The 212756-nt window shown below is 41.7% G+C and overlaps 15 protein-coding genes across 31 annotated transcripts; 10 read left to right on the top strand and 5 right to left on the bottom strand.

Annotated features, from left to right (window-relative positions):
- Positions 1 to 1515: 1515 nt before the first annotated feature.
- Positions 1516 to 12610, top strand: LOC114876576 (cyclin-dependent kinase 5 activator 1). The gene is made up of 4 exons (XM_029188224.2): positions 1516 to 4181; positions 4823 to 5065; positions 12092 to 12388; positions 12521 to 12610. Exons 1-4 carry the CDS (start codon positions 3735 to 3737, stop codon positions 12527 to 12529), a joined length of 996 nt encoding a protein of 331 aa, XP_029044057.1. The 5' UTR covers positions 1516 to 3734; the 3' UTR covers positions 12530 to 12610.
- LOC114876600 (titin-like) lies at positions 12569 to 20546 on the top strand (the record flags this gene model as incomplete). The annotated part of the gene is made up of 1 exon (XM_046288164.1): positions 12569 to 20546. A coding segment is annotated over one exon (2334 nt), but the record flags the coding sequence as incomplete, so codon positions are not given.
- Positions 20547 to 24079: 3533 nt separating this feature from the next.
- Positions 24080 to 25094, top strand: LOC114876589 (protein transport protein SFT2). Its single transcript, XM_029188260.2, has 3 exons — positions 24080 to 24473; positions 24566 to 24717; positions 24784 to 25094. The coding sequence occupies exons 1-3, from the start codon at positions 24282 to 24284 to the stop codon at positions 25052 to 25054; spliced, it is 615 nt and encodes a 204-aa protein (XP_029044093.1). The 5' UTR covers positions 24080 to 24281; the 3' UTR covers positions 25055 to 25094.
- A 322-nt stretch (positions 25095 to 25416) lies between these two features.
- On the bottom strand, positions 25417 to 27963 carry LOC114876588. 2 transcript variants are annotated; one of them, XM_029188258.2, is made up of 6 exons: positions 27162 to 27963; positions 26868 to 27099; positions 26732 to 26782; positions 26525 to 26659; positions 26241 to 26457; positions 25417 to 26172 (listed from the first exon to the last, which is right to left on the bottom strand). In XM_029188258.2, exons 2-6 carry the CDS (start codon positions 26993 to 26995, stop codon positions 25627 to 25629), a joined length of 1077 nt encoding a protein of 358 aa, XP_029044091.2. In that variant the 5' UTR covers positions 26996 to 27099; positions 27162 to 27963; the 3' UTR covers positions 25417 to 25626. The 2 variants fall into 2 exon arrangements, with proteins under 2 accessions (XP_029044091.2, XP_029044092.2); XM_029188259.2 differs by having other exon boundaries at positions 26868 to 27963.
- Positions 27964 to 37499: 9536 nt separating this feature from the next.
- LOC114880191 lies at positions 37500 to 50128 on the top strand. The gene is made up of 6 exons (XM_029195922.2): positions 37500 to 37970; positions 39147 to 39192; positions 40240 to 40470; positions 40769 to 43511; positions 43621 to 43852; positions 43945 to 50128. Exons 1-6 carry the CDS (start codon positions 37914 to 37916, stop codon positions 43951 to 43953), a joined length of 3318 nt encoding a protein of 1105 aa, XP_029051755.1. The 5' UTR covers positions 37500 to 37913; the 3' UTR covers positions 43954 to 50128.
- Positions 50129 to 50347: 219 nt separating this feature from the next.
- On the bottom strand, positions 50348 to 60670 carry LOC114880190 (serine/threonine-protein phosphatase 4 regulatory subunit 4-like). 8 transcript variants are annotated; one of them, XM_046288186.1, is made up of 16 exons: positions 60507 to 60670; positions 58751 to 59001; positions 58565 to 58638; positions 58133 to 58239; positions 57738 to 57967; positions 57492 to 57614; positions 57320 to 57426; positions 57044 to 57232; positions 56810 to 56968; positions 56550 to 56732; positions 56035 to 56481; positions 55846 to 55966; positions 55736 to 55778; positions 55642 to 55658; positions 55510 to 55555; positions 50348 to 55259 (listed from the first exon to the last, which is right to left on the bottom strand). In XM_046288186.1, exons 2-16 carry the CDS (start codon positions 58923 to 58925, stop codon positions 54062 to 54064), a joined length of 3219 nt encoding a protein of 1072 aa, XP_046144142.1. In that variant the 5' UTR covers positions 58926 to 59001; positions 60507 to 60670; the 3' UTR covers positions 50348 to 54061. The 8 variants fall into 8 exon arrangements, with proteins under 8 accessions (XP_046144142.1, XP_029051748.2, XP_029051751.2 ...); XM_029195915.2 differs by lacking the exon at positions 60507 to 60670 and adding an exon at positions 59600 to 60088; XM_029195918.2 differs by lacking the exon at positions 60507 to 60670 and adding an exon at positions 59600 to 60086 and having other exon boundaries at positions 50348 to 54872.
- A 100-nt stretch (positions 60671 to 60770) lies between these two features.
- On the bottom strand, positions 60771 to 181049 carry LOC114880189 (rho GTPase-activating protein 20-like). 3 transcript variants are annotated; one of them, XM_029195912.2, is made up of 12 exons: positions 180080 to 181049; positions 154836 to 155025; positions 154238 to 154422; positions 147024 to 147069; positions 146221 to 146393; positions 67292 to 67480; positions 65421 to 65576; positions 65116 to 65333; positions 64786 to 64912; positions 63691 to 64352; positions 63318 to 63616; positions 60771 to 63208 (listed from the first exon to the last, which is right to left on the bottom strand). In XM_029195912.2, the coding sequence occupies exons 1-12, from the start codon at positions 180269 to 180271 to the stop codon at positions 62037 to 62039; spliced, it is 3609 nt and encodes a 1202-aa protein (XP_029051745.2). In that variant the 5' UTR covers positions 180272 to 181049; the 3' UTR covers positions 60771 to 62036. The 3 variants fall into 3 exon arrangements, with proteins under 3 accessions (XP_029051745.2, XP_029051746.2, XP_029051747.1); XM_029195913.2 differs by having other exon boundaries at positions 60771 to 63205; XM_029195914.2 differs by lacking the exons at positions 146221 to 146393; positions 147024 to 147069; positions 154238 to 154422; positions 154836 to 155025; positions 180080 to 181049 and adding an exon at positions 123805 to 125178.
- Positions 171499 to 175045, top strand: LOC114880192 (tubulin monoglutamylase TTLL4-like). The gene is made up of 4 exons (XM_029195923.2): positions 171499 to 172644; positions 172739 to 173145; positions 173557 to 173947; positions 174351 to 175045. Exons 1-4 carry the CDS (start codon positions 172075 to 172077, stop codon positions 174801 to 174803), a joined length of 1821 nt encoding a protein of 606 aa, XP_029051756.2. The 5' UTR covers positions 171499 to 172074; the 3' UTR covers positions 174804 to 175045.
- Positions 181050 to 181798: 749 nt separating the features above from the next.
- On the top strand, positions 181799 to 185569 carry LOC114880193. The gene is given in 6 exon segments (XM_046288188.1): positions 181799 to 182721; positions 182779 to 184032; positions 184314 to 184477; positions 184615 to 184747; positions 184821 to 184999; positions 185126 to 185569. Coding segments are annotated over 6 exon segments (2046 nt in total). The 5' UTR covers positions 181799 to 182477; the 3' UTR covers positions 185198 to 185569.
- A 2290-nt stretch (positions 185570 to 187859) lies between these two features.
- LOC114880183 lies at positions 187860 to 189394 on the top strand. Its single transcript, XM_029195898.2, has 3 exons — positions 187860 to 188257; positions 188506 to 188658; positions 188720 to 189394. The coding sequence occupies exons 1-3, from the start codon at positions 188217 to 188219 to the stop codon at positions 189090 to 189092; spliced, it is 567 nt and encodes a 188-aa protein (XP_029051731.1). The 5' UTR covers positions 187860 to 188216; the 3' UTR covers positions 189093 to 189394.
- A 91-nt stretch (positions 189395 to 189485) lies between these two features.
- On the bottom strand, positions 189486 to 190618 carry LOC114880185 (neuferricin). Of its 2 annotated transcripts, none has more exons than XM_046288097.1 (4): positions 190393 to 190618; positions 190097 to 190237; positions 189833 to 190019; positions 189486 to 189768 (listed from the first exon to the last, which is right to left on the bottom strand). In XM_046288097.1, exons 1-4 carry the CDS (start codon positions 190616 to 190618, stop codon positions 189579 to 189581), a joined length of 744 nt encoding a protein of 247 aa, XP_046144053.1. In that variant the 3' UTR covers positions 189486 to 189578. The 2 variants fall into 2 exon arrangements, with proteins under 2 accessions (XP_046144053.1, XP_029051735.1); XM_029195902.2 differs by having other exon boundaries at positions 189487 to 189768; positions 190303 to 190618.
- A 287-nt stretch (positions 190619 to 190905) lies between these two features.
- On the top strand, positions 190906 to 194897 carry LOC114880184 (gametogenetin-binding protein 2-like). Of its 2 annotated transcripts, none has more exons than XM_029195900.2 (12): positions 190906 to 190986; positions 191355 to 191458; positions 191989 to 192179; positions 192258 to 192401; positions 192472 to 192684; positions 192744 to 192947; positions 193025 to 193193; positions 193266 to 193430; positions 193508 to 193597; positions 193667 to 193933; positions 194014 to 194412; positions 194485 to 194897. In XM_029195900.2, exons 1-12 carry the CDS (start codon positions 190968 to 190970, stop codon positions 194659 to 194661), a joined length of 2142 nt encoding a protein of 713 aa, XP_029051733.1. In that variant the 5' UTR covers positions 190906 to 190967; the 3' UTR covers positions 194662 to 194897. The 2 variants fall into 2 exon arrangements, with proteins under 2 accessions (XP_029051733.1, XP_029051734.1); XM_029195901.2 differs by lacking the exon at positions 190906 to 190986 and adding an exon at positions 190993 to 191131.
- A 463-nt stretch (positions 194898 to 195360) lies between these two features.
- Positions 195361 to 197676, bottom strand: LOC114880187 (3-oxoacyl-[acyl-carrier-protein] synthase, mitochondrial). Its single transcript, XM_029195909.2, has 3 exons — positions 196972 to 197676; positions 196504 to 196884; positions 195361 to 196434 (listed from the first exon to the last, which is right to left on the bottom strand). The coding sequence occupies exons 1-3, from the start codon at positions 197168 to 197170 to the stop codon at positions 195692 to 195694; spliced, it is 1323 nt and encodes a 440-aa protein (XP_029051742.2). The 5' UTR covers positions 197171 to 197676; the 3' UTR covers positions 195361 to 195691.
- A 52-nt stretch (positions 197677 to 197728) lies between these two features.
- LOC114880188 (mediator of RNA polymerase II transcription subunit 18) lies at positions 197729 to 198770 on the top strand. Its single transcript, XM_029195911.1, has 2 exons — positions 197729 to 198088; positions 198172 to 198770. Exons 1-2 carry the CDS (start codon positions 197778 to 197780, stop codon positions 198617 to 198619), a joined length of 759 nt encoding a protein of 252 aa, XP_029051744.1. The 5' UTR covers positions 197729 to 197777; the 3' UTR covers positions 198620 to 198770.
- Positions 198771 to 199193: 423 nt separating this feature from the next.
- Positions 199194 to 204615, top strand: LOC114880186 (RNA-binding protein 1). 5 transcript variants are annotated; one of them, XM_029195903.2, is made up of 7 exons: positions 199194 to 199338; positions 199988 to 200203; positions 200290 to 200382; positions 200956 to 201003; positions 201140 to 201187; positions 203692 to 203778; positions 203954 to 204615. In XM_029195903.2, exons 2-7 carry the CDS (start codon positions 199995 to 199997, stop codon positions 203955 to 203957), a joined length of 489 nt encoding a protein of 162 aa, XP_029051736.1. In that variant the 5' UTR covers positions 199194 to 199338; positions 199988 to 199994; the 3' UTR covers positions 203958 to 204615. The 5 variants fall into 5 exon arrangements, with proteins under 5 accessions (XP_029051736.1, XP_046144054.1, XP_029051738.1 ...); XM_046288098.1 differs by lacking the exon at positions 203954 to 204615 and having other exon boundaries at positions 203692 to 203785; XM_029195905.2 differs by lacking the exons at positions 203692 to 203778; positions 203954 to 204615 and adding an exon at positions 202344 to 202723.
- Positions 204616 to 212756: the final 8141 nt, after the last annotated feature.

Below are 212756 nucleotides of genomic sequence, written 5' to 3'. Positions count from 1 at the left end.
CATCCAAATATGGATTACGTAGCTTTGGAAGTGATGTAACATCGAAATTTTTCACCGATAGTGTGAATCAATTGTACTCGTGCAAGATTAACGAGAGCATCGAGACAACCCGTTTTAGCCTTCAGAAACGCGTACATCTTTAACGCATCGACCGGGTCATTCAGCTCGGTGTAGCTTCGAAATTTCTCCGTTCTCGGTGGCTTCAACGACGAACCTTGTAACAGTTTCCCCCGTCTGTGGTTGGCAATTCAGATTCTCGGCGAAAGTGGAACTCGAGAAACCCGGGATAGGTTTGTCGTTGATGGTAGAAAGACCGAAATTCGAGCAACGGTAATCGTGAAGGGTGGCAGATGACTGAAAGCCGTTACCGATGCACCGGCCGTGAATAATTGCGCGAGGATTGCTTTCCAACTAAAACCGAAATAACTTTCATCGCCTAAGGAGCTGTTAAACGAGAGGAAAGATCAATACGCGTTAGCGAACTTCGTCCATAGATTCGACGTTTAACAAAAGGATTGGTCAAACCAGAGAGTTTGTAATTCTATTTTTAGAGTACTTCTTTATTTTTCAATATCCTTAAACGAGGATGTCACTCGATTAGATTTTTCGATCACGTCGAGTACCGCGTTCGTTTTACCTGGATGTTAAGTGGAACGTTAATTAGCGCGTCGTTGATCGATGAAACTGCCCTAATAGGGTTTTCTTTCTCGCTTTTTTTTTCCGTACTCTTTTATCTTCTCGGGTTAATCAGGAGTTTTCTGCGTGGTGCTAATAATTATACCTCGCAGATATTTTCAACCTTGTTTTCCCTGTAACCCGTCAAAACAATGGAATTAGATGCAATTAGCCCAGCATTGACGAAAAAAAAAACAGAATTCGAAATACGTTTTTGAGAAGGAAAAGTAATATTTATTCCACTAATTCACACCAAAAGTGTATTCATACGCAAAGTGTAATAATATCATGATCCTCTATGAAATTCTACGAACGACGATGTTCCTCGATTTCTATATTCAGCGAGTACAAGGAACATTCGCAGAACCTAACCAACATGAACGGTTGTTCCACGAATTATACGTTTTACCCAGAACTCTTCATACAATGTAAACAGAAATTTGTGTAACAACACAAAAGAGGCATTAACGGTTAATGAAGGGCGTAATTGGGTTGCACGCAGCCATCAATTAGAGCCTAATTAATTTTAAATTTCTACGTCTGACTTATGCTCCACTTAGCCACTGCTAGGTACTCAAAAATTGATCTACGCTTCTCGGAACAATGGCGCGTTATTATAATATAACGCAATTTTGACTATGACGGGAGATCCAAGTATCATTGTGTCACCTTTGGGGTCGTTACTGCGAGTCAGTGGAACGTTCCCGTGGGACATCCTACACACAGTTTCACTTGCTTCTACGCTTCATTTATCTCCACGTAATTCTTCAACATATTTATTTAATGGTATCTCGAGTTCCATGAAAAAGATGCTGTGTCGTTTCGTGTGCCTCCCTTTTTTTTCATCTCGTTATTAATAGAATTATGTCTTAAGGTTTCATTTAACGTATGGTATAAATTGAGGTCTCGAAATTCAATAATAAATAGGAACTTTATTTTTTGATCATTTTTACATTGAACGGTACAATTCATATCATTACGTGGTATCTTTGATCCGAGACGCAGATCCGTATACTCTGTAAGCTGGGTCGTCAAAGATGAGAAGATACAAGGAAAGCCGCAAAGCTGAGGCATAAAGTTGTTCGACCGGTTGAAAACCGCATAGCGGGAAGCAACCCCTCCACACGGGGCTGTTCTCCAACAAAGTAGAATCTCGACCTACGTTCAGGTCTCGCGGTCGCTTCCGGCCAAACATTCGCGCAAGGATTGCAGTGAGAGGCGAAGAGAGGGTGGCTCTGTTCCTGTAAATTCGACGAGGAAACGTCCACGACGGTAACGAAAGAAAAGTTTTGGGGCGTATGCGGTCGGTGTTGTGACTTAACCCGTCTTCGTTTCACCTTCGAGTCTTGTTTCTTCACCCTTCTAGCAGCACCGAGACTGTTCTCTCTCTCTCTCTCTCCCTCTCCCTCTCTCTTTCTCTTGATTTCCACCCCCGTAGAATCGACGTTGCGCGTTTATCGAACGACTGCGCGCGCACGGATAAGCGGAGATGGGGCGTGCTACGTGTTGGTTGGTCGCAGAGAAAGCGGCGGTGGACGAACGAACAAGAGGAGCGAAGAACGACGACGAGGACGAGGACGGCGACGGCGACGTCGGCGAAGACGGCAGCCAACAGACACGAAACGAAGCTCGCCGCGCCACTGTTTCTTCAAGCTCTGCCAACACGCTAAGCGTTGTCAACAATTGACAGCTCGAGTGTCGCGAGCGTGCTGAGTCAAAGTTCGAACGGTTCCTCAGAAAAATCGTGTTACATTTCGCGGAGGGATCAAAGCAGAAGGGTGTTTTGCTACGAGGCAAGGTAAACAAAGAGAAGTTTCGATGCGAAGAGGGTCACTCAGAGTGAACGTTATCGTGGATTGTTTGTTGTTAGCTGGTATCCGGAAGAAGATAATATTCGTTGAAGAAAATACAGCGAAGTGATTTCGGAGTGCAGCGAGAGAGTGCGTCGAGTGGTGCAGCAGGAAGAGATTTGGAGGGATCGTGAAGATTTGTGACTGGGGACAGGGGTGGTCTTTCGTCCATTCGAAAGTAGGGAGGAAAGATAGACGGATAATCCGGGGAGGTAAATTGGTGTGTAGCTTCTGTATTTTCCGTTCGCTTGGTTCAGTCTATCTCCGTGAGGCGGAGAGGGTGGCGAGGCATCGATCGCTCGCCATTTTGCACCGCCGACCGACATCTTCTCCACGCATCGACGACATTTTCTTCCCTCGTGACGGCTACCTCGAGGAGGGAAGTTGTCGCGAGCGGATGAACGAACGATTCCACGGGGAAAAGGGTGTGCGCCGATTATATTGTATTATTTCGTGAACCTGTTCCCTTGGTTTATCGATCCCAGCTACATACCATATTACGTTCGAGACTTTCTCGAGATTTAAGAAGGTGCGCGTTCTAATTGTAGGGTGTAGTTGACGAATCCGAAGAAGCAGAAGAAGAAGAAGAAGAACAGAGAATAATAAAATTCGGGGGAGGAGGCAGATAAAGGAGAGGGAGAGGGTCGCTCTGGTGGAAAGGTAGAAGTCAGCAGGCTGGGAGCTCGGCTGAGCGAGGTCGTGGGTCCCGTCGTGGAGGAGGCCATCGAGCCAGGGGATGCGACCCCGCTGACGGGACCCTCGAGGGAGTCCTCGGTTCCTCGAGCACCCCCGCCACCCCCACATCGTGTTACCACTTTGAGATCGCCGAGACCTCCGCCCACTACGTCTCAGGAACCACAAGAATCGGGTCATCAGACCCACGAATCAAACCCTAGCGATCCGAATCCGGGTCATCAGGCCCAGAATCCTAACCACCAGCCTTCGAACCCAGGTCACGAATCGAATCCAGGTCAACCGACCCAGAACCCAGGCCATCATCAAAATCCCGGTCAACAGGCTTCGAAAACAGGCCAGCAAAGTCAGAACCCGGGTCATCAGACCCAAAATCCTGGCCATCCGACTCAGAACCCGAGTCGGCCGGCACAGAATCCCACCCACCAATCGACCCAAACGCAACAACCCTCGTTGCAGCAACAACAATCTCAACAACAACAACAACAACAACAACAGGAAACTCGTCCCAGCAGCATGGGTACCGTGTTGTCCTTTAGCCCCCGCGACAGGCGGGGCTCCGTATATCCTCCAACCGGTCATCAGCATCCGGCTGATTTCACGCTGAATAATTTCAATTACGAACAGCTGAACAATGCGAAAAATCGTGAAAATAAGAGCGGCGTCGCCACGGTGGCGCCGGCCCCGCCAACGAATCATCCGCCTACGAACAATAACGCGTTGCAAAACAACAACATTAACTTGAACAACAACGACAACGCGAGGATCATCTCGGAGAAGAACGCGCTCGAGAAGAACCTGAAGAAACACTCGTTGTTCATAAACGCGCTCTCGTGGAAACGATTCAGCACGTCGAACAACAACAAGAAGAAGCTCGACAATAAGAACAAGAATATTGCTTTCCGGCAACCGCTCGATAACATACCCATCGTCGATAAGAATAAAAACATACAGACGCCTCAGGTATGCTATGATCGTTAATTATTAAATTTTTAACTTTGAAATGTAAATTGAACGACAGTTCATTATTGTCGTCCAGTATTTAGCTACTGGGTTGTTATGCGACGATGCTCGTTTATTTGTAAACTCGCATCGTGCGCGCAGGCAGGGACTAGTCGTCAACAGCGAGTCGTCGAGAGACGTTAGATAGAGTAATTGTAAAAGTATAATGAAGGTAACCATAGCTAAATGAACGCAGTTATAATAAAATCACTGTAGGGTTTATAATTGATTACGTGGCGATCGCGACAAAGGTGGCCCATTTTCGTTCGAGCAAAGCAGCCACGAACCATTGGTTCGGAAGACTCGTGCAAAGAACGCGGAAGGTGCTTTGACCCTAGATACGATCGAAAGCATATCGATCGTTCTTTACTTTTCTTTGTTGCGTTTTACGAACACGCGCGTACTTTCTTTCCCCTCGGCGTAAAAAATTCTTGGGAAGGAAACTCGGTCGATCGGGGGTGCGTTTTACCCTCCGGTTATAAGTAATTCAATGCAGCATACGAATTCTTTCGCCACGTAACAATGTTTTATTATTTAAGTACATAGTAATTTTTTTTTTTTCATCGTTGGATAAATATTGATTTGAAATGATATTGAAACAGACAAAGCCTCCAGCGTCGAACAATAATCACACCACGCACAACCCGACGTGCGAGAAGCTAGTGCAGAAACCTTTACCCCCTAAGCCAAGGAAAACTGTGATCCAAGCCTCGACCTCGGAATTGCTCAAGTGCCTCGGCGTCTTCCTTCACAGGAAATGCACCCGTTTAAGAGACTTCCAGGCTGGCGACGCTGTCATGTGGCTGAAGACCGTCGACAGGAGTCTGCTGCTTCAGGGCTGGCAGGTGAGTGCTTTGCAATTAATCCTTTCCTTTCGTTCCTTTCAAATTTCTTCTCTATTCTTTTTACACGTCTATGAAATATCAAACAAACGATTCATCTCATCCTTCTTTCTTGACCCGTGTAACCATCAAAGGGTTTCATACAATTTCAATATCATCACTCTTATCGCGGCTCGAAGAAGCAATTACGGTTTGAATTTCCGAGCGAGAGTTGTTCGATAACATGCCGACCAATTAACGATAACGCGCTAATTAATATTTATCCCAGCCACTGTTGGTATCTGATCGAAACCTATTGCCAGGGTATTGCGATATTGAGTTAATTAAAGCGGATTCATCGTCGACGATCGAATTACCTAGATATTATCTCGCCGATAAAGGTGTGAACGCGATGGTTCGGGAAAACGAAAGCTTCGCCAATTGAAAACAAACCTCGCGTTCGCTTGGAAGATATTTGATTTCGTGCTTCGAGTCATCGGCGTTATCTCCGTTTCTCAGTCGTTGCACATCGGTCGAAGGGTAAGGCGAGAGAGAGCAAGCACTTAGTCGAAACGAGATCCGCACGCGTCGGGATAGCTAAAGCACCCTCGACTCCTTTCCTATTTCGCGCTCCCGGATGCATACATATGTGCACGGTGCACTCGCGGTGACCCACGGGAATACGTGGCTCGTAATGAGAAGCACCAGGGGCGCGTTACTCGCAATATGTCACGGAGCGGATTAAACGAAACGCTTCTTTCTTGCGGAACGAACGGCTGCAAAATTGCTCTTACGTGCTTCTCGATATTGCCAAAAATAAAAGTTATTCAGACGTCTTGTTTCATGGCCAGACTGCGATGCAGTCAATGTATCGACTTCTATTCGAGTGCTTCGATATTACGTATAAAATATATAGGTCAATATTTATTTATATCATTTCCTTTCATCTACACAATATATTGGTCCAGTTTGATCGTTTCAATAGGGAACACGTTGCGTGGGAAGAGACATGTGTCTTTCGAGCACGTTACGAAGTTGCTTCTCGTGTCAGTCGGACGTAACGTTATCGCTTGTTGCTCGAGACACCATGAATAGAAAGGAAACGGGGTTTCAATGTATTGTTAGCAATGTTCGATGAATGAGGAAGAAATTGAAAGGGAATAATACTCGGCGAGGTGTACGTAGTTTCGTCCAAAATTTTATTCATTTTTTAAATTGTTATCGACTTAGCCTTGCCTATCGTTCTTAAACATCGTCAGGGTACACTTTCAATATGTCAGAGGGAAAATAAAATTACCTTCCATAAGGTTAATCTATTTACCCAATTAGAATATTGGCAAGAAGGAAAAAAGAAAAATATCGTAGGACTCGCTTTTTCTTCGCAACCACGAAGGTCATTATCGATCATCCGGGTCGCGAGTTGTCGCGCAGTGTGCCAGTTTTCATGGAAAATCGACCAATCCATCCATGAAAACGATGTTTATTCTGGATGGCAAGTGGTCTCTCTGCCGACGTGGATGACGTTCTCGTCACGAATGAAGTACTAAAACTCCAAACGACTCTGTTGATCGATAACTTTGACGCATACGGGGTCCACGCCCGATAAAACTACCTCTGGAATAAAATTCACAAAGGGTGTTCCTTATCTGTCCATTCAGCAAATCGTTTACTAACGAGCCTATCTAGAGCTTTCGATCAGATTATTATCATTCCCACGCTCGAGTGATTTTTATTTTAATTCCTTTATCGTCGGTGATCGGACGTCATCGATAAGGAGGACACGAAACGTCATACGATGTACGTCAACGATTCCCACACGTGTTTCGCCCTTTTTATGTCTCTCTATCTCCGATTACCACTGCAGAGAATGTTCATAAATCATAAAACGAGTTGGTAATTTACAATTTCTCCCGATCGATCGAAACAATGGGCCAGAAGAAATCGATGAACGTTTGAAGGACTCTGGTGGATGTGCGTGACTAGATGTTGCGCTTAGAAAACTTCACCGATTTAGATAACAGTCCCTGTGCGTTTTTCTACGAGTACGAGATTACGTCTCTTTTGTTTCGTTTACGAAGATTAATTGAAAAATTAAATTGTTCTATTCTCAAGTTTTTACTAACCCTTCAGTGACTGTAGGTCAATTATGATTCATACCTTTTGTGCACCTTTCAGCTTTATATTTCAGTTTAAAAGAAAATAAAAATGTTACCCAGTTAGAGAGTTAAAGAATGTAAGTAACAAAGCAAATTAGACCTTCACGCTTTGAATTCAGTAGCAAAACCCGTAATTAACGCGCCTCTCTTAGTGTTTCAAGGAATATGAATAACCTTATGCATATACCAAAGGGTCATATAAAATTCCTAAAGTTCTGCAGGTCACAAAGAGTCTCAAAAAGTCACAGGTTGATAGTATCTATTGCAGGGTAGCTAGCAAACGTAACGCCAGGGTAGGTTCACTCTAACGCAGAGTCCCTAATAAGGGGTAGTAGTCGGTGCGTTGGCGTGCGTGTGTTTATTCGTCTCGACGAGGGTACGATGTAGGTAAATATACACAGTACCACGGCTTTCGTTGTCAAAAGGGTCTCTTTAGCGATCATCGCCGTAGCTACCCTGTTTTCCAACCCCAAATCCTACTAGACCCTTACGCGAACGTTAACCACCCCTCTCTCCCTCGTACGAGCTTTCGAAACCGATTCGATTTTCTTCTTCGTATAAATAGAATCATCTTTTCTTGTAAGAAATCTAGTTACCTACTTTCTTCCATGGATTCTTCAAGAGAAATCTTTTTATAGACAGGCTCCTCGTATTCCCTACTTCATCCCCCATGCGGCACTAATTCGCGTACAACGCGCTCGCACGTATTTTTTTCACCAGAAATTGGAACGCGAGGTTAATTATAAAGAAGGATACGAATCGATAGGGTGTATCAGGGGGTGGAAGAAGGAAAATGTGTGCAGCAATGTGCAACATCGGTGAAACCGCGTTAGAGGAGGGGCGGGAGATTGAGGGTCACGTGCGTGCAATGGCAACGTCGCAGAACCACCCCTGTTGGCAGAGCACCCCTTTGCTGTAGAAATATGCGGGAGCTTCCGACAGGGACGTTCACCCTTCGGTTTTAATTGCAAAGGGGAGACTACCTCTTCTCGTACCCTCAAACCTCCTTGCGACTCGAAAGACGATCATTCAGCGAGAGGGATTACACTTTAAAAAAATTGCTGCTTCCCTCCACCATTTTGTCGCAGGAGATTTATTGAAATTGCGATGGGTGGTGTTAAGAGATTTTTATTTTCTCTAAAAAATTACAGTTCTTTTTGAAACGAGATACATGCTTATTTTTCAAATCTTAATTAATTTTATTGTGTAGATTTCTTAGTGGGGGTTGAAGCTTACCCTTTCGTGCAAGCTTATGCGTCGAATTATCGAAAGCCCCGATAGCGTTACGTAAAAGTTAATTTTATCGATTTCTCGTCATAGAACAGAATCTCTTCGACATTTGTTAGTTGCATGTAACAAATGTTTAGTTACAAAGAATCACCCTTAGCTCGATTCGTCGTTGCGCTGTTCTTTTTCTCGCTCTTTCCTGGAACTTTCATATCAGGTTACACAGAAAATCACGCTTCGCGGTTTTCATAGAATAGGGATGAACCGCAGATCGATCGCACACGTGCTCAAATCTAATCAGTCAAGGGTGACACACACCGTTCGCCCTAGAAACACACTAGACTCCTGTCTAGGGTGTCGGCGGATTTCCTTCGTTCGATTGAACGCAAATCGGATTTCTGGGAAAATAGGAGGAAATGTAGGGAAACAGGATCCACTGCACTATGCATTTCTGAATTACCCTGAATTAACCTAGATCAGGTCTTTAAATTTCCACACTTTCCATTCGACGAATCTTTTTATTTATTTATCAATCCGTATCTTATTATGCAAGAAGAAATCCCCTCGCGAATCTAAATACATAAATAGATTATCATCGTTCACCTCGTCAACAAGTGACCAGTAGAACATTCTCTATTAGGTAACCAACTTGGATTTCCATTTCGAGTTGTGTAATCTTCTTTCTCGCGAAACATTGCCAACTTTCTGTCCAACAATGTTCTCTGAAATTCTTAAGAAAGTTTGCGCCATTAGAAGAGAGCGATAAGACTCTTATCTCGATCGAACAGTGTCTAATATCTGGAAGATCCACTCTTCTAGTTATCTCTTCAAGATGAACTCGCGGTTCGAAAGGGAGTATCATGCTTGTCAGGAGCAACACGTTGATCGTTTAACTTGGAACGTTAATCCAGTTCGTCTAGACGGTAAACAGAAGAAGCTTGAACGTCATTGCGGCGAATCCCGTTAAAGGGAAACCATATCAGTTGGAATTGTTTTCCGCGTCCGCAACGAAACTCGCGGATAGCTGTTCCTCGGAATAAACGAGCACGTGTAGAACATTCTATATTATTTTTGTTGACACGAAGCCAAATAAAACGATTCTGAATAACGAAGGATAGCGACAGATTAAGGTATGCAGTTTTATCGATCACGTGAACGATTATCCGATGGATTATCGGTGAATCTGCAACGCGGGCACATTAGGAAATGGATCAGACGAACATTATGAAACATGGATAAAAATTAGGTAAAGAACTTCGAACAAATCTTCGTTTTTGTAATTCTTTTTATTGATATCTGATTATTGTACATGGACACGGTTGACTAGCATTTACGGAAGTGACGAAAATGTCCTTTAGGGAATCGTATTAAAAGCAATATCCGATTAAACGCGAGGGAGAAGCTTCTTCGGTGCGGTTGAACATCAAAGAGACAATTTTGTCCGGATCGATGTGGTCCAGTGTTGATCGAAGCTAAAAGCGTCTGCTTCTGCGCTTCCTGTTAGTCAATTAACCCTTTCTAGGATCGTGTTCTCTATTATAGAACGATTACCTGGAACTTGAATTCTCCTTTTTAATTACATCATGTTATTTGTCTACTTATTGTATAATAACACGTAGGCGTTCCATTCGATTACTTATTCGTTGAAGCGACATTAATCTAAATTTCTCGTCAATTCTTTTTGCTGAAAATCGTTTCACAATAAGATTCCAGATCGGAATGAGTTACAGGACTACGCGGAGTCTCGAGAATTTAATTAGAAAGACTGAATCCTCGATAAGCCGATGAAAAACGCGGTTACAGAGCTCCGTAGGGGTGCAGGCCGCTCACCTCTGGCGAATATCGACCGAACGAATATATACGGCTGGTCGTTCCGTCGGTTTTCCGCCCTCGAAGGCTTGACCAGCCGTGTTTCCAACGGACCACAAGTATGCTCTGTGAGCTGGCCAAGACACGTGGAAACTCCATGGACGTATCGGCACATGCCTGAATGGGAACTTTAGTTTAAAAATAAATACGCCTCCTTTGTAGTTACAAAGTTCTGCCTCGCCCTCCTGTTACAGCGTCGATACAGCTCACGCAATTGATACGGGAAAGCTATTATCTGTGCTGGAAAACAGAAATAGACGAGCTAATAATATACACGCAAACAGGCTTTGTTTCCCGTGAAAACCTCTTTTTGGAAGTTCAGCTTTTGACGGGTGTCCCCTTTTATCAGTCAGCTATTTCGATTCTCTCGTACGGTGGGTATCAAACTCGATCGATGTGCCGCTTAGAAATTGATTTAATTTCTTAATTTTAATATACACAGCCGTAGGTGCGCGCGAGTAGACAGAGAGGGTCGAGTTATTGGTGCGTGTGGGTGCAATAACGGTGAGGCCCCGGGATGACCCGACAGAATCGATGCTCCCGATACGAGAGATTTTCTCGGCTGCCAGGAATTTTGCGAGCGATGGCTGTTGCACCTCTGCCGCGTACGTCCTCCCTCGTTAACGCGTTTAACACGCCCGTTACGCGGCGCAAAGCGTTGATGCGCTTCGATGCGTTTCGTCCCCGATGCAGCCGGAACGTCCAGGAATATCTAGGGACGTCGACACCTCCTAGTTCTCGGTGTTGATAAAAAAGTAGCGATGCTTTTATATATACGTATCAACGGATGGATCAATCGGGTGGAAGCTCGCGTTAGAGGCGTGTAATGCATTCTCGAATCGTAACAGGTGAATCTTTGAGAGGATGGAAGTAAAATTGGGCGTGTCCCAGGGGCTCCTGTAAATTAGAATAACATTTTCTTTGAATAACGCGAAGCTGTTCGAATACTTACGAACGATAATGTACGTACGTTCGAGATAAGTGCATTAGATGCATCTACAGGATCGGTAACACCTCTGTATGCACGTTAAAGCGGAGACGAGCCGTTTCGTGGTCTCTCAACGAGCCAATGCACTTTACCTTTGCCCTCTCGGGCTAAATCGACCCATGCGCCTCGTGTTCTAATTCGCTAATGACTCAGAGGACTCGGTTTCTGGAGCAAGGAGACGAAACGCGACATTCGATAAAGGGCAGAAGTAGCACGCGAGAGACGGCTCCTTCCATCTTTGCTAATATTACATAAACGGTTACTTAAAATAGCTATTCCGTGTCTGATTTAACATTAGGACTGCAACGCGTTTCGAAAAGACAAATTTACGAAAGTGAATTCGAGGTCGGTTGAGAGGTGCAAATATCGTGTCTCCAGGGTCTGCGAGGAAAGGAAGACCTGTCGCAATCGAAGTATCGACCGCGGTTGCCGTCGACTACGACAATGCCGATTGTAATTTCGCAAGCCTGGCACGTAACGCGACACCGTGCGTGAATCATCCCTTTTTGTTCGCCCGCTAAGTATGCAACATACACTTTGCGTCATCTGAATGCACCGACCAGGAAAAAGAATAATACACGTGTTCCCCCGACGTTGAAACGTATCGAATGTCTGTCTACTTCTTTTTACTCACAAGTATTCGATTGTAGTTCAGCTCTTTTGTGACCTTGTTTGGACGCTTGCCATTTTTTAACTTCGAAATTGAAGCGAAGGCTAAACGCGACCTTTCCAAATATTCCCATTTGAAATTCTACCACAGAGGGGTTGGAAAAATAATTCTAAGCTATTCTTTGAATGTTTGCTCAACAGGACGTCGCGTTCATCAATCCTGCCAATGTTGTGTTCGTTTATATGCTGGTGAGAGAGCTGGTGGACGGCGACGAAGCGTCCGAGAGGGAACTTCAAGCCACGGTGTTAACGTGCCTGTACCTGAGCTACAGCTACATGGGCAACGAGATCAGCTACCCGTTGAAGCCGTTCCTGGTGGAGGACAGCAAAGACAAGTTCTGGGACCGATGCCTGTTGATCGTCAATCGATTGAGCTCCGAGATGTTGCGAATCAACAGCGAGCCAGGATTCTTTACGGAGATCTTCACCGAACTGAAGGTAGGTGCACGATGATGTCGTTAGAACTGGTTCGCTGTAGTTTGCTGAAAAGTCCATTGATCGCTGGAAGTGATGGGAGAGAGTAAACGTTGTTGGCAGCTTGTAGACACTTTACCGCTATACCTCTTGCAGAAAACGTAAAGCGTATAAAATTCATCGAGTCAACTAAAAACAATCCAAAATGACAGGCGTGCGGCGCTGGGGATCGAGGTAGCCTGCCTGGTAGCGGCCTCGAGCGGAGTCTCGTCGTCTCCGGAGTCGCGGTACCCACCAAGGCGGCTTGACGGAGCTACACACACCTGCTGGTGCGCATCGCCAGGCACGGCTGCGACGTCACGACGCTCTGACGACGGCCATCGCGACGACGAGGGGCTGCCCTCGCAGCTTGACCCCACCGCATCGACCTCCACCTCGACGTTGCATCGACAACCTCATCAGCATCAGCATCAGCATCAACATCAGCATCAGCATCACCATCATCATCGCCATCGACATAGCCGCGACGATGGAGAGCCGAGCGGACTCTGCCCGTCCTGTGGTCAAAGACGCCGCGAAGAGATCTACTACACCATCGAGGATTTGGATGCGATCGAGGCAGCGCCTCTCGAGTCCCAACGAACGCCCACGTCGCAGAGGACCTGTAGCTGCGACACCGTCGACACTATCAGCGGCGAAAGGGAACGCGGTGATCTTCGCAAGTACCGCAGCACCGACTCTAGGTGGGTCGACAGCAGTTTCCTCTCTCCCGAGGACGCGATCTGGGACCTGAGGAGGCGTACCAGCGAGGGAACGGAGTTTCGATGGGCTCTACACACGTCCAGCACCGATTTGGACCTGGTGAAGAAGACGAAATGCAGCTGCCACAGTCTAACCCCGGAGGAGAAGAAGCCGCAGGACGTGCAACGAGGGGACCTGAGGAAACACCACAGCGCCGAAACGGACAAGTGGTCGATCAAGCCGGACTACCTGCAGACACCGATGCACGATTTGAGGAAACACAGCAGCGACGACACCAGGATGGCCAGAGAAGCCAGGTGGCTTCAGGTTCCGGAAGTGTTGCCCAACCCGAAGCCAAGATGCACGTGTCCGAAATCAAAAGTGTTGGCCCCTTCGCCACCGGCCGAACCGCCAGAACCGTCGCCGCCACCACCACCACCAACGCCACCACCAGTGGAACAGGTAGTAGAAAAACCTCCTGCGATACTGGAGCCGGAGAGGAAGCTTTACTACTCCGCGTCGTTGGCCGTCGAACGACCGGAAGAACCGACCATCGCACCTGTTCCAGAGAAACCGGAACTGAAGAAGCACGCCAGCGAGGACACAAGGCTAGTGAGAACCGAGAGAGTCCGGGAGAGACCGAAGCTGGAACGATCTCACGCTAGAGTCGACAGTCAGATGTCGAAGAAATGGGGCGCCAAGGAGAAGGTGATCAGCCCCGAGGAAGGGAAGAAACCTCGGCCAAAGTGGGCGATGAAACCGCACTTCTCTTTGCCCGTCGAGAAGAAGGATTCGAAATGGAGGAGCCAAGACTCGACGGAGAGTTTCAAGAGCAAAAGCTTGAAGGAACGACCCAAGTACAGCATCCGGAGGAGCATGTCACCGGAACCGGATCCACGTCAGATAACGAAACTGGAGAACAGAATCGTCCGACGATTGATATCTCCGGAGATCACCATCATGGACGCGAAATGGGCTCCCTACGAGGACGCTTCTCCTTTGCCTACGATCGGGATCAAGAAACGTGAGCCAAAGCACATCAGCGAGATCAAGTGGTCCCCGTACGCGGAGGAATCGCCAACGGACGGTGGTGGTGTCGGTGGTAGTTTCGCGGTTGAGGAACCGGAAGAGTCGAAATCTTGGTCGCCGTTTCATCACGTGACGCCTACTCATCATCCACCTCCAGAGGCGACACCCTGCCGAAGCGACGACGAAGATTTTCGATGGAGGATTCTCAACCAGGTGTCAGCGTTCCCGATCTATCAAGGCGGCTGGAAGGACGAGTCACCCGAGAGGACACCGCCTAGAAAGCTACAATCTCCGGTGGATCTGTCTCCGCCGATTTGGTCTCCTCAGGTTCCAGCTACTCCCGTGAAGAGGCAGAGATCCCAGCAGCAGTACTCTCCGCCTCCGCCGGTACAACGGAAGAGCATCGTTAAGGGTCGCGGCTTGTCGAAGAAGAAGGCTCTGAGAGCCAGGTCGGAGAGTCATCAGGCGGGCGGGGATGATAGATTGATGCCGCCTACGGTGTTGGTTCGTGCTGCGAGCGAGGAGCCGAAGAGCCGTCAAAGGCCGCAGTTGATGAGATCGAAGGCTTTGTTAGAGGTCCCTGTGCCGATGGGTATTACGAAGAGGTCGTTAAGCGAGGAAGTGCCCCGTGCGCGAGGCCGTGAACGGCCACGTGCTCCTAATAGAGCTCGCAGCGAGGAGGCACCCAAGTATGAAGACCCATGGTTCGCTAACGACAGCCTGCCAGTTGAGAGGACCGAGTTGCGGGAATACGTGACGACGGTTTAAGTGGGGAAACTGGAACAGAAGTTTGACGGTACTCGAAATCGAGCCAAGGTATTTTAGAATTCATTTGCGCCGCACCCTCGCCAGTAGAGGGTTCTAGTTAGCTCGCTTAGCTGTTTTCTACGGACATACGAACCGATCAGGTGTGTACATTAAACAGATTTCCTGCAACTGCGATCATTATTTTTCGTCTCTGAGCCGCATTCGCCTTTTTTAAATTGCACCATCGACGCGCGATGAGATGGTGGTCGTTCAGAATCGTAGAGAAACCGTGATTCATGAGAGCGAACCAAGGTAGACGGCTAGAGGTTCGAGTCGCGACGATCATACACTTCGTTGGCCTACGAAACGAAGATTACAAAATCGAAGGAGCAACTATAATTAGTCGAGGAGTCAACGATTCTTTCTATAAAAGAAAATAAGAAACGATAAAATCGAGGGGCTAGGGGTCAAGGACTGATTAATATCGAGTTCGCGTGGCGTAGCTGAAGGGTTTCGAACGATAACGACAACCCCTTCAGCTTATTAAAACGAACAATTTTCAGCTCGAAACTGAACTTTTCATCGGCAACACTGAGCACCGAAAAGTACAGCTCGACGCGGTTGTCCAGTCTGTGACGACCAAATGACAGTTCACGTAGGGTGTTTAAGCGATAACGATAGCGAATAACGTAATTAACACAGTCGAGCGTAATCTTCGATTTAAAAAGAAAAAAAAATATGAAACCGCATTAATAATACGAGCTTAGGTGTTTAAGCATAGCTGATACAAATATCGAATAAATCGTGCGGTTTTCGTGTTGCTGAAATCAAAGTTATCGTATCGAAAACGGAAAGGAAAATGAAACCAAAAACGAACAACTCGATTCGAGTACACCATGGTGTAATACTTCTAAAAAATAAAAAAAAATGGGACGTTGGAAATAAACCAAAGTTCGTTCGGTGAGTCGTCGGTGCTCGACGAGGACACCTTTGTTACATATTCCTTTCTTTTGCTATATATAATACAATAAAAAATGGATCCCTCGTGATCCGTAGATCGTTAGCGAATCTCGTGCATACGCATAATTAAGTTCTAATGTGAAAAAAAAAGAAAACAAAAAACAAAAGGGGGTCGCTAATATGGCGGCTGAGGTAAACGACATTTAGCAGCCCTCGTGTGCCGGCGCGTGCAATATTAATTAGGATTATACATTTACCAGTTCATTGAATATCCAGTTAAGGATGGGGTACTAAGTATTAAGCGAAACAACGCGATCATCTTGTAAAGTTTAACCTTATCGACGGCTGCACTTTACTTTACCCCAACTGTTCGCCATTTTAGTTGCCATTACGCCTGCGATTCGATACGTTTTTTGCAGAAAACGCGATCCCTCCAGGATTTTCGAGTACTGTATACATACACGCATATATATATATTATTATAAATATATGCTCTCTATACACGCGTCTGCCGGTCTCTTGCCGGCTTCTTCAGCCACGATCGTTTTAGATTTTTGATATTCGATTGCAAGGTGATTCGGATGTGTTTCTCTGGAGACGGAGGAAGCCTCGATTGAAAGTGTATTTTGTATTTCGATTTGAATTCCGATCATCCACCGACAAACCAGTGCTTCGAACAATACAACTTAGGCTTCTCTTTGTTAACACGTTTAATTTTTAGGGTCATCACAAATTCTTTATAATTATTTGACAATTAACCAACCGTATCATTAATAAATATACTTGTTCATTTCTATTGGGATGGTTAATGCGTTTAATTGGAAAAGTAAAATGATCGTGTTTGATTAATTACAATTACGTTACGTCTGACACGAATCTTGGGTTAAAGGAGTTAATTAGGAAAAGCCTAAGTGATTTACCCTCGCGAGACGCGTGTTATTCATGCGTTGCAAATACATTCGAGCATCGTCTTACACAGTCAGATTTTGTACATATTTTTAATAATGTGTGATAGCTGTAATTGTACACCACGGTGGCAGACTAATGAAAGGAAACAAAAAGAAACGAGGATGATGAAGTTTTCTAAATATTCGGGTCTTCCTCCCGTTCAGTTCAGGTCCGGTCGTTCTTAATATTCTTTATTTCTTCGTTCAGCCGTTCGTTTCCCTCGCGGTTTCTCGATGTCGTCTCGTGTTAAGAAAGAACCCCTTGCGAATACACTTCCGGTGCCGAAGAGGCCGTATCATTGTCGCGGGTTATCGAAACAAACGAAATGAAAAAAAAAAAAAACCATTCCCGTGACTGACACGCGTTACAATCGGCCGTTCGAATAAAAATCGAAGCTTTCAGCTCGAGAACGGAAGCTGAGGCATTCCGAAACTTCCGTTTACCTCGGGATCGAACGACTCTTTCTGTTCGTGCGGCTCGATATGCTGTCGTCACAAAAGAAAAAGAAAAAGTTACAAAAAAAAGAGAAAAATTAAAAGAGAGAAACTCACAGAGATAGAAATTATTTTCTAAAGAAAATGCGTGAAACAGGAGAGAAAGGGAACGAATGAGAGTGAGATTTAGAGCGAAAGGATGATAGAATTATTTAAGAAAAGGGGGTGAAATATCGACGACGAGCTTGCGCAAGAGTCGTGCGAGGTGCGAAAGAAGATCAACCAAAAAAAAAAAGATGAAAGTGAGCAAAAAAAAAAATACCAAAAAAAGAAAAATTCCTTGCTTTCTCCGGCGAGATCTCGTGCTAGCGAATTTTTTCTATAAAACTGCGTGTGTTTTAAACGAGGACGAACAAACCAAAATGAGATGCAACAAGCATAAAAGAGAGATTACCAAGAAACAAAGAGAAAAAAAAAAATGAAAAAAATATGTATCTAACTGCGCGCCTGATTTCACCCGTATTGCATAGCGTACGAGAAATTCTCACTTAGGTATTTGTAAGTACCATTAAGAAAGAAAGCTGTATGTGAGAGAGAAAGAGGGGATGAGGGGAGGGGGAGAGCCAGCCTGCAAATATTAAACGCCATTAGTTGCCATTCAATCGTGAATATATTTAATTAGTTGGCGATTATTCGTGGCTAGCGATCTGTCTTTCTTTCTACGTTTGATCTCGAGAAAACTAAGCGCACGCCACTTTACTTCTTCGTTCCCAGTTTAGGATTATTCTAGCAGTAAATCGTTAGCGAATAGAGCTGCTTCGAAGGCTCCATATTTTACTAATTATATACACAACAGAAACACACGCAATCGTTCTAGTCACGTATGTGTACACGCATGATATCGAGCCCTCCCAGCGTACACTTTCATCATTTTATCTGTTCGTCAATCGCTTTATTATTATCAACGACGTCTAATAATTAAGCAGGCTGATTGTTAGTCGATTATTCTAGGTAATAGATGAATCACCCTTACGAGAACAAGGCTGTCATTGCATTTATCGCTCTCTAGTTGCACACGCTGTATTAGTACTGATATTTAGAGATCCTCCCGATCGGTATTTCTCGAGATCAGACGTTCAATAACGCGTTTACGAATCGCGATGCATATAACATTGTTAAAATAGTGATTTTCGCATTGTTTTAATCGAATGGCGTTAACGTGTTCAAATTTCAGGACGATGAAACAAACGGAGATGAAGAAAAGCCACGCCACTGTTATAATTAAAACGTACTAATAAATAAAAGCGCTGCATAGCGATTCGTTTATTCTCGAAGTAAAGATAGTACATATAATAGGTTCTTTCCTTCGTAGTGCATACAATAATTAATTCTGGCGTACTCATTGCGTACTGTACGATATTAATAAATAGAGTAACGTATTTAATTGAGCGATCAACATCCGGTGAACGACGGTCTTAACGGATGCCGTGCGCAGGGGAGTCTTTAAGCGTGCGTTATTCAAAGTGATTTGGAAAAAGAAAAATATATAAACATTATTTCGGCAGGGATGAAGAAGAAAGAACTCGGCCACGTTAAGATGCTGTACGGTGTAAAACAAAAAACATTGTATTTGTGCTGCCATTAGCGTTAAACGAATGAACGGAAGATGAAAAGCAAGAAAAATGGGAAAACAAATTAAGAGGAAGCCAAAGTATTATAGTTAATGAAAACACCCGGGTAATAACACGTACACACACATACAATTAATTACGCTCTGTATACACACGCGTGGGAATGAAACAAATGGACACGCGTACATACACGTTTACATATATAAATATACATACATATGTTGTACGATACATACAGGTTACACATACCCGATGATGTAATTAATAAGTACTTTAATCCCGAGAAAACAATTCGTTTCACGGTACGAGAATGATTTTTAGGAGCCTTCGTGTTGAATAATTAGCAGTCTCATTCCATGTATCGTATAATCGAGAGATCGAGTGACCGTGATCAGTACGTACATATAATAGCGATTAAAATCATTAAATGAAATAAAAGAACAAAAAAAAAAAGAAACCATATGCGAAATGAAAAATGAACCTGTTCAAAATAAGGGTTCGTAGTGTGTACTGTATTCGAATGTGATGAATATTTGTTATAATTACGTCCCTGATTATTGTTACGTTGTGCTTTTTATTATTGCTGATCTATTATTACTATTACTATTGTCTATGTTTTATTACGATTCCTACGGAGAAGTATTATTACCATTCGAGAGTATTATAAGCATTATTATTGAATATTTGTTCATTACCATTGCTATTTATTATTATTACGCGAAAAAGAGATCGACCACCGATTTTATTTCTAGTACAATTTCTCTAGTCCCAATTTAGAGTACTGTCGATACTCAGTCTCCCCCGTCCCCGATGTATTTGATTTTTTGTCAAATAAATCCGAAAGAAAGGATGCCACGCGTTGCAGGACACGTAGTTCTTGCTGTAATAGAGTGATGCATTACCTGTGCAACAAATGCAGTATACAACCCATAAATATGAGGTCAATGTTGATTTGTTTAAATAAATGTAAGTTTGAAAATCCACAATCATTGTTTAATCCCGTTCCTCTTCCTTACTGGTTCTCGAGTCGCCAAAAACCATTATCAGAGATATTTCCTTTTGCAAAATGGAACTTATTTACAAAATTTAGTTTGAATCAGAACATGATTAACTGCAAATTTAAATCGCCCACAAAAAGAAGTGTCAAGTTCGATCATTTTGTATTCTATTTGAAAACGGCGGAAATTAATCGACAATTTATCGACCAGTTTTCAAACCAGTTGCGCCAACTATTCAAAACACAATGGAAGTCACCAACACTAGTTACCGACTGCAGGCGTGAAACACCATCAGTCTTATAGCGACCGCCGAGCGGTGCAGATCTACCTGCTCATATACCCATATTTTATTTTCTGCGTTATTCCTTACATCCTTGCATTATTTACATCCCAGCATTCCTTACGTCACTGCATCCTTTACATCCCTGCCTTTTTTATATCAGTGCATCCTTTACATTTCTACCACCCTTACACCCCTGCATTCCTTACATCCTTGCATTATATACATCCCAGCATTCCTTTACGTCACTGCATCCTTTACATCTCTGCCTTTTTTATATTAGTGAATCCTTTACATTTCCATCGCCCTTACACCCCTGCATTCCTTACATCCTTGCATTATTTACATCCCAGCATTCCTTACGTCACTGCATCCTTACTTCTCTACATCCCTTACATCACTTCATGCCTTACATCCCTGCAATCGTTTTATCCCTACATTCTTTTCATCTCTTCATCCCTTACATCCCTGCATGCCCTACATTTCTACATCCCTTACATCACTTCATCCCTTACATCCCTACAATCGTTTTATCCATAGATTCTTTTCATCCCTACATTCTTCTCATCCTTACATTCTTTTCATCTCTTCATCCCTTACATCCCTGCATCCTCTACATCTCTACCTCCCTTACATCACAGCAATCGTTTTATCCCTACATTCTTTTCATCCCTACATTCTTTTCATCCCTACATTCTTGTCATCCCTACATTCTTGACATCCCTACATTCTTTTCATCTCTTCATCCCTTACATCCCTACATTCCTTCATCCCTTACATCACTGCATCCTTTACATCCCTGCTTTCCTGACATCTTTGCACCCTTACATACCCACAACCCTTAAACTCCTTATCCCTTATATCTTTCATATCCGTAAGCTCTTGTTAAGTAAAAAGAGTCCAAATTTAGTTCCTTTTTTTGCCGCCAGATGGCGCTGACTCGGGGTCGAAATTTTAGTTCACATTTTTGCCGCTAGAGGGCCAAAATTGGAGCATAATTTAGTTCCTTTTTCTGAAACCAGATGGCGCTGATCAGAGGTCGAAATTTTAGTTCACATTTTTGCCGCTAGAGGGCCAAAATTTTTGCAAAATTTAGTTCCTTTTTCTGAAACCAGATGGCGCTGATCAGAGGTCGAAATTTTAGTTCACATTTTTGCCGCTAGAGGGCCAAAATTGGAGCATAATTTAGTTCCTTTTTCTGAAACCAGATGGCGCTGATCAGAGGTCGAAATTTTAGTTCACATTTTTGCCGCTAGAGGGCCAAAATTTTTGCAAAATTTAGTTCCTTTTTCTGAAACCAGATGGCGCTGATCAGAGGTCGAAATTTTAGTTCGCATTTTTGCCGCTAGAGGGCCAAAATTTTTGCAAAATTTAGTTCCTTTTTCTGAAACCAGATGGCGCTGATCAGAGGTCGAAATTCTAGTTCACATTTTTGCCGCTAGAGGGCCAAAAATTGAAAATTCAAACATTCAAAATGTAAAAATTCAATAATTACTTACCTTTACTTACCTTTACTTACCTTTATTTGAACCAGTTTTTATAATATATTTATTATATTTATAATGTATTTATTATAAGGGTTGCAGGAATGTAAGGGATGCTGGGATGTAAGGGATACATGGATGTAAGGGATGCAGGGATGTAAGTGATGAAGGGATGAAAAGAATGTAGGGGTAAAACGAATGCAGGTATGTAAGGGATGAAGTGATGTAAGAGCTACAGAGATGTAGGGGATGTAGAGATGTAAGGAATGAAGGGATGTAAGGAATTAAGAGATGTAGAGATGTGGGGAATGAAGGGATGTGGAGATGTAGAGGATGTAGAGATGTGAGGATGCTGGGATGTAAGGGATAAGGAGATTAAAAGAATGTAGGTATGAAAAGAATGTAGGGATGCAAAAAATGTAGGGATGAAAAAAATGTAGAGATGAAAAGATTGCAGGAATGTAAGGGATGCAGGGATGTAGATAATACAGGGATGTAAGAAGTGCAAAGATGTAAAGGAATCTGGGGTGTAAGGGTTGCAGAGATGTAAAGGAATCAGGGATGTAAAAGATGCACACAGGAGTAATAAAATTAACACATTCTTCCTTCTGATGAGTTTATTTAGTAAGCTAAGAAGAAAAATACAGCAAATTAAATGAACGTAGAAAATAAAATCAGGGTATACATACAGTGCCGCAACGAGGGTTTGAATCGCCTGTATCAAGTATTTAACTTGCGCCTCGGCGTAACCCAATAACAAGTTAAATTTTACTAAATGCAATATATTAAATACTATTATCCTCATCAAACTGAGTTGCCTGTATATACAATAATGTATTTGTCAAAGTATTCGTATAAATAAATAATCTATAACCTAAATAAGAACAAACTTTTATTCATATTCTGCGACGTCAAAATAAAAGAAATACAAAACATAGGTATATGTTAAAATAATATAATAAAAACAAAACAGTTCAGCATATTTTATAAAGTAATTTTATTATATCGTAAAAAATACAGGGACTCCGCTGCGCCAATGACGCCCTCCGTATACCGACCTGATATCATTGTGGGGTGACAGGGACCCCGAAGCATCGCTGGGCTGTCTGCATACCGACATATCATCTTGGGGTATCTGGGACCCCGAAGCACCGCTGAACCTGTCTGCATACCGAGATGATATCATCTTGGGGTGTTAGGGACCCCGAAGCATCGGTGAATCTGTCTGAATACCGAAGTATCATCTTGGGGTGCCAAGGACCCCGAAGGACCTGCACCTAGCGAAATATAAGAACGAAAAACGAACAAATCGTGAAACTCCCTTGTTCGGAATACTGATGGGTACGAGCGCATCTAACGAAATATAAGACCTAGATAATCAAATAAATCGCGAATTAGTGAATGCAGGATAGCGATGGATAAGACCTACAAACCAAACAAATGGCGAAATAGTAATTGCAAGATTATACCTACCATTTATTTTTATATTTTACAATTGTTTATTAATAAAATTATTGTTATATCTATTTAAGTTGTTTATTTCTTTACCTTTTTACGTGGGTTGCTTATTTTTAAGCAAATGGTTAGAAAATACAAACGTAGAAGATGTTATAATATCATACTTTATTCTTTAATCAATAAAATATACAAATTAAAAGATTCTTACCACGCGTCGGTTTGGATCGCGTGATTGTCCTTGAAATGCCAATAAATAATTAATTACAGATGAAATGCTTACAAAATATATACATATTAGAAAATAGCTACTGCACTACACTTTATTCTTTAACCATCAGAGACTGGAAAACTTGGAAAATCGATAATAGAAGAAATCAGTCACTAACACATTAAATATAATACAAAGCCAACGAATATAAAAAATTTTTTTATTGATGTCAACTTTAAGGGTTTCAGGGTATTTTTAAATAGATTTTACATTATAATTTAGTTTTACATATGGGTTTCTTTAAGGTTGCAAAGAGCATCACCCGTGCTTCGGGGTCCCTAACACCCCCAGCCATCGGCCATTGCGCCATCTATACAAAAGCGGCGCAAACTATTCGTTAACTTACCGACTGCCGAAGGATCGATTACCGACTGTCGGAAGTTCAGTCGATAAGTCGGTAATTTGTTGAGTAGTTTCCGCCGCTTTTGTATAGATGGCGTAGTGGCCGACATTTAAAAATACTTCATTCAAGGCGGTCTTCTCAAAATATAAATTTGTCAAATAATTATTCTAATAATTTTTCGGTCTTGTTATTAATAAAAACAACACTCAACCACGAAAATGTCAACTGCTAACTGCACTCGACCTTGGTCGCGAATAAACTGACTCGGCTGCGCGTTAAAGCATTAATGGCATTCTGTACATACCGAACTGATTCTATCATGGGGTGTCTGGGACCCCTGCGCCGGTGGCAGTGTTATCTGCATACCGAATTTATTTTATCCTTGGGTATTAGAGACCCCAAAATTATGATCCTTCAAGAACTAAGGCATGTCCGTTTTCTTGTATTTGTAGTTACTGCTGTGCATAATGTTTTGCGTGCGAATATAACGTCAGATGCATCTGACTTTAGAAAGTTTAATTAAATAAGAATAATTGTCTATATGGATTTTTGTTTGCTATTATTCGTGTAAGCATAAAATATGCGGACGTGTCAAAATGGCTGATCTTAACAAAGAATTGAATGAGTATCTTCTTAGTAGTAAAAATGAGAAACAGTTTAAAATTACTGTACCTTCGGTAGCGATACCAACAGCGAACATTGGAAAATGGTTCGGAAGAAGTGGAAATGAAGATAAAGAAGATGCAGGATGGATACAAGGAGCACAAAAAGAATGTTGTCCGACTATGGTAGGTAGTTTGTAACATAACCGATATGTTTTAAAGAAATTAAAGCTTCTAAAATAACACACTTAAATGATTTTTATCTTTTTTTTTAACAGACAAGAATTCAGAGGCTAATAGCATTTGTTGTATGTTTTTCCTTGGGTATACTTTGTTTCTGTCTATCTGCAGTTTATATTCCAGTTTTACTACTTAAAGCAAGAAAGTTTGCACTCCTGTATACATTAGGAAGTGCTTTCTTTTTGGCTAGGTAAGTTTTTGTGTATGAAAGTAATTTTTATAAATAAAACATTAAATATTAAACATGTTCTTATAGCTTTTGCTTCCTCCTGGGTCCGTTAAGTTACCTAAAATCATTATTCACTGCTGAAAGAAGATGTTTTAGTATGTCATATTTAGTGACACTGATAGGAACACTTTATTTTGCTCTACATTTACAGTCTACCCCATTAACAGTACTTTGTGCTGTTTTACAATTAATAGCCATGTTGTCATTCTTGGTAAGTCATATACCTGGTGGAACTAAAGGTCTAATGTTCTTTACAAGAATGTTCAAATCTTCAGTTAATTCTACGTTGCCTGTATGATATAAATATTTAGTCATCAAATACATATATATGAAATCAATACTGTATATTTAATTTTTATATTTTATAAGATTTCCATGGATTAAATATACAGATATATAATAATAAATGACACATGGTACTTATATGGATTTCTTACCAATATGTAAAAAGACTGACTTTTCTACTAAATAATCAAACTTTTTGCAATGTATATAACAATTTTTATTTTAAAACAGTTTTTAAAAAGTAAGAGGTCCAAAGTACTCTAAATGAAGTTATGTCATAGGTACAATCTTTGTATATATTGTATTTATATTTGTAAAAAAATACATATTTATTATTTCTATACATTGTATTACACATTTAGTATTTACTGTAACTGTATAATAAAAAGTTTTCCTCATATTTATTAACTATACGAAATAAGCCAATAATTATCAGCATCTCAACTATTTTTAAAAAAGAATATCAGACTCGAGTATCGATGTGTCGAGTAGATTTCGTTTTATCATTAATTAAATATTATAATACATAACTTTAACAATAATTACAATATTATAACAGATCGAAACCGTACCTATCGATAATCGCTAACTTTTTTTCTTTTGTTTCGATACTTTCGTAGCTTTTACACGATTGGGATTACCTTGTATCCGTTTCACTTTCAATGGAAAATAGGTAACATTTTCGCCGTCATTAACTTTCGTCTGCTGTTTTCGTTGTTTCCAATTTTTGTCTTTGCGGATATTTATATATCTTGAATGTTTCTTAACATGTGTATACTCATCATCATTACCACTCACTGCAATGAAATCATTTGAATCTATTGCTTTTGTAACAGATTCACTTGTAGGAGTTTCTATTGCAGTAGGTGGAACAAACGCTCTTTCATTACGCGAAGATCTATACATATATACATCGGTAGATAATGTAAATTTATTTGATTCTGACGGTTCAAGCTGTGACTCAGGTTCGGTACTCATGTCGTCTGTTTCATACGACTCTGATTCTTCAGAACAGCTTAGTTGTTCAAATAATTTAAATGTCTTTTTTGGTAAAGATACATCCTTAAAAATATCATGTATCATCTGATGCAATGGATAAAAATAATGATCTTGTGATTCCTTCACAATATTCTGAAATTAAAATCAAAAGATCGATGTAAAATTAACATGACATTATTTAAGTATCTAAATTATTATACCTTTGGTGCACATGCAGCAGATGCAAATCCTATGGTATTCAATGTAATAGTTTTCAACTCAGGTAATAGCAAGAGTGGTATTTTATTATTTTGTGCCATCTGAATAATATGCCTTATTAAAAGTGGTGGTTCTATACTTGCATCCATTAGGACACAACAAATATCATTTTTCTCTAAAGCCCTTGTAATTGCATTAATACCCAAAACAACAGAATTTCTAAAAATACAAATAATATGAATGCTTGTAAATTAAAATAACATGTATCAGTTACCAAGATAGTTACCCTATCTTTGGGTCTGGGACATTTTCCACTTTTGAAATTGCCTCCTTTTTTGCTTGTGCACGTTCTTCTTTTTTCATGTGCCTTAGTTGTGACCATGGGATTGAATGAGAAGGGCGTTTAATTACCGGCATTAATCTATAAGAGTCAATATAAAAATGTATTACATACTAGTAATGTTTACCATCCAATGCCTTCTCTAAAACTTACTTCTTTAGAAGGTCTTCCAAGACTTTACATTTATCTGCACTTACGATCGGCCTAAAATATATAATGTATTAGAAAATATAACCATTGATTAAACTACATAAACACAATAACGTGTGAAAAATAATATGTACTGTACCAGTAACTATCCTGTGGTTGAGCTAAGACATTTCGCAGTCCTTTATTTGGCGCTTTTTTCGCTGACAGAGAATGTTTTTGCTGCTGTTTTGTCAATACCGGCGTACTCATGATTAAATTATACTTCATTCGTTAGTAGAGGTTACGTTTTCCATGAGACAGATGAATGGCCGAACTTTGAATTTCGTGTCGGTAAAACAGGCCGAACACGCCTCAATTATCGCATGCTATACCTAAATGACACGTGTATGTTACGATAGCTATATGTATAAGTACATAATTAAACAATACTGACCATGCATTCATTATTATTAATTTTCTTTCCGTAAAATTGTAGTTGCAATGTGATACACTTCAGAATCTGAAAGGCATAGTTCCTGAAAAATATATAACAGAGATTAAAGAGAAAAGAAAAAGCATAAATTTCGTAGCCAATTCGCTCGTATTATTTGCTGCATAATTAATAAATGTACCATAGAAATAATGATACAGTTGTTAATTAGTCATCAAATAATAACGATTACCCAGGTCTCACCACGAGCAAGTTGCTGCGGTTGGAGACCCGCCCTACCTCATCCCATCCACCCACCATTTATGCAAATTTTTACTTTCATTCAATAATGAATTCCTCTCGAAAATTGTTAGAAGAAAAATATTTGTTAGTCAACGTAGCGAATTTCTATCAAATGAAAAGCAGAAATTATGTGTTCTGTGGACAAGGGCGAGATCTGGCGCCTGACCAGAGTCATGGATAAAGTCATGGCCTTTCCAATGTACAACGTCGCTGCTTGAAATATCTTCGCTAGGGTTGATTTCTTTCTACCATTGCGTATCAAACAACTTCGTTCTTTCTAAATTCCATATTTTGTGATTTTCTTTTTATTTTATTTTTAACCGACTTGGAAAAGAAGGAGGTAATTAGTCATTTGTAATTAGTCAAAAATCATACAAGTTCCTTTTTCAGGAACTATAAAATTACTATAGTTATACGTTCTATATGGTAATATTGCAATCCCGAAAATACTTTTCTGAATTTAAACTATTATTTCCCAATTAAAAAATATATAAATCTTTTTATCGTAGCTCTTAGCTTGATATCACTTTCTAAAAGTTATCTTTAGAAAACGATATCAATTACCAGGTCACACCACATGGAGGTGGCTACGTTAGTGACCCACCCTAAAATCATAAGAACGTGAAACCATTCAAAACATACAACATAAAATAAAAATTTAAACAATACAATCTTGAAATAGAAAATAAAATTAACATCCTAATATCAGAAAAAATTCAGAAAATAATAATAATTTAACAATAAAATGCTGTAACGGAAAACATAATTATTAGGATTAGATATACAATAACGTGAAACCATTCAATATAAGACAACATAAAATAAAAATTTAAACAATACAATCTTGAAATAGAAAATAAAATTAACATCCTAATATCAGAAACAATTGAGAAAATAATAATAATTTAACAATAAAATGCTGTAACGGAAAACATAATTATTAGGATTAGATATACAATAACGTGAAACCATTCAATATAAGACAACATAAAATAAAAATTTAAACAATACAATTTTGAAATAGAAAATAAAATTAACATCCTAATATCAGAAACAATTGAGAAAATAATAATAATTTAACAATAAAATGCTGTAACGGAAAACATAATTATTAGGATTAGATATATAATAACGTGAAACCATTCAATATAAGACAACATAAAATAAAAATTTAAACAATACAATCCTGAAATAGAAAATAGAATTAACATCCTAATATCAGAAACAATTGAGAAAATAATAATAATTTAACAATAAAATGCTGTAACGGAAAACATAATTATTAGGATTAGATATACAATAACGTGAAACCATTCAATATAAGACAACATAAAATAAAAATTTAAACAATACAATTTTGAAATAGAAAATAAAATTAACATCCTAATATCAGAAACAAATGAGAAAATAATAATAATTTAACAATAAAATGCTGTAATAGAAAACATAATTATTGGGATTAGAATTTAAATAAAAATTTCAATAATAAAATGGTGAAACAGAAAATATAATTAACATTATAATTTCGATTACAATTGAAATAGTAAAATCCGAGACCAGAATACATAACTACCATTGCAATCTCAGAAATATACAATAAAATGAGAATTTAAGCAGATGTAAAATGAAAATACAAGATATAATTTATGTGCAAAATCAAGAAGAAAAGAATAATGTATATCAATAAAGTAATAAAGAAAAAGGAAATACGGGGAAATAAAAACGCGAGTTGACCATTCAACGAGCTGGCTGTTGAACTCGTAAAATTTCGAATTTAATATATTCTCGACGATATGTGCAAAAGGATCATACAAAAAAAAAACTAAAAAATGAAAAAACAAATTAGCGAGCATAGTGACAGAATGACTGTCCATCCGAAGATGGAGAGCCATTAGTAGTTCCCCTCTTCTGGGCAAATTTTGCCGGGGCTCTTCAGCATATAGCCTCTTCTTTCTTCGGCAATAGCCTCACAAAAATCACTCGCGAAAATTTTACGTTTGCTCAGACATTTGTAAAAACGTAACACGTAAACGAGCAACGATCCCTAGAATCGCTACTCGCATACCTGCACAATTTTTGCAAATGTCCAAGCACAAACACTTTTTAATTTCACTTCACTTCACTGCACTTTCACTTTAATACTTCATTTTTGTAATCGGGTCTAGTACCACGACTACGACTTACAAACTAATAAGGCTTGGCCTTGAAAAAATCAAGAGAGAATGCTAAATTAATTAATTGATAAATTAATTAAATTGCATTTTCATCTTTTCTCTTGATTTTTGGTTTCCCAACCCCAGATACAAGCTTCTCACGTATTAGAGGAGAATACGAAGAGAAACATGAAAGCTTGCTCTGGCCCTGCCTACTTATAAACTAAACTCAATCACACCAGAAGTAAACTACCTGCCTGCCTATCGCTATATTTAAAAAAGGGCAAAAATCATTCTCACAAAAATTCACTCCACGGTTCTCATACAACCACCCGGGTGCAAAAATGCCTACACCTAGGGAGAACGTCCCGGGACGCCTCCGACACCCGAGTTCAATTCAACTTTCACACTCTAATAAAATCATACCTTTTTGCTGAAATCGACTGACAAATAATAGTGAACATTATGCTAAAGTAATACATTTCATTATCGTATTCTATTGAATTATCTAATGTAAAAATTTTTCAATTTATTCTTGATAAGTATTTTGTAATGTTATAGTAAGTTAAGATTGTTAATAAACGATACAAATCCCACATCCTAACCACACACACACATGTGGAACTTGTATCGTGGTTCACTATTGGTTCACTACTTTTGTCAGTCGCCAAAATGTATTACACTTAAAACTAAACCTTGTCCACCGCCCTCCACCCACGCGAGTACATCTAAGTACCCGAATGAGCTTTGGGCATAAAAATGAACAAGGCCAAGGTATTTGCACCTACCAGTTTTCTTCATGTGTGCTGAAATGCCTAAGCTAAAACGTATGATTAGTAAAAACTAAAGATGATATTCTAACTTTATTAAAAGTAAGAATATTGGCGAAATTTCACGGCTCCGATTTAATATATGGGCTGGACCCCCCAGGGGGGTGGAGTATATAGTCGGATAGCTTGGAGGATGACCGCGAAAGAAAGACAGAGTGATTGGGGGTAAAAAGATATGCGTAACGCGGTGTGAGGTAAGTCGAAGACGAGAGCGAATGGAGAAGATAGCGATGAAATAAACGTTTTTACTAGACTATTTTAATAAAAGTGACTCGACTTTGCAAATTTAAAGCTTGAAGAGCAAATACAGAAAAGTAAAATTGAGCAACTATGACGTAAAACATGGTGCACTGCTAATATCAGCTGGCAACGGAGGTTCTTAGGCCCCCTGAACTTGCGCTCGACGCTACATACCACCCACCCCGCCTGGACGTCGTAACGCCAGGACAGTATGCACCCCTTCGCTAAGAGCGCTACCCGCCCGTCCAACACGTTGCATCCAACGGTGTCAGATTGACGGACGCCCCTAGTATAGACAAAAGGACTACAGTTTAGAATATGGTAACATATTTTCATATGTTCCGTATTCTAAAGCTGCGCCTGCAAAGGCCTAGTAATGCATGGGTTTGTCTCCCATGAGATGGTGTTTCACGGTCTTATGCCGCGGAATCCTTGTAACTAATTTGATTAAATAAATAAAATATTGGATTGAGTTTAAAAACCAAAAGGATTCCCACCGAATACTAGTCAGTGCATTGTCATATTTACTCTCGCGTTGGAAATTTTTCGCAACACTAATTAAAATAGAAAATCCTGATCTAAAAACATGACTAGTACATAAACATCGAACGGGCTAATATTTCACTATACCGGGGTATGCGGGTGGATAAATGATTATGTGATAGAGTTCGTGAAGCTGAAGTGTGAATGATGAGTGTTCAGGATCGAGAACCGTGAACGTGACAGAATGAAATTGAAGTATGAACGAAGAGCTTTCTACAATGCTTGAAGAGCAAATACTGAAAAGCAAAATAGAGCAAGTATGACGCTAACATGGTGCACTTCTAATATAGGGCTGGCAACGGAGGTTCTTAGGCCCCCTGAACTTGCGTTCGACGCTACCACCACCCACCCCGCCTAGGATAGGATGCACCCCTTCGCTAAGAGCGCTACCCGCCCGTCCAACACGTTGCATCCAACGTGTCAGATTGACGGACGCCCATAGTATAGACAAAAGGCTGCAGTTTACAATATGTAACATATGGTCGTGCGCCACATTCTAAAGCTGCGCCTGAAAAGGCCTAGTAATGCATGGTTTTATCTCCCATGAGATGGTTTCACGGTCTTATGCCGCGGAATCCTTGTAACTACTTTGATTAATTAAATAAAACATTGAGTTCAAAAACCAAAAGGATTCCCCCACCCTATACTCGTAAGTGCATCGTCATATTTACTCTCGCGTTATTTTTCGCAACACTAATTAAAATAGAAAATACTGATCTAGCAACATGACTAAAGGGGAGCTTTAAATTATGCTTGAAGAGCAAATATTGAAAAGCAAAATTAAGCAAATATGACTCCACATGCGTCCACTGCTAATATCAGCTGGCAACGAAGGTTCTTAGGCCCCCTAGTTCATACGCCAGACGCTACATACCACCCATCCCGCCTGTTTAAGGCACCTGGCCGCAATGGCACTTGGCCATTAAGGCAGGATGCACCCCTTCGCTAATAGCGCTACCCACCCATCGAACACGTTGCATCCAACGTGTCCGAGTGGTGGACGCTAATAGTATAGGCAAAAGGACTTTAAGACAGCTTAGCGTATGGAGTGCGACATACTTAAATGTCCCGTACTCTATGGCTGTGCCTGCAAAGGCCTAGTAATGCATGGTTTTATCTCCCATGAGGTGGTGTTCACGGTCTTATGCCGCGGAATCCTTGTAACTAATTTTATCACATAAAAACCAAAAGGATTCCCACCGAATACTAGTCAGTGTATAGTCATATTTACTTTCGCGTTGGAAATTTTTCGCAACACTAATTAAAATAGAAAATCCTAATCTAGAAACATGTATGGTACATTAATATCTAACGGGGTAATATTTTACTACACAAAGGTATGCAGGTGGATAAATGATTATGAGACAGAGTTCGTGAGGTCGAGAACCGTGAACGTGACAGAATGAATTTCAAGTTCGAAAAGGGAACTTTATACAATGCTTGAAGAGCAAATACTGAAAAGCAAAATTGAGCAACTATGACACTAACATGGTGCACTGCTAATATCAGCTGGCAACGGAGGTTCTTAGGCCCCCTGAACTTGCGTTCGACGCTACATACCACCCACCCCGCCTGGACGTCGTAACGCCAGGACAGGATGCACCCCTTCGCTAAGAGCGCTACCCGCCCGTCCAACACGTTGCATCCAACGGTGTCAGATTGACGGACGCCCATAGTATAGACAAAAGGACTACAGTTTAAAATATGGTAACATATTTTCATATGTTCCGTATTCTAAAGCTGCGCCTGCAAAGGCCTAGTAATGCATGGGTTTATCTCCCATGAGATGGTGTTTCACGGTCTTAAGCCGCGGAATCCTTGTAACTAATTTGATTAAATAAATAAAATATTGGATTGAGTTTAAAAACCAAAAGGATTCCCACCGAATACTAGTCAGTGCATTGTCACATTTACTCTCGCGTTGGAAATTTTTCGCAACACTAATTAAAATAGAAAATCTAACGGGCTAATATTTCACTATACTGGGGTATGCGGGTGGATAAATGATTATGTGATAGAGTTCGTGAGGTTGAAGTGTGAATGATGAGTGTTTATGGTCGAGAACCGTGAACGTGACAGAATGAATTTCAAGTACGAAAGAAGAGCTAATACTGAAAAGCAAAATAGAGCAACTATGACGCAAAAATGGTGCACTTCTAATATCAGCTGGCAACGGAGGTTCTTAGGCCCCCTGAACTTGCGCTCGACGCTACATACCACCCACCCCGCCTAGAACAGGGTGCACCCCTTCGCTAAGAGCGCTACCCGCCCGTCCAACACGTTGCATCCAACGGTGTCAGATTGACGGACGCCCATAGTATAGACAAAAGGCTGCAGTTTATCAAATGGAAGATTTGGTACTCCGCCACATTCTAAATCTGCGCCTTGAAAGGCCTAGTAATGCATGGTTTTATCTCCCATGAGATGGTGTTCACGGTCTTATGCCGCGGAATCCTTGTAACTAATTTGATTAATTAAATAAAACATTGAGTTTAAAAACAAAAAGGATTCCCACCGAATACTAGTAAGTGCATCGTCATTGTTACTCTCGCGTTATTTTTCGCAACACTAATTAAAATAGAAAATTCTGATCTAGCAACATGACTAAAGGGGAGCTTTAAATTATGCTTGAAGAGCAAATATTGAAAAGCAAAATTGAGCAAATATGACTCAAACATGCGTCCACTGCTAATATCAGCTGGCAACGGAGGTTCTTAGGCCCCCTGAACTTGCGCTCGACGCTACATACCACCCACCCCGCCTGGACGTCGTAACGCCAGGACAGGATGCACCCCTTCGCTAAGAGCGCTACCCGCCCGTCCAACACGTTGCATCCAACGGTGTCAGATTGACGGACGCCCATAGTATAGACAAAAGGACTACAGTTTAGAATATGGTAACATATTTTCATATGTTCCGTATTCTAAAGCTGCGCCTGCAAAGGCCTAGTAATGCATGGGTTTGTCTCCCATGAGATGGTGTTTCACGGTCTTATGCCGCGGAATCCTTATAACTAATTTGATTAAATAAATAAAATATTGGATTGAGTTTAAAAACCAAAAGGATTCCCACCGAATACTAGTCAGTGTATAGTCATATTTGCTCTCGCGTTGGAAATTTTTCACAACACTAATTAAAATAGAAAATCCTGATCTAGAAACATGTCTGGTACATTAATATCTAACGGGGTAATATTTCACTACACAAAGGTATGCAGGTGGATAAATGATTATGTGATAGAGTTCGTGATGCTGAAGTGCGAATGATGAGTGGTTAGGGTCGAGAACCGTGAATGTGACAGAATGAATTTTAAGTTCGAAAGGGAAACTTTATACAATGCTTGAAGAGCAAATACTAAAAAGCAAAATTGGGCAACTATGACGTAAAACATGGTGCACTGCTAATATCAGCTGGCAACGGAGGTTCTTAGGCCCCCTGAACTTGCGCTCGACGCTACATACCACCCACCCCGCCTGGACGTCGTAACGCCAGGACAGAATGCACCCCTTCGCTAAGAGCGCTACCCGCCCGTCCAACACGTTGCATCCAACGGTGTCAGATTGACGGACGCCCATAGTATAGACAAAAGGACTGCAGTTTAGAATATGGTAACATATTTTCATATGTTCCGTATTCTAAAGCTGCGCCTGCAAAGGCCTAGTAATGCATGGGTTTATCTCCCATGAGATGGTGTTTCACGGTCTTATGCCGCGGAATCCTTGTAACTAATTTTATTAAATAAATAATACATTGGATTGAATTTAAAAACCAAAAGGATTCCCACCGAATATTAGTCAGTGCATTGTCATAGTTACCCCCGCGCTGTAAATTTTTCGCAACACTAATAAATCTGAAAATTCCACCCCTCAGTGAGGGCCAGCCCATATACTAACCTGATGCGAATTTCACGAATAAAATCGGAAAAACGTTTCAATTTCAAGAGCGATTTCCTTATCAAAGTAAGTAGTTGGAGTAATTAAAAGTATTCATGCTTATTACTTTGATATTGAAATCTGCTCATCGCGAAATAAATTCTTGTACATATAAAAAATAAAGTGTATTGTGAAATCGGAGGGTCATCCGACTTCTCTACATTTTTAAACTCGAAATCTATATGTATACGTAAATATGTACAAGAAACCCCTATCCTGAGCTAAGGCATAAAATACACAAAAAAACAATTTGCACGATTATCATTGTATAAAATGATACAGTGATATTCGTGGGTCACTATGCTCGCTGAAAAAATAAAAATTACAACCAATTCCCGTGTTGCTACGGACCATTCGTCCTACAACATGATGGGAACCGGAGGAACTTTAAAGCATGCGACTCACCGATCGTTGACTTGCACCACTGCACCCCCACTGGCAAAGCACTCATCTGAAAGCATAAAAATCACGATTCTTGAACGATATATATTTTCTCTCAATTTGTTGTAGTTAATATGCTAATACATAGGATAATTCAAAAATATGCATACAAAACTATATAGGAATAACTACACCATAAAACACGGTAAAACACATGCAAATACATCCCAAAATACATGAAGATCAAAACCATAGAACACCATAAAATATTTGCAAAATTATAGCAAAACACATAGGGTACCACTCCATAAAACCTAATAATAAATCCGTAAATATATGCCAAAACACGTAGGAAACCACACCATAAAACACAATAAAGCACATGCAGGTACATGGGGTACCACACCATAAAACACAATAAAGCACATGCAGGTACATGGGGTACCACACCACACGACACACTAATACACTTGTATAAAAATGTCAGAACACATGGGTGACCACACCATAAAACGCACTAATATATCCGTATAAATATTCCAAAACACATGGGAAACACTATAGGAAACACCATAGGCACACTTGTGGTAATACACTGATAAATCCATGCATGAATATCCATAGTGTCAACCCGTACCAGTATATGTTTGACAGCTCGATCCGTATCCTTCGGCGGTCGCGATAAAACTGATTAGATTTGACCTCCCTCTAGGTCGCGTATGTACCGGCGCGCAGCGCGCGGCGCGCGCAATCAGGCAGACGTCACGCTTCACCGGTTTCTATTTCTAATTAATATTTGTTAATATTTGTTAATATTTATTTAATTATTATTTTATATTTTACATGGGATTGTTTATTAATAAAATTATTGTTATATTTATTTAAATTGTTTATTTCTTTACATTTTCGCGTGGGTATATTGCAAAAATTTTGTTTAATTATTCTATTAAAAATTATTTAATTATTATTTTTAATTTTACAATTGTTTATTAATCAAATTATTGTTATATTTATTTAAATTGTTTATTTCTTTACATTTTCGCGTGGGTATATTGCAAAAATTTTGTTTAATTATTCTATTAAAAATGATTTAATTATTATTTTATATTGTACAATTGTTTATTAATCAAATTATTGTTATATCTATTTAAATTGTTTATTTCTTTACATTTCCGCGTGGCTATATTGCAAAATTTTGTTTAATTATTCTATTAAAAATTATTTAATTATTATTTTTAATTTTACAATTGGTTATTAATCAAACGAACGAACTGCGCCCTACAGAATGAACGAGAAACTAAATATCTGGTCTGTTTTACCTTGTTGACGTCTTTCGCGAGTGAACAATCAACGAAATCGTAGTTTTCAAATTAGTTCTACCTGGAGATTTGTACACCATCCCCTGGGTGCTCGTTTTATTCTATCCGACCCAAAGAATATCAGTCTGGTCCCTATTTGGACAAACTATTGGCAGAAATGTTTATATTACGAATAAATCAATGCAGGTGAGTCCGATCCACCATTTTCTTGACCGTTGACAGACAGCAATTTCAATATTTTATAAGTTTTTGACGATTTGGATAATATAAGGACCAGACAAATATTCTTTAGAGCCTCCTGAACACGTCCCTCAAATTTTTTTACATTCTGTTTAGAAATGTGGACGTAATTTGAAAACTCGCGTCTAGGGATTTTTCTAGGAACTGTCGGTAAAGTTTTCGACGCTCGCATCACCTTAAGGCGGTAGACACGGGTAATGCAGCGAGGTGACATTACCGGCAAAAATGGGCCTATCTAGGAATAATTTATGAATTGGATAATATAAGGATAATATAAGGACCAGACTACCATTCTTTAGGGCCTCCCCTAAACCCGCGTCTCAAATTTGTTTACATTCTGTTTAGAAAACTCGTTTTTAGAGATTTTTCTATGGGAGTAGCAACACGAGCGCCACTACTGTGTCGACGTCTTGCGGGAATTTCGTCGTTGTAAACCGTACCATTGATTCCAGTGGCGCTTAGAAAGGAAGTTTGTGAAAGTAAAAAAGTGGTAGGTACTACGCCACTGGACCAAAGTGCAGGGGAATGGATAATGTGCAGAATACGCTTTCGAAAGGGAGCAGGACCGCAGCAGTGCACGCAGCAAGCCAAGATTGTCAAGATGGATGCTTGGTGTCGACGGTGCGGAGTATGGATTTTACCGCGTGATTCGTAAGCAGTTAGGCTGCCGTTTTTCTTCAGTGAGTGAAAGATTGTGCATCGGGAAGTATCGGCATTCACGGTGTCCTAAGGTGTTCTTATGGTGTCTCGGTATGCAGCGTTAAGTAAACGGAGTGCTTTTATATAGTGATGAGAAAAACACCTAAAACCAGTGCAGTAGCAGTGGCCTTCTACAATGGTGGATAACAATTGTATTATCGAGGGAAACGTCAAATTTCGCGACGGCAAAAAAGTAAGTTCATTTCCCCGTTTAACATTCTGTTAACTCCTTATCGTTTCTCCATTTACAATCGAAACGATCAATTAATTCGGCCGAGATAATTGCCGGACTCGTTATCTGTCAAAATTAATGCGGCCTAATTTTTCGCGTTAATTACTGTAACGCTAAAATATTACACAACGCTACGAAGCTCGTTCGGTTCTTTTTTTCCCGAATAAATCGTTAGGGTGAACTGTAAATCAATCCCAACTCGTGTACGCGAAGTAATTATCTTAGAGTCACTTAAGCACGATGCAGTTACGATAAAAAAAAAGAAAAATTATATAATGTGCGGAACTTGCGCTAACGCGCTCCTCTAATACTTGTGCATTCTATATAGGGTGTACGTACACAGGTAGTTATTCAATTAGTAAGGGATTGAAAATTTTATTCCACCACATGCATAATAAATTTTAACGCGCATAAAAAGTTATGCATTATTAAAAAAAAATTTAAATGTACTGTACCCGAGTTTAATTTTATTAACATCAGCACTCCAAATTTTTAACATTTTAAAATTGCTATATTAAAGTTTAAAAAATTTCCACTTCAATTAAACCTTTCGCTATTTGCTTCAATTCGAAATATTTATTAATAGTGTGCCTCATTAAGGATGGTCAATAAAGTTTGAATGCTTCACTGTATATGTATAAATAGTGATACAAATATTTACTTTGCTGAATCTATTGAAACTTGGATACAATGCTAAAGTTTCCATTTGTGTAGAAGTCAAATTAAGGTGTCTTGACATGAGTTCAATACTCATTACAACTATTAAATGGCTTGTTGAAAGGCCAAGAAAGTATTTAATGCGAATGAAATGAAGAGTCATAAAGCCATGAAAAAACAAGCTCATTTTCTTTTATTTACATTGGGGTACCGAAAGAAGTCATTCAGATCGAAAAGGGTAGGAAAGTCTTTTATTTTTATTTTTATCACAGGGGAGCAGAGGGTCTAAATGGGTTCAAACAAATGTGTAATACATATGTACATATGTAAAGTATATGTAAACATATGAATATGTACATTGAATTGAAAAAGTAATAGCACACTTTAAGTTTCTCCGATTATTTTTACACGAATATTTTTTTAAATCTACTATAAATGGTAATTAATGAAGTTTTAAAAGAAAATTTATTTATTTTACAGTGGAAATCACGATGGTGTGTAATGAGAAAATTGTCACCAGTTGCAGGTAAACCTGTTTTTTAAATATTTCTTAACGATTCACATTTAATGCATTTATTGTGCATCTGTTTTTATGGTTAACAATAATATTATGCATGCAATGAATCACTTTGTACACTGCCTGACTAACAAATATTACATGTGACATGAACAATAGATAAGAGACAGGAAATATTGCTCATTTTGCATATCTCTGTTGCTGGTGTTATTTTATAGATATGAAACTATTGTTCTGTTTACGTAATATCTCTGCACTCGTTAATTTATTGAGCAGAGGGTGCGTCAGAAGGGTGCGATCACCTCCATCGTCCCCCAAGAGTTACGAAATCCCAAATAAATTGATTTACATCGTAAAATAATATTGCTATTGTTACTACCTTAGTTTTAATAAATTTTACATAAATTATTTAACCCTCCAATGGTATCGGATGGGTCAGTCGCGACCCGTGCGTATACTGTTTCACCATGAACGAAACAGATGTTGCAAATTGGCCGGAAAAATTCTATACCCTGCCATAATTTCTAATCCTATCTCTTGAAAGAATTTCCTAACTTGTTATCAGCATAAAGAATTCCTCCCTCTGGTGCTGTTTAGGGTGGCAGCTGGCACATCTGTTACAGATTGACTAGCTGAAGAAACAAAAAACAAAAGAGAGAAAAAAAAATTTCCAAGAAGAGCTTTGCTTCTAGCAATAACCATTAATACCTGGCCCTTGTAACTCGAGGATATTTTAAAACTTCGGGACCCCTGTAGCTCATAAATTTTCCTTAGGGAGAATTAGTTAAGAGTACATAGAAGGGTCTAAATGGATTTTAGCGCGTTTCTACGTCTGCATGTAAATCGTATTAATAGAATATACGTAGAATACATCAGTCGTTTGTTGATACATTTTTCAGACGTTTCGCGTTGCAAAAGATGTATTATTCCTCTTATTTATGTAAATTCGATACGACTCTATCGCTGACGATCGGACGGGAACAATGGCCGTTTAACAGCTCGTGTTACTCCATTCATTCCGGGGGTTAGTTTACAAAGCATGCGATTCATTTACAGATTGCCTTCATTTGCAACTGTACGGAGATAGCAAGGATCGATATAAGCAAGGTCAAACGAAAGCTTCGTTAAGCTTGCAACATTTTCTCGGCGTAGAGAGTGGTTTCACTCTCGATAAGGAATCCAATACCATTGCCATAATATGCCAGGATGTGACGGTCGTTCTGGCCTTCGACACCAGAGAACGATTGATACAATGGCAAGTGAAGATTTCGAACAACTTGGGCGAAGGTACATACGTTAGTTAAAAAAGAGAAATTATCAGTCACCCCTTGTGGGGCTAACTGGGTACCTATTGAAATTGTAACCCCTCCTATTAGCGCGACGTACGTTTCGTTGCAACGTAGGCTTCTCTTGGTTAAGGGCGAGCTTAGGGATAGAAACCTCCCTCTATTAGCATTCTCTCTCTTCACAAGTTCAACGCTGAAATTGTTAAAAAATACGTAGAAATTGAAATGGGTATTCGGTTGCCTGCGCAAGGGTCGAAGGTAGCTTAACACATAGTTGACCAAGTAACACATTCGCGCAGATCAACAGTTCCTGATACTAATCTCCACGGTCCCATCGAAAGCAAAGCTCACGAATGGCCCGGCCCATTTACACATTCAAGACCGTCGTTTCTGCATCACGGTCGGAGTGCCTCCCCGATTAGTCGGTATTTGGGAGATAGCTCATCTTCGGCGTTACGGAGTCGTGGAGGGAAGATTCTGTTTCGAGGGTGGCTCGAGATGCGGTCGGGGGGAAGGGCTGCACGTGTTGATAACGGATCAAGGAGAAGATATCGTGAAGATGCTGCAGTTAGCCGCGGAAGGAAAGCTGACGAAAAAACGACCGCTTTGCAAGGAGCAAATAGTACAGGACAGCCCTCGACGTCAGTTCTCCCGCTCGGAAACGAGAGCCAGCGATTTCTTCCCCTCGACTGTTTACTCGTCCACGTACGAGGAACAGTGTGACAGCTGCAAGAACGAGAGCTCGCCCTATTGGTCGTCCGCGGAGAGCAGCCAACAAACTGAGCTTGACAGGGATTACAGTAGCCGTGACACCGTCTCCGTTTCGGAATTGCCTGACCAGCCAGGGGAGTGGCGCAGCTGTTCGCTCACTCGTCAAGGAACATCCGCTCTCGAGCGATGCGCTAGCTGTATCAGTAAACTGGGCACCGTCTCGAAATCCTCCACTCTAGTCACAGCGATGGGTGCGAGCAGCGTCAGCAGTCCGGCTGGTACGATTAACAATTTGGGCTGCCATTTGCAGCCACGCACCCTGGATCGGCTCTCCTTGTCCTCGTACAGTAGCAGCAGTCACGACAGCGATTATTCGAGCTCCCAACAAGCCGAGTGTCATTGTTCGCAGACGAAGAGTTCGCAAGCGAACGCGCAACGCGCCACACCGAGTCCGAACGCGCTGCCACCGAGACCACCGAAACCGTCCCAAAGCACTGCCACCAAGAAGGTTAAGAAACCCCCGATGCCACTGCCAAACGAGCAGATCTGCGTGCACTCGCGTAGCAAGCAGCAGCTCGTCCCTCGTAACGCGACCAGCGTAGTTGGTCCTTACGAGAATTACGACGTGCCTAAGTCGATCTTGGGCCATCACATGTTGTTGGAACAAAATCCTCAACCGGATCAGTATTACGACACGCCAAGGAAAATCAAAGAATGCCTAGCACTGCCAAAAACGTATCCTAATTACGATACCCCTCAAGCGCCACAAGCGGTCGTGTTGCAACAGTGCGGCTGCCCGGCCAAGCTCGCCGTTCAATCCCCCAGGTCTTCTGGTTGTCCCTGTCAGAACGTGATGAGTTGGGCTGGCTTCGTACTACCGTATTGTAGACGAGGAGCGGGTATAGAACCGACCGGGGTAGCCGTGCACCCTGTGAAACTGTCTGGAGAAGGAAAGATGCCTGTGGTGAACGCGAGCGGAGAGATCGCGATCTACGCGACCGCGAAACGTGCTAACAAGTCAGGGTCTACGGAAGAGAAGAGCAAAGACAACTGCGAATGTCCGTCAGATAATAAATCAAACAATTACGAGAACGTCGAGCCGGTTATCGACACTCAGCCCGAGTCTAAACAAGCTAATTACGCGAATATTGATTTCACCCAGTCTCTTGAACACTACGAGAACAGCAAAGACCTTCTGGCTAAGAGCGGCATATCGCAGGAAGAAATAGAGAAATTTTCCGATCAGATCAAGGACGAAACGCCAGAAGTACCCGCTGAAGATTCCTCCAAGATATGTCAAAAATGTGGTCACCTCAAAGACAGAGAGAACGACTACTTAGTCATGGATCCCGAGAAGCAAACGCCAAAGAAACCGTTCCCCGGTTACTTACCCATGCAACCGGCCCACAATGCTTGCTCCAAAGAGATCTTGTCCAGAATCTGCAGCGGTATCAAGAGTTCGAGCAATCCTGCGTTATCAGGCTCGGCGATAACCGAGGCTGGCAAGAAGCGATCCGATTCGGAGTTTCGTGTACCTGGTTCAGCTATGTTGGCTAGCCCGTATCTTAGACGTCGTTACCTGGACGGAAACAGCGGAACAGAGCCCAGTGGGAACATTAGTATGTTGTTGAGAAAACGATCTTACTCTGCAGAGTCTGCTCACTACTTGGACGACGAGAATCACACCTTTCCATCCACCCTCACCATTCACAAGTGTTCCAGCGAGGCAGACAAGGCTTCTCTGGTCAGAGGAGAGGCGCATACTTCCTGCGTTAATTCAGAGATCAAAATTAATCAGGATAACGGGCAAATGTCAATTGTCTCACCTCAGCCGTCGTTCATCAAGATCAGACGTTCTTCTTCGGTTCCGTCAAAGACCGGTCACAATAGAGATTCCTCGAGTAGCAACGATTCTGGTGTCTCTACTGGATCCCTCAGTCACAGAACAGCGGAGTTCGTGGAGTTTGAGTTGTCATTGGTACCTTCGACGTCTACGAGAAAACAGAACGTGTTGTCTGTCTACCGGAAGAGTCCACCGCCTACGTGTTATCACAGCAGTTTACCAAGGAAATCAAAGTCGAGCGATCCGCTCCGGGAATTGTCTTTTCAGTTTCAGAAGATTAAAATACCCACCAAGTCCTCGTCGGCGGAAGCCGATATACCGACGTGTTTGCCGAAGGGTGCGAAGGGGTATAATAGTCCAGGGGAAGTGTCCAGTGCTCCCTACATTGACTCGCGAAGCACGAGCAGCGGTACATCCGACATGTCTGATTATATCGAGACGTTGTCGTTGTCGTCCCACTCGTCATCCGACACGCCGGACAGTCTGAGGTAAGATATTCAGGAGAATATGCAGATTCTTTTGTACTTAATACCGCAGAAATCTTACCGAGTATCAACTCTTTTGTTCTTTTTTTTTTTTTTGTTCCTTTCTTTTCAGACTGGGCGGAAGAGCAGTAGCAACAACGCTGCGCCCTCGCAGCGGAAAAGAGTATTACAAGATCGACAGAAGTATTCTTGTGGAACAAGGAAGAACGTTGACGACACCATCGGCCAATTACGCGAACATTACACCGGTACTTGAGAAAAGCGAGTCCCCTTCGCCTGGATACATGAGCAGTTCTCCCTTTGAACAACCACAGCCCACTCGTGAACACTTTCTGTTTCCCGATGTAAGAGATCAGAGCCTGACGCAAACTCGCAATCGTTATTACACTCGTGATATCGTGATTTTTAATTTGTATATTTTTTTTTCTTTTTGCAGGAAGCTTGAGCGTAGCAACATTGTTTGGGAAGAGAGGGGAAAACTTGAAGTTCCTAGGAATTCCAAACAAAATCTGTAAGAGTATTCATGGTAGAAATGATAATTGGGGCATCGTGACTGTTTACACTATACGCGGGTATCTAGTACACCATTCGCCCTGTGAGTATGTTTTGTCAAAAGCAGTGCTTAAGAAGAAGAACGATCATCCTTCGTTGGTCCAAGAAACAGAGTAAGATACGGATACTTTACGACTGTTATGCGTTCCCAATTTTCTTTACGTCTTTTAACGATTCCATATGTCTTCTAAACATTCGAAGCCGCACAATCAAAGGAACCTAAACCGGGTTAGATTCTAGGTTCTAGCGTATAGTTGAAATGAAGTCAATAACTGAACACTTCCTACAACGACTCAAACAATTTCTAAAATATGCTCAATAAGAAACTGTAATAGTTTGTATAGTAAGAATCCTGCCCTAGGATAAATTGAAGAGGCGGTGTGCATCCATATATGTATACTTTTTATGAGTATATCGTTTTTTCGATATGTTTTATTTTGTATGAGTATATACTTCTATATAGAGTATTGTACAGCGGTTTAAACCGAGGAATGCAATTAACGGCTCTGTGTTTTTTAATACCGGTTCACGTAACACCATCGATTTGCATTCTAACATACAACCAAAAAAGAGGAAAAAAGAAAGAAAAGAAAATGCAATGAAAGTAGTCAGTTGCATTTAGCGTTCACAGGGTTTTTCAAACTTTTACTAGTTATTTTTTAATGGCTAAGATAACAATAATATAGCCGTCGATGGTCTTCATTTTTAACAAGATTTATACGATGGATATTGTAGTCTCTCTGGGCAATCAAAGATGGCACTATGTATAGATTATAAAGGAAATATCTTTAAAGAAAAAAGAAAAAAAAAGAAAACTAAGGTCCTAAGAATACGTGAACGGATACAAAGGTCGAATTATTTTTATTGTATTTTTACCGCCTTATCCGCGGTACATCATTATCCTAATATGGCTTCGATTCGTCTATGATTTCCTATTTAGATTTCTATGTAGATCACGCAACGAATTAGTTGTTAGTCGTGAATTGCAATATTAATTTCCCTCTTTTGTATCGTAGGAATATGTACTTAAAATATTTTTTATTCATACTTAAGATAATCTATATCGTTTCGTGCGCGAAGAGCCTATATAATATGTCTATATGGAATTCTTTACCAAAAAAAAGTGAAAGAAGATGAAGCAAAAGAGAGAGAGAGAGAGAGAGAGAGAGAGAGAGAAAGAAATGAAAGATGAATATTTATTTTTACTTCGATGGTGCAGGATCTTTTTGATAATAAAACTATTTATAATGTAGAGGATTAAGCAAGGAGCTAAGAGAAGAATCGAAGAGGAGAATCTACTTACAATTAGATTAGTTAGACCTATTTTATGTCTGCACAGCTTCAGACTTTCTTTGATCACAATTTTAAACGATAATGAAAAGAATGCATATGCAAGTATCTTGATCTCTGCGTTTATTTCTCTTCTTGCTCTGCTAATCTCTTGCACCGAGGATTAATCGACGCGTGTGATCGATGGATATTAATGCAGTGATACTGAACGCAATAATATAGCAATGCTAGGAGTTATATATGCTGATAAATAGAGAGAGAGAAAAAAAGAAATGAAGAATAAGAAAGAAGAGAATATGAAATATCGAATGTTTTCGCATTGAGATATTATTAAAGCAGATTAATTCTGTTTCATGTATAACATGTTAATGCTCCACGGAGCGGATAATCAAATCAGTATTCAGAATCAAAAAGATCAACGGTGAACAGAAGCGTTTTACCGTGCCGTATTAGAGGTTCATTGAACAATGTAAAGTTAACCGGAAATCACCATTCAAACGACAATATATCTCTGTATTTTGCATCCACACAAACCCTCCCTTTAGCGAACACGCGAAAATGGAATTGTTTTTACGTCGAACAGGAACAGAATTGTAATATAAAATCTACGTCCGTCGTGTGTTAAAAAGGAAACCCGGTGTGTTCTTGTCTTTTTAACAATTACATCGTATGTAGCAACGCCACGCTTATATCTTTTTTTAACACGCTACGTTTTTTGAGAAAGAAAGAAGGAAGAAAGAAAAAGGCAAATCGGTGGAGGAGTCACAGTTGTACTCTTCTTTCTACACAGGTGGATAACTTGTATAAAAAGAAACAAAATAAGATAACATATATTATATATGCCGCAGTTGACTCTATAACGAATTGTAAAAGTATTAAAGTAGTATTATCACAAGACTGAACAAGATGATAATAGTTGCTGTGTGGTTTAAATCGTAGGAGATATCTAAAGAGCTAGAGATTTAATAATATAATTTTCTCGTGCGCCAGCTCTCTTTGAGCGTTCTTTCTAATTGTAACCCATTTCGAACTTTTTTAATGGAAGAAAAAAAAGATGGAAGAGATCTCTCTCTTTTATTTTCTACTCTGCATTCCGTGCGTGAAACGTGTATCGTGTCTTCTATAATATCGTATATATGGCGATTAACCCATCTTTGGATTACAGGGGTCGTAACGGAGCCCTCTAAAATTAACAAGACGGTACTTAAACTAAATAATCCTCCGAAAATTTGGAACTCCAAAGAGGGGTTAAAAAAGGGAAGCAAGCGAGAGCCTACCAAGTCACTGTCCAAACTTTATCGAATTTCTTATCCCATATAAAAATGAAAATAAAAAAACTCGTATTCTCCATACTGATGATTTATAGAACACGACACGAAGGTACTTAATATTGAGAGATCAGGTATCGTATGTAGTAGAATTAAAAATGAAGAAAACGATCGACCTTATATTTCTCTTCTATGGATCGTTGAGTCCCAGAGAGTTATTATTAGATTGTACTATTGTCGAATGAAAAAAAAAAAAGTATACTCTTTAATCTAAAGCCGATATCGTACCCCATACATTCAATGAAAAAATATTGTATACATTTAAGAATGATAACGGATATCGATTCCGTTATATTGCACCGATGATTCCCAATCGCGATAACAATTTTTAAAAAATGAAAGAAATGTTAACAGAGGATCATCGAGATTCCGAGTCCGTTTCCGTAAGATTGGGAATCGAGTTCTATAAACACATGCTAGTCAAAGTTAAGTACTACCGTAGTGATAATATATTTTTACTGTAAAAGGGACTATCGCGTACAGGTCGAAAACTGGACGCACGATATTCCAGACGAAGTAGTCGAACACTGTCGTCCTTAGTGAAAATGTCCTACCCGAAGCTACGTTGATAACACATTATCTGTACACGTATTACAAAAGATTATGTAGAATTACTGAAATTTAATCTAAAAAAATAAGGATAAGACCTCGTGTTTAAAAATGTTAGGGCAATTGAGCTAAGGGTGGTAGAGGGGATCGCAAGCGAAGTTGTTTCTTTTAAGGATTCAAGTTCGGTAACACACGAGGATGCAAGGGAATGAAGTTGGAAGCCTTGGAATCTCGTTTTTGTAGGAGTTTTGTAGGATTTCAGGAGTGTCATGGATCGTGCAAGGAAATCTTGAACCCCTTTAGGTAGTAACAGGTGACTGTATCAAATTTACCCGATCCTTTAAACGTGGGGAAGGAAAGTTGGATACTTATTCGGAACGCGTGTTAATGCGAGAAGAAAAAGTTGTGTAGGTTTCTAGCAAAGTTAATCCGTTGGTTCGTAATACTTGAGAAAGTGAGGAAATGGTAATGGAAGTTCTTGAATTCCATTTCCATAAAATTAACCCTTTCGTTACTTATAAAAGAAAAAAAGAAAGAACGCTTTTCGTGTGTTACGATGCAACAAAACTCCAATATAATCCATCGGAATCGCAATCCCTCCACGTATACGACGAGCTTGCGAGAACAAAATGGAATTGCTAAAAATCGTCAGGATAACGTGCGACAGTTTTCGAGCCTCGAACAACCATATCTAAGAATTTACTAACGATATACATAAATATATATATAAATATAAATATATTGACTACGAATAGAGGATAAAGTTTCCAAGGGTATTATATACACGCTCTGTTTATAATTTCTGTACATATAGTCGGTGTGTGGCATTAGCGTATTCGAGATCATTTTTATTTTGTGATCCAAGAGAATCTGCCGATAAATGAGATGGATAAAGACGACTTTTACTTGTACATAATGAAACTAAAGAGAAAACAAAAGAAGGAACGGATAACGAGAACAGAGAGTAGTGTGATGAGATGCGCTCGAATCGTCTTCTGAAAGGATACATTCTCATGGTTTCGATTGATTTCACTTTTTACCACCCTACCACGATTGTTCGACAAGCGTGTTTGTAATTGCACGTTCGACGGAGTGATAATTGATCCGCGGAGAGTGTTTAATGACGGGAGAGCGAGCCGTATTGTCGTCAGGGATTATTTATGCGATACGAGCAAACTGAAACGCTTTACCGCACACACACACACACACACGAGAGAGAGTAAAAGTTATAGTGGTACAAGTTGTTTAATTCATATTTTAAAAAATATTGATAGTTATAAATTTCATGGCCTACCCTAGAAACTCTAGAAACACCGAACCTCCTACGATTATTTTTAAATAATCTTTTAAAAATTTTACTTGCACCACTATAGTTTTCACCCCCTTTAATACATGAACTCTGTAGCATATGAATCTCATAGTAAAGGAGAAAGAGACTGGCGAAATTTCCCCTCGATTTGCGAATTCTCTATGTATCTCTACACTTTGCATTCGAAGAGAGGAGGCTATCGTTTGCACCACAAGCAATGAAATTCATTTTTCGTGCTGTCGATGCTACCGGTTGAACGAACGTTCACGATTGCACGCGATCGTAGAAATTACGGGTAAGAATGAAAGGGATCGTTGTATCCTCTCGCGCCTTTTAGTACTTAACGCGAAATCGAAATGGATCCTATGCGAACGTTCTTTCTAAAGTGCTATGGAATTATCTGGCGAACGTTTTAGCTCGAACCGGTAATAGCATGTCCATTCGATCGTTATAGCTTGTACTTGAGTCTTCGTAGAGATCGAGGATCGGAAGCGAAGACTCACGTTTTATTTAACTTAAATAAATCAATAGCGATTGGCTTGGAAAAGTCTGAAAGACAGATTGGTAGCATCGAAGCACGAAATCTCGTGTATATAACATTTCCAGTAGACAGTCTGTTGATCATATAAATAATGATCGTGTGAATATGAAGGAACATGTACTTGTACAATCGCGAGCAACGATGACTTCCCTCAATCAATAGAAGTCATCGTTATTCGCGGTTGTACGCGAATCATTCCAGATGAGTTTGGTCCGCGTAAACGTTTCGCATGTGATGTACAACCGTGCCATCTTTATTCATCTGTTACTTCATTCATTAACCCCCCTGATTAAATGGCACGCGTCAAGGTTGATAGGCGTGTACTTAAAGTGAGAATTCCATTAGCTGATAATTAACACATACGAAGACGAGGTCGGAAATCCGTTTACTTTGACAATCCGTTCTCAAATAGGAAAAAATCGTCCTTTAACGCGTTGACTGCTAGAGAGGTCAAAATAATAATAAAAACGTAACAAAATTCAGAATACCATGAAAATTACATTGTTCAGTCAACGTGTTAACAATTGAATTCCCTCCCTTTTAACCCTATGCCTTATCAAATCGAATTTCACTCGAACAAAATAAGTAAATGAATTTTCATTTACAAAATTGATCATTTTCAATGACAAACTACGTAAGACATTCCGTTCGTTTTTGATAGAAAAAAAAAAATCGTAAGGCAAGGGGTTAACGATATAAAAGAAAAATTATATAGACTGGAAAGACAGTATTTTAGATGGTCGGATGAAAGAAAATGATCAAAAAGAATGTATACATTAAATGATAAGCTTACGTGCTGGGTCACAATTTCACGTAAAAGCGCGCATTTCATCGAGAAGTATTCTGATCGATTACTATTTGAAAAAGTTTTTCATTTGACTTTTTAATAATCAAGGTAAGCGGGTGAGTGTGAATGAGCGAGGGTGATCAAACAAAAAATCATTATTACGTATTTCGTAAGTAAATTATAAATTGAACTCATACACAGTTTGTAGCGACTCGAGTCACTGGTTTATTAAGAAAGTAGAAGAAATAAAAAGATTAAAAGTAATCATTCGTCTACTTTTTATTTACCGAAATCATTCCATTTCTTCTATCCTTCCATTGATCCTCCATTAAATAAGAAGAAAGAAGTATATCATCTTTGTTCAGAGGAAACTTCGTATTGCGTAACAAAAAAGGTTCGATTTATTGTTCATAACTTATGTTAAAATAGATGTATAATAATAATAATAATCATAATAATAATATCGACAGAGCCAATAAAATCTAAGATCGTGATGTTTCTTTATTCTCTTCACATTTAACTAGATCGTTTGTTCATTTTACAGATATACCTCAGAAAAATACACTTCTCTCTCATCTTTTCTCTCTCTTTCTCTTTGTTTTATAACATTCCTTATTCCATATGGGAACGGTTAAGAGTAATAAAAATATCGTTCGACGAATTTAATCGTTCATCACGTGCAACACGAACGTGTATCTCTCTTATTTGTTCTTGTGTTTAAATATGTATCTCTTTTGTTTGTTTGTTCATCACAGATTACTCCTCCTCGAAAAAATACAGGCCACAGATTTCTAACATACTAATATATGGATTCTCTCTTATTCGTTTTCATTTATGGCCAACGTATTTAAAATAATTGATCGACGAGCAACGATCGAGGATAAAGGAAAAATCTATCATTCTTTTTTTTTATTATTTAGTACGTAATATACGTATTTATATAATTAGATAAATATAACAGTGTCAGCGATAAAACTGCCCGTCCCTTCTTCTTCGTGTACGAAGAAACGAGTAATGTTCAACAATTATGTGACAGATCCGTAACGCGTCTACGTCGATTCTTTGCAACACGTTTACTTTCTGGCACAGAAGTGAATAATTTACACACACACGGTAAGATCCTGTACAAAAATAAGGAGCAGCATTTAAGCGGTTATTGTTCTTGGCGAGATATATCCCAGAAACTTTACTTTCCTCGTGTTTTTTTCCTAATCCTCGCTAAACGCGCGTGCTCGTTCTTCGTTTTCGGAAATTTTTCTTTGTTCTTTCTTTCCATTTTTATTTTCGTTTGCTTTTTCTCGGACCGCGCATCGAACTCGTTTTACGGACGTTCCTAGTTTGCATATTTAATAATTTGTTCAATCTCGTTAAATCATGTATACTTAACATACGTATGTATATAACTATGTAATATGTATATGTATAATATATTCTAAGATTTCCTATAAAAAAGAAGTTTCGTCGCCTGGTGAACGAACAACCGTACGATTTCGCGAAACCTCGTCTTCTTTCTCTAAGTTCAACTTATAAGAATTATTTTTTATTATTAAACATATTACGCTAAAAACTTGGTTTTAAGATAAAGACAGTTTTTGAGATAGAGAAAGTAAACCTAAAATTAAAAAGAAAAGGGATGCTTGTAGATTCTCTTATTGTCTATTATCGTTTACTTTTTCTAACTCGATTTAGTTCACATTCTTTCAAAAAATGTGCCAGTCTATAATATCAGATTCGCGAAATCGAACGATTGATGTTACCCTAAAGTTTCCTATAAAAATAATACAACAAGCTTCGCTATATTACGTGTATAAGTCGTTAGCCGTACGATCTTATATGTTATAACAAAATAATTAATATCGTATAACGCGGCAACAATCGATCGGTAAAAGTTGCGTTCCATCTAAAAGTTCTCTAAGCGTAAAAGTGTGTGTTCTATTCTTGGTGTTCAGCACGAGAAAAAAAAAGTAATAATAATTCTGTTTCTCCTTTTGAAAAACTGGATTGACTAGCGATCTTTCAAAACCTTCTATTAAAAAGAAACGAGAATCGTGTACGAGCTGTCTTGCTCGTAAAGATGACCAGAGAAAGTGGAAGATAAAAGATGAAAAAAGATTGAAAACGAAACGACTACTCGATTCTTAAACAATACAGAATGACATAAAAATAAGTGGTCAAAGTTTGACAATTTATTATTAATGTCACCCTGTGTTATTAATACTTTGACGGCCAATATTAAATATTGAAGACTTGAAAAATGGAAATTTTGCGATACACGGAAATTATTATACGAGAGATTCCATTTTAGATATGAGATGAAACGTAAAATTAGAAGAGTTGTAATATGTAAAGACCGTCAAAGTGTTAAGACTACTATATCACATATCGTGAAAATATCTTGATAAGTGTATATGTATTTTTGGGGGCGTTCAAAGAGCTTTCTCGTGTCTTTTCTTTCTTTTCCAAGCGTTGAAATCTCCCAGGCGCGTACGTTCAATGGCACTTGCACTGTGTAAAGCTTACGCAATGTATATGTACATGATACAAGTACATAATGCCTTTAAAGGATTTGTACGTTGTTCGTATATATCGTTAGAATTCATCTTTGGCTTTGAAGCGTCTTGTATATCCTTCTTTCTTTCCCTTCACCCTAAAATACATCTATTTAGAAGCTCAATGAAAATATTCTGCGAAGATATTATACATTTCCTCTCTCTTTACATATATATTTTTTTTCTGACAACGTTAAGACGATCAATTTTGCAGCTTTCTCATCGATACTAGCTGTACAAACGTTCGCTAAATTGTCTTTTTTTTTTTGGTCAGTCCTTATGTACAATGTTTAATACGTATTAATTTTCTTTTTTCTCTCTAAGACTGTATGATATTTTCGTAGATATTTTTGAATTTAAGACACAACAGTGTTCCAGGGATAAGAGTTGATCGTTCAACGTTTCGTTAGAGGAAGTGTGTCGGGGAATCGAGTATCCCTAAAGTTGCGCTCCAAAAATTACTTCGCTTCTCGCGTAAATTCACTGGTTCTTAATTTTTTTTTTTTTTTCATTGAATAAAAAGTAATCGGTTAACGTCGATGCTCGTAAATCGATCGAAAATCACGATAGCTAGTGTATTAATAATGGCTAACGTTTCTTTAATCAGAAACAGTTTAATTAAAATGCTTAGTACCGCTAGGCTGGTTTTTCGTATACTACGCCTACGTTTAAAAAGTTATTTAAAAAACATGTTTCCTAGCTAAAGACTGAAGTTGTTAAATAAAAGAAAAAATTAGAGGAGGGAATAAACAGTTCGGCTGACAAAGCGGAATACAGAAATTGTAAAATAAAGAAGAAAACGAACGCCTTTTGCAGATGATTTACAACTACTTGGGACTAGACCTAAAATTGGCTATTAAGATGAATTTAACCCTATCATTTGTTATCTCCTGTGTTTCTCCTAAATATAATCATCTATTAGAATATATTCGATCGGTGAGTGAACTTTGATAAATAGTAGACCAATTACGTATTAGTTATGCAGCTATAAAATAAAGTGCAAAATATAGTCTTATTCTTTTTACCCTTACGGAATTCAATACGTCTAATAAAAACAGTCTTCCAACTTTAAACGTTAAAATTGCGGTGCATCTTCAATCGAACAGCAAATTTATCCGAAGATACGTTTTATCTTCAACGTGGGACTAATTACAGGATATCGTTGAAAGAAATGCGATCAAACTAAATTTCGTGGAACGTCCTCCACTTATAATGTTTGAAGTGTTCTCAGTCTCATTCGTTATTACCGATCCCTGTCTTCCTCCTAGAATACCCTAACACGCGTATATCTTTTTTTGCCAATTGTATACGATTAAGAAAATACGCTATAAAAAGCGAAAAGCGTCTAAAATGCCTGGCTGCCTTTCATCGAGGAAAATGTTAAGAAATTTGCGATTAATCGCAGGCACGTTTGAAAATCTCTACGAATCTTCAATTAAAATATTGCCCGAACGATTTCGAAACGAGACTGTTAACAAAGGAAACGAGTAAAACTGTCCCACGAAAGATATATTCTATCCCTGACTGTGACGTAATATGCTTGGAACAGATTAAATGTCATATCGGAACCAGGACATGCAAGAGATTGATCGATGTTTTCAACTTCGTCGAATCGAGACGCATTAAATGCATTCACCGCAACCGTATTTTAATAGAGTTGGTACTCTTGGAATTTTCGGCACAGTTTATCGATCTCCTCGTACCTTAATTGCGAGCTTACAGGGCTGGAAGCCCTAGTGGCAGGCGCGGTTCTACTACGTCGTACAAAACTTCTTAATGGTATCTTACTGTGTCCCTGATTATGATTCACATCTAACGTCGAGTACCGTCTTAGCGCACGGCGTAGACGTTCTGTGGACGCGTAATCGGTCACCTCCATGCTATGCTGCTCTTTCAGATTAGGCTTGGTCTCTTTCGAGTCCAGTAGCTTTAAACTAAAGTTCGCGGAGTGACGTTTAGTCCTGTCTAGCATGCACTTCGATTGCACGACTTTAGGCTTCTCCTTGTCTAGTATCAACGAGTTCCTTCGTTTCATCTTATCATCTATAGGTCTCTCATGATTAACGCCAAAACCAAACCTCGACCTCATCATTGGCCCAAGATACGCTGGGTTCTTCTTGTCTAATTGTTGAGCAGATTGCTTTACCATACTCAAGCCATCCTCGCAATCAATGGAAGTCCTAACATTGTTTGCCTGATCGGCACCGTTCGTTTTTCGCTTGATACAATCCTCGTATTCTACGGATGAATTTCTCTTCGGCTTGCCTTTGTCGAAGCTCATACCGGTCGTTCGTCCACCGGCACGATTCACGTTGAAGGAGGTCCTCCTTTTGCCAAACACGGAGTCTTGAAGATGAGGTATCTTAGATACACTCTGAGAGAATTGCGCTGGTATTCTGATACCAGCATCCACGAGGAACTCGTCGTCCGACAGCATAACAGGTATCTCGGGCATCGAGCTACAAGGCCAACAAGGGTTATAATGAGCTGGAAAGGTTCTCAGAGTGGCAGTGTCCTTGCTGGCTATGTTAGTAGGAAACTCGCGTGCATAATTTCGGGTTAGTAGGAAATTTTGCTGCGACCTCCGCCTGTTCTCTCTCATGATCGCCAAGAAGACAGATTTTGCATAATCGGACGAGGGACAAGAATGGAAAGCGTAGTCTTCCGCGTAGTCGCATTCGCACGTTTCCGGCCAGAGTATAAACGGCAATGCTAATTTCGATCGGCTTTGCTGCGCCTTTTGCGTAACATAATCACTGCACGATCCATTGTCAAAGTTAGTATCGGTTGTGCTAATGTTTGAGTTGGTATGCCCTATTCTTTCCCAAGGGTGTGCTAGTTGAATTCTGTTAGACGTAAAGCGTGCAGAACTTGATATTAGACTTCTATAAATGTTATTAGTACGCTAAGAAGAGTTAGACTTTAGTTCTTAATCAAGTCACAAAATCATCTACATATGCATGCTTTAACAAGCTGTACACTTGTTTCTGATTGTAATTAGTAGATATCGTTAAATTAGATGTTAGTATTATGTTTAAAGATAACGTTACTTTCATTTGCAAATACAGTGAATGAAGAAATATATAGTTCTCATACCTCCCTTTCCCTGAATCGGCCGATTGACGAGGAGACGCTACGCGATCTGGAATGCATACAATTCATTTTACGTATTATTTTAATACACTAATTCTGCATAATAATGGGATAAGAAACGTTGTACAAATTCACCTTGCGATGACTGTGATCTGAAATAACAAAACATACTGAATGAGTTACAGGTATGAGATGTAAAAATTCTAACCTCAACAGAGACGTAACTTACATTGATCTCCCTGGAGTATCATTAGTTGTCCGACGCCAACTACCTATAAGTATATTTAAAAATTACCATCTCGGATATTCGCTCACTTTTAAAAGCCTCTTATAACCTACCTCTCTTCGTTGTAGCTCCCCTTGGTGGTGGAGATTTTCCAGATGTCATACCGGATAATCTTTTCTCTTCTTCTAACTTCCTAGCATCTTCAGCATCTTGCTTCGATAGTGTACTAGCTAGCTAAAATGTAATATTTTCTTTTAAAAAGAAGTTCACGTTATAGCTGACCCGTATTTGAAACTGCTTACATGTTGAGTATCGAATTTAATTTCTATTTCTTCCAATTTTTGTAAAGTTTCGGCTAACGTAGTAAGCACGTCTCTATCCTTTTCACTGTTCCTTAAATGTCTTATAGTCGTCTCTAATGCGGTTAACAATTTCTTATCGGTCGGCATCCGTAGCTGACTCTTTAATTGAGGCAACAAAGAAACTACTTTCAATCTTATATTAGGTACAGAATCTTCTGCCAAGTTCAATAAAACAGTATAAAAGTGTTCCTTGAAATATACAGAAGAGAAAATTTCCATGGCCTCTACCATCATGCGAACGAACATCATTCTCACGTAACAATCGGGGTTATTAGCCACTTGGCTGTATAGTTTAATTCGAAGTTCTACCTTTTGCATAGATTTCGTATTGTAACGTAAAAGAAAAAGGAACAGAGTTCCTGCAGCGAGACGTACGGGTATTGGCCTCTGAAAATGAATAACGATAAAATGATTGTTATGACTTGTCTGACACATCGCGTACAAGTATAACTTACGGCATGTAATATTCTAAAAAAAGCCATTGGCACGAAATATGAATAGATAAAATCACTTGAAAAGTATTTAGGTAGTATTTCAAGTTGTGAATACATTAATACTGCTAATCTCCAATTGTGTGTGGCCGCTATTCCCGATTCACACTTTAATAATGCTCTACCTATTTCCATAACAGTGTTTCCCTGCATTTGATAAGTAACATAATGTAGAAAAGAGAGATTAATTATACATAACATGAAAGAAACGGAAAGATACTAACCGCCCTGTCTATCCCGATAACTTGACACTCGGCTAAACAATCAAGCGTTACTCCTAGATTAGGAACTAAACCTTGCAAAACTTCTTCAGAATTATCTTTTAACAATTTTATTACGTCTAATGTTATTTCTCCGCAACGTGAACCCAATACCTTAGCCACCTGTTTTTTTTTTGTAAATAAAGAAATATATCGTACTGTAAAAATTATAATGTAAGGAAAAATAGAAATTCTTACTTCGTGAACTCCACATGCTACAGTTCTTCTAACCAAGTAATAGTGATCACTTGCTAATGCGGTAAACGTATGAAGCAACGCGTTCGTGTCATCTGAAGAATTTGATACAAACATAAACATTGCAGGTAAATTAAAAGCACAACACCTTCTGCATTCCACATATTTCTCATCTTCAGCAGGATTACTATTCTGAAACAGTGCAATTCATACTCCGTATTTATTTTAGAACTCCGTATATGTTAACTCGATGACCCTCCCACATTTGTATGTACTTACAAATGGAAGATTTGGTTTAGATTCTTTTTTACTCGTCAGAATACCCATTTGCGCAAGCTGTTGAAAGTACTTTAAAAACCATGTTTTCTCCATAGATGATAGGCACTCTAAAATATAAATCGCATATTATATTGCGATCACGAATATATTTCAAATTATTAAAAGGTCTTACTTTCCACGCCGAGTACGATTTTTCCATACTCCTGAGCAATAACACATATCACGTTATCGTCTGACCGCATCGAATTTTCGCATAATTTTTTAATAAGCGGTACTATGATAGTTTTGATCGAATCTGTAAATGATTAATGTAAAGAATATATTCTGATTTGAAAATGAACATAGATTACGAACTAAAACACATGTCACTACGAGAAAATTCAGAACGATTTAGTGCACAACTAATCATCAAGCATACCTTCCTGAAGATGAGGTAGCAAATGCGCTATTATCTGTACAGAGGCGCATCTTACATTGATTTCTTCGTCATTTGCTAATTCTACGAGAGATGGTAGCAAAGCAGGTTTTACAGACTCAGCACCAAGGCCTTCGGCAACAAAACGTAGCTGCAAGCAGATACTAGCTCGTACTTCACTATTTACATCCTGACAGAGGGAGTGTACCATTGGTAGAACTTCCTTCTGTATCCTGACAACAATTTTAATACGTATACTTATTTAACGACTTTACGGCAATAAAATGATCTTTTTTTGGCATATTTTGCACGCTATCAAGTTATTTAATGTCTCAGAAACTGGTACCCCCCGGTAAGGGAAATTGTTAAAAAATTTTGATAAGATGAAACATACTCACAGAGCAGAATCAAATCTTGTACAAATCTTTCCTAATATTGTGCTGCATTTTATCCTGGAGTGGACAGGTTGTGACAATTGTCCTTTGCTTATAGTCAATGGAAGAATCTGTATGATTTTATTTCTATTATCATCCGGTTGATACAACCATCATAGTAGACTTATATAAAAATAATGTAATAATTTTGTTAAGTAATTATATCATCAAAGCTATGTCAAATACATAGCATTCCTTTTGGAACAAGTAGTTTTTCAATAGAGTACTTGATGCTTAGTCTAGCGCAGAGTAACAAATACAAGTCAACTTTATTACCGATCTACTATAATTTAAGTATTATAAAATTACAGATACGCTACGCATGATGATGCTCTTTTTGTCCTTCTATATGATTATGTTTTCTGAATATCAATTTCTAAGATCATGTATACAAACCTGCTTTCTTATGATTTCTACCGGCAGTAACTCTATCACATCCAGTAAGGTCTCCAGCCATGCATGACAGATAACTTTAAATGTATATATACATGTTTAATTATGTAGAATAACACCAAATGCATGAAAATGTAGATACAGGCTTAGCTAGCAGTTCTAATGTACAACTTGATAAAGTTACTTTACCTGGATCACGCTTTTCAAGCGAATTTAATATACTTTGGAGGAATGTACGACTGAAGACATTGTAGCTGACAAGTCTCTGCTCTAATATTGTTTTAAATGTAGATGAAGCTGCTATGTGGAATTCTGTGGATGCGGTAGACAATGACTGCTGTACTTTTGGTATCACACGAGTCATACATGATTCTGTGTCTGTGGCCAAGAGGTTTGGTAATGTTTGTATAAAATTAAGTTTTTGAATTTCATCGCCTTTCCTGAAATAATTACAAACATAAGTGTAACAATTACATTAATAAAAATAATGTATTATGAAAATGAAAACGTTGTTCAATTTTCTAAAGACAATTTCGTCACTCTCGCGTTATTTTCTTCAAATGTATGCATCCTCCAAGGACAAGATCTTTATGTAACATGTCCTTTTGGAGCATGTGACAATGTTTTCACTGATACAGTGTTTATGCACGAAAGTTACCTGTATTACTATGATATTAGTGCCTCGTTAATTCGCTATTAACAGGTAATATTGCAATTTTGTCTAAAGAAAAGATACAGAAGAATTCCATTTTCGGAGTAACCTACACCATGGAATCGTACCATTCCTAATCACGATCTTAGCTAACTACTCATCGGTTACTCGTACGTAGAATGGCATTTCTTACGAGTGTCTGTCTTTAAAAGGACTATAATTAGCGACTCTTAGACGACAGGACAGTACACCTCTTGAACGACGCTGTTATTTTTGGAAACCATGCACGAGTTCGTACGAAAATGAAACGACCGGGAAGAGCGGAGCCACGATTCAGGCCCCAAAATTTCTAACTTAAAAACTGTCTCATTCGACTATGTACTTACTGAGGGGATGCGCTGTTGAACAGTGCTTCTTCTTGCAACATTTTCAAGGCGCATCTTATTCAATAATAATACGATAAAACGGCAAACACACGGATCGATCCCTTACGCGAATGACGATACACGCGTACGCACTCTCATGACGCACTTAAACGCAAGAAAAACAACACGACGGAACGTTGATGACAACTAAACTGGGCTCTGACTCCAAGGTATCGATTATATCTGACTTAGCGTACGAGGTGTCGAGTATACCCGAACTGAACCGAAATAATCCGAATGCGACCTACGTGCGATGCTGATGAAAACACGTAATGCTGTTCAGCGCGTAATACAATAGAATGATGCGTTGATCGGTAGTCGATGTTGTGTAATCAACGAATCGATGCAGTCATTTTACGATTCCCCTTCGATGATGCACATCGCATTAAGGAGCGTCGTTTACACATTTCTAAAAAAGAATACTCTTCGTGCTTTATTATGTACATTTACAGCTAACTCGATCGCGATCGAAGCACATTAACGCGCGAGAAGGTTGTAACTATTCTCCCTGGCGAATGCATTGTTTAGAATTGTAGAAAATTAATTGATCACGTTATACAGCCTTGATACGATAATCACGCGAGATTACGTAGTTTCATTCAAGGTTCGATACGGTGCTTTATCGAGGCACTATTGCGCGAAATTACTATGATCCTGGAGTCCCAAGGATACACGCCGATCTTATGGAAGCGGAATTTGACTTTTCGCTTCCAGCGTTTACTTACGTCAAAAGATGAAGCGCTCTGTCTATCGGTCTTTTTTCCAAATTAGGATCTAGACTATGCTTTTTTAATTGCTCTTCGTCCTAAGAAGGCAGTTTTAACTTATGAATCGATCGATTAATAATTATAGATGCACCATTACGTACTCTTATATCCGCTATGGGTTTATCTAACTGAAGGCTTGCAAACTCCTCGTAATCCATAAACATTTTGCTCGCATTTTATGACAATCGTGCACGTATATAACCCCATGTATTTGAAATAATTTATCAGGAACAGGAAAAGCTTATTCAGGTTATGGTTCGAATGGAAATGAAAACACGATCGTATGCGATTCGGTTTTTCAAGAATGGTCATTGGTCTGGTTCGGCGGGAAAACGGGCGTTGAGATAGTCGCAATCACGCACCTGTATAAAATACGAAATATATTTACTTTCATAGCATGTCGTATAATTTAGATAAGTATACATACCTTACGGGCATTGCATAGTATATCATATACGTTTAGCAATATAAAAGATTACAGTTTACAGTAATATATACAAAGAACGAAAAGTTTTGAATGCAGTTAAAACACTCTAACAACTTCTGCGTGTACCTTATTCAATTAAGATAATCGCGCGCTTGCATTCGACGAAGAAGCATTTTGCGATTTATGTCTCCTAACTTAATTCAACTTAACGAAAGAGAGAGAGAGAGAGAGAGAGAGAGAGAAAGAATTAATTGTCATGTTCATTTGGCGGTGAACCAATTTCCTGATAGAAATTAAGAAATACAAATATACAAATAACGAAGAAGGGAACCTGATAAAACGCGATGAGGGCAGTTGACGTTGTTTTGTTACTCGAAACGATTCTTCAAACGTAGAACGATCTTGAAATTCCGAGACATTTCGATAGAGAGATGTGCGCTTGGCTACGTGAACGTATTTAAAGATGACGCGAGAGACGACGAATGGAAACGAATATCTCCCTTTCCTCGGTGTGGCTGCAATAAAATTTGCATTTTATTATCGGTTATTCGTTCCGCGGATATTGAATGCTAAACTCTTCCTCTATGCCGCAATATTTTTACTCGAATACCCACGGAGACCTTTTGTTTCTTTTATATCCTTTCAGTTTGACGCGCAGTTTACACACATTGCATTGTATCATTATATATTTTTTTTTTTACAAATATTCTTCTTCGCGTAGAAAGAAAACGATTACGAATAATATCATTTCGACGTAAGTCTTGTCCGCTATAGCCTATATACTTATTGATAAGATTTCTATATGAACGTCTAATTAGAAAAAGAAAATGAAGAGAAACCTAAGAGTTAAGGCTCGTGGAAGCACCCTGAATCACTATGTAACAGTCGAATTTATCCCTAAAGAGAATCGCCAACAATGAATAGCGCTTTCTTTTATATAAATTTCCCTCCTTGGATTTGTTGGATTATAACATTCCTCGTTGACGACGTACCTAATTAGATAATTCTACATGTCGCTATTATATTGTTTCCGATCGTACGTGCGTTCCCAGTTTTGGACTAGTTTCAGTCGTATAACGAGACCACGCGTGTACACGAGCCAACGCGTACACCGCGATCTCGAAGCTGCGACTTTTCGGTTCTTTGATTTTGTCGAAGGTGCGCGTACACGCGGAAGCGCGCACGCGTTTCTTGGCACCCTGTTTTAAACGTAACTCTCGTCATCAACGACGGATCTTCCGTATCCTAGATGTCTCGTGGTAACCGAAGCACGAGGTTGAGGAGGTGGACGATAAGGAGGTGGCGGTGGCAGAGACCTTGACCTTCCAGCTACTTTGTGCCTGTCTTCTAGATTCATATGCACCGGTGGCAAATGCCTCAGTCGTGGTGGCAGCGGTGGCGGTGTATCCGGCCATGTTCTCTCCTCGTCCTCGTCCTCGTCACCGTACAAATCGATCGCCTCCGCTTGCTTGAACGAGTACAGATCGTTTCTCTCTCTCGTACTGTATATCTCGTTCGTTCTATCCCTATTACCATAGATACTACTTTCAGATTCGTATCTCTCTGTACGCGTCGACTCTTTGTTCACGTATATCTCGCTCTTCACTTTCTTGAACTCGTACAGATCGCTTCCCGAATGGTAGCTACCGTTCTGCGAGACAGGAGATTCCCGATTAACATACATTTCCGACTTGACCTTTTTGAACTCGTTGAAACGTTCTTTCTTGAATTCGTAGCGATCACTGGACAACGACGAGTCTCCCGCCAGATCCTGTTCCGAATTATGAATCGAGACCCGTTCCGTACAAATATCCTGTTGCGTTGCTCTCTCGTACTCCGACCTGAGATCCCGCGTTATGTCCAACTGCGAATTCCTGTAAATATCCTTACAATTTTCCACGTTCTCCTTCATCGAGTCCTGCCTGAGATACTCTCTACCGTATATATCCTTCTCGTCGAACCTCTCCTTGCGATGATCGTGTTCGTCGAGCTTCGTTCGGGGTGTCCTCTTCAGCTGAGCTCTCAGCCAGTCTTGTCTCTGAAAATTTGGATTTGGGTAACCAATACCGTTTTTCTCCTCCCTGAAACCGTGCTCGATGCTGCTCGTATGATGATTGGCTGTGTAACCGTTTATTCTTTCCTCCCACCCACCGTAAACGCGGATGTACGACTTGCTGGTCGACTTGTCCTCTTTCACGAGGGACTTGTCGAAACTGGACGACGAGGCATTCACGGCAGAATCCTCGGAACCCACCGGAGATTCTGGAATGAACAACTGACAGTCCGACAGGGTTAGACCGGAGTCTCTTGAAAGAGACATGTGGTCTTTACGAGGTGGTTCCGTCAGGTCCAGGCTGTCCAAGGAAAGCCCACCTGCTGCAACGAGAGAAATTCTTCAGTAAATTATAAAGGGACGGTCTGATATGAACAAGACGTTCATCTTTAAGATTGAATCGCAACGAACGAAGAGGAACAAGATACTCACAGTGAAGGCTATCGGTACTCTCTTCGGCTCCGCTGTCGCTGCGCTCTTCCCCGAGCAATTGAGTAACACCCTCGCCAAAGAGAACCTCGCAGTGACGAATTAGCATCTCTGTTAACGTAGGGATCGCTCTGCTCTGATTGACCGAAGGATTTGGCGACCAAAGTAAGCTGGGCCCACAACAGACCCCGAGATTGCTGGCGCACATGAGATTGTGCTTCGACCTGCGTGCCACGTGATGCAGCACGCATATCAGATGCGACAGAAGAGTGTAATTCGCTTTGGGTAGTCTGTCTAAAATACTGAAACACACCATTGATCGTTAAAATACCCGACAAGGTATTCAAGCTGATGAGTCAACCGCAGCTAAGCTTACTTTTTAATGGTTTGAACGGGATTCGGCGTGTCCAAACTCTCCATCCACAGTGGAAACAGATGAGAAGTGAGGAGAGGATCCGGTAAAGACCTCAAGAAGTCCTTCAGCAAAGCTGCCACCGCGATGATGGGCGCATCCTCCAAACAACTGGGATCACCGGTGGACTCGATCTGATCTCTCAACTCCCTAACGATTCTCACGTTCGCGGATTTTCTAAAGATTCCCTGCGTGAACGGTCCTTTGGCGAACAGTTGTTGCAACATCACCAGCACTGGTTTGGGCAGTCCATTCTCGTCCAGTCTGGACAAGTTGACCCCAAACAAACTTGGGTTCAACGACAAGGATCTCCTCAATAGTCCAGTGATTTTGGACTTGTTCTTCTTCACAGGCGACTTCGGTACAGGCCTGAGGATGAAGTGACAGGTGTCATGGCCACTCTTATTACAATGTTCCAAATCGAAACCCTCCTCCGCGGATAGCGTATGCCGTAAATTGGACAATTTCACGGCGAAAGGTCTTTCGTGACCGATCAAAGGATACGGTGCTTCGTCCGCGGACGTCCTCGCCCACAATTGAAACGGTCCTTGTAGATCCAACAATCGCGTAGCTAGATTCACGCAGGCTGCCGCCGTCATCTCGGATCCCACCATTATGGTCTTGCACTGCAAACACAGGGAAACTATGTAGCTTACATCGGAGAACGGGCACGAGACGCTTCGGAGAGAATACGGGTTTGGTCACCGGTTAACGAAAAGACAGTCGGCTGTCGTTTAACCGGCCACGTCTAAACGGTCTGGGTATTTAAGTGCAACGAGAGCTGCTGTGGTCGATAATGACTACGCCGAGCGAGGGAACTGGCGTCGATAAAGAGCCAAAGATAGAGGAGGCTCCTTTTAGTGAGGAGAACGATCCATTCAACCGCGTACGTTGACGTCAATGATGTATATATATAAAAGGGGCATCTTTGAAAAAGGAATGCCTGTTCAGGAAGGTCAACCGATCGAACTCTCTGTGCGAAGAATGGACCGTGAAGGCGTGACCGCGTGTATCTCTCTGGTGCACGGCGACGAGGCGACGGAGAGGAGGCGCACTTACGTATTCCGTGTTCGTGTCACTGTCGTGATACACGACTTGAATGTTCGTGTCCGGCGGCTCCTTCATACTCTCCTCTCGTACCAGCTCGGTCAGACGACCCCACCAGAGATCCCTAGCTGCAGCAGTCCTGGAAAGAAAAAGAACCGAACGATTTGACGCCTAATCGTAGACGCAATTTCATAGACTAATTTATTGGGACACTAAAGAGAAACCTGCCAGCTTTGAAATGACAAGAATTCATGGTCATTACGTGACGTCGTAGGACGTTGAGAAAGATAAAGGGTGTAATAATAAAGTTTGACGAGACTAGACAAGAGGAGGAGGGCTTACATGAAAGTGGCGACGACGTTCGTCGTCGGCCAGCCGAGGACGAAACTGGTCTCCTGAGATTTACTCGTTTCGGCCACGTCTTCTATGTGTCCAGCTGTTAGCCAGAGCTCGCTCATTCTTACGGACTGCTTCAGCTTGAAATTACCGCCGCTTCGAGCCTTTGCTATGAGCAACAAGTCGGAGAACAGGAAGAGGTGTCTGTCCTGCGACTGCACACCCTGTAAACCGAGAAACGACATCGGCTATTTGGTTATTGAGATTCGATAAGGAAGAAATGGGTGTTCTAGAGACGAAGAATCACTTACCGTGGTGAATTGTACCGGAGTTTCCAAGAGGAAGGTTCTCGGTGGAGATTTTGGAGCCGGAGAATTGCTAGACACGTTCAACGACTTTTGCGACAGCACTCTCGTCAGCCTCCCTGGATTTCCACCGTTCCTTTTACGAATCAGACTCTTCATCTTCTGCAACGCGCGCGATAATCGCGTTATTTTAATTGAATAGAAAAAAGAAAGGTGCGAAACATCAAGTAAGGATTCTATATTGGAAATCGAGCGTGGAACATCGTCGCTATCGGGTATCCTTGAGATGAGATTAGCATTAAATTATCGTACGGTTGGCTCGAGCTACGCTTCTATCCAGTTAACGCGCTCAAGGGTCAACAAAGTAACGACCAATTTTGATGCTCGGATCTAGGACATAAATTATTATCATCCTCGCAGCAGGCGGCTAATAACCGGACGGCAACGTGCCAAGCCGCATTAACTTTCGGATGACTTAACAGCATTATTTCACCGACTCAATCCGCCGACAGTGAGGCATCGTCTCGCATAAAACCCGTTCGAAATTTTCACGAGCAACTACTGGTAGCTGGGTAACTCGTTAATGAAACCTGTACTTGAATCTATCGAAACGAAACTGGTAGCTGGTTGCTACTAGCAGCGATAATCGAGCAAAACTTTTAAAATCAATGCAGCGATTACACGTGGGAGCCTTGCCCATTCGCATCGAGTCACGTTACCTTTGACGAATAACGCTACCAAATATGTCAAACCGGCCCAAGACACGCACGATACACGAAATTACAAACGACAGGGCAGATCGATTAACATACTTCTCTTTGACACGACCGACTAGGACTTCGAACCTCTTCTCTATCTCGTAATCCTTTTTCTTTTCTTACGAAACCTCAACTGATGGTCCCCGATGTTCTCTCCCAGCAAGATCTCAACGTAACTCTCAACGTTGTTTCGAACCGTACAGACTCTCACGTTTAAGAAACACCGCGGCGCGTTTCTTTGCGTTATCGTATGTTAATGAACGCTGTAGAAATCAAGGTAACGCGCCGCTGGCTCGCGATGATTCTTCGCGATTCGAGGAAACGTTCCATCATCGTTCGCGGGAACACGCTCGACTGCTGCGTGCATAATGCGACGAGGAGAGTGCATTGAGAAACGCGAGCACGCACTCCTACCTGCGCGCGACAAACAATCTTACCGATGTCTAAGAAACTGCTCTTGACAATACTCTTTACGCCCGGTATGCTAATCGATGCTACGATACACGTGGGAAGAGAAAACTGTCGTCGACGACTGGATTTTCATCATTTCTATCGATGATTCTAGGGAAATTTTGGAACACTCTCAGTACACTTTGGACACTTTAGTCCATGGTTCTAGGTAAATTTAGAAATTACACAGCCGCCCGCGAAAGTGTTAAATACAGTTTTGAATCATGTCGGTTTGGCAGCGCGCAGTCATCGTTAATAAAAGCACAATTCGTGTGTTTTCTTTCGTTGGTAACTAAAAATAGTCAACTTTACACACCATTGTTCAAGCTCTTATTTCACCCCAGAAACTCAATGAACTATATATGTAATTTGATTTCCGGATCAAAAAATGCAACACATCCCGTTTAATGCTAATAACGCTGTATTTTCGACGATGTTCCACGTAAACATAGTATATATTGTCATGGTAGAATGTCCCATGAATTGCGTGGGAAACCATCGTGTTTCCACGGGTGGAAAGAAGAAAAAAATGCTTTAGACTCTCGTGAGAATCATTCAAACTCATCGTGGAAAGTTAAGTTACAGCGGAAGTAGCATGCGTTTATGGAGATTTTTCTACGGAAATGCGCGTAACGACGAGAAATCGTGCTAGGGAAATATGAAAAGTACCGTGGTGAGGACATCTCGTTCGTGTAGCCGAAGGTTATCGCCAGGAAAGAGCTCCTGGATTCGATGAAGGTCACCCTCGAGTTGACCGCGTTGGAGAACGGCGCCACTTCCGACGCTTCCGTTTCCGTTCTCCACCAGGTTTCGTGCCTCTTGACCCAGGTACCTCTCGTATTCGGCCAGCCTCTGGACCTGAAACAAATTTCAAAATACTTTCGTTAGATCAAAGAAGGATTTACATTGACGATAGTTTATTGCTTAAAGAAAAATTGCAGGTACGAGGCTTTAAATCCGATTTCGTTTCACCACGACCACGCCTTTCAACGAATCGATGACTTTTTACGCAACCACGATAATGCAGAACTCGCGTTTATGAAAGTAGGAAAAAGGAAGCAATTGAGAAACTACGAATGTTTCCCTCGCAATCGACGCGTGAAAATTGATATTGCATCGTCGACCGGTAATAAGATCGGAACTCGAGTTCCTTTTCAACCCTGAACGATCCAAATAATTATTATTCGCGATACATCCAAGCGAGTTATGTAAATTCGTGACTAGTCATCGATCAACTATCCTCTCGTGGTCATGGTTGATTCATTGCTCAAACGTCGCTCCGTTTTATTATTTTACACTGTACAATTATTTTCCACTTCAATCCGGTTGTCATAAGTTTCAACTAGAAAAATACTCGTTCCAAGGAAATAAATATTATAATCATCTATTGTGGTCCCGGTTTTGGCACGAGTCTCCGATACACCTCGAACAATTATAAATCCGGTCAAGTTTCGTTTCGAACAACGTGAGACATCGACGGAAATATCCCGGTGAGTTGCACTTTTTTTCCCCGGATGTGTTGTTCCTTTTCTTCGCCAAGGGTACAACAGGCGGCGACGTTTTCACATTGCTCCGTTTATTGTTCGCTCCCACGTGCGACCAGAAATTTTCAATTAAAATGCGACCGTGCTTTCACGTTGTACCACTCGCTGGTATCGAGCCACCCACGCAGAAATCGGCTGCTTTCGTGACGAAAGCGTGACACTTCTTCTCTTATAAGCCGCTGATCGAATCGAACCAATCGGATTTCGATATCGATCACCGAGGTTACCTAAATCCTTGCGGGACTTAAGATGAGCCGAAATTTGTCTCCGTTGTAGATCATCCGATGATCGATCGTTAATGATGGAGCAATCTTTACGATTATCATAATCAAGCGTGTGTACAAATTGCAAGAAAAAGCTTCGACAAAACCGATCGTATACCTACAGTCGACGAATCCGACGCGTATCCTTCGTCCACTAACACGTCCACGTATTTAATGAACATTTCGTCGTAAGATGCACACGCGGTTCGACGTTCGCTTAACACCTCTCGGTGAAGAGCAAAAGCGTGACGACGACCGGTTGCTAGACTCGAAGCTGGCAGACTGAGCGCGATTTCGCGCGAGTAACTAGCCGCGATACATCTTTAGCGCACAATGAATCACACAGGTCCACCGGAAGTTACCACTCCACCCTGAGAGCAGAGGAGGCTGGCTCGTGTGTCACCGTTCCTTCTCACCTGCTTGCCTTTTACGAAACCATGACGTAGATATCGTTTTTTTCATCTCTGATCTTAACGAATCAAAGCATTAACCGTTCGATTAGAATTGCTCTCGAGAAAGTTTTTTATTTTATGGGAGATGATCTTTCCTTTACGCTTTCACTCGAGTCAATGATCTCGTGAACAGTGGAAACATCGATCTTTGGAAGTTTTTTCACTCTTGAGAGAGTCGATGACTGTGTGTTTTAGAATCGAAAGGTTTTGGATTTTCAGAGAAGGGGATAAGACACTCTTGGATGTCTCCAGGGGGTAAATTTTATAATTTAAAACGAAATTCTACGTGCAGAAATGAAAATTATCGTCTGTTCACGAGGCAAACAAACGATCGGCGACATCGGTTCCTTTCGTCGCGAGTTCTGCCGTTTCACTGGCGCCGATTTCGCGATAATTGCCCCGTTCGAACGTTCGTTACTCGCTGGTTTTCTCTTTCACGGCATAATTTTCACAGTTTGACGCCGGCTCGTCGAGCAATCGGCATTCTTCGCGGCCACGTTCGATAAATACCTTCTCCATCGACGTTGGCTCGTTTTCTTTCGTTCCGTTTCCCATCGTCATTGTTCGAACGACACGTATACTTTTACGCGGCATTCTTATCCCGGCACCGTTTCTGGGGCCCCTTTTCGCACACTTTCACCGCACCGTCATGTCGATTATATTGCTAGGAACAGTGCTCGAAAACATGGAACGCCGCCGCCTTCTTTCCTTGCCTTTATATACGCTCGATCGTTTCTCGATAATCGTTATCGAGTCACGAACACCATAGGACCGCGTTTCACAAACCGAGCTATTTTCTCGACGATGAAAACGGTACAGGAAAAATCTGGCTACTTTCTGTTCACGACATTCGTTATCTTGTTGAATTAGATTGCGCGGGAAACATTCTGTAGGGCTGTTATTCGAACGAAATACATTGCAATGGATTTTTCTCTCTATGGGATAAGGTCATTTCGATTCGCAACTGCAACTTTGTTAGAGTGGAATTTGAAGACTTCAAAGTTGATGAAATAAATACGGTCTCGATGAATGAAAATATCTCGAACGCACGACGCGACGCATTCCAGTTCCCAGACATTTTTCTCACAGCTTATTAGAGACCTGTGTCGCTTTAAAAGCCAAGCTAATTGAATTTTTCATCGACTTGCAGATAACGAATAAGATAACCCCTTCGAACATCGTGGAAACCACTTAATCTGTACACTCGTCGTTCGAGTGAAAGATAGGAATTTCTTCTTTTTATTGACATCATTATAGTTTAACTGCCGCAGATACAACACGAATTAACACTTTTTTTATTCTACTCTGGTTGAAAAATGAAACGAAATGACAGCAATCTTGTTCCATTAAAAAAGATCGTAAATTACAGCGTACAGAAGTGTTGCATACCTGATCCTCTAATTATCAAATTACCAACTAGAAACATACCTAGAAACGTTAATTTGTCCAACTCCGAAACTCTCGACACGATCAATCATTCAACCTAAAGTTAATCATCGTCTCTACCGTGTATTCAACCCTCCCCGACCTATAAACAAAATGAAAGAACAGAGTACATAATATATACGAAGGAGAATTCGAAGAAATCGTATCATCTTCCTCTTTTTAAAAAGAAGAAAAAAAATGATGCTCGAAAACCCTCGACGCCTCAGTTTCGTACCCCTTCCGCCCTTCTGCCTGCCACGACACAAAGAGTTCCGAATGCTCGAATCACGGCTCGACATCAGCGAAATAAATACTTGGAGACGGTCGTTCGAGTGGGTCGCTCTTAAGCTCAAAGGGATTTCTCTTAAATCCCCGGGACGAGAGGGGTGTGATCGGGTAACCGAAGAGATTCCTTTTTTCAGGGTGGCTTTTCAAAACGAAGGGTAGATCCGAGACACGCATACGGGTCTGCTCGTTGTCGATGCGGCTCGTTGAGTCGCTGCTCCTTCTCGCATATTAAGGAGACTTCACAAAGCAGCGAGGATAGCTCCTCGACAAACGACAGAAAGAGAGAGCGAGAGAGAGAGAAAGAACCACTTGATTCGTTCCAGACCAAGGGATTTCGCCCGATAATCCTGGATACTTGGGGCTGAATTGTCGTTAATTAGCATAGCCTGCATCGTCACCCTTTCGTTTTCCACTCGAGAGGATTGCCGAGCCAGCTCGTAAATCGAGCTTTATGGCTCCGGGCGTAGAAATCTTATTCTACTGTTATTTGCACAATCAACGAGTATGTTTTTACTTTTACTCGATGTATAGTTAAGAATCTGAACGACGAAAACTATCATCTTTTGTAAGAAAGTTGACCCTCCGGTGGCAATCTACCGATCGATGTAATTATTATTAACCCTTTAACGACGGGCGCGGCTGGTGGGACACAGTACGCTTTGTTGCTTTAACCAAGGGTGTGGCTGATTGACACATCGCGTTAGGAAGACACACAGTAGCGTGTTAATCCTCGAACAAAACGGGCGGGTCGCTCGTGACCCGAACTTGCGCAACTTTCCAAATGGAAAACTTTCATACTTATATTCTAAACGACACGCGTTCCATTTTGAATGCTCTCCGGTTCACTCTCTCTTTCGTAGGTATCACGAATCCTCGTCGATGATTCAGCTGGATTCGCGAAACACGATTCTTCCTGGCGCGAAAGGGCCCCTAATAAGAGCTGGTTCGCTCGCGAGTCGAGGAAAAAGCACGAAAGAGGGCTGGTTAATTTGTCGGCCAGCCGTAAGATAATTTGCCGGTCGAGGCGATCAATCATTTAATTAGTCGGCGGGAACGTGCTAGCGGCTTGAAATTGTTCGAACGCGGTGAATGGAAGAGAAAGGTCGCGGAGATTCGCGCGTGTTCGCCAACCTTTTTGCTCGACTCCCCCATTCTCCTCTCTCCTATACGACGTACTCGCATCCAGCACTGGCTGGAATATCCATGGATATGGTGTATACACCATGGGGAACGTGTATCTGGAAGCGTAGCTAAACGTATCTACCGTTAGGCTCTCGCTCGAAGCATCGACCTCGGGACTCGGTGCTTGTTCGAGTTATTTCTTGATGGACACCGTTTACTGTTCACGCCTCTGCGCTGCCCGGTAAATATGTCTCGATCCAGCTGACCCTTGATCTCTGACCTCTCGACGAGCTCTGATTAACACCGATACCGCGATAAGAATTGCGAACGCGGATGCAACGTTGTCTCTGGCGAGATGTTCGGAGTGAGAGGTACCATTTAGAATGGATGGCGATTAAAATTCAAAGACGATCATAACGAAAGGATCATCAAGTTCGTTTACCGATAGAAATGGATTCGATCGATTTTCCTCGAGGATCGTTCCGTTTATTTTCACGTTCGACCGTGACGTTACGTATATATCTTATGTCGGTTGCAACGAGATTGCCGAGGAATTATCATCCACGGTGGATACACGAGAGTAGCGTTTCGTAATCCCATCGGTAGTCGACGTTATATCCTCGCGTTTCTTGCAACGTGCCTCGCTACTCTCAAGAAAGGCGAGCTTATGCACGCCTATACATCGTACGTAATGCACGTTGCATTCCTCGACATTCGTACGCGCGTTATGCATTCCGCCTGGATTTGACCTCGATGCCGTGTTATTAATGCCCATTACGTTATATAAACGAACCGCCACGATCAACGGGCGAGCGAGAAGCGAAACGAAACGTCCAGGTTGAAGAGTAAAGAGTATCTCGCTGGATGGTTTCGCGAATAAAGAGGAGGAACTTGGTAGAAACTCTTGGCGCGTTGCGAGCGAGCGAGCGAAAAGGATTGCTTCTTTATTAATCGACTTCGCGGCTCGTGTACGTATGCCGGCTTAAGAACGCGTAGATTTGTTTCTGTTGATATCGATTCGTTTGAATGTAAATCTACGAGCGCGTTGCGCGACGCCGCGTAAATCAACCGCCACAGGAAGCGGATTTTGTAACTCTTCGAGACAGGTGTTCTTCGTTGCGTCAGACCGTAGCAATTTGTCCCGCGAGTATACGAGTAACGTACTCTTGTGATATCGAGACGACGATGAAAAAGAAGAAAAGAAAAAGCGTACGAGCTGTCCGTCGTGCCCTCGGGGCCCTGTCCGTGTTTCCATTCCATCGCGCCGCGCCGCCACGTTGCCCGCCATTGCTGCAATCGGAATAAAAATTATGCCGTACAAATGGCCGCTGGTATTGTCCTTCCTCGCGTCGATTTATCTTCTTCTCGTAACAAAAGGGGAACAAATATGCTGGGAATATTGAAATGTTCGCGGTTCTTTTTCTTGTACTAGTTCTATAATTCCACATATAATAGGAATCTATAGAAATCTAATCAGAGTTACCTCTATTCGTGAATTAAAATGCAAGTAGAATGTAGTTCACTAGATCTTTCTACAATTTCACTCGGATAACGAGTCGACTCTTTCCCAATTAGCTGCTGCCTAATAACCTTTACACCTACTAACGATTCATTAGCTAATTGAGAAAAAAAAAGAAGATACTCTTTTTACCTTTTCTCCGAAAAATGTCATCAAACACGAGGTTAGAGAATGGAGGAGGATCGTTGATTAAGGTAAACACCCTGGAGGGTCCTACTTCGATTTCTTCGAAAGAAAGTTGGCCGGAAGAGAAGGCGGTGAACCTGTTCCTCCGGTCACAGCGACGATCCATTGAAAGCAGCCAGCTAACGGACGAGGAACACGAGGATACACAGACCGACTACTACCCGAGGAGGAGGATTACGAAACGTTGGCTATCCGCGAGCGACGACGATAATTCCTCGTCGCGTCTACCCACATTCGCCTTTCGCCGTTCCGCTCGTGACGCGGCAAAAGAAGAATTCACCATAGAGGAGAAGGCAGAAGTTCAAACGAGCGAGGACGGAGGAGAACCGCTAACAAACAGTGCATCCACCGAACGAACGTCTCATCGAGCTCGTTACCGGGTCAAATTAGCCAGTTGAATTGCCGTTAACGTTGCACGGCGTCGTAGGAGGGCCCCTTTCTATTCAGATTAGCCACCGGCTACGCGTCTTCTTTATTGCTGAATTTCAATTTGCTTTCGTTTAATGCCTACGTTTCTTCGCTAATAATATCGTTCGGTGCTAGCAAAATTCATCAGCGTAGGCGGTGAAGAGGAATCTCGACAAAAACCCGTGGTTGGTCTTCGTCCAACAGAAACAATGACCAAGAATTATCGAGCGATAAAGCTGTCGAGCTTTCGGCAAGCTCCCGGCAATTCGATATTTTACACGGATTAATATTACGAGTAAACGCTGAAAAACACAGCCTCGAGGTTCGAATGGAATGAAGCGATTTTGCTAATGCTGTAAGGTAGCAGCGAGAAAATTCGAAGCAGTCGTTCGATGTTCATTCATTAAGTGCACGCGATCGCAAGCCACGAGATACAGTTGGTGGCGTGTAAAATAGTAATAGCCGATGGTAGTGCCAAGCCTTGGCTTAGATTCCAGCTTTGTCGCGTACGTTAACTCGCGTCCAATGGCGTAAGGTGGTATCGAGCCGAGAATTTTGCCCGTGTACCGTGTACGGTACTTTCTCCTCGCAGCGGGATCGTGACACGTAATTGCATACTTTCGTTGTCGGCTTATGATGAAAGTTTCAGCCAGAAATCACGAGCTTTGCCTTCTCTCCGCCAAACTTTTTTTTATTCCTTTCGAAAACTATCGTCGGTATAGTTAATTGAAAAAGAAAGGAACCGAGGGAGTAATTTCATTAAGCAGCATGGCTGTTTAAGGGAACCAGGAAACTCGTTCGATGAAATTTATAGGATAGGAGATAGAAAATCCTCAGAGATACCGCGATTCTACGCCTCTGCGTTTACACGTACACACCTTTACTATTTAGCGGCACTCCGTAATAACCACTGGCAAAGGTATTCGAGCCACGACCAAGGAATCTCATTCCGTTCACCTCGATGACGGAATTCCGATAGTATAGGTACACCGGATTGAACCTCTACCGCAACTTTGCCGAGGAATTGATCGTTGCTATTCAACAATCATGTACGAATTTCTGCCTTTCGGCACGTGGTTTGTCCGAAAATTAACTTTGATTATATCTAAGTCAAAGTTTGCCAAAAGGATCTCCTCTAATCCTTATCCCATTTAAATGAATCATCGAGTAAAGGATTATCAATTTTGCAAATGAAATTCTGATCAAAGATAAGCGCACAAATTTGCTGCATTCCCTGAAACTTTCTAATTTCGTACATACTCTAAGTACTCTAATACACCGTGAAGGGTTTAGCGTTAATTTTACGAGGGAAACTTTGACCAAAGATAAGAGTACGTACAATATTACTATGGTCTGTTCCGTTCATGTTGCTTGTCGTTCGATCGATATTGACTCTCTTTCAATAGCCGAGACCAAGTTAAAGAGAAAGCACGCGACTCTCGTGTTCCGACAATGTTATCGTAGTTAACGTACGAGCCGAGTTAGCCCGTTAACCTACAAGCTATCTCTGTTCTATCATAGACCCTGTCGAACTGAAACGGCACGCGTTCGTCCCGTCCGGCGTCCGTGTACTTACAACCTTCGTTGTTCTGGGTCGAAAAATTCAGCTACAGGTAACACACCTACATATGTCGGTACGTGCGTTGAAAGGATGCATACGCGTTCGCCAGGTCTCTATACTAGCTCGCATGTAACGTCAGGTAAACGACTTCCAGCTTGTGGTTAACGGTATACGTTGTGCCTAATACGAGTCTCGTGTCTAGCGGGGATTAAGGTTGGATCTTTCATCGATCGTTCAAATTTCCACGTTCGAGGCGTTTCTTTGTACCAAAGCAAGAAATACCATCGGGTATTTTTATTTTTCTCGAAATGGAAAAAGAACGAAGAAAGGGTGAGTCGAGTTTGATCCCCCCCAAAAAAGAGTAATCCAGCTTAACGAGAGGTAAGGAAGGGAATCGAAAAGTCGTGTCCGTTTACGAAAGAGACTTCGGTGCGGATGAAAGGAAGGAATTTAGTGAATGGGAGTGTCACGACTCGTTTTTCCACTACAATGCCACCGAGAAACGTCTTGCACGAGCCGATCGATCCGTGCACCCGCAGTAGGCACAGGTATTTCTCGAGATCATCGCCGACACACGATCGCGATATCCCAAGGTGATCGAAGAGAGGATCTAGCCGAGATCCTGACCAAACCATGATACTCAGCTCCGTTACGAGTTTCGAAATCCATCGAGTTCGCGTTCTCTCTGGACCACTATCGAGCTTTGACGTCATTTCCAAAGAAACTCTCGTCGTTCCACCCACGGGAACTCTCACGATCATTTTTCAATTCCGCTTTTCACTCCATACCAATTTTCGTCTAACGTATTCGATGACCTGAGGTAATTAAGTTAAAGAAAGTTCGAGGATACCAACATTCTAATCATTATCAGCTGGTAATTTGTTCCGCGTGAAAGCGAAGGAAAATTGTATTTCGTGGAAAGTTTTTCGAAGAAGAGTTCTTGACCGGCCGATCACGATATTCGTAAATAACTCCGGATCGTTCGATGCAAACAAGCTTGTTTACTCATCTGCATTGATTCATCCTTTCCTCGAAGATTCGTCGCGTTATCGCCCGCAAAAATGTCTCGCTCGACAGTCGAATAAATTCTCGAAACGCATTCGACGGGAGGCAATAAAAATCACGTTTTAATCGGCGCGGATCCACTCGCGATCGCTGACATTTTTCACGCTCCTTACGAGACAACCGCGCGGTGTCTTCGCTTTCCATCGATGAAAAATCGCGCAATTAGCGCGGCGACCTATCGAGAAGGTGGAAAGAATCGAGCGGCGGAGGATGTCGAAAAAAGAAACGGGACGAACGGAATGAGAGTTTGGGCCAAAGTAAAGTCAGAAGTTTCACGGTGAAGATCCGCGATAGCGAACCGAACGACGATCAGGGACGCAGAGGGAGAGCTGGGTGTCCTTGAAACATGGTAGTTAACCACCACCAACCACGAGAGGACCATTACCATCGGCGTGGATCCTCGTCGAAGGGAACCACCGACGAGGCTTCAAGTGCGTGGACGCGCGACCACCGGGGTAAACTCTCAGTGCAACAGCTATTTGCCTTTCCTCTGCCTTCCCTTTTCTTTTTTCAAGCTGACCTATGTTAATCTGTCTCTGAAGTGGAAATTTCAATTCTACTCGCGATCTATCGTAACGCTGACTAGAACGACGGGCAAGAAAAGAAGAACGATGCTCGTACCGGTAAATCATGGACGCGTAACGTCGCGTGCACCCTAATCGCTAAGGTACAGTTAACGTTGACTCAGCGAAACGTGAATTTTCAAGGTGACACCGTGAAAACGGTGACGGTAGCAGGAATCGTGACACGATTTCCTCGCGGTAACGATCCTCGCGAAATTCCATCCTCTCACGAATTAGACGTTTTCTCCCCGTGGTTGCGGTTATATCTATTTCCCATCGACTAATTTCCACGTAAACCGCAAATCGAACAGTCGTTTCGTTTATCAAGCCCGCACCTGTTCGTGACGAACGAGCAATCGTTCTTGGTGAACCAGCAGCAGGAAGCTATAGGAACGGTAGCAACGATGGATGAAGAAGATGAAGAAGAGGAAGAGCAGTTGGAATAAGAGAAAAGAGAATGGATAGAAACGGACCAGCTTAGAGGCAGAATTTCTCTCTGTGTGTGCATTTCCTGGTAAGGGTCTTGGCGGTCTTCAAAGAGCAGAGTAGTCAGAGGCATTGCACGTTTCTTGAAATAGGAAGAGAGGAAACTAGCCACGCAGGAATTTCCGCGTCGTCCCCGTCGTTTCTGCTCTTTCGTTCCGCCAGATTTCTCGAGTGACGAATATTGTAGAGGGAATAATTAACGGACCGTTCCGTTATTCGACATTAGCTCCGCTGGTAATTAACCGAATATGTATCTAAATTACGCCTATAAACTTCGATCGCGTCCCTTACTTTTGACGAACGCAAACTTCACCCAAAGAGGCCATTCAAATTCAAAAGGATGATCCGCTATTACGCTCAATTTTGCACCTGTGCATCGAGTCGAGGTGGCAAAGGTGGTCGATATTTTCGTTAAAATACGACCTTGCTACCTGGCCCGGCAAAGAATTAGCATAAAGCGTTTGCTGCCGTGTTCGAGGGTCCCGAAAAAAGAGCGACGACGAAACCAAGCGGGGGACCTTTAAATTTCGGTCCAATTTCGTCGGCCCCCTCGAAAGTGGCGAGGAGGATCTGGTCCTGAATAGCAACACCGAGCCGATTCTTCTCTGTCGCCCTGGACTGGTTGCACGCGCGAATAATTTGCACGAAGGTGAACCAGAATTAAATCGTACGTTACACTGTAATTATACATTGTATCGTTGCTACCTGACGCAAGGGGGGCGAGTCTCGATTTACGATCTCGAAAATGGGAATAAAAAAGAATAACGGGAGAATAGGGTGTACATACCTGGGGGCTATTTTTACGAGGACGATTCTATCGTTCGAGACTTTGGCCTGCTTCTTCCTTCGAACAACGTCACGATGTTTTGTCGTTATTCCAAGACCACTCGGTGTTCTAGATAGACGAGTGTTGTTGAAATTGGTTGGAATTAGAAGAACGGGGTCGCAGGTACAGATTCAGAGTAGAACTGTCACGAGACTTTGAACGAATTTCAACGAGAATCTCATCGGTGTTAATCTCGTGGGGTCTAGCGTTTTGATATTAAAATTTTTTCATAAATTCGAGATTCGATCGCGAAGACGATGATCGTAGGTCGTCGACGCTTTGATAAGCGTACCGACGAATATTCGGTGAACCCTGGTCATGGATTCTAGCATTTAGGAGACGTTTACGACGCGTCGTATGCGCGTACGGCTAAGCGACTAACAAGCGCGCGTAAACGCGCGCGAGTACCAAGTGACTGGCGCCTTTTAACGAGCATACTTTTGATATCCTTAAGAGGGCTCCTATAAAGCGTCACGAAGGGTCGTGACAACGACCTTGCCGACGTCCGGCCATCCAGAATGGCCCTTAGTCATCGTAGGAATGTCGCCTAACGCATGCACTTCCTCTATCTGTCACGAAACGACGCGTTCCTCTGTAGGCATCGAACGAGTATCGAGTATGTATATTCTTAATGGATCTTCTCGATTGGACCGTGGACCATCGAGTAACGGAGCTACGATTTCCATTACTCGATGTTTCGAACTTAAATTCAACAGAATTTGAATATTTTAAAAACGTCGGTAGTTCTAGCGTTAATAAATTTTGCCTTTCATCGGTGATAATTTATAAATATGATAACGCTTATCTATACCATCTGCGAGTGATAGTTAAGGTGGTAAGATAGAAGTAGTCGGTACGCCAGGTGGACGACACGGGTTGGCATTCCCGGAAAGCACGCGAGAAGACAGTCGGCAGACCGTACGCGTACGAGCGGATTGCAGTCAGCATACGGTCAATGCACCAGCCCAGTTTTCAAAATAACTTCAAACGCACTCCCATCGGTCTGTCTCGCTCTCTCGATCCGTTCTCCCCTTTCCCCTCTTATCGTTTCACAGAATCGAGAATATATCCTCGGACATTCGCAGACTGTCTCTTGACCAGGCGCCAAATCGCCCGCTTTATATTTGCCCGCCGACACGGGAATATGCATAAGGCGATTCTATAATCGTGCGACGTCTCTCCGAAGTGTGAATCACTTATAAATAAACCAGCGAGAGTGGCACGTAACTGGAAGAAATTCTCGCTAATGTCTTTTTATCCACCCCTTTCGCCATTCGCGTTAATTTGGGAAAATTATAGAAAATTACGCGAGCGATTCTTATTTTATACAAAGTAATTTTTATCTAAATCTATCACTTTGATTACCTTGCGAAAATTTCTCGAATGGACTCTGCGGCCACCGTTCAGAATTTTCCAATGAACTCTGAAAAATTTTGCAGTTTCTCCAAAACACATCACAAGCTTTCCTTTTCAGCGTCACATTGATCGAACGATCCTTAAACTATCACTGTAACACGAGTGCAAATTCTACCGTGTGTGCTTGCGACAATAAACGACGATACGAATCGAGTCACGTTTCATTGACCATCAAGACCACCGACTTGGAGCGACCAATACGAATCGTGCTCCAAGAATCGACTGACAGTCAGGGTTGCAGGCCTACCGATTATCGGCAGCGACACTCTGGTGGTCGGTGAAGAAAGTAAAGCCACCCCTAAGTCGTTTGACCGTTTACACTTGGATTTCCTTTCGCCTTCTCGCCTTATCTCGCTGACGTGGAAATCCTTCGGAAGCCGGCCTTTATCTGACCAACCGATTGCCAGAACGTTTGTTCTCACTTCGCGGTAATGAATGGAACGAGCCAATATTATCGATCGTTGAAGAATGTAAGCAACGGATCGATCGATCGCCTCCCTGTTTGATTCATGCTTCGAGCAAGAAATTTTATCTCACGATAGATTCCTTTATTTTTTAGGATATATTGTAAAATATGATTTTTCATAGCTTCTTAGACACGAATGATTAACCGATCGTTACTTAGAATTTTACGCCATAGACGGCGGACTTTATGGATCACGGATTTTACGAGTGTAACAGGACTGTGTTGTAAATGCAACACGTGGGCACCGGAATATTGACTTTTCGAATTGTTCTTCGAACCGTTTTCAAAATCTCAATAAAAGGTAACAAATAATAGAGGGTATGCAAAGTTTCCTTGACAAATGTTCCAAATTCATTTTCTCCTAAGTAAAGTATCGAACGAAAAAATGTCACTCTACCTTTTCGATTCACTGTTCTTCAAGGAATTACCCTATGCAGATCTTATCCAGTGCAGATCACTTTTTCTACCACAGTTTGTACAAAAGGCTTCTTAATTATATTAACTCGCGAAGGTAACTGCCGTTCGTTCCAGATGTCTAGAACCGTTCGGACGGCTATTGGTTAGTGTTATTATACCTTTGTCGTGGTAAAATCGCGCGGAACAATGCCACGTCCCCGGAACAATGAAAGCATTCGAAAATTACTGGCTGAATTTTCCGCGTTCCTCGACGGCCAGTTTACGATCGTCGCGCCCTGCAATCCTTTCTTGCGTGCGTGCAGGTCAATACACGGTTAGCCAACGAAGGCAAGGAATACAGGGGAACCTCGGTCAGGTAAACCTTGCTAATCCTCTTTGAATGGTGTGGAAGCTAGATGATGAATTCAGCACGGTGTCTTCATAGAATATCGCTTCGTTTAACTTTTGTACGAATCGACTGTGCGACTGTCTGGCACCGAATACAACGGGTCACTGTACGTATTTTCGGGACGCTTCTTCTTTCACAGCCGATAGATAATCGCGGTCGACCACGTGTTTCGTAGTTTCGAAAGCCAGATTCGCCAAGCTCCGATGAAATGTGACGCGAATGTAGTACGTGGGAGTATAAATAAATGAAGAGACAAAACAGCTGTAGTTCAAGATCTAAACGAGAAACGCGACAGTTTTAGAACAACCGGTTGACATATTTGCCATTAATCAAAAACAGTTGCACAATCGATATTTTTGCGAACTTTCGCTCGGAATATCGGATATTATATCAGAGAAAAATTGAAAAAGATTCCGCGAAACTACCAGGGAATCGTCTTGAAACAGTGTCGCGAGGATATGTTTAGCACGCTTTAAAAAATATTCCCCGGCTCGATGGGAAAGTAAAAAGAAAATAAATATGGCTGAAAGAAACGTTACAAGAAGACATTTTTCACGAGCGAAGAAGCAGTTTGAAACGAGAAAAGACCGCTCGTATCTCGCGAGGGTACGACGATAATTTCGCCACCTGTCGACGCCCCTCTTCTTCGCCTGCTTCTCCTATCATTTTTCCCCGAGACCGGGGGTGCGTTTTTTTCATTTCGAAACCGGATACTCGGAATATTCAACGTGTTGCACGGGGAGGAAGGAGGAGTTAGTCGGTACGGCGCCAAAATAGAAACGCATCGGGTTGAACGCTACAAGTGGGACGTCGTACCCCGAACCCTGTGACGACGAGAAGAAGAAGAAGAAGAAGAAGAAGAAGAAGACGAGGAGGAACCGACGAAGAAACGCGTCGAAATAACCGGACGACTGGAAGAAGTCCAACAAGAAGGAGAGTGTCGTTGCACGAGCGGCCAAAGAACGAGACAGTGCACGTCATTCACGAGACTCGAACGCTCTCTTCCTCCTTATCAAACTTCTTCGCGTCCAAAATGCCCGATTAATGACCCCTTTCATCGAACGTTTCCGAGAAAAATATTCAAACTTGAGAGAAATATGGTAAAAAAAAAAACATAAGGTCTTGTTCAGTGGAAAAGAAGAGTGAGATAGAAAAGGGTTCTTCTTTCCAGCCAATCAAACTATCACGGCAAATCTTTATTCGAGCCAACTGGATCGTTTAAGCCTTGCTTTGAAAACCAAGTAGCCTGGCTTGGTGCACAGAGCAAGCAAAACTGACCTCTGAGAAATTGAAACAACTATCGTGGGAAAGTTTCCCTCTGTTGAGGTATTTTCAAGTCTTGCCGACTTTCCATGAAGAAAAACATGAATGAACCCAAAAAGCCTGTTTCATTTGAAAAAGCACAGCTTGGAAACGCGACGGTCTGCTGGAAAATGAAACGCGGCTCTGTATCGGCACGACGCGGCGAGGCAGTCTGTGCTGGGTCGTTATCGGTAGCCGAGGAAGCCGAGATACAGTCCGCGGGGCCGAGGGTACCAGAGGAATTCCAAAAAACGTCTCGATAAACGCGTAATGGAACGGCCGCGTTTAGGAGTTGAAAGTCCATGTGGAATTTCAATCGCGTTACGACACGGCCTTCCTCGAATATTTCCAGGCCAAATCGTCTTTCCTCTTTAGCATCGCGCAGAGGGTTTCTTCAGGAAGGGAATCGTAGGGGAAATATGAAAATCTACGTGAAACTTAAGAATCAGCCACGCGTCAAATTGCAATTTCATTGAAATTCCAATTGAGAAGATCGAGAAGATCGACTCACCAGCTCCAGCTCCAGCTTTCGCACGTCGTAGTATCCCTTGTAGTATTTGAACCACATCACTTTTCTTCATTGATCCTATCGAACATCATAATTTTACTGCTCGAAGAAAAAAGAAAAAGTGCTATATGCGGATTCACTGAAAAGTTGTCAGTCGATAATCGTCACGCGATACACAGCGCACAGTATCGGTCGTGTTTTCGTCACTGAACGGCAAGAAAGTAAGGAGCGTATCAGCGCGAACCGCGAATATGTTGTCCGCGTTACATCGACTGGTGGAATGAAAGAATGTTCTGTTAAAGGGGCGTTTGTTCGCAGCCTCGTTGGTATCGGTGCAACACGCGTTAGATAAATAAACGGAACGAAGTGAAACGAACCGGGATCGGATCGGATCGAATCGGTGGAGAAAGAGAGGAAAGAACGGCGTGATACGATGCACTCGAGGACCTTTGAGAAACTGTTCGTCTCTCGGCATAGCCAACGGGCCAAGTATAGACGAGCACTGTCGGTGTACTCGCGCACGCTCTTCTTTCTCCTCATGTGCGTGCATACGTGTGTGCACCATGCAGCTTTTCGCGGAGTGTATGCACGGAACCACTAAAATTAATTAGCCGTTTCATCAGCGGGACTCCCTCTTTTCGATCTCCTTTCTTTCTTTCTTTCTTTCTCCAGTCATGGAAACCTTCTTTGTTGATAGGGCACACAAAGAGTCGTTGAGTATTGCGAGTGATTAAGGAGCTATAATTATACGCGAGGCACGAGGGAAACGCGATTGAACGTGCATTGAATTTATACAAATCTAATTTTTATCCGAACCGATAGCGTGGAAGATCGTTTGTGAATGAATCGAGAAGTCGGTGCAAGATTCGAATTGTGCGTTGAGGGAGGTTTTTCACGGGCGCATAGCGAAAGAAAGAAAGAAAGGGCCAGGTTGTTAGGCTCGTTAGCTTATCCTTCACGACCTAGATCGCGAAGTACAATCAGGTGTCGGTCGGTCAACCGAGATCGTTCGTTAATCGATTTCTAACGAGTGACGAACGAGTTTCTAATCGGAGCGAACTGTGTCGAGGCGAACTGGATTCCATTGAATTTCCGCGGACTTATGAATATTTTTATGTTTTCCCGAATCCCTGATTAATGAATTCACGTTGATTGAAACAGAAGAAGAATTTCGATTCGGACGTAGACGAATCGACAGCTCCCGAAAAGAATATTATTAATCGAGACGATCGAGCGACATTGATCAATCACGATGCAATTAGCAAAGTTTATACGAATCTCGATGCGAACGGTCAATTATCCGGATAATTGCGAGCTGACGAATGATTGCTATGCCGAAACTCGTGATGCTGCGCTTTCCGATGCTCCGTTTCAGTTGCCATCGATTTATCTTGGAATCGCAGCCGGTTATTCGCGGGCCAATTATCCCGTTCGTCTGATCAACAGTTTTGACCAGCACACGCTCCCTCGAAACTCATTTTTTAAATTGCAAACATCTGGATAGAACCTTCTAACGAGTGTATGAAAAAAAATTAATAAAAAGATCTAATTCCTAGTAATCATCTTCTAAGATTGGATCATTAAAGATCATTATATCATTGAAATCTCAACTGGGAGAAAATTCATGGAACCAATTGTTTTCTTGCTACACGGTTTATCGGATAGACTTGGAAACTCCTCGAAACTCGTCGCACGACTGTTGTAAAATATGCGCTCATAAATTCGAGCAAAGAGGAGGAACGGAAAAGGGTTGCCTCTTATTCGTGGATCGTTAAGCTCAAAGATCGTAATTACGCAAACACAATTTCTATACATAGTATGTATATAAGTGTGTACAAAGAGAGGAACCGGTGTTGTATCGTCGTCCCGTTGCTGGCGACTTCTGATTTATGAGCGGCACGGCCTCACGCGGTTTTCAAGATTGTATCTATTTTTAATGCTTCGAATTACATTTTTCCCCCGGTGGCCGGTGATTGGCTGGCTTGCCGGTGCATCCAACTTGCCGAGCGTAATCTCGCGTTTCAACGAGCTTCGCGATGCCAGGCGTCGGAATTAATTTCAATCGATCGTATCTCCACCGTGCCAATAACGTATCGCGAAATTTATGAGGACCGGTCTCTCCCTTTCTCTCTTTTTCTACCTCGTTACTAGTCGTTGAATGACTTGAAAAGCCTTTGCTGAATGAGCCTGAACACTCTCGCGAATTTATCGCCGACCGAAGGGTAAGTACTCGACATGTTTCTCAACGAAAGCGTGTGCAACAATGATAAGATACCAATTCGGTCTTGTCGAATTTCAACTTAATCGACTAGAAAGGTAGTGGACAATGATTAGTGCTAATGAAAACGCGTGGGAATTGTACGCGACAGAAATAGGTCTTGGTCGAATTTCAATTAAAATCAATGCCATCTAGGAAAAATCAATCATCCTCCTTTCTGACCGATATATCGTCGCAGTAAAATTTATGAACCGCACGGCCATTAATCAATACTATCTGGTCGCGTTTGTAAAAATCGTAGATTCATTTCTGCTGAAAGGAGGCGAACGCCCGCCTATAATTGCATACGCAAGGGACAGGATGAAGAGGGTGAGACTGCAGGACACAATTTCGATTTCCATACGAGTAGAACGACGTTCGCAAAGATAGCGGAGAGACGATCATCTCGCACGTCCGAGAGGATTCCTGATTTATGAGCCAACATTTCAAAACTTTATCTCCTCGTGCACCCTGTTTGCTTGTCGCCTACGATTGCTCGACCAATAATTATTCGTCGATTGTCGAATCGAATTCTTTTCTATCGTCCTGGTCAAAGAGACATCCGAATATTCTGTTCAACCCTTTCGTTACGAACGACCGGATACGTCACCGAAGATCTTCCGTTAATTATAAAAGATGCATTTATCCGCCTACCAATCAAGACATCGAATTAGCATCGAATCAAAGTGTAACAGAGTGTGAAGTACGTATTGAAATAAATGATTGATCAAGTTTTTAAGCATATTGATTCGCGATTATCACGTACGTCGACCATGCGAAAGTGTTTAACCGAGCATGGAACAGAGGAATCAAAGACTACCCCGTTGTTCGGCGGATTATTTTTCTCCCCGTTCGTTTCACGCTCCAAATTTAATCCTTTCGTGGCTATTGGCGCAGCTATTATGGAACCCGTTCTCTCTATCTCTTTGCATCAGCATTTTCAACTCTTTTCTTGTCGATTCATTAAGCAAGGCCACATCTCGCATGACGTAGCACCCGATGCATCTCGAACGATGAATTCCGATTTTGCCGTCGAACGATTCGAGCGTTGCGGCCTTTCTTATTCCCTCGATAGGAGCATCTACTCCTTCTTTTAAAGCTTTCCAGACACGTTTTACTCACCGATGCCAGCTCGACCGTGCCACGTCCGCGGAACTTTGCACTCACTTACCTGCAACAACAAAGAAAACAATAGTTAGTTATACGCAAAGGGTAGAGACGCGCGCGAACCACGCTGCCATTGAAACGGAATTGCATTGCGTTGCAGATTCCAATGCAATCACTCGCTAACAAAACGACGTCTGTCCTGTCATTTTCAAGCTTTTGGAGCAAACTTTCTGTGCCTTCGTTCATTATTTACCCATCCACGTTCGTCGTTCACAGATACTGTCAGCAAAACAAACGTTCTCTTATTCTTGCAGACCAATGAAAACAACTGATTATTCATTATTGTCGATAGATTAGAACCGTGGGTGGTCAACTTGAGGAAATTCCAAATTTTCATTCTAAAGTACGGGTAATTAAAATAAAAATAATCACCTTGATCGTTCCAAAGGTGATGCACATTTTGGATGGTGCTGTTCTCTTTTGGTAAGTGCACAACGTGCATCAACGCGTTGCAATAAAAAACCACTATGCAGATGTAAACAAAGTAGGAAAGAAAAAAAGTGGGCTAAACGAGGAAAGTGCAGTTGGAAGATTTATCAGCCACTTATCGCGTGGTGAGCTCGGATCACACTGACTTTTCGACGCATCGGTTACGCGACATCTGCTTCTGAGGCTCGATGTGGGTAGGGATACATTCTCGTCTTCCGATTGGACGATTCGAAACGGAGGTCGTGTCAGCCCTTTGCTCGGTGCTCAACTTTAACCCCGAAAAACACGGCTATTTTGGTGATCGAACCGAGAACACCATGGACCATCGACGTGAGCGGCAGTGAACCACTTTCTGGAAATAGACACGCGGAAGACATCCTCTGTGTACGATTTATCGTTGATTTTGCCTTAGGGCCGATTCGAAGGGATATTTTCAGGCAACCCAGCAATTTATCGATAAACGTTACCCGAAGGGTGTTTCAAGGAAATGAATCGTGACCTTTCTTCTCGATTGATATAAATAGAAATGTTGGTCAAACTCGTCAACCGAACCGACTTAGGGGACCTCCGAGGTTTCATCTTTGACTATGTGAAACAAATGTTCGAGCAAATAAGAGAAATGGCCTAACATGTGTCAGCTAGGAAAAGCAGGTTCCTCGGGGTGTTCTCATCTTTTATCACTTATCAATTACCTCACACGAAATAATTATGCACACTCGCTTCCACGATCGTGTGTGTTAACGTAAGAAATTAATTAAGAAGTAATTAGCGATGAATCAATTTGGCGATTTAGTCATGCGCATGCAAATGAATTCACAGCAACGCGAACGATTCCATAGAACATCCGATGCGTTGCGAATGCATACACGCGTTATTCGAAGCGGAAAAACTAACTTGAATTGCAAATTCGGAAGCTTCGAGGATGAGTAACTCGAAAAATTCGTAGAACCGAGGAGAAGAAAATGAGAATCCCTGGGGGGATGACCGTAACGTGCCACCACCTGCCAGAAACGAGGCGCGTCAGGAAAAGTCGACGATTTTCCCACCGTTTTCCATCGTCCACACGTGCAGGATTATTTGTACAGTTGCCATTCGGTAGGACTGTTCGCTACGTGGCGCCGTTACTGTGACCTCTCGAACGCAAATTAATTAACACCTACTGTCTGAACCTCCTCTGTATTCTATCTATCAACAATTCTATACGGTTCATTGTTCCACATATTTGTAAATATTTCCTCGACCAATAAACTACAAAATAAAATTTCCTCTCCTCTCTATGGCACCCTCTGGACTCGCCTAATTTCCCTCACAAACTCCACGGGACTTTTTACGAGAATTTTTATAGTTTCTTCCCGCGACACTAGCGTGTTTGTCCCCTTGGCAAGCGGAACGATAAAAAAAGGCACTCGAAAAATTTGTGCGCTCCGAGTCGCGCTTAAAAGCTTCTCCGCTTCGACCAGAGGGACTCGTAAACGCGAGTGAAACCCTCGTGAACTGGAATTGCCTCTGTAATGTTACACGTCCAGAGACAGCCGCAATTATCAAACTGGTGGGTGACAAGCATTCGAATGAAAAAAAATTGATCAAGAGGATATTCGTTGTCGAGCTGAATCTACACGAGTCTTGACGTGACCAAAGAATCTCATCGTTTATCATGTGGACGTTGAAATCGAATCACCGTCACGGTCACTTTTATCCCCCCGGAATGGAGGATCGTAGAAAAAGCAATCAGCTCGAAAGGAGTAACGGTGCATGGAAGAAGAGAAGGAACCATTTCACGGTCCGGTTGGGAACGGCTGGACGCGTCTACGTTCTGTGAAAGCACGCGGTTAATCTGCTTACGATAAAGCTTTCCCAGAGGTTCGATAGATAGGCGGCTGGAAGCAACGTTATCCAACGACAAGTTTTCCAACGGCAAAGAAAAACGAACGCCGCTCTTCCTCTCTATAGCTCGTGTCTACGTGATTCTCCTCACGAACGGTTGGAACGTTCGATAAGCATCTTCCTGTTCTTCCACCGGGAGAGACAGTCAGAAGGTTGCCTTTGGACCTCGAAACACGAGACATCCAGACGACTAAAGTCGAGCGTATTCGATCTCGAGGTCTCCCAGTGGTTCTGTTCGGTGATGGACGACTGTTGACAACACCTTTAATCCCGATTCTAAACGCGTCCAAAGAATCGTAGAGGAATCGAGGGAATTCCAGGCTGGAATTAAATCAGACCCCTGGAAATCCGACCAATTCTGACCGTATGATGGATTACGTGATTTATGGATAGACGTAATATAGGGGTTGAAGAAGCTACCCCTTTTGAATTTATTTACGATCACCGTGGAGGAAGAAAAATGGAAATCCCAATGAAAGTGAAATAAATCTAGTTTTGTGCCACAAGTGTGAAGGGTTAATTTTCTTGTAGATGCGATACCCATCTACACCCACATTTTAAATAATATAGAACGAAAAGATGCATGTACCATAATTCAATTCAATTCAATTCTTGTTATCCCTTTATCAACAGATAAGACTTACACGAGCATGTAATAGAAAGAACAGCTGTGCAGCTGATTCTAGAAGAGGCCTGATTTAAATCCTCTTCGTTGATCTGACGGCTGGAAAGAGGTCAAAAGGTAAACGTCCTGGACCTGTTACCTCGCTCAGATTGGGATACGATGACGTTGGGATATTAGAGAAAAGAGACGTATTATATGTACGACTGGCGATAAGAAGGCGATCAGTCATTCTTTTTATACTCGGTTACGCTTTAACGCTTTTGTCAAACATCTAAAAGTCTACCCGATAGAAGATTCTAAATATCATAAAAATACCAACCCTCTAGATTTATCAGAACTAATACGGAGAACTACCCAAGTTCCCCTTGTAAGATGACCAACATCTAAGCTTTCATAGTGTTAAACGAGTAAGTACCTTCCACTCTAATAGACAAAGCACGAAGCGCAGGCTCGTGCCATTTACACAGGTATAACAGTGTAACGAGAAGAGACGATGTTTGTCTCGAGCTACACGATTTCAAGGAACTTTGCTGGAAGAAAAACGAGCCGTTGCATAATGCCTCGTCTCGTGATAGATAAGCTGCACGGGGCTTGGGTTAATTCGTGGATTCATCATAGACGAACCGAGAGGAAGAGCGGCTCGGTTCACAGGCGTCCAGGATCGTCCTCGAAAACGCCAACGGCGTTCATTGCTCATACACGAAACGCTGGACTTAATTATTTTCTGGCTTCCCACAACTGTGAATTAACATGTCGCTAGGAAACGAAGAGTTATCGCGTACCGTGACGCGTCTGAAAATATAATATATATATATATCCTGTCGTTTATTCGTCGGGTTACAAGGTTCCTTCGTAGGAGGTCAATCGTGACCCATTGAAATTCATAAAGCAAAGTTGAATTAAATTCAAGTCCTAAGATTAAACTCCGGCAGTAGCTGGATCCTCTTCCTAATCCATCATAAAACGTGACAAACACGAGGAACACCCAGTAAACGCGACCATTAATCCTCCCTTCGGTTAATTACGTAAAACGCCAAGGAAAGCTACGCGGTTCGATCGTTTTCCCTGAAGATTACCCATTATTATCGAGAAAAAGGAAGGAGAAAGGTTGTAAAATTACACGCGGACAGATTTTTCAATGCCGCGACTCCCTGGTTGGTCTGCTTACGAAGAGGGTCCAGGTAAATGATCGAGAAAGACATCTGAGAGTCTCCCCCTTCTGTCTTCCTCGTTTCCCTTGTACCTTTCATTGCTCTTAATTATTATCTTACCGATCCCTGAACGGTTTACCGAACGATGCACCTAGCATTTAAATGCACATTAGCCATTCGCGTGTTTCGTATTAACACGAGGTCGTTTGTCTGTTTTCGTACGAGTCCCAGATTGATTCACGAGAGCCCCGATGCATGGAATATTCCTTGATGATGATGATGTATCGTTCGCGAAATAACGTTCGCGAATTAACCTACGTGGCAATGTTAATTCGCGTTTACAAAAGGTGCCTCGTTACGGACGTTTCATCTCGGGACTACAGTCGCTGATAAAAGTAGTCGAACGATCGTAAAGCCTGCACCAGACGTACCCTCGATTAGTGCACCATCCTGAAAGCCTCGTTTCAAGCACTTTTACGACCTTCCCTCGCTATTTGAGACAACACACGTGTGCACCGGTTCCTGGTCGGCGCTTTTGATTTTCCTAAACGAAACGCTCCTTTCGTCTAGAAAAATCTAGCTCGGTACACGTATGTCGACGATAAGAAAGTTTGCCTCTATCCAAAGACAAAGTGCGTGTGTACGTTGACGAGTACCATGAAACGGTGTAGAAATTACATTGTCCAAAATACGAACTGTTCGAATATTATCATTACAAATATTGTTTCAGTTATGCCTGAACGACATCACCTCGCGAGATTTCCAAGTATCGGTATAAATTTTCGTGTTAAATGTTAAACATATTTCGTGGTCACGCTGGTTTTACATTTCAATAAGGAAAATCTGAAAATTCAACAACGCGCTTCGAAAGCGTATGGAGGAAACCTTGAGAATGACTTATTGTGCAACGTTACATAAACGCGGACAGTAAGCAGCGAATTAATCGTTGGCGAACAAGCGAGGCGTTAAGGAATCGAACGAGTTCCCGAAGGAAATAACCGCAGTGAGAAAGAAGAGGAAGGAAAGAAATAAGCCGTGGAGCGTAAATCAGCGTTGATTTAAGAGCAACGCGGTGAGTCGTAAACAGAAACGACTAGCTCGAGGGAGGAGAGCGTGGTACAGTAGGCCTTATTCAGATGCCGAGTGCACCCACACGTGTCGAACCTTCACAAAACGAGTCTTTATGTTCCCCCATGACACGGGACCCGGCCGTGTCAGAGGTTCGAGACTTGGTAACAGTTCAAGAGCGAGTGATATGCGGTTCGTTGCTTTTTTTTTTTTATTCGCCGATCGAAAAAAAATACGGACAGTGGGTTCCCTTCATCTCGCTGACCGTTCTCTCCGTCGTTCGAGACTTTTCAGCAAAGAAATTTAATAAAGCAAATAAATTATGTCTGTCCGAGTTTCTCAGGAAACTCGGTCGAATCTGTAATTACGTTTACGAACGCCTGTCACGTTTCATTCGTCGAGGAAAGGCTGTTTAACCGTAACTCGTCACGTTCTGGCAATTATACTGATCGTGAAATCGCGTGCCACTCGCCATGTGTATCATCCCCTGTTCTTCTACCCGTTTATGACGAGCGATACGTCTGGTAGCTTGTAACACGTAGCCGAGTTGTCGATAGACGTCTGTCTATCAGTCTGTACGAGAAGGGATGCGCTCGTTTTTATGAGCGCAACGAGGAAGCACGTTCGCCGTGGCGGAAAGATTGCAACGGGAGGATGAAAAAAGAAAAAAGGGGTGAGAGATACTCGGCCAAGCACACGGATCCTGCGAACCGTGCACGCTCGATCGCTCGTGCGGATCTCGCGGCAATTGAAACACGCTTCTTCCTTCCAAGAAGAAACTTTAATTTTAATTTCGTTCTCTAAATTTTACACGATTCTCCTACCCAGACTTGGATAACCGAGAGCAATTATTTAATAGATGATTTAAAGCGAGCTTTGTTCGTTTGAAATTCTTTCCTCGAGGGATATGTGGCTTTACAATATACGAGACGCAGATGCGGCCAATTTATTAGTTCATTACCATAATTACCGTTAAACGCGATACACGAGCGACTTCGCGCGATCCAAAGAAGCTCATTTTCCATCGGGACGATTAAAATCACCAACGAGAGCCTGTCCGTCTGGCTAATCCGGTCTCTTAAACGGTTTCGCACTTGATAGAAACGGGAGCGATCTCGATGTTCTCTTTAATTAATCGCCGATAGAAGCTTGAGTAATATCCATGTTTAAGATGAACTCCATTTGGCGGCGATTCTCCGTTGCCTCTCGATTCCCCCATCTTTAAATCATCCCGATTATTCTGGATTCTTTCTTCGTCGTCCAAACACGGTTTCCTCGCTTCGCGATTTGTAATTGCAATTAGCAAACTTGCCCCCTCGTTTTCTGCCAAGAAAAATGTTTCATTTCTTGAAATCGTAAAGTAAGATTGGAACCCCCAAGAGTGTTGTAAGCATTAATCTTTCACTTATTGTCGGCACTTATAAGCGTCCAGTTAAAAGGAGTTTATTGATAGGATTACGAGGGTTGCAGCACCTAAGAGGGATGTCCTGGGTCTATTAACGGACAAGTCGTTAACGATACCTGGAATTTAAGTCAGAGGATATATTGTGAGGATTGGAAAGAAAGTAGGTGTAGTTATTGGAAATGTTTCTATGGTAGCGAAAAATACCGTCACGGGATTTAGATATAGTGGTTATAAATTAACGCCTAATTATCCTCGTCAGTTGGTCGTTATGAATAGTCAATCTTTTAAGTGTCCTCTACATTTTTAATTTACTCATCGTCAGCATCCTGAATAGGTATCGCGTATTGGCGTCGGCGTCAACGTCCACTGAAAAGTCCGTTTTTCTACGTTCGTTCGTAGCTATGGTGCCCGCTACATCGACCACGACTTCTTCGCCAGTTTACCATTCTTCCTTTCTGCCGACCTCTTCCGCCTCTTCTTCGTCCTTAACCGCCCGCTAGTTTTTCTTCCTTCCCTCTCATGGTAGCCTACCAGCTGGCCGACACTCTCTTCTTCTTCTTTCTCTACCGTTCTCGCGGCTCTGCGGTTCATTTTTTGAATTCTTCCGGGCAAATAATAACCGCAAAAAGCGGCACCGGGGCTTTGTACCTCGGACTATAGCCTCCTCCGCGGGATAATTTGTTTTGAAAACACACCGATGCCCGGAACACCTTTCGATCCTCTTCTTCGGATTTACAATTTTTCAACATTATCAGATAATTTCGATAAAAATAGTCGAGTGAAAATTCCACGGTGGTCTTTTCGTCGACTCGACGTAATCTTTCTGGTTCATCTTCTTATCCGCGGCTGTTTCTTCATCGTCGGCTAGATAAGCTCCGAAATTCGAAGAGCTCTACGGTTTATCTGTGCAACGTAACGGCACCTGCGGTCAGAAATGCAGTGGGTGGGCCGAGATAAGGTGGCGGAAAACAAAGGCAGTCAGTTGGTGTAACGTTGCCGAAATGGAAAAACGGCGTGGGTCGTGGTAACCCGAGAAGCGGCATGTGTACCGAGAAACGGGATTATCGGTTGTCTTGTCACTGGACACTCGACCTCCGCCACCTTTCCATTGTTCCTTCTGAGAAAGTGGCCGTTACGTTCGCGGACCAACAACTGTCCACTTGTCGAACCTCCGAGATACATATTTTTCAGCTCCTCTAACAGAATGTCCAGCTGCGAGTTTAGAGCATTTATCGTTCGTCGAAATCTGATGATATTTCGACGCTTTGATTACGAAAAACCTTTTGACAATAATAAAAAGAAGAAACGTGGAAACGAATGTAGCAGGGAAGATCGGGGTCGATAATAATAATTAAGTTCCTGGCTTTTTGCATCTCGTACAAAGTCAAGAATAAGGAAAGAGAAATTCTTAACATGTCACGGTTACGCGTTTGTCTTCTTTTTTTTTTCTCTTCACCTACATATCCGATGATCGTGGTTCGCGTATTCACGCTTCGAGCAGCGTTCGATGATCGAGCAGAGAAAATCAGCGTGGTTCCGGTGCAACGACTCGTGCTGGCGTTTCGCACTTTTGCAGCCGCTCGATACACATGGACGAGCGTGCGAGCGGGTAAACGATTGCGGCCAAGCAGCAAGAAAAACAGAGACAAAACGATACCTCTCCGGAGGTGCAATCATAAAACCTCTTCTTCTACATTCCTGACCGAGTACTCTATTCGCGTGGCCTGTTGAAAAATCTTGAAAATCACCCGGCTTTCTTTTATCCCTCTTTAGTTTTCTGAATTACAACAACAGAGATTTCCTTGCTGCTATTGATACGTTTTTTTTTCTATTACAAATAGAAGAAAAGTTTTCGTACCGGAGTTTACGATCCATGTCTGTTTGCTAGAATATTTTTCGAGTATCGAACAATCGACTTGATAGTTATTGAGGTATCGTAAGGTCATAAACGACCCTATCCCTTGACCTGTATCGTCGGTGCATACCTGAGATTTGCAACACTTGCAAAGAATAGACCTACAATAAAATCGACTATTGGGTATTAATTGGGTATTGATAGGCACGAGCCTATCGAATATGTATGTAAGAAATAAAAATCATGATGCGAACGAAAAGTGATCGGAAACACGCTCGGTGGTTGAATATCGAGCAGAACAGTCGGTGGTCTATTTCTGCTTGAATATTATACGAGCCTTTTCTCGAGTTTAAAGCCAAGGTACCTAAGCCACGGTGTGTTCACATTGTGAAGCTGCAGTTGTATCAATTCCTTTAAGCGCACCTATATGTATAATGTGGATGCGTTTTACGAGGGAATTCGAGATCACCACGACTTGGCTGCAGCGTTTTCTGCCTGAGTGACTTGATGCTTGTAATATGCAGAAGCCCGTAGGGATTTTTCCCCATTCATTCGAGACGGCTCATCCGAGCAAGGATTTATTTTATTTCTATTTAATGCCGCTCGTTGTATCGCGGTGTAATCATCGTATGTTTGCGAATGAACGCTCGAAAGTGGCCAATAAACGGTACGATACAAATTCTCGTCGAAAGCATCCTTGCTGACTGAAATGTTTCCGACGAGAAAGGAACAACAGAAAATTACAATGAAAATTGATACGAAATCCTATTCTATAAATGAATTGGTAACAAGTCACTAAATTACCTTTATCGTAGGAGCTTTATCATTCTCGGGTATCGAGAACAGGTGTTTAACAGGTGTAACCAGGTAGCTGTGAAAGAAAACACGATACCGATCGTTCTTCGTATCTACGGGGGATCTTGGCGCGAGAAGTGACCTGGCGAAGAAAATATTTGGCCAAAGAAAAATTGAGAGACTCAAAGTCCATTAGTCCAACTACCGTGCATCGCTGACTTTCCGGACACTGTACATCGAACTTGATCCCATCCCTACCTATAAGGATGACGTACGGAAGCGATGATGTCGTGTGTGTGTGCGTGTACGCAAGTTTACGCGTGTACGTTCACCAGCGAGGGGTACTGACCGCACATTCCAAGAGGGAGGTGACCGCCTCGATCTTCTCATCTGCAAGAACCTATACCAAGTCCCGGCTTGCACGCGGTCCGAGAAAAACGCTAGAAACGGTTGACGAGGTGAAAAAGGGGAAAATTTTTCCGCTAACGCTTCGCAAACGATCGCATAGCTCAATTACCGATGAGATTAATAACGCTGCGAAACGAGCAGAGTCGCTCGTAAAAGGGGTGTAGAATCGTTGAAATTATACCGAGCTACCATGGTGTAGAATTTTTTTTTTTACCCCCCACCCTTAGTTCGTTCGTGTTAACTAACAATAAGAATGTTCCACGTACGATTTCTTTTCAATCTGTGCCAATAAAAGTTTACACGCAAATGCATATTTATCCTGCGAAGTGTTAAAACGATGAGAAAATGATAGGACACGAGAAGTAGGGTGTTGGAGAGGCTTCAGGAGGATCAACGACTCTTGCATGGCTTTTTCATTCATCAATGGCGGATACGCAACTGTCGTGCATACGAGAATCGGCTTCGGTGAGAAACAAGGGCGACTCGATCACGCGTTCATGGCGGTATCATTAGACCGGGATCAACGAAGCATCGTTTAGTCGTTTTTCACGGGCAGCCCCGATCGTATAATCAAGTTTTTGCGCGAGCTCTTGATCGCTTCCCGATACGACAGGACAAACCTAACCCTTTGACTGAGAAAGACGTATATACACGCTCTAAGCTATACATTAATGCATACGAAAGGCGTACAGTAAATTCTGCTCGTTACAACGCGTTTACTTAATCAGTTTTATGAAACTGATTAAGTTATCGTGTTCGGATAATTTCTACTTATGATCCTAATAAATCGTGTCATTTCCATCTATCTGATCTTTTCCTTTTTTTTTAAAAAAAGGAAGATTAGAACGAGAGAAAGAAAGTTAAGAGTTGTCAGTTCACCCGGTGGTTCCCTTGTGCATTCAGAATGAAGATAATAAAAATGAATAAAAAGAAAACAGAGGTGGGTAGAAGGTGTTACGAGCGAAGAATTTCAACGAAGCCGTCCTCGATTTACCTTACGACCATCATCCGTTAGCGAATCAGTGAAAGTCATCTGTACCCTTGACCAGGCTCGATTCAGCCTCGTGTAATCGTATAGCTAAACTAGACCGTGCGAGTGACCCACGATGAAATTAGCGACGAAAGCGAGGCGAAACTTTCCTCGCGATTCGCTTTTTAGCATGTCCTACACGCAAACGAGAATCGCGTTACAAGGCAAACATTTGCACGGGGTCTTTTTCGCGTATTTACTCGAAAGGCAGCGCAAATAACGCTCGAAATCGAGAACGTGGACATAAAAAATCACCGGTAGCACCTCTCTACAGACGAGTTTTGCTTTCCTGTCGCAATTCACTCGTGTGGTTCCGCTGGCCGAATGCATTGTTCGAAAGCGACCGGCTTTTCCTGCTTCCTCTCGTTTCTTTTCTATCTATTTGTTCGGTGAAGAATCAAGGATACGCTTTTCTGTGACTTTCAATCGTTTATAGAACGACGTATACGTCCAAGAATCTTTGGAACATCCGCTTCGTAAGCCAACTTAAAGAGCCTCGATCTTGGTACCATTCGAGCTATTGTTCGGTACACGCAAAGAGGATGATGCGGGTTAGTGTGTCTCGAAGAGGCGAAGAATCTGCCTCGACGTACTAAAGCAATTCCATCGGTTTCCTGTCGCTGCTCGACACGAACTGACCGCATTGTATGCTCGTGAAAAAAAGAAGAAAAAATGAAACGAGCGTTATTGCGGTGAAAAGAACACCTCGAATTAATCGCCGCAAACTGCCATTACACGCTGGATTTGTATATTCTTCCGACCTTCTTTCTTGAAAAAAAGGAACACGCACGTACATCCTTATCCCATCGCGGTTCTCTTGCCATCCGACAGACCAGTTTCTGCTCGAAAGACGTGATTTTTATCCGACTCCCGTTCGCCTTTTATTCCTGCCTCTTTCTGGAAGGCAAGGTGTGGTTTATGTCGGTCGACCGGGGAAAGATAATCGCGGTGGTTGGTCCCGAGGAACGTTCGGGGTTATTTCTCGACGATCAACGATAATAATTGGTAACGGTACGCGGTGGTTGGGATGAAGAAAAATGAGGGTCCGTGCTTTCCAAGAATAGCATGGAAATTCGACTCCTTTTCCTCTCGAGTGGATATCTTTTAAAACATACGTGTCCCATAAACCCTAAGTCAAAAAATATTTTTGCTTCCACAAGTTATGCAACGACTTTCCCAAACTTTCCCCCTTGTTCGCGCGAGACGATTCAATTAACCTGTGGTACGGACTCATATTCGAGGAGCTGGTGGAAAAAACACGAATTCTCGTAGCCGTTACACCTGTAGCTTGTACACTTTCGGGGAACAAGAACAGCCTGCGGATTCGTGGCACCTGCGAGAACGTACCTTTCACGAGCAGACAGCAGAAGAGAAGACCCGAAGAGCTGACTTCGGGAGCCTGTAATAAACTTTCTCTCCCCGAGAAGAGTCTCTTGTCCCTCCTCTCTCTTTCGCTGCCATTGTTGCTCGTCGTCGAAATAAACGACAACGACGAAGACGAGGACGAATACGAGGCTGCGTAACGAGGCATCTCTTCCTGGTGCAGCTTTAACGAAGGCACGCGTAAACGCGAGGAATGCAACAGCCAAGGCATCACGCTACGTACCGCGCGTTAGTCGTTCGTTAAAATTAACACGCGTTTACGTCCAGACACCGTTCTCCCCACGATATAATAAACCTCCAGACTGTTTTACTGCCCTCTCCGTTAATCCTTCCGCCAATGGTCACGATTTCTCACCCCTCCTTCAAGATTTCGAACATGATATCCTCGACTTTATTACCCAGGAACAAGAAACGCGTGGAAATATCTCAGATATAATAGTAATTAATGGAATGTGAATAAAAAGAAAATGGTAATTTTATAGCGTATAAAATAAAGGTCCCTAAGTATCCGAGTGTTCTACAATTCATTCCCATTTCAACTCCCATCTCGCGAAACTAACGAGAGAACAAAGCGAAAAGAGAAGCTTATTTCATTTCCAACAATGGCCAGGTAAAGTATCCAGGTTCCTGGTTTCGAGAAAAGGTTCGATTTGGAAGGACCGTTACCGTAACCTGGATCAAGGGCTACCTCGAAGGTCCGTTTCTTCGATCTCTTCTCTGTCACGCTGGGGGCCTGCTATAATTTAGATGGTCTATCAAAATTATGGGCGTAGAGTATAAAAAGGCTGTTGTTTCGGCCCTGCTTAGAATCGTGGCTCCGGATACTTCTAGTTGTATCCCTAGGCATCTCTAGCGCGGTTAATAGGTAGCACGCTAAATTACGGCCTCGATGTGATTTACGGTTCGTAAAGGATAGAATTGATCGGTAAACAGTTGCCGTGGAAATTTTCGATCGAGCCGCAAGTTCAAGGAACCCGCTCGTTTCATTTACGTTGAACAGTTATGGTTGATTGTTTCCTGTGGATGATCGATGCGCCTGTGCCTCCGTGTTCAACGATCGATGTTCGATCCCCGACACGAGCTACGATTATTGTTCGTGTTTCTTGCGATGTTACCTGCCGCAAGTGTTTCTTCGATGAAATCAACCGCTTGTCTTGTAAGAAAATTGATAATATGTTGGGAAGTTATTTCGTACACGGTCTTTGAATAACGAAAATTCAATAAAATCGAAGACACCCTTCGATCGTTGGCTTCCAATTCGGTGTCTCGGTTTCTTTTTTTCACGGTGCACACACTTTGGTCGAACGCGGTGCCGAGATGCCAGAATGCTTTCTCGACGACCGGCGAGCGTCGTTAGTCGTTCTCGAATGGTCTCGGTAATTACCCGGCGGATCCGTTCTCTATCCCAACAGCCTGGAGCAGGAGCTTTTGTGGTCGGTACTCTAGCAACGACGCAGTGTTCCACCTTACAATCGTCCCATTAGCGGACGATTCCAGCAATGTGGACGACGAACCGCGACGAACGACCTTCCGAAGGTCCAGCTTGCTTTCCTGTGTACCCCGGTTAAGGTAACACCACCGCTCCGAGACCCCAAGGTGTGCCCCCATGTTTTTGTGAAACCGTCATCTGGTGCCTTCTTCAAATGCGCTTAGTTGCAGGTAATTTTTTTATTAAGTAATTAAACTTTGAGAAATTTCATAGCAACTCTTCGTCATCGAAGGGTTCTTCGAGTTCGTTTACCAGGAACATCGCGGAGTATCAGTCCCAGTCGATTAGCTTCGGTCAGGATCGAACAATGGTTCGAGGAAGAGGAAGCTCGCGTTACGGGTTTCACGGTAGCCATTGTCAGGGTATTCTTCAATCTTTGCATCACCGAGCATCGTGTATAGAAATGACCTGACCACGATACAGGTCTAATGATCGCGAAAAAGATGCCCGAGACAATTCCCAGGGCGCGAAAGTCTCTCTCCGGTTTCAATGGGGTACAGTTACCGACTATGACCCATTTGTGGACACGCTGATGGATGCCACCTTGGAGACTCATTACCAGAACTAATCAAGGAGAATCTTGATAATCCACGGACGTTATTCTTTTCTTTCGAGACAGTCGGAAATAGTAAACCCGATCAGATTAATGTTTCTTTAGAAGACAATCTTGCTCTACTCCTGTAATTAAATAACATTCTGACTCTATCGGTTTTGCCATCGCGACTCCGAAATACTAAATAAGCAGTAGAAAAGAAGATAAATTCGCGTGTACTTGGAAGATACTCGCGACACCGGAAAAGGAAGACGCATCCCGTGAAACCTATTCCTATTCAAACCTACCCGAACTTTTCTTTCATTTTTCTTCCTATTCCCTGCATGAATGTAATCTTAAACTAGCTAACCAAATACAGAAGCTGGTTAAACTTCGGCAAGATCTCTGCTCGCGAATGGCGAGGAAGCGTCGAATTGGCCAGCTGTTCGATAACTTCTTCGAGGAAACATTTAATGAGAACGTTTAATCTAGCGGGACGAAATAACGGAACACGCGTGGAGATTCTACGAAAAATCTTATCGACGCAATTTCGACGGAATCCTGGATTCAGGAGTGCTGGAACGAAGTAAGACACGTGTAAACGCGAGTATACACAGGTATGCAGGAAGAAGAAGAAGAAGAAGAAGAAGAGGTAGAATACGATAGAGAAAGAGGTGATGGCGGAGGAGGAGGTTCGGTAGGCAGTGACCTTGACCCAGGCAATCAGGTATCCTCGAAGTCGAGCCAACTGCTGGCACACATTCGCGTGCATCTATACTGTTGTTTGTTCACCGACCTTCTACGTTGACCCGACCTTCGACCCTACGAGTCACAATAGCGAAGAGATCACGAGAGGCTGAGTAGGCCACGACAGCCGGTGAACGCGAATCGAGGCCGTTAGAAGGATAATTGAAGCTCGATTCGCTAGAGAGGAAGGTCAGCTTCGTGACTATCTGAATGAAACTCGACTACCGATTTCTGAATCGACTTTCACGACATTCACATTCAAGTTTCGCCTATTAAAAAGCTTAGTATAATGCGTTCACGATTGTCAATGGATTCAGACGTGTACTAGAGCAATCATAAAAAGCGCGGTTCGTATAATTGATGTTAAATCAAAGCTAGTGAAAAAGGAAGCGATGCGTATCTCGTACAGGCAATGACGGAAAGACCCTTTTCACTGTTAGATTTCTATTAAGAGATTACGTTACCAGCATAATCCTCGAGCCCAACCCTTTTCCCGAACATCTATGTTCATTTCAGAGATATTCTAATGCAGTTAGACAACTGTGATCCAGGATAATACACATAAGGGTATTATGCACTGGAACTAGGTCACTTATAGATTATGTTGGTTCATTGTCCAGTAAGTGTACTTACAATCTGTGGATCGGGTAATGACAAATTTGCTTACCTGGAACAGAAAAGAAAAGAGAAAAATTAGTTGAAAAATCTTGAGGAATTGATGGATTAAAAATGAAATATCTTCATCTTCGTCAAAAATGAAATATGAAAGATTTTTCAAGTTTACGATGCCAGTCACCGGTGAGCCCGTAAGGTAATCAAAGTGTTAAAGGGATTTCTTTGCCGGTCGATGTTTGATTTGGCCTGGGTAGCGGAGCGAAAACAGGCGCAGATGTTTTCCCAGGCAGCAGTTCGCCGGCGAAAAGTAAATCCGCGTGTTTGCTCACGTGAGAAAGCTGGATGGTACTAATCGTCGATAATATTCAACGAGCGTGTACGATGAACAGGGGAGCAACGGAAGAGGTGGAAGGAACACAAGGGGGCGCGGTGGTAGAAAAAGAGCACGGCGAATCGGAGCTGGGGGATGAAAAAGGGAAGCGTATTTCGTGCACGCACCTGAGAATACACGTCTTATGTGCAGGAACGGTCGCAACGCTCGCTTCGACGAGAGATATTCGAGCAGTTCGGTCTCTTCCTGGCCGAAGCGATCGCGTGCCACGAAGCTTCGTCAGCATCGAAAAATGCAGACGGGAGCCGAATCGAGCAAAAAGACGAGACGAAGGACGGGAAGAGAAGGAGAGGAGAAAACGGGAGGAGGAATATTGTTCGGCTACCGGTGCACCAAGCCAGGAAGAAGAAAAGGGAAAAAATCTATGGAAGGCTCGGTGAAGGCAATCGAGCGAAAAGGGACTTCAAGGTGCCGCGAATCTCGCGTAACGGGCTCGGAAGGGTCGAAAATTCGGCTTCCAAAAGCGGAACGCGGTAACCTTTGTCTATCGATCCATGGGAATAAAAATCATAGAAAAATCCTTTCTTCGACGTCGAAGGTTCGGAATCGTCGTAAACCTTTTCGAAGCTGACACACGGCACGATTTTCCTCTCGGTGTTCGCGTTTCAAACGACGCGGAACGAGCTGCGCCCGTATAAAACCCTAGACGTGTAGGAAGTTAAAAGCGAAGAAGCTTCGAAAGTACGGTCAATATTTATGCCGCTCAATTACGGTGCATTTTAATAAACTCGATCGTTTACGAGCAGAAACACAGCATCGTCGTATACTAAAAGCAGAAGGCGAAGCCGAAGAAGAGGCAGAGCAGAAAGTGGAAGCGTAGAACACAGAAGCAGAAGAAGAAGAAGGAGTCGTTTCATGCGAAATGGCGATTCCGCTCAGCCGGAATCGCCCTTAATTTGCGCATCGGTACAGGAGAGAAACGGACGAAAGGAATAAGAGATGTATTCGCGTTGGTACCGTAGACAAATGCACCTGCATTCCGTCCTACTGCATCCCGTCCAATTATCCACCGTGCTCAGGCAACCGGCCAGATAAACCTCGTGAAAGAGAGGAACGGACGAGAACGATCACGCGTTAAGCCTACTCCACACCTACGTACAAATGTTTACGAAACAAACATCCGTCCTCGTGCAAAACAAAAGCAAAATAAATCTATATCGTCGCTCTAATTAGAGATCTCTGATAATAATAGAAAATCAATATTTCACGCCATCCAAAGTGTAGGAGGGAAAGATTAAGAGGTGTACCGAGCTTTAGAGAAAGGAGAAAGAGAAAAGCGAGTTACCTGATATTTTCAAGAAACGGAATCATTTTCCTCGATCATGCAATATTTATATCCAACAGCGCGGTTAATGCAGGCCGGGAAGAAAACACGGGTTAAAGGAGCGTGGAAAACGAAAGGAAAGAAAGAAAGAAAGGTGATCTCTAATCGTTAAGAGTTGCGAACGCAGTGGGTATTCAATCGAAACCAGTTCGCCAACTACGAACCAGCGACATTAGCGACATGAGTTATTACAGCAACGAACTAGAGGAGAAGATGGAAAAATCATCGAGTGAATGGTCACAGGATTAACCGTGCTTTTTATGCGTTAATGCCTCGATTTTTCTCTTCGAACATCGATCGATTCGATTCGATTCGAGCTGATTCTTAAGCGTCACGCGATTCCCGCAGCGAGTTACTCGTCCAACTGAGACACGCTCTCCTTCTTCCAAGTACGTACGAGTTTCTATTGAGTTATTATACTTAAATTTTCCTTCGAGATTCACGTTATCTAACAGGGATACTTTTTCCTTCATTTTCTACCTTTTAGCGTCCAGATAAGTTAGCGTGTCTGCAATAAAGGGACCGACTAATCCGTTCGTTCTAAGCTTGATCGGCTAAGTAGCAAAAAGTACTTGACGCTGCTTCGACGCGATAAGTGAAACGATCGGGATATCGGTTCGATTCGATATCAACACGTAGCTTAGTGGGTCTATCTTGACATCCGGGGACGCGATTCAACTTGATCTGTTCCTGTTCTGGAAGCTCGTTGAACGGGGAACGAACTCTGCTGGCTGGCGTGGTGATGAACGGAGGGGACCAGTTGGCTGTTTCTCGAAGCCTGCGGGACCAGTTCGCTCGAGACGAGGGTAGTGATGGGCTAGTAATCGCTTCGAATCTACAGCTTGCCTCAAAGGAAGATGTACGTAATGAAAAAGTGCAAACTCTTCAGCATTTTCGACTATGAAATTACTTTCTTTGTCGAAACTAGTCTGGTTTGATTTCAATTATGTCCCGATCGAAATAAAGAAAGTGTTGAATTTTTCGTTCCAATCGACCGCGCTACCACATGCCACGTTCCGATGAATCATTCCGATATGTTCGTCGAGCCTCCGTCATGGTGCACCATCGGACCACCAGGCTCGATCATCCTGCATTTCACCGTGGCTTTGTTCGCGATCTTGTTCGTGTCATCGATGCGGTTGCACGTGGTCGTATCGATAACGTTCTGTAGATTGCTATTAGATCTTGACAAGGTTTGATTGTTTTCAATATCTGATAGCGCGAGGATCGTCCGTCTTCGTTGAACCGAATGCAGGAAGCGAAACATTCGTTCAAATTGATTTTTAATCCTCTTGCTCGATTTATTTTCAAACGAGAGGCGAATGAGTTTGCATGATCGCTCTGTGATTTCCTTGATATTCAATCGGAAAATATGATACACGTTATTTGAGGAATCCTGTACATCCGCCCGCAGCATTCCATGGCTCGAAGCGTAATCTGCGTCCACGCCCGGATCAACGATGCACGGAATCCCATGCTTTCGCGGTTAATTGCGAAGGAAGTGTATATCAATCGGATACCGTTCGCTAGCTCGCGTAATTCTCTGCAGCACGAGGATGATCGCGGCGATCGTCTAGCGAAAATCGAGATCCACGCGGCTTTGGAATCCCGCGGCGTTTCGCAAAGACCAGTGGTATCGGGAACAGGTTCGTCTTCCTTTCCGTTCCTCTTTTCTGCGCCAGCTCGCCGGGCGAAGGAGGCGCGTGTGTCCATCGAGCGTGCATTCAGCTTGTACATACATGCACCCATAGCATGGCCTTCGCGGCGAATAATTATCTAAAAGATTTTTCAATTCCCGTGTACGCTTCGTCGTTTCGCGACTACCGTCTTTTACTACTTGGCTGACCATACGCGTTCGACGCTCCTTGATGCGAATTTTCAACTTGTAAAATATTCTACACGACCGGCAAGGTGTTAAGTGTAACGATAACGAATGAAATGAAATCGTCAAGGAAGTTTTCTTCGTGTTTATAGGCGAACTTGTACGCGGTACGGCAACGTGAACGGCGTACTTTTCGCGTCGAAGCGTGAACGTATATACATAGGTGGTGCTGAGACGCAGGTAGAGCGAGTCATTCAGAGAACCGGCAGCCAGGCAAACAGGCAAACAGGCAGACCAGGGCAACGAAGAAAAAGGTCTTATCCTGAATGGCAGGAGGACGGATATAGCGCGAGAACTGGAAATAGGCGCAGGCTAACAGAGAAAGACACGTACCTTCCCGTCCAGGTTAAAACGAGCAAGCAGGATTAATCCTTTTGCAATTCGAATTTGTTTTCGAATTCACTTTTTACTTTTTTAATTGATCAGCTGAGCAATTAAAAACTGATTGGCTGATCAACGATCCGGAACATGGACATGAATACTGTATATAAAGAGTGTATATCCTGACGCGTATCGGCATCAGTGAATCTTTAGATCGTTGATAAAGTTAGTTGGCTGCACCTCTTGTTAAACGTTATAAATGCTTTCCTTTTGGATATAAATTGCACTTGAAAGTTTTAGAACTTTCATTTCTCCCGTATCGCTATGATACACATATGTATGTATGGGTCCTCGTTCGCGACTAGAATCGCGGAGTAACGCAAAATCCACGAACGAAAAGACGGAATAAAAGGTACGGAATCTCGACGAGGGTTTTTCGTATTTCGTTCCACTCTTCTTTTCGTTTGCTTTTCTGGACTACCGCGCTGGTTCGAGCGCACGAGTCACTTCGCGTCGCGCACCTGCACAGCTGTCCGACGCGACAGCTGGACAAGATGGAATCACGTAGAATATAACGGTGCAACGGTCTCGAGCAACGAAGAAAAGAAGAAGGAAAACGATGGGGAAGAGAAGACGAGTAACGTACGGACCGATGCTGGAAGAAACGGAAGGATCGTTCACCATTATCCGCGCTAACTGCATCCAACCATCTCTATACTCGATGACATAATGTGTACCCGGTGAAAGTTTATTCTTCCTTTTATCGGGATATCGTTTAATTTCTACGGTATTGCGGCGAATCGGTAACACGTGTACCCACGAAACGAATTAATAAATTATCTTTCTACGATTGCGGTTCTTGGCTTTATCGAGATTATTGGCTTTTCAATCTTGATCGCTGATTAAACTTATTAACGCGTCGACTGTCATGTTCGATGGTTAACAATTTGATAGCGGATATGTAACGTTTCACGCCACAGCGTTCTTTACTTCATTTCTATTTAATCGTGACGCGTACTAATTCCAGTTTGAAAACTGGTCATTTTACGGCTCGCATTATAGTCGCTCGCGGACATAATTCTTCGAGTAATCTCAATTTCGTTATTAGAGGAAATATAAAATAACAAGAATCATTGATTCCATAAAATATACAGCCGTCAAAGTGTAAACACAGGGGGGGTGTTGGGACTTTCAAGCTTTACAAGATGTCCGACAAGGCTGATTTAATCTTCGCGAACGACTGGACGGCCCGGCGTAATGAGAAACAGGCGCGAGCAGCAAGTTGCTCGATCGTTAGACTCGTAGAGTACGTTTCCGCTGCGAAACCAATCGATTCGATGTACGCTCGGAGAAACGAGCGACTGTAAACGCGAATTCAACACGCTATCCTTCATATCCAGGCACATTTGCAATTTCCTCGATAAAGATTGCTTCCGTAGGTAGAGTGTTTCGATCAAAATGTTCGACGGCCGCGCGCCAAATGGACGATAAACAAGAACGAAATCGCAACCGACCGGCCAACTATACTGGCGAATCAAAGTAACGAGATACGAACGAAGAGAAAACGCAAGGACGTCTGATTGCGAATTAACGTTAAATCAGAAATCATGCCGGCGAGGTAGGGAGGAAATAAAAATGACGACCATGCCGAATCGCGAATTAAAGTTGGAATAAAAATCAAAGCAACGAGATATGGATGTATAGAAATAGAAATCAAAGAATACCGATGAATTACGCATCGAAATGGAAGCGATCGAGAATACGAACGATCGGATTACGAATCGACGTTAATTTAATAATTAAGAATGAAAGGCACGCAGCAAAGAAACCTCGCAGACGGTGAATTGCATCGAGAAACACGCGACACGGCAATTTGTAACCAGGTTACGAGACGCTGCTAGTTTGTCCCACCAGCTAGTACGTATCCACCTCTTCTCTGTCTGATTCGTTTGCGTTAACCGTATGTAATTGTTTCTGCTGGTCGTGTACGTGAGCGTACCAAGGTACAACAGGTAGCAGCGTGTAACACATCACGCATAAACGAGAACAACGTGTGTCACGCACACGCACCAACGCTTCGTCGAATAGAATGAAAAACAGACAGGGAGGGAGAGAGAGAGAGAGAGAATGGCGAAGGTGCAACAGGTGTACTAACAGGTCGGTTTCTAGCGTGGGGTGTGCGAACTCGAACGGAGGGGTGGAACGCGTGTGAGCGGAAGGGTCGTGCATCCGGAAAATCTCTCGCATGGAAATTATTCAGTATTTTTTAAGGGTCAACCCAAAGGGGACCGATGACTAACGACGTTACGGATATCCTGAAAGGGATGCGTAAAGGGAGGGTTCAATAACGTAACTGAGGATCTTTCTATACCGGGTTCAAAATAACCTCCTGCAATATGTACAGAGTCAGAGTGAAAACGTGAATGTACACGTTGCAATGATTAGCAAACAGGGAAGGAAGGATGAATAGTATCGAAACGTGTGAAAGTGTTAAAATAACATAGTAGCACTGGTTAAATTCTGAATTTAGCAAGCGTAGCATTTACCTCTGACTATGATTGTAGTTCAGAGCTGGCACAAATCTAGCGTAAGGCTAATTTTAGCGAAGCGTACCGTGCGTTTCGCTGCTATCAAAGACTATTTCTTCTCTCTGTAAATATATCGAAACGTGAGCGTGAAAATAAACCTGTGAAACAGGTACGATGTTTCAGATCTGGAAGCTCTCTCTGACGCAAATCCCAGCTGGATAGAGTTATCGAAATAACGCTTTGGATGGATGTTACCTAAAGATACTTTCACTCGATCGTCGCGGTTACATTTCAATTAAATCTCCTCGATGGGACGAGTAAACGTAAACGTTAACGAACGAAGAGGAAACTCGTGTCGGACACGTGTTGACGAGTGGCGAGAGGCTGTCGTTTGCGTTGCGTGGAAGAAATGACACGCAAACCGTACGCTCTCGACGCCACGACCGATATAATACGAATCTGCGGTACGTAACTGCATTATGTAAATAGCACGCCGCGAAATACGTTTTACACGGACGTGGGTGTATCAAGATTTCCATGGGGATCTCGTGTTACCATGCCACAACAGCGACCACGGTAATTCGACGTTTTTTCCTTGCATTATTACGTCCGTAATGCGAGCCCTTTAGGTACCGTCCGATGGCCCTTTACCCTCAACTATGGATGTCCTTCCGAGAATTAATGCGAATCATTTTTTTCAACATTTCCCACCCTCTCGTGTTTCTTGAAAAATAGTTTGAATTCTCGGTGGTGCTTTTAAGAAATGTGGGTCGATCGAAGAGCAGTGGTTCAGAGCGATGACTTTTTATTTTGGGAAGTTGGCCCGAACAGGTCAAGGGTAAACAGAAAACTGTTGGTGGTTCTGTTTTAAGAATAGTAGGAAAACTTTGGATGGTAAAAGGAAAGAATCGTAGACAAGAGGCTTTTTCTCTTTCACATTCAGTTTCGTTATCATTCTCTCTGAACGAGGTCCACGTAACGGATGTTCGCATCATCATCGCATCATCGGTTAAAAAGAAATGGAAGAAAAAGCTGGTACATGTTCGAGCAGCTTTTCAAAGGCTCAGCTGAATCGACGAGAGAGAGGCAGGTTGAATGACAGAATGCGTTTTCTAGTGCGGAAGCGAAGTTCGAAATAGGCCTCTACCGTTGCCCAGGAACCGCGTGCAATCATAAAGCCGAGCGGTTGCATCGAGCGAGTGCAAGAGGAGCCCGCGTAACGAGCCCCGCGCAAAAGCCCGTCCTGCCATAATCGGCACAGGCGAGTTATACGGCCTGGTTGCCTGTATCTGGAGCGGAAACAGAAGAAAAACGAAATGGGTGCTCCTGCTGGGAATCGCGCGCGTATAATCGCATCAACTGGACCGGGATACATTTTTGATGAACCTCTTTTATATTTCTTCGGATATTTGTCCGGTAAATGAAGAATTTCAATCGGTAACTAATAAGTATCCGCAATTGTTGCCTGATTTCCATTTAAAAATGCGAAACGAACAATTACTTTACCTCGGCTCGTTTACTTTATTCGAGATGATTGATGACAGTGGTTACGGGATGACCTAATATTTGGCAAAGTTGACGGGTAACGCGTTAAAGGAATATCCAGGTGTACATAAGAGTTGTCACGCGAAAGACGAACGAGGAAACGAGCTGGACGTTTACCGGTAACGCAGCCTCCGCTCCGCGAGAAGAAATATTTCGATGCTCGCGTCACGGAGTACCGTTACCGTAGGGTTGCCAGTTGCCAGCGATCGGTGATTTTTCGTGAATTTCTGCAGGCCCTCCTCCGGCGAGTCGAGTCGCAAATTTCGCGCCCAGGTCACGACGTCGAGCAGGCATGCTCGACGTTCTCGCGTTCCGTACGACCGAAAGAACGAGTCTGGCCACGTACCGCTTCTCTTCTCGTTAATTAGTCCTCGCTTGCCCTCGCGAACCTTACCAACGTGAGCGGACGTTCAATTATTTCGTCATTGCGTTGATTGGCTGACCCGTGTCTCTACTCGAGTGTAACTCGACTTTGCTCACCTCGACACAACGTACGAATAATTTCAGGGTGAAAAGTGTGAATTTAGAAAACGACTCTGTAAAAGAAGAAAATCTATGTCGAACCCTGACCAAGTAGAAGTCGGAGAATACGAGCTATGCACGTCTGCCTCGTGGCTGGTACATTCCACTGAATAAATGCGGCTACCACTCTCGGCTATTTCTCTCTACCTACTTGAAATTTATTCCTTTTTCAGCCAGCACTTGGTCGTTTCGTTTCACCTGTTTCGCGGAAAAGAAATTCGTGGAAACGTCGGTGGAATATCGATAGATATATTTCTGCTGGTTGGAATGGAAAGAACAGAAGAAAAAGAAGAAGAAGAAGAAGAAGAAGAAGGAGAAGAAGAAGAAGAAGAAGAAGAAAGGTAAAAAGAATCGACTCGTATCGAAATCGATTCGTCTCCCTCTCTTCGTCAATGGAGAACAGGTTAAGATCCGCGAGAGTGTGGTTCGTTTTTCTTTTTCTGCATTCGCGGGCAGAGTTCGTGAGGCTTGCTCGTAAGGCAAGGGAAGTTTCTAAAGGCCTCGATCAACGTCCTTCCCTTCTCGCGATCTCGCGTGGAAATCGATAAATGTCGACGTGCGTACCTCGGTCACGTATCTAACCGGAGTATCGTAGCAGGACTCTTTTGGACTTAAGAAATCGACTCGATCTCTCTACGGTTGTTGCTCGAGATGAGACTCGCTTCGACTTGCTACCCCTCTTTTTTTCTTTTTCCCTTCTCTTCTTCTCTCTTTATCTCGGTTAGTTCACGTCAAGATTTCTCATAACGGGCTGGCGAGACGATATACGCTGAAGATGACAGGATATATCGCGACAGGAGAAACGCGTGGCCGGAGATGAACGCGATTCCCGGCGTGGTCTGAAGCTAATTAACACGAGCGGACACGAACGACTCTCTTTTCTACTAGAACGAATTGCTCGCAGGAAGAAACTAGGCGTCACGATTTATTCGTTCGAGAGCCGGAGGAAGATCGATGGCTTCGGGACACGTTTCAGCATCGACTTTCTAACGATGCTATTAGAAACGTAGAAAGACTTTAGCTAACTTCTACTGCGTTTCTTTCTTTTTATCCTAAGATATCTCTACGCTCGCTGATTATTATTCAGATGATCAAGTATTTTTAAAGAAACGCATTAGTACAGAAGAGGTCGCGGGAGTTGGCTGATTGCGAGCCCCGAGTGTGGAAGTTTTCCCACAGTTCCGGTGCAACACACAATGCCAAAGGACGTGCTCGCATCCTGTTGGATGCCTCCTTCCGGTTCGTTCTCGCTTTAGTTTCCTTCTCTATCTCCTTTGCCTCGCTTTTGTTCCAGCCTTTCCTACGCGTCGGCTACGAAACTGTTGCGCTCCTCCTCTCCTCGACCGTTCTGCTCCGTAAATTTCATGGAATCGCGCTTTGTCCAGAAAGAGACATCGAGAGTGAAGTACGAAAGGGAAAGTACTATACCAAAGGGAAAGTGTAACTTTATAGAAATAAAATATCCTTCATTTTGCGAAGTGAATGGGACGAAAAATTTAAAGATCTAGATAAATTAGTTTCAAAAAGAATTCGAACAATTCTTTTGCACGTCTTTACGGTACACACGAGAGACAGAATATGCGAGTTCGAGAAGAAAGAGGCAATTACCTGTGCCTAGACAAAAAGCGTGTCCCTTATTGTCATACGGGTTTCGTCGCCAAGTTTCTTTTTTTAGTCGTAAAATGAAACAACCGAGACACAACAGGTAGGTAATGGACGAGCAGGCATTGCTCGCGAGAATGCAAAGTAGCTGTTTTTGATCTCTCATCCTACCTAACTCCTCCCCTTGCCACGTAATTTCTACTCTTTTCAGTCCCATCCTAACAATTAGCCGTCGTCGACCTCGTGTCTTTTTCTTTCCTTTCAAAGTCGTTGCTGCGCTTTGTAATGATTTCACGTTGCAGTCAGCGCAGTCTTTCAATACGAATTAACTATAATACCCGAGCTTCAAGTTTATCCCACGAAAGTCAATTAAAACATTCATTTCCAACTCTATTTCGAGTATCTTCTCCTCGGTGTATCAGTCACGCGTTACGTCACCGTCACCAACCAATTATTCGTAATATGTCCACGTCGTCGAAAAGCGATGGTGGTCCGAGAAGGAAGAATGTCAGGTGAATCATCCAAGTAACAAGCGGTAGGTAGGTCTTAATGGTAGAATAAGTGAGGCAAGCGTAACGGTGGCGCTTAACTCTTTTATCCCTTAGTCACCGATAACGCTCGGTCGCCTAAGAAAGAAAGTACTCACAGAGGACCCCGTGAAATCGATACCGGAGTAGATTCACAAGGTATACCACACGCGGTACGACACAATGGACCCTCATTTTTTAACGTCCGTCAGAAGACGGCTCGTCAGCCGTCTAGCGACAGCAGCTGCGGGCTTTCCACGTCCCTCTTCTCTCCATAGAAATCGGGAAACGACCCTTACGAAATAAAAACGACTCTCGAGAGCTCTGCCATAACAGAGATTTCTCTCTTTCATGGGAATACAGGGGAGACGAGATTCGCATACACATTTCAATGGTTCGATCATCCGTTTTCACCGACCGTGAACGCGATCAAAGGGTTTCTTAACTAATCGTAACGTGTTCCACCGAATGGCATTGAAAGTCAATCGGTCGTTAATTGTTTCTCGATCGAGTACTTTGTGATATCAAAATAACAATTTGATGACACAATGGGCGTTAAAAATTTTGTTAATGTAACTTTTTAGCGCTCACAAAGTTTCATTCAGGGATACCTGGCGTTTTCTCGCGAGTTAATTGAGTCGTATTCGTGAAAAGATTCGCAGGTGCACGCTGGTAATATTAAAGAAAAGAAAGGAAAAAAAAGAGAAGGTGCGGCAAAATTGCGCAAACTTGTTCGCCAGTGCCGTGAAATTCTCGTCCAAGGACAAGGCGGTTCCGAGCATGGAATCGAGCCGCTCTTTCAGCGGAATGAAGCAAGGCTCGAGGAGGAAACGAGGTCGATATCTAAACGCGATCGGAACTAATGTGAAAATCGATTTGACCCAGAAAATCCATGTATCGCGAACGATCGATCAGGGCTGTGGAAACACAGGGCAGGTGAAACGTTTCCAACAGGTGTCAAGTATAAATATCTATACTCGACGGGGACTTCCATTTAAGGTAATAACACAATAATGCTGATATATTGTACTATTGATTTATGCTTTGACAATGCATGTATAAATGCATCTTGAAATTCATCGTGAATTCGAAGCGAAGGAAAAAGGAGGTGTCATTGGAGAAAGCAACCCTCTAAGTAGCCGTGAGTACCGAGGGTACTTAAATATGTACTCGTCCTCTGGCAGCAGCCAAGCCTCTTTCTCGGAACGTCCCAACTCGCGACCACGTGTTCCATACTCCCCCTGGCTCGACTTGATTTTCCATTGTGATGCAAATTCGGCATGGATTCGTACGCACACGAGGATTCCTTCCAAGCGACAACAACCACCTTCCCCCAGTTAAGCTAATAACACGTTCCGCTCGTCCTTCTACCTTATATTTATTCGACCGATTTTTTCTTAATCGCCTTGGAAACTTGTACATTTTTAATACCCTTAACCCTTTATACGCTGCGAACCCGTTCACGCGTCTAAAAATTGAAATAACTCAAATACTATATACTTATGAATGCAATTACTAATTTAAATAATATTTGCTATTTAGCTGCCTAGCGTTTAATAATATATCAGCAATTGCATCGATCGAAGAGTTTCTACTCTCACCAAACATTTTTCCCTTCAGGGGAGTTCATTGACCCATTTGGTCAGAGTTCACTGAATTCTCGATCCTCTGCTCGGATCGTGTTAGTCCTTCCTTTTTTTTTGCATCTTCTCAAGGGACGTACGTGCGCAAGCTGGCTTAATATTTGAATAACGCGCGTAGGTTTGACCCGGTCGAATCAACGGCATATCGGCCCGGCCATAATCAGACGACATTGTGCACCGTAGATTATGGGGTAGAGAGAAAGAGAGAGAAGGAAGGAGAGCTGACTCGAAGCAGCCAGCTACGCGAATGCATAAGTAATGGAGTTACGAGACACGACTCTTCCCTCCTCTTCTTTTCGCCGCGAATGCACTTTATTGGCCGGCATTCGCGATATTCACACCTGTCGACTAAATCTTTGGCCAAGCAGGGAAACCGAGACGAACGAGCGACGATAGAAAGCGCCCCGTAATTAGGCGCAGGACAAATAGAGACCCCTTGATGATTGGTCGATTCGCCAGCATAGAAATTTCAATTAGAAAGGGGAAAGTACAGTTTCTTCGAATATAAGTTTTGACGACACAAAACACGATTCTATGATTCTTTGCAATTGCTGAAAATGATAAATCTAGATATTCTCAAGCACCTTTTGATTAATGAACATTATTTCTAACGAAGTCGTAGCTGTTGAAAGTTTCCTAAATAAATCAGTCATTTCACTTGCAACAAGCTAACATACATATGTATACGATAGAATTCGCGTGGAACCGTGATAAACTGGTAGGTACATAACGGTGCGCGACTGTGGAGCGTTTAAATCATTCCTCTCATATTCTAGTCTCACCGAGAGAACCGCTCCGGTGCGTGCGTTTATCTCGCACGTATCAGCCAAACGAACAACAATTCCACGTTAAAAGAGAAAGAAACACGGAGCAGACCGTTCACAAAAGCGCATATTTCATTCGAATCAGTTTCAGGGCAAACAGAGAAAGCTCTCCTATGTCTTGATCGTAAATAGAATCATAGAAAATAACGAGCAGCAATTTCTAAAATTTTTAGACATTTCTAAAAAATTTTTTTCTAAATTACTAATTCTAAACGGTAAGTAGTCGGAGACTGAACGAGCGTTATCGTAACATCGTACGCGTGCCGATTCTCCAATCGAATAAACGTTTGGCGAAAGTGTGCGAAGGTAATGTATGTATATGTGTGTGTACACGCGTGTGGAAGAAGAGTGTTGCAGGAACGAGTGGTATAGCAGCACGTTGCAAACCCACCCGCTGGCACGGAGGTACCGATCGATGATCCATCGATCGCGCGAACGATCCACCGCGGGTAGTCCCGTGGCAATATCACCGCGAGATTTATCTCTGGACATGGTCTCTCGGTCAGCATCCATGTAGACGAGCGCGTTGTCGGTGTTAGCTTGTACGTACACGACACCAGGTGTAGGTGAATAGAAGGGAGATATCGTACGAACCGTGTCCCTTTGTGGCACACCTATTCCAACATCGAAATTGTAACGCGGAGAGAGTTAAGCTCGCCAAATGCTTGGGTCAGATTTCGCTGACCAGGTAAAAGTATCACGAGCTACCGGCGAATAAGGATTCAGATCGCGTCTTTCTTTGGAATTCTTAAAATTCGGCAACGCTCGCGACAGCGAATCGAGGATCCTCTCGAAATTGTCAAACTAGGACTACGCTACGTGTGTAACATTTTATTCGATACTTTCAGCCTTATCGCGTACCTCAACAAATTCTACAAAAACGGAACTTGAAATACAATTAGCAATAAACCTGATTCCTCGTTTCAGTGTCACTAGTTAAAAACTAGCGGGCGGTTGAAAAGCATTCGGCACGACACGCGAGAGCGAGGCAATTTAACGCCAGATCTAGCACGAGTAAAAGAGCATCTACAATCGCAAGAGCGTGCACGAGAGTTTTAATTAAAGTCGTAGAATTAAACGTGCGTGTCTTCTTTGCTCTCTCCGGAGCCGTCCTACGTACCTATCAAATAGGCACTTCAGCATCAAGATCGAGCCTTAAAATTACAATAGACTCCGCGCGCGCGATTCATCGTGCCTGATAAAGGCCGAGTTGCTCGTAGACCGACAGATTATCAGCGAGCTCATCGAGATTCCAGGCCTCCCTAATGATCGAGGATCATCTCTGGCTGGCCGAGCGAGGGAAAATTGAAGACGCGTGTAAGCGTCGCGCGTCGCGCTCGAACGCGTCTTCCTCGTAGGTGTTTGCAAACAATGGCAGCGAATCGTCTACGACCGATTTCGACATGCGACTGGAACGATGCGATCAGGGTGCGCCGTCGCAAATGGGCCTATGCTTAACAAAACGACTCAAAAAGAAGAATGGAGAAACATCAACCCTCGAGAAAATAAATTGAAAAGGTGGCAATGTTTCGATGGAGGTGCCAATTGCCAAATTCAACCCCCTCGGAAGCGCGTTAAATGAAACGAAGAAGAGGCTAGTGTTCCAGGAAATATGAATGGCGCGGATAGGCATTCTCGTTACACCTTTCTCTACCAATTCTGTTCTCTCAGGTTTCCCTCTTTCCATCTTCCTTGCACTCGGTGTTGGTGCAAATATGTATCGCGCACAGTCAAGCTGGTATGGTCTGAACGCGTACCTGCCCACGCAACAGAGGACGGAGGCACCGGCGTCTAGATATATGACGCGACAATGAATCAGAACCGGAACCTTCGGCATTCCCGAGGGCCGTATTCTGCGTGGAACAAGGTCCTGTCTACACGGGTGAACGCCTTCGAAAGCGCGCCATCGCATCGCCTCGCTGTCACTGGTCCCGTCGATTATTATTATACCTTTCATTAATTCTCGCGAAAATTTTTTAATTCCCTATTTCACCATTTCAAAGATTTTTGTACTTTTTCAATAATAAAAATGTTGAAACGGTAATAAAAGCTTCGTGTTTTACTATGTTCATAATTGCACCTGATAAAGAATATAATATAAATTAGATCAAGACACGGTGTTGCCTGCAGCCATGCATATTCACAAGCCCGATATCTGAACCAGTCGATCGGATGAAACTCAACGAAGTCTTCATTTTACGTTTCCGGTGTCAACGTACGCGCGCGAGAAAGAGCGGCGAACCCGAGACAGAAAACAAGATACGACGCTCGTATCTCGTCAATTAGCGTAATTCGAATTAAGCATGTCCCACGGTGCGATCGAGAATCGAGTATCGAGATCGTTCGGTATCGAAGGGTTGGAAGGAGGGCAGGCAAGACGGTCGACTAGATCGGTGCTAATACGCTCTCGGGCAACCGTACGAGATCGAGATATCGATCGGTTTTATCGAGTTCGAGAAGCGGACCCGACTCGTTGGCGAGTGTGCACCCGGGGCAGAAATCGATGGCATTCATTGCGTAACGAGCCTCTTACTGCAAATCAAACTAATAGCCAATAAAGTACGCCGTCTAAAATCGTGTTCGCGTTCGGCCAAGCCGCACCTGGATTCATCCTGCCGGACTCTATTTAATCCGCTTCCTATATCGCCCTTCGAGATACCATCATCGTATCCCTGGAAAATTTACATTTACCCTGATTGCGTTTATTAACACATTTGTCTTGCGAGATCGTGCACTTGTCAATGCATGCATTCCAATTAAACTCGATATTTTTCAAAGTTCGATGCGATGGTAATGAATATTTATTTGATACAAGAATCGAATTGAAAGTGATTTAGAAATGGTAGTCGAGATGCATCTTGAATGCATCTTGCATCTGTTGTGCAATGAAATTTTTGAAATTTGCAATTTTTCAAACGAACGAGCTCGAGTTCCTGAATAGTTTATTAAGAGTGATTTGTCGACTACGGTGATTGTTTATACTTCAAATGGAAACAAAAGTTGACGAGTAACTCTCTAAGCGAGCTATCAAATGCAACAATAAACTGCATAGAGATGCAGTAAAATCGACACCGCGAATGATAAACCGATGAATAAGCCTTCTAGCCGGTATCGTACGCAAAGCACATTCTCTCTGCTCGCGACAACGGTGCACTGACAATCGACAATTTTCGTCGACGATGATTTAATCGTGCTCGCTGGACTTTCGAGATAGCGCACGTACAAATGTTCCAGCATGGCTACGTGTTTGCCGAGCAGATGGAAATCTGAACACGCGAGTGTGCCTTTATTCTGCTTTTATATTATTCCAAGTAACGAAACAATGGTCTATGGATTAGAAGAGCACGCGACAAGAAGAACGACGCTAACAATTTCAACGACGATGCCGGGTCAATCGTGACTCAGATCTGCGAGAAGTACAAAACGACACTTTCGACTAAAATTAGGCATCCAAAAACAGGAATTTAAAAAATAATAAAAATGAAAGGAGGTCTAAAATCTGAATTCTTAATTGACAAGAAAGGTGTAAATCTTGCTGCAGAAGGTAACGTGTTAATAGAATACACGATAACGGAGCGTAATCTCGATTTCTCTCGACCATTCTCGTCTACCTTGTTTCCAGCCGCTTCTCTCTTCGCGTGGCTCGACGTTAATTCTCCATTTAACCCGAACCTTCTGTTCCTCGGGTCGAGGATCTTTGACACTGACGACGATCATGCTAGAACAAGGGTACAGGGACGGGTCGGATCGGGAAGGAAGAGGACACGGCACGACTTAATGTCGAGGTCGTTAAGACCTCGTTTTCACTGCATTACCGGGCAACAACGGTTGACTCGTTGTTCGCGTTACCTTTTTTCCATCTGTTCGTAACACAGTTACTGACCCTTCCGTGTTTACCTGGTTCCTACATTTCAGAGAAACTACCTGTTTCACGACTAATTCGTTCGAGCAACGAAACTCCAGAAGCACGGCATGCTCTTAAATCGTATATTAACCCTTTCCACGGATAACTATTCCAATCTAACTGCTTGCATTTTGCAACATTTTATTCCCTACGAGTTTTTCTACGTATCTTCTAATTATACGGATTAACATCTGTAATGAGATACACAAGTTTGATTCGATAAGGCAAAGGGATTAAGCCTAAGCGGGTGAACCTAGTTCAGTTTAATTTCAATAATAGGTATTCAAGGTTCGCGATTGGTTCGAGCGTGTAATCGATGCTATCCGATCGATCCACACCGCGTATCTTCTTTTTCTTTCCCCGTTTAAGTTCCTCGCGGAATATATTATGCATTATGAGGCTTATCAAAGAAGATGCAACGCGATTACCAGGCGCTCGGTTTCGCACGAAACCTGTGGGAGAGCAGAGAATTGAATTATGGGAGCACACCTAGGGAAGATCCTATCTGACTATTCTGTAATGAAAGAATGCTCGACGGTGTTGCGTTTCCTTAACCATCCACCCATCCGCACTCCAATTACCTTCGATACGTCTTGTTCAGGTATCGATTAAGCCTAAGCAGGATTACACAACGTTTGCTGCAAAGTTGCCGAACGTACGTTGCTGAAAAGCTGAGAATTGCCAGTGATTCCCAAGCAACAGGAGCTTGCGACGAACGGAGCGAAAGTCGAGGCAATCGCGAATGAAAGTCTGTTCTAAATGAAAGTCGAGTCAAAGGGCCCGGTGTCGAGCGAAGAGGCCGAACGTGAGGCCGACTGACCGACTGTCCACGGAATTCTACTTAACCAGGGAAAAAGAGAAAACACAACGGCTCCTCTTATCGAATATACTACATCTAGCTGTGTAATTGGGACGACGATGCTTTCAGAAGCTAGCAAGATATTAAACTTCTAAATTAATATGCTATTAAAGTTTCAAGCTACCGAATTAACAATTTATCGAACTACCAAGCTCTATCATCGTACCAAGCCATCGAGGTTAATAGTCTCGACCGAGGAATAATAGAGAAATTAATCGGAAAGATAAACAAATTTAGCACAATCGGGTAAACGTTTAATTATCCTGAATAATTGGATTAAATCAAAGAAAATAAGAGAAATACCCTGTGGAATCACCGTGCCTTCTTTAACGACGGACCATCACGAGAAGAGAATTAGAGTCGAAGAAGAAAATTGCCACGAATTTAATTGCGATCATTACCGCGGTTACATCTCCCTGACAGCTAACGATCCCGTACTTGTAGGAAGCTGCACGGAATACCGACTCTTCTCTTTCTTTCCATGGTCCTTCGTTAACGAAACGGTCTTGCCGTGAAACGAAGATAATCTTGGACCGGTAAATTCGCGAACGCCCTAATAATCAGTTGTAACGAGACGATTCATTGTCCGCAACGTTCAATCCTTTGCAAATATGTTTATTTCAGATACATGGGAGAACTTTGATTGAATTTGGATTTAATTACCAATCTTTAAGTGTATGGTAACAATTAATCTCATTAATCTCTTGACGCGAAATGATGAATCTAGCACCATCGTGCCAAGATGTACAATGACATGCCGGCGAGGTGACGCTGTTTGATAAGTCACTTAACAAGTTTTTGCTAGACGAGATTTGCATCGAGGAACACGACCAAACAGGAAAGAGGGAGGGAAAAATCGCGGCGTGCGAAAAGTCGCTTGCAAATAAACCGCGTTAAGGGCTCTCGATGAATCTTCGCCTACTATCTCACGAGGTATCGCAAGGATCTCCAGTTAATTGCGGTAGAAAAAACGTGAGGTAATTAGGATAATAATTAAACGCGTCGAAACTTCCTGCTGTTCTCTACCTGGCGCTCGCGATCCCTGTTTACAATTAATATTTCATCCCCCTGGTGGTTCTATTTGTACTATCCTCCCAACTCCTAGATCCTCCGTAAAGGATCCTCTAACTTCTTCTAGGAAGGATCAAGGACGAATGAAACTGGCTGATCGAAAGAATGTCACGGTCAGAACGTTTTCAGGAACTCTGGATTGTTTTATTTTCTAAACTGCCAGCAACGAGGCTCGTTTTTTCTACGAAATCTTTGGTCCAAGAATGTTCAGGATGTCATAACTCGTTCGTTCGGAGGACTCGAAGGGATGCAAAAAGAGAAGGTTCGAGCTGGAGGATCGTAGAGTGCCAGGAACCACGCGGTCTCTCTATCTCGTAAAGAACGAAACCGATGGCCAAACACCCCCGTTGCGATTTTCATATTCACAATTAACATCTTTTCTGCCTCGTCTTTTCGAATTCGTTCGGACAATACTTCGGACACCCGCGGAGGTGAATTGGCTCGTTCGAGGAACAAAGAGCGACGCGATTTTTTGGTAGATAAAAACGGGAACCAACGTTCACACCGGAGCTAATCTTTTTCCAAATTGACCATGCATCCCCGTTCCGTTGACGTTTCACAAAGATTGACGCGTGTATCTCGCGGGGATAAATTAATTTGATCGAGAAGCATTTTGGTAAATTTCGTGGAAAGAAGAACGAATGTTGGATGTTTTTCGGTGGGTTGGAACGAAAGCTACCAAGGCACGCGTTCTTCGCTGATGGAGAAACGAAGACGAGGCTTGATTCAGAGTTTCGGAATGCGCGCGGACCACGGGAAGCCTTCGGGCCAATGGGTTTCCTTGTAAAATACCTCTGCTGTCGACGGGGAATCTTACGAGGAGAGGTCGCGGTGTAGCCTGCGGCATTTTCAATTAAATTCGGCTCGAATCGACGGTACCGAACGGCGTAAACAAATTATTGTTACAAGCATATTGCGTACGATTTATCGTTTCTAATAAATTTCGATTCTTCAACCCCATCGCGGTCGAGCAAAATGGTCCCCGTTGGCTTGACGCGTTCAAGGACCTCGCGAGGAAAAAAAGCGTACGTTCGCGGACCATGTTCAGGATATTCGGCTACCGTGCTCCATCACCTCCGATCGTCGATGTTATCTGATTGGGAGAGCGGCAGCATCGAGCCCGTAGGACTTCCTCGTGTCTCGCAAAGATAGAGAGAAGGAGAGAGAGTTGAGATCCGGCCGGTTGTGTGTACCGCGATTTAACTAGATGCACACCGGCAGATCCCTATCTCGCGGCCAGTTGCGAGCAAGAGCTGCTCGACAACGCTCTGGAGAAGAAGCTCTCTCTTTCGACTGGCTCCGGCCAAAGGGAGCGAACAGTCGTTAAGGGCTGCTGCGTACAACGGGGAGTTAACGCGTTCGACCAGCCTCGTCTCGTCTTCCTCTTTTTTCCCTTCCAACCTCGCGAAATTAATGGCGCCTTGCGAATGAATAGAAAAAAAAAGGTGGACGTAGCGAAGCGGGATGAGCGCTGGGACACCCTCGAGCGAGAAGAAGGAAGGCCCTGTCGTCGTTAAGAACCACAGTCGCTCGAATTACGAACATTTGGTGATATTTCTTTTTTACCAGCTACTTTAACCATTGGGTACGCGACTGGCTATATAGAGGTATCCATCGGGGCATCAATTTTTATTTGAAAAAATCCAGTTGCTGCTCGAGTCATCTATCAATTCATAGGGCGCCGACTACCATCTTCTATTATTTTGTAATATTATAGAATTATGTATAATGCAACTGACGTTGACATCCGTTTGAAAAACAGACACCAAGTGGAAAGGTGCACAAAAGCACCTTGGTGGGTCGCGTTTCGAATCGCGAGTCGCGTCGTTAAAACCGCGCAATTTCGTCGAATTACAAATCTCACCACTCCACCGACAACGACATTTAATGGCCACGCAATTTCGCTCCTCTCTACGTACATACGTACACACAATTTTCTCCTCTGCACCCGCCGATTTTGCGTCCCGCTGTTCGCTCCGAACGGAGAGAGTACAATTTCCTCGCGTTGCGAACACGTTCGCCGGTACTACGCTCGGTGAAAGCTGCCGATTTTACGATGCCTCTGCAATTCGACCTGCTCGTCCCGATCGCGGGTAACACCCGGAAAGAAGCGTGCAAACGATAGGCAATTTTGGTCCTCCGACTACTTCCTTATATCCCGCGAAATCCCTTGGGAATTAATGTCCAAAGTTCAAAAGGAAATATTCGAATCCAAGCTGTGAAGTTTATGCGAAATCGTCGCGGTAGATCGTTGTTCGGAAATTATCAACCTGTGTGTAAACAACATTAAAGACATTAACTAATGTTCTTGCTCGAACGAGTAGTTCGACCTATTCCAAAGTAAACACCATAGCCAGGAACAAGAATCCCGGTTGATGATTATTTTTTTTTTTCATACTCTATCCGTGTTCCGGTTACACGATGATGGTAATGGCCGTGGCGCAACATTTCGACGCGCACAAACTAAATATGTACTCATTAACTGGCGTGTTAAGCGTGGTCTCGCGAGTAACGCGCTACATAACCGCGCGAGTGTATTTACGCGAAAGAAAGCAGAGTAAAAAACCGCGATCTAAAAACTGGTATTACGTTGCGTTGCAATTATGCAATCAGGTTAAAGCACGTACGACCGTGACGTTTAATCGTGTTTAATTAAAATCTATCGAGGGGATCCAAGGGCCGTTCTCATCGACGACTAATTAATTCCTTGCCAGAACCTAATATCCCAATTGTCCGTAAAACCTGTTTTCGTCTAATCGATGATAAGAGGCGAACGATTTAAAAAGCACATTGTTTACTATCATTCTTGAACTCGTGAAATTGCTTTAGCCTGAAATTCCTGACGACTACTCTAGCAGAACCTCCACGATACACCGTAATCGCCTCGAGAGACAGCTCGTGTACACGGTTTGGTAACAATATTGACAAAAATGTCATACATTCCAGCGAGTCACGAAATTCTGATTCGATGATGACACGGTAGAGGTATTTCGACATTGCCGCGTTCTTACATCGATTCGTTTCAATTATTTATTAAAATATCTTTGAGATAAAGTAGACGATAGATCTAAAAGTGTTAGAGTACAATTTTGGAGCAGGGTCCTTAGAATTCAATTATTCTAGCTGCCTACCAGAAATCGAAGCACGCATCAATGGTAAACAATTCCAGGAAAGAAATCGTCGGATTCACTCACCTCTTTCATACCGTCGAGCCTGCCAAGGCTTTTGGTGCCTCGAAGGGGCGGAAAGGCTGCGTCGTGCCATCCGGAGTTGCAGATCTGCACTTGCTCCGAATGCACGTTCAATGCTCGCGCCCTGCTCTTGCTCTTGCGTTTATCCAGAAGATGCTTAGCTCGAGACTTCCTAACCGGCGCGGCTGGATCGTCCTCCGGATCGCTTTGCACCTCCCAACGCGACGGAGATTTGAAACGACGTCGCGGACTCGTCGGCGAGGTCACCGGTGAGGTGAGCCTCTGAACGAGGGTGCCGAACATGGTCATCATTCAAGCTGGTTTACCACCGCGTACAACCGAATCGATCCACCTCCGATCCACCTCCTCTCACGACGACTCGGCCATCGTGCCGAACTTTGTCTCGCCCATCGATTTTGTCTCGTTTCTCGGTTAAAGAGCACACTGTCACTCGTGTTTCGCGGCAAATCCACAGGTGGTTCAACGAAATGGGATTCGCGATACAACACCGTGAGTACACACTTGCTCCGCGTGCAAGCCGCTCAAGGGCAGCGAAACTGTTATTCACTTGAACGCGACGAGGAAATAGCCCGCGTTATCATAGCGATAGGAGGCGAGGTAAAAGGGGGAAAAAGAAATCGGTCACAATCACAAAGACGACGATAGGCGTTTACACGCGACTTAACGCCCGGCTGTCTTTGCTGCGTAGCGGGGAAACGCGGAGATACCGTTTCAGGTAGGTTCTCGGGCACGTTTCACCGATCGAGCAGGAGAAAAGTAGTGGCCTACGGGAAGCGACGTGTCAGAGGCCCGGATCGACTTGAAACCAGGCACAGGTATTTGCCTTCGGGCGTGCACCGCTCTCTCGCAAACACGCTCCGCGTTTTCAAGCGGTTACTTCTACGTGCACCGTTTCTTTTATACTTCTGCGGTTCGCGGTTTGCCCCCTTAATCGTCGCGCTCGTTTACCGTCTCTCCAGCGGAAGAGCAACGCGACAAAACGCGAAAGAACGCGAAACGCAGCGTGTTGCTGAAACGTGACAACCAGTTACACGAGAGAGAACGTAAACGCGACACGATACACGGCACGAGCACCGATCACTGGCTACGTGCGGAATCGAACTGGTCGCGCGGAGACTGCGTTTGCCGACCGGTTGGCCTCGCTCCTGCGAAAATGCCCGAGTACGGACGAAGCCGCACGAACTGAATCGGAGTTTGACGATCTACGACGGGCCGCCGCGAGACCGAGTCACCGGTTACCATGGCGATCGGGACTTATTCCCCTTTGGGGCCTTACACGTCGTCCCCTCCACCACCGAGCAGGTCCGAACGATCGGGTAGGGGTAAACTGCCCGTCGATACGCTTTTTAAACTCATTTTTTCTTCGGTTTTTTCTCCAAATTGAAGCTAATTTTTTTGAATAACAACGCATTATAACCCTTTACCCATTCTAGCGAAAGAATTGAGTAGTACTCATTAAGTATTCATTACAATTAAGATTGATTAGAGACCCACTGTATAGTCGCCTGCAGTAGCGAATGAAATAAATGCCTATTATGATAAATGATCAAGATTATTGCAGCAACCATCCAAGGATCGATAAAGAAACACTTTTGTTTTCGCTTCGTTTGCTTTTAAAAGAAGCATTAGCGTATATTAGCATAAGAAAAGCGATAATTTTCCGAGATTTTCAAAGATCCGATAACGAAGAGAACGTATCTGGATGCTCCGCAGGGTGCATCGTACTCTATTTGCAAACGGGGGAACGTGTCTCGCTGTAACGGTCTCGGCCACGATAAAAGCAATTGATAATGCCTGACCCCGGAATGAATTCCTGTTTCTAGGCGTCAACCGGCTAATTAATGGCACGATGACTGGTTCTTGGTTGCTTCTCGGTGATATTCTCGCATGTCGGACACGATAAATGGGGAGTAGTCGTGCGGAACATCGAGAGAAGGTGCCGGCTTGTCCTGGAACGTCCAGTTCCAAGAAGCTCCCTTTCGAAATGTAAAAGGTGAAAACGAGAATTCGATAAAGAAGGGAAGTAAGGAAGAAAAGACACTGGGTGATTAGAAACTTAATCGAACGATCTAATTAATCCCAGTCACTTTCGTTATACCTGATTTTCCTCGAAAAATTTATTTCTAAACGCGATATTATCGTGTTTCGCTGAGAAAACATAAACTAAACGTAGAGCAAATGGGTTAACGATCGTGCAATCGTGCTTTTCATCATTTTGAAGGACAACGAAGTACCATCAGGATAGAAAGACTGTAACATAGCGCTCTTTATCCCTCGAACGATATCATTAGGGTGGGAAGCCGTCAAAAGTTCAATTATTCCCGCGCCTATATACGGCGTTACGAGGAACATGATTAATCGTTCCAGCAGTCCACTTGGCAATTATTACGCGGACGCGTAATTACCGCAATCACCCGATACCGAGGGCCATTCTTCCTACCGTGTCTCTCTTTATTTCCTCTGCCACGCCGGCTGCATCCCGTGAGAATCTGAATTACGCGAGGCGGATCGGGGCGATTGCGATTCGCCCTGTAACGAGCTCATGATCCACGATGCAAACAACGAGAACACGCGCTGTTACTCGCTGCGTTTCCTCTTTCATCTTTCATCTTTCATCTTTCATCTTCATCGTCTCGTCTCGTCTCGTCTCGCGGAAGTCTACTTGTCCTGCGCTGCACCGAGCGATTCAACCGAGCGATACAACAACCGTGTAACTAGAAATTCGCCTTATCTTTCATGCATGCTACCGTCTAGATACGAAATAATTAGAGAAACACTTTGCACACCTTTTCATCAAGCCTACCCTCCAGATAATTCTCTATGAAACGACGAAACGAATGCGAGAAGAACGAAAATTTCGTCCGAGTTCATTCTTTCTGTACGCGTGGAATCTTCTCTCTGTTAGGATCGCGTTCTCGCCGCAGGAGGCTTAAATTTCAAGAGCACGACAGGTGCAAAGGCTAAATAAATTCCAGTTATCGCGAAATCGCGTCAGTCCACAGTCGCGGTTGTATTTTTCGCACCTTCTTTTTCTCGCTTTCGTAGTCCTCGATTTACGACCGCGATCGCGGACAAGTAACCACCAGTCTCTTTACTGGATCCTTTTCATCTCTATGTATTTTTCCCGCTTTTTCTCCCTGTTCGTCGCTCCTTTGCGTGTCGAGCCAACGACGATCGAATCTGGAGCAGAACGCGATGTAAAACGTGTCACTTGAACGTGCATCGAATCAAAGATAACGTCAAAACGCTATAAATATCAGATTAAATCAGGTCGTCTGGCGTGCCTGGACGCATTCTTTATCAACTGCTCATAACTAAACAGTCTACGTTTACGTAACAGAGATTTCTTCTTGAATTTCTTTCGCGAAACCATCGTCGCGCGAATAACAATCGTATGTCGGAAAAATGAATCGCCGCGGCGTGACTGTTCACGCGCGTTCCAAGTCGTTCGAAAACTGGAATGCCAAAACCGCGAAGCTATGGAATGCCGGAGCGATAAATTCGCGTTATCAGAAGGAATCGCAACGGCCAGTTTCAGCGGTCGTTCTCTGTTTCTTTCGCTCTTTTTGAAGTTCTCGCGAAACGCGGAAAGTTTTAAGCAGAATCGAATATTCCCTAGTTCAATAAAAACGATCTTTTCCCTTTCTATCTACCTGTTACTTAGATCCTTTCTATCTAACCATCCCGGCGCTGATTTTCCTCGCGGTTGCTCGCGCGCCTGCACACGTGCATCGGCGTAAAATTCAGCGCTCTCCCGTAAGAGTACGTGCGCGAGAAGGGAAAACGTTGCGTGCCGATTATACTGTCGGACAGTGTGAGAAATATTATCCTTTGATCTGCGGAGCTGCGCACTCCGTGCCGGTTTCACTCCGGCAAGAAATTAACGACCACGGCCCGCCGCGCCGTTTCAGTACGACCTGCCTACGGAGAGATTATCAGCTGTGCGAGAGGCTGCCACGAGACGGAAGTGAGCGTGCCGCAGGAAGTGGCCGAACCGCGATTTCCCCTGACACTGAAGCGCGAGCCGGCGCCGTTATCGTATCGCCTACCGACGCTTTATGTCTGCACCCGTTGATAACGCGACGAGGACGTCAATTTCAAGGATTTCGCTAGTTGAATCACCCACGTTCGTGTCCTCGCGACATCCTTCGAAACGAGGTTGAAATTCGGCCGCATAATTTCAGTATTTTCAATGATAAGGAAGAAAGGTTGCCGTCTAACGAAGAGCACGTGAGAAAATAGCGAAAGAATTCGATAGAGAATAGAACCGGTTAGATTAGATCGGATAGAAGGATTGGCAAGGCGTGCCGCGTGAAAGAGAAGAAAAGGAAAAAAATGATCACAGTGACAGAAGAAACGTGGTAGATACTCGAAATACTCGTCGGACAGAATGGTGATTTACAGCGTTTCACCGAGCGTGTGCCGAGTGGTCTCCGCGCGTTCGCCTTCAAGTCGTCCACCGTTTAACAAGCTATGCGATCGAGAGTTAAGGCCGCGAACGAGATCGTTTCTTCGTGAAAGTCGCGAATGCAGAGGCCGTAGCCCCGGCCAGGAAATACACCATTCCATCGATCGGGGCAACGATAACGATCCGCTCGAGCGGTCTAATAACTCGCGATCTACGCCGCCGCGCCGCGCCGCATCGTGCACGGCCATGCTTGCGTAAACGGGTTAATGGAGAGGTCAATGATGGAGAGGTATTAATAAATGGCTCGACAATGGGCGTGGAATTCGCCGGCTTCGGTGAAGCTTAATCTTCCAATTCGACCAACGAGCCACGATTGCCCCCCTATTTAACTTCATACCCGTAGCTGCATACGGAAGAACGAACGAGGAATTGCAACAGAAAATTGCATCCCAGATGCAATACGCTTTTATCGTGATTCTAGGAGAATAGTCGATCATTATCGTCTACGTGGATTGGGAGTCTGAAGAATGTGACAAATCTGAGCACTTTAACCCTTGAAAGGCGATGGCCGAATCAATCGTGACTAAAGACAGTTAAATTGTCGAGTGGATAGTCAGCCGTCTGACCGATAATACTAACTACTGCCGCAGTAGAAATGGACACACGTGGTAAGACACATTCCAAATGTCGTGGGAGCGGTGGCCGGATCAGGAATTCAGTACGACCGAATATCTGAGAGAAAAAATGCACCTCTGTATTCAATGGAGGTTAACGGTGATCGACGCCACAAATCTAATAGAATCGTAAATTTTGGCTCGAGTCTTCTAACGCGATTTGGCCACACGGTGAGCAGAGTTATTTATGTAATTGTGGGAAAGATTTAACCCGCCGCCGTAATAAATACAATCGGCGCAACAGACGTACATAGACACCCCGGATGATAATATCTTAATTTATGTTTCGCAACCCGCCCCATTATCTCATTGACGGCTAACTCTTCCGTCGGAACAAGGGTCTATCCTTTTGCCAAAGACTCCGCGACCTCACGCAACGTTTCCGCGTGCCTTCACTCGGAGAGTTTCAAGTCTCGGGAATCCTATCTTGGGATCGTCTAACGTGTTTCCATCGTTCAAATGTAGCAGATTCACCCGTACGTGTGAACGGTTTGATTACCTTGCGCGATGAAGAACAATCAACCCTTACCCCTATTGAAATGAACTGAGACTTTACGCCGAGAACGAATCTTGACCTGGCACAACGTTTCCACGTGTTTGGTGCACGCGTGGGTCCTGTTTTCCACGCGATCCCTCCCTCCTCGCTGCCGACAATGCTTCACCGGGTTCGAACGGTGTTTTTTCGTTCGAGGACCAGCGAGGTCGCGCCACTTAACGGTCCACGGCATATTGCATCGGCCGTTTCGCGTGCATACGCGGAGATTCGAATGGGCATTAAAGACGGGCATCCGCGCAAGGCATCCGCATGCCACCGTTCAGAGAGCAACACCGGCAACCGGCAGACAGCGAGAGAGAAGGAAACTCGAGGAGAGTGCGTGCGACAATGGAGCAGAACGCGGAGGATAACGAGCGCGAGTTATGCCCCGTCATAATTTGCAATTTAGATTTCATTATCGCCCGTTGCCCGCTGATCCTTCTGCTACTGTTACCATTACGGTTACTTCCCGCGCGGCGACGTCTGAACCAGATTTGCCTGAGATTTTTCGCTTTCCGCAAGGTGCGCCATCACCAGGAAATTCTACCAGCGAGAGGAAGAACGGGACAGGGTTGGTCGATTCTGTCCCTTGGACAGGTTACTCCGATGCGTGAAAGCGCGTGACATAACACGCTCGAGGATATTTCGAATCACGGACGCGTAACTTGACAATTGCCGATGGAAAGTTGCGGTTCCTTTGTGTAATGGAACGTAACGTCGTCGCTTGCGAGCAACAGAGTAATACGTGACTGAAAGTTTTCAGAACTGCAGTTAAAATAACTACGTACAATTACTATGTACGTTTAGAAATCTCTCACCGAGGTGCACCGAAAACTTTCCAAGGATACCGATTCTCAAGACTTTCCGCGAAACGATCGGCATTGGGAACGCCGTAGAAAGCTCGCGACCGACACGATCCGCCTGTACCGTAAAAGTGTGCTAACGACGCGCAAACCGCCCTCGAACCTGCGTTTCCGCATTGCGTGCGAGCCTTTAAAGCGCGGAAAAACGCGGCTGGAAACAGAACTGCTCGTTCAGAGTAATGATCCTGGTTAACGGGACCGCAAATTGGTGTAGCAAAGGGTTCGTAAAGTCCTTTATGGAAATGTCCATGGCGATATTGTTGGCATAAGCGAAATACCGGCGCGGCGCATCTGGTGTAGAATGAGCGATGGGTTGTTATGCATTTTACCGAGCTCGTGGTATATTGTGTCTTATCCAATGATGTCCGATGACCGACACTTTGTATGGAATTCTCAAACGTATTTCAGTGTCCCGTAGCTTGTTACCGTTTGACGACTCGTCTCCAAGAACAAGGGAGATCAAGATTTATCGCTCGTAATAGGGGTAATAGGGATTCAGACCGCGTTAAATCAGCTTTCCGAAAAGTTTCATATGCATCAGGTTCGCAGCATCGCGAAAGTATCGATATGTAGCGAAGCGATCGGGGGAACGATGAAAAGAAACGAAAATGAGAGGAAGGAGGTGGAGAGATGTTGTCGCGTCGCGATGGAACAGAATCTGTGAGAATGTCCTTCGAGAAGTTCGCCCACGTTCGTTTTTGCTTCCGAAAAGCAAGTTCTCGTCGCGTTCGTGGAACGAAGTGGGAACGTGTAGAGAAGAGGAGAGGTCTCGAACAACCGCGACCGGTACGTGAGTCAGTCCAAAGGAACCTGGTGTAAGGTACCAGCAAGAGGAGGAATCTTCCCGGCATGGCAGGACGTTGCACTGATGCACCTCGAAAGATGTCCCTCGATCTTCGATCCGAATTAGGAGACGGTTCTTCCTCGGTATACTATCACCGCCCCCTCAACTGTTTTCGTCAACCCTCAGGTTTCGGCGCGAAAGTGAAATCCCACGCGAGTCACCAAGATGGGAACGTTTAGAATCGTGTTACTAAATAAAATTTCTTTCTCCAAAGTGAATCTATTGTCCGTTTGAAAAATTCAATAAAGTATTTCCTAGTTTTATCTAATTATTCTTCGAAGACAAAGAGCGACAATGAAACACTCGTAGCCTTTCGTTTTGTCGAGTCCGAACAAAGAAACGATGGTGGCGTTTGTCTGGACGTTAGTTGTTATTTCTATGCTGAAAAGAGCTCGTATCGCGGAAGTTGCTTTCCCCTAAAGGAGTTACGAGTGACGTCAAGGAGTTGCTGATCTAGAGGGAACGCGAGGCCAGCTTCGATATTACAGCTTGTAGTCGCGACGCTGGGTCGTCGTTACCCTTATCCGAGCAGCCCGGCAGGAATTCAATCTGCGTTACGAGCGAGAATACCAGTTACAGGCATGCAAACGCGCGGCTTGCGCCACACGCTTGTAACGGCGCGTGAATAAGCGGTACGTTCTTGCCTACCTCCTGTTCCAGCCACGTCTCACTGTGTACCGAGAGTGTTAGGACATTTAGCAGAGCTTATCATACGAAAGCCTCGCTAATGGTGGAAAACTTTGCTGATAACAAACCTCTCGTTATTGATAACGAAAGCTTCGCTATTCGAAGGAATCAGTAGTACGCACCGACAGAAATGAATTTCGATTCATAAATCCCAAGAAAAATTCACAATAATCGTCGTAAATAATGAAAGAGCTGTGTTTAAGATAATATAAGAATCTGTGGAAAAAAGGGAATACCCCGAATGAAACCCGGGGTCCTTAAGTTCATAGCCACCTATCTTGGGATCGTAGGGTCTGAATGCCACAATAGTAACCATAAATTAAAGTATACATAGCTGTGGAGGGTGAGCCCGGTGACAATCTATGTTTTTCTCTTAAATCCCTTAAGTACCTGTAGACGTGACGGAACTTGTGTTTAAGAAGATTATTTTTGATGACACGTTTCCTGCTGAGAGGTACATCCTAATTAAGCTTTGTAGAATAGCGATTGGCGTATCGTAATTCTTGGGTCCTACAATAACGGTATTTTTGGGTCATACCCGTCCTTAAATCGTATTCTTGGAAAATTTCCAGGAAATTGATTTACAGGGAATTTGAGGAAACTTGATGTCGAGCTGAATAATAAATTTAGCTAATTGTACAAGATTCTGTTGATTTATTCCGTTGGACAGTCTAGAAACTGTAGTCTAGTATGGAGCTCGTTAAAAATACGTAAAGGTAGCTGGCAATTCAGGTCACGCAAGCAGAACAGGCTCTAAAATATTTACCAAATACGCGTGTCCAGGATAAAATTGCGAATCTGGTTACGAGCTTTCTTGGAACGCGGTTGAGCAGATTTCGCGCTGTACTTTATAGCGCGTTTCTCCGTATACCTGTTACGCGACGCGGCGAGGCAGGTGAGCGTGCAGGTAAAACGTTTTAGGTGACACTTTCGTGCGAAGGTCGGATAGGCGACCTTACCGAGGTCGCGCGTGGAGAATTCGGTATGTGACTCGTTCTGCAAGATACTCGTTACCGGTATTTCTTCGTGGCGCTTTGGAAATTATAATATTAACGATACGACTCGGCTCGAATCAAACAAACATAATAAATTGACGACTGAATGGATGGTAATCTCTGATCAGAAATTCCAACATCATATACAGGGTGTCAGCAACGAATCAACGAATCTTAAAATGAATTGCTTTTAACACAACTTGAATAAGTCTGAAAAGTTACATTGATTAGATAAATTTTTGTTATTCATTAACACATGTTTTCGCGTTTCGATCGATAGTTAACACGTCGTATAAATCTCGCACGGTATTAGAATTGCAAAGAAAATAGCACGATTCGTCTGGTACGTAACGATCAGCGAAGGCAAAGATAAATCTGCTGATTTTCTCAATTACGATCGGCCCACTTTCAACGACCTTACACAAGCTAAAAAGCCCATTTAAAGGCTGCACGAATTTTTTCTGACCCACTGTACTTACATACCGCTTCAAGGTGCTCGGCCACCTTGGCCGTCGGCTAGCTTTCCATCGGTGAAAGCTCCGCTTTGTGAAACAACCCGACCCACCGTGTACACGTACACGTGCATAACCGAGTGTTCATACATGTATGCACGGGAATTACAGGACCGGTTAGACCTTCCCCAATGCGCCTCGTGTCCGGTCGTTGTCTACCGATCAACGAGAAATCGGCGGAAGTTGAATTGGAAAATTTTACGAGTATCGTGATAAGAGTAGAGGAAGAATTTATCAAACGTTAATGACGATGAAGAAAAATCTGAGCCAATTTGTAAACGATCGTGGTAATTTCATGACCATCACGGCTAACCGGACAAATTCGAGTCTTATTTCTTCTTCTATCTAATTTATGCGAGTAATCAAATTGAATAGGAAAATACTGGTGACTCGTGCCACGACCAAGGTCCTGGAAAAGTCGTAAACCAGGGATGGCGAAGAATCGCTTTACGATGCGTTCTCAACGCGTATTCTCGATCGACGATAGACGATAGGTGAAACTCGAGAGAAATCTCATTAAGCGAAGTGTCCGTGAACGATAACAGCCTCGTTAATGGCTCATAGAGGATAATTAACGTCTTGGATCGAGAATTCTCTTCTTGTCGAGAACAATGACGCGTAACTACGATATCGTTCAAAGGGGGGAAAAGTTCTCGTGCATCGAACAATCGATGCAACAGGGTTAATAAACTTTTTTATTGACCTAGAGAATAATTTAGAGCTCGTATTCCTGTTGAATCCTTTCGAACAACAACGAGCATCCACGTGATGATAGACTTTCCATTTCGTCGCGTGGAAATAATAACGCGTTCTTTATGAAACTATTAATCATCCTTTGTATTAATTCAGAGACTAATTAACATCGCATAGAAGCTCGTATCTTCTGGAAATCAAATTTCTACTTTAAACGCGTGCAAACGGCAAACGCTCTGTGTAGAAAGTTATGAAACTCGGTAAACGATCGGTGCAAGCAACGATAAGGAACAAGACAGGAGTGATAACAACGAAGAAGAGTTAGTCCGGACAGGTAAATCGCGAAAAACGCGACCTCTGCTGGCACGTGAGGTGAACAGCGAGGTGCGTTGCGTGTGCCGTGAGATTTCTGATATTTTTAATAACAATCTCGACGCTATCTACCGACAGGATCCGAAAGAAATTGCGGTAACGGAGTCGCTTTGGTACCGCTAGAAACAGTCGATGCCAATCTGGGAAACCTCTGGCGTGGTTGTAGCGAAATCACGATTGCCAGTCTCTTCGTATTCGTAATTACGAATTCAACACAATGTTTTCTTCTCTCGATGCAACAGTGAAAAAAAAAACTTATCTAATCGTTTCCTGTTAGCGACTCCGTCTCTCGGTGTAATTTCTAATTCCTACGTTTAATCGTTCCTCTAACGTGGACGTAAAATATACCTCGTTCGATCAGATCAAATGAATAATAATACGGTTCGTGTGTGTAAATCTTACGGAAATTTCATTGGACCAATCGACGCGGTTCATTTGCCTGTTCTTTGAATTTCGTTAGCCGGAAAGGTACGAGAGTATAGACGTCGTTAGGATTCTTCGATTAATGAACAGGTTTCTACTTAGGTCTATCTACGTTCCGACCCCCGGGAAATAGGTCGACGCGACGGTGAATGAGAAGCAAGTGGAAGCACAGTCGGAGAAACCTAGCAAGATAAACTGGACTGCTCGAGGTGGTGCTCATAAGTTAAAGCAAATCGATCGAAGCTTCATTTTGTTTATTGCGTTCTGTAATTGAGAATGTCCTCCTTGTATTATACCTGTCTGATCTATTTGTTTGTTTAACCCTTTCACTGTTCGCATTGATTACACTGGTAGAGACAAATAAATGAAAATAATGCCTATGAAAATTGAATTTTTTTCGTGTTCGGATATCTCGAGCAGCAAGGAATATAAGTAAGTCGAGTAAAAGGGAAAGCAAGCGGTCCCACGAGATGGGGATACCCCTTTTCTTTTTTTTTATCGTCGATCCAATTATTCGAGCGACGCCCGACGGTTTGTTATTAATGTAATATCGTCAGGAACAACGAAATCGTGCAGTCGATGGTCATCGAGGACAGACCGGTAGAAAGGGACAAAGAGAGGAAGTAAGAGAGCGTCGCAGTGAAATCTCGTTGGTTTTTTGATCGGTCGTGCACGTTTCGCTTGGCCACCCAATGCGTGTCCTACAAAAGGCAACGCTCGAGAACCGATCGCAAACGACAGCGAGATGAAATCGAGACTGTAGACCGTGATACATCGATGAAACATCATTTCACCCCGCCATTATAGCTGCTTTTCACGCGAAATTGCGTTCGCTCGCTGATGGAAAAATATTTTCAAACGTAATGGAATCTATTTTTGATAAGTAAAGATTATCGTGCGATCAAAGTAACGTGACTTTGCTAGCCAGATAGATCGAAGAAATTGGATTAAGCCTTAAATACACTCTGGTTCGCATCTCATGGGATGCAGGGCCGTGGAAGATAAGGGACACGGTGCGGTTATCGTGCGTCTACCTTCTAAGGTACCTGCTCTGCCACGGTTTGCTCGCGGAGATATATACTCGCGGCTAACACCGACAAAGAGAATGCATCTGCTTGCCGGCTAAACACGGCGAATCGATAAATAAATTCCGGACGAAATTTTATTGCTCCTCCTGTTCGTGCGCAATCGGAATCTTGGACGATTTGTCTGGGAAGAGAGAGTCCAGTCGAGTCGAGCAACGTGTTCAATAAATTATTGAATCGATTATTTGCATTTGTAAATCTTTAACAGTCCTCAAGTCGAGAGAGAAAACGAATTATTTGTCTAGTTTTAACTACACCTGATACCGCCATCTTAGGATCGTCAAAAATCTAAACAATTAGCTTTTGAAATATAGAAAGTTTGAAAATTAAAATGTTCTCCAATCCTATTATTAACTATTCCAATGATCAGTGAAGAAACATATTCTATCAAAAGGAGGCATCAATCAACTTTCCTTTTGTTTCAATCGTACCGATTGATTCCTCGATTCAACTACCAAACTCACTAAGAAGAACATGGACACCGAACGATATGTCTGTTCGTATCTCGATTAACAATCGGCCGAAACGTATCTCATCAAGCTGCCTCGAGACTTTCACGCGGAGATTATCAAACACCCAGATCGATTAACCGACGATTAGTCTACCTTTGATCACGAGGTATCTAAAATCTTCCACTCTCTCTCACTGCTAATAATCAATTCTTCGTCACTATCGAACGATGTAATTCGATGTGATTTATGGAATTCACGATACTCTAACATTATATGAAAAACGAATCAACTTTTCGTGCTTTTCTTATTTCTCGACCACGTTCCGTTCAAGTTTAATATACGTACCAAGAGAAACCAGGTATGCATTATATAAAGGGGTACCGAGGTAAATGCGGACACGTATTGCTCACCAATTTCCAGGTATCGAGTGATGATATAGTTTGCCGTTTACCGTGCCGCCTTGTGAGAACTGCTCGGACTCGCATCATGAATAAGAAATTGTTCGAAGGTGAGAAGGTGTATCGTGTTGCACGAACGATACTATAAGGTACATATTCGATAAAGAAGAGTTCGACTCCTCTAGTAACTAGAGCATGCTAGTATGATGTACAAAGGTAATAAAAAATTGGGTGCTAGTCAAAGTGCCAGAACCTATAATTTGTCTCTTTTTGAATAACTAAAATTCTATATTCTATTTTGAATAACTTAAGTCCTAGACTATTCAAGTTGTAACAATTTTTTAAGCTTCCAAACTCTAATTAACTAATCATTTACAATGGAGCAATCGGTCCCGTACGCTCGGACGATACTCATCGAAAAGGCCGGACACGGTAACACACCGGCCCGAACTGTTGCAGGAATTCGCTGTTGCAACGGATCGATATCTCGATTCTCGGTCGCGGATCAATCCGTCGCGTCGCGTCGCGTCGCGTCGCGTCGCGGCGCGGGCCCGAGTTTAACGCCCTGCATGTAGGCTACTTTGCAGTTCCGCCGTGCACGACGGTGAAAGTGCACACAGGCGCGTGATTGCGCGAATATGCAAGTGCACCAGCACAACTGCATTTGCTTACCGATTCCCTGCACGCGCTTTGCCGTGTCGCGTCTCTTCTACGCCGGTGTGCGTGCGAGTCCTCGAGGAAAAGCATTTTTCTCCGGAGCTTTCAAAGAGAATACACGTCCGCGCGATTGTTCCTTGAAATACGTGCATTGAAAAACTTCTAGGAATTATTTCCTTCATTACATCGTAACGCAAACAAACGAGGCCGGTCTATTGTTTGGAAAAGCTACTTTTAGCTGATTTTTTACAATGGAAAATTAGTGGAACTTTCTTCTCACAGGTAGCAAACGAATACTATACAACATCTACCGTATATTTTATTCATTTCCAGGAATGAACTTTCTCGTCACTTTTGATACACGTAGGAAGTAACATACATAGAAGAAATTCCTCGAACTTTTTGAACTACCAGCGTGTTTACATAACGCTAGGAATACGCGCCTATGCAAACCTATGCGAGATTTACAATCGGCGACTTTCGAGCAAGACGTTTCTTCTGTCGTTGCGAAGTACCTACAAGGTGTGCCCGAATGATTGTCGTTGTACGCAAATTCCATTTCTTAGCGCGACAACGAAATTTTGCAACGCGAACACGACTAGCGAAACGATCGCTCACGATTCCGTTGTCCTACCTTAACGAGAAAATCGGCAATTAAGCCTCTCAGATTAATCGTTTATAGAAATTGATCCTCGCCTTATAGCGAGATTCGAAATCTGATGCTTTCATGGATCGTTGCATAGATCACGCCCCAGAAAGATCAAACGACATGTTTTCTCAATAATTCAGCGCGTGCCTCGCGTAACCAACAGATCTCGATGTTTTATTCATGAAGATCGTGGCGTCCCTTTTGTAATTATGCCAGCATGAATCGCATCGGAGTCTCGATTGGAAATTCGAATCGATTGTACGCCGTTTGAACGGGCCATCGATAAAATAGCTGTTAGCGCGGTAACAACAAATTGCTTCGCTTTCATTTTCCTTCAAGATCAACTCGTCTCTCGAATAGAAACGAGTTTCGATTATAGGAATTCTTTTTTTCACGCGTTAAGAAAAAGAAACGAAAGATTCTCTCTTTAAATGTTGTATTCCACAAGATTCCTATCGAAATCACGTCTCGTTCTTACGTTTTATTCGATAACTCGTGCTTTCAACTGGCGCGTAACAAGCTTAAACCCTTTCAGTAGGTCCCATAAAAATGAACGTTTCATTAGAATAGAATTATCGAGTGGAAACAGGCTTCGGTCATTAACGTCGCACGGCTGTACCTGTTTGCCGTTTATGAGGCGAGTTATAGGCGGACACGTGTTGCTGCCGCCGCGGTGCGCCACGAAGAAGACCGCCGTCGGGGGAGGAAATGAAAGTTACTTATTATCGAGAAGAGGACGGCTTCGAAAGGTGGGTATAATCGCGATGCGGTCGCGGAGAAACGAGCCGCTTCTCGCCGGATGTTGGATGGAAACTCATCCATGGGAAATCTCGCGGTAAACGAGCTCTTTCGCTCGATCGGTAAATTATGTTTGATCATTTTCCAAATTATTCGTCTTTCGTTGTTCTTTGAATATTAATCATCGGCTTTGGCATTGCCCTTTCACTGTAACACCAGCTTCTCATCCTTCAGAATTGATTTCCGTCCTCGAACAGGATCCTCCGTACGGGTAGTACCTACGTACTCAGGGTAGGTCTTATTATTCCAGAAGGTGTCCCTGTCACAGCAGCTCACGCAACGTACACGTGACATCCGGTCCCTTCTCTCGCGTATCTTTCGATTTTACTAAAAGAATCGACGATGATGCGTCCTCGTACTATGAATCTCCAACGTTCGAGTGTCATATTGGAATGCCGTGTGACGTTACTCGGTAATATTTCTCACTGCTACGTGATGCTCGTCGATTATCTCTCTCTCACGTGTGATTATCGATGCCACCGCATGTGCAGTCACCCCTTTTCATTACGTTCCATTCGTTTCCTCGTATTACGTAACGACTCGCAAAGACATTCGTAAGAATTTCATTCTTCTGAGTAGCGGAGGAGCTTGAAATATCCGCGACACGAGGTCGGCATCCCTTCGCGTATTTCTTTCCGAATTAACACGAAATATATTGCCTGTCGTGCGCGAAACTCGCGTTGCAATTAATACCAGACACCGGGGACGTGATATAGCCGCGTGCATCGAGCAGTTCCGCGAATAATTATCGTAACTTATTGTTCCACGAATTTCGGAGACTGCAACCGAGAACGGTACGATCCTTCTTGTAAAGTATAATGCAGCGAATGCGAAAAGAAGTGAGAATTCTATAATGAAAATTACTATTATCCAAACCGTTGAGCTTTCTTACTGTAATTGTAATTAAATCATGGAATAAATAATTCACGGATCTATAACGATCTTGACCGTAAATCATTCCCGGTTGAGATGCAATTAACTCGTCTGTCGAGATATCACCGATACGCGAGAACGATCTATCTCCTTCTCACTCCCTCTCTCAATGTGTAGAGAAACAAATCGAATTATTAGTATAAGCCACAAGCGATATTCCCCGAACACCGGCTCGATTTCACTAGCCGCGCGTAATTGCGATTAATTAACCGGTCGGAGCGGAAACGCCGGAGGCTGGAAGGAAATGAAATTCGAAAGTAGATAGGATCTTGATAGATGGCGTGAGAATTGCGTAAATTTTACGAATAATTAATATCAATGACGAAATTGGCGAACGATCGGCTAGCCGGTTTGTCGAATCGTTTACTCGTCTAAATCGAAACGGATCACTCCGATGATAATTGCTCGAGATGATAAACGCGCTCTGACGAGTGGCCTTGCCAAACAAAATTTTCTTTCGCTATCAATCGTTCCACGATACGAGCAGCGTGGCAAAGCGAGCGCGACAAAAAAAGCGAGCAACAAAAGGCAAAACGTGTCGCAAGAATTGATAAATCAACGATCTCTCCGTGTACGTTGCATAACGAGGCAATTAGCCTCGATTCTAACGAGAAATCAACCTGTCCGCCAGGTATGCGCGAGAAGCGACCTTTCGAAAAATCATTATTGCCCGAACGTCAAAGGATCCATTGTTCTTTTCGATGACAACCCCCTTCTACAACTGCTACACTCTTTTCACCTGAGATTCTAATCACGAAACCGTCCAAATATGTACGCTTTGGGTAATGAAAGAAATTTTATGTTCTTTTATGTAAACTTCCCTGTGTTCGGTACTGGAACCTTTATGCACCACTTTGGATGCAAATTACATTGTGCTAGTAGCAAAAGAAGAATGGCTTGAAAAATATCTATCGCAGTATGTACACCAAAAAAAGGTACGTATTATGATGGCTGAATGTAAGTAATATTTTGTTTTTAGTTTTGTTCGTAGAACAGAATAGCACATTGTGGCGGGAAAATCTGATGGCAGACTGTATAATAATTCAACGGCACCGAGCCAGAAGACGGTCAATTATTAATAATTACCTGTCGTTCGGATGGTGGAACGACAGCTAAATACCGGCTGCGGTCGTGTCGCGTCGAATCACCGGCAATAAATTAACATCGTGACGATAATCGTCAGCTTTGACCGGCTTACTTTTCGTCGATAAAATAACTTTCGTTCGCGGCACAGACACGTCCATTATCGCTTCTGGAATAATTGTCGATAAATTTCCGTACAGTCGACGGAGACAGTGAACGCGCCCACGTCCGTCCAGAGGAGGAGCCGGCCAATCAAGATCCCCCGATAAACAGCCAGAGAATCGGCCGTTATCACTCGCGATTATCGTCGATTTATCCGCGACGAAATATCGTGGCGAGCCGGGGATGCTGGCACGCGAAACGTGCAATCTAAAGGGACTCGTTTTCGCAGAAATCGTGCCTCGAACGATCCGCCAACCGCACACTCGGCGAATGCCATTTTTTCTTTTCTTTCATGCGCGAATGAAACCTTGAAGGCCTTGAAACGTCCGTCACACCTCCGCCAAGTGATTTTTGTCCTTTAAAAACCACTTACGAAGACACCGCCTCGGTACGTGAAACGAAATAAAACGAAATCGGAGTTCTAATTGCAAGTCTCCTTTTGGTTTGCCGAATTTCACGACTACTAGGTCGGTGATAATTTCAAATGAAGACGGACAGTTTATAAATTATAATGCAAACTTACGGTGTTGATAGAGGTGCCAGTACCGAGTGATTAATCGTTACGGATCGTTTACTCGGACAGCAAAGCTTACACGTTACAGATACAATGCTTGTCGAGCGTGTCAATAGAATGTAACTCACCGAGTGGGCTCGGTTTAACGGCGGACCATAAGCACCAGGCGGTTGGAATGCAACCGCGATGTATAATAATCATCGTTAAACTACCACGAGCGTGCCAATTATTCCAACAATTCGGGGTCGCATAAAGGTCCATGGGTAATTGTTTATACCGGATTTTCGCCAACCATCACGGTTACGCCGCACACTTATCCGTCGTAAAGTTAATGCCTGTGAAAATTCTTCGTACGCGTAGGTTGCCCAATCAACGTTTCCCTGCCGACAATGCCTCGTTACCGTGGCACTTTAAATTTTTTTTTTTTTTCTTGCCACTTTTGACTCGCCACGCCGCGCCGCCTCGAGATTCGGTACAAAGCTACCATGACCAGTCTATTATTCCCCCGCCGAACAGTAATTGCGGATAACCATTTTCGACTAATTGCCAGCCTCCTGACAATTACATATTTCTACGTTTTCGAGGTCGTCCTAGACCGGTCCCGCGTTTATGGTAATCGTTAGCGTTCAAACTTACTCTATCGTTCGGAAGTATGCATTCGATCCGTGTATGTACACGTACAGGGTGGTTCGACAGAAATAGACGAGCGTTAGTGTGAGTTGTCGGTAAGGTTGCGGTGTAATTATTCCTCCTAGGAATAATGTTATTATCCAGTCAGCGAGTACCGTGTAATTACTCCATTTACAAGAAAATAATTCCGTCAATTACACGCGCTCTTACAATATATAAATATACATCATTTTTTCTAACCAGGTTCATCAGGTTCACGGAAGCCGATAAATAACTTTTCGTAACAACGGTAGCCGCGTTTCGTGACGTTAATATGGACAGAGGGGTCACCTTGGTGGGCCACAACAGATATACTGCTTTTTAATCCGTAGAAAGGAGCAGGTTAAAAATGGTCGAGGAGATCGTTAGGATTTGGCGAACAAAAACTGGTAGGCGGAGGCGTGAAGGGCGTTTCAAGTTCAATTTATCTGGAATCTTACACGGTTCGCGAATGTTAATCCCTGGTGAAGAAAAAAAAAAAAAAAAAAAAAATACATAACTGAAATCCACGATGGGCGATATTCGTAGAACGCGGCGGGCAATTTTACGACGAATCGATTGTTGGCTTCTCGAGTTCTCTGTTGACGCTTCTTGCGTGATCGCGAACTGTGATTAATAGCTTTAGTTACATTATTTATGGCAACACGGCGATTGCTTCGTTCGCGATTTATGCAGCCGAGGATCGATCCTCGTGGAACCCATGATGGTTCGTGCAAAAATTCAAACAGTATCTTCAGACATTTCTTCCGTGCATTCCGACGTGTTATTACGTAACGCGATTCACGGAGAAAGTTAATTACCATGGTTAATTAAAAAGCAGCCATTTGGCGGTGGTCCAATGGTCGGATAACGATACCGCGCTTCGACCTTGATAATAATTCCAAGGAATAAGAGGAATGCACCGGCGCACCGGCGCACCGTCTGCCGAGAGACCTTCGAAGTGCACGACACTGTGTAGGTCTTCCTCTCGCATCGTCTTCCATGGTTCTTCATCTTTTTCCCGCAACTTTGCGACGGTTCTTCGAATTCGTGAAACTGGTTCAGCAACAATTTGTTATCCGGGAATCGAAGCTCGGATCGATCGCTAATAACCTTCCCTCCCGTTCTTCCATCATTTTTTCCCACTTCTTACGTTGCTGTACGTGACCGTGACCGACGAAGGGACCAACTGACTCCTTCGCCTCCCCATTTCTCCTCTTTGCTCGAGGAAATCTAAACATCCCCGGTTGCGCGTCGCGGATGACGAGGAGGAAGCGATGGACGTGCTTGGACGCTTTCAGGAAACAGGTTACCGGTCGTGTTTTTTAATTATCCACGGGCAAAATCGTTGGAACACGATAGACCCGATGGAATGCAGGAGCGAATCCGGGGACAAACACGAGCAAGCGTTTGCATGGAACAAGAGTTCGAGGGGCAAGATCGAAGGTTTTTCGATCGGCAGAAATTCTTTGCCGACTCGAACGATCCTTCTTCCGCGTGCCACGTTTTTAACACGTTCACTACGGTACGAGGTACATAGGAGCCGTATTATACCCTTCGTTCTGTATCAGAAATTTTTCCAGTACAGACGACTGTGGAGAATGGATTAAACGCCTTTCTATTAAACGCGTCGCGTCGTGTCGCGTTGGATATTTAATTAATTTTCAAACGATCTTCGTTCGAGAACTGTTTCGCTTTCGCAGCATGAGTCTGCGTCGCGTCGCCTTGAATGACACAATTTATGGCAAAGTAAATTATTTGCCTACGCTTTTCTCCTTTTATTCGCTGTCGCGTCTTGGGACAGTCGCGCATACGCGTCCCTTATATTATCCCGTTTATCGCCCATCAAATCGTCTTTCTCTTGGACAAGAGAGAGAGAAGAAGAAGAAGATAGAATGGAAAAATGAAAACCGATCAAACCAGCTAGATTATACTCTCATCCCTGCACGAAAGCAACATTGTATAATTTCCTTGCACGCAACTGTCAATTATTCGCGTTCTGTTACCCGATCGATCATTTTAGTATCCTTGATCGAGACTACGAGTTATACAGAATGTTTCAAAAGAGTTAGGTTGCAACAGAGTATCGAATAGTATTGGAAAATTCAAGTTGCAATATGAAATCATTCCTTGGAATTTACTCGTTTAAAAAGCGAAGCTTCGTTCTTGTAACGCAACAGAACACGCAACCAAAGCTTGTTTCCATCTTCTTCTTCTTCTACTTGAATGGTTTCATGGTAGCGTTCCACGGTTCGAAGCCGCAACGAACGTTCGTACTATCGACTCGCGTCAGAATTTTACAGGACGGCCATCATCGATGAGAACGCAAGATCGTTTATCATCCACGAAGCATCATCGCGTATATACCGCAGCCCCTAGCTGTTGCGTATGCATCAGCCACATTCTGCGAGGCAACGGAACCGTTAGCTTTTTACGCTTTTAATTATCTACACGTTCCTTTCTCATCCCGTCTTCTTTTTAACCCTTATACACCGTTTACCGATACTCAACGAAATAGATCCGAATATAATTTCGATTATTTAAAAAAATAAATGGTCAGTCTTTAGAAACAGCCTGTAGCAATCCCGGAAACGAGTATAGGAAAACGTCTTAGAAGCCTACGAGGGGGCACGATGTAACCGAATCAATTAGACTTTAAAGCATTTGTACGCGTCCTTAAGGCTTCTCCTTTCACGAAATTATCTTCCAGCCCCTTCGGGCGAAACACGTATTACCGCGGCACGACGAGTGCACCTCGTAAATCACTCGTCGTTCTGCAACACGGCATGGCAGAAACGAGAAACAATGAGTGGTTACTCCGGTGCATATATCTGTACGCAGGTGCGTACAAAATGAAGGGCACTGAGAATAGCTTTCTCTCGCGAATTCGTCTTAACGTTAGGATCGTTAGGAACGAGGTTAAAACTGGCTCCGTATTTTCACGATACACCGCGTCGACTATCAAAAGCGACGAGAAACGTCAGCCCGCAGGGAGAGCTGATATTCGCGAGTAACCGAGTGCCAGGGACACCCACGTGTGACATGGCATCGCATAATCTACCGGACATTTCGCGTAGGCAGAGTACTAGCCGCGGTGGCTACAGGTGCTTCGATGGACAGGTGAAATTTCATAGCGAATAACGCGATTAAACGCGACGCCGCGTGCCGAACACGAGTTTCGATTACACTCGTCAGGGAAACATGATTTTTTTCAAGGCAACCCGTGTAACGACGATATCTTGAATTTATAAGAAAAATATCGCACACAGCGATTTTGCTGAAGTATCAGGCAGTTGTTAAGTAGCTGATCGCCACTGTATCTACCTGGACGTGGCTGATCGATAGACAGGTGATCGAGCGATCGATAGCTTTTGTTCGTCGACTCGGCAGCGGCTCGAAAGGTTAACCGAAGATGATGTTCTTGTAGAGCGTTGCGTCAGTGAGGTAGGACTTTCACTAAACCACGAGGATCGTGCTCATCTCGCGAGGCAAAAAGTCTCGACCACGTTGTGGCCCGAGCCGATCGTTAAGGTCAATTACGGCATTCTATTTCGTGGCCACGCGTAAACGCGTTCCCTTGCGATTCAAAGAGATCCCTCGCGTCGGGGAAAATCATGCAGACTCTCTTTCGAAACGAAGATAATTAGAATTAACGACCCGACGATTAATTATGCGACCGGAGAATATTTTCGACTCATGCTTATTCCATGGCGTGTATAAACGACGGGTACTTCGGTGGCTGTGATTAGTATTAAAAGTGAAAATCATGTAGTTATCCGAGCCAACTAACTACCTTATATTTCATCCATCTCCGGATCGCATTAATTTTCCTATCGGCTTTCCTTCGCATTTTGAAGGACCTATATTATCCGTTGCCTTTCACGCGCATCTACCCGAAGAGGTATTTTATTTTCCTCCTTTTTATCATCCGACTAGGTTTAATCGGACGAGTAATTTTATCGATTACAACGCTAATATGATGCTTTTAATTGATGCAGCAATTAATAACTCACCGGTAGAAGAAGCAAGGAGGATGGGGAGTGCCTGGCCGCCGCTTGCCTAAGACTAAGGAAGTGCAGCAGGGGGTCCTCCGTCGCTCTAAGCTCGTCCAGAATCCTCCGGGCTTCGCCGTAGCTCTCCAGGTATTCCCAGTAAGAGTTCCAAAACGAGCCAGGAAATAAGTCACCTGGTGACAGCGTACGGGAAAGCAATTAGGAAGGACATTAAGGAATACCTTATCATCGGACAAAATTCAATAAATTTCATCCCCTTTCATTTCCTGTAACATATTATTCCTCACCTACATTCTACGCTTACGTAACAATAAATTTGGCGATTGAAAATAAAATGGAAAATTAAATTGGTAAAATTCCTGATCCGGCGATACATCATCTCGCTATCTTTTCTATAAAACTCGTTTCTGTTTGACGATCCCCGTCTTTTTCTCTCCTTTCGACTCTTTCTCTTCTGGTGGGGTCTCAAGCATCACGGAAGAGATGCTTCCACGGACACTCACGCACCGAGAGAATATGATTTACCATCGAATCGTTCCTTTTTCCCTTCTCCTTCTCCACTCCATTATCAACAGACGCGTCGTAGACTTCCTCGCGAGGTACACCGCGAATTTATTCAAATGAAATTTAAATCAGGACTGCCTGCGAGCCTAAGGCGACGAGTACATTGGCGAACGATGACAGAAATATTTCTAACAGATACGTTCGCGTGGTCGTGTACGTGTCAGAGTTAATACACGTACCAACTCGATAAATAAATACAGTCACATTTTTAAAAATCAAAGTTAGGAAATGTAACTTACTCGATTTGAAGCTACTGTCATCCCAGTTCTCTAACGCGGTGCGGATCTGAAACGAAAGAAAAACGGAATTAGTAAAAATATTACTATAATAATGATATCTAAAAATCAAGAAACCCTTGACAGATCGTTCTCCTCTTAAATGATAGTTATATTACAAAGAACTTGTGGCATGTTTAGAACAAACAAAAAAATAAGCCTTCGAGGTAATACATAAAATCGTGACTACTCGAGCTGACAGAAGCGTACGCTTAGAACCGTGAAAACCATTTTTCAACTTTACCAGCACAGCTTCTAACGCGGGGTTCGACGATCCGACCAGCTCAAATGGCACGAGGCTAAATCACGTCCTCGAAACAAGCATACATTTTGTCTGTTGAATTATGACGCAGCATTACGTCCAATCAGGACATCATCTAGGGGAGCATATCCGACGTGAATAAGCTCGGTAGTCCTTAAGGCTCTTTCTATCAGCGAGCATTAAAGCGTCACTCATAAGACGCAAGGAATCTTATTCGAATAATAAATAACGAATAAAACGGAAGAATAATATAGCTTATTGATCGTGGCCAACAATTTATTTCATTGAATCGCTATTCAATTAATCGTCCTGTTTAATGTCCCTTAACGCGTTGACTGACACAGTAGAAAGTCAGACGTCACTAGTCAGACACGCGATAATATAAATCATTAAGCATACAATTAGTTAATTACTAACTCTACGTCGGTATGATATTAAATTTGTATTATAATAAAACAAATTGCACGATCAACTCTATGTTGCACGTGTACTCGTTATTTTATTGCTCAATCGAACATCAGCACAGCAAAAGATCATTTTGATCTTCTGAATGTTCCATCGGTTCGCTTGATTCTCAGACAAACGAGCCGATTGTGAACAGGTTGACAAAGAAGGTAACATCATACTCCGAGACGATCAACTTGCCAGATATCAAGGTAAATCGTAAAGCTTCGAACGACTACCATTTAACTCTTTAAACGAGAAACATTGTCGAGATGGAATCCACTTATCAGATATCTTTGCATTACGCTTAGTAAAGCAATAACGCTACACCGCGTAAGTGGCTGGAACGGTTGTAAGCAACTGCGTATCAGGCTCACTTTAATCGTCGCGTTAATGTTTAATTTCAACACGCTCGTAAAATCGGGAGAAAGTTGGGTAAATAAAATAGCAGTGACGCGGGTAGCGTGGTCGAGTATCATAGATTTCATCGGATTTTCAAAGAATCGAGGCACACTGGACTTTTTTCCATTTAAATTTCTCGTATCCATCATGGACACCGTGTAATCACGGTAAAACCTGCCTGACGCGTGTTCTTTGCTTAATTGCCATCTTTTAATTACTTCGACCGCGACTATTAGCAATTTTAGGTAGAGGCTGGACGAGAAGATAGCTCGTTTGACCCGTCCTCTGGCACGTGCTACGGGAAAATGAATGGGATAGAACTTGTCGAGATGCTAGCTCAGACGACGCGACGGGTCATCAACCTTTCTCTCTTATCCGAACCTTAAAAAGGCGTTCTAGAATTATGACCTGCTGAATCATAAACTATACGATAAGACATCTCGAATGGGGCGACGAAGCTCGTTTGTGACCCACTACACTGTCCAAAAGAAATGATTTCTTCTACATAAATGGTCATTAAAAATACGTGTATAGACGCGGGGTTTAATTACCAACAGGGTGTCATTGTCTTTCATGAGAGACTTAAGCATCGAACGATCGTAATAGAGAAATCCCATAAATCGGCGCGTATCTGGTGCTATCGTTCGTTAGGTGTCTCGGGGATCAAGCTGCGGACTGTGGACGATGGTCGTCGAGAGTAAATTGAAAAAAGGAAAGACTGGAAAAAGGGGGATGCGTGTAGGAGCCGACGATGCGTGCATCGCATTGTCACGAGGCTGTTGTCGTGTCACGGTGCGTCGGCGTGTCGATGCGTGTCTTATTGTCAGATACGTATCTATGTTAAGCGCACACGCGAACGCGTCCATGCATTTATGCATCGAATTATACGGGCCGACAGGCCGACGAGCCAAGATACACCGTGACCCATTCGTTCCCGAACGTTATTCCCGTGAGCCACCCAATCCTCGATTAATTATGAATTATTCATATTCATGAGAGCGTCGAGTTCGAGGTAGCAAGGCTAGACGACGAAAAAAGAAAGAGGCTCGTTAAACTTTTCTCTCCATCAAGATCGGACACGCGTGTGATTTTTCAGAATATTCGTGGAAGAGAATAATCGACGCGAGATTATGAATGCATAGGCTAGTAAATAGAGAGCCGGTGGCCTGGCTAGGTTCATCGAATAGCGATAGATCATCGCGTCCGATCGAGCACGATTATCATCGAGGATATTGCGAAAAAATTCGCTCCCTCCACGCTAATTTTTCCTCGCCTTTCTCTTCTCTCTTTTCACCGTCGCAGACGCATCTCTTGGAGGCGGTTTTAATTACACGTCGCAGGATTCAACATCGTCCCTCTTCTGCTTGGTTGTTCAAGAAGACCAACAGGACGAGTACTCGAAAGGCGTGTACAGGGTAGAAAGCAAAAAGAAAAAGAAAAAAAAGAAAAAAAGAAACAGGTCGAACGAAAGCGTTATTAGGCTCTATGCGTGGGCGTTTCCTCGATCCTCCCGTTATTATTTTATAGTCGCGTCGACCCAGTCTACGCGACGACTCTTCTTTCCTTTTTCCATCTAGTACGAAATTATCGATAAACGAGATCCATCGATACACCTGCACAAGCATGGTGGAAATGATCGTTCGTCCTGTGTTCATTGAACGATGTCAATACATTTTCCTGTTTCATTTATGCAAATGATGCTCTACGGATAGGTATCTCATTTTCACCGTGGCTTCCACAGGTAATTACACGTTACGCGATATTAAAGCGATAAACAACTTTCCCTTTTTTTTTCTCTTTCCGACGGCTATTAATATCAAACGATGAAAGGACCGCGGATTTGTAATTAGGCTACCACATACTTTTTTATCTCGCCCTTCATTGCCATTCGCCTTTATCGTTTCTACGTGCGATAAACACTGTATATTTTACCGTTATCGTCCTTTGTTTTTCTAATAACCTTTGATAAATGAATAGCTTGTAATCGGATGTTCCACTAATCATGGTATGTACGATCGGAAGGAGTCTAATTATGCTACCACAAACGACAGTGCCACAATGGCGTCGTCCACCGGTAAAGCGTTAACCCTTTGCATTAGAATCGCGTCCTCCGGACAATGTATTCTTCGCGAGACATCAAACTCGCATCGTACACGTGTCGAGTGAACGTGGTGGTGCACGCATACCCTAGGATGATTAGTTACGAGCGGTCGTCTTATGAATTGCCCGAGACCTACGTACGGCTATTATACAGCGCCGTGAACATCCGGCCAGGCTGTCTCCCGAGGGAATTCTAATCCTCCGGTGGTCCTGAAGGCATAGATCGTTCCAGTCTGCTCGATACACACGACCAGACGAACGAGATTCGAACCTTCTGACAGCGACTAATTCGCGCCGACTCTCCGCACGATTACGCCCGACATCGTGGTAGCTGCACGGACAGGGGTGAACAAGGCGAGAAGAAATTAGAAATCGATAGAAGAAACTGGTCCCATTAGCGATGCAACCGAAACGATTCAACCTCCGAATCCACGTATTTGTCAGATCTGTCGTGGACAACGGGCACCAACGGCAAGGAGAAGCGTTTAAAAAATAAATGTCGTCGTTGAAAGGTGGAGGAAGGTGATTAAACCTTCGAACGTCGAGGGAGTTTTATTTCACCCTTTCTTCGATTCCCATTCTCGAACCGTGGCCCTTCAGTCCCGCTTTATTCCCGGGTTAAAAGCTCGCCACGTCATGGAACAGACCCGCGTTACACATAATCCGACCACGTATATTTTCTTCGTCGGCCAAGACGTGGCAAGCCGAGGGGATTGAACTTTGCCCGGTACGTTTGACGTGATGTATGAGAAGACTGGTAGAGTTTGCAATTTTGTTCGAAGGAACCAACGAAAGTTACAAGCGAGTGTGTTTCTCCTTTCGTAACGCGAGAAATCCTCTTTCTTCTTCCTCTTCTTCTCTGGTTACTTCGCTGATGAAGTACTGGCAGTGATGTACGGTTATGAATTCAACGGGAAACACGAGTTCGTGAACTCGACCAACGAGAGGTGTTCAGATTAACGCGTTTGAGATACGACGATGACGCAACTGTTGCTTTCAAGTTTTAAATAATAAACGAGTAGACAAAGTGATAGAATAAATAGAGGAAAAGATTCTGTCTGTTGGGACATGGTATACCTATCCTCTCTTACACCACAATACACCGACCTCACGAAACGTTCCATCCGCGACGAGACAGGTGAGGGAACTAGAAAATTCTTGCAAGCCGATATCGAGGTAAAGGACTTTCCCGTGGCGTGCAAAAATTAAACTGGAACGCGTCTGCCCCACCCCCGTGCAAAGAAAAATGAGACCCTTGCCGATGAAATCGAAACCATTCCCGGCGCAGCGATCCGGTATCCCGAGTCCACTTTCCCGACAAAATGCCACGACGATCATCCACTTTCCAGCGCCACGTTCGTCGTTCCTCATCCCATCTCCTCTCTTTCCTCTTTTTTTTCCTTCTTGTATTCCTCTCTTTTACCTCGTTAACCTGTGCTCCCCTCTCCCTGCTCTACTTTCTACGTCTCTCTACCTGTTTCTTTCTTTCGCGCGGAGACGAACGACGCCCTAATGCGAATAAAATTACGTATCCTCCAGCTCGTCCGCCATTACTGACCGCTCCATTCGTCGCTGACCAAGGTGGCAAGAGGAACTAACGCGTCGGTACTCGAGAAGTCTTTGATCTCCGCGCGATAATGTACCCGCTGCCGGATGATTGCACGCCACTTAATTAATTTTCCAGCATTCTCCGGACTTCTTTTCCCTACCACGGAATGCGAGAGGTATCTTAACGCGCCATCTTCTGAATTTTCTGCGCTGGAGTATCATTCTTTCCTAGCTCTTTTCTTTTTTCATCTTTCTTCATCCAACGCCGATTACACGTTTTTCCTCTTGCCTCCTGATTATGGAATCGTAGCCGCAATTAACATTCATAACCATCAGGGTGGATTACAAACAATATCCGTTTCGCGATTACGAGTAAACGGACTGGAGAATGACTGACTACTATTTGATTAATATAATAGGCGCGAGGTAGGAAAGGTGAGAGAGGGCGTTGGTCCGGGATCGGAGTTGTCGCATTCCAAATCGAATGGCGCGCAATGCAGGTGCACGTGCGCATCGGGATCCAGCTACTCTTCGAGCGTCGCCGTGAACGTGGTTACCGTGGTGCGTTGCGTTCCGCAAAAACGTAATTTACGGTCGTAACGTGTAGCCAGAGAGGGAATAAGACGGACCGAAGCAAGCTCGACCAAAAAGACGAGCTTCTGCGTCCTTCACCTCGAAATTCTACGATCAATCATCGTAGAAGAGGGGGATGATGAAACTATGTAGAATAAAATTTTCTTCATACATTCGAAATGCGAGTGAACCGCGGTGTCGAAAAGGAAACAAAAGTATCCGCGATTGTTCCTGCTCGCGAGTCGTTTCGTGTCCTCAGCGAACGTAGAAAAACTCGGGATGATCGTCGGTAAAGTTGGAGCAAAGGAGACAGGACGAATGATTCCCGCTTTCCAGGTGCGCGATTGCTTCTAATTGCCCTCGCGTTGCGTTGGTCCCGAGGTACTTCCAAAGTGAAATTGCACCGCGACAGAGGAGACCGCGCGAACGGTGAAGCAACAACAACAACGAGCCCGAATAAAAAAGGGTACCGGGAAGGCTGATGGGTCGTGATCCGCTTCAGAAACTGTCGGCGCGGCGATTCGAAGCGTTTTCACTAATTAACCTTCGCTTCCCAGCGAGGTTTTGCCAGCACCGAGCAATCACTCTCTCGAGCTTCCACACCTTACCACCTTTGTTTTCGCCCTCTCATTAACGCGTTAGTGGCCAAGATTTCAAGCGGAATATAAAAATTCTATCCCAATGATCGATAATAAAAGAAACTGCGATTGCTTTTACCCTTTATTTCCTTCGGATCTTTACCCTGTTTTATAACTCGTTCGTGCTTATTTTCTTACGCGAAATGAAATTAAATTGATGACCATCGCAGTTTCTCAACGAGCTGAATAAAGAAGGGAGGCGTTTCCCTTCGACTCGGTTTCTCGCGCGCAATCTTCGCAAAACGCGAGCCCTTTTCACTTTACGAGGCTGTTGAAGAGCCAGCGAAAATGTTCAGCAGTCGTTCAGTCCGGTCGTCTTGTAAAAGTCAATATTTATGAGGGTGCTAACCACCGTCATCGCTCATCCCGACTCGTTAACCAGCTCCGCCGGCGCGGCTTTGTGTTTACATCCGAAGGACAGCCATCCTCCTCTTTATTGTCAGCCCTAAGAAAACACACGTCCACCGTTGCATGCCGAGTAGCTGCTTCTATATGCCTGCCAGGATCGCCTTATCAGCGCTTAGAAACCTTCACGGACCACGATATATTTTCCACGGTGTTTTTAGTGAAAACACGGCCATGATAATCTTTCAAGATTCTTGTCATTTCGGCCAGGTAGAGCTGGAGGACCCTATGGCGTTTATCATGCTGGACACGTTTGCTTTTCCCTAAATATTTCTCAGCTAGGCTAACGAGACATTATGCAAATCTATGCATACCTAATAATGCCAATTACTATTTTTGGCCCTTAATAATTAAAATGGCAAATCGAGATGGAACGAGCATTAGAATTGTTTAACGCAAAAGGACCGAGACGATATTATCTGAAGAAGCTTCGATCATTTGGAATTCCCTTTTGAAAAGGTTACACGAACTGTCGTAATTGCGACACGAGAAAACGGAGAAAGGTAACGTGCTCGAAGTAACAGGTGCCGCGCACGAACTTGAATAGTGAATGGCGAGTGCATGGTTCGAGTGCCGCCATCTCTCCATTGAAAGTCTCACACCAAGCCTTGCAATAGGTCACGAGAACAGAGTCGGTCGATAAGAAGAGATCTACTATGAGCGCGCATCGCGATGATTCAAATTCTACAGGGTATCTCAAAAAAGAGTAGTTTGCCCCAAAATCAGGACACTTCTTTTTACAGCCCTCGAAATTTTCAAACTCGCAATAGTTGGAAATTTAGAAAATTGTTGAATCGTTCGCTCACCCTTTGGCAATGTTCGGCGGTAACCAGGGATAAATCGGCGAGAGGTTGAAAAATGTCATCGTGGAACTCTGGATAGTTCCGAGCTAACGGTCTAGCGTACAACTCTTTGGCACTGCACAGAGCCTCGTGATACTCTTCTTCGGCGTGCAGAAGCTTCTCCGTTGCTCTGTATCTGCGATCCGTATCTGCGAACAGGCCAGTGAAAGGAAACGTTATGTTATTTCTTCGCGAACAATCTTTGACTTAACCCGTTGCCTTGTAACATCGAGTAACACTCGTGGTGCAGGTCAGATGCAAGAAACACGAGTCACGTTCGTGTTGCGCATAGCAATCTTCTATTTTCTTATCATCCAGCTTTCATTTGTATAATATTTTACATCTTGTTTCACTCGAAACTCTTACGTAATTGAATGTGCTCGTGTGCAACAAGTTCGCTGCTTGTTACGAGACAAGGGGTCAACGATATTCAACCAGGGATGGCATAATTATATCTATCATAAAGTAGCTACGCGTCACACGGTCAATTAGCCCGAGCGAAAGAACACCGTAACGAAAGTATAAAGTCAACGCGTTTCAACGAGGTAGTCGGACAACTCACCTCCTATCGGATCGTACTGCCTGGCGGAATCCTCGATCAGCAAAACCTCCCCGTGTAATAATCCCACATCAGCAGCAGGATCAACCTCGGCTCTAGAACCAGCGAGTAACAACCTCGGCCTACAGACCCGGTACTTGAGCAGCACCGGTGCCACCACGGAAGACACAGCTCCAGGAGATGCACCAGGTAGCTGCAATCAGACAAATCAAACTCCAGATGAATACCAGGACACGATCTTACCATATTTATCATTTTTAAAGAAGTGAGTTTAAAGGTTAATACCTATTTGCGAATGATTACACTGGATACGATGTACAATTATCTTATAGACTGGATGAACAAGTTCGATAGATAGACTGAATAGTTTCAAGCAACATTCAATCGTCTAGGAAACGAAATTGTAATGGTGTTGTTGCACGAGTTAGCCGGTGGTTAGCCGGGTATGCTTAACCCGCGACCTCACGGGTAACCTTACGCCAACCAACCTGGCAATTATCGCTGGCACAGTAACGGACAATGCAATTTAATCTCGTTTCACGACGATACGAGACGTGCAGTTTACACCGACATCGGATGCCGATCTTTCTAATCGCTGTTCCCGGTAGGTACGATCTCGAGGAATAACCGTTTCGGATCGGATATACTTTATGATGACCAAACAAACTGGACGAATGAAGGGAGTTAAATATTAATATTAATAATGTGACGTTATCTAGCGACACATCTATATGTACTCGAATCGTTGGAAAGTCTGAACGGGATGCAATCGGGTGGAGGAATGGGATAACTCTAAATTCTTTTCCGATCGAATAATCGATGGCTCGTGATTTCTCGTCGATCTCGACGATACGATCGGTATGATTCGGAAGAATCCGGTAGTCCGTACGTTCGGTTCGATTGTACCGTTAATCATATCGAAAATTCTTTTTCCAGCGCCCCTCCGTTCAGGAATCCAATGCATTTCTTCGATCCCGATCCGGTGTTCTTTCTGCACTTGCTTCCACCGAAGGTAGAACCGCATTCTCCTCGATTATTATCGAACAGAACGCGTGTCACACCTGCGGTTGCATTAAATATTCAGCGATTCAGCAGTCGAAGAAACAAATATTTCACACTAGAGTTAGAGCAATGAAACCTTGCTAATTTATTTTCTACTATATCGTCTGAAAAGACTATCTCTTATAAGCGTTTAAAGTTATAACACGGAACGTTTATACCCTTTCCTACGGCGAGAAGGTTGTTATTGCATTAAAACAGATATTCTATATTCATCCACCTTATTTACATGATTAACTTTAGTGATTATAATATCAAACGAGATCATAAAACGTTCTATCGATGCGGTATGTAAAGTCTGAATCTTACAAATTCAAGCAACCGTGGATTATCCAAGTGAAAATTTATGGTTTACATCATTAACGAGCGTTATTACTGCATTTATTTAGCAAAATAATTAAAAATTGATATTATATGTCACGGTATTTTACCAATTACAACCTGGATACCGTAAAAATCATATATTTTATTATCTCGTCCTGAATCTCGGAATCTAAAAGACTCTTATAAACGAGTCGTCGCGCATCTGCTCTAAAAGCATAAGAATACCCGGTGTTAGTTGAAACTCTGACACTTGGGATATTCGAATACATTCGAATTATGCAAATAATTCAACCAGCCAAAGTTTTACGTCCCTATTATAAAAACATTCCCTTTTGGCCGAATAAGTCCGGTTTAAGGTCTGCTCGAGGAGGATACCCTTCGCGTTTCGCGCCAATTTATAATCATGCCCGTTCCGCAGGGAAAAAGGGAGAAAGGCCGCGAAACGCGAAGGTTACCGAGCGGAAAGAAGAGAAGAGAGGCGCGTAAGGCGACGGAAACGAGGCGAAAGGAAGGAAGGAAGGAAGGAAGAGGTGGACGGTGGTGAAAAAAAGGACACGCGAGTCCTTCGCGATCGAGTAAGATAGGGATCGAAGGAAGAAAGGGGGAGAGAGAAAGAGAGACAGAGACCGGTATAATTATGCAATTTAGATTCAACTTTACGATTCCGGTTTGGCTTTATTAAAAGCGAGAGTGGGCGTACGCGGTCTTCTCTTTTCGATCGGGAGTAGCTGGTACAAGAACCTGGTCGCAGATAATGCGTTTCTTGTTTAAGAGAAACGACGCTGCATCTTGTTCGAGCATTACTCTTAGCCGTATGAACTGATGAGAATCGTCGTACGTGTACAAAGACCACTTGTAACGAGCTTGGATTTAATCATTTATTTTTCTGCAACCCCCCTTTCGGCTATAGTCGTTTTTCTAGCTTCTCAGTTTAACCCTTTTGCCTATCAGCGTTCCATGCACGGCACACATTTTCATACGTGTAATACACGCGTCGTAACTCGGAATAAAAATCGCGAATATTAGCTCGTTTCTTGTGAAACAGCCTGTATCGCAATTAAACACTTGATACGAAGCAGACGTCTCGACCGTACACGCGATTACGCTTTATGGATGTTAATATTAGGCTAACGATCGGGGCCTGTACTTTTTTTTTCATATATCACCTGGGCCAAATGGACAGCATCAAAATTACAAGTCTCTCTGTCTGGCGGGAGACTGCGAAGCGTGTACCTCGTAAACGGGCCACGAAGAGAAAAACGAGAGACGATCGAGTGAACGTTTCCACGACGGGAATGATTCGAGCCCCTGCTGACCGGAAATTACCTCTAATTGCCTCGCAAACTTTCATTCTTTACGATGAATATCCGCGACTCCTCTCGTTCCCGGTGTCGTTGATTAAATCCCTCTCTAACGACCCCTCTCGGCTTCCACTTTATCATCTGCCTTTCGTGTTCTTGTCGCGTTTAACCCTTTTGCATCGTGGATGACGTATATCATCTCGTTGAGAACCGACTTTCCATTGTGAAAAGAAAATTGCTATTGAGACGGTATAGCAAAGCAAAGGTTATAATCATTTTTTCTGGCACCGGCTTTCAGACATTTCTCATCAACTCGGGCAAATATTCAAAGGACCAACGCTCGGGCTTGCATTACGAGCACGAATATTGCTCTCTTCGCAACGATCAACGTTTGTATTTGTTCGAAACACGTACCTATGCACGAGCATCCTGTCCCTCCCAGCCTCATTACGGGACAATGAACATCGTTACATCGATCACGAGCCAGGCCATTCTGTCGAGGCGGAAGAGAACGGAGCATTTCGCGTGGCCATGCCAGGAGGAGTCGTCGCTCGATTAATTTCTCTCCTGTATTAACTCTTCCGACCTTTACTACAGTATTTTCTGAAAAAATGTCCGAGCAAACAGAAAGTGATTCGTCAAAATACACACGAGTCACTTTCGTTTCTTAACCAACAGAGGTAGAGCCTGCTTTTCAGCCGACTAACGGTGCTCTAAACACTCGGAATCCGCAAAACCGCACCGGCTAAGCGTTCACTTAACCCACTGACATGGAATCCGTACGGTTTTTTTTAGATCGTTTTCGAAGGTTCTTCTCGAAATTGTGAAAATCGTACGCTCAACTGCGCTTCATCGAGGCTTGTTCCTGTCGTTCTGCGTGAATGAATACCTACCCAGAGAGATCGTGATAAAATAGTTTTCCTCGATAACTGTGAATCTAGTTTCGATCGAGACGTCTAGTTGTATCGATTATTCGTGTAACATATCACATTTCTATACTTTTTTATTACGAGATACTCAATTCAGTCCCGATCAATTGTTCAAGCAGTCTCATCGATATTCCGCATCCGATTTCGTGACGCTGACTTAATTGGCCGGGTCCATTAAAATTCTCTCGATGACTAATCTGCCCGACCATCCTCTTTCGCAATACGTATAAAGACGCGTTCCGAAAATGGTATCGGAATCGTTGCTCGCGATTGTTAAACGATTTATCTAATTTATTTATCTGCCTTTTTTCACAACCTTCCTATCGCAGTTCTATGCATTTATGACCCGTCGAGTCTGTTTGCCAGAACCATAAATTTCATCACGACCATCCTCCTTTATCACCCATCCAAGGATCTATTTACCGAGTAAACTGAACGAAGAGGTGTTAAAACATGCTCGATTTCTTTTTCCATTCGTATTCGTTGCTTTAAAAATGTAATCAACGAAATTGAAGTTTTGAAATTTCAGAATTCTATCAGGATTAACCTGAAACGTCGAGGACGTTATCCTTGAATTCACTGTAAGATAGATCGTACGTACGCGATAATATCGGCAAACAGGCGTGTACTCGGCAAACGAACGATCATAACGCGTTGCCGGGAAACGATTATTCGGTAGATTAACATCAAGGTTCCTTGTCGTTCGTCGTTAAAAACAAAGTCTAAAGGAGAACGCGTATTTGCACGGCTTCAATTGTAAGTTGCCCGGAACGATCGAACGAGAAAAGGTGGGGTTGAAAAATGAAGTGTCTAATCCATTATCGTCGCACGAAAGTGTTCTTTTCCTCGTTGGGGAACCCGATTCCGATCCGTTAAAGCCGTCGAACACGCGGCTGAAAGCACCCACGCGAATCCACCGTCTCGACAGCCACCTTCTTCCTCTTTCCTTTTCCGATCACCAGGATCATCCTGCTGACCTAGAGAATCAAGTGGGCGTTTCCCCTTTTCATCTTGATTACGATTCGCGACGATTAAATGCAGTTCGCGAACACCTATCACAGTTCGTTTCGCCGCGTCAGTTACGATATGTTTAATATAATGGCCTGTTCGCCGAGACGCGTTTCGAATCGGAATCATTTTATGTAGTTGGCACGTCCATTCGGCCCGTTTCATTAGCGACGCTCCTCGGTAACTTCGACAGGGAATACCAGGGATCGTTGTCGGTGTTGCTTAAAATTAGAAAGACCCGCGATAGGCACTTTTCTTCGTACCGCGAAAAATCTATTTCCGAATAGGAGGTTGGGTAATCTGCAACGCAACGGGACTCGATGCTTCCAGGAAATTTGCCTTCGACTATGGGCAGAGAGATCAGTGGCCCCTCATTGGGTCATGCAAATTTAGACCGAGTAAACCGTCTATTCTCGAACGTATTGCCTGCTCTGTGAACGAGAGGATCTACGAAGAAAACACCAAAGTGACCAGGACAATGGAGCCAAATTGCTACCACTTTCAGCTACTTTGTACAATCAAATAAGTGTCAGCGGAATAAACGGTTCAATTCCATCGACCTTGGTTTACTAACGATTTATTTAGACCGTTGATTAATACCTAGACATATTTCTAATACAAAATTCATAGAGTTGATATATCTTCCTCGATGGTAAACGACAACATTGCTCGACCCATTATCCTATCGTTAACACAATAATTGCCAACCAACTCATCCGTGAATCATTTAGCCATGAATTAAATGTGCTGCGTAAAAGAAAGCCGGCCAAACCGGGGTCAGACTGAATTTCTTGTCATAAAGATAATGGTCTCCTTCGCGGTACTTGGAATCTTTTCAATGCTAAATATTTTTAATGAACGTCTACTGTTGCTACTATATCGCCGCGGTGAGGATAAAAATTTTTTAAGCTTCCAAACTCTAGCCGTAATAGAGAAATAGTCGAGCCCGTAATATCGGGTACCCGCACATCCCTACTTGACACACATAAGTTGTTTCTGGTAAGGAAACTAGCGAGTTAATCTTAACTATCGTTCAAACTACGAAAAGCAGGGAGCACGGTGTAACGTTAGGATAAACAGGCAGTGAACATGTGCGCTCCAAATGCAGGTCACTACCTCTGGCTAGGTTCTACTATTTTCGACTACAACGAGTTACCACTTCTGAGATCATCTGATTGACTCGTGTTACAAGAATTCTTAATAACTCCATCGTGGAGGTCGTAAAGCGTACACAATCGTTCGAACCTTTAACCTCGAGAGTCAACTACCGGAAATACCGGAGAATCCGCGCTTCCTGTCCCGGCTTTCTTCACGGTAAACGACTCTGATTGCCCTATTCCGCCGTGGCGAATTTCGGCAAGTGTCCTCGAAAAAACGAGAATGTTTCTAGAAAGCTGATCGTCACGTGCTTGGGTTTATTTAATATCACCGGTGTTCTCACGAGGAAACGTGACAGTGTTCGTTTGTCGTCGATTCTTAAAGCGAAAGGAAGGATAGAGAGGTTGTTCGTTGCGGTTCGACGAATTGGTTCTAGCATGGGTGAGGCCTAGAACTCGCCTTCGCACGGACATTCGCATAAGTACGTTTAATCGTGTGTATCCACACTTTTCGCACCACTTTTCTGCGTCCGCACGGAACGGTAGTTTTAAGCCCGTACCAGGGTCACATACTCGTGCACCGGGTGTCTTGAACTAAACCGAACTTGTTCTTGAACTAAATCGAACCCATAGGAGACCGATACTATTCTTTATGAAAGTATCATGCTTGTTTATCTAATAAATTCATTGGTGTATCTGACGTGAAATCGAAAATGATAAAAGTTGCGAAATCGTGTCACGGGTTCGAAGGTATCACGGTCTAGAAATCAAAGAGAATGACAGTTTGACGAGTGTGCGAGTCGATGACAACGAGGCGAGAATTAATTTGCGGAGGATCGAGTTGAGAATCGCATCGGGAAAGCTTGTCAGGTCACGGAGACGTTGCTTGACGAGCGCGTAATGATAATTAATCGTTTCTTCGTCGACATGCGTGCACCAGATCGAATCCGTTGCTCGAATGAACAAGAAGCACGCGAGAGACAAGCCGGCGAGCTTCCTTTCTACCAGTTAGCGATTTCGCAAATGTACGAGTTTTAAGATCGTAAAAGTCGATCGCGGCAACGAGTGACAAATTTAGGAAGAGAACGAGTAGAGTTTGCTCAACGTTCAGGCGTGAAAATGCTAAACGTTTCCATGAAAATTCGACGCTCGACTCGCTTTGGTATTCCGCCAGCGTAACCGTGCTGCTGCTGTTCGACTCTTGCCAAATCGTTCGCCGTCCAGGTGAAACGATCACCGTTCCGCTTCGACGAGAACTTTTTCAATTTTTCACTCCATAAACCGTTCGATTTTTATTGCGGTTCGACGATCCGCTCTCTGTTACTTCCACTAAATAAACGTTCTGTAATTTATTGGACGACTGAAATGGTTAACCGACCAAAATCCAATTATTTATCGGAATATACCGCGAATCAACAATATGCCTCGATTTCTCACGTACTTTACGTGCAGTAGAGGTATAATAATTGATTAAGTCACACGATCGCGAATTGATAAACGTATTACGGGGGAGGCACGTACCGCGTTGAAAACGAACGTGCACGCACGATCGTAATGGAAATAATATTATATTATACATGTGCTAACGAATCTGATACGGCGAACGAACCTGGTGACACGCAAAGGGAATTAGAATACAGAAGTATACCGTTACGATAATGGTGAAAGTAGAGACACCCACTTGTTGAACATTTACTGCTCTCCACTCGTTACTGCGTTGGCTGTGAATTAACATAATTATCGTAATTTTGCACCGGTATCCTCGACGGTCTAACCTCGACCCGGTTAAAGATATACTTCGCTTCCGAATTCTAATTCCCTACCAATTAGCACCGAGGCATTGTACTTGAAAAAAAAAATTATACGTTTTACTCTCATCAAGGCTAATTCGATATGTGATCCTTGAACCGATGTAAGGGACATAACGCGATGAGATGTTCTTTTTACCTTTGTAATCTTCCAATTAAATCGGTCCACAAAATACATGTACTTGCTAATGAAGATCTTGTACGTCACGGTTTGTCATCAGCTTGATTGCATATGTAATTCCCGACGCAATCCAGGGTACATAACGCGGCATTGTATTACAATTTAATGAATGCCATCGCGTACTTGCATGACGAACCAGCGATGGCGACCGAAACGAAGGAAACGTAATTAGCATGAACGTTTGGCTCGACTCACCTTCCTCGATATCTCTGGTCCGCCTACATTTTCCATCGATCGAATCCAGAAACATCTACGAGGATAATGGAAAGGATGTCAGAGTGTTCGCGGAATCGAACGATAGCCAAAGGAATACGATTCCTCGAGCTTTCGACTGATGTCATCGATGTTCAAAATCGCAAACGCGTAGGCCCCGTGTGCCGTTTCTCGAATGCGAAACCGAAAAGAGAAATTCTAATTGAGTCGATCCGGTGACGTGGACAAAGACACGAAAATGGAAAAGATCTCGTTCATCTGATGTCTCTAGGTTGCTAAAGAGAATCGGGCAACATCTAAGCGAGGAATGGTAAGAATACTCGCGAATCCGTTTCGCTAACGGGTCTTCCGTCGCTGAGGCTTTAATCTTCTAACAAGACTGGCATCGTTGCGTCGACTTACACTCGTTATTATCGTTTCGTTTCCCTATCGAACATCGTGCCTTATCGCTGCATCATTTCCATAGAAAGATAGCGTCTTGCACCGGGTGACTGCGTTTCGATAACGGTACGCTTCAAAGGCTAGCACGAACGAAAGTTGCGCGTGCCACCATGAGAAATCCGGTCCACGGTGTTATAATTCTTTCGGGCAAGATGCACGGGACGTTACCGCGGATAGAGATTGTCGTAACTCATTGAACGACGTAGGCGCGTGGTAAACGAGGCGTGGTGCAGACGTTGCACTTTCCGAGAGAATAATTTTCATCGAATCGAGGAGGAGAAAAGAAATAGAGTTTCCAGCTGGGTATCGAACGGCACGCGCGTACAAACCGGGGACGTTAACGACGCAGACTCGATAAATCTTCGGCCGACACGCCGAGCCGAGAAGTTTTCGCAACGATCACAACACAGACCGCTTGGTCCCCTGTCGTTACTCATCCTATTATGTTCATCTTTTTGCCACGGTGAAAGGAGATCCTTTCGATGGATCTAACACGATATCGTCCCGCAAGATGAATATGCTTAGATGAAGAATAGATTCGCCGATGGATGGCTAATATGTTCAGTAGAAAGGATAAAAGAGATACTGAAAAAATACACGGGAATGTAGATAAACCTTGGTGTTATCTTTTTTTTTCGAATCTCGCGTGGGTGGCTTGAGTTTCTGAGAAGTAAGAAAAATTTAGGGGGTGCCATTCGTAGGGCTCTCTTCCAGAGGGAATTCAACATTTTCCATAGTAGATCTTAATTAAGAAGAAACTTGATCGAATTTTTCTAGAATTGATAAGCTTTCTTGTTTGCCTCTTGTACGCGATTAATCTATCTGCCGTAAATTAGCGTGGTCTGACGTGTACTCATTAATAAGATATAATCGATGTGTCGACGTTACACGATACGACAAGATTGTCGCATTAATTGCGCGATACGATTTTCATAGCTAGCTTACGCGTAAATGTAAATAAGCATCCTTATCGATTAGTGATAAATGCTCTGGATGGTTTACCATCCAAGTCTGCCACGCCAGCTATCCGTTTTATAATAAGTAATTAGTAATTACTCTGCAGTGGGACGACAATAATTTCTAATCTACATGAAAACAGCTTTCCGTAATTACGTACGAGATATACGAGCGCAAGTTCGCTTTATTTTACTCGATCTGGAGGCAACGCGTTCGTAATGTAAGATCCGTGCGAAACGAGGTCACATAATCGAACTGAAATCATCTATATTTCAACATGTTTATTCCTCGCATTAACCTTAAATCGTTATCGTTTTCTAACCAAGTGGATACCTAGTTTTGCGAGTCACTGTACACGTGCGTATGTACGTTTGTCGCAGAAAATCGTGCAACGTAGAGGAATTTCTCGAAAGGTTATCGGGTGAACGAGAGAACCAGAGGTCTTTACGACCCGGAGGAATAATGTAGAACAGGGCGACAACGCAGCCGAGACCATAAATCGGCATAGTTCTCGACACGACCGACTGCATCGACGTCATTCTTTCTTCTCTTGCGGATTCGAACGGCAATCGTTACCCTATTTCCGCTAGAAACTTTGAATCTCCCTTCTCTTCCTACTTCGACGCGTAAATTACTATCGGTGGAAAAAAAAAGTGATCCAGCCTATTAGATTGTCAAAGATACAAATCGTTGGTGTGTTTCGATCGAACACGTTTTACGCTCGATTATCCTCCGCGCAGACACCGAGCTGGATAATTTCATTTTCGTAAAGAGCAACGATCGATCTTTCGTATCGATATCGACATTCCAACATCTCTTGGCCAAGGCATTACGATCTCTGATCAATTTAATACGTAGACAAAAAGGAGAAGAAGGGATAAGCAAATGCCCGTAGCAATTACTCAGCCAACTTTGAAACAACGATCGGTTGTAGATCGATAACAAAGGTTACCCGAACGCCGATCCACTCTATTATTACGTTATTATTGCAACCTGACTCAGCCGTGGCAAGGAAAAACTGCAACTTTGCTGCGTTTACCTTTAACGAGATATCTACTTCGGATAGATATTATACATTGTACACCGAGATTTCACTAACCAATTTCTCTCTGATTGGATATTGGATATTCATTTCCTAATACTATCATGATTTAACTGCTTATCTCGATAATCGAGTTACAGGAATCGGATGTGATAAAACCAGAATCGGATTTGTAGCACAGTTAAGTTGCTCAAGGCAAGATTTCAAACCAGTACAATTGCTACAGTTCATGCTTATCTCTCGGATGATTTATTTTTTCTTTTTCTTTCAATTTCCACCATTGAAAACAACTGAACGACGTATCTATTTTCTGCTACCTTTCTTATTTCTTTTGGCAAGGCAAACATTCTTAGAACATTTCTAACACCCCACGTGTCCACGAAGGAAACGCTCACTCGTCAACATTGACGCAAAAGAGATACAAAGAATCACGCTCGGATGGTCTAGCGTTGGATTCCAAGCCGCATTCCATTTTCGTTTTGCGAATCGCAAGGTCGAAAGTTGGACAACTTGGTCGTGTCGATGAGTATGCGTATCGATACGATCGAAGGTATGCATAGCGTAACCATATTAGCGTACAGCCGATAAACCATGCGCACCAACTCCATACACACACGTGTATACATATATTAACTAATATGCGAGATCATTTTCGTCAGGGACGAAATCCATAGATCTTCTTCCCGACCTTCGAACTGAACTAATATCATAGCACTCTACTCGACAATTTACGATTCGCGTCACGTGTACTTGATGAAAAGTAAAAAAATTCACCGTTTGATATTAGACGAATCGAACGAACACCCGAGGTGCTACAAGAAAAAGTTTCTTTGCTATCTTTACCTTCATGGTCATTCGGTTTCAACGCTAATTGCAGGTAATCGCAAGAGGCAAACAGTTTCGCGTGTATTTACAACTTCGACACAGAAACATCGATGGAATAATTTGTCGAAACCCGAAGACCATGAAGAGGGAACGATTCAATGACGAGGCTCGTCTGGATTGCTCACCGGTGACGATTCGAAATTTCGTTTCTTCCATAAACGATCCTGGTCAATGTGTATTACGTATACGATTCACGAACGATAACGTCGGCTTGACTCATAAATTACACCCGAAGTCGATTAAAACGTCTGACCGTCAGGGAAGCATCTTTTCCCCGACACTTCATTGACGAGCGACGAAACCGATGATTCCGCACAATGCCAATTACATTTGCATAAAAATGTCTGAAACGACTGCATAATGTCCGATGTAAACCTTTGGAATCCTTACGATCGTATAATAAGACACCAGACAGGAAACAAAAAGAAATCATTCATTCTATTTATAATATTTTGATCAAATATGTACTACCTGCTGCGTCGATTCTTAAAGTTGAATAATTCATCCGTTGGTAATTTTTTCTAGACGTATTTTCGGATATAAAATAGAATTCGCATGGACGTTAGACGATCTAGTAGAGGAAGACAAAAATTGATGGGTGACTCGAATGAAACTGTATTACGTAAGGCAGAGTTAAATTTAGAGAAGCAAAAAGATAGAACGGATACGATGCGATTCGTTGCGTGTCTTAAGGTATCGGTGCTCGATTAGTGGAACGGATGGCACGACACAATGCTAAATGGATTTGCATAAAAATGTCTACAACCGTGGTGCATAAAATGCACCTCGGTAGACCTTGAAGAGGTGAGACCTTTCTGACACCGGACGCGCGAAAGTTAGCGCGTGCCTACGCGCTTTTCTAAACAGTATCACCTGGAAAATGGATCGCAGACGATATTCCCACGGTACTTCGATATGGACGAGGCGACGATCAATGCGTTAACTGGCAATTTTCCCGTAACAACGGATTCCTCGTTCTCCTTTCTTCGATTTCGCGTGCCAATGCCAGCCGAGCTGGGCATTTCGAAAGTAAGCAGCTTTTTAAACTGGCGAACTAACGCAACGTATCGAAAATAGATACCTACCGGTCGGGTGTACCGCAAAAACCGCAAGAAAAGTTGCCTGGTTTTCTTCAGACTTCGAATGGAACGGTGCGTGCACCAGTAAGCTAAGATCACCCTGAACCGTATCGAATCCGTATTCCAGTACTTCGAGTACTGGTATTCGTACGACTATACCACGGGGACGGCCTTGACGCGTTTCTTTCGCCTTTGAAGCGGGGCTATCTCTCAACATGGAGAGAGATTGACAACCGCTTCGACAAATCGGTGCCGACCGCGTTCCTAACTACCTCCTATGTGTTCTTCGATCCATCGATCAAGCCATTCATAGAGGCATCGATGCGATACGGAATCGCGATTTCAAAGAGAAGAGGACCTCTAAAAATAGGGGTTGAACAGTTCCCTTGAAATAGGTTCCACTGAACCCCTGTTATCGAAAAGTCTAACAACAGATCGCCTATCTTTTTTCCCTAACAAGCAAATAAACGGTCGGCGCGAAGAAAAATATATTTTACACCGCGTAGACGACTGTGGTTTCCTCGAAGCTGTAAAATTCTTATTTTGCAAGGAACAAGAAATCGAACAGACATTTCACGACTGTTCGTTCTCAAATATAACAAAAATTTTGTTTTCCAAGACTTACGGCGCCTTCGGCATACACCTGATCGACGCTTCGTGTAAAAACAATTACAATCTTTCTACATGCGATGGTATGTAAATTGATTCGATTCAATCTAGTATTTATAGAGGTGATCAATGGTACATCGATAGAAATGTACAAAGTAAATGAGCCTACGTGAAAACGTCTGAATATTCAGTGACTATTACTACTTTTTTTTTTTTAATTCAAGCTCAATAAAGGATGATGTATTAACGTCGAAGCAATTCAGTTAGAAAAAAGTCCAATGTCGCGTTGAATACTGTTCTGCAGGCGTTCATCGTTGATTCGACGATTTATTATCGACGACTTACTATTTACGCGCACCCGGGTGCACGTGTCGTTTCGATGCATATCCCGTATGCTCGTGTTTCATCCTCGCCTCTTCCTGGTCCGTCGACAATGAAATATCGCGATCGTATTTTGTTTGTCACGTTTCAGTGGTCCAATTAAAAATAATTCTCTACCCCGAGACAGAGAAGAATATTTCGTCTGAACGTGATCGTTCTGCTAACCATCCGTATCTGAATGGTTAATATAAATTGACCTATTTTCGAATAACGACTTCGCGAAGCCAGCTTTCTTGCAAGCATTTTAATTGAACAATTAACGCTTTTCTGTTGGTTGTCGCTGAGTTGATCGAGTTAATTTAGCACTTGAAGCAATTTAAAGGAAATTTTGCGAAATTGAATAAAAATCCTCGGGTTGTTGGAAAAATTAGCGGTAATTGAACGGTCGACCACCTTTCCGTAGTCTTTAACTTATTTATCTCACGTTGACGCGATACGGTTCAACGTACCGATAGTCGTCGCGCGAATCGTTTCAGATCCATTTTCCATCGTCTCTCTGTTCCTCGGTGCAGTCAGCTTCGTTTCTCTTCCATAAGCAGCAGGGAATTCCAGCCGTTTGTTCGCTATTCTCGTAATTTTGCAGTGCATCCACGGCCGCCGTTCCGTACTCACGATGCATTAGCGATGTCGCAATGCCGACGCATACATACGTACGACTTGGACTCTCCTCGTTCGACTTCGCCAACGAAAGAGTGTTTCAATCTTAAAAGCGAACGTACCACGACAGCCTCCTTCGTCGATGCTTCTTTTTCGAAGCTCCTGAGCCCGTTGTTCCTTTTATTCGAAGCCCGCTTTATCTTCGAGAAACTATTCTACGTACCGCGTTCTGCACTCCGGGTCGCCTCGCGTTCGTGATTTTGCAACCCTTCGTGCACGTGCGTCGCGAAAATAATCGGGCGAACGAATAGTCGATCGAGAAAGAGGGATTCTATCGCGTCGATGATCGACACTGGCGATCTGGATCGTTCAGGATGCGAGGGATATTTGAATTCGCTCCGAATTTTGATAAGCTAGCGAAAAGTAATAATAACGCAATGACCTGTACCGCAATGGGTTAATCACTTATCCGACACGAGAGAAAGGAATACAAAAAGAAGAAAAAAATCTATGCTTCAATAGTTTCGTAATGGATCGTCGGTTAAAGCGTTTTAACAAAGGGTCACTGTATGCGAAATACCGTTGAACGAGCACGATCGATCGTAAGCGTAAGAACGTTAAATAAACGGCACGTCCGCAACGTTCCATGGTTCTCCTCATTAAACGCGTTAACAAATATTCGCCTACGCAAATTGCGATGCATATCTTTTCGCTTTCGTCCGGCTAAATAAATCCTCGACGGCTCGTTTGTCTTTGCTAAACAATTTCAACGATGCAAAGGCTCGATGAAAACGGGGTCAACGAATAATAATATTCGCACCGTTCAGACGGTGTTGAAAATTATGCTCTCCCTTGGACCCCTTGGGCGAAACAAAACGCGATGTCAGTGATAAATCTGACGCATCGCCGTGTCGATGATAATAATTCATCCCAATGTTTCTTTGTTCCTTCCTTCCTTTGTTAGCCTTTGTGGATCGATGGAAAAAAAATGGGAATTCTTATCAGTTAACGAAGGGTCAAAGTTAAATCCATAAATTCTCAGCTCGTAGAGATAGAATTGAAGCTGATCGAAGCGGCGATTTTCTCAGGGGAAGCGTACCTTGGCCTGACAGGAAAACACGCGTACCTATTTGCCGATCGTCGCTCTTGCGAAATCGTTAATGCGCCGCGAGCAGGTAGCATGCGTACCGAGTACACGCGAAGAATCTTTTCTCGCACGCATCGAAGGACGTTCCCCGTCATTCAAAGACAATGCAACGAGATGCGACTCGATGTCTCGCGTTGCGTTCGAATGGCGGCTCGTACACGCTTTCCACGACACCTTCTCAAGGCTTCCCTCCTTTCTGCACTCTTTCATTCTTAACAATTTTAAGTTCACCTCATTTTTTTACCATAAGGCTTTCACGGCTCAATTTACAGTTATTATAATTTGAGATTTTCCAATCGTACACCGTGCTCGATAGGAAAATATTCCGATTGAATGTTGCAACGTACAGATAAAAATTTTTAATTCGTTCATAAATCGACGGTAATCGAGTAACAGATACCACGATAATCATGGAAAATTGAAGAGATGAATAATTCACAATGCATACATTTTACTCGATCTGGCATCGGTATCCGTGGAAACGACGCGGAGTATGCAGTTTTCCGATTGTATCGATGCGTTCGTTTCGCAACGAACGTCTTCCATCGACCATTCAAGAAAGTTGCTCCGTTAATTAAGTATCCGAACGAAATACTCGAGAAATCTTCCGTTATACCATTAAGATTCACCTTTCGTAATCTCGCGCGAATTTCCCGCGATTTTCATAAATCCCTGTCCGGGCCGCGCGTTCCGCGTGTCCGCGGTTTCTATTATCCCGGATTAATCGATAGGCAATCGCGTGCATCGAACGTCTCAGTACCACAAGGATACATTTAACAGGAGATTTCCGTTCGAAAAGTCGCAGGCTGGAATTCGGGACGCATTATGTTTGCCACACGAACCGTGAAAGTGTACGAGCTGCAATGTTTTATATACGTTTGTATTCGTACGCCGGCGCCATCGCGATATATCGTGTTATCAGTGCGGGGCGTGTATCGGGCGTGTAAAACAGCCAGATTTATATACACCGTAAGTGGAAGCAAAAACAACGAAAAAGATCGTTGCTATTCCCTCGAGCTGCCTGCCTCGCTAACTGTTGCAGTTTCTACTCGAATCAGCGACTGTTAACGAGGGATAAGCTTATAAATTTCCTAGGTGCACCTACTAGAGTGTAGGGGTAGGTAGATTAGAAGCGTGTCGAAAGACGGCACCTCCTGTGAAGCAAGTTGCTCGATATCGCGAGCGAAACGAAGAAAAGTGAACGCGTTATGCCGGAAGAACATGGCCGGTGGAGATGGTGGATGTTGTATGTAAATGCGCGTTATATCTGGTATCTGGCGAATATTACATTCCGCATAGGCCCTAATGCTGCTCGTGTCCGGCCATTGTGTGCTGGCAGATTAGAAGCACACACACTGGCATCGCGTCGCGTCGCATTCCTGCTGGCATGGCAGTTAGAAGGCCGATCGAGAGGCGAACGGCGCGGCGTGGCGGCCATGCACGACGAACAATTAATCGTGCAAGATGGAAAACGCAACTAGCGCGCACGCAGGAATGCGCGTGATGCGCGTAACATGGACAATCAGGCCCGTGATTGCGTTACACGGGAATCAAATTAGCATCGACCAGCATCGCCATTAGAGTCCGCGGCGAGAGTTATACGAGGAACGATAGGCGTATTTGCCGATCGCTCCGGACCAAAGGACCATTTTTCCCCCAACGAACCTTCTTATCCCTGCTCTCGAAGGATTCTCGAGTGGGCTAGCGTGGATAGCGGAGCCCGTATACAAGTGTAGAGGAACACGCGTGTTCGCGAGTGCGTGCGCGTTACGCGCGTAAACCATCCGCCAGCGTGTTCACCGCGACCGAAGGTACTCTACTCTAGCAGCAAGATAAACGTCGGCGGGGCACGCAAACGCGGAAAGACTCGGAATCAATCGAGCCATTGTTCGAACTCAGATATGGGATAGGAAACTGATTTACCCCTTTCATGGAGAACGTGTACCGTTTTTTTCTTTTTTTTTTTCAAATTATTAATTGCCTTCATCTGTGAAAGCTATTCATGCTCCGTTTCATATTTTTTATGAGGGATGTATGGTACCCGTGCATGGTTTGTTTCGGGAGCAACTTCGGCCCGCACCGGCACGAAACGTTTCATTATGAGCCTTCGTTAAAATTCTCGTATTTCCGTCTACCTAGAGAAACGATAATGATTACAAAATTAACTAGTATCTTGGTGTCGCGATGCAGGTTGTCCTCGAGCATCCTGATCCATGGAGATTCGCCGATCCAGTGCGATGTGCAACCACCAGTACATCGAACGGAGCGATTAACCTCTATCACGATCTCGACGACGAATGGTTAATTTACGAAAAGCTCACCGAAAATGCTCTCCTTCGTTACAAGAGAAATTCTCAATGCAATAAACAATCTAAATTCCCGAACGTGGTGCGACCTAAATCGATTCTGTTCAATTTACAAGTAACTGACTGTTGTGAAATTATTTTTGACGAACGAGCAGACGGAGACAAAGTCACTAACCCAGCATCTCAATGGATGAGGAAGAGCCTATTTCCAAACGTTCCCCCGTATGTATATTTCCATAGTCACGAACGGAAACAGGCGGTCAAATTGCCGAAAGAGTTCACGAAACTTCTGAAATGGAAATTTACTGGAACTATGCCAAAGATTTTGGTTAAAATTTTAATGAATTCTGGATATCAAACGGTACTGAAGACCAACGACTGGTCTGCCATTTGGAATTTGTCTTGCAAAGATCCGACTAGGTATCAGCGTATGAAAAGTTTCCAAAAGGTGAACATTAACCCAGTTATTAACCCTTTCGAGTCAAAATTTATTCCATTAAAAATCGTTAGGAATATGAAATCATTGCCTACCTCGTGTTTAGATAAATAGTATCCCAGGATCACATAATCTCGGGAACAAGGATTCACTATGGAACCATCTAAGCAAAATGATGAAGAAATTCGGTACCAGGGAATACGGTTTCATGCCGAAGACATACATTCTACCAAGAGAGATACAAAAATTCGAAAATGTATGGCTCAAGAATGGCATTGCTAACACGTGGATAATTAAACCACCGTCCTCTGGTCGCGGTCAAGGTATCAAGATAGTTAATCAATGGTGGGAGATTCCAAAGTGGCATTTGGTAGTCGTTCAACGATACATCACCAAACCGAAACTAATTAATGGCTTGAAATTCGATCTACGACTTTACGTGCTACTAACGAGCCTCAATCCTATGAGGATTTATATCTACAAAGAGGGCTTGGTTCGTTTTGCTTCAGTCAGGTAAACCTAACCCATTTTCAATCACTTTTGAAACATCGGGTGTAAACGAAATATGGACCATAGTTGGTCGCATTTCAAGAGTGATCAGTTTAAGACGAGACAGGAGAGGTTCGTAATCACGAGAAGTATAGGGTGCAGAGGCAGCTATCCGCATAAATTTATGTTCAACTCTCCCACTCTATCAATTTACTTGAATTCTTTCTACGCTGACTTTACGATTTATAGTTTCGTAAGAAACTTCCATTAATTTTCACCATCGGAATCAAACTACCGCTATCAGTTACATAAGCATTACGTCCTTACCAATCGTGAATCTACCATTCCCATTTGTAACTGGAGAAAAGAAAAAAAAAAGAAACGTGAATCATAGTCTGGTGAAAATAATATCGGGACATTTCACGAATTCTTCAGGTACGTACGAGGAGGGAATCTAAACGACAAGTACATGCATCTAACGAACAGCAGCGTGAATAGACAAAATCCAGCATACGTGAAGAACGACGGGGTGAATTCGTTCAAGGGTCACAAATGGTCCTTACGATGTTTATGGTCGTACCTCGAGCAAGAGGGAGTGGACGTGGCCGAGCTATGGTCCAAGATCAAGGACATTGTCGTTAAAACGTTCATCGCTGTGGAACCGACTATGAACGTAGCCATTTCGGAGTACTTGGTCTCGAGTTACACCTGCTACGAGTTATACGGGTTCGACATACTGCTCGACGAGAATTTCAAGCCCTGGTTGCTCGAAGCCAACATCCTGCCGTCGTTGCAAACGGAGTCGCCACTCGATACGACTATTAAGGTACCAGCGTTTAATTGAACGTGTTCGAACGCAGCAACCGGGAATCAACTATTAGCTACCCTATAAATTCAATCATTTTTCTTTTTTTAAACACGATTTCTTTGCCCTTAAATTCATTTTCTGGGGCACCCAACACGTTTCCCGCGTATTTGAACTTTCCCATTTCGCGTCGTGACGTTAGACGAACGATAATTACTTTCAATCGCAAGCCAGTTACATTCCCGTTCACGGTTGCCACCGCTTGATTTTCGAACTTTCGAATTCTTCCACAATGATGCACGCGAACGCATAAATCATTTAGCAACGCCACTCGACCGAATCACGGCCGTGATTCGCGTGATAAACGACTATCGTGATTCCTCTGACCTGGGACGATCTGTTTTTTTTTTCCCAATTATTGCAGGGTGCTCTCGTTCGAAACGTATTAAACATGGCCGGTTATCAGATACCGAGGAACGAAAGGATATCCGGTAGCTGCAAAAAGTTCGAGTCGATCATGCAAGATCACAGATTGTACAGCATGGCCCTAAATCTCGAAGAGAAGATGAAACAGAACGAGATCAACGCGATGCAAAAACGTGACGAGTATTTCGAGCGAATCATTGATAAACTTACGAGAGACGATCTGAGACAATTGATACGTTACGAAGACGAGCTTAGCCAGGCTGAAAATTTCGAGAAAATCTTTCCAACAAAACGTTCGTACGAATATGAGAAATTCTTCGATGTGAAGAGATACTACGACAGATTACTCGATGCTTGGGAGCAACGTTACTCTGATAACCGACGAGAGGGAATCGAAAGATTGCGGAGGCACTGCGAGAAGATGCAACATTTACAGATGAATCCTAATTGATATGGAAATGGTTTCGATTAAAACGATTCGTCGTTGGATCAGGGGTCAATATCGTGACGCAGGAAAGTTTTACGTAACAGACGCCATATTACGACGAGTCTATTTCGTTAATCAGAGTGTCGAATGAAATTCAAATGAAATTAGTGTGAAATTCGTTGAAATATACCAGTTTGCGAAACAAATATTCGAGGGAAGGAGTTCTGCGTTTGAAACCGGATGATGAATAATTCAAAGAATATAAATGCCTAATCGAAACTTGTAAAATTTTTTTCGAATCATGTATACTTGCTTAATGAATTATTTGTATGTTGAAATACCGAATGGAAGTATTAGATTACAAAATTAATTCTTATTGTTCCTAAATTCCTCTTATGTAACTGGACACGGTACCCTCTTGCGAATACCGTCAACAATTACGTTAGGTTTACATTTTCGCGTTTATCGTGTAACCGATAGGGGAGGGTTACGGTTTCTCGAGGAACGATTAAGATCGAAAGCGTACAACGCGAGCCTCGTACACGCGTAAACTATTTTCTTTCGTAGAACAAGTCAATGGAATTCTAGAAATCCCTCGAAACCTTACGAGCCTGTTAATCCATCGTGGTCGAAGGGTTGCGCAACACCCATAACCATCGGCTACTCTAAGTCGTTTTAAACTATATCGGTCGTACATTGACGTCATTCATTGGTCGCTTGCAACTTCCCTTGGATAATAGGAGTGTCCGTTTCCACGACGGACTTCCTTTATCGAATTACGCTTTAGCCTAGTTTCTCTTTTGAATTTGTACACGGTGAAAACAAAGTTTCATTCACACTTTGTTGCTGAGAATGACAGGCTGAAGCGACGAAAGAGACAATGCCTTTTATCGAAGACACGCAACCTTTGTCGACGTTCTTTCTTCTCCGTGATGAATCGTACCGTTTACACAGATGCATATTTTATATTAACAGATTCGTAATATGGGATTCGTGAATGAAAGCTCTTTTTTACAAGTACATTATTTTATTTGTAAAGGTAGCTAAATTCGAATGACGCGCGTTGCATAACCACCCGCATTAACGATAATACACGGGGATAATTATGCATTTACGATAAAGCGGAACACGAAAAGGTTTGGAGCGTCGAGTTGCCTGGTGCCGCAATGGTCACTATAAAGAAACATTTGTTTCTTTTTGTCGAGTCTACATATTCACAGAAGCATGAAGACGATATTTCCTAAGTTCTCTCGGAAGAAAAATTTGCTTTCCTCGATATTTCATTCATTTTTTCCTAATTACCTTGTACCACGAACGAGACACGTTGGCGTTGGTAATAATTTTAATCGGTCACGGCTCGTCAGCTTCTTCGAAAGATGGTGACGCAAGCGAACGGGTGAAAGCTCCATAGGCTACAGAAGCGTGAATCACTTCCTGAAAATTCCGTGGACACTGCTTGCACTGTTTTCAGTTCATTCAGTCCTCAGACGATCTCTAGTCGCATGCAACCTACTTTTATCCACACGTGAACGCACTCTGCTAAACTCCTAATGGCGCCAATGAAACATTTCTCGGCGGTTTCGAGGAAAATCTTCCCTCCGTTAATTAGCAGGCAATTATCATTTACGATTCTACCCTGAACGAAAAACCGACCTATCGTTATCGCGTCGGAAACGAACAAAGTTCTGGAAGGATAAAGGGGAAAACGTTTTACGATCCACAGATATGGATTTAAAAGCGAGAATGCACTTTTAAAAGCAACCCTTAAACCATAAATGCACCGATTTTATTGGTTCCTCGATTCGTCGACGCAAGAAGAAAATATTGTTACGCTTGTTCTGAATCATTTTATAGAAGTTTCATCTCAACGATAGATCGTCGGTTGGTCAAACATTATTTTTTCTAGTAGACACACGTGTTCTGTTCTCGGTCGCGGTCGAGCGTGATAAAATAGTGGACTGTTTACTGTGGCTGCGTTCCTACTGTCACATTATTAGCGAGAGTACAGCCGCGTGACTCTAACAATCAGAGCAGAATGAGATCTAAAATTCGCAATCTCACGAATGAATCCACTCGTGTCCAGTTAATTACGACACCGTGATCATTAGCCTCGTACATTAGTCAATTTGCTACGGACTAGACTTTCGGAATTCTATGGAACCTATCTATACGAACGAAACTTCGTTTCCTCTGAATATCACTAATTTTCGTGTAATTCTGTTCGTACAATTCCAAAGTAAATCCTTACAATATCCCTAATGCATTCGCTGTAATCAAATCAAGCATGCTAGAAGTTGCATGTCCACGGAAATGGGTCAGTTCAATAAGCATGCCGGAAATTACATTCGGCAGGAGAAATAGCAGGCATTTCTGCCACCGCAGAACGATATTCTATGCCAGTGTTCTTTGTTTCTGATTGACGTTGACTCATACCAGTCTGCGAAGCGAACGAGTATGGAAATCTATAGAGAGGATAATTGATAGGTGCGCGACGAAACGAAGATGGAATTGATACATCGTCGGGATAGATGGTTAATCGAACGAGATGAATAGCGATTCGAATCTAATTTCAACATCACTTTCATTCACTCGCAACGAATCTATCTTTCACCAGGCATTGACTTTGACGCTACTCAATTTCACATCGTTCCAATTAATTAACCATTGTTCCGTGAATTTCCACGTTCGCGGAAATACGGCGCGATGAATTTCATTTCTTTTTTTTTTTTAACTTTTACTTTTCGTAGGCATTTCCGAGCGACGCGGAAGTCAGATCGAGGACTTTCGCAGAAACAAAATTTCCCGGTGTTCCTGAGGGGATTATTACAACGCCGGATAACTTTGCGTGCGTTTCAGCGAGTGTTGTTGAACAATCCTATGCTAAATACGAAGACGGCCGATCGAGCGTCACCACTTTCTCCATTTAATTATAGAGGTTCGATACTCGAGGTCGAAAGTGAATTTCTAGAGATGTGTGACAATGACCTTTAAGCAGCATTCACGTATCACATTAATTAAGTCAAAAAGAAGACGTTTAGCATTCGAATTTTTAAACAAACGATTTTATCATATTTTTATTCATAATGCACAATTTACCTAACACCGTGTATGTACATTTTAAACACGTTGCTCGCATGTAGCGTGAAACATCGACGATTTGTTACATCTTATTTGTATCTTGATTCGGTATTTATGTAAACGACGATGCAGTTCCAGATGCAATTAACGATTTGAAGGAAAAAAAGCAGGAGCCATTCGACGCGGCAATATTTCAAGATATCCGCTACAGTTTCCGAGCAATTTCAAAGATTACAGTAGAATTTACGAACGCGGTTCTAAAACCATTTTACTATCGTGCAACGAGTCGACACCGAGTGTTTCCCTTCGAAAGGATTTTCCAAACGTTATGCCACGTTCTTATATAAAGAGCCGGTGACCGTTGAAACGAAACAACCGTGTCGAACGCGAAATCTCGCAAAACGAGGATAATTTAATTGGCGGTCGCAAACTAGCCAAGTGTTGCACGCGGTTTCGAATGATAGGAAAAAATGTTGAGGTTCGAACGCTCGAAACGAGACATTCAGGAAGGAAATAACGTTATCGACGTTTTAACGAGATCGCAAAAGAAGGATTTATCTCTTCCGTACGGAATCGAGGCTGCAAATTATCCGGCAATTAGATCGTAAATCACGTGGAAACGCGTTAAAGAGACGAGCCCGATCAACGCTCCGTACGTTTGTCTACAACATTAGCATTTAATTAGAGTTTTCTTTATATAGGTAAACGGCGCGAAACCTCCTTCGAAATTACAGTTATCCACACGATGCAACTCTGGCTACAACTTACGTGTGCACGTGCGACGACTTTGTGCAACGAGCCACGCGATACGTTCATAGATAAAAATTGAAAAATTATCGTTCCGGTCTAAACGGTCGGTATCTAGTCCACGGTAGCTTGGATCGGGCATGCATGTCGATCGTATGTTCAAACGTATACAGATATAAGTATGTTGAAGAATGAAATAAGTAGCATTCGTTTCCACCTACGTCCTAAAGTGAGCAAATAGAACAGTTGTTAAACTTTGACAATATTATTTTTTCTATCCCATCTGCCCTTACGTCTGTAAATCGGTACGAATCACGATCACGTGGTCGCGGAGGATCTACGTAAAAATCAGAATGAGGCCAAAGTGCATTTCGTTCCCTCTAGAAAGTGCTGCTATCGATCACGTTGTGCACTTTCTTTCTTACGACGATTACGTGTAGAGTGAGTAGAGTTCAAGGAACGGCGCGGTGCATATGCACAAAACGCCTTCACTTTTCTTTCGCGAGTCTACCATACGCACGTGTACCCTCGCGTGAATATCGAATCAAAGCGATTCGGAAGCTGAGAATATTTCTTTTCTCAACGATTCGAAGCTTCGTCGTAAAAAAAAAAGAAAAAGATTGAATAAATAACGATAATTCAATGAAACGGAGCTGTGAATCAAAAGCTTATCGGCTCGTATTTTAACGAGGAAAGTTATGTAGAACCGATCGTTCGGAATGTTGTAAATACACGATCGAACCGGAATCCAAACATTCATTAATTCCTTCGGAAATAATTAAGCGAAACGGCCTGTAATAAAGGCTGATCGGTAACAAAAGTCAGCTAGATCACGGTACCCACACAAACTCGTGGCAACGTACGAACACAAGTCTAGTACGACGTGAAACGTTTCTATGGAGCGTTTAAATACCGAAGGTAACGCCTCTTACTCCTGTATAGAATGTACGGCACCTTGTAGCCGGTGCACGTTGTACGTGTTGGTACATTAATCGTCGAACCCTATACCGAGTTTCGATTTCTACCTTGGAATCCGCTTCGCTCCGATTCTGTATAGGTTCGAGCTTTTCCACGATGTTACGGTACAGATATAAGATCAGATAAATAAATCGAAAAATCAAATCTGACATTGCGTTACGAATGTAATCGGTCATTAACGTCGGGACACGACTCGACTTTTAGGTTTCAGACGAGAAAAATCGCGACATTTAACGCCTTGTCGTTAAATGTCGCGATTCACCGGCACGTGGAAACGTACCCTAACCTACCGAGCATTCGCCAACTCTCCCGTGAGATGTACAATACCGGTATGTTAGTGCGAGGCGTGTGACTCGCAAACAAAAACAGCAGACGACCGAGAAAATCGATCGGGAATCGAGTTCGGAATTCGTAATTCCGATACTTGCTAAACGACCTGGCGGTAAAAAAAGATTGGAGAGAGAGAAATGTGAGAGGAGAAAAGGTAATTTACTCACGGTGAGCTGTGTCTTGTCAGGAGCGATCGCGGTGATCTCGACCGGCCTTGGTTCAGGTGGATTCGCTTTGCTGAGAATGGCAGCTGGCATTTTCGCGACCAGAGACAGCCTCCTGGTGAGCCGTCTCCCTAATTCCGCGCGTCGTCGCACCCTGACACGGGGACCGGTACCTTTGTATCCTCCAAATTCCATTTTGCGCTACTGCTAATCCTTTCCTTATCCTCTTGCGTTCATGGCGGCAAACGCTTGTGTGTCACGTGTTCACAAAATTACTCGATCATATCGCGGCTATTCACGACAGCCACGATTGAAAACTACACGAACCAGCGACGATCCCGTGGATTGTTCATGTCCAAGCTCGTTCCGTATCCTTTCACAATCGGTACACGCATCATTCTAAACTCGTCATCGCTACTTTCCGTGTTCGCGTTTGTTTTCGAAAAATTCAGCTCGCAACTACCGCCGATGCGAAAGCGTGCGCCACGATGCTGCACCGAACGACACGTTCGAAAGTTGTTAACGAATGTTGTTCATTCCGTTTAGTTACGATTCGAGTGAAAGATCAAGCTACGGGATTTGTCACTCGCGACGAATCATCGGAGAAACTAGGTCGTAGACACGATGCTTTTCGTATGCATTCGAGTAGAGGAGAGGTACTGGTTCTCGGAGCAACGGTTGTCCACACTGGGTTACACGTACAACGTAAACACTATAGATCGGATGCTGGAGGCCCGGTGGCGCGCACACACACGTTACCGATTCGAGTTCCGTCTGGCAGCCAATGCATCCTAGTCTCACCGACGCACGGTTGAACGAAGATGCACGAACGTGCACGAACAGATTCGAGGATGGATCGAAAAACGAGCCACGAGGTGCAGAAAAGAGAGCAGCCGGTTCTTGCTGGCGCTCCGTTTGCCTGGCGCGCTTCGACTGAAATTGAATCGCAGCAACCTCCTACCACGCGACCCGTCACACTGCCGGCCTTCCTATAACCGCTACAGCGCGCCTCTTCCTCGCTACATATCTTGTTTTCTTCGAATGTTTACGAAACTTCACGTAAACAAAACGCGCGTTCCGAGAATCAGACCCAACTTGCACCCTTCCTGGACGAGGATACACTGACGCGATCAATTTCGACTAATCTAACCGACCATCCGACCAATCAGCGACGCCGTATTACGTGGCGCTAAACCGTTCCACCAATTACAGGGAAATAATGGCGTTGTTTCGCACCTTACCGCGTTTTTTCTCTTCGATTATCTCATATCGATTCGATTTCTTAATCGAAAATATCCTGTGCGCGAACGTTACCATAATTGCCGGCTAATTCCAACGTTAACGAAACTTCAAATTCCATACAATGTATACGACATAGTTTCTTTTAATTAGGCTCATTGGATCTAGATAAGAGAGCAGTGAAATTTTCGAAAGTCAGCAATTCTCTTGAAAGTCTGTGTTAACGATCGATTGTGCGCAGATAGGTTACGACACTTATTCCCCTCCTGTATTATTTATGAACCGTGTCAATCAATGCCTGGGAGGACAAAATCGATTTATATATACGATACAAAGCCCCTTTCGTTCAGGAACATAACAGTTTTCGAATACACGGAAGCTGTTGTTCTTCTGACGCGGATGTTTGACGATATCGAATAGGTATAAAAGCAATCGATTACAATTGGCATGATTAGTATGTATTTGCACTTGTTATGTCGAGACCGTAGCCGTTCCAACGACGCAAAGTCACCGTCACTATGTTCGCTCTCGGTAAATAAATTCTTTAGCCTATAAATAACGAAAGCCTGTTACAAAAGTTCATTTCTGGGCAAGTCGTGCCAAGTATTTTAATTTCGTTATGTAACAGACACCGTAGAATTCGCGGTTAACCGAATTTTTATCCTTTCATCGTTACGAATTCCGCACGAATTACAGTGTGCTCTGAAATGAAGATCGAGAGCTGTTGAAATAAAAAAGAAATATAACGAATTTTGGTTAAGATTCTTACGTTTTCCAAAATGATCGCGTATGAAATTGATAACCGTCCTTATCGCGATTGATTTGATAAGAACCGCGAAGAGTAATAAGCACCGACAACCATGAAATCCAACTCGACGGTGCAGGATAGGCTTGTTAAGCAGAACGAGATTAGCCGTCAAAGGCTTGAGCAAGAACTCGAGATACTGGAGAAGGTAGAAAAGTCGGACTTGAGGATGATCGAGACTGTGATGCATCGGTTTCGTACACGACGGAGGAATCTAAAAATTTCTGAACAATCAGCTGGATCGAACGTAAGATCGCTGAAATCATTTTCGTTTCGTCTCTAACGCGGCTCTCCCGTCTAATCTCCCGATCTATTAATTGCCAACACAGTAATTGACTGCAGGCTATTGACGTGCGCATGTACGAAACCCATAACCCTGGATTTTGCTATCATTGCACTGGCGCGATCAAACAAGTCGGTCGACCTATCAAGCAGCAAACAACGAAAGATTCCTACGAGTTCGTACGCTCCATAGTGTTCACCAAAGACGAAGTAGATATTGACAAACTCCTTTGCCTCCATCTGTTCACTGCCCACAGTGTAATGTGTAACAACAACGATCCCTCCGCGATTAAACCTGTAGCATCACTATTAGAGAAAGGTACATAAACAAGAGGGTCTTGTAAACAATAATAAACAACTCTATCATTGTTTTAAGCTAAGAATAAACATTTCTCTGGCGCTTGGAACAACATTTTACCATGTTACGTGGTGGATCTTCAGGAAGACTCAAAAGATATGAAACTCCATGAGAATCCAACGAAACAGTGTTTGGAGGAACAAACCATCCGCGAGTTTGAGGAAAAGTATAAACAATACGTGGAGGATAATGCTGATTTTGGGGGTGGTAAACCAACTACTAGAATAACGATACGTACTCTTGAAAAAACATCGGTAGCACCTCACGTTTACTCGTTGTTGGGTGCTTCTCACGAGTTGAGAATCAAGCAAGCACTTGCCGAAGGTGTGGCAAGAAAAAAATTTAATCGTTGCAACATGGAGCTAAATGGATTGGACGAGAACAGTCTGTCCTTCCACCTAGATGACGACGAGGATGATCTTGCAAGCAGAGTGACGACGAATATGTCCAATAGAAATTGGATCACGAGATCGATCAGAAGTCCGTCCAGGAAATCCGCGATTGGCTCGTTCAAGCTCGATCACGGTATTACAATGTTGAAATCAAAACGAAGAAAGAACTTCGATGTCTCAACGAAAGATCTTATTACTATAAAATCTAGTTTCACCAAGGGACCGTCCAAAACTCCGAGCATCAAATCTACGTTCCATAGCATGTTCGACAGTCGTCCGTCGTCGAATTCTGTTATTTCTTGCAATCTAGACTTAACGAAATCATTGAAAAAGTGTATTTATCTAAATGCACCAGTACAATCGATGGAATTTAGTAACAAAGATTACATGATTGTGCCGATTCTTGTGAATTATCAGCTGCAGGCATTGGTGCAGACTGTGATCGAGGTTCTTGAGAGAGTGAACCCAGAAAAATCGAGGAGGATAATTGAAATGGCAAAGGACACGGAAAAAATGAGAAAAATGTTGATGCGTTCGGAGATATTGAAATTTGCACAGTCGTTGTTAGGTCAGTCGCTAGTATCCTCGCCGGAGAGCTACGTCGTTTCAGCCGCGACCGTGGCGAATGAAATAGATTTTCGTTTCGAAGGAATTCTAAAGAAGGAAATAATAGCTTTGACCCTGGAAATACCGTCGATTCCACCGTTCGATTCCTTGATCGCCGAGATACGAAATAACATATTTGACGACACGAAAAAAACGACTCGGATCAATAGGAATCCAAGAGAACATGCTTCTGCTCCAAATGAAAGAACGGTTGGAAAGGAGAATGCAGAAACCTTCTCGTAATAATTATATTATTGGTTTCGCGTGAAAATTAGTAATTTATTTTTAATCGTTCCTATACCTATCTTGTTTTCAATCTTGCAGACCAAAAATGTTTTTCGAACAAGACGAATACTCTTCCAGTACGAGTGAAAATAAAAATTGCTCAAGAAAAAAATGTACAAGCCTTCAGAAAATTTCTAATAAAAAACATGATTCATTGAAGCACCGAGTGGAACAGAATTCCGGTAAGGAAACTGATAGAAGAATGTATTAGATGCTAATTTATACCATGGGTAATAATGCTCTAATACATAAGATCGTTTTTTTCTGAAGGCGAGAATTGCATTGCAAATAGATCACGAGAAGATAACGTTATGGAAACTTCGGAAACACAGAATAGACAGAGCTGGAGGAAAAACTCCAAGATAAAAGGCATCGAGAAATCCAGATCGAGAATTTCAGGAAGTATTCTGTCGAAACGCACTTCGAATTTCAAAGTAGGTTTTATATTAAAAAGGAAGAAGGATAAAAGGATGTAATGTTATTGCATCGACACGAATGCATTTGAAAGTTTGAAATATTCAAAGGGGAAAGATCTGATAAGGAATATTTTTTCTATTCCACGTGGTTGCAGACTTGGAAAACTGCCCGAGATCATGGGCATTCAGACGCAGATCATGTAATATTGCGAAGAATGACGAACCCGCAAAGAATTCTAGTGGGACAAATGTGTGCCTCTCTTAAGTGCAGAAAAATTAACAATCAAGGTTCGATTGTCTTCAATTAATTCTTGATTGCCGGTTTTCTCAATTTATCAATTCGTGCGCGATTGTTACGCAGGTTTAATTAATGAAAGTGTTCCTCTCGCGGCGTTAATTGCACCGGCCCTCTCGCGTGATTGCATTAAATTCTTGACGCGGGGAACAGTATATTCGAAAACAAACGTGACACGCGAGCAAGAAGAAATTGAAAATAATGATGCAGTCCCGGATAAATTGACTGGTCCCCTTCTTGCTAAGGTTTGCAATTACATATAGTTTTCTCTTATTTTAATTCTATATATAGTACCATGTTAAACTTCTTATGATACAACAAACATAATTAAGTACTGTTAATTCAGAACATCTTTTAATATTTTCTCTCAGATACGGCAAGATGTGGCAGAAAACGAAACAAAACGACGTTTGAAATCTTTCTTAAAAAATGAAGTGGTATGAACGAACTGAAACGTGATTTCTTTCAAGGGATTTGATGAATTTGTTTGTATAATAAAAGATAAAATAATGTTTAAATGGTTCGTACATATAATTTGAATGTGGAATTACCGCGTGCTTTTAGAAACGGTGTTCCTAGCACCATCTAACACTGGGGAGAAAAGATAACAGAACCGAAAATTGCTATTTTTGTTTCTAAACCATTCTAACAGCCGGAAAATGTTTCATGATCATAATACAATGAGTATAATAGCTTTCTAATTTGCTAAAAGACTAGTCATGCTTTTATTTTTCAAAGGTAATGATTTTGAGGGTCCCTGTCTTACCAATTCATCTTTTACCACACCTCGCAAAGGCATGCATAGGGCAACTACTTTATCGACCAAAAAGTGAAGAAATAAATTGTAATAATAGAAATTGAACAAAATTATAGAAGATATCCACGCGTAAAAGTGATGAAAATAATAAATTTCAATAGTTACAACAATAATTTACGCTATTCAATTCGTTCATTCTCAAAATTCGCGAATAAACCACGTAAGCTTTATCAGGTTCCAGCCGCGATACGTATCAAATTTTTGATTTTTAGGACTCACCGAACTGGTGAACAGCTATTGAAAGACATAATTGAAAGAAAGCACCCGGCGGATGGTCTCCTCAGTAGATCAATGTGAAGTGTTGACATCATTCTGTAATTAATCAAACGATAATATTACATTGGTGATATTTTAAATTTACCATAATAAATTACCATACATCGTGTATATTCAGCTATACATTTTCAGTATATACATTTCAGTATATACATTTTTGAAAAAATTTTTTTTAATTCTATTATGTTATTAAACGCGTTAATCTCTGTATAAAAGTTGATTTTGAATAGAGATAATACGATAATTAACAAATACGGAAGTTCGAACAATGAGTGGAATAAGTGAGACATTTGAATTTCCCGCGAAAAAGTATTGAAGATTATCGACGCCATATTGAAATAAAGTCAAGATCACTTTTCTCAACTTAATGCACCAAAACATAGGAAAAATAGTAGAAAAAAGCATAAGATATTATTGATACTTAAGAAATTATCGATATAAAAGCAGAATAAAAGGAAAATATATTATTTTAACTCGTATCTATATCGGCATAATAGTCGAAAACGGGGAAATCTATTAGCACAGTTTACAACAATAAATTATGGGAACAATGTATTGAAAACATAAAAAATGTAATAATATTGCAGAAAGAATTGATATAAAAGGAAAATCATTCAGATTCTGTTGTACCAATCTCATTGTCAATTCATGACAGGAGCAACAAATTTCAACTCACGTGTTTTTAAAGAAAACGCCGGAAATCTAGACTTCTCTTCGGCTATTCTTTCTGGTTTTGGCACTTCTAACACCCGAAACACAATTTTATTTTATAATTAACACAATTTAATGATACTTGTTGTAACACGTGCAAAACGGACGAAGCTTCGAAGAAGAATGAAGCACGACGCCACACCGGCGTGCTCACCCTCTAAACAACGTCTCTGATTGGTCGAAATGGAAGAACGTTGGAATGGGACGACCAATCACAGTCATTGGTAGAAACTTCAAATTGCTTTACTAAACTTTAATATTAAAGTAAAGGAAAGGTTCATCGAAAATTATCGACGCCATATTGAAATGAATTCAAGATTACATTTTTCAACTTGAAGTACCAAAATATAGAAAAGAAAGTACAAAAAGCATAAGATATTGGTGGTATTTGGTAAATTATCGTTATAAAAACAGAATAAATGATAAAAATATTATTTTAATTCGTATATGTATCAGTAGAATAGTTCAAAACGAGAAAACCAATTATCACAATTTGTAACAATAAATTATGGGAAGAATGTATGAAAAACATGAAACAAATGCAATAGTGTTTCAGAAATTATTGATATAAGGGGCAAGTAATTCAGATTCTGTTGTACGAATCTCATTGTAAATTCGCAGCAAGAACAAAAATTGTCAGCTCACGTATTTTTAAAGGTAACGACAAATTAATGTCACAAAATCAGAAATCTAGACTTCCCCCCGACTATTCTTTCTGTTTTTTGTACTTCTAACATCCGAAAGACAGTTTATTTTAATATTTGAAGATAATTTAATCTCACCTGTTGCAGACACGTGCAAAACCGTCAAAGTATCGAAGAGGAATGAAGCACTGCTCCTCACCTCTGTGCACTTACCCTACAACGACGAATCTGATTGGTCAAAATAGGAGGATACCGGAATGAGACGACCAATCACCGCTTTTGGTAGAAATTTAAAGTTGCTTTCAAATTTTAATACTAATCGCAACGGAAACGTTCATATTGTGGGTACCAAAAAAAGGGGAATAATGTATTCTTTTTAGCTTCCTTACATTATCCATTTTGTTTTAGTTTCTAGCTATATGTAAATAAGTAGTGAATAAAGAGAAATATTAATTAAGTAGTAGTTTTCTTTACAGTAATTTTGGTTATACTTTTTAAAAGAGTTGATTGCCTGTAGCAACACCTTATTAAGTGCAAGCAAAACCCCGGGAGTGAACATTCTGTTCCTCTTTGCTTTTATTGTGACTTTTTTCTGATATAATGAAAATCCCTAGACTTAATTGACAATATGACGAATACCTAAGATAGAGCAGATGGCGTTCGTTCTCAAAGCACAAATTCAACACTGCTCGCGAACAAAGCGATGTTTGTTCATTTAATACTGTAGTCAGTGCTTTATCCAGAAAATATCATTTTCTAATTTATGCTGCGAATAAACAAGGATGTTTAATATTATAGATGACTGATTAATTTCCAAATTCTAAAAGATCCTAAATGTTTTAATTCAAGAGCATATCGTGAAAACTATTTCAAGATATTCATAAGCACAAAGATACATGGTTATTACTGAACATTTTATACTGCCAAATCTCTTTTAACGGAATGGTGCAATGAAGATCATCAATTATGATCATAAGTGAATGGTAGCATTAATTTAAGATTAAAAATATACATATGACAATGTTAAATATGGACGAAACTCAAGCTGAAACAACGTATGTTTTTTGAGAATAATATCCCTAAAATTACAATTTATCTATGAAAATAGATTTACAGTTGTTCAATGTATGTTTTAATAGTTTATACTACCTGATTAATACAAGACTATGTTGGAATAAAAAGTCATTTTAATTGTTTGCTTACATTTGTTAAGTTACTTTGTATAATATAAATAGATACCTCCTGATAATCACAGTTTTAAACAATTGAATTGTTTATAAACGTAAATGTTTTTCTTTTTTAGAGAAGTGACATATGATATAGCTGATACTAATTTGCCTGCAATAATGGCTAGTTTGGAAATGCTCACCGTAAATACTTCATCATCTTCTAATCATGGAACAGTATTTAGGAAAAATGTGGCAGCAACTGATTCCAATGAAAGTCTTAATAGAAGGTACAACAAAATTTCTAATATTATATATCACAATTTAATTATTTTCTGTATATACCATTAGATGTAGTTTAAGACCAAGAAAAAGAACATGTACACAAATGGATTATAATAATAGAAAAGAAAAAGGTACTAAGGAATATTACTTACATGGAAGTTTAAAAAGGAAATTAAATACTTTAGAAACAATATTTGAGGAAAAAGATGATGCAAATGAAAGTACATTATATATGGGTGTTAAGAGATATAGACGTATGATCGAATTTAAACAAAAACCTTCAGATTCCAAGATAAAGAAAAGAAGAGCAAGAATTAAAAAAGTATTTGGATCAAAGAGTAATTTTAAACGAAAACAAGCATCTATGCAAATGCTGCTTGATAAACTAAATGATATTAGAGCAGAATCTCCTGCAAAAATTAATAATGAGGTAAAATGAAAAAATGTGAAAGTATTAAGCTATGGAACAAAATGGTTTGTGATTGAACTGAAAACCTCCAGTTTGACATACTTTTGATGTTATGTTATTTTGAATTATGTTCTTTTTTGTATGCATTTAAGTAACATGATATAGTATTATTATATTAAGAATCTTTAATTTGAAATATTTTTCAATAATATAAAAACTTGTGCTCTTAAGATATAGCAACTTGTATGTTGAACAATAATGAACAATTTAAAGAACTTTTAAAGCAGCACAAACTGAAAAAGACTGAAAACATGAAAAAACTATAAGCATTCTTACCATTTTTGAAAAATAAAAATAATAAATTAATGTAATGTTCTTTATAAATATATTGTATTTTGTATTAAAAATTATTTACAATTGTATCTCAATATACTGTATCAAAATATATAAAAAATATAGTACTTTCTCATTATCTTGGTTTAAACTGCAATTGCTAATTTGGGATCTCTCTGCCTGTTATAAATCATTTGTTTGCAGAGCACACTTTATTGCAGTTTTTGGACATTTAGTATATTCTTTAAGCATGCCTTTCGATTCCTCATACTCTTTACTATCAAGCTTGACACATGCACACCTGTATTGTTTAGAACTTGGAGATTCAAACAACATTCTTGGTACACCAATCCAGTCCCTTTCTATTCCACCACTGTAAAAAATAAAATAATAATTTCAGTGAAATGAATATTTTTATATATTATACTTATGTATACCTTTTCTTAGAGCACCATACTACAGTACCAGAATCTGGTTTCCACTCTATATTGCAAGGTGGAAACATTCTTTTCTTGTGTTCTTCCTCAAACTGTTTCTCCTTTGCTTCTATTAATATTTGTTGTATATTGTAAAATTCTTCAGTTGGTACACCATCTTCATTATAATATCTACCAATTAACTTTCCTACTCAAGAAATATTTATATATGATCAAGAATAAAATAATATTTATATATCATACCCAAAATTAAACTTTAAGTACCTTTATAAATATAGGTTTCATTATAGAATTGTACCCAATCATTTAATGCTTTAATTTGTTCCATAGATAATGAAGAGATATCATCTGTCAAACCATTATCATCAAATTGTCCTGTAATAAATGCTAATGATCCATCACGACCTATAAATATATATGGATATGTACTACAAATATAATCAACATAATTTTATTACAAAGTATAATACCAGTGAAGCCATGATAAGCTGCACCAGGTCCATAATATTTTTCTCCTTTAGTAACATCAAAAACATGTCCTAATATTGAAATATACAAACCATCTTTTAAATTTGTATATTTTCTAAGTTCATCTGATGTAAACATTTTGTGGTTAACATCTAATACCAAGTTCGAGTTTTTATTCATATTAGTATAAGCATTTTTAACAATATTTAGCCATTTTTCCACGGAATCAAGTCTGATATCATTTAGATAATCATTTGAATATAGTAAATATACAGATACAAATAACGGTAATAACCAAACATACTTAAAAACCATCATTTTGTTGTTTTAAATACGTTCGTTAAAAATCATAGGTACAACGTACACCGTAAATAAAAATATTATGTAACAAAATTTTCAATTATCGCATGTACAATAAATATGTTACATAAAATTTCTTTAAAAGAAGTAAAACAATAGAATTATCATACGAACAGAGGTAAAAGTACTCTACTAAAGTTTTCTTACTATACAATTGCTCTATGATATGTTTGTGATAGGTTTCCTTAAATAAATCGACGAGTAGTATATTTTTTAATCCGTTAAGTATTTTTTACGTTACATACATACGTATACATATACTTTATTATATACGCATCTAAATATACGTTTGTTGATTGCATTTCAAATGATTTTCTACGTGGTAGGTAAGTGTATCAAATCACTTTCAAGACATAATACACTTAGTCGCATTACAGTTAACTACATCAGATTTTATTTAATATTATGAATAACATATATCATAAAACTTTGAACTACAAAAGATATACTGCGAAAAGTGATTAGAAACAGGTATGTGCAATTAAAATAAGGATAAATTGATGCTTAGAGAGGGAAACGGGACAATGCACGCAGGGCGGAAGTGAGAAACCACTCGTTGCAAATGGCAGACGTATGATACTGTCTTCTTATTTTTTTGGCATAGTCGTGGCAGTGAATCACAATTACTTCTGATTGTGCATCGTAACGGTTTACAGTATTAGCCGTTATTTCAATATATAATTATTATTAATAGAGAATCGAATAACGATGGCGAAGCTGGTAAATGTTTGGCGGGACGATGACCCGGTCGATTTGACGCGAAGACAAATGCCGTTGATTGTCGATGAAAATCTTACGGTGAGCACGATACTCTTTTGTCATTTTATTTGAAAAACCGTTTCTAACTATCGAAAACTAAAATCCTAATCGGACTTACGTAATGATATCCTATGATATTTCTGACTTAACCTAAACGTGGCAATGAGTGCATGCTTATGCCATAATTAATTAGACATACTATGTTTGATATTTATACCTTGCCTAACTGCTAAATGTTACTATTATATGTCCACAGATTTAATAGATCTTTTATAATTTGGTTTTGCAGTTTTCTTATTATAATTATTAACTTAATTATTTTCTTTTAAAAGAATAGAGTGTCAAAATGTTTTGTTTTCTCCTTATATTTTGATAAGATATTATTAAGTAAATGGAATAAATAGCTGAATGATAAAGTTAATGATAATTGTGATAGGATGGAGCTTTAGTTTACTTACAACATAGTATAAAATAGACTTGGATTAAAAATTATATTGTAATTTATTTCAATTAAAACATGAAAATGAATTTAATTTTGTAATATAATATTTCCTTTTTTTTTCCTATAGATGATTATGGATATAAATGGTTTGGGAGCAATCTGTGATAGTCCATTAGTTCGTGGTAAACAGTTTGATGAATTTACTAGAAAACTTGATATGCTTACAAAAGAGGAAATTAAAGCTTCCTTTGAAGTTACTTGCAAGGATATGCTTGCAATTTTGGGCCAAGCTGTACCATGTGTTGGTTGTAGAAGAAGGTATAAAATGTTTAAATAATATTGATATAAAATAGATTTGTTTCATATGTATACCACCTAATAAAATGATGTATTTAGTGTTGAGAGATTGTTCTATGACCTCATGAAATCAGGACATCCAGCATTAGATCCTTTGGTAATTACACCTGAAGGTTTATTGTCAATAAAAGATGATGTTCTAGAATCACCACAATTGCTCTGTACAATGTTACAAGGACACAGGTAATAAAAGGGTCAATATGTATATATTTATATATGTATTTCTTATTAACAGTTTTAATATTTACCATAGCACTAGGTTAAATAGTTTAGTTGAAAGACAGCCCAGAAATAAAAAGTCAAGAAGATGTGTATTACACTCATTAGAAATACAGCGTATGAAACCACTTCCCAGTGCATGGAAAGAAGTATGGGATTGTATGGAACTTCCGTGTCGTCAAGAACTTGCTTTAATCGAAACTGATACTCTTGAGGCCACTCTCGATACATATTTGCGTAAACATCGGTAGGTTCGTACATATACGCAATCATATAGAAAAATTTTTGATCACCGTTTTATTATAGATTTTGTGGCGAATGTCGTACAAAGGTATTATTGGCTTCTTCACTGCTAACAACAGAACCTGAACCAGCAAAGGAGAAGGGTTATGTTGCTGCTTTATATTCTGGGATTAAACGTTGTATACGCGATAGACATGTACATTTACCTACAAATACAGATTATATTAGTACCCTTATCGGACGCGCTCAACCAGAACTCATGGGAAGGTACAGGATCACAAAATTTTATGACATGCTACACCACCTTACAATTCAGTTATAATATACATATTTCTGAACTGTAGGGAACGGCATGCAAAGACATTGGAAATTGCTCAGGAAGAGGTACTTACATGTTTAGGAATATGTGTCGCCGAACGTTTGCATAGAGTTCATAGGCGATTAAGAGAAGAAGAAACTGTATGTAGAGTACTAGCTGCTGTTGCAGTGGATGCATTGTCTAGGAATTTTCAAGTATGGTTACTGGAACTGTCGAATTATGAAATTAATAGATTTATTTGTTCATAATTACGGAATACTTTATAGATGGCTGTAGAAGTTAAACAAGGTATTTCTCAACTAGAACTCCTCTATGAAGAGTTGACACGAGAAGAAATAGCGAAACAGCAACGACGAGAAAAATTACGCTTGAAACGCAAGAAGAAGAAAGAACGTCGTTATGAGACGGAAGAAAAAGAAAATACATGTGATGTACGTTATTGTTTAATAAATTTAAGCTCCTAAAATTAGTGAACATAATCAATATGTTTACTTAATTCTATCCTCAGTGTTCAAGCAAAAGGCAAAGTGGTAACAGTGATACACCTTGTGTTTGTGCAGATTTGAAACCCACGACGCAAAATATAGATCGACATAAGGTATGTATCCTGTTTTTATCTTGTGTAATTATGAGTAAAATCGAACGAATATAGTTTTTCTTTTTCCAGTTACAAGTATTAGATCCAAAAAACAAGAGATCGCCAACGTGTAAATGTCCAGATTGTGTAAAGAAATCAAAATCTAGTATATCGCAACCACAAAGTCAAACTCAGTTAGCATTCCCTAAAAAATCATCAAATATGCAAAAAACTACAGTTAAGAAAGGTTCTTCCGAATCAAAGGCAAAAACTGCTGCAAATCAAACAAAAAAGAATAATACTCCCGTTAAAAATCTTTCTGAAGAAGAATATTTCGAATCGTGTGAATCGTGTAAGGTAATAATTCAATGTATCGATACATGCTCTATGCATCAATTAACGTGCGTTATAAGATTTAAATATCGTTCAATGTACAGGATTTTTCCGAAAAAATTGACCACTGGCACAGTTTGGATGGTTGTAAAGATCCAATGGCTAAAGACATCGTAGATGCTTGGATAGGAAAACCAAGCAAAAGATACAACATGTGGATAGAAATGAAAAAACGGTTTGAATTATCAATCTCAGATAGGAAAAGTCGTTCCTCAAGCGAACGATCGTCACAAGATTGCGGTTATTCGTCGGAACATAACATTAGTAGTTCTTCCCTTCCTAGTACTCCGGAAGGATCGGAAGTAGCTTGCAGTGATGGGTGTTGTAATCATGAAAGAGATTGTCATGATATACGGCCATCTGATAAACTTGTTCATTCCAATTCCAGTATCTCTTTACTTAAAGAAAGGGGTGGAGGTTTAACACTTACACAGATGTTAGAAGTAAGTGTAGTTTGGTCTAGTTCTGTTCCTGTTGAAAGTTTTATTCTTATTTTTAACGCAATTTATTCTTAGGATTCCTACTTATCAGATGACGAAGAAAAAGAAAGTTATATTCCAGCGGAAGAGGTTCTGGAATTCAAATCTCGAATGTGCCAAGTTCTTGAGAAACGACAAGAACTTCGTCAGACACTTAGAAAACGTTTTGCTATTTTATGCAGTCATCACAAGCCCTTTATCATTCCTAATTAAGAATTCCTACTAGGTACAGTTACTTAATAGGATAAAATCTTTCTTTTTTTACATTGATTTACTGCCAGTAGAGAGACATGAATGCAATAGATGTATTTTGGATAACTTGTCATTGGAGGTCAACCTTCCTGTGTGAATAAAATACCGTTGGAGATGTACATCGTAACTTCATCGTATGGTATGGTTTATCTACGAGCGAGAATTGCATCTAATAAACTAGAGGTATCAACAAATAATTATGCCTTGAATTTTGTTGTTTTCTATGCAGTTGAATTCATAATAAAAATAAAAGACATTTGTAGATGGAAATGTAATTATAAATGAATGAAATTTAGTATATACATATACATAGTCAAATATTAACTCTGAAAACTGGTTTCAAGGAAATACAAATTATCGGATTAATGCACAAACGAACATCAGTGTTCAGAGTTAAATGAGACTGATTTCTATATGCTTGAATAATTAAACAATCATTTTTATCAGCACGTATTAGCCATGAAAATATGGCAAATTATAATCAACTGCACGTAGCAAGCAATTGTTGTGTAGATGGTTAACTTCATTAATTATTACATACTTTTAAGAGAATTTTGTTTTATTTAAAGCAGAAGTTTAATTTTGTTTTTCTGCAAAAATGGGTATAAATGTAATAATGATATAATCAGAAAATATTAAAAGTAATCAATACAAAATAAATATTGCATTCCACTATGTATTATATAATTTCAAATTACATTTCTCTGTACAATCTTTTACAAATAATACATAATATAAAAATGTCTTTCTTTACATAATATATTACATGAGTTTTGTGTCGTATACTACACAAAAATATTAAAAAATATTTGAGCTATTATATCGTAGCTTAATATTATTTTATATCACCATAAAGGAGTAAAATTATGCATATGTTTCTTGCAGATACAGTGTATGTATTAATTAATGTACATTGAGGAATGACTAGTTCATGTTATGTTGTGTTTGTTATTATGATTTACAGAAGTATCGTAGTTTCGTAGTAATGCGTTTATTCGTTGTATTGTGCAAAACATAAGCACGCATTTGTCCCTCCAAAACCAAAAGCATTTTTTAGAGCTACCCGCTTTGAAGTTGAATTCCAGCTCTTTTTTACATTAGGAACAAAATTTAAATTCGTTTCTACATCTAAATTATGCAAGTTTAATGTTGGCGGGATTATGCCATCTCTTATTGCTAGAATAGTAAAAATAGCTTCTAAATTTCCTGCTGCTCCCAGCAAATGACCATGAGCACCTTTTGTACTAGACACAGTGACATTTTTACTATGTTGCCCTAGAAATGATTCTATAGCTTTTAGTTCAATAGCATCACCCAAAGGAGTAGAGGTTGCATGGGCATTGATAAAAGTAATTTCTACAGTTTCTATACCAGCATCTTTCACAGCTCTATCCATAGCTAGTATAGCACCAGTACCATCTTCACTGGGTGCAGTTAAATGTGCTGCATCACCAGATAACCCATATCCTAATACTTCTCCATAAATCTTAGCATTTCTTTCAAGTGCATGATTTAACTCTTCCAATACTAATATGGCAGCACCTTCTCCCATTACAAACCCATCTCTGTTTTTATCAAACGGCCTTGATGCTTCATATGGAAAATCATTTTTACTAGTGCTTAATGCTCTAAGTCTACAGAAGGCAGCTATAGCAAGAGGGCTAATGCATGCTTCTGCTCCTCCACATACCATTACACTTGTTTCCCCACCACGAATAAAACGAGATGCATCACCTATAAATTGTAATGTTAAAATTTTGTTTAACAGATAATATTTTCTACTTGTGTTCAGATTTAACATACCAATTGCATGTGCTCCAGTTGCACATGCTGTTGATACAGAATGATTTGGTCCACGAAAGCCATATTTAATGCTAATCTGTCCAGCAGCCATATTTGGTAATATTCTTGGTATAAAATATGGACTGACTTTGTTATATCCCTTCTTTAAAGCTTCATATGTTGTGCATACATCTACCAAATCTATCATTCCAATCCCTACTGCTACTCCTGTATCTTGTTTATCTGTTTCAGCTTCTGGTTTCCAATTTGCATCATTTAATGCCTCCTCTGTAGCAATTAATGCATATGCAGTAGCAGGACACATTGTGCGTAACTCACTTTTTGAAAAGTAAGAATCAATATTTAATTGATTAGGTCCATCTCCTTTTGGTACTAATGCAGCTATTCAACAATAATTACATTTTTATATTATCTACAAGAAATTATTTAAGTTTTCTTTCAAAAAATTAAAAATTATGAAACTCTTACCGACTCTGCAAGGTAATTTTTCATATTCGGGTTTGCTTAATTTCGTAATACCTGACTTGGAGTTAATGAGAGCTTGCCAGGCATTTTGTACACCAATTCCAAGAGGACATACTATTCCTATTCCCGTGACTACAACTCGCCGTTTGCATCTTACAGCAGTTGTTAATGTACGACTAACGATAACGATGGGAGTAAACATTTGACCGGTAAGAATGGGTATTTAAAAACAAAGGTAGTAAGGTTACACACTAATCTATTTTTACTCCTTGTGAGAGAAAATTTTCTATATTACATTCAATATAAATATTTTTCACATTCATTTTATACGTTATTGATAATGAATACAAATCTTCAATTTCGTCTAAACCTTATAATAAACACGGTCTTTTACGGTACAAAACTTTAGTCGAATGGTATTGTATATACATTAGTAAAACTTGCAGTAGAGCGCAGTTCATTCGTTTCATTCGCAACTCGTGTATGTGAAGCGGCCTCGACGATCAAACGTGGGCTGTTTTACCGATGCAGAATTTGAATTTCGTCTGCAGTTATCTTCACTCATTTTTATAGCAGGGTAAAGTAAATGGCACTCACTTTCGAGGCATAAATTCAAGACCCCTAGAGAATAAAGTCATGTTTAGTCTTGTTGGACATGTAGCAATATGTAGTCACTGATTGAATTCAGGCATCAACTTCTTCAATTGAATATTTATCAATTATTTATGTATACCGCAGTTCACCAGAGTCCATAACTGCGACGCGCAGGTTGGGAGTATCGCCAATCAGGGCGAAGATGCGTACTGGAGATGCGCAAAGAACGAAAACTGGTCTTCGGAGTTATGGACTCTGATGAACTGCGGTGTATATATTATTACGCTTACATTATTAAACACGCAAAATTTACAACCTTAAAAATGAGTGCCCCAATAAGTACAGCAATGGACAGTTTAACAGCTGCACTTAAATCTAATATAATTCCAAACCAAGAGTATTTGTTACAAGGATCAGTTCTGGATAGTGCAGTAGAAGTATTGCTTCATAGGTTACGTGGTTTATGTGACAATGTTGATACTGGACCAGAAACTTTTAATGATCATGAAATGTGTTTCAGTATTAGGTATATAAAATAACTTCACAACATAAAGTCATAGATATGGTATATAGGAGAAAAATATAATTATTTGACCATTTATATTTCAGAGCATCAGAGCAACCATTGCTTTTACGTGTAAGGAGAGCTTTGGATTATCAAGACATGCCTTGGCAATTACGGTATATTGGTCAACCAGAATTGGGTGATAAATCACGTCCAACCATTGTTAGAAGTAGTTTAGATATTGCAACCAGTAACACAGTTGTTGACTTTTTAACAGAACTTGGATGTAGATTAGATTTTGAATACATTGCACGTGGTTACATGTTCCGTAAAGGCAGAATGAAGGTGACAGTTTCTAAGATATTTAAAATGGGTCAGCAGGGTAAAATGCCTGAAAGTATGGAAGCCATATCTCAAAGCTATTTAGTAGAATTGAGTGTCTTAGCACCAAGTGGTCAAGATGCAATAGCAGAAGATATGAGAATCTTTGCTGAACAACTAAAACCCTTGGTTCAGCTTGAAAAAATTGATTATAAAAGACTTGTTCATTAATATAGAAGGTATAGGATTAATTAACATTATATTTTTATCATAAAATTATATACTTTACATCTGTAAATCTGTCTTGTAAAATTGTACATAATTAAACGTTTTTATAATTCAAAACATATAAAAATAAATTTGTATATCTATTTTAATCAGATTGTCTGTTATACATATGTATTATTTACTATATTTTAAATTTAATTATTGATGCAATGTCGTAGGTAGTGGGAGTATAAAGTATACCATTAATTTTCCGTACAACGCAAGTCAATGTGTAACACTTATCGATTTTCATAAACAATTTTTGGATACTAATTAAAGGTGGTTTTATTTAACAAATTCGTAGATTAGAGATGTATTGCTTCCGTGTGATGATAGTTATAAATAATTGATACTTAAAGCAAAGTAAAATATTAAAATTTTTTGTCAAATTCAAAAGAATATTGAGTTAAATTAATATTTAGAAAATATGAATTAATATACATTGCAAATTTAATATTTATGTAAAAATACAGAAATATAATAATAGTATTAAGCTCTCATTTGACTAAAAATGTGGAAAGCAATATACACATGCACCAATGCCATCTTCGAAAGAAGGCCACGGAAGAAGATTAACGCTACACACGCCACCATTTTGTGGGCATTGCTGCTTGTGCAGTTAGAAGAGACGGTTCTGTGTATAAGATTATAAAATTCTTTAAATAAATTCACACATCAAAAACGTAAGTAAACTAATGTTTTATCGATAATAGATGTAATCCTACATATTTGTAATTATAAATATCGCAGATTAAAGGGGACAATGCTTCGAAATGTACATGGCGTCGGTTTCTGTTTCGACATATTTCAGCGATGTTTTTATGTCTCTATGAATAAAAACTTGAAAGAAATACCATTTTTTAATCATTACAATATTTCAGATCAAGTAATGTATCATATTTTTGTTTTAAATTGAACTGTTTAAGTTTGTCATAATAGGGCTCCGTTACTGCGGTAAGTCGAGAGTACAACATGGCGGTATTCCGACTTTCTTTTCTAACCGTAATTGTAATCTAAATTTTCATTGTAGTTTAAACGTTAGTAAATAAACAGTAATAAAATTAAGTTGATTCTAAAACTTATTTTGATACTACGCATATTTGTTTATGTGTTTTAAGTATTATACTGAATGGCACTTTCGTCGCCGGTCGATATTATTTTAATATAGATAAACTGACAGTGGGTGTCGATAATTCATTTTCATTACTGTTATTGAATTACGTTTCTCAAGAACGTAATATCTATTTAGATGAAATCAGTATTCAAATGATACGAACTTTAGTTGTGAAAATACATTAATGATATTAATAAGAAATCTATTATTATTTACAGACAAAAAATGTCACGTTATCGTGAATGGGATCTTTCGTGCAAGGTATATGTCGGCAACCTGGGAAATAGTGCAAGCAAACACGAAATTGAAACTGCATTCAGTAAATACGGCCCACTTAGGAATGTGTGGGTTGCTAGAAATCCACCTGGATTTGCCTTTGTAGAGTTTGAAGATCCACGTGATGCAGAAGATGCAGTTAGAGGATTAGATGGAACGTAAGTGAAATATTCAAAATGTATAGTTATTACAATAGTTATGATAATGAATTTTGATAATAAAAAATGATGTTTTTGTTTAACAGACGTTGCTGTGGAACCAGAGTAAGAGTAGAAATGTCTTCAGGAAGAAGTCGACGAGGAGGTGGTGGGCGTAGACCCGGTCCAAGATACTCCAGGTAAGAGATCTCTAAATGTCGGAGATTCGCATTTTACAGCAACATTTGAGCTACTGCAGACGGCTAAGTGTCTCGCCAAGTAGGTATTAAAGTGCAGTTATCGACTAAGAATGTCAAGAAATAATGCACGGGTTTCGGTGAACTTTTTTTTTTATGCACAACGGTTGTAAATTGATATTTTTTTTAATTATTTTGTATAGGAATGCGGATACAATATACTTCATTCTGCATTTATTTGATCTTACCGCTCTTCTGGCTAGTGCTCTTACATGAATAACAAGATCAATGATATCAGATGATTTTAATGAAAATTATATGAAATAATTTAAAAAATAACAGTTTCAGTATGATGAAAATGTATATCGAATGTGAATATTCGTGCGGTTAGCCGAAGAGCAACCAAATACACTGCATGGGAAACCTAAACGGGAGATGCTAGGGCAAAGTTTTAGCTATGGCAGAGGTAGCAAATTTCGTTTAGAGCTCATATTGCTCCCATTGTAATCTCCTTGTGAAAATGCTTAGCAAACAACAGGATTCACGTACCATATATCTTTTTTGACAAACTTGTAGGTCCAGATCTCGAAGTCCTCGAAGGAAATCGTTGGGTCGTTATCCAAGGTAAGATTTTCCTAGTCCTGTTAACCATAATTTTCAGATGCGAGTAGACAAAAGAAAGAAATCAAAGCGAAACATGGCGATTGGCAACATAATGAGCAGTCTGAAACATACAACAGTTTTTCTTAATGTTTTGTAGGTCCTGGTCAAGAAGTCCGCGCAGATCACCGATAAGCCGATATTCCAGGTAAATTTTCGTTATGTTATAATTTTTTATGAAATTTTCAGGGCCTTACCAAGAACAGCCAATCTGCAAGTTACAAGTAGGTATTTGCAAGTACCGCTTGTATTGTGATCATCGCAATTTTGCACGCAGAATCACAATGTATCATAAAAAAGAAAAGAAAGAAACATGTAGAGTAATTTTGTTGAAGTTGTATTGAACACTAAGAATTGCGTAATTGTCACGATCGGCGGTCATGTAATTGTTAATTGATTGGCATAAGTTGGAGAGGACAAAACTAGAATATAGTGCGGTAGACGGAGGACGAAGAAATAATTTGAAACATACGAAAAAAAAAGAAAAGAAAAACGTTTAAGATCAAGAATTAGTTGGCAACTACGAAGCTCGTTCGGTGCATAAAAAAAAGCAGCACCGGTGGCATATGAAAGTAATTAATTAACGGTGTCTGGTGTTAATTTTATCATTTCAAAGCAATTTATTTTTAGTGCTTATTGTGCTATTATAGAATCTGATTGATTTTACTTTATAAGTGTTTCAGATAGAAGATTATTCGGTATCTGAAGATTCTAGCATTCCAGATACGTAAACATATTAATAGCTACTTATAAGTAATTACGATTTTTGATTTTTTTAGAAATTTTTCAAACCATTCAGATACCGAATAAAATATAAATTAAATATTGAATTTTATTAAATATTTATATTAGCAGTGATTTTTTTACATTGGAACGCACTAATGTGCAAATAGTTCAGTTGCACTTTGTATTTTGGTCACTTTTATTTATCGTACACGCATCGAAGCAGCTTGCTCTTATCAAATTGTATTTTTCTGTATTAGTTTTCATCAAGTTGAATTTTATTTTGCTTCTTAAATCTCTAGAGTACCATGTTTTAGCGTACTGCACAATGCGTTACGATAAGTATACGTAAAGGATAAGTTGAAACTGATACATTCATCATATAAGTTTAATCGATCAGCTGCAAGTAGAGTCTTCTTTTGTACGCATCAGAGTGGGCAGTCTAGGATTATAATCGTAAATAAGTCAAAGATGTGCGATTTTTGTGAAATTTGGATTAAGGAAAGAACTCGTGTATACCGATATAGTGGCCAGGAGTATGATAACGTTGATAGTTATATTGCTAAAACTGACGTTTGCAGATTCTACCAGCGTCAGCTCCTAGCTCTGCTCGTCTCCCCGCCACTACTACTACTGCTACTACTACTACTACTACTACTACAGCCACCGTGAAAAAAAGTCTAGCAATCAAAACTGAACAAAAAAAAGCCTGCCTGCCCACTAACTTCCCAACCAGTCACCATCAGTCACCACCAGTCACCGGTAGGAGCCAAGTCGTCCGTCAGTTGACAGTCCGATGCTGTCCGTCAGTCCGTCAGTCCGTCTGTTCCCCTTCAAAAAGACTTCTTCGGGCTACCTCAACCTCTAGCGGCTAGGAGCATCGTGAATCCATCGAACAGCCGACGCGATATGAACGAATACTTCTGTCAAAATCTCGGCGCGTCAGTCCGTCCGTCCGTTCCAACTTCTACTACTACTACTACTACTGCTACTACTACTACTACTCGTCAACCATCACGTTAAACTTAGCCGACAACGCGACCGCCACTTCTCTTCGACTGAGCAAAGCAAAATGATCACCACCTACACACCATCCCACCACCACCCAACCAAGTACCACCACCACCAACCACCACTACATGTTCACAGTTGTCTGGTATTTCACCGATTTTCAAAGATTTTTTATCTTTTTTTTCTTTTTCTTTTTTTATCTTTTTTTTTTTTTAATTATGGTGTCACGTTCTCTGTAGTCCAATGTTTCGTACCATGTTCAAGCTGGTCAAGGATGGTAAAAGCATATCAAGGAACACTATGGTCAATATTTCTTTTCCTTTTTTTTTTTCAGTTATTTTTAATAATAATATTTGTACATTGGACCAGAGAACTGTCACTTTTTACATAATAATATTAATAATAATAATATGTTTATTAGTATATATATATATATATATATATATACACATATTATATGTATACATATATAACAGTTATTTGTAAAGATTTAATTTAACTAAATTAATCCCACTTTCGTTTATTGGTTTCTCATTATTGGTGAGATGTCATTTTGTATTAATTATTGTGTCTAACTAGTTTTATCACCCCTTAGGCAAATAGGAATTAGCCAGTCCTAATTCTATTACAGTTGCCTTGCGATCATTTTCGTACCTATGTGTTTAACGTGCGACGTTCTGTTTCGTCTCATGTGTTTACTAGAAAGCATTTGATAATCACGTTATTTTTCAATCTTATAGATGTCCTTATTAAGTAATATAAAAACAATGACAGAGCATGTACCTTCTACCCGTGAACTAACAGGACTAATAACAATAGTGTTGGCAAATTTTTGAGACGAAGTAGGGAGTCGTGCATTAATGAATAATCGCATCGATCCTATTGAAAATGGTTTAAAATGTTTCTTTAATATTTTAGGTCAAGGTCCCGTAGCCCTCGCAGAAGATCTCTGACTCGTAGCCGCAGCCGAGACCGCCGTTCTCGTTCGGATTCCCGTGATAGACGGTATTAATATTACCACAAATTAAGAAACAAAACAAACAAATGCACGGATCAAATCTCGTATTTTTATATGATAAAAAGCTTCGCGTATACTTTTCTTCAACGTTGGAATCGATCATCGATGATACGATCAAGTGAATGTTTTATAATATTAAGTGTCTTCTTTATTTACTTACAGTTAGGTGCTAAAAGTGTTCGAGAGAACGGACCGACAAAATGTGCCGGATGGAAGACAAAAAAGAAACTCGATTTTATATGTAAATATACGAAAGAAAACAAAAAAAAATATAATCGTTACCACGCGTACATACTCGGACGAAGCAATGATAATAAAGAATTTAAAAAGACATTTGTAAGAGATATGGAAAAAAAATGAACAGACACGTACAGAATGTTTAGTATTTAAGCTGTTAACTTTCTACACGCATCAGACTTCACGTACGTGTGTAATATTAACATTAAGACACTTAAACACGCGTGTGTTACGCATACACCACGAACACACATACAAATTGCATTAATTCATACACACACACTGATGCAGTATACACGCATCCAAAATTTTTGTGACAAGGGCTATCAAGTGCGTTGAATCAACGAAATGTGCTCATTGCTTTTTAAAGTGTACGAGTGAAAAGGAACAAGAATTAAGTTACAATTAAGAACGATTATAATGATAAAACAACGGTTAGTGTTGTCTCGACTTCAAGATCGACTAAAGGGCCAGACAGACATTTTGCTGTGAAGAAAAGTTACTGGAGAAAGAGAATCGTCGTTTTATGTTGTATTATTTTGTACTCTTACGAATCTAAGACTTTAAAATAAAAGCGTATCGTATAATTGTTTTGGCTTTCCTATTACAGACAGCAATCACATGTTTTGTTAATAAACCATTCAGTTAACAGTAAATGGAGGTTGTATCTTTCTAAAATATAAAAAGAATTTTGTTTTTCATTCATCCTTGCAGTGTTTTATTTTTCAGTTTATCCATATCACGACGACAGTTATTGCATGAACAATTCCTTTACGATTAGCATTATAGTTTCGAAACTTCTACCAATGGCTGTGATTGGTTGTTTCATTCAGTATCCTTTCATTTCGACCAATCAGACACGTCGCTGTGTGAGCGAGTGCGTCGATTTGTGACGCAGTACAGCATTCCTCTTCGAAGCTTCGTTCGTTTTGCACGTGTCTGCAACAGGTAAGATTAAATTATTTTCAAATATTAAATTAAATTGTCTTTCGGGTGTTGAAAATACAAAAAAGAGAAAGAATAGCCGAAGAGAAGTCTAGCTCTTTGTTTTTTCACATTAATTCTAGGTTATCTTTAAAAATACGTGAGTTGAAATTTTTTGCTCTTGCCGTGAATTGACAATGAAGTTGGAAGAACAGAATCTGAATTATTTTCCCTTTATATCAATAATTTTTCGAATGTTATTGCATTTGTTCATGTTTTTAGTACATTTTTGCCGTAATTTATTGTTATATATCGTGATAATTGATTTTCTCGTTTTTTACTATTACGCCGATATAGATACGAATTAAAATAACATTTCCTTCATTTATTCTGCTTTTATATCAATAATTTCTTAAATCCCGTCAATATCTTGTATTTTTTCTACTTTATTTCTTATATGTTGGTGTTTAAAGTTGAGAAAAGTAATCTTGATTTTATTTCAATATGGCGTCGATAATTTTTAATGAACCTTTCCCTTACGATTAGTATTAAAGTTTCGAAGCACTTTGAAACTTCTATCGATGGCTGTGATTGGTCGTCCCATGTTGGCGTCCTCTTATTTCGACCAATCAGACACGTCGTTGTGTGAGCGAGTGCGTCGATTTGTGGCGCATTGCATCAGTCCTCTCTGAAGTTTCGTCCGTCTTTCACGTGTCTGCAACAGGTAAGATTAAATTATCATCAAATATTAAATTAAATTGCCGATCGGGTGTTAAAAGTACAAAAAACAGGAAAAACCATCGAAGAGAAGTCTAAATTCTTGATCTTTGACATTAATTCGGCATTTTCTTCAAAAATACAAGCGTTGAAAATTTGTGCTCTTGCTGTGATTGTACAATGAGGTTGGAGCAGCAGAATTTGAATTACTTTCCCTTTTATATCGTTAATTTCCTAACCAATATTGAACGTTTTTAATATTCTTTCACACAATTTACTGTTTGATATTTAATAACGTTCTCTCTTGAGCATCGTAATATTATGAGATCTGTTCGTCTACCGGCTTCGGTTCGGCTGGGGACGAACATTACCGAATAATACCGAAGCGGTGCCGACCGGTCTTCGTCGGAAAGGAAGGTCTCGCCATTTCTCTCGCGAACGTCGAAGTGACAAGACGTGTTGAGAGTATCCTTCCGCATAAGTAGTAGGTGTGCATTCCACCCATTAAAATATTTTGCATAAATCATAGTTCGATCGTTTATTAGTAATAATTTTATTATTGTTGATTAAATTTTATTTACATAAATTGGTATTTCTTATTTGTTACAGATATTTGATGAATATTGAAAGGACGTCAAGACACCTGATATGGGTTTGAGATAGAATTTCGTAAGAAATTATTGTTTTAATTTATTCTAATCAATTATTAACATTTATTATTGAGTCGTTGTTAATTGTAAGCATTTTTGATAATTACTTGCTACCAAAGTCAAGAAAGAAAAGATTAGAGACATTTTTTTTCTTTAACCAATTCATAGAAAAAGAATAATTAATTTTTCATTTTATTAAATAATTTCGTCCAGTATTTTAATACATTTGTTTTAAACTAAAACAAAATTGAAATAATTCGTATTCTACTGCAAATGATTAATTCTCTTCTGCAATTATTAATTATTTTAAACAATCTATTTTTGTTAAATCGTAGAAATTATATTATAATATCCAGTTTTCGATGCAAGTTTAAATTAAAATAGAATCACGTTTTTAAATCATATGCTGGTTAAGCATGATTAATTATTGAATTTTGCTTATTGAAAAGAATTAGATAATTTATAAATCATACCGTAATAAAATTTCCAACAATTTGTAGTATGCTTACAATCTTAACAACAAAAATCCTCTGCTTTAATACAATAGTCTATTATCTTTATTACAAAATGATTTTCTACCGATGTAATATTCATTAAAATAATTATCAACAATTATTTAAAACATTTCATTTCAATCTAGGATCAATATTCAACTTTAACAATTATTGTGGTCGTCGAATATATTTCACGAACATAGATATTTTCATTTACAAGCCATTAATAACAGTATTTCCGCTACGAAAGCTCAATAAGAAGAATGTTGTTGTGTATATTTCCACCCAGCCCATCCCTGCTCACTAAGTTTTTCTTTCAGGAATTGTTGTGGCCGCGCGCAATGCGGTCGGTTGAGTCAGTGTTTGTACGAACATACTTCCAATGTTTTGATTTTTGTAAGGGCGAACTGGCCCTGAATAGAGTTGCGTTTGTATGATTAGGAATCACGCGAAAGTAGAGTCAGTGTTTGCTGCGTATTATAAAATATTTTCTAGAGCATCGCGGCTCTGATTTTTCTTTTTCCATCGCGAAAGTAGAGTCTCTATAATTGTTCGCCGGAAATTATTCACGGTCGCGTTTCTAGTACTTTAGATCTTTATTATTATTTTTAATTTTTTTTTTTACTGCTCGATATATCCGGTATTAGAGTCACAGCACCACTGAAGAGGAGTCTTGGGCGTTGCTCCATAAGGAAAGAGTGTAAGTATCTTATTACTTTATTTAATTAATTTTAATTCAAGTAGAATAATTTACAATTTCAACACTTGTTAATTGAGAGTTTTTTTCGTTGGTAATATTTCATAAAATCCAAATTTATATATAATTTTATTACAATAAGAATTGATAATTTTCAAAATTAACCGTAATTCCTCTTTTTTTGTTACAGATGAATTTTTGAACTTTGGCGAGTTCCTGGACATTCCTGATGGCTTCCATCTTCTCCTGTAAGGCAACCTCCTACCTGGTGTGCATCCTTCTACCTGGTGTGCATCCTTCTACCTGGTGTGCATCCTCCTACCTAGTTGTTGACTGTCGGAAGAAGAGTATATCTGCGAACGGTGAGTCGCATGTTTTATGGTTCCTCCGGTGCCCAATCATGTCGTAGGACGAATGGTCCGAATCGACACGGGCTACTGGTTGTATACGTGGTAGGCTAGCACAGTGACCATGGGTATGATTATACATACTCATGAGTAGTAACATGTTTATTGTGTTTTATTTTATTTAGTTCAGGCTAGGTCTTCTTGTACTCCGCGTTTTAATATAATTTCAATTCCACATATTCCACTAGATATTTTTGAAATATATGAATGCTTTTAAATGTTTTTAAATGTGGAATATGAAATATTTTAATACCGAAACAATTTTATTTAGTTTGTCTGACTTAGTTATTGCAAAGGTTCAAAGCAATATAATATTGATAGCATCATTAATATGTATACTGGATATACATATTAATGATGCTACATTGATTTAATTACATTTTATACATTGTAAATTCAAATATAATTTGAGAATTTTTTACGCGTAGTAAAGTTCAGTTACACGTTCATGAAAAATTGAACAATTTATGTGCAAGAAGACTATTCGTGACGGGTAGATTTCCAAGTCAGAGTAATCTATTTGAACACCTTTTTCGTATTCTTGAAAATTTACTCTGAGGAGGGAATCGACCGAGGATGTTTTATTCATTTTCACAACAAAGAATTCTTAATTAAAGACATTAAATTCTTTTTTATTAGAGATTTGCAATTATTAAATTAGTGTGGCGTTCTAGCGCGAGAGTAAATATGACGATGCACTGACTAGTATTCGGTGGGAATCCTTTTGGTTTTTAAACTCAATCCAATGTATTATTTATTTAATGAAATTAGTTACAAGGATTCCGCGGCATAAGACCGTGAACACCATCTCTGGGAGATATACCCATGCATTACTAGGCCTTTGCAGGCGCAGCTTTAGAATACGGGGCATATGCAAATATGTTACCATATTCTAAACTGTAGTCCTTTTGTCTATACTATGGGCGTCCGTCAATCTGACACCGTTGGATGCAACGTGTTGGACGGGCGGGTAGCGCTCTTAGCGAAGGGGTGCACTCTGTCCTGGCGTTACGACGTCCAGGCGGGGTGGGTGGTATGTAGCGTCTGGCGTAAGACTAGGGGGCGTGAGACCCTTCGTTGCCAGCTGATATTAGCAGTGCACCATGTTTGCGTCATAGTTGCTCTAGTATTTTGCTTTTCCGTATTTGTTCTTAAAGCTTTATATTTACAAAGTCGAGTCACTTTTATTAAATTAAAATAGTGAAATATTAGCCCGTTAGATGTTTATGTACTAATCATGTTTCTAGATCAGGATTTTCAGGTTTAACCCCTTCCGTGTTTATTGCCAAAGCCCATTCACGTGCCCAGGTGCTACTTGGATGGGTAGAGGCAATGGGCACGATGACCTAGTTTATAAGAATAATAATTAATAAGCGGCTGGCATTGTGTTAGTATATCGTGCACGACGTAATTTCCACATATGGTGTGTGTGTTTTTAGGCTGTGGGATTGCGTCGGTTTAATAACTTTTTCATTTAACTTTTAATTTGAAATAATATTTTACTCAACAAGATGTACAATGAACGTACAAACCAAATAGTATTATTACCATTACTATTACTACATTGCCATTATTATTACCATAATTATTACCATTATTATGAAATATTCTATATCAAAGTAGTTAATTAAATTTTGTAATTATCATTATACGCAATGATTGCTAGCCTTGCCAGACGATTTCAGTGAAAAATGGTACGTACCGTAGAGTGTGATGTGAGATGAAACTCGGGTGACGGAGGCGTCCCGGGACGTTCTCCCTAGTTTAGGCTCTTGCGCCCGGGTGGAGTGTATGGGGGTCGTGGAATGAATTTTCGTGAGAATGTGATTTTGCCTTTTTTAAATATAGCGTTAGGTAGGTAGGTAGTATACCTTCTGGCGTGTGTGATAGATTGTAAGTAGGTAGGGCCGGGACAGGTTGTCACAGTCTCTTGGTCGGGTAGGCGCGATTTCGCGTGATCAACCTGTACCTGGAATATATTTGAAGAATTGACGATACGATCAATTCGAATGGAGTATGCCGTTCGCCTTTGATCTATCTGTACAATTTCTCAAATTTTTGGCGACTTCATAAGTCGTCATACGCGATCGCGATGGCACGAAACGCACAAGTTCTGCTCGAGCACGGCACGTGTGCACGAACAACGACTTATATAAAGTCCTTTTTCGTCCACGTGTCAATTAGAGTTTCGCGATTTTTCTTTTTCGTTGATTGTTTTTTTTTTGTTTTGCGAATTTGCAAGTCTCGAGCTTTAGATATAAGTTTCAGGTGGGTGGACCGCCCGAAGAAAGAAAAGGCTATATGCCGAAGCGCCCCGACAAACTGTCTTTCAAGAGGGGAACTACTAATGATCTTGCATCCTTTTGCAAAAATGGATGGGAAATCATTATCGTTACTACTTTGTCACTGTGCTTGCCTGTAGTTGTAGTTTTGTAATTTCAGGAGAAGAGGGGGCCCGTGACCCCCATGATTTTGGGCAAATCGCGTTTTCAATTTAGTGTTGCGAATATTGACCACGGTTCAATTTAGTGTTGCGAATGAATATCGATCACGGTTCAATTTAATGTTGCGTATGCATAATTATCGCGATTTTCATTTAGTGTTGCGAACTTTAAATATCGCGTTTTTTTCTTGCATTGCTTTAAAATAGAATTTAACTTTTCAATGTTGATTGCTTTAAGATTTTTGAGAGTTTTGCTTTTTAATGTTTATTGCTTTAGTGTTGCGAGTAAAAGATTCACGGTTTGAGAATCGCCAATTTTTTGCATTTTAATTGCATGTCTGTTAAAGATAGAGTTGCGAATGACATTAGCGCGATTGTTTCCCAGTGTTGCGACTTATAAATACGCGATTGCTTTGCATTAGTTTATAGAGTTCCCTGTTAATTAGTGTTGCGGTAATGAATATTCGCGTTTTGCATTAGAGTTGCGATATATGATGAAATGCCCAAAAACGATCCAGTGGAGTTGCCATGGTCCATAAGGCAGCTGTGGACCAGCTGCCGTGATACAGTCTTGGATTGGCTGTACCCCTTTTTTAGATTAGTGTTGCGTCTTAGAAAGTTCGGTAGATTTGAGTAGTGTTGCGTTACAGTTCGCGTTTTCTCTTTTTTTCTTTTTTTCTTTTTTTCAGCTTAGCGTTGCGCATATTGGAGCAGCCTTCACGCGTATGCTTTTGTACATATTATATAATCAATGAAATTAGTGTTGCGAGTAAAAAATTCACGGTTTGAGAATCCCCCTTTTCTGCATTTTAATTGCATGTCTGTTAAAGATAGTGTTGCGAATTACATTAGCGCGATTGCTTCCCAGTGTTGCGACTTATAAATACGCGATTGCTTTACATTAGTTTATAGAGTTCCCTCCTAATTAGTGTTGCGGTAATGAATATTCGCGTTTTGCATTAGAAATGTCCAAAAACGATCCAGTGGAGTTGCCATGGTCCATAAGGCAGCTATGGACCAGCTGCCGTGATACAGTCTTGGATTGGCTGTACCCCTTTTTTAGATTAGTGTTGCGTCTTAGAAAGTTCGGTAGATTTGAGTAGTGTTGCGTTACAGTTCGCGTTTCTTCTTTTTTTCTTTTTTTCAGCTTAGCGTTGCGCATAATGGAGCAGTCTTCACGCGTACGCTTTTGTACATATTATATAATTAATGAAATTAGTGTTGCGAATGAATTCGCGATTGTTATTAAATTAGTGGAAGTAACTATGACTCACATTCGGTGGGAGTCCTTTTAAGGATTCCGCGGCCTAAGACCGTGAACACCATCTCATGGGAGACAAACCCATGCATTACTAGGCCTTTGCAGGCGCAGTTTTAGAATACGGAACATATGAAAATATGTTACCATATTCTAAACTGCAGTCCTTATGTCTATACTATGAGCGTCCGTCAATCTGACACCGTTGGATGCAACGTGTTGGACGGGGGGGTAGCGCTCTTAGCGAAGGGGTGCACTCTGTCCTGGCGTTACGACGTCCAGGCGGGGTGGGTGGTATGTAGCGTCTGGCGTAAGACTAGGGGGCGTGAGACCCTTCGTTGCCAGCCGATGTTTTGTCATAGTTCAGAATGTTTGCAATTTTGAAATTAGTGTTGCGTGTGATTTCGGTTTGTTTTATAGGGTTTGCTTAGGGATTGCTCTTATGGGCAGTCAAACTTTTCTTTTCAGGTTCCCCTGTACCCTCCCTCCCACTGCCCCGCCCCCATTCTTTTTTCTTCCCTTTCTTTAATGTTGAAAATTTTGAGCATTCGGTTGTTGGAAATACTGTTAAATAATATATGAATTTATTGTTTTCAGAATATTATTAAATACGATAAAGTTTTAAATAGAACTTTATTCAAAGTTTTATTTAAAATGGAAATTCATTTTATTTTTTGATGATTGGAGATAATTTATTTCAAGGAATATTTGTTCATTCGAGATAGCTTGTTAAATTTTAATTCTACTTTATTTAAACAAAAGTAGTGGATAATTGTTGTTCGAGTTGTTCACTTTTAATTTTTGATCGTGATGTTTCGTTTCAAGCTTACGGAGAAGCTAATTAAATTACTTTTATAAATTTTCAAATCCTTTTCCTGAAAAGCAAAGTCCACTCGCGATTTTCTTTTCAGTTTTTCCATTTATAATAAATTTGCATTGATAGGTGTATTGAATAATATAATGCAATAAAGTCGAGTAGAGTCGTGGTTGTACGTACTATATATGGCAGTAAAAGACAGTTGTTTCAATTAAAATATTGTGTGCTATTTGTCGCGAAATGAACAAATATTAAATACAATAAAATGAAATAATTAATGTTCTTAACCCAAATCACTTAACTCAAATATATATTTTTCTG

The sequence above is a fragment of the Osmia bicornis genome, chromosome 12, assembly GCF_907164935.1.
Source record: "Osmia bicornis bicornis chromosome 12, iOsmBic2.1, whole genome shotgun sequence".
NCBI classification, from domain to species: Eukaryota; Metazoa; Arthropoda; class Insecta; order Hymenoptera; family Megachilidae; genus Osmia; species Osmia bicornis.
Note: the sequence above shows the minus strand (reverse complement) of the source record. Positions and strands in the feature narration are given on the sequence as shown.

Excerpts from the sequence above, each read along its gene's own strand:
- LOC114876576 (XM_029188224.2), top strand. The coding sequence starts at position 3,735 with ATGGGTACCGTGTTGTCCTTTAGCCCCCGCGACAGGCGGGGCTCCGTA. Across the intron at positions 4,182-4,822 it reads AAAACATACAGACGCCTCAG|ACAAAGCCTCCAGCGTCGAA; the intron begins GTATGCTATGAT and ends ATATTGAAACAG. Across the intron at positions 5,066-12,091 it reads TGCTGCTTCAGGGCTGGCAG|GACGTCGCGTTCATCAATCC; the intron begins GTGAGTGCTTTG and ends TTTGCTCAACAG.
- LOC114876589 (XM_029188260.2), top strand. The coding sequence starts at position 24,282 with ATGGCTGATCTTAACAAAGAATTGAATGAGTATCTTCTTAGTAGTAAA. Across the intron at positions 24,474-24,565 it reads AAGAATGTTGTCCGACTATG|ACAAGAATTCAGAGGCTAAT; the intron begins GTAGGTAGTTTG and ends TTTTTTTAACAG. Across the intron at positions 24,718-24,783 it reads AGTGCTTTCTTTTTGGCTAG|CTTTTGCTTCCTCCTGGGTC; the intron begins GTAAGTTTTTGT and ends ATGTTCTTATAG.
- LOC114876588 (XM_029188259.2), bottom strand. The coding sequence starts at position 26,995 with ATGAAGTATAATTTAATCATGAGTACGCCGGTATTGACAAAACAGCAG. Across the intron at positions 26,660-26,731 it reads TTGGAAGACCTTCTAAAGAA|ATTAATGCCGGTAATTAAAC; the intron begins GTAAGTTTTAGA and ends TGACTCTTATAG. Across the intron at positions 26,458-26,524 it reads GTCCCAGACCCAAAGATAGG|AAATTCTGTTGTTTTGGGTA; the intron begins GTAACTATCTTG and ends TTGTATTTTTAG.
- LOC114880191 (XM_029195922.2), top strand. The coding sequence starts at position 37,914 with ATGGTGGATAACAATTGTATTATCGAGGGAAACGTCAAATTTCGCGAC. Across the intron at positions 37,971-39,146 it reads AATTTCGCGACGGCAAAAAA|TGGAAATCACGATGGTGTGT; the intron begins GTAAGTTCATTT and ends TTTATTTTACAG. Across the intron at positions 39,193-40,239 it reads AAAATTGTCACCAGTTGCAG|ATTGCCTTCATTTGCAACTG; the intron begins GTAAACCTGTTT and ends ATTCATTTACAG.
- LOC114880190 (XM_029195915.2), bottom strand. The coding sequence starts at position 59,640 with ATGTTGCAAGAAGAAGCACTGTTCAACAGCGCATCCCCTCA. Across the intron at positions 59,002-59,599 it reads TTCAACAGCGCATCCCCTCA|GAAAGGCGATGAAATTCAAA; the intron begins GTAAGTACATAG and ends TAATTATTTCAG. Across the intron at positions 55,260-55,509 it reads GCCGATTCAGGGAAAGGGAG|AATTCAACTAGCACACCCTT; the intron begins GTATGAGAACTA and ends TACGTCTAACAG.
- LOC114880192 (XM_029195923.2), top strand. The coding sequence starts at position 172,075 with ATGCAGGTTGTCCTCGAGCATCCTGATCCATGGAGATTCGCCGATCCA. Across the intron at positions 172,645-172,738 it reads GTATGAAAAGTTTCCAAAAG|ATAAATAGTATCCCAGGATC; the intron begins GTGAACATTAAC and ends CCTCGTGTTTAG. Across the intron at positions 173,948-174,350 it reads CACTCGATACGACTATTAAG|GGTGCTCTCGTTCGAAACGT; the intron begins GTACCAGCGTTT and ends CAATTATTGCAG.
- LOC114880189 (XM_029195912.2), bottom strand. The coding sequence starts at position 180,271 with ATGGAATTTGGAGGATACAAAGGTACCGGTCCCCGTGTCAGGGTGCGA. Across the intron at positions 155,026-180,079 it reads CTGACAAGACACAGCTCACC|CTACCTGGTGCATCTCCTGG; the intron begins GTGAGTAAATTA and ends GTCTGATTGCAG. Across the intron at positions 147,070-154,237 it reads CCGCCGAACATTGCCAAAGG|ATCCGCACCGCGTTAGAGAA; the intron begins GTGAGCGAACGA and ends CTTTCGTTTCAG.
- LOC114880183 (XM_029195898.2), top strand. The coding sequence starts at position 188,217 with ATGACAATGTTAAATATGGACGAAACTCAAGCTGAAACAAC. Across the intron at positions 188,258-188,505 it reads GAAACTCAAGCTGAAACAAC|AGAAGTGACATATGATATAG; the intron begins GTATGTTTTTTG and ends TTTCTTTTTTAG. Across the intron at positions 188,659-188,719 it reads AATGAAAGTCTTAATAGAAG|ATGTAGTTTAAGACCAAGAA; the intron begins GTACAACAAAAT and ends ATATACCATTAG.
- LOC114880185 (XM_029195902.2), bottom strand. The coding sequence starts at position 190,618 with ATGATGGTTTTTAAGTATGTTTGGTTATTACCGTTATTTGTATCTGTA. Across the intron at positions 190,238-190,302 it reads AGCTTATCATGGCTTCACTG|GTCGTGATGGATCATTAGCA; the intron begins GTATTATACTTT and ends ATATATTTATAG. Across the intron at positions 189,769-189,832 it reads GTATGGTGCTCTAAGAAAAG|TGGTGGAATAGAAAGGGACT; the intron begins GTATACATAAGT and ends TATTTTTTACAG.
- LOC114880184 (XM_029195900.2), top strand. Across the intron at positions 191,459-191,988 it reads TTGTCGATGAAAATCTTACG|ATGATTATGGATATAAATGG; the intron begins GTGAGCACGATA and ends TTTTTCCTATAG. Across the intron at positions 193,934-194,013 it reads AATCGTGTGAATCGTGTAAG|GATTTTTCCGAAAAAATTGA; the intron begins GTAATAATTCAA and ends TTCAATGTACAG.
- LOC114880187 (XM_029195909.2), bottom strand. The coding sequence starts at position 197,170 with ATGTTTACTCCCATCGTTATCGTTAGTCGTACATTAACAACTGCTGTA. Across the intron at positions 196,885-196,971 it reads AAAATTACCTTGCAGAGTCG|CTGCATTAGTACCAAAAGGA; the intron begins GTAAGAGTTTCA and ends ATTGTTGAATAG. Across the intron at positions 196,435-196,503 it reads AACTGGAGCACATGCAATTG|GTGATGCATCTCGTTTTATT; the intron begins GTATGTTAAATC and ends TACAATTTATAG.
- LOC114880188 (XM_029195911.1), top strand. The coding sequence starts at position 197,778 with ATGCGCAAAGAACGAAAACTGGTCTTCGGAGTTATGGACTCTGATGAA. Across the intron at positions 198,089-198,171 it reads GAAATGTGTTTCAGTATTAG|AGCATCAGAGCAACCATTGC; the intron begins GTATATAAAATA and ends TTTATATTTCAG.
- LOC114880186 (XM_046288098.1), top strand. The coding sequence starts at position 199,995 with ATGTCACGTTATCGTGAATGGGATCTTTCGTGCAAGGTATATGTCGGC. Across the intron at positions 200,383-200,955 it reads CCCGGTCCAAGATACTCCAG|GTCCAGATCTCGAAGTCCTC; the intron begins GTAAGAGATCTC and ends ACAAACTTGTAG. Across the intron at positions 201,188-203,691 it reads CCGATAAGCCGATATTCCAG|GTCAAGGTCCCGTAGCCCTC; the intron begins GTAAATTTTCGT and ends TTAATATTTTAG.